The 249485-nt window shown below is 44.2% G+C and overlaps 1 protein-coding gene and 1 long non-coding RNA gene across 5 annotated transcripts; one reads left to right on the forward strand and one right to left on the reverse strand.

Moving 5' to 3' along the window:
- Window positions 1–86020: 86020 nt before the first annotated feature.
- ca4a (carbonic anhydrase IV a) lies at window positions 86021–243411 on the reverse strand. Of its 4 annotated transcripts, none has more exons than XM_068010314.1 (8): window positions 243016–243411; window positions 224220–224255; window positions 220620–220793; window positions 215264–215409; window positions 211199–211291; window positions 210302–210368; window positions 206563–206625; window positions 86021–86064 (listed from the first exon to the last, which is right to left on the reverse strand). In XM_068010314.1, exons 1-8 carry the CDS (start codon window positions 243074–243076, stop codon window positions 86036–86038), a joined length of 669 nt encoding a protein of 222 aa, XP_067866415.1. In that variant the 5' UTR covers window positions 243077–243411; the 3' UTR covers window positions 86021–86035. The 4 variants fall into 4 exon arrangements, with proteins under 4 accessions (XP_067866415.1, XP_067866414.1, XP_067866416.1 ...); XM_068010313.1 differs by lacking the exon at window positions 86021–86064 and adding an exon at window positions 195335–202411 and having other exon boundaries at window positions 206462–206625; window positions 243016–243410; XM_068010315.1 differs by lacking the exon at window positions 86021–86064 and adding an exon at window positions 202304–202411 and having other exon boundaries at window positions 243016–243293.
- Window positions 126181–166216, forward strand: LOC137346497 (uncharacterized). The gene is made up of 3 exons (XR_010968721.1): window positions 126181–126296; window positions 165869–166020; window positions 166136–166216. It is a non-coding gene; the product is annotated as an uncharacterized lncRNA (long non-coding RNA).
- Window positions 243412–249485: the final 6074 nt, after the last annotated feature.

Genomic DNA, 249485 nt, shown 5'->3' on the forward strand with positions numbered 1-249485 from the left:
TTGAATGCAGAATACAGGCTTAAAGACAGGATTCTTGGTAGTGTGGAGGAACAGAGGGATCTTGGGGTCCATGTCCATAGATCGCTCAAAGTTGACACCCAAGTTGATAGGGTTATTAAGAAGGCGTATGGGGTGTTGGCTTTCATTAACAGGGGGATTGAGTTTAAGAGCCGCGAGGTTATGCTGCAGCTCTATAAGGCCCTGGTTCGACCACACTTGGAATATTGTGTTCAGTTCTGGTCGCCTCATTATAGGAAGGATGTGGAAGCTTTAGAGAGGGTGCAGAGGAGATTTACCAGGATGCTGCCTGGACTGGAGGGCATGTCTTACGAAGAAAGATTGAGGGAGCTAGGGCTTTTCTCATTGGAGCGAAGAAGGATGAGAGGTGACTTGATAGAGGGGTACAAGATGATGAGAGGCATAGATAGAGTGGATAGCCAGAGACTTTTTCCCAGGGTGGAAAGGGCTATCATCAGGGGGCATAATTTTAAGGTGATTGGAGGAAGGTTTCGGGGAGATGTCAGAGGTAGGTTCTTTACACAGAGAGTGGTGGGTGCGTGGAATGCACTGCCAGCGGTGGTAGTAGAAGCAGATACATTAGGGACATTTAAGCGACTCTTGGATAGGTACATGGATGATAGTAGAATGAAGGGTAGGTAGTTAGTTTGATCTTAGAGTAGGTTAAAGGTTCGGCACAACATCGTGGGCCAAAGGGCCTGTACTGTGCTGTACTGTTCTATGTTCTATGTACACGGGCTGACAGCAACCTCACCTCCAACCCTTCAAGATTGCCACCATTTGCTTTGCAGTAAGTCAGTGTCAAAAAGCAGCTAAGCATATAGTAGGCAAGCATCTGGTGAAAGGGGCCAGGGTGACAGGCAAAAACAATATGGTTAAATCAGTAAAATATCCTTTTTTCATTAACAAGATGTCTGTCATGGATGGAAATCCATCACCATGTTTAAGAATCTCTGAACCAAGCTCCTGACAAATCTATACCTATAGAATTTCTCTTTGCCTGGTATCGCATTCATTCTCTCTGTACCAATGTATCCCAGAGAGCTTAGGTACAGTTGGCAGAGCCAAGGCTTAGAGAGTCCCTTGTGTGTGTAGGATTTCTATTGGATTTTAAACAACTAAAAAATGCACAGTTTACCAGTACAGAATACTGGTACATTTCAGTTAGGACCACACTACCAGTGCTCCGAGGTGTTTTTCTATGTTAATGACACTATATCAATGCAAACTGGTGTTGATAAAACAATGGGTCGGAGAGTTATCAGACAACAGAGAGTGGTGGGTGCATGGAATGCACTGCCAGCGGTGGTAGTAGAAGCAGATACATTAGGGACATTTAAGCGACTCTTGGATAGGTACATGGATGATAGTAGAATGAAGATCATAAGATCATAAGAACTAGGAGCAGGAGTAGGCCGTCCGGCCCCTCGAGCCTGCTCCGCCATTCAATAAGATCATGGCTGATCTTTTCGTGGACTCAGATCCACTTACCCGCGCTCTCACCGTATCCCTTAATTCCTTTACTGTTCAAAAAGATATCTACCTTAGCTTTAAAAACATTTACTGAAGTAACGTCAACTACTTCACTGGGCAACGAATTCCATAGATTAACAACCCTCTGGGTGAAGAAGTTCCTTCTCAATTCAGCCCTAAATCTGCTCCCTCTAATCTTGAGGCTATGCCCTCTTGTCCTAGCTTCACCTGCCAGTGGAAACATCCTCTCTACTTGTATCTTATCTATTCCCTTCATAATTTTATATGTTTCTATAAGATCCCCCCTCATTCTTCTGAATTCCAATGAATATAATCCCAATCTACTCAGTCTCTCCTCATAAGCCAACCCCCTCAACTCCGGAATCAACCTAGTGAACCTCCTCTGCACCCCCTCCAGTGCCCGTACATCCTTTCTCAAGTAAGGAGACCAAAACTGCACACAGGCCTCACCAGTACCTTATACAGCTGCAACATAACCTCTCTGCTTTTAAACTCAATCCCTTCAGCAATGAAGGACAAAATTCCATTTGCCTTCCTAATTACTTGCTGTACCTGCAGACCAACCTTCTGCGATTCATGCACAAGGACGCCCAGGTCCTTCTGCATAGCAGCATGCTGCAACTTTTTACCATTCAAGTAATAATCCTTTTTACTGTTACTCCTACCGAAATGAATGACTTCACATTTATTAACATTGTATTCCATCTGCCAGACCTTTGCCCACTCACTCAATGTATCTATGTTCCTCTGCAAAGTTTCACAGTCATCTGCACACTTTGCTCTGCCACTCATCTTAGTGTCATCTGCAAACTTTGACACCCTACACGTGGTCCCCAACTCCAAATCATCTATATAAATTGTAAATAATTGCGGTCCCAACACCGATCCCTGAGGCACACCACTAGTGACTGATTGCCAGCCAGAATAGCACTCATTTATCCCCACTCTCTGCTTCCTGTTAGTCAACCAATCCTCTATCCATGCTAATACTTTACCCCTAACGCCATGCATCCTTATCTTATGCAGCAGCCTCTTGTGCGGCACCTTGTCGAAGGCCTTTTGGAAATACAGGTACACCACATCCACTGGGACCCCATTGTCCACCTTGCTCGTAATGTCATCATAGAATTCCAAAAGATTTGTCAAGTATGACCTGCCCTTCATGAACCCATGCTGCGTCTGCCCAACGGAATAATTTATATCGAGATGCCCTGCTATTTCTTCCTTGATAATAGACTCAAGCATCTTCCCCACTACAGAGGTTAAGCTAACCGGTCTATAATTCCCCATCTTTTGTCTACCTCCCTTTTTAAACAGTGGCGTCACATCTGCTGTTTTCCAATCTGCTGGGACTACCCCAGAGTCCAGCGAATTTTGGAAAATTACCACCAGTGCACCTGCTATTTCTCCCACCATCTCTTTTAGTACCCTGGGATGCATTCCATCAGGGCCAGGAGACTTATCAATCCTTAGCTCCATTAGCTTGCCCAACACTACCTCTTCCGTAATAATGATTGTTTCCAGGTCCTCACCTATGTTCGTCTCTTTGTCAATTACTGGCATGTTATTAGTGTCCTCCACTGTGAAGACCGATACAAAATACCTGTTCAATGCCTCGGCCATTTCATCATATCCCATAACTAAATTCCCCTTCTCATCCTCTAAAGGACCAACGTTTACTTTAGCCACTCTTTTTCGTTTTATATATTTATAGAAACTTTTGCTATCTGTCTTTATATTCTGTGCTAGTTTTTTCTCATGTTCTATCTTACTTTTCTTTATAGCTCTTTTTGTGGCTTTCTGTTGACCTTTAAAGTTTTCCCAATCTTCTAGTTTCATGCTGTTTTTGGCCACTTTGTATGCCTTCTCTTTCAATTTGATAGCCTCCCTTATTTCCTTAGACACCCATGGCAGATTACCCCTTTTCTTCCAGTCCTTCCTTTTCACTGGAATATACTTTTGCTGAGCACTTTGAAAAATTGCTTTGAAAGTCCTCCACTGCTCGTCAACTGTCCCACCATAAAATCTTTGTTTCCAGTCTACTTTAGCCAAGTCCTCCCTCATTCTATTGTAGAGCCCCTTGTTCAAGCGCAGGACCCTGGTATTGGATTTTATCTTCACACTCTCCATCTGTATTCTAAATTCAACCACACTGTGATCACTCCTTCCAAGAGGATCCCTAACTATGAGGTCATTAATTATTCCTGTCTCATTACACAGGATTAGATCTAGGATAGCTTGCTCCCTCGTCGGTTCCATTACATACTGTTCAAGAAAACTATCACAGATACACTCAACGAACTCCTCCTCAAGGCTACTCTGAAGGGTACGTAGGTAGTTTGATCTCAGAGTAGGTTAAAGGTTCGGCACAACATCGTGGGCCGAAGGGCCTGTACTGTGCTGTACTGTTCTATGTTCTATGTTCCATCACATGAAGAACAATTCCACGCCCTAGTGAGCAGTCTACTCCAGATTCTTTCAGTGAGCCAAGCCGACTGGCCAATCACGAACTGATCAGGAATATCGCTGACTGTACCGGCCAGTGTCAGAACAGCAGGTCTGTCACAGAAAGTTGACCTGTTAAAACAGTAGAGAGAGGAATTTGCTGTGCACACATTAAGCATTTTAATGATAACATCGCTGCCACAAATTTCTATCTTATGCACTTGACTGCTATAATTTTTATCCAAACTTAGTAGCAGAGGTACTTAGACCTGAAGAATAGCAGGGAGGAGAGTTTGCCTCAGAATTCAAAGAACTTCAGATAGATGAGAAACACAATGTTAACCTCATTCTCACCCAGGAAAAATGCCAGTGTTATTATTATTGATCCCATTTCTGTACTTTATCAACATGCCCTTTAACTGAATCCACCTTCAGTTAATTCTTACACTAAAACACTATCCAGATTAAGCTGCTAGTTCGTGGCAATTCAAAGTAAGGATGAGCAAGCGATTTGGAATAGTGACACCTTTCACTTGTACAATAACCTACGTCTTAAAATGGCCAGCGCACCATGTCAAATAAAGCCAGCAGGGAATCACAAAAAATTGGAAAGTATTAGGATTGGCCACTCTTTAATAGACACAGTTGACTTTCATTTCCATTACAATCAATGGCAATGAAAATTAGCTGGTTTCTATAATGGATTGATGATCCACAAAGCTGGTTTTGCAACAGTGCTAAGTTGAGAATCTATCCTAACACTCAAATCTTCATAACAAAGGCTATTGTATCATTCTGTTTATCCTAATGGGTGTTGTTGATATATTTTAAAACACTCGTTGATTTATTATATCTTTTAGACTTTTAGGAGCCCAGTTGTGTTACTCACCACACGCCCCATCAACCGAGAAACATACAGAAATAGAATAATATCCTCTCCACACCCTATAAAGTTGGCAGCTGGCTTTGTCTTATTAAGCCTAATTATATAAACAATTTAATGAGAATCTATTCAAAAGAGAAAAGCAACACTGTATTGTCCTTGTTCTGGAAATAGGTATTTGAAGTATTTTTCAGATGGTTCCTTTTGTTATTGTTCTAGCTAGAGTCCCAAAAGACCTTAAGCATATCTCCCCAGTAGAGAGAGACAGTTGATAATGTAAAGCTTGAGGGTCACCACTCCGCAAGGGTGGGGCAAGGCAAGGAGGCAGGTCTCCAAGAACTACCACAGCCGGGTATGGGGATTGAACCAGTACTGTTGGCGTCTTAGATGCTCCCTTAATTATTTTGAAATTGGTTGTCACAGCAGCATCAGACACTGTCATTTAACCTCTGAAAATACTGCATGCCAACACTCTGGGATAGAATTCCCACTTTTGTGCTCAGCAGCCCCAATTTTTCACTTGTTTGCTTTAACAGATAGAAAATCAGAAGCTGGCCAATGCAGAAATGGAATTTTCACCCCTCTGTCTTCAAATTAATATTATAAAATGCTGTTTATATGTGACTTCCTGTGACACAAGATTCCACTATTTATTTTCAAATCAGCTTGCTGCCAATCTCTCTTGTGTTAACCAGAGGACCACTGACGTAAGGCTCACCAGCCTATAATTTCCTGGATTATGCTTGCCACCCTTCTTAAACAAAGGAACAACATTGGCTATTCTCCAGTCCTCTGGGACCTCACCTGTAGCCAATGAGGATGCAAAGATTTCTGTCAAGGCCTCAGCAATTTCTTCCCTTGCCTCCCTCAGTATTCTGGGCTAGATCCCATCTGGCCCTGGGGACTTATCGACCTTAATGCTTTGCAAGACACCCAACACCTCCTCCTTTTCGATAATGAGATGACTGAGACCAACTACACTCCCTTCCCTAGATTCATCATCCACCAAGTCCTTCTGTTTGGTGAATACTGATGCAAGGTATTCATTTAGTACCTCACCCATTTCCTCTGGCTCCTTGAGTGGGCCAACCCTTTCCCTGGTTACCCTCTTGTTCTTTACATAGGTATAAAAAGCCTTGGGATTTTCCTTAATCCTGTTTGCCAATGACTTTTCATGACCCCTTTTAGCCGTCCTGACTCCTTGCTTAAGTTCCTTCCTACTGTCTTTATATTCCTCAAGGGATTCGTCTGTTCCTAGCCTTCCAGCCCTTATGAATGCTTCCTTTTTCTTTTTGACTGGGCTCACAATATCCCGCGTTATCCAAGGTTCCCAAAACTTGCCAAACTTATCCTTCTTCCTAACCGGAACATGCTGGTCCTGGATTCTAATCAACTGATATTTGAAAGACTCCCACATGTCAGATGTTGATTTACCCTCAAACAGCCGCCCCCAATCTAAATTCTTCAGTTCCTGCCTAATATTGTTATAATTAGCCTTCCCCAATTTAGCACCTTCACCCGAGGACTACTCTTATCCTTATCCACAAGTACCTTAAAAGTTATGGAATTATGGTCACTGTTCCCGAAATGCTCCCCTACTGAAACTTCGACCACCTGGCCGGGCTCATTCCCCAATACTAGGTCCAGTACGGCCCCATCCCTAGTTGGACTATCTACATATTGTTTCCAGAAGCCCTCCTGGATGCTCCTTACAAATTCTGTCCCATCCAAGCCCCTAGCACTAAGTGAGTCCCAGTCAATATCGGGGAAGTTAAAATCACCCACCACTACAACCCTGTTACCTTTACATCTTTCCAAAATCTGTCTACATATCTGCTCCTCTACCTCCCGCTCGCTGGCTGTTGGGAGGCCTGCAGAAAACCCCCAACATCGTGACTGCACCCTTCCTATTCCTGAGCTCTACCCATATTGCCTCGCTGCACGACCCCGCCGAGGTGTCCTCCCGCAGTACAGCTGTGATAATCTCCTTAACCAGTAATGCAACTCCCCCACCCCTTTTACATCCCCCTCTATCCCGTCTGAAGCTTCTAAATCCTGGAACATATGGCTGCCAATCTGTCCTTCCCTCAACCAAGTCTCTGTAATAGCAACAACATCATAGTTCCAAGTACTAATCCAAGCTCTAAGTTTATCTGCCTTACCTGTTATACTTCTCGCATTGAAACAAATGCACTTCAGACCACCAGTCCCGCTGTGCTCCGCAACATCTCCCTGCCTGGTCTTCCTCTTAGTCTTACTGGCTTTATTTACTATGTCCTCCTCATTTACTTCACTTGCTGTCCTACTGCTCTGGTTCCCACCCCCCCGCCACACTAGTTTTAACCCTCCCGAGTGACGCTGGAAAACCTCTCAGCCAGGATATTTGTGCCCCTGCAGTTTAGATGCAACCCGTCCTTCTTGTACAGGTCCCATCTGTCCCTGAAGAGATCCCACTGGTCCTGATATCTGAAACCCTCCCTTCTACACCAGCTGTTCAGCCACATGTTTAGCTGCACTATCTTCCTATTTCTAGCCTCACTGGCACGTGGCACAGGGAGTAATCCTGAGATTACAACCCTAGAGGTCCTGCCTTTTAACTTTCTACTAAACTCCCCCTGCAGGACCTCGTCACTCTTCCTGCCTTTGTCATTGGTACCGATGTGTACCACAACCTTTGGCTGTTCACCCTCCCCCTTCAGAATGCCCCCTGTCCGTTCAGAGACATCCTTGACCCTGGCACCAGGGAGGCAACATACCATCCTGGAGTCTCTTTCACATCCACAGAAGCGCCTATCTGTGCCCCTAACTATAGAGTCCCCTATAACTATTGCTCTTCTGTGCTTTGTCCCTCCCTGCTGAACAACAGTGCCAGTCGTGGTGCCACTGCTCTGGCTGCTGCTGTTTTCCCCTGATAGGCCACCCCCCCCGCCAACAGTATCCAAAACGGTATACTTGTTAGAGAGGGGGATAGCCACAGGGGATTCCTGAACTGACTGCCTGCCCCTTCTAGCAGTCACCCATCTATCTGTCTGCACCTTGGGTGTAACCACCTCTCTAAAACTCCTGTCTATGACGCTTTCTGCCACCTGCATGCTCCTAAGTGCATCCAGTTGCCGCTCCAACCGATCCATGCGGTCTGTGAGGAGCTGCAACTGGGTACACTTCCTGCAGATGTAGTCGTCCGGAATGCTGGAAGCATCACGGACCTCCCACATCTCACAGGTGAAGCACTTCACCCCTCTAACTGACATTTGTAGCTCTAATTAATAAATTTATTTAAGATAAATAAATACTTATTAAATCCTTACTAAATTGCTATAATAACTATATGGTCCCTAGTGCTAGATTCCTACTATAAATATTAAATGCTAACTAAATACAGTAATCGCCTCCCTCTGGTTTAGTTACTCTACTTATTAATTAGTTAATTAGGGTTTTAATCAATTTTTATCAATGTTTTATTTTCAAATTCAGTAAAAAAATTCCCTACCAGCCAATCAGGTCACAGCTTTCCTGTGACGTCACTTTGTTTTTTTACCAGAGGTAAGTTTTTTATACTTACCGGTCCGGAACTCCGCCCTCTGAGTCTTCTCCCAGTCAGCTGTGCTCTTTGGAAGCTCTCGGTTCTCCTCACTGAGGACAGGTTGGAAATGAAAGGAGCTCCTCACTTCCTCCTTACCGAACTTCCTCAGTTACCAAACTTCCACTGTAGCACTCTAATGCAACCCAAGTCAACACTCCAGTATAGCCAATCTAATGCCATCAAAACACAGTCCGATTTAAAATACATTTCTCTCTCTTCTCTCTGGCATTAATTTTCCTTGCACAAGTAGTCAATGTCTGTCTGCACACTTGATGTAGCGATGCAAAGAATTTGGATAGATGTCCATCATGTCAGGATGATCTTGATCTTTCTCTCTCTCTCTCTCTCTCTCTGTCCATCTCTCTCCCTCTCTCTCTATCCCCCCTCCATTTCTCTCCCTGCCCCCGGGTTTCCCCCCATGTCCCCCTTGTCCCCACCTGCATCCCCACCCCGTGTTCCCCGTCCCTTGTTCCACCCCTCCCCCCTCTGCCCTCTCACCCCCCCGTGTTCCCCCTCCCCCCTCGTGTTTTCCCCTCACCCCCCATGTTCCCCCTCCCTCCCCCTCCCCTCCCCTGCCGTGTTCCCCCCAGTCCCCCATACTTCCCCCCGCTTCTTCTTGTGTAACCCCCCCGTGTTTCCCCCATCCCCCATGTTCCCCCCACCCCCTGTGTTCCCCCCATATTTCCCCTGCCATGATCCCCCCTCGTGTTCCCTCCCCCGAAGATCCCCGCCATTCCCCCCCCCGAGATCCCCCCACATTCCCCCCATCCTTGCTCCTTCCCATCATGTTTCCCCCTCCCCCCACCGTGTTCTCCCCCTCCTCCCTTGTGTCCCCCCTTGCCCCCGGTGTTCCGCCCCTCTCCCTGCACCCCTCCGCCTGTGTCTGCCCTTTGTTCCCCTTCATGTTCCCCCCCACCCATGTTTCCCCCCCCCCTCCCCTCCCCCCACCATGTTCCCCCCAGAGATCCTCCCGTGAACCCCCCGCGAGATCCCCCATGTTCCCCCCACCCTTGTTCCCCCCCGTGTTCCTGCCCCATGTCTCCCCCATGATCCCCCACCCTCGTTCGTCCTTTGTTTCCCCACCCTTATGCCCCAACCTGTGTTCTCCCCACCGTTCCCCTCTCCCGTGTTCCCACCTCCATGTGCCCCTGTGACCTCCTGTGTCCCTCTCTCTCCACCTCCCCACGTGACTCTCTCTTTCTGCCTGCAACCGTATCCCTCTCTCTCTCTCCTCCCTGTGTCCCTCTCTCTCCACCCCGCCCCCATGCCCCTCTCTCTCTCCCCCCAACCGTGTCCCTCTCTCTCTCTCCCCCACCCCCCGTGTCCCTCTCTCTCCCACACCCCCCCGCCCCATGTCCCTCTCTCTCTCCCCTCCCCATGTCCCTCTCACTCTCCCCCCCATGTCCCTCTGTCTCCCCCCTTTCTCCCTGTCTCTCACTCAACCTGGGCAGCACAGTGGCACAGTGGTTAGCACTGCAGCCTCACGGCTCCAGCGACCCGGGTTCGATTCTGGGTACTGCCTGTGCGGAGTTTGCAAGTTCTCCCTGTAACCGTGTGGGTTTTTGCCGGGTGCTCCGGTTTCCTCCCACAGCCAAAGACTTGCAGGTGATAGGTAAATTGGCCGTCATAAATTTCCCCTCGTGTAGGTAGGTGGTAGGGAATATGGGATTACTGTAGGGTTAGTATAAATGGGCGGTTGTTGGTCGGCACAGACTCGGTGGGCCGAAGGGCCTGTTTCAGTGCTGTATCTCTAAATAAATAAAATAAACCTCTCTCTCCCCTCTCTATGTCTATCCCTCCCCTCTTTCTATGTATATCTCTCTTCCCTCTCTCATTAGGTTTAATTAGTGAGCCACTGTTGAATTGCATATGGCTGGCCGCTTCTGCTCCAATGTGCCTTGTGTCTGGTTCCGGTCCCAACAGCGGGACCGGCATCTCGCGAATAAAATTCAGCCCATGCTATCACTCGCGCCTACTTTCCCAAGCACCAACACCGAGAATGGCACCCTGAGGTGTGAGCTAGTGGGGTTTGTGCAGGGTGATTGGCAGAGCACAAGTTAACCAGAACAGGTGCTGACAGGAATAGGGATGCAGACTTTACTGGCCAAGCCTTTGATGCTAAATTGCTTTCCACATACCATCGCCTACCTGCTGAGTTCGCACAACATGTTGAAAAATGTGGAGGAGTCCACTACCAATTAGTGTAGGGTTCTGGTTCATGACATTGACACTCTCTCTGGCCACCTCACTGGATACTGCAGTTAGGCTCTTGCAGAAAAGTCTGTGAGGCCTGTAGTGGCTTCACACTTCTTTACAAGGTAAATATTTGTAATTTTTTTAAAGGTGGGACATTTGGTTGTTTAACCTTGCCCTTGAATCACAGTGAAAATTTCTGTACAGTATCTAAACAGCTAACCTCCATGGGAGGGGGAGATGACGAAGTGACTTCACTTCCAGGGCAAGTGCAAGAAATGATTTGGGTTTAGCAATCACCAGTCCTTTGATATAGGGATAACTACAAGAACTAATGTGACAAACAACTTATCCCAGCACTAAAGAACTGTTTGGTTATAAGTACAAAGCATTCATCTTAATTACCTCAAAAGTAACATTCCTCTTTCAGAAGGGATGATTACGTTGTCTCGGGACCAAACCAATATAAAATGGCATATGAGTGCTTATAGGAACCACAGGCATCTTACAGCTTCAGGAATGTCTTTTGGCATGTGGTAAATGCAAACAAGGCAGCATTATACTGGACTGAACCTGGACAGGGTGCTAGTTACTTTTGGGGAGTTTATTCCATGGTGGATTTCAATAAACAACCAGCAACTACCACAACACAATGAGATCATTTTCCTCAGCTGTCAATTTTAATTGATTGAAAGAAAGGGTTGCATTTAAAGCATGGTGATGATTGTCATTGAAATAATCATTTGAAACCGTAAAGTGCAGCGTAATGATTAGCTTTTTATCCCCACAATAGAAACACGGCTCTTAATTATCTTCACTTAATTTTTTTAGGCTTTTTTCATGTTAATGCGATCCAACTGGAAAAGCTTGGGAGCTGCAAATGAGATGTTAAAGAGCTGCATGCAGCTTTTGAGCCACAGGTTACAGATCCCTGGTCCACTCAAATGAACTGAGAAAAGTCCAACTGTAGATCAAAGTTTGGCACAGTGTATCTGACAAAGGATATCAAAAGCTTAAATCAAAAGCCGACCAATTAAGTGGTGAATTACAGGTCAAGTCCAGAGTGAAACAAGAATCGTAGTGTGCTCACCCATGTAATGGGGGGCAATGAAAGGCATGTCACCTGCTCCAGGCTTCTGGTTGGTGACAGGCTCATCATGTTCCAGCAAACAGTTCCAAACTTCTCTATGACCCAACTCAGTCAAACTGTTTTAGAACAACAAAAGTATTGTTAAACTACTGGTAGAAGTTGTTGGCTGTGCTAATTTAAGTGCCAATGTAGGAGCATTCAGTTTTTCAGAGAACTCCCCGTTAATCTCTGTGCTTTTGCTAATCGGGATACTGTAACAGAGCAGCCGAAAGAGAAAATTGACTGATAGTTCAAATCTTATCTAAATTTCGGGTTTGGCAGATGAACAGGCAGCAAAATCACTCTTCCCAAAGTACCTTCCCCATTGGTTCATGTCCTGGACAGAGGAGATCATAGTCTAGTTTAGGGAGTGATCCTGTCACAGCTTTCAGGGCGAGTCTGATTAAAATATTTTGAGCAAATTGAAGTCATGAGAATCCCAGGGATGGGACATTGTGCCTGAAGAAGCATAAAGGGATGGCAGTGTGCTGTTGTTATCTGTCAGTGACACCGTATTTAAGGAGGATAACCTAGCAGTGAAACACTAAGTGATGCTTTTCTACAATTCAGCCGAATGCTTTGCGACCAATGCTTCTACGGCAGCAGTCGAAGCATTGATGGAAGAGGTACAGCTGTCATTGAAATCTCAGCTACAGATGTCCATTGCACAACCAGCTGTTTCATGGTGGACTGCAGAGTTGTAAATCTATCCACCATTGACATCAATGCGACGGATTACTTCACTCAAGCCATTATCTGCAGCATCGGTCCCAGCGCCTCCTCCTCAAAATGATCTTTTAAAAAAAAAATGCCATTCCCTGCTCTTTATGTTTTTTTCAACAATGTTGTCCTTTGCTGCATGGCTCCATGGTTATTTGTAAGCTTTTCCATTTTGCTGCTTAGGCACAAAGATACTATAATCTGCTCCATTCAAAACACCCCTTGATCAAGAAAACTCACCCTTGATCCCCATCCCATCCATGTAAACTACTGCCCCATGACTAAGCTCGCTTTCCTCTCTAAAGTCTTTGTACCTGCTATCACCTCCCAATTCCGAGCTCATCTTCCCCACAACTTCATGTTTGAATCTCTCTAATCAGGTTTCCACTTGTGCCACAGTCTAAATTAAAGTCATGGGCAACATCCTCTGTGGTGGTGACCCTGGTGCATTGTCCTACCATGTACCCCTTCGACTGCTCTGCAACCTTTAATACGGTTGAGCACATTATCTTTCTCCAATGCCTTTCCTCCATTGTCCAGATAAATGAGGCTGCCTCATTTGGTTTCACTCTTACCTATCCAGTCATTGCTGAGCATCTCCAGATGTGCCTTCACTTCCCACCTCTGCATCATTACCTCTGAAGTTCCCCCTCTCCTGCTTGCTCTCCCGCCTTTTCTTTATCTACACACTGCAGCTCGGCAACATAATTCACAGACGTGGGCTTAGGTTCCACATGTACATTGACAGCACGCTGCTCTCTGTTCACCTCCTCGTGACTCTTCTACTCACTTTGTCCTTTCAAACAGCTTGTCTAACCTCTAGTCTTGGTTGAGCCACTTTTTCCTCCAGTTATACTTTGGGAAGACTATAGCTATTGTCATTTGTCCCACCACAACTTCCATACCCCTGTCACTGATCCCATTCCCCCTCCCGCAGTCACTGTCATAGGTTGAAGCAGATGGTTTGTAACCTTGGCTTTCTATTCACCCACAAGCTGAGATTCTGAGGCCATTTCTTCTCTATCATTCTCTACCACTGACCATGCCTCAGCTCATCTGTTGCTGACACTCCCGTCCCTGATTTGCCATCTCCAAACTTGACTATTTCAATGCTCTCCTCGCTGGTCTCCCATCCTCCCTGCTCTGTAAACTTCAGCTCATCCAAAAATCCACTCTCTAACTTCTATTCTACACCATGACCCACAAAAGCATAACTCTATCCTTGCAGACCTGCATTGGCTCCCAGTTCCTCAATGCTTCCGATTTAAAATTTTACTGCACATGTTTAAATCCTTTGGTAGACTCGAACCTTCCTATCTCCCTTAACATCGTCTCACCCTCTCCCCATCTCAGAACTTTCCTTTCCTCCGACTCCTTGTACCCTCACTTAGGACACCCACTCTGGAAGTCCCTCCCTAAAATCTTCTGTCTTGCTACTGCCCTCTCCTCCTTTAATACCCTCTATAGCCCCAGCCCCTGTCCCCAGCCCCTCTAATATCTCCTTCTTTGGTTCGGTGTTTATTTTTGTTTAATTATGCTTCTGTGAGTTTCCTAGATAATATTGCTCTGTATAAGTGCAAGTTGCTGTGGTCCTGAAGCAAAACATTGCAGGGCCCTTGTGCCAATCCCTTGTGCCAATGCAATACTACCAATTGAAATATTTCACAAACCCAAAATCTCAGCAGGGATCATTTACTGATTAGCGAAATGTTCTGTAAACAGTTGGAGGTACAAATGTTCATAAAAAACACATGGCAATGAGATTCAGAAGAGAATAATCTATTGTTGTGTGCTGATGGCGTAGATCCAGTGCTAATAATGCGAAAGATTTGTCTCACTGTATAACAGCAGCAGTTTTGTGCAATGTGGCACCAGATTCCACAAAATGGTTTTCAGAACATAATCAGGCAAACCCCATGCGCATTTTTTTTTAACTTGTTAACTTTTCACAAACTCAAAACAGTTAAGTACTGCACCAGCGACCATAGGAGGCTATTAACTCTAAGCTCTGGGTACTTGGTCGTGAAGAAGCACTGAGAGCAGCTAATGACATGAACACATATGACCACTGTGAAAAATCAGCTGGCCTGCAAATGCTGTAAGCTAATGAAATAGTAAAGGAAACTACGTGCTGAAAATTAGGAGCTGAATTTTACCACAGGCTTTGGGACCTCAATGATGTGCTGAAAAGCTGGTCCCGATCAGCTCGGCAATTTGTGGTTTTCCCATTAGCCCCATGGCTGAGGCCAGTTAACAGGGTCCCTCAGGATTGATCCTGGGAATTTCTTAGTTTGTATGGCTCATATTCTGCTCATAAAATAGGAAGAAATTTTACTGACTTGACCCTGACCTAAGCCACAATGTGTCTCTCACATCACAGAGCTGTTCCCACGCATCCCCCCCACACCCGCCACCCCCTCACCCCCCCCCACCCCAGGAGGCTCAGCTGGATTGACAGTTGAACCTCCAATTGGGTGGGCAGTTGGTCACTGATAGTCACAGCAACAACTATAGGTCACGCTGAAAATGAGGGGTGGTGGGGGCAGGGGCGGGAGCAGGTGAGAGTCATTCAGCAGTGGAGCAGTGGGGGGATGGGACGTTTCAATCAGGGAACAGTTGACCAGGGAGGGTCGACTGAAGGGGGTAACAGGGTTCATGGTGGGAATGCAATCAGGGGTTGACTGGAGGGGGGGAGGAAACCAGGGGAGGCAATTGTGGGGGATGCTGAAACTGGTGGAGAGGGATTGGGGGGGAGGGGGTGGGTAGGATGGGAGCCTGAAGAGGAAAGGTCAGATCCCTTGTAAAGGGTTGAGGGGGGTGGGTATTGGTGGCCTCGGGGTGGGTGAGGATTGGCATCCTGGTGGTGGTTTGTAGATCGGGGTCTGGTGGTGGTGGGAAGATTTGGGAGATTGGGGCTGAGTAGTGGTGGAGGAATGGAGCCTGGCGCCGGTGGGGAAATCATGGCCTGGTGATGGGGAGTGGGGCGGGGGGGGGGATACAGGGCCTGATGGTGGTTGGAGGATTAGGGCCTGGTGGTGGTGAGGAGATTGGGGCCTGATTGTGGTGGGAGGATTGGGGCCTGGTGGTGGTGAGGAGATTGGGGCCTGATGGTGGTGGGGAGATTGTGGCCTGATGGTGGTGAGGAGATTGTGGTCTGATGGTGACGGGGAGATTGGGGCCTGGTGGTGGTGGGAGGATTGAGGCCTGGTGGTGGTGGGGAAATTGGGTCCTTGTTGGGGGGAGATTGGAGCCTCATTGGGGAAAGTCATTGTGGGGGGTGGTGGGGGTCCTCCCTGATCACAGAGGCTCCTCAGGTAGGCACTGAACTCATATTTAAAATTGCAACCCACCTCCTTGGTTGCCTGCCCAACTTCCAGCTTCAGTTAAAGTCAGAAATGGGTGGGTAGGAGGTAAGTTTGAGTTCAGAAACAGATTTATGAGACTTTCATCTCTACCCCACCTGAACTCGTCCATTTTTTTAAGTTAAAAGTCAGCCAAATGTATCTGCAAATTTACAATGTGAGCCTAACTAGCAGGAACCCTTTTTACAAGGACTCAGGATTAAATATCAAGACGTGTTTGATATTTTTCTGACAGTATCTGTTAATATTAATGAGTATAAAACTTAAATAGTACGGCGTCAGGAATACAGGCTTGAAGGATTTATTGATTCTGACAACCAATAGAGCCAAATTAAAATCATCCAGAATCAGCATCAGCACAGAGTGCTTTTGATTCATAACATCAGGCTCAGTCACTTCTCTAACACATCCCCCTGAAGATGTCATTGGCACTCACAATTCAAATGGAAATTCTAAAACATCAATGGTGAAAAAATGGCAAAGCTGATCCTAGTTCCTCTTAACCCTTTGATTTTTAAAAGAAGTCCTGGGTGTATCTTTAAGTTTTAACAGGTCATTTCTGAACTATATTTGATCTAATTCTTATGTGATTTATATTGTGTTTATTCCAGAGGCAGGGACGGACAATATATAGTACACAACCTTGGCATACATAGAAATCTTTATTATTCTGACAGGCGTCCGGTGAATGAGCTGGGTATAATTGGTAGGCCATGGATATTATCCAAATTGTAATTATGCATAAGTTGGGTTGCTATGATTGACCCCAGTTTTCCTTCTTGCTTTTGATTGTGCAATGACTTCTCCAAGAATGTGCACATGTCTGGATATCAGGTGATGCCAGAATCAGATTAACCTATGAACAATGGGCATTTGGACAAGGTACTGTACGTGAACTAGCTCCTGTATCCCCATGTGAACCTGCACTTTAAGGAAAGGAGAGAGAAAGGGAGAGAAAATTAGAATCAAATTCTCCATTACTTTATTTCAGGGATGAAGATTCAAATCTTCGGTTTTGGACTGAGCTTCATATCTGGAAAATCGTATTTCAGATGAGCTTTGCCTGGGGCTGAACTCTGCTCATCCCTAAACTTTTATTTAAATGGATTTCTGACTGTCAATGTGCTCCATCCTGGTAAATCCCAGCGCTGTTACAGATGTTGTGATCTGTTTTGAACTTTATAACCGTCTTCTTTTGTCGCAGATGTCTGGCACAATGAGTAGATTTTCTGTTTATGTCTCCAACTGTGGATTGACTGGGCCACTTGGTTATTTGCCCAATTGCTAGTTTGCCGACTCCAACAAAATTTGCAGAATGTTGCTGAGTTTCTCGTTCTTAATAGGCCAGAGTTTCTGAGCCCATCAGAGTGATGTGGGAAAGCATTTAGGTGATAGGTGAATTTAAAGATATTACGGACAAATTTCAAGGGAAGCTTGCATTTAAAGACGAGTAACCACATATATGACTAAAAGAGTCAGTAGCAATTATAAGGACTGCTAATATTTTAACCATATATTTCAGCCTTTTCAAAGGTTAATTGTGTAACAAGAATGCCTTGCAAAAGTCCAGTGGCTGGTCCAATAAATGTGGAGACAGGAAAGTAACCAAGGAATGGGATGCTGCAACATTCCAATGTTCTATTTGATGGCTGGTGACGTGAAGGTAGTGCAGAGTGCGGTGGTAATAGGGAGGATAACATTGCCTTATACTCCATGCCAACCTTCCCATAGGACTGTATATCAGCATCCCTCAAAGTAGGTAGGGGGCAGAGTTGATCATTACACCACTGGCAGTGCCAACTGATTGACAGATGGTAGCTGTGGGTGGCCGAATAGCAGATGGTGAGGCTCTGCAACTGACTTCCTGCTAACACAGGGCTGGTACAGCCAGTTCCGCAAGGTTATGAAATCAGGAAGAAAACATAAGGTCCAGAAATAGCCTCAAAGTTCTACTGCCGATTTTAATACAGGACCCCATGTTTGCATTCTATTAATTGCAGCTGTGGATTCTTATGTTATATAGGTGAATAAATGACTCAGTGTTGTACCAGTGTAAGTATAGATATCTAAATAACATAATTGGGAGTTATATTTAATATAATTAACTGAAAACTTGCAGATGATTCTGATGCCAGCACATAACATAGCTGCAAAAATGAAGCACTGAAATAGGTGTAAATCTAGCTCCTGTTCCCTAGTGGATCTGGCATTAACAGCTCATCGGAATAGGGCAGGAAATGATTTGGCTGTTAGTTAATAATTACTTGGGTAACTTCGGGAAAGGTGTTTCTTCCCCAGAATTCACTGATTGGAGTTACCAACTGCGACATGGTGGCTTGTTTCTGCATAGCCCTGCCTTTATAAAGAATCTGCATCTATGAAATTGGTTCTGGAAATTTTCTGTGTTTTACATGTGTTCAGGAATTTCATTAATTAAAGTAGATAAAGATTTCTCTGTATCATAAGGGAAGATTTTTTGTTTGGCTACATCCAGCATAAAGTAAGTGTAAAGAACCAGAAAAAAAAATGGGTGAAGTTCCTGTGAGTCATCATAAACATTTTTTTCATTTATTCTTTGTCTTATCTATGACTTAATGTTTTTCATCCTTTCTTGCTTTTCCGTTTTCTCACCAAATACATATTCAACAGGAAACAAAAATAGTCACCAGAGAACAACCACCCTATGACAACAACTGGACCCACTATCCAGAATCAACCTCCAGGGATGCCTGCAGTAAATTTTTAAACACTCATTTGATTATCACACCGTGGCATTTATACTGCAATCACAGAGAAAAACAAAAGAAAACGAAAATCACAACATCAGTACAAAATATGGAACCTCTTTGTAGTGTTGATAATCAGCCATCAACTGACTTTCTGATGACTCATCTGTACTAATGCTAACTGTATTTTAAAAAATATATTTTTTGAAGTAATTCAGAATACAGACCTAACATTTCCTATTGTCACAATAATCATCTTTTTACGAATTTCCACTTTCTAAATGACCTGCTTTTCAATGGAATGGTTGGCTCCATTTGGAGATTGAAGATTTAAACACACGGGAAGAAAGAGATCGTCAAACTGTGCAGTTGTTATGCCAATGCGACGCAATGAGGGACTGGGGAGAGAGTAGAGAGTGAGCATGCATAGTGTCCTTCAGTTCATGGGGATAACAATGCAAGCTGCTGTCCCTCGTGGCTTTCAGGATCTGATACCTGTCATTAGACCAGCCTTCCCACTGATGAGTAGAGCCATTGATCCAATAGAATGGCAACAGTTGGAGTCCACCTGACTGATACTGCCATCTCTCAGGGCAGCAGCACATGGCAGGATTCCAGCCTTCCCCTTCAGAGCCCTGTGCCAATGAAACAAAGGATGCTGCCCAGGATCATGCCCCATAGTTGCATCCAACAGTGGCTCCCTGCTTTGAGCAAATTGGCATGAGACAACGGCCACCTAAGCGCAATGGCCTTTTTATGGATCACACGATGCCAACTACCTCCAGTTACTCTGCCCCACCTAGAAGAAGCACTGGAATTATTGAAAGAAGGCATGTGTAGGCACCCAACAGAAGCAGAGAAAGTAAGTGCAGTTTACCTTGTGTATAGCTTGCAATTATTCTTAGAGGTTAGAATCATACAGTAAAGGATAAACTTATTTGGTGTTGATTTATTCACTCAGATTAAGATTAGTAGCAGGTTTAAGTAACAGCAAACAGTGCTGATATGTTCCCATGTTGTAGAATGAGCTGACGTTTTACAGCATCCTGTGAAGCCTTTCTCGCATGAATATTTGATAAAATTCCAGTGACAGCCATGGATTGAGGGAATGGCAATGTCAGGTGATGAGCCCATGTCTTACCACTTAGTGACTGTACCACTTTTCTTTCATGCTGTCAATTGCAAAGCTCTCATAATACCTCAAATAAGGACTGATTATGAGTATTGAATAATTTTTGTAAATCATTTTTCTATTTCCATTTTTAATAGCTGAAATGTAATGTATTGTTCAGGTGTTCATTTTTCATCCTTGAATAATTAATAATCCAGAGGAGTAAATAATATATGCAGCTAAATGATACAGCTCCTTCTTACCTGGAATCACTGAACTGGCCTATTAACAATGGGAATGTATATGACAATATATTGTTTGACCTGCAGAATGCTTTTGATTTAATAAAGCTAACATTCTGTTATTGGCAAAGGAGTTTGGATTACCTAATAAAGACCTATTCCTTTTCCTACTCATATATCTAGTTGTCAGGTGGCAAAGGGCTGTGTTTTATTACAGACTGACGCTAGTTTCAAGTCTGAGGCCAACTTGTTTGATAGAACAAATCAAAATTGATATTTTATTACTGTTGGTTTTGCAGCGCACAACCCATCCACAAATCAAGTGAAGCTGCCATTCCGCTCAATGTATCTGGAAGAAGTTGTTCCATCAAATGTTCTTAAGTAATGCCTTTTCGTTCTACAATATTTTTATTCTGGAATTTCTTGGAAATATTAAGTATCCTTTTAAAAATTGTGGCCACGTTTTGATTTCTTGAAGCTTAGATGATCCTAAGGTGGACTAACATGCAGCAACACGAATCACCATTCAGAAACAGCCAAAGAAATGCATGATGACCTTTCTGTGTATCTCTGTCATGCATTGACTCACTGGAATTTCATCAAATATTCATGCGAGAAAGGCTTCATAGGGTGCTGTAAAAAGCCAGCTATTCCTTCTCTAAGTTAGAGGAGCAGGCGTAGAAGACATTTTACAAACAGTGAACGCCAAGACCATTAGGAATATCAAGAGGAGAGCTGTGTGAAAGAAACACTCGTTAAAAGAATTATGTGGCTATCTGAAAATGTACTGTACTCAGTGGTGGATATTATAGATCACACTAGTTGCACTAGTTGTGACAATTATTCTTTTTCTTGTCTCCAGTCCTTTCTTGAAGGCATTGATCTTACTGTGTTGCTGGAAATCCTCCAGTAACATAAACAAGTTAGCATTGTACGTAAGCTTTGACATATGGGTGGGTGTTATCAGACAATTTAAACAGACGGAGCATCGCACTAATGCGGTCCTCATCCGATAGCTAGAAGTGGGCACTGCCAGCCAGGTCACTGGATACTAATGAAGTGCATAAATACTGACTGACTAAAATCAGCTCACTGAGCACAGCTGCACACTGAATCGATGACATTCTGGTCTGCTTAACTCAGTCATTCAATAGGTATATTTTCTGAGACCATCAGGGTGGTGCCTCATGCATTACATTAATATTTGCTATGGGTAGCGGCTATGTTAACAAGTTACCTTGGTGATAAATTAACTACTGCCGAAAATCTTCTGTGCCAACCAACTTAAGTTAAAAACTTCATTTTCTGCACTTGAATATGAGCCTGTCCTAATGCCAACTGGCAGACTGCATCACATTTCCTTCAAATAATGGCACCACAGATGAATGCCTTAGAATGGAAGCATTGTATCTGCCTGCGTGACATCATTTTATGTAGTGCAATAAAAATGAATTACTTCATGAATGCTTTTGGTAGGCAGAGTTAGACCAGCAGCAGGCACTAAGATCCGGTGATAAAATTCCTGACTGCCAGTCAAACAAAATCCAACAGTTTTATCCTCACCTGGTTTTGGGCTTTGTGAAAAAGCAGCCAAAGATCCCATATAACAGCAGCCTTAAAGTTTTGGTAAAAGTCCCACTCAAATTGTTAACCTATTTTTCTCATTAAGGTCCTGAGTGGCTTGTAGTGCATTTCCAGTGTTTGCAGTTTTATTTGATACTCAGCATGTGTTTTTTTATTATTTACAACATTGATTGATATAATAACTTAGCATTAATACTTTGTTAGTCATTTCATATCTTCTTTGTTGCATTGATTTTGCTATCCATTCACAGCTTCAGAAGACATTATGCTGAAAGATCACATTATTCAGCTAGACCTCAGAAAATCTAGCAGTGCAGTAAATGCATTTGACCTACCTTAGACTGAAAGTTAAGAGTTCCAATTGTAATATTGCTCAATGATGAAGATTTGGGACCAAAAATCCTCCGTAACTTCAGTGTGGGTATGCTGGAATGGTCGAAAAGTAGGCTGGAACCCAGAAAGCTGGAATCTGGCCTCCATCAGAGATTCTAGAGTGGTTTGTTTGTGGCCTCCACGCACCCTAAAAAAGGTCATTGGTGTAAAAGTGGACAAGGCCAGGCTGAGGACATCTTCTGCTAGTAGTTCCCATTTCCCTGGGCTGAAGAGAAACTTGTTGTAGGGGCAGGGCCAGTATGCATTGTACTATGCTGAGTAAATTGGGCCTTTACTCTATGGAGTTTAGAAAATTGAAAGGTGATCTCATTGAAACATGCAAGGTTTTGAAGGGGCTTGACGGGGTAGAAACAGGAAGGTTAATTTCCCTGGCTGGGGAATCTAGAACATGGGGGCACAGCCTCAGGATAAAGAGTCAGTCATTGAAGACTGCGATGAGGAGCAATTTCTTCTCTCTGACGGGTTGTGAATCTTTGGAATTGACTACCCAGAGGGTTGCGGGTACTCCATCATTTAGTATATTTAAGGCTGAGATAGACAGAATTTTGGTCTTTCAGGGAATCAAAGGATTTGGGCAGGAAAGTGGAGTTGAGGCAGAAGATCATTCATTATCGTATTGAATGGCGAAGTAGGCTCAAAGGGCCACGTGGTTTATCATGCAGCTATTTCTTATATTCTTATGCCACAAAATAGCTGGTGAGTCCCACCTAGGGATCCAGGCTGGGATCATGGCCTGGACGTGAGAGAGAAAAGTCGACTTTTGGAAAGAAGACTCTTTGGAAGCAGCATTTCTGAGAGTGCCTGGTACTCCCCCCACCTGCAGCTGCTTAAACTTGCACTGGACTACCTGCTGTCTTGGCAGGTACATAGTCTAGATGGACTCAGTGGTGCTGGTGCCTGCTGTTGAAATTAATTCAAACGACCTCCCATGATCCTGCAAATTTTGGCAAAGCTCATCTTGATGCTTACACCGATAGGGGTCCCCTGCCCCACCACCTTGGATTTTTGACATATAACCTGTAGATTTAAAGAATCCTGAGCTGGAAAATGTACAAATGTTGTAAATTTAAGCCCTTAATCTGAACTAGGTTGCTGGATTGTGCTTTGCATTCTGGGAAATGGACAGTTTGCCCATGCTACCATAACACTCTCCAAGTCTGTTTGTGTTCTCAGTATTTTCCAGGGCCCCAACCAGTGAGCTGCAACAGGATGCCCAATCGGCATCCACAACTCACCAGGTTGATGTGCATGAGGCCCAAGGCCCAATTTGGAGTGAGTCTCCAGCTGACTGATGCCTTTGGCTTCACGTTTCAGGGGCACCTCTTACTTTATGCCAAGAAACGCATATCTTGACCAAGGATTTCTGATAAAAAAGAAACCATCAAGGGACACTGGACAGGTGACTAATGAGCCAAAAGGACAAACAACTTCTGAAAACCTAACTCATTCATGAATCAATGAGTCCTGCCTTATGTTTTGTTTGCACCACACATTTACAGATTCTGCAAGTTTATTTCCCTCTCCCCAGCCCTGATGTTCTTCCCTCCTCCTCTGAAGCCACTGATTGCATTAGAATTTGGTTCCATGGTCAGGAGCAGCCCTCAGTTACTGTGCCTAAGTGGACATTCTTCACTTGTAAGCTTAGGCAACAAGTTTAGGCAAGCTACTTGACAGTGGAGAGAGGATTGGAGTTGAGTTCAATGTTTGTCCTCAACCAACATACATATATATGCATATACACATACACACACATGCACCCTTTCCAGAAAGAGTCACTGCAAACTAATCAACAATGGACTCACTGGGTGTTTTTTTTTTCTTTCCCTGCTTTGGGAACACTGAGTCAATTATGTCAGCCCCATGGCCACCCTAGCTAAAATCAAATTACTTAATACAGATGAGGAATAGATTATGGGACCTTCATAGTCTGTGCAGTTGAGTACAACAGCATGCAGGACACTTACCCACTCAGCCATTGGCAAGCCTTTATGTTTCCTTTCAATAATTCAAATGACTCAATGGGTCTATTATAGGGAGACTTCCTGTGGTGGAAAAGTACTGCAAGCTCCATGGGACAAAGTTGCCATACTGGGATGTGCCCTGTGATTTCAGTTGGTAAGGAAGATCTAGCCAATTTTAGAAGTAATCAACTGGCAATAAGCCACTAAAGATATAAATAAATGTACCTCCTGCAGGTCTGACAGAAATATTTCAGTTATTAAGATCTATGCCCATGTAAAACAGCAGGGGGTAGCAGTAGAACTAACCTACCATTTCCTGCATGAATACAAACAACAACAAACCTCAAGTACAGGTTACACAATTTGTTCCTTGCTCTTACAAGGTCAATATCCAGATGGCAATGCCAACTGACATAGCAGCATGTTTTTTTTTTATTTTCCTTCTTGCCTTTTGTCTTCTGTCTATCGGTTAGAAATGTTTTCGTCAGTGGGAAATCACAGAGACCTTAACCGTTCCATCCCACCCCAGAGCCAATAAAAATACATAAACTGTTGAATTGGGCAGGAATAAGGTCTCATTTGGATGTTCAGAGAAAGGAGGAGCCAGTAGAGAGATTGCACAAAAAATAATTATTGGTCCATACTGGCCAGATGCCATCATTTTTCCCACTCAAATATAATCTACAGGATGTGAATTTCTCTTGCTAGGAGACAAGTGGCTGCATTAGCAGATACAATCAGCACATTATGGCCCTTGTATTTCTGTGCTTCCCTGTCCAAATTTACTGGAGCATATCCAAGGAAAGCAACAAGCTTTACATTTTTCCTGTCGATAGGTGTGCCGTTTACGCAGGACAAATGACAAGGGAGTAATTTATTTGGGATACATAAATCACAAGCTATTAATGCAAACTGACAGGCCATCTGGCGCTTACAGTGAGCCCAACACATTCTGAGTCCTCACATGTCACCAGGAGCTACAATTCCCTCCGTGAATATGTTGAACAAGAAGTAGGTGCCAGTAAAGCGGAGAGCAAGGCTGGCATTTAGTGGTATTTTCTTTTTCTGGTATTTGTTCTGCTCTTGAATGCCATCCTAAAATGTGCTTGAGGTCCACAAAACAGTCCTTGTTATGGATAGTTATAAGACTATCAAGACAAACCTGAGGTGGTTTTAGTAACCCAGGGTATTGCTGTGGGGACATGGGTTTGAATCCCACTATAGCAGAAGATGGAATTGGAATTCAATTAATAAATCTGGAATTAAAAGCTAGTCTAATGATGGCCATGAAGCCATTGTCGTAAAAACCCATCTGGTTCACTAATGTCCTTTAGGGAAGGAAACCTACATGTGACTCCAGACCCACAGAAATGTGGTTGACTCTTAATTGGCTGAGCAAGCCACTCAGTTGTATCAAACCACTACAAAGTCAATAAGGAATGAAACCAGACAGACCACCTGTGATTGACCTAGGCACTGACAACAGCAAACCCAACCCTACAAAGTGCTCCTTACTAACATTTGGGGGCTTGTACTGAAGTTGGGAAAGCTGTCCCACAGCAACAGCCTGACAGCACCTTCCAAACCCATGACCTCTACCACCTAGAAGGGCAGCGGATGTGTGGGAACACCACCACCTGCAGGTTTTTTTAAATTTCCAAAATATTCTTTGTTCATAAAAATCTGTAAAAAATACATTACCAAACAGTTTCAAAAAGCACAAAGTCAAAAAATACAAACAGTGCAAAAGAGATCAGTTTCCTTCAATACAGGAGTGAGTTGCCTCACAACCCTTCCATTTCATTTTACATGCTTTGTACATTTTACAGCAAACCAAATATTTTCTGGATACAGTTGAGGGGTTTTTCATTGGTCCAGCCCCTCAGTTCACCTTGGTGGGAGGTACCTTACACAGTGGTCTTTCCCCATTGAGCCTTTGCCGCAGCTGCCCCAATTTTTAGTGTGTCCCTCAGCAAATAGTCCTGGACCTTGGAATGTGCCAGTCCGCAACATTCAGTCGTGGATAACTCTTTGCGCTGGAAGACCAGCAAGTTTTGGGCAGACCAAAGGGCGTCTTTCACCAAGTTGATAGTCCTCCAACAGCAGTTGATGTTTATCTCAGTGTGCGTCCCTGAGAACAGCCCGTAGAGCACAGACTGCTGTGTTACAGAGCTGCTTGGGATGAACCTTGACCAAAACCACTGCATCTCTTTCCACACTTGCTTTGCAAAGCCACATTCCAGAAAGAGGTGGGCAACCGTCTCTTCCCCACCACAGCCACCTCGAGGGCATTGTGCAGAGGGTGTGAGACTCCAGGTGTGCAGGAAGGATCTGACAGGGATTGCTCTTCTCACCACCAGCCAGGCTAGATCTTGGTGCTTGTTTGAAAGTTCTGGTGATGAGGCATTCCGCCAAATGACTTTGGCAGTCTGCTCAGGGAACCATCTAACCGGATCCACCATCTCCTTTTCCCATAGGGCCTTGAGGACATTCCGTGCAGACCTCTGCCTGAAGGATTGGTGGTGAAAGGTGTTTTTCCGTAGAAACATTTCCACGAAGGATAGGTGGTACGGCACGGACCAACTGGATGGCGCATACCGCGGCAATGTGACCAGACCCATCCTTCGCAACACCGGGGACAGATAGAACCTCAGCACGTAGTGACACTTGGAGTTTGCGTACTGGGGGTCTACGCACAGCTTGATGCAGTCGCACATGAAGGTGGTCATCAGGATGAGGGCAGCGTAGGGTACATTTTTCCTGCCCTTATCAAGGGGTTTGAACATCGTGTCCCTCCAGATCCGGTTCATTTTGGATCCTCATATGAAGCGGAAAATGGCTCGGGTGACTGCCACAGCGCAGGAGTGGGGTATGGGCCAGACCTGCGCCACGTACAGCAACAACGTGAGCGCCTCACACCTGATGACCAGGTTCTTACCCACAATGGAGAGAGATCGCTGCTCCCACATGCTCAGTTTATGGTGTGCCCTGGCTACTCGCTCCTTCCAGGTTTTGGTGCATGCCCCAGCCCTTCCGAACCATATCCCCAACACCTTCAGGTAATCTGACCTGACGGTGAAGGGGACAAAGGACCGGTCAGCCCAGTTCCCAAAGAACATGGCCTCGCTGTTGCCATGGTTAACTTTGGCTTCCGAGGCCAGTTCGAACAGGTCACAGATGCTCATCAGTCTGCGAGCGGACAGCGGATCTGAGCAGAAGACGGCGACGTCATCCATGTACAGGGAGGTTTTAACCTGAGTGCTCGCATCCTTCCTAATAGACTCAGCAAAGAGTTCAATACAGCAAACAAGACAGGGGAGAGAGGACAGCCCTGTCTGACTCCAGATTGGATCGGGAAACTTTCTGATTCTCACCCATTCATTGAGACTGTGCTACTGATGTTTGTGTACAGCAGTTCGATCCAATTGCAGATTCCCTCCCCAAACCCCACATCATGTAGGTGTGTGATATCCTGTCAAAACCCTTCTCTTGGTCCAGGCTGATGAGGCAGGTGTCCACCCTCCTGTCCTGTACGTAGGCGATCGTATCCCTGAGTAGCGCGAGACTATCAGAGATCTTCCTGCCGGGTACAGTGCAGGTCTGGTCAGGGTGGATCACCAACTCCACAGCAGATTTGACTCGAGTGGCTATGACTTTTGACAGAATCTTGCAGTCGACATTAAGCAGTGAGATGGGCCGCCAATTTCTGATTTCTGCCCTCTCCCCCTTCTGCTTGTAGATGAGGGTGATGATGCCTTTCCTCATGGATTCTGACATGCTGCCGGCTAGAAGCATACTCTCGTATACTTCCAGCAGGTCTGGGCCGACCCAGTCCCACAGGGCCGAATACAACTCGACCGGTAAGACATCGCTTCCGGGAGTTTTACTCATCTCAAAGGACTCGACGGCCTTTGTCAGCTTGTCCAGGGTTAATAGCTTGTCCAGTCTCTCCCTCATGCTGTCATCTAAGACCTCTGTGATAGATAACAGGAAGGACTGGGAGGCTCTGCTGTCTGTGGGCTTCGCATCATACAGCCCAGCATAAAAGGATTTGCTGATCCTTAGTATGTCGGACTGAGAAGATGTTACCGAGCCATCTTCTTCCTTCAGGTTTCTGATCACGGAGCTCTCTGTGTGTACCTTTTGGAAGATGAAACGCGAGCGCATCTCATCCTGCTCAATGGAGCGGACTCTGGACCGGAAGATGATCTTGGAGGCCTCTGTGGCCAAGAGCGAGGCCTGTTGGCTCTTCACCTCATGGAGGTCCTCCTTGACCTCGACCCCCATCGACTGCAGCCGGAGCAGATTTTGCATACTTTTCTGGAGTCGGAACATTTCTCTCTGTCTCTCTCTTGACCTCTGAACACCTTTGAGGATAAAGAACCTCTTGATTTTCTCCTTGATCGCCTCCCACCAGTGAACTGGAGACTCAAAGAGAGGTTTCACGGTTCCCCAACCTTTGTAATCCCTTTTGAGTTCCTCAATGTTCTCCGGGGTTCACCTGCAGGTTCCCATCCAAACCGCACCATCCTGACTTGGAATTATATCACTGTTCCTTCACTGTTGCTGGGTCACAATCCTGGAACTCCCTTCCTAGTAGCACTGTGAGTGTACCTACTCCACATGGACTGCAGTGGTTCAAGAAGGCAGCTCACTACCACCTTCTCAAGGGCAATTAGGGATGGGCAAAAAATGCTAGCCTAGCCAACGATACCTACATCTCATGAACAAATAAAAAAGAACTCACTGTAGAATACACAATGAAGATTAGTCTAATTACTCATTTATGCCTGTGAGTCTGTTTTGTGAATGCACTCTAGATCCTTTTATAATATGGAGATCAGAACTTTACGCAGTACTCCAAGTGTTCAAACCATTGGTGGGGTGGGTGAGGGGGGTGGGGGTGGGGTGGTGGTGGCATGTATATTAGATTTAGGGATGAGTAATGAGCTAGATTTAGTTAACAGCCGAATGGTGCATGAACATTTATCTATGAGCAATCATAACATGACGGAGTTCAACGTAGTGTTTGAAAGGGAACAACGCAAAATAGCTACTAAGGTTCTAGGTTTAGGTAAGGTTAATTTCAATGTGATGAGACAGACACTGTCCGCTGTAAACTGGGCAAATCTGTTAATAGGTAAAATGACAGAAGATCAGCCGGAGGTGTTGAAAAATGATTTTAATATGATACAGAACCAGTTTATGCCTCTAAGGAGCAAGAGCTCTATTTGCCAAAGAAAACAGCCGTGGACAACTAAAGAGGTAACAGGTAACATAAAACTAAAAGAAAAAGCATATAAAATATAAAAATAGTGCAGGTACTGGTAAATGGCAAAGAACAGAAAAGGGTGACAAAACAATAAGAGCTACAAAAAAGAATAAGAAATGAACCTTGCAACACATATCAAAATCAACATGAATTTTTTTATAATTACTAAAAGAGGGTGGTCAGGAGCAATGTGTGCCCTTTGAAAATTGACGGCGATATTGTCAATAAAAATAAGGAAATGTTGGACATGTTGAATAATTACTTTGTGTAAGTTTTTACAGCAGAGGAAGAGATCAGCATGCTGGGAATCCCAAGGAAATAAATATCGAATCAGGGACAGGGACTCATCAAAAGTTATGCCAGCATTTATTGCCCATCCCTAATTGCCCTTGAGAAGGTGGTGGTGAGCTGCCTTCTTGAACTGCTGCAGTCCATGTGGGGTAGGTACACCCACAGTGTTTTTAGGAAGGGAGTTCCAGGATTTTGACCCAGGGACAGTGAAGGAACTGCAATATAGTTCCAAATCAGGATGGTTTGTGACTTGGAGGGGAAGTTGCAGGTGGTGGTGTTCCCATGCATTTGCTGCCCTTGTCCTTCCAGTTGGCAGAGGTCACGGGTTTGGAAGGTGCTGTCTAAGGAGACTTGGTGCATTGCTGCAGTGCATCTTGTAGATGGTACACACTGCTGCCACTGTGCGTCGGAAGTGGAGGGAATGAATGTTTGTTGATGGGGTACCAATCAAGCGGGCTGCTTTGTTCTTGATGGTGTCGAGCTTCTTGAGTGTTGTTGCAGCTGCACCCATCCAGGCAAGTGGACAGTATTCCATCACGCTCCTGACTCGTGCCTTGTAGATGGAGGTCAGGCTTTGGGGAGTCAGGAGGAGAGTTACTCGCCTCAGGATTCCTAGCCTCTGTCCTGCTCTTGTAGCCACGGTATTTATATGGCTACTCCAGTTCAGTTTCTGGTCAATGGTAGCCCCTAGGATTCAGCGATGGTAATGCCATTGAATGTCAAGGGGAGATGCTTAGATTCTCTCTTGTTGGAGATGGTCATTGCCTGGCACTTGTGTGGCGCGAATGTTACTTGCCACTTATCAGCCCAAGCCTGGATATTGTCCAGGTCTTGCTGCATTTCTACATGGACTGCTTCAGTATCTGAGGAGTCACGAATGGTGCTGAACATTGTGCAATCATCAGCGAACATCCCCACTTCTGACCTTATGATTGAAGGAAGGTCATTGATGAAGCAGCTGAAGATGGTTGGGCCTAAAACACTACCCTGAGGAACTCCTGCAGTGATGTCCTGGAGCTCAGATGATTGTCCTCCAACAACCACAACCATCTTCCTTTGTGCTAGGTATGACTCCAGCCAGCGGAGGGTTTTCCCCCTGATTCCCATTGACCTCAGTTTTGCTAGGGCTCCTTGATGCCATACTCGGTCAAATGCTGCCTTGATGTTTAGGGCAGTCACTCTCACCTCACCTCTTGAGTTCAGCTCTTTTGTCCATGTTTGAACCAAGGTTGTAATGAGGTCAGGAGCTGAGCGGCCCTAGCGGAACCCAAACTGAGCGTCACTGAGCAGGTTATTGCTAAGCAATTGATGGCACTGTTGATGACATCTTCCATCACTTTACTGATGATTGAGAGTAGGCTGATGGGGTGGTAATTGGCCGGGTCGGACTTGTCCTGCTTTTTGTGTACAGGACATACCTGGGCAATTTTCCACATTGCAGGGTAGTTGCCAGTGTTGTAGCTGTACTGGAACAGCTTGGCTAGGGGCGCAGTAAGTTCTGCAGCACAGGTCTTCAGTGCTATTGCCGGAATATTGTCAGGGCCCATAGCTTTTGCAGTATCCAGTGCCTTCAGTCGTTTCTTGATATCATGCGGAGTGAATCAAATTGGCTGAAGTCTGGCATCTGTGATGCCGGGTACTTCAGGAGGAGGCCGAGATGGATCATCAACTCGGCATTTCTGGCTGAAGATTGTTGCAAATGCTTCAGCCTTTCGCACTGATGTGCTGGGCTCCCCCATCATTGAGGATGGGGATATTTGTGGAGCCACCTCCTCCAGTTAGTTGTTTAATTGTCCACCATCATTCACGGCACGATGTGGCAGGACTGCAGAGCTTAGATCTGATCCGTTGGTTATGGGATCGCTTAGCTCTGTCTATCGCATGCTGCTTACGCAGTTTGGCATGCAGATAGCCCTGTGTTGTAGCTTCACCAGGTTGTCACCTCATTTTGAGTTATGCCTGGTGCTGCTCCTGGCATGCCCTCCTGCACTCTTCATTGAACCTGGGTTGGTCTCCTGGCTTGATGGTAATGGTAGAGTGGGGAATATGCTGGGCCATGAGGTTACAGATTGTGGTTGAGTACAATTCTGCTGCTGCTGATGGCCCACAGCACCTCATGGATGCCCAGTTTTGCATTGCTAGATCTGTTCGAAATCTATCCCATTTAGTACGGTGGTAGTGCCACACAACACAATGGAGGGTATCCTCAATGTGAAGGTGGGACTTCATCTCCACAAGGACTGTGTGGTGGTCACTCCTACCAATACTGTCATGGACAGATGCATCTGCGGCAGGCAGATTGGATAAGGACGAGGTCAAGTATGATTTCCCCTCTTGTTGGTTCCCTCACCACCTGCCGCATGCCCAGTCTAGCACATATTTCCTTTAGGACTCGGCCAGCTGTGGTTCTACCGAGCCACTCTTGGTGATGGACATTGAAGTCCCCCACCCAGAGTACATTTTGTGCCCTCACCACCCTCAGTGCTTCCTCCAAGTGCTGTTGAACATGGAGGAGTACTGACTCCAGCTGAGGGAGGGCGGTAGGTGGTAATCAGCAGGAGGTTTCCTTGTCCATGTCTGATCTGATGCCAGGAGACTTCATGGGGTCCGGAGTCGATGTTGAGGACTCCCAGGGCAACTCCCTCCCTACTCTATACCACTGTGCCACCACCTCTGGTGGGTCTGTCCTGCCGGTGGGACAGGACATACCCGGGGATGGTGATGGCAGTGTCTGGGACATTGTCTGTAAGGCATGATTCGGTGAGTATGACTATGTCAGGCTGTTGCCTGACTAGTCTGTGGGACAGCTCTCCCAACTTTGGCACAAGCCCCCAGATGTTAGTAAGGAGGACTTTGCAGTGTCGACAGGGCTGGGTTTGCCATTGTCGTTTCCGGTCCCCAGGTCGATGCTAGTTGGTCCGTCCAGTTTCATTCCTTTTTATTGACTTCGTGGCGGTTAGATACAACTGAGTGGCTTGCTAGGCCATTTCAGAGGGCATGTAAGAGTCAACCACATTGCTGTGGGTCTGGAGTCACATGTAGGCCAGACCAGGTAAGGACAGCAAATTTCCTTCCCTAAAGGGCATTAGTGAACCAGATGGGTTTTTACAACAATTGACAATGGTTTCATGGCCATCATTAGACTAGCTTTTAATTCCAGATTTATTAATTGAATTCAAATTCCACCTTCTGCTGTGGTGGGATTCGAACCCATGTCCCCAGAGCAATACCCTGGGTCTCTGGGTTACTAGACCAGTGACAATACCACTACGCCACTGCCTCCCTCGGTGAAGTGGTGACTAAAGTAGTGGACAGGGCAATATCTATGGATTTTATTCTCCAGACTTCCAGAAGGGATTTGATAAAGTCCCACATAAGACACTGTTCACTAAAATTGAAATTCATAGAATTGAAGGCAAATTGTTGATACAGTTAGGAAATTGGCTGAGCAGTAGGTAATCTAATTGGCAGCATGTATCTAGTGGTGTCCCACAAGGATCTTTGTTAGGGCCTCAACTATTCTTCATATTTATTAACGACTTAGATAATGGGATAGAAAGTCACATATCCAAATTTGCCAATGACACAAAGTTAGGTTGCAATTGTAAGCAATGTAGATGGAAGAACAAAGTTACAAAGAGATAGTGATATATTTATGGGAAAAACTATGCCAAATGGATTTCAATGTCGGCAAATGTGAGGTCATCCACTTTGGACCAAAAAAGGATAGAAGAGGGTACTTTCTAAATCGTGAAAAGGTAGAAACAGTGGAGGTTCAAAGAGACTTGGGGTTCAGGTACACAGGTCGTTAAATTGTCATTTACTGGTGCAGAAAATAATCAAAAAGACAAATGGAAGGTTGGCCTTTATATCTAGAGGACTAGAATACTGGGAGGTAGAAGGCATACTGCAGTTATACAAATCCCTAGTTAGACCACACCTGGTGTACTGTGAGCAGTTCTGGGAAGGATATATTACTCTTAGGCAGACTGCAGTGTAGGCTTATCAGAATGATACCGAGACTCCAAGCTTAAATTACGAGGAGAGATTACACAAACTGGAGTTGTATTCCTTGGCATTTAGAAGATTAAGTGATGATTTAATTTATCAAGATATTAAGGGGAACAGATAGGATAGATAGAGAGAAACTATTTTCACTGGTTGGAAGTCTGACTAGGGGCAATATTCTAAAAATTAGAGCCAGACCTTTCAGGAGTGAAATTAGGAAACAGTCCTACACACACAAAGGGTGGTAGAAGTTAAGAATTCTCTTCCGCAAGCAGCAATTGATGCTAGATCAATTGTTAATTTTAAATATCAAACTGATAGAGTTTTGTTAACAAAAGGTATTAAGGGGTGTAGGGCAAAATGCGCATATGGAGTTAGGCCACAGATCAACCATGATCTTATTGACTGGCATAACAGGTTTGAGGTCCTAAATGGCCTAGTCCTGCTCCTATGTTCCGAAGTCCAACCAAGGTTCTGTACAACTTTAAAATGCTTTTTCAATTCTATCCCTCTAGCATTGAACCCCATTGCTTGATTGTCCTTTTTTATAGTCTGATTGGCCTGCAGTGTTCCTTTTAGTACTGAAAGATTTCAAAGCACAAGCAGAGCATTTACTGCAATGAATAGTGCTGCAAAGTTTTCATCTTCATTGCTACTATTACATAATGAAGCAACAGCTCAAGCAGTAGGTGACCTGGGAATGCAAAGGCCATAAGAGGCTCATCAATTATAGAAGTAAATACCCCAGGAAGCAATCTATCGTAATGCACAGGCATTTGGAACTCACAGATGATGAAGCCCTGCCTCAGCAAGGCATCTGATACATTTCTGTGCCACCTAGCCCACAATGACCTGCAGGAACAGTAAATTCGCTGCACTGCACCACAAGTGACAATGAAGGTCACTACCTACAACTTGAATGCCACAATATTGTGACAAAATTAGGAATTTTTGTCATTGTTCTTGTATGATTATAAAAAGAGATAAAATTGTATTATTAATAGCAACAGCTGACTGTACCTCTAAGATGTCTGTGTGATGTTTACTTTGTTCTGTGTCACGGTCTTGTATTTTTTTCTCTCCTTGGGAAAATTGTGTGCGTCTTTAAGACTGTAAAAGATCAGTGCACATTTAAGAACTCTCCGGAGGCGCAGTGAGCCAAAGTGCATTCTGGTTGCCAAGCAACAACCCACAGAGAGACAGAGGACAGAGATACAATGTTGCAGTTTCACTTTTGAAAACTGAATGGCAAAAACTGGTTTGAGCAGAGAGACTGTTCCAGCAATTGAAGGGAGGAGAGCTCTCTAAGACAATTTAAACAGAAGGCAAAAGAGCTGTGTTATTTCTCTTTCAAGAAGATTCTACAAAGTCAAGCCGAATTAATTCCCTAAGAAAAATAAGAAAAGCTTTTCTTTTTTAACAAGGTATCAGTATTGCTGTGTTTATCACTGAAGGGACAGTTTATGCTACAACTGCCGAACTGAACTGCTGAATTCCTATCTTTGGAAGACCCTTTTTTCATCGGACCTTAGAAGACTGCAAGTGAACTTTGACCGTGGTTTATTAGAAGACCATTCGTCAGGAACGTAATTTACAAAGACTTGTTTATTTGTTTCATTTCTGAGAAAAAGCTACCTACATTCTTTTAACAAAGTGATTCCTGACAACGCAGCTGGCTACTGACGCCATCAGGCTGCGCCCCTGTGCGCACATGCGTAGACAGGTTCCTGCTCTCTGCGTATGTGCTACGTTTCGACTTGCCAGGACCGGTTAGTGCCTGCGCCGATGATGTCATTGTGTGATGTGTACATCTTCGGGCAACGAGCCTGGTCGGTCTCTGTGCATGCGCTTTATGCGTAAAGCAATGCAATGCCAACAGGTCTTCACGCTTGCGTCAACCGTCGGATATTCACGCATGCGTCAAGCTTCGGCGCGATTTTCTGAAAGTGGAAGGAGGAGAGGTTTTATCAGTCATTTTCTGGCATTTTATCATTTTTATTTAGTCGTTTTGGAGATTTCAGTCTGCTTCATTTTTATTAGAAAGAGGAGATTGTTCCAAGGTGAGTTGCTCTGCTGTTGTAAGTTGCTCTGAATACATTTCCATTGTCTGGGGCACTGCATGTGCTCCAGTCCACTGCACTGCACTAAAATCCTTTCCATTGTCTGGGGCTGTGTGCAGGCAGTACATGTGCTCCAGTACAGCGAACAGCTTTCCATCTAAATGGTCACTTTCATTTCTGTAAAGTTTCTATGGAGTATGCACCCCCCCATCTCCTAGGGTCAGTTTAAGTGTCTACAGACTGCCTTCGTTGTGATTTTCTGGATAGAGCAATGGCTGGTCGACCACCTCTACGCAACCTCCTCTGCACTGCGAAACAGGTGCGCACCTGCTTTTGCGACCTTGACATGGTGCGCATGTAAACTGCTGCCAACAACACACCTGAGGATGGCTGACGTTTTGGTGAGGGCACGAGGAACTTAGGCGTGCTCATTTAACGACTGTGTAACTTTTCAGGTATCTCGCCCTGGGCTGTGAGGTCTTCATCAGTGTGAAATTCAATACGAGCAAGAACAATCTGTGTGTCAGCTCCTACCATCTTGTACATACCGGTCATGTTTTGGATCCAGAATGCTTATGCTTCTATGCAAGGAGAAGACAACTGAACCAGGGTGAAAGGCAGAAGGTAGAAGAGTTGGTCAAGCTGCAGGCTGGGAACAAACAGCTGTAGGATTATATCACGTGTTCATTCAACAAGACTGTGACGCTTAGTGACATTAGAAATGTAAAGTCCCGGCTCAAAACAGGGGATGACAACATGGTTGCACGGTGTGATACGCTGGAGAAGATTCAGCAGGATGGGGCCACGGTGCGGGTTGGCCTGCAGGGAAGCAACATCATCTATATTGCCTTCATGACACCAGCTATGAAGGCCCACCTGCAGGCCTTTCCTGAACTGCTGTTCATGAATATAACGTACAAAGTGAACAAATGCGGCTACCCTCTGCACCAGGTGGTGGTGCAGTACAATGTTGATAGGGACAGGGCTGTGTTCTATGCCATGGTGAGGAATGAGACGGCTCAGATGCTGGACGAGATTGTGGGTGTTTTTGTCGATTTCATGGGATCCAGCGCCTGCCGCGTGAGATCAGCCATTGTGGATAAGGACATCAATGAGATTGATGTGATCAGGAAGCATCTCTCAGCTGCAACGGTTCTCCTCTGTCAGTTCCATGTGATGCAGAGCATGAGGAGGGATATCAGCAGCTACCACTGAACGGTGAATTGAGGGATCAGTTGTTTATGATCTGCAGGGAAATGAAGTGGGAGCGCACATTGGGATGCGTTTGGGGAACATTCACCAAGAATAGACTGAGCTCAGACTCTTGTGCCTTTGCCTTCTTCACATGGACAATACAGTAGTGGAATAGAGAGCCAAGCGTTCATTCACCACAAGGCTCTCCAGGAACAATCTCTTTAGTTCTGCATAGCAGAGACTCAGCCTGTCTGTCTAATGGGAATGCTGGACACAACACTCATGTATCCACGCACAGCAGTGCCTCGAATGCTTCATGTACTTAATAAAATTTCTCAATAATTAAACACAGAATTGTTGTGGGGGTAGAAGGGGAGGTAGAGGGGGAGAGGGGGTGGTAGAGGAGGAGGGGGGGTGGTAGAGGAGGAGGTAGAGGGGGAGAGGGGGAGGTAAAGGGGGGAGAGGGGGAGGTAAAGGGGGGAGAGGGGGGAGAGAGGGAGGCAGAGGGGAGATGGGGGAGATAGAGGGCAGTGAGGGGGTAGATGGGGGTGTGGTGGGGGGGAAAGGGGTGGTGAGGGGGGAGAGGAGGGATGGGGGTGCAGTGGGAGGGAGTTAAATTCAGAACTGCCTGAAGAGGGGGATGCAAAAGGAAGGGACCAGACAGCTGCAATGCCTGCAGTACAGTTGACAAGTAGGGGAGAGCGCGGCTGGAGTGAGTGGCTGGATGGCGTGGGCCAGAAGCGAGGGACCGGAGAGAGCCGTGGGGAGCGAGCAGCTGAAAACTTTAGTGTTGACGGGTGCAGGGACCGGTCCGTATGTCTTTTGCTGCTGCAAGTTTATGGCGCATGCGCAGAAAAACGCACTCCTCCTCCCTCCCCCCCATCACCCCTCTCCGGCCACTCCGCTCTTTCCGGCCGCTCCGCTCTTTCTGGCCGCTCCCCCCCCCCCCACTGCTCTCTACGGCCGCTCCACTCCCCCCACCCCCCCGGTTCCATGCCCTCTCCGCTACACCAACCCCCCGCCCCCAGTCCCCGGCCTGCACCGCTCCCCACCCCAGTCCCCGGCCCGCTCTGCTCCCCCGTTCCCCCACCCCCACCACTGTCCCGGGCCGCTTGCTCGCTCTCTCCCTCTCTCGGCCATTGTGTGCTGCCATGTGTTTAGGTTAGGTTGCCTCCGTGTTATTATTTGAGCAGTGCCATTTTTTGTCCTGGCAGCTGCCTGAAGTCGCAGACTGTGATGTTTTAGTGGCACATGCTGCATTTGCGCATGTGCCACTGCAGCGCCACCTAGGGGTAGCGTTGTCAGCAAATGCAGCCTTCTTTTAAAACCCAAACCACTGTTAATCTTTAGTATATGTATGCGAATGCGGAAGTTAGATTTTTAAATAAGAAGTTATAAGGTCTTTAGATATTGGTTTATTTTAGTAGTGTTTAAGATTTTAGTTTTTTTTAATAAATAGTTAAATTGTTGATATCTAAAGATACCTGGTATGGTTCTCTTCATTCGGGAGTTATTTGATTGTTCAATTTGGCTGTTTTATTTTCAGATTTGGAAAGCTTAAAGAAATATGATGTGACCTGTGGAATGACGGGACTGAGTTGGCAGTGCGTTGCTCCCACCGCTATCATATATTTTGATTGGGGGCTTTGTCCTGAGTGGTTGTAACATGTGACAAAATTAGTCTGTTGAGTGTTACAAGCAGTTGTCTGCAGGAAATTGACTCTTATTAACTTATCTAATGTGGATGACTGACCTAAGTAGATGGAGTTAAGATACAGATCAGCCATGATCTCATTGAATTGCAGAATAGGTCCAAGAGACTGAAAGGCCTACTCCTATTCTGATGTTCCCATTCGCTTCCATTTCTGCACAGGAACTGCATATCAGAAAAGTGAGCACCCCAGACAGTGACTTCCAAGCAATGAATTTGTGAAGTTGTATGTTTATACTTCAAGACTTTAAGGCTAGGACAAAATTACATGATTTGGTTGCCAATAGGGGAAATTGCTTTAAGGCATAAGATTAATTCCTGGGATGAAAGGCTTGTCCTATGATGAGAGATAAAGTAGAATGAGCCAATAGCCTCTGGAGTTTAGAAGAATGAGAGATGATCTCATTGAAACATGTAAGATTCTGACGGTACTTGACAGGGTAGATGCTGAGAGGTTGTTTCCCCTTACTGAAGAGTCTAGAATTGGGGCGCATAGGCTCAGGATAAGGGGTCGATCATTAAAGACGGGGATGAGGAGGAATTTCTTCACTCCCAGGGTTGTGAATCTTTAGAATTCTCTACCCAAGAGGGCAGTGGATGCTCAGTCATTGAGTTCAATTCAAGACTGAGATAGATCAACTTTTAGACTCTAGAGGAATTAAGGGTTTTGGGGATTGAGTGGGAAAGTGGAGTTGAGGTCAAAGATCAACCATGATCTTACTGAATGGTGGAGCAAGCTCAAGGGACCAAATGGCCTACTCCTGCTCCTATTTCTTATGTTCATAAAAAGAATTGTGGATGGCTTTTTGAACCTTTCTGACAATGATGAGTGGAGGCAGGGTCATAATGTCAGTCTTGATGTTTGGACTGGCAGGATGCTGCATCCTCCAGAAATTCCACCAGTTCCACCTGATATATGGCTTGTGGTAAGTGTGCCTGTGTGAAGCAGACATTTTTCATACACTGAACTCCACACTGCGACATTCAAAAGATAATCGACCTAAGAGAGATCGATTGCTGTTTAAATATTGGCAGACCAGCAAGAGGTCAACAGAGAAAGGCAACTGTAAGTTTTAAAACTTTAACGTACCTAACCCCATCTCCTCCGATGAACCTTCAAGATGCCACTCTGAAAACCCGCCAGGTCCAAGAGGCACAGAAACCAGCAATGCCAGTAATGATGCAGATGCCCGCCACTATTATTTAAGTGATCCCATCTCCAGCAGATATGTCAAAGCAAGGGCAAGTGCGCAGGCAGGAGTCCAGACTTGTCACACTTTGGGCAGCACAGCATGGGAACCCTAATTTCTGGGCCTTTCAAAAATGTTTTTAGGGTTCTATGGTTGTCAACCAGCTCTGGTCCCTTCGGCAAGTGCCCATTCTTTAAGCATGGGGCAAAACACTGATGTGGGAAACCTATTTGACTATGCAATGTTTGGCCTTAATCCAGAACCTGACGCCACCCTCACCCAAAAAGTGCACGTGCATAATTGTTAGTAGAATACTGTATAATGATCAAGAGAAGGACCTCTTGCTGATATTACCTTTGCATAGCCCAGGCTTGCTGAGGTAAACTGAACTGCCCCTACTGCCAGCCGAGCTGATATCAGCTGACTTGCTACAGACCAGAGATTGAACCTGCATGTTCTGTGGGGCACAATGCACTGACAAATTCAGCTTTTGTAGACACATAAACCTATTACACTGTAATACACTTCACATTTACATGTCTACCTGGAGGCTTTCCAGTCAGTTTTATATTATTACTGTAAGCATCTGTCTTTTCAATACCTTGATAATGTTGACAGATGGCACTAAATTTTTCAACCTCCTGTGGGTTGCTAATAAATAATGCACAACTGGCAAAAAGTTTAGTTGTTGTTTTACATAAAATATTGCTTTTCCTCTTGGTTAATGACCATACAAAAGTAGTCAACAGGCTTTAAATTACCCATAGAAAATTTTGTAATAAATAAAACTCCCTGGCATATTAATGTTTTTCTCCTTTTTTCCACCTTCACAATGTTTACTCACTTCTGGGGTATGACTTTCTCCCCCTTGAACCTCGGAGATAATTCCAACACCCTTTTTATCACTCAAATTAGATAAAATAAGTATAAAGACAGAGGACTGAATCTGGGATTATGCTGTTCTGTATGAATCATAATAACCTTAACTGCCTAAGCCACTGATGGAGCTACTTGCATTGTTTTATATTTTGCATTGTAGAGGAGCTAAATTGCACAATAACAGCAGCCTGACAAAGATCAGTTTCCAAAGAACGCTATCTAGAGTTTTATATGATCATCACGTTAGTGTCAAAGATTGAAAGAAAGTAAGAAAACACTGGCTTCTCCGTCTCAGCTAAACTGTGTCTTGTCGAATAGGAAGCATTTTAAAATGGCTGCTGAGATTCTCTAAGAAAATAAAAATTCACCTTCAGGTATTTGAAGCCAAAAGCTGTGAAAGAGAGAAATAGTTGTGCATTATGTCCCTTAAGTTACATGTCAAGGATTATGAGCCTGATATTTCCTCCATTTCAATTTCTATTTTATTTTGCAATTTACTATCAGGTGCCAAATCTTCACTAACTATTTTTTTCCAAATAGTTTTCCCTTTTCTCACCACCTCTGCTGAAATTATTGACTCTTGCAGGGATAATAAGTTACTGGAGTATTGACTTGCCAGAGTACATTTCCACAGAAGGCAACAGCACATCAATACCTTGCTGCAGTGACAGTTCTTTATCTGTAAATGTAGCCTATGAGTTTCATCAGGATATTCAACTACAGCGGGATCATAGTTAAGATCAATATGTCCTCAATCACCTTCCATACGTCTGTTTTCCAGTAGAAATCACTCGCTGGTGATCAGAAGCACAACCCAGCTGATTTTCTTTTTATTTCTAGCCAGGGCCACCAAAGCCACAAGTAGCACCCCTGCCACAGTTCCAGCTGCAGTCAGTGCAGACTGGGGATCAAACTTAGGGTTTACTGATCTTTATAGCTCCATACCACACTAGGTGATGAATTTATTCACTAAAGCATCCTCCATTTCATTTATTTGGTTGAACTTTTTATTAACTTAATTGAAGTCCTGTCACAGGTGTATTGAAATTACTTTTGAAGCCAGTCCTACCTGTCATTAGGAGAATTTATGAAACAGTACAAGTAGTACCCTGGCATCAGTATCAGGGCACTGCAATATTCTTCTAGAATGGAACTGTACACCATGCCAACTTTCTAGTGCAATGGTTAGATGAAATATGTCAAACACCCGCTGCAAGGCACTATGTTGGAGCACTGACACATAGTGTCACAGAGTGGTTGAATAGGAGGTCTCATTCCATGGGTTGGATTTTCCCCCCAGGGGTGGGAAACAGAGGTCCCAAACCTGCCCCCAGTGGATGAGTGGGGGGGGGGGGGGAAGGAAACAGACACTTATTGGGATTTTCATGGGGGCGCCCCCTTAATTAGCATGGAGATAGGTTCTCTTGAAGCTGAAGGGCCAATCAGAGGCCTTTCAACTTGAGAGGAGCAGCAGGCTGCAATGGAAGGTAAGTAAGAGAGAGGGTGCTTCAACATGGAAGTGCCCTCTCTCCAATTTTTTCAAATCATTAATTAAAAAATAGATTCAGCAGCGAGGCCACCACTGTGGGGGGTGGGGCGGAGGGGCTGGGGGGGGAGGGGAAAGCCCTCTACAGGGAGGCATGTGGCTGCTCCTGCACACAAGCAGGCAGGCAGGGCCTCTAGGTCTGCCTGGAGCACTGGCCCCTCAGTCTGCCATTGGGTGCCCAGCTCCAGGCACCTAATTTGGCCCCCGCCAGTGCGGGAACCTGGAGCCTCAATTAGACTCTTAATGAACCTGAATGACTACCCATATCATGTGGCAGGTAGCCTTGTGGCCATGATCCCGCCTCCACAAAAATGGCCTGGAGGCGGGACGGAGCTGGGGAACTGGCACGCCTGCTGGGCGGCTAATTGTTGGCCCCTCCCGCTCCAATCCTGGTCCTGGCAAGATGGCAAATCCAGCCCCGTGTTGCAGTGTACCCTTTTCAGGAGACACAAAGTTGTGGCCCAACTCTAGGAAATCATATGACAGCAGCTCTGAAACAAATTGTGGGAAATCTAAAAAGATTGGAGCTACTCAAATGTAAGTGGCTAGATCCACCAGGACAGAAATTTATACCAACTTCTATAAATGGCTAAATAATTAAAATCTTTGTAAAGGTGGTAAGACATTGGCTACCAAAAGTAAGGGGCAGACAAAATATGTGTGGCAACAGAAAATGGAGTCTGCAGCTGTGGTGGAGATACAGCACCTTATCTCTCTGATGCCTGGTGAGTCTGAGCTGTATTGGTGGGTGGAGGAGAGTGAGAGCAGTGTTATCCTGACTGGCATTCCAAAGCACTCTTCCCAGAAGAGAACACTGAATGCCACCAGGCTCAGTGTCAAGTGCATTTCCCACAAGACGTGGGAAAGGAAATGGAGGAACTTAAGAAAGGTGCCAAAGTAAAAAATGAACCTTGATATTATGGGTAGCACTTTATGGATCCCATCCTCCTCAAGGGTATTTTTCCTGTTCTACAGAATTCTTGCAATGAGGGAAACAAAAAAAAGAAGCACTCCGCTGCTCAGTCAGCATGGGTGGAGAGAACAGATAAGTTAACATTTCATGTTTTGTTCTGTCAGAACTGGAAAAAATTACAAATAAACACCATTTAAAAAGGAACCGAACAGAAGAAAGAGGAGGGAAAAATCATGTGCGCACACAAGACAAGTAGAGTGACTTGTAAAGTGTTTAATTAGAAAACAAGAGACAGTTAAATGGCTGAAGTAATATTAGTATTTCAGAATAGCAGATATATTGAGGGAAATTAAAGACAATTGCAAGATGCAGAGAATACAACAACAACTTGTATTTATATAGCACCTTTTACATAGCAAAACATCACAAGGCATTTCACAGGACTGTTACCAAACATTACATGGCACCGTGTCATGTAAGGAGATATTCGAGCTGATGACTAAACGCTTGCTCCAGGATGTAGGTTTTAAGGAACGTCTTAAAAGAGGAAAGAGTGGTAGAGAGGCAGAGAGGTTTAAGGAGGGAATTCTAGATTTAGGGCCTTGACAGCTGAAGGTACAGTTGCCAATGGTGGAGCAATTAAAATTGGGACACTCAAGAGTCCAGAATTAGAGGAGTGCAGATATCCCAGAGGGTTGTAAGACCAGAGGAGATTACAGAGATAGGCAATGGCGAGACCCTGGATGGATTCGAAAACAATGATGAGAAATTTAAAGTCAAGGCGTTGTTTAACCAGGAGCCAATATAAGTCAGCGATCACAGGAGCGATGGGTGAACAGGACGTGGTGCAAGTTAGAACACAGGCAGCAGAGTTTTAGATGGCTTCAAGTTTACAGTGGGTAGAATGTGGGACACCAGCGAGGAGTGCATTGCAATAGTCAAGTCTAGAGGTAAAATGGCATGGAGGAGGGTTTCAGCAGCAGATAAGCTGAGACAGGCTTGGAGTCAGATGACGTTGTGGAGGTGGAAATAGGTGGTCTTAGTGATGGCGCGCATATGTGGTAGAAAGCTCATCTCAGAGTCAAATATGACACTAAGTTTGCAAAGTCTGGTTCCACCTCAGATAGTTGCCAGCAAAAACAATGTGTCAGTGGCTAGGGATCGGAGTTTGTGGCAGAGTCCAAAAATAATACGTGAAAATTTGGGATGATGATGAGATTTAAAAGTTGCTGTGTAGTCAATTTCTCTTTGATATTGGTAATAATGATTATGTTGCTTCTCTCATTCCATAAACATTGTTTCCATTGTTTGACCTGGAAAATACAAGGTGAAAGATTAGAGGGAAAAAAAATACACCAAACATTAACTGAAAGATAATTCCATTCATACACTAACCCTTAGACAAAAATACAAAACTGTATTAAAACAATATATTACACTTTTTCTTCTATCCATTTAAATTGGGGCTATAAACTGCTTCCCTTTCACATCTCATATGGCCACTGACAATTCCTTGCTTAAATACTGCAAATGTCAACAGGCTTGCTTAAGGCTCATTAGATAGGCTTCCCAAATGGAAGGTAGATCAGGGTGTAAAACCAAAGGATCAGGGCAGAAGCACTCAGTATCCCAATTTATTTGTCCCAACTCACCCAAATCCCACCAGTGGTATCAATTCTGACGAATGGAAAACTAATTCATCAAAAAACATACTTTTTATTTTTATTCACTACCAACTGCATATTGATTATTAAAAGATGATCAATTCTACAATTTCCAGAAATGTAGAACACCTCTATGGTATGAACAATATTGTTATTGTCGAAGTCCCTGTGCAGTATCCACAACATCAATTTATTCAAAACCTGAACATGTAGAGCAGAGCTGGCGTATCTGTTACACCTGGACAACCTTCCCATTGTGTTTGTGATCTTGATGTTGAATGTAGCTTCCTAGAGGGAGTATGTTTGCAGATTGTACATATTGCCATGTCATCTAATGTTCATGTAAAATTACAAACACCAAAGTAATTTTGAAACACGATTAACAAATGAGGAAAAATCTGTTTTGCAATATTAAAGTTTCCATAGCTATCAACATCTGGTGATGTAATTTACAGTTTGAGACAGTCTGAATGAACGTGCTTTTATTCCTCTTTCAAGTAATTTACTCCTTTGTGTTTCCTCACCCACTTCCTCCAACCAGCTAGAAGTGTGGCTAATTGTAGAAATGACTAAGATCAATTGACACACAAAAATTGCTTATGTGTATTTTGAATTTAAATCTGAAAAATATATAATTGGGTGAAAAATAAGTAAAAAAATAATTCAGTCCATAAAGAGATATCTATTTAACTACACACTCACTTCAGTTGACTAAAAATAAAAAAACGTACAGCAGACCAAGCAGCATCTGAAAAAGGATTAAGGTTCAACCTGAAACATTCGACTGGATTTTGCGGAAATGCCTGGCATGCCACCACCAGGACCGGAAGCAGGAGCCGCTGCTGCTCAGGTTGCGGGGGTGCGTGCTAAAGAACGAGTTTCTGTGGCAACTGGCCAACTAACTGCTGGGAGGCGGTGGCGCCATGTTTAAAGGGCTGTGAGCACTCTGACAATTCCATTTACAAAGTCAGCATCATGAAGATCTGAAGAAGAAAGCAGAAAAAGGAATGGCAGAAGAAAGATCCAGGGTGGGCTTGCAGTTAAGTGCAGGTTCTCCCCCAGGACAGAAGGAGGAGAGTAGCCTGCCAGACAAAGCAAGCCTGGACAGAGATTGCAGAGGAGGTCATAAGCCATGTGTCATCACTCAAACCTGGCCACAGTGCTGGAAGAGGGTTACTGACCTCTTGCATGCCATCAAGGTGAGTGTACCACACATTGCTTACCCTATAGCCTTCCAAGTGACTAGTCATGCATGTGAGATTGGTAGAAAGGCCATGGCTACCCAGCCACTGGCAATGGCCAGGCAGGAGCATTGTCTGTCAGAGGCATGTCAACCTCTCTGTGAAGGGCCCCGGTCAGTCATAGTTGAATTCTGCACTGCTGCTACTGATTGGCTGCATGCAGGAGGCATTCCTGTGGCACCATCGATGTTGTGCACGTCTTTGGCAGGTGCCTAACCATGGTCATTTCTTTGCTTGCTGGTGGAGATTACCCACAAAGCAAGAGAACTGGCCAAGACGGGCAGTAGCATTCCTTACCTGGCCAACTTGACTCTGATGGCGGAGGAGGCTCTGGAGCTCAGAGGCCAGCATGTGAACCGATCGATAGCAGATGGTGAGACAGGAGTGGAGGTAAATGGTAAGGGCAATGAAGGAAATGGCAACAGGGCTACAGAAGGCTGTAGCTTTATTGGATTGCATGGATCTGACATTAAGGATCATCAGAAATGTTCCTCTATTAGTGTATATCTCATTACACCTTGCCTGTGGTCCCTGGAGTTCTTCATCATGCAGTGTCTGGTCAGCGTCTTCATCCATATGCTCAACGTTGGAGGAGGCATTGTACTACATAATGTCATCATTGTTCAAAGCCTCTCCCTGCTGTAACGCCAACTTGTGCAGAGCACAACACACCATTACAATACGTGAGACCATTGCAAGGACACAGTGAAGGCCTCCACCAGATCAATCTCGGCAACTGAACCGCACCTTCAGAAGCCCTATGCCCTACTCGATGGTCACTCAAGTTGTCCCGTAACAGATTGTCCTCTGCATCAGTAGCCATGTAATCAGTGAAAAGTCTTTATCACCCAGTATCTACCCTTGAAGGCATGCGAGGGTATTGAAAATATCTGGCACCTGGGACTGCCTTTGTCCCGGGAACTTTGCGTAGACCTGAAGGAACCATTTGTGGTGGTCGCCGACAAGTTGAACATGGAATGAGTGGAAACCCTTCCTGTTGTTGAAGGTTGCTGCCTGGTCCAAGGGAGCCTTGTTTGCCACATGCATGCAGTCAATGACACCCTGCGCCTGAGGAAATACAGTGATGGCCCCAGATCCTATAGCCCTCTCAGCTTGACTGACCGGATTGGTGCGAAAGCAAAGTATTAGCTGGCCCTCTAGAAGATGGCATTGTTCACTATCTTATGTGGCGACGAACCATAGACTGGGAGATCCCACACGTATCTCCAGAAGATCCGTGGAATGATCCTGAGATATAGAAATTCAGCGCCATGGATGGCCACCACTTCCTATGGGGCTCAACACATCCTCCATCATGGCACACAGCTTTGTGACGGCCTCCCTGGAATGGCACTGTCTTCGACGACACTGCTGCTCTGACATTTGCAAGAGGCTGAGTCTCTGACGGTAGACTCTCTCTGGTGGTTAACCTCTTCTGCGCACAAGAGTCTGGTTGCATGCCCCTCTGTTCCCTTCTTCTGCGTTCCCCCTCTGAGCTGATGCTCCTGTTGGCCCTCAAATTGCTGCTGGCCTGCTGTCATGGCTGCAGTTCTCCCCCTCTCTGATGCTCCTCCTCATCGGAGGTTTCGAAGTCTGAGTGAATGAGGCTCATGGCAGATAACTCCACTCAGTTTCCAAGGCCTCTCACCCCATCCCTCCACCCTGTTCTATTCAGACTATTACCACTTTCGAGATGGCACTCAAGCAGTATGCCCCCCCCACTATGCTAGGTAGTTTGTCCCTGCTCCTGACTGCCAATGCCAATGTCCATGCTCTTCCACGCTCCATGCCAAGCCATGTTAGCGTTCATAATGACTGCCATCTGCTCCTGCAGTGACCTCCCGCAAATCCAAAGCCTCCTAATATCTGGCAAGACTTTGAAGACCCATTGTTCCTGTGCACTCTTTGTAAAATACTAAATCTCTAGTAAAATTGCAGTTAATTGCATGTTAAACAGGCTTAATTACTTTCCCAGTGCATTCCAGCGCGAGGACCTCCCGCCATGCCGGTCACCCTTCGGAATATCCGGTTGCAATATAATGGCAGTAGGCTTCCCTCCCGAAGCCTTTCATTGCGATGATATTCCAGCTCCTCCCACCTTCCAGCCCGTCACCATAGGGCTGGTATAATCCAGCCTATTAACTGCCATTCTCTTTCAGTTGCTGACTGACCTGCTGTGCATTGCCATTACTTTCTGTTTTTCGTTCAATATTCCTAGCATTCATTCCTTTTTTTTCAGCTTCATAAGTGGATTGTTATGTTCTAGGATCACAATGTTGACTATTAATTTATTTTTGGCTCACAGGCGCAGAAACACAAGACCATTTTAGAAGCCTCCTAACCAAATAGCTGAGAATTCCATACTGGTAGAATTTCTCTTTGTCTAACACAGAATCCATTCTTTCTCCTCATAGCAACACGCTTCAGATATCTAAGTCCAGAGAGCTCAGGTACAAGTTGGTAGAGCTAGGACTGAGTGACCCACAAGTGTACATGAGGAAAGTGCTGGATTTTTGATGAGCTAAACAGTACAGATTCCAGGTAAGTTTCTGCTGCTTTTCCAAGAAGGATAGTCACTAGTTGGTTATTGGACCACTGCCGAATGCCAGTTTGAGTACTATTAATCGGGTGTATGAAATGCTTCAAGGGTTTTTTTATTCCGGTCAGCCTCTTGTCTGCCGTGCTCAGAAACCTATCACCATGCTTAAGAGTCTCCAAACCAAACTACTGAGGACACTTGGGGACTGACCTTTGAACACATGAGTGCATTTTTGCATACTCAGACATATGTCTAGTTTCAGCATGGTGAAAGGACTTACGTGGCAGGATAGATGGAAATATGCCATCCATCTTGTTGCTGTTGATGCTTTTAAGTCCAATGCTGTGCATCAGGTTTACTCATCAACAGCTGTTTAATCCAGATCCTCATTTAAGTGGTTTTCACCTAACATAACGCAGACCCTGTTGCGCAGTTCTCAGCACTATAGAATTTCCTCCTGGCAATAGTTTTCCCTTAAACTCCACAGCTTGGTTCTGAATCTCACAGATGACTTGAAAGAAATGACTGTGTTATGTGCTCAGAAGTTCTGAAGCATGGAAGAGAACTATTTGGATACATATTTTATTTACCACAAGTTTAACCAGCATTGGGCAAGACCAAAGCTGCCTTTGCTTTTACTCAGTACGCAAAAAACTGTGTATAAACTAAAGCTGCACCCACTGCAACTGCCAGGTACCCTAATATCAGTCAGCAAGATAGATAGTTACATTTTGGGGCACAATATGCTGTTGCAGGACTTCTAATGGCATCTGCTGCTAATTAGACTTGGCTTTTCACCATTCAGCCCACAACATTGCTGAAAGTGCGAGCTGATAATGGCACAGCAAGGGAAACAGGGCAGCCTACAGGGCATCTCCTTGAATGAAATTTAAGGAATGGGAAATAAACAGCAGCAGGACCGAGAAGGAGGATGAATTAAAGGGGGTGAATTCAGTGTCAAATCACACAGACAGAGAAGTGGAGCGAGGAAAAGTGAGTTTAAATTAAGAGAGAGAGAAAAAAGAGACAAAGGAAAAGCAAGAACATTTGTTGAATTTTACATTTTTAAATCTCCCACAAAAAAATTCAAAACCTGAAGGAATGAGACTCCTCACTTGTAATAGTTAATTTTCAGTACCGGAGGGATTGATTGGCAATAATTAACAAATATCACATTGATAAAAGTGTACTTATGCTGCTAAAAACCGGTCCTAAATATTTGCAGTGGGTTTAGTTTGTATCTATCGTGTAAATATAGCACTGTCCTGACATTCAATGCTTTTCAAAGGTGAGACAGACAATGAGATATTGCTTTTGTGAAGCAGACCAGCACAACTTCCACAGTAACTTGTAGATATTTGCACTTAACCACACATCTTCTTTCAACTTGTTTGGATGAGAGTGAGGGCTACAGGGTGGATGAGCAACCTGACTATGGCACTATGGTACAGGAAGCCATTCAAGTGGAGGGAGAAAAAAGGACTGTAGTGGTGGTAGGGAACAGTATAGTTAGGGGGATTGACACTGTTCTCCACAGCAAAGAGTGAGAGTCCAGATGCTGTGTTGCCTGCTCGGTGCCAGGGTTCGGGACATCTGCTCAGGGCTAGAGAGGAATTACAGTGGGAGGGAGGATCCAGTCATCGTGGTCCATATAAGTACCAATGACATAGGCAGGACAAGTAAAGAGGTTCTGCATTGTCAGTATGAGGAACTAGGCACCAAATTAAGAAGCAGAACCTCAAAGGTAATAATCTCTGTATTATTGCCTGAGTCACGAGCAAATTGGCATAGGGCAAATAAGATTAGAGAAACTAATGTGTGGCTCAAAGACTGGTGTGGTAGAAGTGGGTTCCGGTTCGTGGGGCACTGGCACTAGTCCTGGGGAGAGTGATGGCTGTACTGTTGGGATGCTGTACACCTGAACCATGCTGGGGTTGGTGTTCTAGTGAGCTGCATAAGTAGGGAAGTAGAGAGGGTTTTAAACTGAATAGTGGGGTCAAGGGATCAAATTTGTGAAGATATGGTAAATCAAGGAGTAGAGACAAGGCAAGAGAGAAAAGTATTAGTATGGGAAATGATAAACAGACTGTGACAGGAAGGGACAGACGGTACAAATCTAAGAGTAAATCAACAGATAAGGTGACAAAAATAATAAAAGGACAAAACTAAAGGCTCTGTATCTGAATGCACGTAGCATTCGAAATAAAACAGATGAACTGAGAGCGCAAATAGAAATAAATAAGTATGATCTGATAGCCATTACTGAGACATGACTGCAGGATGACATAGTTTTGGACCTGACTATTGAAGGGTACATAGCATCTAGGAAGGACAGGAAGCTAGGAAAAGGTGGAGGGGTAGTTCTGTTAATTAATGATGGTATTAGCACAATAGAGAGGGATGACCTAAGTTCAGGAAACCAGGATATCGAAACAGTTTGGGTAGAGATCAGAAATCCTAAAGGCAAGAAGTCACTCATGGAAGTGGTGTACAGGCCACCTAACATTAACTGTAGGATGGGGTATAAAGGAAGAAATCATGGCAGCTTGTCAGAAAGGTACAGTGATAATTATGGGGGATTTTAATCTACTTATAGACTGGAAAAATCAGATGGGCAGAAGTAGCCTAGATGAGGAATACATAGTGTTTTGGGGATAATTTCTTGGAACACTATGTTCTGGAGCCAACCAGAGAGCAGGCTATACTAGATCTGGTATTGTGCAACGAGATAGGATTAGTTCATGACCTCGTAGTTAAAGCACCCCCTAGGTAGCAGCAATCATAATATGATTGAATTTTACATTCAGTTTGAGGGAGAGAAGAGTGGATCCAAGACTATTATTTTAAACTCAAATAAGGGCAATTATGAGGGCATGAAAGCAGAGCTAGCGAAAGTGAGCTGGCAAATTATGTTAAGGGATAGGTCAATAGAAATGCAGTGGCAGACATTTAAGGGGATATTTTAGAATACACAGAATAGATTTCAATGAGAAAGAAAACTTCCAAGGGTTGGACTCGACAACTGTGGTTAACTAAAACAGTTAAAGATAGTATCAAACTTAAAGAAAAAGCCTATAATTGCGCAAAGATGGATGGCAGGTCAGAAGATTGGACAGAATATTAAAAACAGCAAAAAATGACTAAAAGATTGATAAGGAAAGTGAAATTAGAGTACAAGAGAAAACTAGCTAGAAATATAGTAAGAGTTTATATATATATTTTAAGAAGAAAAGTTAACAAAGTGAGCATTGGTCCTATAGAAAGTGAGTCTGGGGAATTAATAATGGATAATAAGGAGATGGCAGATGAATTGAACAGGTATTTTGCATCAGTCTTTACTCGGGAGGAACTCAAGAAAATTACAATCAGCAAAGAAGTGGTATTGAACAAATTGTTGGAGCTGTGGGCTACAAGTCCCAGGTTCAAGAACAAAGAACAAAGAACAGTACAGCACAGGAACAGGCCATTTGGCACTCCAAGCCTGCGCCGATCATGATGCCTGCCTAAACTAAAACCTTCTGCACTTCCGGGGTCCGTATCCCTCTATTCCCATCCTATTCATGTATTTGTCAAGATGCCTCTTAAACATCGCTATCGTACCTGCTTCCACCACCTCCCCCGGCAGCAAGTTCCAGCCACTCACCACCCTGATGGACTTCATCCTAGGGTGTTAAAAGAAGTGGCTAGTGAGATCGTTGATTCATTAGTTTTAATTTTCCAAAATTCCCTGGATGCGGGGAAGGTTCCATTAGGTTGGAAAATAGTGAATGTAACTCCTTTATTCAAAAAGGGAGGGAGACAGAAAGCAGGAAACTACAGGCCAGTTAGCTTAAAATCTGTCTGAGGGAAAATGTTAGAAGCTATTATTAAAGACATTATAACAGGACATTTAGAAAAATTCAAGATAATCAGGCAGAGTCAACATTGTTTTGTGAAAGGAAAATCATGTTTAAACAATTTACTGGAGTTCTTTGAGGGAGTTACAAATGCTGTGGATAAAGGGGAACCAGTGGATGTATTGTACTTGGATTTCCAGAAGGCATTTGACAGGCTGCCACATCAAAGGTTATTGCAGAAAATAAAAGCTCATGGTGTAGGGGGTAACATATTGGCATGGATAGAAGATTGGCTAGCTAACAGGAAACAGAGAGTAGGCAGAAATGGGTCATTTTCTGGTTGGCAAGATGTGTGCCACAGGGATCTGTGCTGGGGCCTCAGCTTTTTACAATTTATACAAATGTCTTAGATGAAGGGGCCGAAGGTACGGTTGCTAAATTTGCTGATGACACAAAGATAGGTAGGAGAGTAAGTTGTGAAGAGGACATAAGGAGGCTACAAAGGGATATAGATAGGTTAAGTGAGTAGGCAAAGACCTGGCAAATGGAGTATAATGTGGGAAAGTGTAAAATTGTCCACTTTGGCAGGAAGAATAAACAAAAAGCATATTATCTAAATGGTGAGCGATTGCAGAGCTCTGAGATGCAGAGGGATTTGGTTGTTCTAGTGCATGAATCGCAAAAGGTTAGTATGCAGGTACAGCATGTAATTAGGAAAGCTAATAGAATGTTATTGTTTATCGCAAGGGAAATTGAATACAAAAGTAGGGAGGTTGTGCTTCAGCTATACAGGGCATTGGTGAGACCACATCTGGAGTACTGTGTACAGTATTGGTCTCCTTATTTAAGGAAGGATGTAAATGCTTTGGAGGCAGTACAGAGAGGTTTACTAAACTAATTCCTGGAAAGGGCGGGCTGTCTTACGAGGAAAGATTGGACAGGCTAGGCTTGTATCCGCTGGCATTTAGAAGAGTAAGAGGCGACTTGATTGAAACATATAAGATCCTGAGGGGTCTTGGCAGGGTGGATGTGGAAAGGATGTTTCCCCTGTGGGAGAATCTAGAATGAGGGGTCATGTTTAAAAATAAGGGGTTGCCCATTTAAGACAGGGAGAAGGAGACATTCTTTCTCTCAAAGGGTTGTCAGTCTTTGGAATTCTCTTCCTCAAAAGGTGGGGGAAGCAGAGTGTTTGAATATTTTTAAGGCAGAGGTCGATAGATTCTTGATAAACAAGGGGGTGAAAGATTATCAGGGATAGATGGAAATGTGGAGTAATCAGTTCAGCCATGAACTTATTGAATGATGGAGCAGGTCGAGGGGCCGAGTGGCCTACTCCTGCTTCTAATTCGTATGTTCATATGTTTGTATGCTTCTCGCCTCAATTTGCTGTAGCATTTATGAACAAATAATGGTGAGCCCCATTTTTTTTCCGCTACTTCTCACCCAATGTTTCCTACAATCGATATCCTCAAGATTCAACTTAAGCTGTTTAGAACCATAATACTGCATTTAAAGGCACCCAATACAATTTCCCACTAATTAGCTCATTATTCAAAATGGTAAGCTTTCCAAGGAATTCCAGCAACAACACTGGAAGTGCAGCAATATTTTTATAAATGCCTGAAATGTCGACATAGTAACTAACAATGCTATTCAGCACATCTTTGTTGAAGACATTGAATGGGATGGGTGCTAGTGACCATCTTGCCTCAATCCTCTTTCAAAAGAGATAGGTTCAGTAATTCTTTCTTTAACCAAATTCAAATCCTGGAATGCATATTCTGATAAAATGCAAAACTCAGTCATTTGCTCCAATAGCTGAAAGTCTAACAAAAATCAATTAAAATCTGAGTCAGAAGTTGTGGGTTCAAGTCCCAAGGTTCCATTTGCCCTGTCAAGTGGATGTAACAGATCCCATGACACTATTTTGGTGAAGAGCAAGGGAGTTCTCCCTCAATCAACATGACCAAAACAAATTACCTTGTCATTGCTGCTTGTGAGATCTTGCTGTGCTAAAAATGGCTGCTGCGTTTCCTTCATTGCAACAGTGACTACACTTCAAAATTATTCATTGGCTGTAAAGCACAGGATGTCCTGTGGTCAAGAAAGGCAATATATAAATGCAAGTCTTTTCTTTCCTTCAATATGTGGGTTTCCCCTAAAGCATGCAAAGTCCACAATCTCACTGTCTGCCTCATACAATTCTCATGAGAAAGAATTCCAGTCTGTTCCTTCTTGATTATATTGTGGATCTCATACTCATAGGATATACATGCTGCAATAATGCCCAAAACCACTTTAAGTACCACTGATATCAGTGACCATCCTTGGTAGCAGTCACTCTCCCTAATTTGCATCAACCCACAATTGCTGTCAGGACCATTCAGTGTATAAGTTCACTAAAGAGAATCCTATTTCCCAGCCTCAGGCAGTTCCCAGGCGAGTATCTGTTCTTGACATTTTTCTATAAGCCTATAAACATTTTGTTCCACCCCCTTTCCTAGATCAGTTTTCAGGAATTCAGTATAAAAACCATTCAACCTCTACCACCCTATCATTAGCTAAGAACATAGTGCTGTCTTCTTCTTCCCAGCAAATTGGCTCGTGCTGGATTTCTATCTGCACAAGAAACTACTTGAGCTTTTCCAGCCCCTATGTAGCTGGGTCGTTACAATGGCCAACTTGTACAATATTATGTCCACACCCTGAGAACGCCCTCGCAGGTTTGTTGAAGAGCACTAGACGTGTCGACGTAGCTCAGATGAACCTTTGCATCTATGATTGACAGCAGACTTCAGCCAACGGAGAAATTAATTTATTTTTGTGCAATTGTATGTTAATTTACAGAACAGAAAGATGTGCTTTGTGGTAAAGCTGGCCAAAGCCTGTCTTACTCTCTGTTCTGCATATATCATAGCTTTAGACACCTACAAAAGCAGTTTTAAAAATAGAAATTCATTATTTTATCATTCTTTTACTGTTGCATGTTCGGTTATGCCTTGACATAGGCAGATAAGTAGCAATTAAAAGGTTATATGTTGAAATTATTGGCTAGCACCACACTTGATTTGCATTCCCTAAATTTTCATTATATTATGTAGTGCTATTTATATAACTATAAAAGAGGGTTTAATTGCACATTGTAGAAACCCAAAATAGCTGCTATATGTACCAATGGTGAGGCAGCAGAGAGAAGGTCAATTTCCTAGCTGATAAAACTTTCTAAACTTGGTTATCATTTCAGGTCTGCAATCCTAAAGAGCATTAGTGAACCAAATGGATTTTTATGACAATCCAGTAGTTTCATGGTCACCAGTACTATGAATAGCAGTTCTGATGAACATTAACTCTGTTTCTTTTTCCACAGATGCTGCCAGACCTGCTGAGTATTTCCAGCACTTACTGTTTTTATTTCAGAGTTCCAGCATCCACAGTATTTTGCTTCTTTTACTAAACTTGGTTGCCTGAATGGAATGTGAATAGGATATGAATCATCTCTTATTATACAAAAAATTTTAAAATGCTACAGCAAGGAATGTAATGGAATATTCCCTACTTTCTTGGATGAATGCAGCTCCAACAACATTTAAGAAACGTAGAAACATAGAAAAATAGCAGGAGTTGGCCATTCGGCCCTTCGAGCCTGCTCTGCCATTCAATATGATCATGGCTGATCATCCAAACTCAATAACCCGTTCCCGCTTTCTCCCCATATCCCTTGATCCCATTAGCCCTAAGAAATATATCGAACTCTTTCTTGAATATATTTAATGATTGGCCTCACTGCTTTCTGTGGTAGAGAATTCCACAGGTTCCCCACTCTCTGAGTGAAGAAATCTCTCCTCATCTCAGTCCTAAATGGCTTACCCCTTATCCTTAGTCTGTGACCCCTGGTCCTGGACTCGTCCACCATCAGGAACATCCTTCCTGCATCTAGTCTGTCCAGTCCTGTTAGAATTTTGTAGATTTCTATGAGATCCCCTCTCATTCTTCTAAACTCTAGTGAATACAAGCCTAATCGAACCAATCACTCTTCATATGTCAGTCCTGCCATCTCAGGAATCAGTCTGGTGAACCTTCGCTGCACTCTCTCCATAGCAAGAACCTCCTTCCTCAGATAAGGAGACCAAAACTGCACACAATACTCCAGATGTGGTCTCACCAAGGCATCTTGCAGCAAGACATCCTTGCTCCTGTACACAAATCCTCTCGCTACGAAGGCCAACATACCATTTGCTTTCTTAACAGCCTGCTGCACCTGCATGCTTACTTTCAATGACTGGTGCACAAGGACACCCAGGTCTCGCTACACCTCCCTGTTCCCAATCTATTGACATTCAGATAATAATCTGCCTATCTGTTTTTGCCACCAAAATGGATAACCTCACATTTATCCACATTATACTGCATCTGCCATGTATTTGCCCACTCACTTAACCTAACTGATTAAACTGGAGCTTCTCGCATCCTGCTCACAGCTCACACTCCTACCCAGCTTTGTGTCATCTGCAAACTTGGATACATTACAATTAATTTCCTCATCTATATCATTAATATATATTGTGAATAGCTGGGATCCTAGCACTGATCCCTGCGGTACCCCACTAGTCGTTGCCTGCCACTCGGAAAAAGACCGGTTTATTCCTACTCTTTGTTTCCTGTCTGCCAACCAGTTCTCTATCCATGTCAGTACCTTACCCCCAATCCCATGTGCTTTAATTTTGCACGTAAATCTCTTATGTAGGACCTTATCGAAAGCCTTCTGAAAGCCCAAATACACCACATCCACTGGTTCTCCCTTATCTATTCTACTAGTTACATCCTCAAAAAATTCCAGTGGATTTGTCAAGCCTGATTTCCTTTTTGTAAATCCATGTTGACTTTGTACAATCCTGTCATTGTTTTCCAAGTGCTCTGCTATTACATCTTTTATAATGGACTCTAGCATTTTCCCCACTACTGATGTCAGGCTAACTGGTCTATAATTCCCTGTTTTCTCTCTACCTCCTTTTTTAAATATTGGGGTTACATTAGTTACCCTCCAATCCATTAGAACTATTGGGGCGGCACAGTGGCTCAGTGGTTAGCACCGCAGCCTCACAGCTCCAGCGACCCGGGTTCAATTCTGGGTACTGCCTGTGTGTAGTTTGCAAGTTCTCTCTGTGTCTGCGTGGGTTTCCTCCGGGTGCTCCGGTTTCCTCCCACATGCCAAAGACTTGCAGGTTGATAGGTAAAATTGGCCATTATAAATTGCCCCTAGTATAGGTAGGTGGTAGGGAAATATAGGGACAGGTGGGGATGTGGAAGGAATATGGAATTAGTGTAGAATTAGTACAAATGGGTGGTTGATGGTCGGCACAGACTCGGTGGGCTGAAGGGCCTGTTTCAGTGCTGTATCTCTAAACTATTCCAGAGTCTATGGAATTTTGAAAAATGACCAGCAATGCATCTACTATTTCTAGGGCCACTTCCTTAAGTACTCTGGGATGTAGATTATCAGGCCCTGGGGATTTATCGGCCTTCAATCCCATCAATTTCCTTAACACCATTTCCCTACTAATACTGATTTCATATGGTTCCTGCTTCTCACTAGACCCTATGTTGACCAATATTTCTGGGAGGTAATTTGTGTCTTCCTTTGTGAAGACAGAACCAAAGTATGTATTTAATTGGCCTGCCATTTCTTTGTTCCCCATTATAAATTCCCCCGTTTCTGACTGTAAGGGACCCAGATTTGTCTTCACTAATCTTCTTCTCTTCACATATCTATAGAAGCTTTTACAGTCAGTTTTTATATTCTCTGCAAGCTTACTTTCATACTCAATTTTCCCCTGCTTAATCAATCCCTTTGTCCTCCTTTGCTGAATTCTAAACTGCTCCCAATCCTCAGGTTTGCTGCTTGTTCTGGCCATTTTATATTTCTCCTCCTTGGATCTAATACTATCCCTAATTTATTTTGTAAACCACAGTTGAGCCATCCTTCCTTATTTTTGCGCCAGACAGGAATGAACAATTGTTGTAATTCATCCATGCGCTCTTTAAATGCTAGCCATTGCCTATCCACTGTCAATCCTTTAAGTAACGTTCCCCAATCTATCATAGCTAACTCACGCCTCATACCTTCATAGTTTCCTTTATTTAGATTCAGGACCCTAGTCTTGGAATAAGCTCTCTCACTCTCCATCTTAATGAAGAAATCTATCATGTTATGGTCGCTCTTCCCCTAGGGACCCCGCAAAACAAGATTGTTAACTAATCCTTTCTCATTACACAATACCCAGTCTAGGATGGCCTGTTCTCTAGTTGGTTCCTCAATGTATTGGTCCAAAGAACTATCACATATGTACTCCAGGAATTCCTCCTCTACAGTATTATTGCTAATTTGGTTTGCCCAATCTATATGTAGATCACCCATAATTACAGTTGCACCCTTATTGAATGCTTCTCTAATTTCCTGTTTAATGGCATCCTCTACATCACCACTGCTGTTTGGGAGTCTATATACAACCCCCACCAATGCTTTCTGCCACTTGGTGTTTCTTAGCTCCACCCATACAGATTCCACATCAGGATTCTCTGAGCTAATATCCTTCCTCACTATTGTATTGATTTCCTCTTTTACTAACAATGCTACTCCACCTCCTTTCCCTTTTTGCCTGTCCTTCCTAAATATTGAATACCTTTGGATGTTCAGTTCCCATCCTTGGTCACCCTGCAGCCATGTCTCTGTAATTGCAACTATATCGTATCCATTGACATCTACTTGAGCAGTTAATTCGCCTACCTTATTGCCAATACTCCGTGCATTGAGACACAATGCCTTTAGGCTTGTCTTTTTAACATTCTTAGTCATCTTAGCATTATTTCGCACTATAGCCCTATTTGTTTCTTGCCCTTGATTTCTATGCCTTCCACTTTTGCCTTTTTGTTTCCTGTCTTTCATTTCTATCCTTGTTCCCTCCTCCTCAGTCTCTCCACTCAGGTTGCCATCCCCCTGCCATTCTAGTTTAAATCCTCCCCAACAGCACTCGCAAATGCGCCCGTGAGGACATCAGTTCCGGTCCTGCCTGGGTGTAAACTGTCCCGCTTGTACAGGTCCCACATTCCCCAGAACCGGTCTCGATGTCCCAGGAATCTAAATCCCTCCCTTCTTCACCATTTCTCCAGCCACGTATTCATCTGGTCTATTCTCCTGTTCCTATACTCACTAACACGTGGTACAGGAAATAATCCTGAGATTACTACCTTTGAGGTCCTGCTTTTTAATTTAGCTCCTAACTCCTTTAATTCATCTTGCAGGACCTCTTCCCCTTTTCTACCTATGCCCTTGGTACCAACATGTACCACGACCACTGGCTGTTCACCCTCCCCCTTCAGAATGTCCTGCAGCCACTCCGAGACATCCTTGACCCTAGCACCAGGGAGGCAACATACCATCCTGGAGTCTCATTTGCGGCCACAGAGACACCTGTCTGCTCCCCTTACAATTGAATCTCCTATCACTATGCCTCTCCCAGTCTTTTTCCCTCCCTGTTGTGCAGCAGAGCCGTCCGTGGTGCCACGAACTTGGCTGTTGCTGCTTTCCCCTGGGAGGCCATCCCTCCCAACAGTATTCAAAGTGATATATCTGTTTGAGAGGGGGATGGCCACAGGGGTCTCTTGCACTACCTGCCTGCGCCTACTACTCTGCCAGGTGTTTAGCCATCCCTTTTCTGCCTGTGCAGCCATTACCTGCGGTGTGACCACCTCGCTAAACATGCTATCCATGACATCCTCAGAATCGCAGATGCTCCACTGCGAATCCACCCACAGCTCCAGCTCCGTAATGTGGGTAGCCAGTAGCTGCAGATGGATATGCTTCCTACACACATGGTTGTCAGGGACACTTCCAGTGTCCTTGATTTCCCACATAGCGCAGGAAGAGCATATCATGGGTGCGAGCTCTCCTGCCATGACTTAACTTTAGATTACTGAGTTACTCCCTTTAATAGGATCGGATAGGATCAAAGAAAACCCTAAGGCTTTCTATAGGTATATCAGGAATAAAAGAATGATAAGAGTTAGAACAGGGCCAATCAAGGATAGTAGTGGGAAGTTGTGTGCGGAATCAGAGGAGATAGGGGAAGCGTTAAATGAATATTTTTCGTCAGTATTTACAGTAGAGAAAGAAAATGTTGCCAAGGAGATTACTGAGATACAGCCTCCTAGGCTAGATGGGATTGAGATTCACAAAGAGGAGGTGTTAGCAATTTTGGAAAGAGTGAAAATAGATAAGTCCCCTGGGCCAGATGGGATTTATCCTAGGATTCTCTGGGAAGCCAGGGAGGAGATTGCAGAGCCGTTGTTGTTGATCTTTATGTCGTCATTGTCGACAGGAGTTGTGCCGGAAGACTGGAGGATAGCAAATGTTGTCCCCTTGTTCAAGAAGGGGAGTAGAGACAGCCCTGGTAATTATAGACCTGTGAGCCTTACTTCGGTTGTGGGTAAAATGTTGGAAAGGGTTATAAGAGATAGGATTTATAATCATCTTGAAAAGAATAAGTTCATTTGCGATAGTCAGCACGGTTTTGTGAAGGGTAGGTCGTGCCTCACAAACCTTATTGAGTTTTTCGAGAAGGTGACCAAACAGGTGGATGAGGGTAAAGCCATGGATGTGGTGTATATGGATTTCAGTAAGGCGTTTGATAAGGTTCCCCACGGTAGGCTATTGCAGAAAATACGGAAGTATGGGGTTGAAGGTGATTTAGAGCTTTGGATCAGAAATTGGCTAGCTGAAAGAAGACAGAGGGTGGTGGTTGATGGCAAATGTTCATCCTGGAGTTTAGTTACTAGTGGTGTACCACAAGGTTCTGTTTTGGGGCCACTGCTGTTTGTCATTTTTATAAATGACCTGGATGAGGGTGTAGAAGGGTAGGTTAGTAAATTTGCGGATGACACGAAGGTCGGTGGAGTTGTGGATAGTGTCGAAGGGTGTTGTAGGGTACAGAGGGACATAGATAGGCTGCAGAGCTGGGCTGAGAGATGGCAAATGTGTGAGGTGATTCACTTTGGAAGGAGTAACAGCAATGCAGAGTACTGGGCTAATGGGAAGATTCTTGGTAGTGTAGATGAGCAGAGAGATCTTGGTGTCCAGGTACATAAATCCCTGAAAGTTGCTACCCAGGTTAATAGGGCTGTTAAGAAGGCATATGGTGTGTTAGCTTTTATTAGTAGGGGGATCGAGTTTCGGAGCCACGAGGTCATGATGCAGCTGTACAAAACTCTGGTGAGGCCGCACCTTGAGTATTCCGTGCAGTTCTGGTCACCGCATTATAGGAAGGATGTGGAAGCTTTGGAAAGGGTGCAGAGGAGATTTACTAGGATGTTGCCTGGTATGGAAGGAAGGTCTTACGAGGAAAGGCTGAGGGACTTGGGGTTGTTTTCGTTAGAGAGAAGGAGGAGGAGAGGTGACTTAATAGAGACATACAAGATAATCAGAGGGTTAGATAGGGTGGATAGTGAGAGTCTTTTTCCTCGGATGATGATGGCAAACACGAGGGGACATAGCTTTAAGTTGAGGGGTGAAAGATATAGGACAGATGTCAGAGGTAGTTTCTTTACGCAGAGAGTAGTAGGGGCGTGGAACGCCCTGCCTGCAACAGTAGTAGACTCGCCAACTTTAAGGGCATTTAAGTGGTCATTGGATAGACATATGGATGAAAATGGAATAGTGTAGGTCAGATGGTCGGCGCAACATCGAGGGCCGAAGGGCCTGTACTGCGCTGTAATGTTCTAATGTTCTAATGAAAAAATACTAATTATGCTAGGGGCCTTGTTCTACTCCAATCACTACCCACTACAATCTAAAGTCCTGAATAAATTACACTAATTTAAAAAAACACACTTTAGTAATAAAAGAACTTCCCCTGATTTTTTTTAATGCTATTTCCAGGCACTAACCAATTTACTGTTACTCACCAACCAATTACCTTGCCGCTTTCCTGTGATGTCACGGTTGACTTTTTATTTCAAACTCCAGCGCGCCTGGATTGCTCTCACACAGGTCCGCTCCTCTCTGCTCCGCTCCCGGAAGGTAGGTGCGACACCATTCAGTACAAAGCAGCTCGCTTGATTGGCACCCTACCTACCATCTTAAAATTCACTCCCTCCATCAACGGTGTACTGTGGCTTGCAGTATGTACCATCTACAAGATGCATTGCAGTAACTGCAGTAACTTGCCAAGGGTTTCTCAACAGCACCTTCCAAATTTGTGACCTCGAGCACTGGGAAGGAGAAAGCAGCAGGCCCATGAGAACACCATCACCTCCAAATCACAAATCAGCCTGACTTGAAAATATATCGCCATTCCTTCATTACTGTTACTGGACTAGTAATCAAGAGGCCCCAACTAATGTTCTGGGGTTGTGAGTTCAAATCCCACCATGGCAGCTGGTAGAATTTAAATTCAATTAATTAATAAATCTGGAATTAAAAACCCAACAATACCCGACTACATGTGTCGGGTCGGGTTGCACTTCCGGGTCCGGCATTCGGGCTCGGGTCGGACCCGGGTCAGATGCGCTCTATCACAGGTAAGTGGCTCCGCTGTTAATTTAATTTTTGGACTAGAAATGTGGTTTTGTTACAGTTATTTTAAGCTTGTGCAGATCAGCAACAAAGTGAAAAACAGAAGGTAGGTTAAGTGATGGTCGGGTCGAGTCGGGTCGGGTGCGGGAGAAAATGGAAGGTCTCAGGCCGGGTCGAGCTCGGGTCGGATGTGGTTCTGTCGGATTCAGGTCGGGTTTTTTTTTGCAGACCCGAGCAGGCCTTTAGCTACAACACAGCACTACATGCATGCTAAACAGTGGAAGCAGTATGCGATAGACAGAGCTAAGCAATCCCACAACCAAACGGATCAGATCAAAGCTGTGCAATCTTACCATATCCAGTTATGAGTGATGGTGGACTATTAAGCAACTAACAGGAGCAGGAGTCTCCACAAATATCCCCATTCTTGATGATGGGGGAGCCCAGCACATAAGCCCAGATGAGAAGTATCCCAGGCTGTTATGTCAGGCAAGGAAGGAGATAGCAGGGGCTCTGACACAAATTTTCAAATCCTCTCTGGCCACAGGAGAGGTACCAGCGGATTGGAGGACAGTGAATGTGGTACCATTATTCAAGAAGGGTAGCAGGGATAAACCAGGTAATTACAGGCCGGTGAGTCTAACATCAGTGGTAGGGAAACTACCAGAAAAAATTCTGAGGGACAAGATTAATCTCCACTTGGAGAGGCAGGGATTAATCAGGGATAATCACCATGGCTTTGTCAGGGGGAGATTGTGTCTAACTAACTTGATTCAATTTTTCGAGGTGGTGAATAGATCTGCAGATGAGGGTAAAGCAGTTGATGTAGTCTACATGGACTTCAGTAAGGCTTTTGATAAGGTTCAGCATGGGAGATTGGTTCAGAAGGTGGGATCTAGGGCAATTTGGCAAATTGGATCCAAAATTGGCTTAGTGGCAGGAGGCAGAGGGTGATGGTCGAGGGATGTTTTTGTGAGTGGAAGTCTGTGACCACTGGTGTACCACAGGGATCGGTGCTGGGACCCTTGCTGATTGTAGTGTACATTAATGATTTAGACGTGAATATAGGAGGTATGATCAGTAAGTTCGCAGATGACACGAAAATTGGTGGTGTCGTAAATAGTGAGGAGGAAAGCCTTAGATTACAGGATGATATAGATGGGCTGGTAAGATGGGTGGAGCAGCGGCAAATGGAATTTAATCCTGAGAAGTGTGAGGTGATGCATTTTGGGAGGACTAACAAGGCAAGGGAATATACAATGGATGGTAGGACATCAGGAAGTACAGAGGGTCAGAGGGACTTTGGTGTACTTGTCCATAGATCACTGAAGGCAGCAGCACAGGTAGATAACGTGGTTAGGAAGGCTTACGGGATACTTGCCTTTATTAGCCGAGGCATAGAATATAAGAGCAAGGAGGTTATGATGGAGCTGTGTAAAATGCTAGTTCGGCCACTGCTGGAGTACTGTATACAGTTCTGGGCACCACACTACAGAAAGGATGTGATTTCCCTGGAGAGGGTGCAGAGGAGATTCACCAGGATGTTGCCTGGGCTGGAGCATTTCAGCTATGAAGAGAGACTGAAAAGGTTAGGGTTGTTTTCCTTAGAGCAGAGAGGCGGGACATGATTGAGGTATACAAAATTATGAAAGGCATTGATAGGTTAGATAGAAAGAAACTTTTCCCTTAGCAGAGGGGTCAATAACCAGGGGGCATGGATTGAAGGTTAAGGCAGAAGGTTTAGAGGGGAATTAAGGAAATTTTTTCACTCAGAGGGTGGTTGGAATCTGCAACGCACTGCCTGAAGAGGTAGTAGAGGCAGGAACCCTCACAATATTTAAGAAGTATTTAGATGAGCACTTGAAATGCCATAGCATACAAGGCTACAGGCCAAGTGCTGGAAAATGGGATTAGAATAGTTAGGTGCTTGATGGCTGGCATGACACGATGGGCCGAAGGGCCTGTTTCTGCACTGTATAACTCTATGACTCTATCAGTGCAAAAGACAAGGCTGGAGCATTTGCAACAATCTTCAGCTAGAAGTGGTATTGGATGATCCATCTCAGCCTCCGATTGAGGTCCCCAGCATCACAGATGCCAGTCTTCATTCAGTTCAATTCACTCCACATGATATCAAGAAATGGCTGAAGGTGCTAGATACAGCAAAGGCTATGGGCTCTGACAACATCCCAGCAGTAGTAATGAAGGCATGTGTTCCAGAACCAGCCGCATCCCTAGTCAAGCTGTTCCAGTACAGCTACAGCACTGGCATTTACCCGGCAACGTGGAAAATTGCCCAGTTAAGCCCTGCCCACAAAGAGCAGAACAAATCTAATCCAGTCAGTTACTGCCCCATCAATCTACTCTCGATCATCAGATGGAAGGTGTCATCGACAGTGCTATCACATGGCACTTACACAGCAACAACATGCTCACCGATTCTCAGTTTGGATTCCAACAGGGCCACTCAGCTCCTGACCTTATTACAGCCTTAAACCTTAAACAGGGACAAAAGAGCTGATTCGAGAGGTGAGGTGAGAGTGACTGCCTTTGATATCAAGGCAGCATTTGACCAAGTGTGGCATCAAGGAGCCCTAGAAATATTGAAATCAATGGAAACTGGGGGAAACTCTCCACTGGTTGGAGTCAGTTGTTGGAGGCCAAACATCTAAGCCCCAGGACATCATTGCAAGAGTTCCTCTGAGTAGTGTCCTATGCCCAACCATCTTCATTTGCTTCATCAATGACCTTCCCTCTATCATAAGGTCAGAAGTGGGGATGTTCGCTGATGATTGCACTATGTTCAATACCATTTGCAACTCCTCAGAGGCTGAAGCAGTCCGTGTAGAAATGCAGCAAGACCTGGACCACATTGAGGCCTGGGCTGATAAGTGGCAAGTAACATTCAAGCCACACAAGTACCAGGCAATGAGCATCTTCAACAAGAGAGAATCTAACCACTTCCCTTTGGCATTTAATGGCATTACCATCACTGAATCCTCCACCATCAACATCTTGGGGGTTGCCATTGACCAGAAGTTTAAGTGGACCAGCCATATAAATACTGTGGCTACAAGAGCAGGTCAGAGGCTGGAAATTCTGCAGCAAGTAACCCACGTCCTGTCTCCTCAAATCATGTCCACCATCTACAAAGCACATGCCAGGAGTGAGATGGAATACTCACCACTTGCCTGCAGCTCCAACAACACTTAAGAAGCTTGACACCATCCAGGACAAAGCAGCCCGCTTGATTGGCATACCACCCACCACCTTCAACATTCACTCCCTCCACCACCAGCGGACAGTGGCAGCAGTGTGAACCATATACAAGATGCACTGCAGCACCACACCAAGACTCCTTTGACAGCACCTTCCAAACCCGCGACCTCTACCACCTAGAAGGACGAGGGCAGCAGACGCATGGGAACACCACCACCTGCAAGCTCCCCCCCCATGTCACACACCATCCTGACTTGGAACTATATTGCCGTTCCTTCACTGTCACTGGGTCAAAATCCTGGAACTCCCTCTGTAAAAGCACTGTGGGTGTATCTACCCCACATGGACTGCTGTGGTTCAAGAAGGTGGCTCACCACGACATTGTCAAGGGCAATTAGGGATAGGCAATAAATGCTGGCCTTGCCAGTGACACTCACATCCCATGAATGTGAACGCCCTAAGAGCACTGTGGCAGTATCTTCATCACATGGATCACTACAGTTCAAGAAGGTAAATCTCCGCCAACTTCTCAAGGGCTTTTAGAGATGGGCAATAAATCCTGGGCTTGTCAGCAGTGCTCACATTCCTGTAATGAATAATAAAAAAAATTCCTCAGAGGGCACATCTCACTCCAATCACGCTAACATGTTTGGCCCTGAAATTCCAAAGGTTTGGTGGGACATAGAAAATAATCTCTTCAAGTATTTATCCAATTCCCTTTTGAATGTTATTATTGAATCTGCCCCACCAAACTCTCAGGCAGTGCATTCCAGATCTGAACTAATTGCTGAGTAAAAAAGTGTTTCCTTATGTCGCCGTTGGTTCTCTTGCCTTTTACCTTAAGTTTGTGTCCTCCTCTTCTCGACATTTCCACGAAGGAACAATTTCTCTCTATTTATGAGTGGCGCAGTGATTAGCACCGCAGTCTCATAGCTCCAGCGACCTGGGTTTGGTTCTAGGTACTGCCTGTGTGGAGTTTGCAAGTTCTCCCTGTGACTGTGTGGGTTTCCGCCGGGTACTCCGGCTTCCTCCCACAGCCATAGACTTGCAGGTTGATAGGTAAATTGGCCATTGTAAATTGCCCCTAGTGGTGGTAGGAGAATGGTAAGGAATATGGGATTAATGTAGGAGGGGATGTGGTAGTGAATATGGGATTAATGTAGGATTAGTATAAATGGGTGGTTGATGGTGGGCTGAAGGGCCTGTTTCAGTGCTGTATCTCTCTATGACTCTACTTTGTCTAGACTCCTTATGATTTTGAACACTTCTAACAAATCTCCTCTCAAGTTTCTCTGTGAGAACAACCCAGCTTCTCCAACTTATCCATGTAACTGAAGTCCTTCATCCCTGGAACCATTCTTGTAAATCTTCTCTGCACCCTCTCTAAAGCTTTCACATCCTCCCTAAAGTGAGAGAGTGAGCTGGGGGCATGGAGCGGATGGGAGTGCACAACAGGAAGGAGTACTGGGGAATTGAGCACAAATTGGGAGGACAGGATGCAAAGAACAGCTGATGGTGGAGACTAGAGAATAGAACACAACAGATGAGGAATGAAGGGGATCTAAGTACAGAATTTTAAACTAAAATCACCGGTCTTGAGAGAAGTAGGGTCTTGCCAGTTCTACTAGCAGTGAGAATGCAGCAAACTATGAGGGGATGTGTTCTGAGAGATTTGCTTTCCTGGATCTGATTTACAATCTGAATGCTGTATCTGAAAGAAAAAAAACATTTTGATTGTCGAATCAGAAAGTTCTGCCTTTAAAACAATTTTTCTTATGACTAACAAGACTGGCCGTTCACATGATTCCCTATGCAGTATGTACTGTCTAAGACAGGCAGAAGACAGAATAAGGCTATATTTACCTGTGTTCGAGAAGATACAGTCTTTCAAAGTATCCTAAATATAGGCACTGGTGCATTCTGGGCGATGCAGTCCACCAATCTGAAATGAAACAAGTCATGCTGATGCATTCTGGGAGCCAGCTATTTGGCTTCATCCTCTTTTACTTAGGAATTTAAGAAGCAGCAAAATTCAAGTCCAAAGTTTCTGACACAGGGTCCGGCCACCATATGGAAGACATCAGGATGAAACTTAAACACACAAGTAAGTTTCATGATAATATTATGATTTAAATAAGCCTTTTTTCAATGACTTGTCTCATATTTGATATCTTGAAGCCAATATGCAATGCAGTACCATGTGGTGCAGCTATACTGAGGTCTGAGGCCTGGTCAGTACGAGCTGTGCTATAATGCGAACTGTAGCCCTAAGAGGCAGCACATCTGTCATACACTAGGTTCATTAGGATCCCGATAAACATGAAAATTAGGATTAAGCACTATGACACATGTCTGAGTGCCTGAACAGTGCTCCAGGCGCTCAGCAGCCATGATGTTTTATGGGAGCCCACTTCCCTCATATAGCGTCTTTACTCTTAGAGTGCTGTTTAGAGTTTTATTGCAAGTTGCTGTTGCATTTGTTTTCAACCATTTCACTGCTTCTTTGCTGTTTAGCTATTTTGTCATAACTACACTTAGTGAGAACTTCTTAAAGCTATAGGCCATCTACTATCTGTGACTGTTTCCCCTACCCATGTAGGAGTTGTGTCCATTTGGCACCCCTCTCTATTTACAGGTTCTGGAGCAGAGAGCTCAGAGGAGACATGCAAAACATTGATGTCATTGTACTTTAGTCAGCCAAGTAGCACCCATGTTTAAGCCCTTACTTGTTTACAGGGCCAAGCAATATGTTCATCTGTTGTGCTGTAGACTACACCATTATGAATGAGTGAGTAAGGAGGTAAAGAATGAAAAAGAAAGGATGGTTGATGAAGGCATCCTACCTCACACTTCCTCTATTGTCTCCATGCCCAAAATCTTCAGCGATCCAGGATGCTAGGATAAGTGATAAAACCACACCCCATACACCCCACTTCCCCCACCAACCGCCAACCCCCCCCAGCCCCACACCCTCCACCACCACCCACCCCACCCCCCCCACCCCCCACCACCCACCTCCGTAATCTCAGCCGTGGCCATGTCAACTGTGTCAGCCATGGTTCAGTTGGGAGCGGACTTGCCTCTGAGTTGGAAGGTTGTGGATTCAAGCTGGACTCCGGAGACTTGAGCACAAAATCTAGGCTGATACTCCAGTGCAGGAGGGCTGCATTGTCAGAGGTGCCATCTTTCAGATGAAACATTAAACCGAGGCCCTGTCTGCTGTCTCAGGTGAACGTAAAAGATGCCATGGCATTATTTCAAAGTAGATTGGGAGAGTTATTCCCTGTGTCCTGGCCAATATTTATCCCTCAGCCAACATCACATAAAAAGATTATCTTCTCATTATTACATTGCTATTTGTGGAACTTACTGTGAGCAAATTAGTTGCCACATTTCCTACATTACAACAGTGACTTACACTTCAAAAGTACTGAATTGGCTGTGAGGTGCTTTGGGATGTCCAGTGGTCATGAAATGAGCTATATAAATGTGAGTCTTTCTTTTCAGTCTGCTCATGCAGCTGCATGTTAAATACAACCATTTCATGCAAGCAGTTAAAAGGGACACATGTTGAAATGTGGAACCTGAGAGAAGTGTGCCACTTGAGTATCCAGGCCATCAGCCACATTTTGTTTGTTTTGTAAGATGCAGTGTGCATTGACAGTATCTTTGGTTTTTGCTTCTTGCTATATATTATTGATCAAACAGCAACAGTACACTGTGCCCTGGTAGAGCATGAGTATACGTTTGAAAAGTATATGAACAGTTACTACAGCACTGTGCATTTGCCCTGTGTGATACTGTCTTAAAATTAAACTGAAGAACTTTTGAAGATGCTTTGGAAGGCAACATTATAAATGAAACAAAACGTGAATACATCTAACCATGACAAATTTCCTGAGACCAGCAAATTCAGCCCTCACCTTCTCCCAAGTACGGTGCATACATGATCTAGCATTGATTCTTTCCGCCATCTCCAGGCGTACTGCTCTGGCATTGCTCTTTTTCTGTATCATATCTAAATCAACCTAATCTATTTATTTCCCACCTTTAATAAATCCTTTTGGAATCAGTTTTCATTTTTCTGGGTCTCACATTCCATTTTGGAGGTTAGAAAATAGAAAGATAGAAAATTTGTAGCATAGAAGGAGGCCATTCAGCCCATCGTGCCTGTGCTGGCTGAAAAAACAGCTATCCAGCCTAATCCCACCTTCCAGCTTTTGGGTCTGTAATCCTGTAGGTTACAGCACTTCAAGTGCATATCCAAGTATTTTTTAAAGGTGATGAGGGATTCTGCATCTACCACTCTTTCAGGCAATGAGTTCCAGACCTCCACCATTTCCAAACATTCGGATTCTCATCTGCTGAAAACATAGCCATTCACAAACCCTGAGTTGTTACATTGACATAGTCAGGTCAATCGTTTTAAGTTTTATGAATGATGAACACATCAGTTACTGACAGCTTCGAGAATTAAAGAGTGATTTCATATTTAGTTACACTTGCTGTACATTTTAGGACAAATTTAGCAATCCTGTGCTGCGGCAGGGAACTGCATTCCTAGCAAGCGAGTCTGAAGGATTGGCACTAGAAGGTTACAACTTTATCTCCAACTCGGCTCCTGTTGAACATGACTTCCCACTGGGACCATGGAATCACTCCATTTAACATTTCAAGTTTTAGTCATTGAAGATTTGTACAGTTTTTGTCTTTGTAGACTGCAAAAGAGAGAACTTCTGCACATCACAAAACGTGAAGTCCATTATGAGGCAGAAAATGGGGAAAATCTGTTCTCACCTGCCTGCCCATGCAAGAGCAATAAAGAGGATTGCGTTGCACTGATCTTTCACCTCTGAAACAGAGCTTCAAATTCATGCACGACTGACGGGATGAAAGCCTCCCTTGTATGCTGTTTGTAAGAGTTCTAATTGAAATGAGTTTCAGCAGTCTTAATCTAATTCCTAGTGTGCATAGACTCACAGCACAGACTACCTGTTTCTCAACACTAATTGGCATTAAATTGGCTGTCAGCACTTGCTCGAGGATTGGGGCTGATGCATCTTGTCAGGGCACTGCAGAAAGAGTTTCAATCTGTATCTAACTAAACTGTGCTTCAACTGGGAGACCTTGAAGCTGATGATGGGTTAAGGATTTTGATGATGGGTTAAGGATTTTGTTTTGGTAGCCAGGAAGTTCTCCAGGGATCCCGGCCCTTATTTATCGCTCAACTAACACTAATAAAACCGCTTATCTGGTCATATCACATTGCTGTTTGTGGGACCTTGCTGAGTGCAATTTGGCTGCTGTGATTCATATACGACAACAGTGACTGCACTTCAAAAGTACTTGAATGGCTGGAAAGGGCAGATCAGCCAGGATCTAATTGAATGGAGAGCGTAGGCTGTGAATGTCCAACTCCTGCTACGATGTTCCTAAGGTGCTATAAATGCAAGTCTTTTCTTCTTCAATTATATATGGGAAATAAATTTGCAATGGGGAAAACTAAGACAGCCCACAAAAAGTGGCAACCTTAGCTTCTAAGCTATAAATGCAATGTGTGTTAGGATTCCACAGAGGTTTATAACTGGTAGATCTCATTGATGCAGCAGTTGACCCTAGCTGATACCTTGCAGCATCAAATAGATTTGACTGTGTGATGGTCCAATTTTAGTATGAAAAAGTTAACATATGAACCAAAATAAATGGATAATACTCCAAAAAACAGTTTCGCCCAAATTCACTTGAAATTCCTTTTAAGTTTTGCCTGAGGGTGAATTAAAGGTCAGCCAGTTCAGAAAGTTTAGCATTACTACTGAACCTACTTGTTATATTTAAGGAAATAGGATACTGAGCAAATTTCCTACAACTTATAGAGAGGTATTGTCTTCTTTTAGTTTGGTATCCAGGAAGACAGGTTCTCAGATTAATATAAACAGGTCAATGTCAAAACAAAATGCAGACTGCAAGTTGACACAAACTTGTTAATCACTGCATGTAAACAGGACACAGGAATCTCAGCCTCATGATAATATTTTTTCATTGGAACTCCAATTGGGTGAATTTCATTTTTTTTAGTGCACCAGTTGATGCACGCCCATGAAATTACTGTCTCTGCTATTTTAACATTATTGTTAACCTGTTTACTACAAATGCATTAACCAGTGAACTAACATAATGGAGAGAGAAAATTAAACCCAGCGGATTGTAGTTTCGAAAACTTACCAATAATAATGCTGTAGTGTAATTTTGTATATTATTTCAATCAGTAGTTGTTTCTCAGTGAACTCTCTTCGTGCTAATTTGGCCATTACATATTATTGGAGCATTTGCTTCAAAAGTGGGAATAACTGCATTTAAGTCAGTCTTTGTCATTAACTGTGTTTGAAAAACCAGGGTCTTTTCAGTGCATTTACACAAATGCCAGAATTTTACATTGGGTGGAAGCCCCCATTCACCAGCCAAAAAGTCAGTGGTGAGCCCACCTCCACCGGGCCTGGGGAGCCACGCCAGGATGTTTTGCTCCCCAAGCCCTTAGTTGGCCTTGGGTGCTACTTTCACCTCCTTGAGGCGGGAAGTCCCACCTAATGGAGCTGCCGGCCAATCAGTGGGCCAGCATTTCTTAGACCTAGCAGCGCCACCGTGAGCAGTAGGCACTGCTCGGACTATACCCAGCCATCGGAAGCAAGAAGAAGGATGGCCCTGGAATCAAGGTAAGTTTTTGGGGCCTCACCAGTGACAATTGGCCAGGCCCCCTGAGGCAAGGGTGGGGGGGGGGGGGGGGGGGTCAGTTGTGGGGGAGGGGAGAGTTGTGCTGTGGGGGCAGTTGGAGCTTCAGGGGTGGCTCTCCATGAGCCCCCCCACCCTCAGCTCGCAATAAGGCTGCCAGGTTTTACCTGGCGGTGTTCTTGGGGCCTTTGCCATCCGGTTGCTGTGGGTAAAATACCAGAGGTGGTGGGAGGAGGCCCTTAAGTGGCAGTAAATTGACCATTTAAAAGCCTTGATTGGCTTGGGGTGGGTGGGCTGTTACTTGCCACCACCGCCTGTGTAAAATTGCAGCGTGACCGGGAAGACGTCAGGAATGGCACCCGCCCCCCCCCCCCCCCCAGCCTCCCATTCAATTTTACGGCCCCCATCCCTGCCACCAGCCTGCTCATCGGGGGGACCGTACAATTCCGGCCAAAGTTGGAATTAAAATGTTGACCAAATGTCCCTACAGTTTCTTCTCTAACTAATTTCATGTATTTGATTTATGTTTGGAGAACGCAAAATGGATAACAGAAGTAAATGTAATCAACAGTAAACTACTGTGGATGCCGGAAATCTGGAATTAAAACAGAAAAAGCTGGAAATACTCAGCAGGCCTGGCAGATCTGTGGAGAGAGAAAGAGTTACTGTTTCTCTGATGAAGGGTCATCAAGCTGAAATGTTAATGCTGTTTCTCTCTCTACAGATGCTGCCTGACCTGCTGAGTATTTACAGCACTTTCTCTTTTTATTTAAAAGTAATCAAGAGTTAGTTCAAATGACATTATGAGCAGAATGCCATTAGACCTCCCTTCCCCCAACCCCGATTGGATTATAGTCTTGTAGTACAATTCCAGATATTATTTATTGCATTCACATGGGTATATTGTAGGTGTTTATTTTCCTGTGCCAACGTAAGGAATTAAAAAATGTAATCTGGTAATAAATGTGGACTAAAATTGTATTTACGGGATTCAAATGTCATTTCCTTTATGTCTATATGGGATGCAATTTGATGTTTTAAGACACACGTACTTCCTTGTTGAGAAACAACATCCATAAACAGAAAATACTGGGAAGACAGGAGGTCCGTGTTCAATTGAATTTGGTCTCATTTATAATACTGAGGGTAGGTGCTGCCAACAAAAAGTTATTTTGAACACTTGGTTACAGGCCAGTTCATGTGACTCATGGTAAGGCTTCTTTTAGATAGTGAGGTTCACCATTTGAAATCCTAGCCCTTGGGGAGGGTGGCACGGAAGTATTCTTGCTGGTAGATAAACCAAAGGAACAATGCTGATGGTATTCACAGAGATGAGGTCTGGCAAAAAAACTTATTGGCTCGGGTAGCGCTTAGGAGCAAATATACAATTATTTGAATAAAAGAGAATCTAAAGCTGAAAATTACTGTAGAACAAAAGTGAATAGGGTCTGTTTGGAGTTGAGGTGGCATTAAAGTGACAAATCTGATGATGAAAGTTCAGAACCAAATTGACATCTGATACAGGAACCAGGCCGATGCACAGTACCTAAAGGCACTGTCACTCATTAGCCAGTCAGTCTGCCTCATTAATGGAATTTGCAGGGATAGCCTGTCACAATTACTGAGGATTGGATTCTTCATCACTTAGCTCCAGATGGCCTGCAAATCAAGGCCAATGGGTAAGATAGTCCTAGCAGGATGAGGCCTTTGGGAGCTTAGCTGGAAAAAGTTTTGGGGAGTTCATTGGTGTTTTGCAGTGGTAGACTGCACAGTTTTAGGTGGTTGAATGCCAGCAATATCTTTGCGCACAACTGGGGTTTCCTAAGCTCTGGCTCTGCCAACTTGTGCCTAAGCTTTCTGAGCATAAATAAGTGAGTTGTGTAGCTGGAGGGAAAGAGTGTGCTGTCTATACTGGGAAAACAGGAATTTCACAGACGTAGCTTTCTCAATAGTTTGATTTGGAGATTCTTACCTGTGTTAGACAACTGTCTGAGAGAGGGGAAAAAAAGAAAATTGAGACGGTCCCATTTAGCATAATGTAACCAATTTCCTATTTTCTGCTATAAAATAATAACTTTCATCAGCATCATATTGCAGTCATGTAGCCTTTATTTCCTGAACACAATTTCTGGCAGAATCACCGAAATATAACTTTGCAGTGGCATTAGAATAATTATGTCATAATCACATATTTGCTATATTTCTGTCAGTTGTAGTTTGGGTAATAGTTAGCCCTGGAACAGTTGGAAGCAACTCACCCACTGTTCTGTACTGATAAAAATGGTAAATCTTACCATGACTGTGTACAGGACAGTTTGCAACACCTACTGATAGGGACTAAATTTAACACGGGTCAATGATCACTTGCCAGTCTTTGTCAGATTGGTGTCTTGATCACTTGTCAGAGATCTAAGAAGAAAGAGAAAATAACAAAATAGGAGGGGACTATTTATTTTACAAAATCAGAACAGATTGCATAATTGTTTTTTCAGCTGTTCCGTCTAACTGATACAAGTACAAGCATAGAGAGCACTTGGTGCCAATATGTGAAGGGGGTGTCATGCAGACCCCCACCTGCCAAGAATGAGGCATATTAATGTTGTCATATGAACATTGATTTTTAAACTGTTGCTGGAGCGAGGAAATGACTTATTAAACAGATCAGCCGTGGCTGGAAAAAAACATTTACAGATTAACAGACAGTGCTTGTGGAGACAAAGGACCATTCCCTGACATATTCAACCCACAATGGACTTTGATCACCAGACATTGAAGGTGAAGAAGCTCACATTCCAGGATGACTGCTAAGATGGCCGAATCCACAAACAGACATGGTCAAACCAGCTAGTCATATGACTAACCTGCTGGGCAACCTGAGGTTTTTTGAATTGTCCAGACAGTTTGAGAGAGAGACTCCTGGACTGTAAAGACCTCTCCTGGCTGGCCCGCCACAGCCTCTCCTGTCGGCTCCCATCTTTTTCTCACAAGCCTCTGGACCCACTGAAGATAAGTGAAGCTCAAGAGAAAACAAGGTTTATGAAGAAAACTGGGCCCCAACAAAAAGCAAGACCTAACTACATTCAAGGACTCTACAGCGAGCTCGGACAACAGTAACCAAAACCATCTTCAGATATTGCCTCAGACTTTTCCAATTTATTTTCTTCTGCTCTTTTCTGTTTCTATCTGCATGTGTGTATTGCATTTGCATGCTAGCGTAGGCATGTGGCGTGGCGTATCCATAGGCGTTAACCGAATTAGAGTTTAAGTTTAATAAAGTTCAACCTTTCTTCTTTAAACCTTAGAAAACCTGTTTGGCTGGTTTCTTTGCCTTACAATTGGAAAGCAGTGAACAAGGATTCACTAAGGGGGAGCGAAAAAACCGGTGTGTTTAAAATAAAACCCTGTTACAGTAAGACCAGGTGAAGGCTAACAGGGAACCCTAGATCCTTTTCTCACCTGGTCTTAACAGGGGGAACAAGCACTATGAGACATGGAGGGCAGGATTTTCAGGTCCCGATGGGGGTGGGAGGTGGACGTACGTTAAAAATAGCGGCGCTGGCCGGCATGACAGTTTCCCATTGCCGTTCCTGCTGCCAACAATGGACCGTGGAAGGTGCAACCCAGCAATATGCCCGATTTGGGGAAGAGGCCAATTAATGTAGTTCACGAGCTCATTGACAGTTCATTGAGGGCCAGTTTGGGAATTTGGTGGGGGTGCATGGGTGCACGTTGGGTTAGGGGGCAGACCAGCTGTGTAGAGGTGGCAACATACCTGGGAGCCAGTCATGACTGCACCATCAACTAAGATGGGACCGTAAAAGGGAGTACAACTGAGAGGGGCACTCAGCCATTGGCACACAGGTGGCATCAAATATATCAAGGTTGTGAGGAGAGCCGTCTGTACGCATTAGGGCAGTGCACAGGGTTGTCACCCTCCTGACACTGCAGGGGCATAAGAGGTTTAGGGTTCCAGCCATCATTGGGAGTCCAAGTGACCACAAGGAAGGCAGCAGCTGGTATTCTCAGAACTTGAGTCTTGCGGCAATGAGGATCAACATCCTCAACAGCAGAGGCAGAGCCTGGGCATTAGCAGGACAAAGGAGAGGGATGAGGGGCATGAAGACAATGGAGGTCATATCTTTAGTATAGGATCTACCGCCGAATGCGGAGCTAACTTGACATATCAGAGAAGCAGTGCCACAGGACATTGCGACGCTCCAGGAAGATGGTCACAGAGATTTGTGCCCTCATGGAGGAAGACTTCACACCTCACAGCACTGTTTGCAATGTCCTGTCAGTGGCTGTGGCATTGAACTTTTTTTGCCTTTGGCTCCTTCCAAGCATTAGGTATGGATCTTAGTGGCTCTCTCAAATGGCTGCAAAGCACTGCATTCCACAGGTCACTGACACCCTATTTGAGAGATCTGGACACTAATCCAATTTCATATAAATGGGGCCTTGCAGGCACAAAGGGCAGTGAGTTTTCCCTCAATCGCTGGATTCCCCCAGGTGCAGGGCATCATCAATTGCACCCACATGGTCATCAAAGCACCAACTGACCGGCGAGTGAGATCCATCAACAGGAAGGGCTTCTATTCCCTCAACTTTCAGCTGGCCTACAACCACAGCAAGAGCTAACTGTATGTGTGAGCTCGCTATCCTGGCTGCCACAGCTCTTCATTCCACCCCTCACACTTAGTGATTGGATACTAGGGGACAAGGGATATACCGTGAAGAGAAAGGCTACACACCCCTTACATGACCTTGAGATGGAGCCACAGAGGTGCTACAACTGAGGTCACCTGCTTACAAGGCCTACTATCGAGCAGGCTATCAGGTTTCTGAAGATGCGGTTCCGGTGCCTGGACTGGTGGGGTGACACCCTGCAGTACACTCCCGCAAAGGTCAGGCTCATTGTGGTGGTCTGCTGCACTCTTCATAATATGGCCCTCCAGAGATATCGATCTTGAAGAGGGTGGGGCACTGGAATGACACAGCTCATCGGAGGAAGAGGAGGAACACAGGAGCAGGGGTAGGCCATTCAGCCTGTCAAGCCATTCAATTAGATCATGGCTGATCAACTACCTCAACACACTTTCCTGTGCTATCCCCCATCTCCCCTGATGTCATTAGTATCCAGATATCTATCGATTTCTGTCTTAAACATGCTTAATGATTGAGCTTCCACAGCCCTCTGGGGTAGATCATTCTGAAGATTCACCTTCTAAGTGAAGATATACCTCCTCATCTTAGTCTTAAAAGGCCTGCCCCTTATTCTGAGACTGTGTCCCCTGGTTCTAGAGTCACCAGCCAGAGGAAACATCCTATCCACATCTACCCTGTCACACCCTGTAAGAATTTTGTAATTTTCAATGAGATCACCTCTCATTCTTCAAAACTCTAGAGAATACAGGCCCAGTTTATTCAATCTCCTCAATCCAGAGCAGGAGGGGGAAAAGGAAGGAGGAAGAGGAGGAGGGGGAGGAAGATGTAGAACATTGAGATGGCCGGGGCCGTGCAAGACTCCAGGATATCGTCAGGTTGACGTCATCTGATCCAGGTACAATTCAGCTGAGCCCAGGGATAGGTACCAACATGTTGCACCATGGACATTTGACACAATTATTGACTCAGCCACGGACATGGGGACGATTCATCTGTATATAAAATGTATAGCCAATCTTATGTCATCAAAAGACTGTCCGATTTAAAATGCATTTCTCCTTATTTAGTGATATACCTGGCATTGTTTTTGTAGTCAATGTCTGCCACATACTTGTTAAGTGATGCAGAGAATTTGGATAGATGTCCATCTGTCAGGAGTGATCTTGATCCCTTCCTTGATCTCTTTCTCTCTCTCTCTCTGTCTCTCTCCATTCCTCTCCCCTCTCCCTCTCTCCTCTGTGTCCATCTCTTTCACCTGTGTCCTGCTGTCCGCCCACTCTCCCCTTGTCCCTCCCCCTCTCACTCTGCCCCTCTCCTCCCTCTCACCCTCTTTACCACCTCCCCCTCTCTCTTGCCCCTGCCATCTCCTTCCCCCATTGCACCCCTCCCTCACCCCTGTCTGTCACCTCTCCTTCTCCCCCACCCCATCTCTTTCTTCCCTCTCTCTCTCTGCCTCCCTCTGTCTCTCCCACCCCCTCCTCCCCCACCTTTCCCTTCCCCCTCTCCCACTCCCCCTCACCTCTCCTCTCTTTCTTCCCTCTCCCCCCACTCCCCCTCCCTCTCCTCTTTCTCCCTCCCCTCTCTCCTCTCTGTGTCCATTCATAGAACATAGAACAGTACAGCACAGTACAGGCCCTTCGGCCCACGATGTTGTGCCGAACCTTTAACCTACTCAAGATCTAAGTAACTACCTACCCTTCATTCTACTATCATCCATGTACCTATCCAAGAGTCGCTTAAATGCCCCTAATGTATCTGCTTCTACTACCACCGCTGGCAGCGCATTCCACGCACCCACCACTCTCTGTGTAAAGAACCTACCTCTGACATCTCCCCGAAACCTTCCTCCAATCACCCTAAAATTATGCCCCCTGGTGATAGCCCTTTCCACCCTGGGAAAAAGTCTCTGACTATCCACTCTATCTATGCCTCTCATCATCTTGTACCCCTCTATCAAGTCACCTCTCATCCTTCTTCGCTCCAATGAGAAAAGCCCTAGCTCCCTCAATCTTTCTTCGTAAGACATGCCCTCCAGTCCAGGCAGCATCCTGGTAAATCTCCTCTGCACCCTCTCTAAAGCTTCCACATCCTTCCTATAATGAGGCGACCAGAACTGAACACAATATTCCAAGTGTGGTCGAACCAGGGCCTTATAGAGCTGCAGCATAACCTCGCGGCTCTTAAACTCAATCCCCATGTTAATGAAAGCCAACACACCATACGTCTTCTAACAACCCTATCAACTTGGGTGTCAACTTTGAGCGATCTATGGACATGGACCCCAAGATCCCTCTGTTCCTCCACACTACCAAGAATCCTGTTGTAAGCCTGTATTCTGCATTCAAATTCGACCTGCCAAAATGAATCACTTCACACTTTTCGAGGTTGAACTCCATCTGCCACTTCTCAGCCCAGCTCTGCATCCTGTCAATGTCTCGTTGCAACCTACAACAGCCTTCCACACTATCCACCACTCCAGCAACCTTCGTGTCATCGGCAAACTTGCTAACCCAGCCTTCCACTTCCTCATCCAAGTCATTTATAAAAATCACAAAGAGCAGAGGTCCCAGAACAGATCCTTGTGGAACACCACTGGTCACCGAGCTCCATGCTGAATACTTTCCATCTACTACCACCCTCTGACTTCTATGGGCCAGCCAATTTTGTATCCAGACAGCCAACTTTCCCTGTATCCCATGCCTCCTTACTTTCTGAATGAGCCTACCATGGAGAACCTTATCAAACGCCTTGCTAAAATCCATATACACCACATCCACTGTTCTTCCTTCATCAATGTGTTTTGACACATCTTCAAAGAATTCAATAAGGCTTGTGAGGCATGAACTGCACCTCACAAAGCCATGCTGACTGTCTCTAATCAAACCATGCTTTTCCAACTAATCATAAATCCTGTCTCTCAGAATCCTCTCCAATAATTTGCCCACTACCGACGTAAGACTGACTGGTCTATCATTCCCAGGGTTATCCCTATTCCCTTTCTTGAACAAGGGAACAACATTTGCCACCCTCCAATCATCTGGTACTACTCCAGTGGACAGTGAGGACGCAAAGATCATCGCCAAAGGCGCGGCAATCTCTTCCCTCGCTTCCCGTAATATCCTTGGGTATATCCCGTCTGGCCCCGGGGACTTATCTGTCCTCATATCATTCAGAATTTCCAGCACATCCTCCCTCTTAACCTCAACCTGTTCAAGCATATCAGCCTGTTCCACGCTGTCCTCACAAACGACCAGGTTCCTCTCACTAGTGAATACTGAAGCAAAGTATTCATTTAGGACCTCCCCTACCTCCTCCGACTCCAGGCACATGTTCCTTCCACTATCCCTGATCGGCCCTACCCTCACTCTGGCCATCCTCTTGTTCCTCACATAAGTGTAGAACGCCTTGGGATTTTCCTTAATACTACCCGCCAAGACTTTTTCGTGTCCCCTTCTAGCTCTCCTAAGTCCATTCTTCAGTTCCTTCCTGGCTACCTTGTAACCCTCTAGAGCCCTGTCTGATCCTTGCTTCCTCAACCTTAAGTAAGCTTCCTTCTTCCTCTTGACTAGCTGTTCCACATCTCTTGTCATCCAAGGTTCCTTCACCCTACCATCCCTTCCCTGCCTCATCGGGACAAACCTATCCAGCAGTCGCAGCAAGTGCTCCCTGAACAACCTCCACATTTCTGTCGTGCATTTCCCTGAGAACATCTGTTCCCAATTTATGCTCCCCAGTTCCTGCCTAATAGCATTGTAATTCCGCCTCCCCCAATTAAATATTTTCCCATCCCATCTGCTCCTGTCCCTCTCCATGACTATAGTAAAGGTCAGGGAGTTGTGATCACTATCACCGAAATGCTCTCCCACCGAGAGATCTGCCACCTGACCTGGTTCGTTGCCAAGCACCAAGTCCAACATAGTCTCCCCTCTAGTCGGCCTATCTCCATATTGAGTCAGAAACAAAAACTGCTCCATCCAAACTATTTGCACTAAGGAGGTTCCAATCAATAGTAGGGAAGTTGAAGTCACCCATGACAACAACCCTGTTACTTCTGCACCTTTCCAAAATCTGCCTCCCAATCTGTTCCTCCATGTCTCTGCTGCTATTGGGGGGGTCTATAGAAAACTCCCAACAAAGTGACTGCTCCTTTCCTGTTTCTGACTTCCACCCATAATGACTCAGTAGACAAACCCTCCTTGACGACCTCCCTTTCTGCAGTTGTGATACTATCCCTGATTAACAATGCCACTCCCCCACCTCTTTTACCTCCCTCCCTATTCCTTTTGAAACATCTAAACCCTGGAACATCCAACATCCATTCCTGCCCTTGTAATATCCACGTCTCCGTAATGGCCACAACATCGTAGCTCCAAGTATTGATCCATGCTCTAAGTTCATCACCCTTATTCCTGACACTTCTTGCGTTAAAATAGACACACTTCAACCCATCATACTGGCTGCAACTTTGCCCTGTCAACTGTCTAACCTTCCTCACAGACTCTCTGCACTCTGTATCTGCCTGTTCAACAGCTACCCCATCCACTGATCCGTGGCTCCGGTTCCCATCCCCCTGCCAAACTAGTTTAAACCCTCCCGAAGAGCTCTAGCAAACCTCCCGCCCAGGATATTGGTGCCCCTCCAGTTCAGATGCAACCCGTCCTTCTTGTACAGGTCCCACCTTCCCCAGAAGGTATCCCAATGATCCACATATCTGAATCCCTCCCTCCTACACCAGTTCTGTAGCCACGTGTTCAGCTGCACTCGCTCCCTGTTTCTAGCCTCACTAGCACGTGGCACCGGTAACAATCCTGAGATTACTACTCTGCTCGTCCTGCCTTTCAGCTTCCAACCTAACTCCCTATATTTGCTTTTCAGGTCCTCATCCCTTTTCCTAGCTATGTCATTGGTACTGATATGTACCACGACCTCTGGCTGCTCCCCCTCCGCCTTAAGAATCCTATAGACTCGATCCGAGACATCCCTGACCCTGGCACCCGGGAGGCGACATACCATCCGGGAGTCTCGTTCGCGACCACAGAATCTCCTGTCTGTTCCTCTAACCATTGAATGTCCTATCACTATCGCTCTCCTATTCTCCCCCCTTCCCTTCTGAGCCACCGAGCCAGGCTCAGTGCCAGAGACCTGACCACTGTGGCTTTCCTCTGGTAGTTCGTCCCCCACAACCGTATCCAAAACAGTTTTCGTATTATTGAGGGGAACGGCCACAGGGGATCCCTGCACTGTGCGCCTATTCCCTTTCCCTTCCCTGACAGTCACCCAGCTACCTTTATCCTGTAACTTAGGAGTCACTACTTCCCTATAGCTGCTCTCTATCACCCCCTCAGCCTCCTGAATGATCCGAAGTTCATCCAGCCCCAGCTCCAGTTCCCTAACGCGGTCTGCGAGGAGCTGGAGTTGGGTGCACTTCTCACAGGTGAAGTCAGCAGGGACACAAGTGGTGACCCTCACCTCCCACATCCTGCAAGAGGAGCATGCAACTGCCCTAGCTTCCATCCCCTCTTCACTAAATTGACAACAGAGATTTTAAAAAAAGGAAAACCTTACCTTACCAAACCCTCCACACAAGAGTCCTTTTTTTTTGGTTAGAGGAGGAGGATGGGTGGGAGACACTACACTTGGTGTTTCGGGTTTAGCCACTGCCCAAGTATATAGGTTTACTTACCCAGCAGTCCCCTGGTCCACCGAAACAAAAGGTAATTTACTTTAAGCTGAAACTCACCTTCCCAGCTGACACCTCGCTCGCACTATCGCTGCTTCAGAAAAAGCTGCTGCATTCCTCTCACCTGTGTCCCCCTTCCTTTCCCCACCCACTTCCCGTGTCCCTTCCCCCTCTCCCTCTGCCACCCTCTCCTCCTTTTCTCCCCCCTCTTTATCACTTCTCCCCCTCTATCTTGGCCCCTTCCCCCCTGCACCCCTCCCTCTCCCCCCTCTGTCACCCCTCCCTCTTCCTCCTGCTATCTCTTTCTCCCTCCTTTCTCTCCCTCCCCCTCTGTCCCCTCTCCCCCACTCTCTCTCTCTCCCCATCTCTCTCCCCCTCTCCCTACTCCCCCCTCTCCCTACTCCCCTTCTCTCCCACCCCTCTCTCTCCGCCTCTTTCCATCACTCTCTCTCCCCTATCTTTTCCCCCTCTCTCCTCCTCTCTCCCCACTTTCTCTCTTTCTCTCTCCTCTCTCCCCACTCCCCCTCTCACTCCCCTTCTCTCTCCCCTCTCTCTCCCCAGATGCGTAAAAGTTAAGTGCCATGGTGATTTTCAAGGCCACGGGCCTAAGGTGACCCCCTAATCCCATGGATCATAACTCATCCTGCAACCGGGCGCATAAGTTGGTGACGGCCGCCATGGAGAAGCGTCGTCTTTGCTGACAATGCTGCTTGGACATTTGGAGGTAGCTAATTCAAGTCTGGTACACTCTCTGGCGCAGGTGGGCCCTTCTTGGCATGGCCAGCTGCTACTCTGGTTGTGGAGCTTCACAGGCAGACAGAGCTGCCTCTTGGCCCCATCCTCCATTGGAGGCACCTCATCACACCACAGGGGTCCAAAAAGACAATGTGTATGATACACATGTCAGGTGACCAGTGAGCCTCCAGCACGCTGTCCTTGACGACCCTGCCTTGGCAGCTATCCCTTTGCTATTTCTCCTGGTAGACTCCTTGATGGCACTCAGTGCCCACCTTTGCTGACAGCAATATGGGCACCCGACCCTCTCAACCAACAGTTTTGCCAACCGATACAGCCACCCAAAACCAAGCTCACCCTTGCAGACCACACAAGACCCAGCCCACCTGGTACTGGCACCCAAAACCAAGCCCACCCATGCAGAGTGCATAGCACAGTAGGCCCATAATGGCATCCGCTCCCCCATCTTCTCCTATGCAGTGCTGGTTATGGATGCCTACCCATCGCAGCACTGTGGCCTCGCATCAGCTTTCAACAGCTGGGGATCTGAAGGCACATGAGGGCTGCCCATCATCCACTTAATTCCAAGCACCCCCCCCCCACCCCACCCCACCCATTCAATCGCTTACAATTACATGCTAATGTATTGAATCTGGATGTTCTACAATTTAAATGACACTTCTGTCATGCTGGGGTGGCGAGGCCAGCTTGGTATTTTCCCACTGCTGACTAAATCCAGAATCAATGTCACGCATTGGATTTATGGGCAGACTCGTCCAACGCTATTTTCCAGACCCCCACACCTCCATTCCCACTCCAAACAGCCGCACTAAATTCAGCCCAGCAATGTCTGCTTAATCTATTCTTGGTCATGTTGGTTGGGGTAAGGTTACTGGCCAAGACACCCGTAGAAGCCTTGAACTTCTTTCAATAGAACCATGGGATTTTTAATGGACACCTGAATTACTAGAACAAGCAGATTTAATATTGGAAAATGGCATCTCTGACAATGTAGCCCTCTCTCAGCACTGCACTGAAATATCAGCCTAGATTATGTGAGATGGGGTGGGACTTCAATCCACCTTGGAGGCAAGAATGCTACCAGCTGATGCTGCTCAGGAGGTAGGTATGTGCCATTGCGAACTAGAGAGTGTAGTATATTGTAATAGCTCAGCATTTTGTTCTACTGTCCTCTCTACGGCCCCCTCTGATGGAGAGGTGTAAATACAGTTTGTTTAATAATGGCTGCTTGATGTCAGAGCACATGTAGTCACACTCAGTGATGACACAACAGAAAAATGACGACGAGATGGGATTGAATTCTTTTTTACATTTTATTTGAGAAATTACAGTCTGAAGAACATTGTGACACACTTTTTGCAACTCCCAAAGTTTATTTTGAGGAAGTTTGGGGTGATTTGAAGGATTGTTCTGAGAGTCAGCATGTACGTAATTGAAAAAATGGCACTGAAGATATATTTTGGGACAATGGGGGAATTCCTAACAAAGAGGATTGGTGTAATTGCAAATGAAGTTTACACATTTGGCTGAAAGCAAATAAAATAGGATATGAGGATAAAGTAAATGTTTCCTCACCATGAAGGGACCAGAGGTGGTGTCTGACCAATGTTGCTCGTGAGTTCCCAGTGCTGTGGACTATTCTGAAATGAATGAGAATCTGGACTTATGTTATGGCATGACCCAGAAAGAAATTTCACTGAGAGTTGCATTCCATGAAAGGAAGAAGTTGCCTAGTGAGACTATTGCAGATTATATTCTCAAATTAAAGAAACTCTCTCATCATTGTGGGTCTAACACAAATTGGAAGTCAACCTTGGAGGCATGTTCATTGGCGGTCTAAAGAACAGTAAAATCCAGGCCAAGCTTTTGAGTAAAGGCAGTAAGCTGACGTGGAAGGAGGCCTGCGATGAGGCCACAGCCATGAAAATGGCAGGAAGAGATAGCTGCAAATTGCAAGGAAGTTCTCTTCCTGAGCCGGCAGGGGTGGTCCACCAGACCTCAGCAGGAACCAGACCACAGCAGCCAAGTTCGCAGACTCACTGTCAGAAATTTAGATGTTACCACTCCCATGGTAGCCACCATCTAAATGATCCCCATTCCCAGTCAAGGTGTTATGCCTGTGGTAAAGTTGGTCATATCCAGATGGCATGCAGGAGTAGAGGAACCAGTAATGCTCCATGTCATGGTTAAAGTCCAGGTGGCAACAATGCATCAGGTCATGGTAGAGCAGGAGCCTAGAAGTCCTTGAATGTACATATGATCACTATGGAAAAAGAAGTTGATGTTATAAGCAAGACGATCAAGAGCTGTATTCAGTCAGAGAGCAAAGGAAAACAGCACATGGAAGATGAGAGTAAAATGGAAGAAGATATAATTCCAGTGCCCACAGTAAAATTGAAGGTTGGAGATTCACAACCTACTTTCATTGTTGATACAGTTGCTACAGTGTCTGTTATCAAGACATCCCTAAGTCACATTCCCTTACACAAAACTGGTGTGAAACTGAAATAAAAACAGAAAGTGCTGGAAATACTTAGCAGGTCAGGCAGCATCTGTGGAGAGAGAAGCACAGTTAACGTTTCAGGTTTGTGACCTTTCATCAGAACACAGGAAAACCATGGTAATGAGTATATGGTGATTTCTTTGAAGTGGAAGTGGTATTTTGTTTTGGTCAATAGCTGTAGCAAGTGGATAAATGTTGAGTCTATGCCTGATTGGTGTGAAACTGACTAGTTATTCCAAAAAGAGTATTCTAGTATTAGGTGAAGTGAGTGTTAAGATGGAATACAATGATGTATCCTATTATTTGCCTTTGGTAGTAGTAGGGGGGAACAAAGTCTCCTGGATAGGAAGGAATTGACTGAAGAAAATGCTGTCAAACTGGGCAGAGTTATTTACAGTAGGGATCAGTGAGTGCAGGTCTAACATTGAAGAAGTGCTAAAAGAGCACAAAGTAGTCTTTGAATATGGAGGACCAAATGATAAAATTAGGCATTGGTACGGTATTTAATATGAGCATATCATGCAAATACAGACCTTCTTTCGAGATTTCTCATGAAAATTTATTTATTTTTAGCCAATAAGTTACGTGAATTAGTTTACATACACAAATGACATGCCAGTGTCTGCCAGAGAAATTAGTGAAGGAACTCGCAAGGATGTGGTGCTCAGTAAAGTGTTCAATTATGTCATGAATGACTGGCCCAAAGACTGTAATGATGAGAAATTGCAGGAGTATTTCACACATAGAAATGAACTGAGTGTAGATCAAGGCTATCTCCTATGGGTTTGGTAGTCTTTTTTTTTAAAGAGATACAGCACTGAAACAGGCCCTTCAGCCCATGGAGTCTGTGCCAACCATCAACCACCCACTTATACTAATCCTACATTAATCCCATATTCCCTACCATTTCCCCACAATTCTCCTACCACCTACCTACACTAGGGGCAATTTACAATGGCCAATTTATCTATCAACCTGCAAGTCTTTGGCTGTGGGAGGAAACCTGAGCACCTGGTGGAAACCCACACGGTCACAGGGAGAACTTGCAAACTCCACACAGGCAGTACCCGGAACAGAACCTGGGTCGCTGGAGTTGTGAGGCTGCAATGCTAACCACTGCGCCACCCATTATTCCACAAAGGTTTAGAGAGAGATTGTTAGAGGAAGTCTCTTACATCGAACAAGGTTTAAGAAGTATAATAGGCCCCAATGAAAAGCAAAACCAATCTACAATCAAGGACTCTACAGTGAGCTCGAAGAACAGTAACTAAAATCACCTTCAGATATTGCCTCAAACTTTTCCACTTTATTTCTTCTGCTCTTTTCTGTCTCTATCTGCATGTGTGTATCACGTATGCATGCTAGTCTGGGCGCATTGCGTATCCGTAGGCATTAACCGAATTAGAGTTTAAGTTTAATAAAGTTCAACCTTTCTTCTGTAAACCAAAGAAAACCTGTTTGGCTAGGGTCTTTGCCTTATAATTAGAAGTTAGTGAACCAAGATTCACTAAGGGGGAGATAAAAAAAAATGATGTGCTTAAAATTAAATCCTGTTATTGGAAGGCTGAGAGGGAACCCTCGACCCCTTTCTCACCTAGTCATAACTATGTATACAAATTGTGAAGAGGTCTTTGCAAAAGTATTTCCCAGGTGCCAAGCTCAGCACTAATTTCCATAGTTTCTTTTCAACACAGGCTAGACAACTTTCTGTTCTCTTGCAGAATAACCCACAGTCAACAACAGGTTTTTCAAATTATGAGTTAGTTTTTAAACACGCTCCTAAGACAAAGTTTAATTTTCTTAAGCCAGAAGTCAATAGCAAATTAAGAGAAAAGCAAGACAGTCATGAAGATAAGTCATGATACACGAGACATGAAACTTAGAGAGTTCATTGCTTGTCAGAAGGTCATGGTGAAAAACCACTGAGGCGATAAGGAAAAGTATATGGTTGGAGTTGTTGTAAAAAGGCGAGGTGCATTCACATATCTAGTGAAGACTGGGGGGAGACTTCGCCAGTTTCATGTAGATCATTTGCTTAAAAGAGGAAATCTGACAAAGGGAGAGCATGAGAAACCTCCTAAGGTCCAAATTCCTACAGTCCCAAGTGAAATTCAGAAAGAAAGTGCAAATCACAAATGAACTGAAAGTTTGCCGGTATCACAGAATCTACCAGTACAGCAAAATGAGTCAGGATCTATGATTGAAACTAATCAATCAATTTCACAGTCCCAACCATTAAGTGAAGTTGGTACTCAAAGTCAAAGTGACACTGTTTGAAATATTGGGAGAGCAGAGTCAAGCTAATGGAAACGGAAGAAGACTCCAAGACAGAAAGAGAAAGAAGCCAGAGAGGTTAATTGTAAGTATGTAGGAAGGATGAAGAAATAAGTTGTTCTTTTCATTACTTCTTGTCAAGTGATAATGTTTTTGTTAAAGACATACTGGTGGTAAGGAAAAACAATTTTTTTACATGTAAATTACTCTGTAAATATTGGTCATATACGTTTTAGTTGTGATTGCAGTAACACAAGGCTGCAACCCAACCTGTTAAATTTCAGGTATTGCTATTGCATTCTGGGAAATTATGTACATGTATCATTTTACATGTTCATGTATATGTTGATTTTTAAGTGGAGAGGGAGTGTAGTACATTATAATAGTTGAGTATTTCGTTATACTGTCCTCTCTGCTGCCCTTTCTGTTGAGGAAGTCTAAATAAAGTTTGTTCAATAATGGCTGCTTGCTGTGAGAGCACATGTTACTCAGTTACATGTCTACTCAGTGAATAAACAACAGCGAGGAAGGCTTCATGGGGGAATTAAAGAGTGATGGGGATGGAAACAGTAACTCTGTGAACTGGAAAGAGAATCAATTAATGAACTTGCATTTATATAGTGCTTTTCATGACCTCAGGACATCCCAAAGCACTTCACAGCCAATGGAGTGTCTTTGAAGGATACGGGGTAAACCTTTCACGACTGAGATGAGGAGAAATTATTTTACCCAGAGAGTGGTGAGCCTGTGGAATTCGCTACCACAGAAAGCAGTTGAGGCCAAAATATTGTATGTTTTCAAGAAGGAGTTAGATATAGCTCTTGGGGCGAAAGGGATCAAAGGATATGGGGAGAAAGCGGGAACAAGTAACTGAGTTGGATGATCAGCCATGATCATAATGAATGGCAGAAGGGCCGTATGGCCTACTCCTGCTCCTATTTTCTATGTTTCTATGTTTCTATGAAGTGTTGTCTCTATTGTAACTTAGAAAATGTGGCAGCCAATTTTCACACAGCAAGCTCCCACAGCAATGAAATAAACACCAGATAGTTTGCTTTTGGACACCAGGAGAGTTTTCCTGCTCTTTTTTGAATAGTGCCATGGGATCTTTTATGTTCACCTGTGAGGACTTTAGTTTTACATTGCACCCGAAAGAGAGGAGAAGAATGCCTTTGCAACAATATGATAACCATATAAACCATCTTAGACAATTTAACAATCAGATATGGTAATAGGGAGCACAGGTACATATCTATAATACCCTGCAATTTCTTTATAAGCAATGAAAAAAAATGCTAGAATTGCTTCACAAGCTGTACAAGTGCTAGAATGCTGATTTTACCTGGAGCTTAATTTATGATCAGTCTATGCCTATTCATTACAGGCCTATATACAAGGTTGTATTTGTGTTGTCAGCTTTTTGGAAACTGATGGTCAGTTTTTCCTACTTTTCAAGGCTGACATGTATGTTTAGTTTTCAATAAAGCCCAATGGTTTTGCAGATTCCTTAGATACAACCCTTAGCAGGTTCAAACAGCTACAGGATGGGAAGAGAGGAATCTGCTCAAGGAGTTCAAGTTCTGAGATCCATCCAGATTCAGCCAACTTGTCTGTAGCCCAAGTTCATTTCTCATGGGGTCCACCACAGCTCGGTTCCACCACCTGCCTGGTTCCAGTCTCAGTTTACCACATCCCATCCTGATTCTTCCACTGAGATAGGAAATCCCATGCTACCAGTAGGTTGCAAGATATCGAGCAAATGATCTAGCCTTGCATTTTACCCAGCTGGGTGTGGCAGTAGGCCCCAGAATATGCGCTGTTGGACCCCATGCAGTGTATGAATTAAATTAGGACAGGAATACTGATGTTTTCCTTGAAATTTGCCAGTTTGCATGAGCTCCACCTGCACATCATTATACAAGTTGACAGGTTAAGTCTGAGAGTCATTCCTCTGAATTGTGAGATTTGCAGCCAATTGGTCATGTCTTATTCTTGGCTGGAGTATAAAATTTCATGGCAGTGATTTTCATCCCTGATTTTTATTTTAAACAGACTAAAGCCTGTGATAAAATGGCAGGCATAGGAATGCCATACAAACATGTTAAATATTTGCACACTGACAGTAATTTCAAAACTACAACTTGATATTACAAGCAGTAATGTCAAGAGGGTGGATGGTGACATAGTAGTAATGCCCATGACTAGCAATCCAGAGGCCCAGGCTATGTGCCCTGGGTCCACTGGTTCATATCCCACCTTGGCAGCTGGTGGGGTTTAAAATAATAAATTAATTAAATTAATAAAAATCTGGAATTGAAAACTAGACTCAGTAATGGTGCATGAAACTATCATCGATTGTCATAAAAACCCTGGTTCACAAATGTCCTTTCGGAAAGGACATCTGCTGTCCTTACCTGATCTGGCCTACATGTGACTTCAGACCAACAGCAATGTGGTTGAATGTTAACTGCCCTCTGAAATGGCCTAGCAAGCCACTCATTTGTCAAGGGCGATTAGGGATGGGCAACAAATGCTGGCCTTGCCAATGACACCCACATCCCATAGAAGAATGAAAAGAACGTCCCGGGGGCCGTTGCATCTTCACATTGTGGTTCCTGACAGCTTTCCATCTGTTAACTTTTGAGTATGAAAATCAAATTACTGCTGACTTCCTCCCCGCGCTCCCCATGACACACTTTATTACATTCTCTGATAATCCCACTTCTGACCTTTATACCATTTTCTGCAATGAAAGGATGATTTAGCTTGCTCTAGTTCTAAGGTTAGAATGTGTTATCATTATCATGAAAAAGAGTTGATAAATACAATCCAGCTGTGATACAGGTTTTACCTTGATGAAAACATATTGTCATAAAACAATAACCAAAAGCCATATAAACGACCTTGTCTAGTTAACCTGGCCCCATGCAGAATCATTTTCATATTGCAACCTCTAATCATCTTATCCTTGTTCACCATGTATTTTCTTTCTTTTCATAAATGTTAAGAGAAAAAACATGCATCTATTAACCCTTTTGGAACTGCAGTTGACTTTCTGCACTGAGGTTGAAAACACTTGGTGGATACAAGCACCTTCACCCCTTCCCCAACCCAATACAAAATGTACATTGGGCACTTGATACTTTGGCTTTAAAGCACTCCAAGGTGTCCTGAGGATGTGATAAGGCACTATATCAATTCAAGGTCTTCCTTATATACGCTTTATACAGATACAAGGCTGGATTTTTGTTACAGAGGGAGGAAACAGAAACTGGGTCTGGGTTTTGGGACAGAAACCCACCTCCAATGGGAAACTGATTCCGATTCTGATTTTCATGGGGATAAACCCTTAATTGGTATGGAGATGGATTTCCTATCCAATTAGAGCCAGTGGGACAGGGAAAGACAGTGAGTCAGATGAAGTCATAGAGAGATACAACACTGAAACAGGCCCTTCGGCCCACCGCGTCTGTGCCAACCAACAACCACCCATTTATACTAATCCTACTTTAATCCCATATTCCCTATCACATCCCCACCAACCTACACTAGGGGAAATTTATAATGGCCAATTTACCTATCAACCTGCAAGTCTTTGGCTGTGGGAGGAAACCGGAGCACCCGGCAGAAACCCACACGGTCACAGGGAGAACTTGCAAACTCCGCACAGGCAGTACCCAGAACCGTACCCAGGTCGCTGGAGCTGTTCGGCTGCGGTGCTAACCATTGCGCCACTGTGCCGCCCTGGGCTCATATAGACACCTCACGGCAGTCATCTCTGAGGCTGCTGGTTGTCCTGAGGGGGAAATCCGCAGTTTGTGCCAAAACTTTCTACTGTACCAGAGGGAAGTGATATGTCACAGGGTAGCTGGAGGCCTGGCACTAGGGGCAGAGAAGACATTCGCTTCATTGTTGCCCACCTGGACTAATGCTGGAAGCAGTGAGGGAAAGGAGGGAGGTCCTCATTCCCATAGGGTGGCACGAAGAGGCTACCTTGCCATGCACAGGGGCACCTATCTGTTCAGCGTCATCCCCCTCCACCTCCTCTTCCTTCTCCTCACTTACCTCCTGCTCCTCATTCAATGAGCTGTCTCCTTCCAGGGCCTCACTGTGCTGAAGGTCCACACCTCTCTGGAGGGCCATGTTATGGAGAGCACCACAGACCATCACAACAATCAAGACCATTGCATGAGGGTGTTGGAAGGTGCCACCAGACCAGTCCTGGCAATGGAATCGGATCTTCAGAAACCCGATGGCCTGCTTAGATTTAGATTTTTTAGATTTAGAGATACAGCACTGAAACAGGCCCTTTGGCCCACCGAGTCTGTGCCGACCATTAACCACCCATTTGTACTAATCCTACACTAATCCCATATTCCTACCACATCCTCACCTGTCCCTATATTCCCCTACCACCTACCTATACTAGGGGCAATTTATAATGACCAATTTACCGACCAACCTGCAAGTCTTTTGGCTGTGGGAGGAAACCGGAGCACCCGGAGGAAACCCACGCAGACACAGGGAGAACTTGCAAACTCCACACAGGCAGTACCCAGAATTGAACCCGGGTCGCTGGAGCTGTGAGGCTGCAGTGCTAACCACTGTGCCACCCTGGGCTTAATGGTTGTCCTGCTGAACAGATGGCATTGGTTGTATCACCTCTGTGCCTCTGTTTGAGGCTCCCATAGAGGGTTCTGTAGTCATCTCTTCAAGGGATTTCCCTTGTCCCTTGGATCCATTCACACACTTTGGGGGATGGAATGAAGGACTGAGGCAGCCTGGACTGGCAAAGGATGAAGGAATCATGGCAGCTGCCAGGAAATCAAGCACACACCTTGAGGGAGTGGAAGCATCTTCGGTTGATGGATCTCACTGGCCGGTCACTGGGTGCATTGATGGCCACATGGGTGCAATCAATGATGCCCTGCACCAGGGGAATCCAGCAATGGGAGGCAAAACCCAATGCCCTCTGGGCCTGTGCGGGCCAGTCTGTGTCAAAGTGGATGTAATCCCCCACCCTCCTGAATATGGCATCTATGACCTACCTGATGACCTGATGAGCTGCCAACTGTGAGATGCCACCTAGGTCCGCAGCTGATCCCTGGAATGTCCAGGACATGGTAACCTTGATAGCTGCAGGTAAGGGACTGCCCTGGGAGCCGTGAGGCCGCAGGTCACTGTGGATCAGAGAACAAAGGGCTGAGACTATCTGCTTGGATAGGTGAAGGCTCCTATGGCACTGGAACTCTGTCATTTGTGGGTAACTAACTCTCGGGCAGTTGACCCGATGTCTTGGGTAGCGCCTTCTTGTTCTTGCAGCAACCCGCTGTGCTCCTCTGGCCTCCTGCTGTCCAGAAGGTTGCATCTGCTGAAGATCATCCTGGCTGCTCTGTCAAATATCGGATTAGCCTGTTCCCATCTGAACTCCCTCAGCTGGGCTTTGTACGTTCACCAGGTCTTCCCCTGCCAACCCCGGGTGCCCCAGTGATGCCAGGGGGCTCATGTCCCTCTCCAGATTTCTACCACTCACCATCGAGAAAAGCCATGTCTTCCAACTCCAGCAATGGCTACTCTGTGGCACTTTTGGAGCAGCTGCATTATTTTAATCAACCCTTCCCATAGCCCTCATGGTCCCCTGTATTGTTCATGTCTGCTGAACCCTCCCATTGACCAGACATGGCATTCTCCCTGTTCACTTCCTTTAAAAATTGAAAACTGCTGCTGAAAGCCTGTTAATGAACTCCACAGGCACTTAATTGGAAATGTGAGGGCTTGACATTCCCTCCCTCCCGGCATCCCTTTAAAAATAGCGTCGCATTCCGGAGGCAGCAGGACCCAGTGCCGACCTCCAAGAACGCAATCTTTAAATCGCATTCACACCCGCTCCCTCACACCCAGCGGGCTTTAAAAATCCAGCCCACTATGTTTCTCAGCCCAAGGCAACTGTGAGGTCAAGAGCTTATTCTGGACAAGAATCAGTCAGTGTGATAGCAGTAGGACTGAGGATCATTGCTGCTGGTAATAAGCTTTCCATTGCTCCACTTAGTTTCAATTTTGTTCTTCAACTTTTTCTTTTTTTTAACTGATTCAAGATGAGGAATCTGAAAGTGCAGCTGTGTTAAGTAATCTGATCATGATGATGAGTCACAAACAGTTGTGCAAGCAGATTTTGTAATTACTTAAAAAGTGAAGTGGATAAATATTTGAAAAAGAAAAACTATGCATAGCTCTTGTAGAGACAACACAGGCAAAATGGGCCAAATGGTCTCCTTCTATGCTGTAAAATACCTGATCCTGATCCTGACTATCATCTAGTGGTTCCTCATGACCTAACCCTTTCTCTTCCTGACCTAATTCCCAGACTAGACTGCCCTCCCTAATTCAAATTGGCTTCTTTGCTTAACCCAGCTTGTCTGCTTGAGTTGATTTGGGCCTGGTCTCTCTGTCTGGTCTGAGCTGACTTCCCTGCCTGACATGAAACTTGGTGTGAGGCTATTGTGAATTGGTCAATCTCCAATTGGTTTCTTTTGAATCATTTTGTTAAAATGTTTGTTCTGTTTTGGGAAATTCTGTTATTAACAGAATCAGAATCAATGGCTTGAGAGATCTTAAAGCTGAAACCATATCTTTGAGCTGGCGTCCGTTCAAACAGGCCTGTGCTTGAGATTAATGGGAAGTGAAATTCGTTAGCTACATTGATGGTAATCATTGTCTATAAAGGATTGATAAGATAAGCCAAGAAATGTAACAGCTCGCAAATGCTGCATCAGATAAAAGGAGGTAGAAAGATGGCACCCGTTACCAGGCGGGTGATTGAGCATATGAAAGCAAATAAGTTTAAACTAAGCATGACAGATGATTGGCTGCCCGGAGTTAGATGATCAGGGATGACTGGCACTTTGGGGCATTAAAGAAGAAGGACAGTGAATGGTCTAGTGCAGAAGTAGGGGAGAAGACGAGGTTGTTGGACTTGTGCAAGTGGATGTAGATGTTGGCTAAAGGAGTCGAACACTTGCCTAATCAAGAAGACACCTGGATTGTGCAGGTAGGCGTAAATGCGAGCAGTAAATCATCAATGTATTGGAGCAAGCATTCAGGCCTAGAAAAGACCTTTAAGACCTTTGCCGCTTTCTTGTGAAAGATGGTTGGGGAATTATGAAACCCCTGCAGCAACTCAAGTCCGTGTGTAACTCTGATCTTCAAAGTGAAAACAAATTCGTATTAGTCTTTCTTCCTGATGAGAGGGCTCTAAAATTGTTTGCAATATCAAGGATTGAAAAGTACGTGGATCCAGTGGGTACTTGAGATACTGGGGTCGGCATCTCCTGCACGGCCAAGGAGCGTGCTGCTGTGGCAGGATTTAGTTTTTAATAGTCAATGGTCAGACTCCCAACATCCACCTGGTTTCTTCACAGGTCAAATAGGCATATTGGTCATGACAGTGCCAGTCTGGACAACACCCTGCTTATCAATGACAGAATGATCGCCCTAATATAGGAATGGCTATCTTTAGGGATAGGATACTGTTTATGTCACGTGAAGTATTGATTATGCCAGGATTTGGATTTGGAAACAAGCCACTGCTACAAGGAGTCTGAAACTAGAATGAAAAGCTACCATTTCCACTTTGATGGTTCAAATGACTCCACTCTGATTCAAGTATTTACACCAACTCTACATTAATCGGATGGCCCCGCAAGGTGGCAAAGGATGGGTTTTCCTGGCAGGGGGCGGATTGTGAGCCAGGATCCCGACACCGGCCAGAGCGCATTTCCTGGGCTCTAAACTTCTGGATGGCGACCAGGAGTGCAGCATCAGCCTGGAGGACGCCGACATCAAGGAGGCTGTCCTTGCTTCCCCTTCTCCCCTTCCTCCCTCACACCTCCTCCCCCCGTTGCACCCACTTCCCCCCCTTGCTCCCCTTCCCCCCCCCCCACACCCCCTTCCCACATTGCACCCCCTTCCCCTCCACATCCCTTCCCCCTTCGCACCCCCTTTCACCCTCTACACCCCTTCCCCCTGCACCTCCTTCACCCCACCCCCTCCCCCTTTGCAACCACTTTCCCCCTCCCTCTTGCACCCCCTTCCCCCCTTACCCCTCACACCCCTGCTCCCCCTTGCCCCCCATGCCCCCTACCTCCACCCCCTCCCCCTCGCACCCCCTCCCTCCTCGCACCCCCTTCCCCCTTCCCTCTCCCTCCATGTAATCACACAGTTTACTTGTTGGGGCCCCTGCTCAGGGATAGGAGCTAACAACTCCCCTGCCTTGTGGGTGTCTCGGGAGAGACCAAGGCTAAGTAAACCCTAACAGAAAATCCGGAGCGGATCCCCTAAGGCGGTCATGTGTCACCTTTGGCATGTTTCCAGCAGTTCCTGCAGCCATACCGGTGCCAAACGTCGTGCTCTGCACTCCTTTGGATCCCACTAGGAAGGCCGAGAGGGGGGTTTTGGCGCTTGGGCAACTCACAACCTCCATACATTCCGCCCAAGCATGGGCCATGGAGAGGTCACTCCATAGTCGCCTCACAGCAACCAAAACAACACGGAAGGCAGCAGTTACGGGTTATAAGTCCAGCTCAATTGGCATAGAGATTGGGCGCCACGGGTTGCCTTTGTCGATGGGAGAGGTCATTGCATCTCACTGGACAGCTACCGCCCACCTCAAACCGGGCAGCCCCCGGTCAGAAAGGTTCTGTCCCGCCACAGTCCACCTGCTTCAATGGGTGCTTGGTGCTCAGGATCATTGCCCGACAGGTAGACTGTAACACCGCACCAAACAGCACGGTAAAAAAAGGAAAGAAATTACAAGCCCTTCATTTTGCAAGCTGGAACATCAGAACTATGTGTCCTGGCCTGTTGAAGACCTTACACAAATCAACGACTCTTGGAAGACCGCCATCGTTAACAACGAGCTCAGTAGACTCAATGTGGATATTGCAGCACTTCAGGAGACACGCCTCCCTGCGAGCGGATCTCTAAGTGCAAGACTGCACCACCTTCTGGCAGGGTAGGGATCCTGAAGAACCAAGACAGCATGAAGTGGGCTTCATCGTCAGAAACTCTTTACTCAGCATGATAGAGCCAGCTTCCAATGGCTCGGAACGCATACTGTCCATCCAACTGCTCACCGCCTCCGGTCCAGTACACCTACTCAGCATCTATGCTCCAACATTCTGCTCCCCACCTGAAGTTAAAGACCTGTTCTACGAGGAACTCCATAATATCATTAGTAACATTCCTAATACCTGTCATTTGTTCCTGCTGGGGGACTTTAATGCCAGGGTTGGGGCCGACCATGACTCATGGCCCTCCTGCCTTGGGCACTATGGCATTGGAAGGATGAATGAGAATGGACAGAGACTGCTGGAGTTGTGTACCTATCACAACCTCTGCATCACCAACTCGTTCTTTCATACTAAACCCTGTCACCAGGTTTCTTGGAGGCACCCAAGATCACATTGTTGGGACCAGCTGGACCTCATCATCACAAGGCGAGCCTTTATAAACTGTGTCCAAATCACACGCAGCTTCCACAGTGCAGACTGCGACACCGACCACTCCCTGGTGTGCAGCAAAGTTAGACTCAAACAAAAGAAGCGACATCACTCCAAGTAGAAGGGCCACCCGCACATCAACACTAACAGAATTTCTTATCCATAGCTGTTACATTCGTTTCTGAATTCACTTGAAAAAGCCCTTCAAAACACTCCTGCAGGGGATGCAGAGACGAAGTGGGCCCACATCAGAGATGCTACCCATGACTCAGCAATGACCACCTTTGGCAAACGTGAGAAGCAGAATGTAGACTGGTTTCAATCTCACTTTGAAGAGCTGGAACCTGTCATAGCCGCTAAGCGCATTGCACTGTTGAAATACAAGAAAGCCCCCAGCGAGTTAACATCCGTAGCACTTAAAGTAGCCAGAAGCACTGCACAAAGAACAGCCAGGCGCTGTGCGAATGACTACTGGCAACACCTATGCAGTCGTATTCAGCTGGCCTCCGACACCGGAAACATCAGAGGAATGTATGATGGCATTAAGAGCTCATTTGTGCCAACCATCAGGAAGATCGCCCCCCTCAAGTCTAAATCAGGGGAAATGATCACTGACCAATGCAAGCAAATGGACCACTGGGTGGAACACTACCTAGAACTGTACTCCAGGGAAAATGTTGTCACTGAGACTGCCCTCAATGCAGCCCAGTCTCTGCCAGTCATGGATGAGCTGGACAAACAGCCAACAAAATCGGAACTCAGTGATGCCATTGATTCTCTAACAAGTGGTAAAGCCCCTGGAAAGGATGACATTACCCCTGAAATAATCAAGAGTGCCAAGCCTGCTATACTCTCAGCATTCTATGAACTGCTTTGCCTGTGCTGGGATGAGGGAGCAGTACCACAGGACATGCGCGATGCCAATATCATCACCCTCTATAAGAACAAGGGTGACTGCGGTGACTGCAACAACTACCCTGGAATCTCCCTGCTCAGCATAGTGGGGAAAGTCTTCGATCGCGTCATTTTAAACAGACTCCAGAAGCTGTCTGAGTGGTCTACCCTGAGGCACAGTGCGGCTTTCGAGCAGAGAGATCCACAATTGACATGCTGTTCTCCCTTCGCCAGCTACAGGAGAAATGCCGCTAAAAACAGATGCCCCTCTACATTGCTTTCAATAGATCTCACCAAAGCCTTTGACCTCGTCAGCAGACGTGGTCTCTTCAGACTACTAGCAAAGATCGGATGTCCACCAAAGCGACTAAGTATCATCACCTCATTCCATGACAATATGAAAGGCACAATTCAGCATAGCGGCGCCTCATCAGACCCCTTTCCTATCCTGAGTGGCGTGAAACAGGGCTGTGTTCTCGCAACTACACTGTTTGGGATCTTCTTCTCACTGCTGCTCTCACATGCGTTCAAGTCTTCAGGAGAATGAATTTTCCTCCACACAAGATCAGATGGCAGGTTGTTCAACCTTGCCAGTCTTAAAGCGAAGACCAAAGTACGGAAAGTCCTCATCAGGGAACTCCTCTTTGCTGATGATGCTGCATTAATATCCCCCACAGAAGAGTGTCTGCAGAGACTCATCAACAGGATTGCAGCTGCCTGCAGCGAATTTGGCCTAACCATCAGCCTCAAGAAAATGAACAGCATGGGACAGAATGTCAGAAATGCTCCATCCATCAACATCGGTGACCATGCTCTGAAAGTGGTTCAAGAGTTCACCTACCTAGGCTCAACTATCACCAGCAACCTGTCTCTCGATGCAGAAATCAACAAGCGCAGGGGAAAGGCGTCCGCTGCTATGTCCAGACTGGCCAAGAGGGTGTGGGAAAATGGCACACTGACACGGAACACAAAAGTCCGAGTGTATCAGACCTGTGTCCTCAGTACCTTGCTCGATGGCAGCGAGGCCTAGACAATGTATGTCAGCCAAGAGCAACGTCTCAACTCATTCCATCTTCGCTGCCTCTGGAGAATGCTTGGCATCAGGTGGCAGGACCGTATCTCCAACCCAGAAGTCCTCGAGGCGGCCAACATCCCCAGCTTATACACACTACTGAGTCAGCAGCGCTTGAGATGGCTTGGCCATGTGAGCAGCATGGAAGATGGCAGGATCCCCAAGGACACATTGTACAGCAAGCTCGTCACTGGTATCAGACCCACCGGCCGTCCATGTCTCCGCTTTAAAGACGTCTGTAAACATGACACGAAGTCCTGTAACATTGACCACAAGTCGTGGGAGTCAGTTGCCAGTGATTGCCAGAGCTGGTGGACAGCCATAAAGGTGGGGCTAAAGAGTGGCGAGTCAAAGAGACTTAACAGTTGGCAGGAAAAAAGACAGAAGTGCACGGAGAGAGCCAACTGTGTAACAACCCCGACAACCAATTTTATCTGCAGCACCTGTGGAAGAGTCTGTCACTCTGGAATTGGCCTTTCTAGCCACTCCAGGCGCTGTTCCACATACCACTGACTGCCTCTGGGCGCTTACCCATTGTCTCTCGAGACAAGGAGGCCAAAAGATAGAGAAAAAAAAAGAAAGTCTGTTTAACAAACAGGTTCAGGGGTCCATTGATGGACTCCTCTTCCTCCAAGCACCCACAATCATGTTTACTGCCAACGAAGATGGAGGCATGCTTATACACAAGATCACAGATCACCGAATTCAGATGATCAGGTGCCGCATTACCCGTTACCCACTTTTAAATTGTTTCTACTGAGTGTGCATCCAATATTTCCCTCCTACCCAGTCCAACTTCGTCCATATTGGCAAACCATAAGAAATTATTGACCTAGTCAACAATGACACCATACCGAATCAATACATCCATCCACAGACTCTTCTCCCATCAGCGGTATTCACGAATACCATCGAAGGCACTACACAAACCAGACCAATTAGGGTAAGCCTGGAGGCTCCTCCTCTATAAACAGTTGCCGCAACAGAGCCATCAAAGCCTTTAAATACCAAACCTTCCCCTCCAGCTGCATGGTGGATTTCAGGGAATGGGGCATATATTATGGTCACGGCAAACCTGGTATCTATCAACATAACCTGTTACTGCCCCCTCCCCCCTGCCCCCAAACAACAAGGAACTCTGGGCTGCCATGGACATTATGTTGAAACCTCACCTCCGACTCTCCTGGGGAACCATGTTTCATCATAACTCAGGCTGACTCGTGGGTCCCTCTGAGGGTGTTCCTGAGGGTATATCATGGAACACACCCACAATGCGTGACACATTGGCACCTCACCACCTCCCCCGACCCCCCGTGGTGACCGTTGTGGTCATTAAGGTGACTAATTTATCCAGCTTTCATTCCAACCCGGTTTATCCACCCTCCTGTTGGATATTCAGTCCTCCCCCATGGTTGTGAGGCTGGGCTTGAGGGACGTAATGGACTCCTCCTTGGCATCCAACACTCTCGCATAATATGCCCTACAATTGTAACACAAACCCTTTTGGGTCCATTGTTCTGAATGTTTGACAGGAAACTGTTGTTTCCTCATAGAGGATTAGTCAATGGACATTAAGCTTTACTCCAATGAGATACTGATATTACTCCCAGACTAATGATGCTGCTGCCACTATTGTTACAATACCAAGGGGAATCACATGAATGTCCACTACCACCAACCTCCATCCCGATCTTTGATGACCACCCAGTCCAGAAAATGCCCTTGGAGAATGCTCCAGGCATCTCTGTTGACGGATTATCATTTCACATACAAGAGACACATCACACTGGTTTTGCCTTTGTCTTACCCAATAGAACCATTCAACAGAATTATCCTCCACACACTGCTCAATACATAGAGTCACAGAGTCATTATGGCACAGAAGAAGGCTATTTGGTCCAGTGTGTCGATGCCAGCTCTCTGTGGAGCAATCCAATCAGTCCCATTCCACAGCTCTATCCCCATCGCCCTGCAAGTTTGTTTCCCTCAATTTCATCCATCCAATTTCATTTTGAAATAATTCATTGTCTCTGCTTCCATCAACCTCATAGGCAGCGAGTTCCAGGTCATTACCACTTGCAGTGTAAGCAAGTTCTTCTTCACATTCCTCCTGCATCTCTTGCCCAAAACCTTAAATCTGTGTCCCCTAGTCCTTGTACCATCAGCTAATGGGAACAGCTTTTCTTTATCTACCTTACCTAAACCTGTCAAATCTTATACACATCTATCAAATCTTCCCTCAATCTCCTTTGCTGGAGAGTAGAGTTTTGGGTGGACACAACTTTATGTAGAAACAAATAAGGTAGTTAAAGGTATAGGAAAAGTAAATTTGGAAAATTGTTTTAAAATAGATTGCAAGAGAACGATAAAATGACACAAGTTCAAACTAGTAATGGACAAATTTAGGACTGATACTAATAAGTACTTTTGCATACGGAGAATGATCAGTACGTGGATAGAGTTGGGGAAGTGAAAACCCCTGGAAACATCTGAGAAACAAATAAGAAACAACTAGCAGTGATATGCAAAACACTTGCAGTGAAATTAATATGATTATTGCAACAGTCCTACTTTAAGTACAGGATTTCTGGTTATTGCTTCACCAAAGACTTTATCAAATAATTGTCTCCGCCATTTTGCCACACGTAATCAATTCCATCATCACATCCATCCCTCCCATGCCGTTCTCTCCCTCCCATGGCATCTGCTTCCTTACATGTCATTCCATCCCTCTTATGCCATCCACTTCCCATTCTTTTCATAATTCTCAGATCATTCCCATCCCACCCTTTCTTCCTATGCCATCTCTATCCCCCTTTCCATCCCTCACATGCCAACCAATGCCCATCCCCATTCCATCCCTCCCATGCCAGCCTCCTTCCATGCCATCCCCCCACCCTCATGCTATTTCGGCCACTCCCACCTATGCACACTGTATCCTGCAGAGAGACTGCACCCAGAAAGAGAGTTGGCACCTCCCCTGACCGTACCCTGGAGAGAGGTTTGGCACTTCGCGAGACCTTACCCTGGAGAGAGAGTCGACACCTCGCCTGACCATACCATGGACAGAGAGTCGGCACCACGCCTGACTGTACCCTGGAGAGAGAGTCGACACCATGCCTGACTGTACCCTGGAGAGAGAGTCGACACCTCACCAGACCTTACTCTGGAGATAGAGTCGACACCTCGCCTGACCATACCATGGACAGAGAGTCGGCACCACGCCTGACTGTACCCTGGAGAGAGAGTCGGCACCACACCTGAACATACCCTGGAGAGAGAATTGGCTCTCACCTGACTGTACCCTGGAGAGACAGTCGACACCTTGCCGGACCGTACCCTGGAGAGAGAGAGTTGAAACATCGCCAAACCGTACACTGGAGAGAGAGTCGACACCTCACCAGACCTTACTCTGGAGATAGAGTCGACACCTCGCCTGACCATACCATGGACAGAGAGTCGGCACCACGCCTGACTGTACCCTGGAGAGAGAGTCGGCACCACACCTGACCATACCCTGGAGAGAGAATTGGCTCTCACCTGACTGTACCCTGGAGAGACAGTCGACACCTTGCCGGACCGTACCCTGGAGAGAGAGAGTTGAAACATCGCCAAACCGTACACTGGAGAGAGAGTCGACACCTCACCGGATTGTACACTGGAGCGACAATTGGATCTCGTCTGACCATACCTTGGAGAGAGACAGTCGGCACCACGCCTGACCGTACCCTGGAGGGAGACAGTTGGCATCTCCCCTAACTGTACCCTGGAGAGGGAGAGTTAGAACGGCGACAGACCATAGGCTGGAGAGTCGACACCTTACCAGACCGTACCCTGGAGAGACAGTTGGACCTCGCCTGACCGTACCCAGGACAGATAGTCGACACCTCATCAGACCATACCCTGGAGAGACACAGTTGGCACCTCGCCTGACCGTACCCTGTGGAGAGAGTCAGTATCCCGCCTGACCATATCCCAGGGAGAGAGAGGGTGTCGGCACCTCACTTGACCATACCCTGGGGAATTTACCTTCTGCTGTTTCTTTTCCTCCACCAATCCCCGCCACCCCAACTCCGCTGCTGTCACCAGCTGTTGGCAGCTGAGCGGGATGACACTCACATATGGGCGGCACAGTGGCGCAGTGGTTAGCACCGCAGCCTCACAGCTCCAGCGACCCGGGTTCAATTCTGGGTACTGCCTGTGTGGAGTTTGCAAGTTCTACCTGTGTCCGCGTGGGTTTTCTCCGGGTGCTCCGGTTTCCTCCCACAAGCCAATACACTTGCAGGTTGATAGGTAAATTGGCCATTATAAATTGCCTTTAGTGTAGGTAGGTGGTAGGGAAATATAGGGACAGGTGGGGATGTGGTAGGAATGTAGGATTAGTATAAATGGGTGGTTGATGGTCGGCACAGACTCGGTGGGCTGAAGGGCCTGTTTCAGTACTGTATCTCTAAACTAAACTAAACATATCTCAAAGTTAAATTTAAAGCAATAAACAGAACTGGGTTTTTAAAAATTGCAGTTAGCAACCACTTCCCTGAAACAACAGTTTTACAAATTTGTTATGTATCTCATGCCATTAAAAAAAAGCTTTTATTTATTTCCACCTCTGTCCCAGTCTAAAGTGGCATCAAAACAAAACGCACCCCATGTGCCTCCACTTGCACTGGCCACTGCCCACTAAATAAACCCACCAACAGATGCACCCCTTAAATTGACCAATCAAAGCAGTCCAGAGAGTCACAAACTGCATTAGCATAGATTACATGCTGTAATGGGAGTGTTTCAGTGCATTTCTGCATGAGTGAACCAAAATGGGTCAAACGGTCACCCTAATCCAAAATGATTTTTTATCTTATGAGAAATTGCCCAGTCATTTTCCTTTTAGCAAGCAAACAAGTTGCACAAGGTAGCTTGTTTTTTTTATGATTCATGTCTTCCTCTATGCAAATAGTTTATCAGCACAATAAAGTATCATTCTCTATAATTAGTGATAAGATCATCAGGCAACTGAATTGCAACAAATTGCACAAGGAGACCTCTCTCTGGCCTGCTGTACCTGTACTCATGTTTCTTCCTGCTCCTAATGTGTTTCCCAGCCAGTTGAATGAGCTTCTGCATCCAGAATACATCACCCCTTTAAGTGCAGGCTGGCTTTAAAAAGTGCAGGCTAGCTTTAATAGGTGCTCACCTCACACAAACTTTGGGCTCCCTGCTGAGCGTGCAGCCACTCAGCAGTACACTTAACGCTGGGCTGCACACCACAAGCAGCAGGTTGCGTGCTGCCTGCATTACTTTCAATGGGCACAGGTTAATCATGTATCATGATCACCACGCCTGTTATTGAGCCTTATTGAATTTTTACCCCCCAAATGTTTCAGGTGTGACACGTCATTAGGGTTACATCCGAACGTCATCTTTTTCTTTCAAATGCTAATCGATCTGTTGTGTGTATCCAGTTTTCATATTGTGTTGAATGATTTCATGGAATCATATAATTCTCTACTACACACATGAACACACACGTCAGAATGTTTCTTTTCATACAAAATTTTAGCCCAAGTCTAATCCAGAGTATGGACACTTTTCTAACAAAGTTGAAAGCCAAAAAAACCCTACACCCAGAGAATAAAGTCAAGGAAACATTGGGTCATCAGTATTTGACAACGTAGGTTAACAAATGAAGGGGTCCTTCCTCAGAACATGCAGTGACCCTTCGTGAGAATTTACGAACATTAACCCAGATGTTGGTGGACATAATAAACAGACCTGGATTTTATAATCTGAATTCAGGTCACCCACTCATAGTCTGCAACATAAAATAGTAATGGAAGTCTTCTTCAATATGGGATGAGGGAAACAATTGGAATCCTTCAATCATTAAAGGATTTATCCTTTATATAACGTTAAACAAAAATAATAGACATCTATTATATACACAAGTCATATTCATAATTGTTTTTACTGCTGCCTGTTTTAAGCCTTCATGAATCATATTTCTTCTGTATTTATTATAGCTCCTTGTAATGATTTTCCCTGCCTCTTTTTAATTACTCTCTCTGCCAGCTTAACCTAGTTTCTTGCTGTTTAATGTGTTATCTTTTTGCAATTGTACAAGTCTTGCAAATTCCTGCACCCATTATAAACTCATCTAAATTGTTTGATCATCTAACATTAATTAACTTTTTTTGATTTGGGATTAGATTTGAAGTATACTAAAATCCCAAATCCATCAAGCCCATTGTAGAGCTTGATCTTTCAGGTTGCATTACACAATGGCCATGGCTCATGGAACATGATAACATTGGTATGATATCAATTGTAAATGAACAAAATGTTCATTCATCTTTTGCATTCTGCACTACATGGCCAGGTTTCACACTGCTACTATCCTTCTCCTTTCAAGTTAGATTTCAATTGTGCAAATAATATCAACTCAGTTGCTCAGCTGCACCATCCAGAACAGGAACACTTATGTTAAATACCAAGACGTGTTTGGAAAGACGACCTCGGAATGGCAAAAACTACAGTGTATAAAACAGCCAGGCTCCAAGGCTATCTGACTCCTACCCCGTCATGGTAGCAACTAAATGACTGCAAATCACCGGGTATTTTTCTGTGACACCATAAATAATAACTTTGCTATTTATTTAATTTTTCTTCATTTTGAACAATATTTTAAAAGTTTTTTTTTTCAGAGCTGTGCTCCCCTGATGGTATCCAGTAAACACCTGAGCCATGCAGAATGAGCATGAGTCAGGATTAATCCCAGTCCTGAGGTAGTTGATCTCACCCTGAGCAATGGCTGAGATATGACATTTACCTTCAGTGTCTCTCAGTGAAAAAAAGAGATACAATTCCACAAGTAGTGGTTGTTCTGTATCTCAATCATTTCCCTGGGTGAGGTCAGCCACCTCAGGGCTTCCACTCCTGATTACTATCCTGTGATAATTGCTAGATTGGTGCATGCATATATTAAGTGAGAACAGCAGCTGTCTTGTATGAGATACTCCCAGAGCCAAATAGTCATCTGAAAATCACTTACAAGATTCAAACATAAATATAAACCCTACAGGTAAGGTACCAGGAGCAACCATTACTTGTCAAACCATAATCCCAACTAGCAGTCAACATCAGAAGAGGAGAGGAAGAAAGAAAATTCATGAAAAATGCATGCGCAGACCTCAGGCCATCCCAAAGTGCTTTCCAGCCAATGAATTACTTTTGAAGTGTAGTCACCGTTGTACTGTAAGAAACACAGCAAGCAATTTGTACACAGCAAGGTCCCACAAACAGCAATATTATAACGACCCAATAATCTCTTTTAGCGATGCTGTTTTTTGAAATACTGCCATGGGATCTTCTACTTCCACCTGAGATGGGGTAGATGGGGCCCTCAGTTTAATGTCTCCTCTGAAAGACAGCATTCCCTCAATACTGCACTGGAGGGCTGAATTTTCAGGGTCCCCCAGAGTTGGGAACAGAGGCGGGGGACAGTGGGGGGGTGCCCAAAAATACTGGCATGGGGCTGTGTATCAATTTCTGGCTGCAGATCCTGGCACCAGCAATAATCACTGGGGCGGGTGGTAGAGCAGGACAGGAATCCCGCTCTCCTCCAAATTAAGACCAATTAACGCTGTTGTCAAGCTCATTAAGAGCTTGTCAAGGGTTCAAGTTCAAATTTTTTAAGGGCCATACAGTTTCCCTGTGGCTTGAGAACAGTTTATTTGAAGGTAGGCGAGTAAAGAGTGGGAAGCCACCAAAGCTACTCCAGGACATCGCACTAGCCCCATAAGAGGGTCAATGGGACAAAGGGGGTTCGGACACTTGGTAAGGAGGTGCCCTTGGCATCATGGGGGCAGAAGAGCAGGGGGCAAGTCTGCCAAGGACAATTGGATGGCCACCTGCTCAGAAGGAAGGCTCTAGCTGGCAATGGAGACACGACTGTCAGATTTTAGGCCCAGTGATAATGAGCGGAAACATCCTTTACAAGAAAGGCAGAGGCCTGGGCATCAGGAGGGCACGGGGGAGGAAAGAAGGTCAGGAAGGCAATGGAGGCCAAATCCTCAACAAAGGGTCGACTGCCCCCAAGACTGAGCTACCTGGAAATGACTGAGAATCAGTGCTGCAGGAGACTGCGACTCTCCAGGCAGATGGTCACAGAAATCTGTGACCTCATTGCTGAAGACCTTGCACCTCACACAACTGGTCACCATGCCCTGCCACTAGCCGTAAAGTCACAATGAACGTCTTCCCTTCTAGCTCCTTCCAAGGATCAGCTGTGGACTTTAGTGGCATCTGATAAATGACTACACACCTCTGTATCTCACTGGTCACTGATGCCCTTTTTGCCAGAGCTGGACAGCACAATCATTTAACGACAGACGCGGCCTTGCAGGGACAGATAGCTTTAGGATTTTCCCCCATTGCTGAATACCCCAAGGTTCAGAGCATCATCAATTGCATCCATTTGGTCATCAAAGCCACCCACTGACCGGCCAGTGAGATCCATCAGGGCTTCCACTCCCTCAACGTCCAACTGGTCTGTGACCACAACAAGAGCCTCCTCCATGAATATGCTGCTTTCCTGGCAGCTGCCATGAGTTCTTCATCCTCCACCAGTCCATGCTGCCTCAGATCTTCACTCCAACCACCAAAATGCATGAATGAATGCTAGGGTACAAGGGAGATCCCTTGAAGAGACGGCTACTTACCCCTCTACAGGAGCCCCAGCTAGAGGCACAGAGACGATACAACCTATTGTCACCTGCTTAGCAGTAGAACCATTGAGCAGGTCGTCAGGCTTCGAAAGATGCAATTCTAGTGCCTGAACCAGTCAGGTGGTGCTCTCCCATACACTCCTGAAAGGGTCCCAGTCACTGTGGTGGTCTGCTGCGTTCTCCATAACTTGGCCCTCCAGAGCGGAGGGGACCTTCAGGACAGTGAGGCCCTGGAGATCATCGGGGGAGGAGTTGGAGGTAAGAGAGGACAAGGAATTGGAGGCGGAGGGAGATGACACTGAACAGAGAGGTGCCCCTGGCTGTTCCTGCCACCCTCCGAGAAGAGGACCTCCCTCCTCTCACTCACCGCCTACAGCATGAGATCCAGGTCGCCATTGATTAAGCAAGGGTCTGCCCTGCCCTGGGTGCCAGTGGTCCAGCTCCCCTGTGACACCTCACTTCCCTCTGGTGTAGTGGAAGGCTCTGGCACAACCTGCAGATCTCTCCCTCAGGACAACTAGCAGCCTCAGTGATGGCTGCCATGGGAGTCTAAATGAGTCCCAAACTTCATCTGAACCACTTCCATTCCCACCCCCATTGGTTCTAAATGGAAACCCATCTCCACATCAATTAAGTGCCCACCCCCAAGAAAACCTGAACTTTAATCAGTTGCCCACCGAAGGCAGGTTTTTGACCCCAAAACAAACCCAGCTCTTGTTTCCCACCTCTGTGATGAAAATTCAGCCCAGAGTGTCAGCCTAAATCTTTGTGCCATGATCTCTGAAGTGGGAATTGAACCCAAAACCTTCAGACTCAGAGGCTAACAACTGTACCACAACTGACAGTACAGGAGAGGAAAGGAAAAACTTAAACAACTAATATCAGTAAGGCACATATTAAAAAAGTGCCATATACTTCCCAGTGCAACATGATACTTAAGCAATTTATGGAATTGGCAATATAAAACACGCCCATAAGTGTCAACTTAACTCAGTGGTAACACGCATCCTTCTAATTCAAAAGGTTATCACTTCAAAACCCACTATAGACTTGAGTACATAACACTTACGTGCAGTATTAATGGAGTGCTACATTGTTGGAATAGCTGTCCTTTACAAGAAATTGTTAAATTAAGCTCTGTTTGCCTGCTCAGGTGAAAGATCCCAGTGCACTATCTGAAGATGAGCAATAAGTTCGCTCATGCCTTGCATAACATTAATCTCTTAAACAATACCACCAAAAACAGATAAACTGGTTTTATCTCATTTGCTGATATGGGATCTTGCTGTGTGCACATTGGCTGCTGAGTTTGCTTACAATTATATTTCAAAAGCATTTAATGGCCTATTAAGCACTTTGGGATGTCTGGAGGAAAAGAATGGCAATGTATAAATGCCAGGCTTCCTTCTATGACTTTGTTGCTCATATGTCCATATATTGTTTAAATATTGCTGAAAATGTTGTTGAAGCTTTTCATCTAGCACTCATCAAGACAATCCACAAGAATACCAATGCAAGGGAAAACAACAAATTTATACTGTATGAGAAGCCTTCTCAACTGGTATCAAGGAAATGGAGTTCATTTGACTGCTCCATTTCAAAGGTGAATTTGAGTGCAGGGTGGAGGCCATTAAGATGTGTAAGGGAATTATTGACATTGCACCTGTTTCAGCTAAACAAATAAGTGGCAGCCCTTCGCTGGTTCCTCAGGGCAGTGCCTTGACCAATCAGAGTCAAGCTGTCTAGTTTAAATTTTAAACAACATTTGGCAGTTAACTGTCAGTCAGTGTTAACTGGTGCATTTTCCATGGCAATACCTCTACCAATCAAAGGTCACTTGCCAACCAATAAAGTCTCTCTTCTCATACAGTATAAATTTGTTGTTTTCCCTTACATTGGTATTTTTGCAGATTGTCCTGATGAATGCAAGACGAAAAGCTTCGATATCATGTCTCTATTTTCAGCAATACTCAAGTTCTGCACTACCAAACGACTATTGTTTAAATATGATGATACACTGAGATACTTATAGTACTTTCTATTTTACTTAATTAGAAAATTAATGAGGATAGTAATTTATCATGTAATGAGTTATCTTCGTTCTTCATTGATAAGCCTTGATTAGTCCATGAACTGCAGCAAAATGACAATTTCTGATCAAAGATGAAGTTGGTTTGGTTCAAGATGTATTGGCCAAATTGAAAATTCAACACAGAAGCAGACCATTTGGCGCAACTAGTGTTTGCTGAGTCTATACTTTACATGAGCCTCTTTCCAACATGCTTCATCTAACTCCATATAACTTTCTGGGGAAAAAAAGCACACAAATGTACTTCATTGCCCTGATACTGATTCCAAATGCCCAGAAGTGCTCACCAAATCCTCAAATCTCAGCTGTAAGATTATAGTTGTACTGAGAACCTTTTTTTTCTATGTCTTCCCTGAGTAGCTACCTTAAAACATGGTCCACAATTCACACCCAGTGGATTCACAATATTCCTTAAACTAAATGGCATGAAGCATATCCAACTTACTTCATGTCATCCTGGTGTGAATGGCACAGTTAACTGGTTTGCTCAGGCATGAAAAAAAAATTCAGAAGTCCAAATCATTGGGAAATTTTCTCTTACTGTATTGGTTGCCAGATTGTTCACTTATTAGATTATTGTTATGGTTCTAGAATATAGATGTTCAGGTTAACACAGAAATAAATTACTTTTTATAAATCCTCTATCCAGGTCAGGCAAACATGGTTTAAGAAAGTACAGAAGGAGGAGAGGAAAATTACAAATATTTGATTGGAAAAAATATCAAATAAGTGAGACTTCCGAGTTTTGAAGTGTTGGCAAACTGGCAGAAACTCAAAAGTCCCAGATTGATCAAACAACAGTCACTTATTTGAACTAGACATTTCAGGTAAGAAATCGGAAGAGGATACTTGCTCAAGAGAAGACTTGTGAAAGCTATTGGAGTTATAGAAATTGATATCAGCGATGTCTCCAATGGAATCCATCATCCCAAAGCAATACTTTTACAGTCGAGTTTTGTTTGACAGACTTGTTCAGACTCTGTAAGGAAATTACCATCAAAGGTTGGAAAACTATTTGCCAGACTGATTCTGCTCTGTTATTTCAGTGGCAATTGTTACTATTCAGACTTCCTTCCAACACTTTCAACTTGCATTCAAAGGAAAAAAGCAGTTTCTATAAGCAAACCTAGTCACTAATGCAGTATTGTTTGTGGTGTGATTAGGATAATTTAACTAACCCTTTAAATGCAGCATAATGAACCAGAAACTATGTAGGTCACAAATATACCATTCCATCTAGTCTGAAAGGCATCTTTAGCTGTTACTTTCAGGTTAAAACAAATAGATTTATTTGCAAGGAATATAATTATGCAATTGTTAAAATGTGATCAGCAAGAAGCCATGGTATAAATACCGAGCAGAAATTAAGATAGGATCTGCCCACAATATCTTACTTAGGGTATTTCTTTACACAGCTTGATAATATGTAAGATTATGGTCTTTGAGGACTATGGTATTCCCACCCACCACATGAGATCTGTCAATTTCAGAAACTTAAACAGAATTGGAAACTGAACTCTGAATTTAATTACTGAACTAATGGGGCTGATTGACTACTCCAATGCTCTATTAGCCAATTTCCCATCCTCCTCTAAAATAAAAGTAAAATACTGCGGATGCTGGAAATCTGAAATAAAAACAAATGCTGGAAATCTCAGCAGGTCTGGCAGCATCTGTGGAGAGAGAAACAGAGTTAACATTTCAGGTCAGTGACCCTTCTTCAGAACTGGCAAATATCAGAAATGTAAAAGGTTATAAGCAAGTAAAGCGGGGGTGGGGCAAGAGATAACAAAGGAGAAGGTGTAAATAGGACAGAGGGTCACAGAATAGCTGACCAGAAGGTCGTGGAGCAAAGGCAAACAATATGTTAATGGTGTGTTGAAAGACAAAGCATTAGTACAGATAGGGTGTTAATGGACTGAAAATTGAACAGCCGCAAGTACAAACATGAAAAAAAACAGTTGGTAAGCAAACTGAACAAACTAAGATGAAATAAAATAAAATAAACACAAAAAAAAAATTAAAAAACGAAAAAGAAAAAATAACTAAAAATAAAAGTAAAATGGTGGGCCCCGTCATACTCTGAAATTACTGAGCTCAATGTTCAGTCCAGCAGGCTGTAATGTGCCTAATCGGTAGATGAGATGCTGTTCCTCGAGCTTGCGTTGATGTTCACTGGAACACTGCAGCAATCCCAGGACAGAGATGTGAGCAAGAGAGCAAGGGGGAGTGTTGAAATGGCAAGCAACCGGAAGCTCGGGGTCCTGCTTGCGGACTGAGCGGAGGTGTTCCACAAAGCAGTCACCCAGTCTGCGTTTGGTCTCCCCAATGTAGAGGAGACCACATTGTGAGGAGCGAATACAGTATACTAAATTGAAAGAAGTACAAGTAAATCGCTGCTTCACCTGAAAGGAGTGTTTGGGGCCTGGGATAGTGATGGGAGAGGAGGTAAATGGGCAGGTATTACATCTCCTGCGATTGCAGGGGAACGTGCCATGGGAAGGGGATGAGGTGGTGGGGGTAATGGAGGAGTGGACCAGGGTGTCGCAGAGGGAACGATCCCTTTGAAATGCTGACAGGGAAGGGAGGGGAAGATGCGTTTGGTAGTGGCATCACGCTGGAGGTGGCAGAAATATCCTTTGGATATGGAGGCTGATGGGGTGGCAAGTGAGGACAAAGGGGAACCCTGTTGCGGTTCTGGGAGGGAGGGGAAGGGGTAAGGGTGGAGGTGCGGGAAATGGGCCAGACACGGTCGAGGGCCCTGTCAACCACAGTGTTGGGGAATCCTCGGTTGAGGAAAAAGGAAGACATATCGGAAGCGCTGTCATGGAAGGTAGCATCATCAGAGCAGATGCGTCGGAGACGGAGAAACTGGGCGAATGGAATGGAGTCCCTACAGGAGGCAGGGTGAACACCTCAACCTCATACTCTGGAATTCCCTTGATAAACCCCTCCATCTCTCCTTCTTCCTGTCTTTCCTGAAGACCATCTTGATAACCCATTGACCAAGCTTTGAACCTTCATCCTAATCTTGCATTCTTTGGCTCAGCATCCATTAGCTTTGATTGAAGCTCAGTGAAGCACCTTGGCACAGTTTTCTACTTCACAAGTACTATTTAAATGAAGGTTGTTACGTCAAAAGAAGCCTTTCAAATCAGACATTAACTATCTTCATCTTCAGTTATCTTCTGATGTGTTAACTATTACAGATAACAACCTGTAAATCTGCATACTTTGATATTTCAAACAAGCTTCTTATTATTGCTTTCTAAATACAGACAGTAAGGGGATGTGGGGGTGGTGCAGTTCCTATTCATTACACTTGAGATATGCTCAGTTTCCAGATTTTTCTCCCAACACTTCCTAAATTCACATTTTGAGGTCTTGCAGGCACCTTGGCAGCAGCCTGAAGGTAAAAGAAGATAAAATTGCTTTGAAATTCTTACAGTAGTAGGCGGTGGCGTAGTGGTATTATCACTGGACTAGTAACCCAGAGACCCAGGGTATTTCTCTGGGGACATGGGTTCGAATCCCACCACAGCAGAAGGTGGAATTTGAATTTAATTAATAAATCTGGAATTAAAAGCTAGTCTAATGATGGCCATGAAACCATTGTCGATTGTTGTAAAAACCCATCTGGTTCACTAATGTCCTTTAGGGAAGGAAATCTGCTGTCCTTACCTGGATGGCCTACATGTGACTCCAGACCCACAGCAATGTGGTTAACTATTACATGCCCTCTGAAATGGCCTAGCAAGCCACTCAGTTGTACATAACCATTACGAAGTCAATAAAAAGGAATGAAACCAAACGGACCACCCGGCATCGACCGAGGCACCGGAAACGACAACGGCAAACCCAGCCCTGTCGACCCTGCAAGGTCCTCCTTACTAACATCTGGGGGCTTGTGCCAAAGTTGGGAGAGCTGTCCCACAGACTAGTCAAGCAACAGCCTGACATAGTCATACTCACCGAATCATATCTTACAGACAATGTCCCAGACTCTGCCATCACTATCCCTGGGTATGTCCTGTCCCACCAGCAGGATAGACCCACCAGAGGTGGTGACACAGTGGTATACAGTAGGGAGGGAGTTGCCCTGGGAGTCCTCAACATTGACTCCGGACCCCATGATGTCTCATGGCATCAGGTCAAACATGGGCAAGATAACCTCCTACTGATTACCACCTAACGCCCTCCCTCAGCTGATGACTCAGTACTCCTCCATGTTGAACACCACTTGAAGGAAGCACTGAGGGTGGCAAGGGCACAAAATGTACTCTGGATGGGGTACTGTAATGTCCATTACCAAGAGTGGCTCGGTAGCACCACTACTGACCGAGCTGGCCGAGTCCTAAAGGACATAGCTGCTAGACTGGGTCTGCAGCAGGTGGTGGGGAACCAACACGAGGGAAAAATATACTTGACCTCGTCCTCACCAATCTGCCTGCTGCAGATGCTTCTGCCCATGACTGTATTGGTAGGAGTGACCACCGCACAGTCATAGTGGAGACCATGTCCTGCCTTCACATTGAGGATAACGTCCATCGTGTAGTGTGGCACTATGACCGTAAATGGGATAGATTTCGAACAGATCTAGCAATGCAAAACTGGGCACTGTGGGCCATCAGCAGCAGCAGAATTGTACTCAACCACAATCTGTAACCTCATGGCCCAGCATATCCCCCACTCTGCCATTACCATCAAGCCAGGAGACCAACCCTGGTTCAATGAAGCGTGCAGGAGGGCATTCCAGGAGCAGCACCAGGCATACCTGAAAATGAGGTGTCAACCTGGTGAAGCTACAACACAGGACTATCTGCATGCCAAACTGCGTAAGCAGCATGCGATAGAGCTAAGCGATCCCATAACCAACAAATCAGATCTAAGCTCTGCAGTCCTGCCACATCCAGCCATGAATGGTAGTGGACTGTTGGTTCCCATTAGTTGCACAAAGAGAGACGAAGTCCGACTGCAGCTTTAAGAAATTTTATTGCAGTACTTAATTGTTACATCTTCAGAAAACTTAACAATGAACTGAACTAAAACTAAAAGCAACACATACACTGAACTAACACTGAACTAACCTAAACCTAAAAGCAACATACCTACTAAACTACCCCTGAACTAACCCCCCCCCCCGCGACCCCCCCGCCGAACTGACTCTTCGCACCAAATCAAGCCTTATTACAGTTATTCATACAAATCAGTAACACCTACTCTTTGTTCCCAATTGGTCTACAAACTTCTGCAGTTTCTTGGTGTCAGGGCCTGATTGGGGTACTGCCTTGTCACCTTCTCCTCAAGCAGTTTCTCATTCCCCCATTTCTTCAGACCGTTAGGCTGAGCCACCCTTGGACAAGGGGTGTGGGTTTGCCTGGTCAGTATGTTTTCTCACACTAACTGTTCCTTAGGAACGTGTCATGTCTGGGTGATGAGATAAGAGTGTTGTTGAAGCATAATGTCTCTTTCTGCTATTGCGCTGTACCAGCTGCAAGGCCAATGGTGAGATTCCTGTTAGTTTCTGCTTGTTAGTCTGTTTCTGCTGATAAGTTGCCTCTGCAGCCCTGAAGTTATGAAGTCATTTCTGATATGCTGTCTCTGCAGCTCCGAGGTTAGCTTGTTAGTAGGCTATACTTAATTGATTAGTTCACTTTAAATGTCCCCAATAGTTCTGTTCTCGAAAATTCTGTTCCCACAGTCCCCCCTTTGATTCTTCAAAACACTTATAAGAATCACTCCCTTACTCCCACCTAGGTGCCTTTAATGGTCCCTACTTGTTTAGAAATAGCCTTCAACACCCGGAAGAGTCACACTCAATACGTTGCCTGCTTGTGCCACAGGAGGGGCCCACGGGAACTCTGTAAAGGCATAAGTTTTGCAGGGGCTTCAGTTACTTGTTTACAACATAAAAGGTGGTACACTTGTACAATTACAATTTCATTTAAGCATCACTATTACATAATCGATTGTACAAACATAATACAATTTCATTCTTAAAGTACATTGATCATTCATTAATTCATTTTAAGTATGTATGAAAAGGTTATACAATTACCCTTTTATGGCATAACTAATTGTCTCTCCTTTTACAATGTTCAGCACCATTCATGACTCCTCAGATACTGAAGCAGTCCATGTAGAAATGCAGCAAGTCCTGGACAATATCCAGGCTTGAGCTGAGAAGTGGCAAGTAACATTCACGCCACACAAGTGCCAGGCAATGACCATCTCCAACAAGAGAGAATCTAACCATCTCCCCTTGATATTCAACGGCATTGCCATCACTGAATCCCCCACTATCAACACCCTAGGGGCTACCATTGACCAGAAACTGAACTGGAGTAGCCATATAAGTACCGTGGCTACAAGAGCAGCTCAGAGGCTAGGAATCCTGAGGCGAGTAACTCACCTCCTGACTCCCCAAAGCCTGTCCCCCATCTACAAGGCACAAGTCAGGAGTGTGATGGAATATTCTCCACTTGCCTGGATGGGTGCAGCTCCAACAGCACTCAAGATGCTCGACACCATCCAGGACAAAGCAGCCCGCTTGATTGGCACCCCATCTACAAACATTCACTCCCTCCACCACCGACGCCCAGTGGCAGCAGTGTGTACCATCTACAAGATGCACTGCAGCAGTGCACCAAGGCTCCTTAGACAGCACCTTCCAAACCCGAAACCTCTACCAACTAGAAGGACATGGGCAGCAAATACATGGGAACACCACCACCTGCAAGTTCCTCTCCACGTCACACACCATCCTGACTTGGAACTATATCGCCGTTCCTTCACTGTCGCTGGGTCAAAATCCTGGAACTCCCTACCTAACAGCACTGTGGGTGTTCCTACCCCAAATGGACTGCAGCAGTTCAAGAAAGCAGCTCACCACCACCTTCTCAAGGGCAATTAGGGATGGGCAATAAATGCTGGCCTGGCCAGTGACGCCCACATCCCATGAGTGAATAAAAAAAAAGTACTGCCCCCTCACCTCGCTGCTGCCTTTTGGCTGTTGCTCTTGATTCTGCTTCCCCTTGATCACAGCACAAGGTGCTGCAGGTGCTGGGTCTAGGCTGGGAGTGCAGCTGGCCTATACAATGGATTGAGCCAGGAACATTTTAGCTGTTCTTTCCTCACAGGAAAATTCACCCTGCCGCCATCAACAAAGGAAGCCAGCCAACTCTCACTGAAATGTGGATGAATCAGGGCAGTTTGGAATTATTGGATTTTCCCAGTCACAGAAACAAGGGAAGTCTTTTACAGCTATAGGAATCTGAAACCAATGTTTATTTAATAGATCCTTTGTTTGTCTGAAGTCATGTAAAAAAAACAGAATACAGTAATTTTCCCTGTTTTGATGCAGGACACAAACACATTTGCATCACTGTAATTTTATTTGTTAGAAGAGTAGATTGGTATTTTCTTTTTAACAGTAAAGAAAGGTTATACCAAGTACTGTTGGTTCTCATCTTATGATATTGTTTATGACAGTGTAGTTCTGGTAATGTAATATTTTATCATTTTTCCTTGATCTCAGTGATAACTTCTACCAACCTTCGATCTTTGGTTACCTTGGGGCAAATAATGTTTTAGTTGCATAATAGGAAATGTGTGCTTTAAAAATTATGAGACTGGATTTTACACTTACCAGGAAGTCAAGAAGCTTTGACAGAATTTCCAAACTGGATCAACGCTTGCAATGATTTGTAATGATATATATGGTGATTCATTTTACAAACTGATCAAATTAGAGCAGAAAATAAGTGATCTAATGTTCTTAACATGCTGGAAACTTTCCCTCGATGTTGGGAAAACAATAGCATTTTGGACCAGAAAAGAATGCAAACTGGTGAGGAAGATAAGAGGAATAACATTAGCATTTTAGAACGTCTTAAAATTATGAAAAACATCTTTACGTCTTTTTGCATTTAGGAAATGTCTCATCTGATCCGAAGAATATCATGATGTCTGTTCTGAAATTGTTGGATTTATGAAAAGTCTGGGGAGGAAATGAATGGGAAAATAATCTGAATAAAATTTTTAAATATCACAATGGATGTAGTTTTCTGTAATCTCCAAGCAGGAGAAGGTTACTGGGGAGATGGTGGCGTAGTGGTATTGTCACTGGATTAGTAACCCAGAGACCCAGGGTATTTCTCTTGGGACATGGGTTTGAATCCCACCACAGCAGAAGGTGGAATTTGAATTCAATTAAAAAATCTGGAATTGAAAGCTAGTCTAATGATGGCCATGAAACCATTGTCGATTGTTGTAAAAACCCATCTAGCTTACTAATGTCCTTTAGGGAAGGAAATCTGCTGTCCTTACCTGGTCTGGCCTACACGTGACTCCAGACCCACAGCAATGTCGTTGACTCTTAAATGCCCTCCAAAACTGCCACTCAGTTGTATCAAACCGCCAAGAAGTCCATGAAACCAGACAGACCACCCGGCATCAACCTAGGCACCGGAAACGACCCTGCAAAATCCTCCTTACTAATATCTGGGGGCTAGTGCCAAAATTGGGAGAACTATCCCACAGACTGGCCAAGCAATAGCCTGACATAGTCATACTCACCGAATCACACCTTACAGACAATGTCCCAGACACTACCATCATCATCCCCGGGTATGTCCTGTCCCACCAGCAGGACAGACCCAGCAGAGATGGCGGCACAGTGGTATACAGTTGGGAGGGAGTTGCCTTGGGAGTCCTCAACATCAACTCTGGGCCCCATGAAGTTTTTTTTTTTTTAGTCTCATGGCTTCAGGTCAAACATGGGCAAGGAAACCGCCTGCTGATTACCACCTATTGCCCCCCTCAGCTGATGAATCAGTACTCCTCCATGTTGAACAGCACTTGGAGCAAGCACTGAGGGTGGCAAGGGCTCAGAATGTACTCTGGATGGGGGCTTCAATATCCATCACCAAGAGTGGCTTGTTAGCACCACTACTGACCGAGCTGGCCGAGTCCTGAAGGGCATAGCTGCTAGACTGGGTATGCGGCAGGTGGTGAGGGAACCTTCTTCTTCTTCTTTGGCCTCCTTATCTCGAGAGACAATGGATAAGCGCCTGGAGGTGGTCAGTGGTTTGTGAAGCAGCGCCTGGAGTGGCTATAAAGGCCAATTCTAGAGTGACAGGCTCTTCCACAGGTGCTGCAGAAAAATTTGTTTGTCGGGGCTGTTACACAGTTGGCTCTCCCCTTGCGCTTCTGTCTTTTTTCCTGCCAACTGCTAAGTCTCTTCGACTCGCCACACTTTAGCCCCATCTTTATGGCTGCCCACCAGCTCTGGCGAACGCTGGCAACTGACTCCCACGACTTGTGATCAATGTCACACGATTTCATGTCGCGTTTGCAGACGTCTTTAAAGCAGAGACATGGACGGCCGGTGGGTCTGATACCAGTGGCGAGCTTGCTGTACAATGTGTCTTTGGGGATCCTGCCATCTTCCATGCGGCTCACATGGCCAAGCCATCTCAAGCGCCGCTGACTCAGTAGTGTGTATAAGCTGGGGATGTTGGCCACCTCGAGGACTTCTGTGTTGGAGATACGGTCCTGCCACCTGATGCCAAGTATTCTCCGGAGGCAGCGAAGATGGAATGAATTGAGACGTCGCTCTTGGCTGACATACGTTGTCCAGGCCTCGCTGCCATAGAGCAAGGTACTGAGGACACAGGTCTGATACACTCGGACTTTTGTGTTCCGTGTCAGTGCGCCATTTTCCCACACTCTCTTGGCCAGTCTGGACATAGCATAGGTGAGGGAACCAACAAGAGGGAAAAACATACGTGACCTCATCCTCACCAATCTGCCTGCCGGAGATGCATCTGTCCATGACAGTATTGCTAGGAGTGACGACCGCACAGTCCTTGTGGAGACACAGTCCCGCCTTCACATTGAGGATACCCTCCATCGTGTTGTGTGGCACGAGCAATGTGCTAAATGGGATAGATTTCAAACAAATCTAGCAATGCAAAACTGGGCATCCATGAGGTGCTGTGGACCATCAGCAGCAGCAGAATTGTATTCAAACACAATCTGTAACCTCATAGCCCAGCATATTCCCCACTCTACCATTACCATTAAGCCAGGAGACCAACCCTGGTTCAATGAAGAGTGCAGGAGGGTATGCCAGGAGTAGCACCAGGCAAACCTCAAAAGGAGATGTCAACCTGGTGAAGCTACAACACAGGACTACTTGCGTGCCAAACTGCACAAGCAGCATGCGATAGACAGAGCCAACGGATCAGATCTAAGCTCTGCAGTCCTGCCACATCCAGCTGTGACTGTTGCCGGACAATTAAACAACTAACTGGAGGAGGTGGCTCCACAAATATCCCCATCCTCAATGATGGGGGAGCCCAGCACTTCAGTGCGAAAGATAAGGCTGAAGTATTTGCAACAATCTTCAGCCAGAGGTGCCAAGTTGATGATCCATCTCGGCCTCCTCCTGATGTCCCCAGAATAACAGATGTCAGACTTCAGCCAATTCGATTCACTCTGTGTGGTATCAAGGAATGACTGAAGGTACTGGGTACTGCAAAGGCGATGGGGCCTGACAATATCCCGGCAATAGTACTGAAGACCTGTGCTCCAGAATTTGCTGCGCCCCTAGCCAAGCTGTTCCAATACAGCTACAACACTGGTATCCACCTGGCAATGTGGAAAATTGCCCAGGTACGTCCTGTACACAAAAAGCAGGACACGTCCAACCCGGCCAATTACCGACCCATTAGTCTACTCTCAATCATCGGTAAAGTGATGGAAGGTGTCATCGACAGTGCTATCAAGCGGCACTTGCTTAGCAATAACCTGCTCAGTGACGTTCAGTTTGGGTTCTGCCAGGGTCACTCAGCTCCTGACCTCATTACAGCCTTGGTTCAAACATGGACAAAAGAGCTGAACTCAAGAGGTGAGGTGAGGTGAGAGTGACTGCCCTTAACATCAAGGCAGCATTTGACCGAGTATGGCATCAAGGAGCCCTAGCAAAACTAAAGTCAATGGGAATCGGGGAAAACTCTCCGCTGGTTGGAGTCATACCTGGTGCAAAGGAAGATGGTTGTGGTTGTTGGAGGTCAGCTCCGGGACATCATTGTAGGATTTCCTCAGGGTAGTGTCCTAGGCCCAACCATCTTCAGCTGCTTCATTAATGATCTTCCTTCAATCATAAGGTCAGAAATGGGGATGTTCGCAGATGATTGCACAATGTTCAGCAACTCCTCAGATACTGAAGCAGCCCGTGTAGAAATGCAACAAGACCTGGACAATATGCAGGCTTGGGCTGATAAGTGGCAAGTAACATTTGCACCACACAAGTGCCAGGCCATCTCCAACAAGAGAGAATGTAAGCATCTCCCCTTGACATTCAATGGCATTACGATCGCTGAATCCCCCACTATCAACATCCTAGGGGTTCCATTGACCAGAAACTGAACTGGAGTAGCCATATAAATACTGTGGCTACAAGAACAGGTCAGAGGCTAGGAATCCAACAGCGAGTATCTGATACCTGTTGTGAAAAGTTGCCAATTCTTCTTTATTGGATCTATTAAGAGAGTGAAAAGCCTACTAAGCTCTAACAGTGCAGATTATTGATAAATATCTGTAAAAGTATAATAATTCTATCAATTCATTTTCGAAATGTCATATCCATTAATTCCTTGACTGGAATTGGCTGATTCAACTTGAATTTAAAAACAAACTGTATTTTTATTAGCCTAGAATTACATCTGGTGACAATACTAGGCAAATGCTTAATATACTCGTGACATTCCTCTGCCTCCAATAATTAACAGAAGCATTGACCTGTTATTATTGCCAATAATAATTTGCAGCCTATTGTGAAGCAAGAAATTCCATGAAATGCTTTAGGGGTGGGCTGAAAGATCAACTGCAAGAACAATGATCTCCTAGCTATACAACGTGAGTTGGATTCCTGCCTCGATTAGGATTTGAACCACTAACCCCGCTTTTCAATGTTTTCAAATTCCTCCATGACCTTGCCTCTACCTTTCGCTCCGATAGGTCCCTGGCCCCACCTCTCTGAGATCTTTATGGACCTCCAGTTCTAGCCATTTGTGAATCCCCAATTTTCATCATGCCACCATTGGTGGCCATACTTTCAGCTGCCTAGGACTTAAGCTCTGAACTTTACTCGTGAAGCCAATTTGCCTCTTTATTTCTCTCTCCTCCTTTAAGACACTCCTAAAAACCTACTTCCTTGCCCAAGCTTTTGGTCACCTGTCTTAATATCTCCTTACATGACTTAGTGTCAAATGTTCTTGGATAACAATCTTGTGAAGTTCCTTGGAATGTTTTTCTATGCTAAAGGTGTTATATAAATGCATGTTGTTGTTGTTGTATATTATATAAGATAGCATAAAGGTTGATGGCTAGAATCATGTTAGTACTATTGGCAAAGGAACAGACAGGATGAGATTCTGATCTTATAATGCAGGTTATAATCAGAATTTGTCTGAATCCAAGATACAGACAGGGTTGAGCTGTGATATCCTTTGACCTCTGTACTCCCCCTTGGATTGAATAGCTTGTTACCACTCACTGACTTGGTTCAGATATGAAGCTAGCAGCTTAGGCAAGCTACTGGAAGGTTCTAGGTGATGAAGTATAAGGCTAGAAACTTGGAGCCTGGCTAAGGGAAATAAACTTTTATTAAATAAATATTAAGCATATGCCTCAGGAATACAGTTCACCATTTTAACTTACATATTTGTTTACATGAGCGGCAAGGACAGAGTGGATAGTCAGAAGCTTTTTCCCAGGGTGGAAGAGTCAGTTACTAGGGAACATAGGTTTAAGGTGCGAGGGGCAAAGTTTAGAGGGGATGTGCGAGGCAAGTTCTTTACACAGAGGGTGGTGAGTGCCTGGAACTTGCTGCCGGGGGAGGTGGTGGAAGCAGATACGATAGCGATGTTTAAGAGACATCTTGACAAATACATGAATAGGAAGGGAATAGAGGGATATGGGCTCCGGTAGGCATCAAGATCGGCGCAGGCTTGGAGGGCCGAATGGCCTGTTCCTGTGCTGTACTGTTCTTTGTTCTTTGTTCTTAAATGGATTAATGCCTCGACTGAAATAGCAAACAGATGAATGCCATACGAGTAGATTAATACTAACACTAATACTGAAAAGAGTCATTTCTAGGTTTTAAATCTGGCTTGAATAATTTCTCCTCACATTGTGAGCTGTTTTATGCACCTTTCACATAGAATAAAAAGTTTGAAAGCTATCCAACCAATTCTAAAGTCAGCCAAATTATGCATTAAAAAAAAGGTAGAAAATCAACTTGGGCAGTGGCGCAAAAAGGGTAATATCGAATGGCTGCCTGCTTTGGACAGCATCTGATATTTAATTCCAATGATGGCAATGGAACTAAATCTCAGGTGCAGCATATGATGGGTGGCTGATCCGATATCACCCATATTGCACTAATGCTCGAGATGACTTTCTATCCTAAGATTCCTTAAACTAATACAGGACACAGTCTAAAAACAGAGAGTACAACATAATACAAAGAGTATTATATAAGATAGATGGGGCAATATAATAGAGGGTATAGCAAAAGGAAGAATAGCATATAATAGAGGGTACAGTATAAAGTGCAATTTAATAAAGTAAACTACACGGGGATATAGTATAATAAAAAGAGTACAATTAATACATGAGGTTCAGTATAACTTAAAGATTGCAATATTCTAGAGGAGACAATATAATGGGTACTGTGTAATACAAAGAGCGCGATTTAATTCAGAGGTACAATATAATATAGAAGTCAATATGGGTGATATCAGATCAGCCAGCCATCATATGCAGCACCTGAGATTTAGTTCCATTGCAGTCAATGGAATTAAATATCAGATGTTGTCTATAGGAGGCAGCCATTCGATATTACCCGTTTAGCACCACTGCCCAACATGATTTTCAATGCAATATGCAATATACCAGCTGCATTCAAATCCATGTAAAGGAAGAAATTTAATCCAAATCCACAGAATGCAGGTTAAATCTCTAAAATATCAATCAGCCCATATGAAAAAGTACTCGTAATGTCACAAATATAAAGATGAAATTGATAACACCAGCAATGAAAAATAGGCTCGAAGCAAATCGGCAGCCTGTTATACACTGTCCCAGTTTTTATTTTCCATTAACTTAGAAAATATTGCCAAGATATTTAATTTCAAACCAAGTGAAAGCGACAGTGGTACTAGGAAACAAATCTCCAAAAGAAGTCTGAATTATCATTCTGTGAACTTCATTAGAAAGAGAATTGGGCGCCAGGAAAAGTGGCCGTCAGTTCACTAGGGGCTTGTTTTGGGCTGCTGACATTGACCAGTTTTAATATTATTCTTTCAATAAATGAAAAGTACTTCCTTTTAATTTTAGTGGAATAAATTAATTGCCACATTTAAATGATTATTAGATATATTGGGGTGAATTTAATGAGCCCACCAGCAGGCCTGGAAATGGGTGCCGTTCTGGTCCATACGTGGGCAGCTGACCCACCGCCGTTACATGGCGGGCGGCCATTTTGCATACTTGAGTCCCCCAATCACGTGGCGGTGGTGGGAGGCGAGTCGGTGATGACAACATCAGATGACTCCAGAGCAGGTGCTGGCACGATATTTAAAGGCCTGCCAGCCCTGCATTCACTCCTGCCTCAGATGCATTGTCAGCTTTGTGTAACTTAAACCTTTGCTTGACTGGTTCTTGTACCTGCCACCCCCACTCCCCTCCTACGAGGAAGGCAGAGGACGATGGGCGAGGCAAGACACAGAGTGGCCCCACAGTTCAGTGACGCCTCCCTGCAGATTCTCTCCAGGCTGCAAGGGAAAGGCGGGAGGTTCTCTTCCCCCACAGTGGCAAGAAGAGGTCCTCCTACCTGACCAAGCAAGCCTGGGTGAAGATTGCCGAAAAGATTAGCAGCCCTGGGGTCACCCAGTGCAACTGAGTCCAGTGCAGGAAGGGGGTCAACCACCTCATGCGTTCTGCCAAGGTGAGTGCTCCATACCTTCCAGACCTCAGGCAGCCAGAGGACACCTACCAAAGTTATCACAGGCCAAGAGGCAGCATGATCAGCAGCCTGCCTCCAGCCCAGCTGCTGTCATAGGGATCACACCACATAGGAGCTCCTGCAAATGGATTAACAGCACATAGCAACACTTTGGGTTTCATGGGTGTAGCATATATGTTTTGTAATAATTAAAATTTAAATCATTCAAATCATTAGCCATCATTGTCTGAATGCCATGTGCCATTATGCCTTAATTGTGAGCTGCTAACTTCCTCCTTCCTCCTTAGGGCAATGCCAATGTGATGAGAGCCCTCGGTAACATATGGTCTCCCATGATCACTAGCGCACATTGCAGCCGCTCGCAAGACAGGGACCACAAGTGGAACGGAGGTGACATAGTTCAAGCATTAAGGTGAGCCTTTATTTGACTCTCTGTGAACGGACATCAGGGTGGCTTTAAACGAGTCATTATGAGGTTGTCTCTTGCTTCCTTCAAGCATCGCTCAACTCGTCTGGCCTCCTGCCTTGGCAACTGAGGATCTGACAATTCTCTTGGCGGCGGTGCTGATGGACCTCACGAGCTCAACCTTGATGATGACCCACCCTCTGTTCCAGCAGTGTGAGCGACCAGACCCATCACACAGAAGTTTAGTTTAGTTTAGTTTAGAGATACAGCACTGAAACAGGCCCTTCGGCCCACCGAGTCTGTGCCGACCATCAACCACCCATTTATACTAATCCTACACTAATTCCATATTCCTACCACATCCCCACCTGTCCCTATATTTCCCTACCACCTACCTACACTAAAGGCAATTTATAATGGCCAATTTACCTATCAACCTGCAAGTCTTTTGGCTTGAGGGAGGAAACCGGAGCACCCGGAGGAAACCCACGCAGACACAGGGAGAACTTGCAAACTCCACACAGGCAGTACCCAGAATTGAACCCGGGTCGCTGGAGCTGTGAGGCTGCAGTGCTAACCACTGCGCCACTGTGCCGCCCTGTTTGGCAATCCTATACTGCCCACCTCCTCCAAAACCCAAAATTAACTCGCTTGCAGAGATCCCAAGAGCCCAGACTCCCTTTCTGAGCCCCCACGACCCCAGACCCCCTTGCAGAGCATGCAACAACGCAATCCCACAATGGGCTCCGAAACCACACCCCTTCCCCTATGCAGCAATGCTCAAGGCTGCCTACCCATCGCAGCAATGTGGCCTCTCACCTCAGTGCTGCCAGGATTTTAACAATCATAAATCCAAAGGTACATGAGTGCTGCCCGCCATTCACAGAATTGTGCACCGATCATTAAGTCATAATTAACTATATTTAAATGCATGTATATCAGCAATTTAAAATAGGTTCCCGTCACATTGAGGCGGCAATGCTGCCATTGTGCTTTCCCGCCACTGACAAAATCCGGATCCGACGTCATGATGCCAGATTTCCAGGCGGACAGTTGCAATGCAATTCTTCATCCCCCCACGCCACCATACCAACCATCAATGGCCACATTAAATTCAGCCCATTATTTGCAACATTATTTCAGATCAAATCAAAAGATTAGTTCTATGAAATATTGACAAATTTAACACGTAATAATTACACAGAGCTGCAGTTTGTAAGCATCTGTGTGCATCTGTTTTCTCTACAAATGACAGTACAGCCACAGAGAAGTGAATGACATATCCTAGCTGGTGAGAATATTCATACTTCTTCTGTCATGATCATGTTAGTTTATATTACCTTCAGATTAGAGCAATACACCAGTTTGGTGTAAACAATGTTTTAAATCCACAAAATGTGCAAACACAGGTCGTATTTAATCCCATCAGTATAGAACATTTTTTTCCAAAGAATTGAAAGATCTCAAGCAACTTGTGCGATATGGATGTCAGGTTCTATAGTATGGGCTTGGGTGAACTTGTTAGAGCTTTGACCCCCTATATTCAGAGTGACATTGAATTCCTGCTATATATATTATACTGGTAGTCAAAATTGATGCAGAATTTTTTTTAATTCTTTGAAATATTGACTGTCAAGACTCACATGAATAATGGCTACTTGAGTCAGGATACCGAAGAGACAAGTTTGGTGAGAAATAAGGAAGTTACTGACTGGATGGTGAGTGACATTGGGTGACTTACAGCAAAGCCCAATTCTGCCAGCCTCCAATGTCCACACATGCACAATTCCAGCAAAGGCTATCGAATAGCAATCAGGAGTGCTTTTCCCTTCTCTAACCAATTGGCATAGAGCCAAGTGTAATGCCCCTTAATAACAGCTCCATTCAGATTAGCTAATTCAGTGCAGGTTGGGGATCAAATATGTGTCTTTCCTGTCCTGTACAACTGACCTACTCACTGCATAAACTGGCTGAATCATCAAGGGAACTATCATTTTAATTTACATCTACTCAATGCTAGGTTCACTGAATATCTGACAGGATTTTATTACTAACTGCTTCTGTTGATGAAGAAGAAAGGTACCTTGCAGTCAAAAGGAGGAATTCAATGCCTCTCTGGATAAGGGGGTCAAAGCTCTAACAAATAGCTACCAGTTCACCCCAGTCCATACTATAGAACCTGACATCCATATCCACACAATTCCAGCAAGGTCGCTGAATAACAATCAGGATGAGGAATCCAGGCTAGTTTTCCCCATCCTGACATTGGGACACTGAAGCCCAACCACTTACCACTGAGGATAGCTAACAGTATTAAGCCAGGATTGAACTATGAGTACTTCCTTCCCTGCACAGCTCAGCTGGACATTGGGTAAATGGAAGATCCGTGGAAACGTGGGAGGGCAAAAAAACATAAACTCGGTTTCTCTGGTGCTTCTGTTAGTCTTCAACTGAAATTAACGCAAATGATCGAGAGAACCTACGCAGAAAGTCTGCCCCGAGAGTTTTACAAATGATCTGCTGGTGGATTGGGAGCTAACAGAGGACAGCAATGGAATGGGGTGATAGGTGAATGGGACTTGGTGCACGATAGGTTATGAGTAGCAGAGTTTCAGATGAGCTAAGCTCACAGAAGATGGATGAACTGAAGAGAGTGCATGACAAGAGGTCATCCAGGATTAGTGTTACAATCAAGACAGCAAACATTTCTATACATGCCTGCTGCTCTCAAAGTGTTGCAACTTTATGAGTCTATTTACAGTTTAGTATTGAGATATCAAACAAAAATAGAGAATTGCCAACACTGGGCGTGTAGCATGCCAGGTCATAAATCCAGTATGTGATGGAATGGTCTGGCACAGGGTTGGGTCCAGTGATAACCCACATGGTGAGTTGTTGCTTTTATTAGCCTGTGTTCTTCATGTTTACTTCCTGCCACAGGTGAAAATCACTGAGTACAGTAGGTGCTTTTACACTGTTGTTGGTTTAGTTTGGATTCCCAGAGACTGGCATCTATGAACCACCTATGATTGTAAGATGCAGATAAGGGAACCAATTTAATAGTGTAAGCACAGGGGGCTGAATTTTCAGGTGCCACCAAGGGCAGGAACAAAGACAGATGGGGCCCGAAAATACTGGCGCTAGCCACTGTGACAGTTTCCCAAACTTGTTCCCAGCGATTGCCATTCTTTCTGAGGTGGGTTCAGGGCAGGCAGGGCTACCTGACCCCATAAGGCAGGTAGACAGTTAGGCTCATTAAAAGCCTTCTTAACCATAACGCCAACTGGGATTTTCAAGCTGGCCTCCAGTTTCCTGACCCAATGGGGGAAGCTTAACTGCCTTGAGGTGTGCACCCAGTGGCAGGCCAGATGGCCGGAGTTCAAGGCTGACCTAGAGGCCCTCTCTACCTGCCTAGCTGTGGGTGCAGCCAAAGGCCACTCTGTAGAGGGATTCCCCTCCCCCAAACACCCCTTCCGCCCCCCCACCATTGTGGTGACCTGGCTGCTGAATCTGTTTTTTATTTAAAGTTTTAAAAAGGTTGGTGAGAAGGCGCCTCCATGTTGAAGCAGCCTCTTAGTTACTTACCCTCTCCTGCAGCCTGCTGCTCCTATGAAGCTGGAAGCCCTCTGATTGGCCCAGTCTCCATGTCAATTAAGGGGCCATCTCCATGAAAATCTCCATAAGTGACTGTTTCCCCCAGGGAGCGGGTTCGGGATCCAGAACCAGTCCCAACTTCTGTTTCCCGCCCCTCAGATCAAATCCAGCCAGGAATCAGGACTGGGTCACAATTTCCAACTGTGCCTGCAGGTTTCTTGTCTGAAAACAAGAGATTGATAATTGAGTTTGTGGGGTTGGAGGGGGAGCACCTTGGCTTTTTTGATGCTCATGGCTCACCTGAGGCAATTTCCGTGCAGGGCCTGCAAATGAACAAGCAGCTCATTCAGCTGAAGCAGGCAGTAGGCTGTTTAAATAAGCAAATCAGGTTCCTGTGCTGGTTGTGGGAGGCCAGTGGCAATTTTAAGGCACAAATGTGTGTAGCGTGCACTGTGCACCTTCCATCCACTTGTACCAGGTGTTGACCAACCTAACCAGCCTGATTCATGTGCTCCATGAAAATGTTCCTCCTGGAGTTCAAACAAGACAAGTGCCTGAACTGTCACATTCCCCCTCAAGGACACTCTTCCTGCTCTTCTTTCTCTCCCTCACACACTCCTCTCTCCCTCTCTCTGCCTCACAGACATTCTTCCCCTCACAAACACAATATCCCCTCCCCCAACACTTTCTCCTCTGCCTCTCTCCCCTCCCCCTCTCTGTCTTACAGATTCTCTCTCATTCTCCCCCTCTGCCCCCCTTTCCCTTACAGACACTCTCCTTCCTCCCACTCTCCCCCTCTCCCCTCATACTCTCCCCCTCTCCCTAACTTTCACAGGCACTTTGCCCTACTACCCTTTGCTCCCTCAAAGACACTCTCCACTCCCCCTCTCCCTCTCTCCCCTCCCCTTCTAGCCGTCACAGCCACTCTCCCCCTCCCCTCCTCACAGCCACTCTCACCCCTCTTCCCTTCCCTCTCTCACGAACACTTTTCTCCTTCACCTCACGTACACTCACCCCCTCACAAAAATATTCACCTTCCCTCCAATTGAGAAAGCAGAACTGGAGTGGTCCTACACAATTCAATAAATATTATAATATTTCAATGTCATTGGCCACACTGAGCAGATATTCATGAATTATATTGTATTTGTATGCAGGATCAGCACGTTATGAATAGGATTGCCAAAAAGAGCCTTAGCCACTGATATTCAACTTGCTAATATTGTGGTTGCATTTTAATTTTCCACAAGAATAGACATTCACATTCAGAACTCGTACAGGCTGTCAGATCACATGATGTATTTATGGCTTGCAATGTGTCAAGGTGACTCTGAAGTGAACACAGGAGTTGGCTTCTGCTATGTACCTCGCCTTGCACCAACAACAACAACTTGCATTTCCATATCACCTTAAATGTAGTAAAATGTCTCAAGGCATTTCACAGCAGAGTTATAAAACAAAATTTGATACTGAGCTACACAAGGAGATGTTAAGGCAGATGACAAAGAGTTAGGTTTTAAAGAGCATTTTAAGGGAGTAGAGAAAGGTAGAGAAGTGGAGAGGTTTAAGGAGGGAATTCCAGATCTTAGTGCCTTGAAGTTACAGCTGCCAATAATGGAACGATCAAAATCAAGGATGCTCAAGAGGCCAGAATTGGAAGAACGTAGTTTTTTTATTTGTTCATGGGATGTGGGCGTTGCTGGCAAGGCCAGCATTTCTTGCCCATCCCTAAATGCCCTCGAGAAGGTGGTGCTGAGCCGCTTTCTTGAACCACTGCAGTTCATGTTTAGGTACAGCCACAGTGCTGTTAGGATGGGAGTTCCAGGTTTTTCACCAAGCAGCAGTGAAGGAAGGGCGATATACTTCCATGTCAGGGTGGTGTGTGGCTTGGAGGGGAACTTGCAGATGGTGCTGTTCCCATACGTCTGCTGCCCATTGTCTTGGAGAAGATTACAGAGATAGGGAGGGGCCAGGCCATGGCGGGATTTGAAAAAAAATGAGAATTAACTGGGAGCCAATGTAGGTCAGCAAACACAGGGATGATGGGTGAGAGGGACTTGATGAAAGTTAGGACATGGGCAGCAGAGTTTTGGATGACCTCAAGTTTACAGAGGGTAAAGCCTGGGAGGCCAGCCAGGAACGCATTGGAATAGTCAAGTCTAGAGGTAACAAATGCATTGCTGAGGCCTTCAGCAGCAGCTGAGCTGAGGCAGGGTGGAGTCAGAGGTGGAAATAGGCAGTCTTAGTGATGGCATGGATATGTAATTAGAATCAAATATGACACCAAGGTTGCTAACAGTCTGGTTCAGTCTCAGACAGTTCCTAGGGAGAAGGATGGAGTCAGCAGCTAGGGAACAGAGTTTATGGCAGGGACCAAAGACAATGGCTTCCAATTTCCCAATATTTAGTTGAAGAAAATTTCTGCTCATCCAGTGCTGGATGGAGGGGTCAGGAGAGATGGTGGTGAGGTAAAGCTGGATGGTGTCAGTGTACATATGGAAACTGACTCTGTGTTTTCGGATGATGTCACCAAGGGGCAGCATGTAGAGAGAAACAGGAGGGGACCAAGGATTGTTTCTTGGGGGAGACCAGAGGCAACATGTGCAAGCAAGAAGAGAAGCCATTGCAGGTGATTCTCTGGCTACGATTGGAGGGAAGCAGCAGAGGCAGCTGATTGGATGGTCTCAAGATGAGCTGCTCACACTTGTTTTTAGACATTACTTCCCCTCCTAAATCCCATCGCAAGTCCCTCAATGGCGACTTCAACCACCCCCTGATTGTGACCATGACCACCACTCCACCCTAACCTTGAGTGCTGCTGTTGCCAACCTCCCCAAACTGGCCTGTACCCTCCCCAATCCCAACCATTACCCACTCTTCCCAATCGCCCCTCTACCCAGTCCTTTTTAAGGACTTGCCTGAAGGCTATTCCTGATGTCACAGCGGCCCGATTTTTGAGTCCTGCTCGTCGGTAAACTGCCAGGTGACAATATTAGGTGTCTGCAGATGACCAGCTTGATTATAATGAGGCACAGATCCAACTACCACTATAATTTCTAGGCCAAAGTTTCTGCATGTCTGCAAAGAATCTAACTGATATGATTTTGGGCCGCATCAAACTAGTTCCGAGTTAATGTGAAGCCAAAGAACAACTTGATGATAAGAGCACTAATTGTGTCTCAACGTAAAGAAAATTTTTAACCTTTGCGGTACCAGATCTCACAGTAATTGATGCTGACACTGTATGCAAGACATGAAAGCATTTCATCCTAGTATGCATATGCCTCACTCCAGTAAGCACAAAGTTCACCCTATTACCTTATATTTGTAAATGTAGATTGGTATCAGAATGTCTACATGACTAAATTCAAGTCAGCACTTCAAGTTCCAGACAGTATTCAAATATGTGTAATTTGTGGTTTGGATCTGTAGTTCCATTCATATTTGAAGTTACGCATTGAATGTAAAATAGGAAGAATGTTGCATAGGATACATGTATGGAAGAACTAAGGTTTATTTCCGTGCACCAAAGATTACTTGGCTTAGCAATAATAGTAGCAACAAACTTTGACTCATTGATACTTAAGATTTGCTTACGAAAAAGGATACAGGAATAGAACTGCAGGCCGGAATCAGCCTGTGTGTGACTGTTACTGTTTGGCTCCTCTTTAGTAGGATGGATATTTTGGTGATAATTCTATATTTAGTTAAATTACCAAAAATTTGAGTGTTTTGAACTGAATTAAACAACAAGCAATAGATTAATACGCAATAATTAAAATGCCCATGCAAACAATTTTAATAGGCAAATTATATGATTTGAACAATTATGGAAATTCTTCAACTGGCTACCTAGTAAACAGGATTTTTTTGTTCCGAAAGCAATGCATAGTTTTCAGGCTACCAGCAGTGGTATTATATCACAGTTAATTTACAGGCTATGACAAATGCAATGGCAATAGAAAATACATTCTATCCAGCTGTTTGGATGACGTATCAGCTCAGACCCCTTCTGGTCCTTTTAATAAGCAGCTTGGTTCAATTGCTAGCATTCTTGGGGCTGAATCAGAAGGTTGTGAACATTGTACCCACCCCAACATTTAAGAATATAACCAAGGTTTTTAAAAAATCTTTTATGGGATGTGAACGTCACTGGCAAGGCCCCAGCATTTATTGCCCAACCCTAATTGCCCTGAAGAAGGTGATGATGAGCTGCCTTCTTGAACCGCTGCAGTCCATGTGTTGTAAGTACACCCACAGTCCTGTTAGGGAGGGAGTTCCAGGTTTTTGACCCAGCGACAATGAGGGAACAGCGATATAGTTCCAAGTCAGGGTTGGTGTGTGGCTTGAAGGAGAACTTGCAAATGGTGGTGTTCCCACGCATCTGCTGCCCTTGTCCTTCTAGATGGTAGAGGTCACAAATTTAGAAGGTGCTGTCAAAGGAGCCTGGGCAAATTGCTATGGGGCATCCTGCAGATGGTACACACTGCTGCCACTGTGCATTGGTGGTGGAGGGAGTGAATGTTTAAGGTGGCAAATGGGGTGCCGATCAAGAGGGCTGCTTTCTCCTGCATTGGTGTCGCATTTCTTGAGTGTTGTTGGAGCTGCACTCATCCAGGTAAGTGGAGAGTATTCCATCACACTCCTTACTTGTGCCTTGTAGGTGGTGAACAGGCACTGGGGAGTCAGGAGGTGAGTTACTTACCTCAGAATTCTCAGCATCTGACCTGCTCTTGTATTCATGGTATTTAAGTGGCTGGTCCAGTTCAGTTTCTGGTCAATGGTAACCCCAAGGATGCTAATGGTGTGGGATGAACTTATAATGGAGGGAAGGTCATTGATGAAGCAGCTGAAGATGGTTGGGCCTAGGACACTACCCTGAGGAACTCCTGCAGTGATGTCCTGGGGCTCAGATGATTGGCTTCCAACAACCACAACATCTTCCTTTGTGCTAGGTATGACTCCAATCAGTGGACAGTTTTCCCATTGACTTCAATTTTGCTCCTTGATGCCACACTCAATCAAATGCTTTGATGCCAAGGGCTGTCACTTCCACCTGACCTCTGGAATTCAGCTCTTTTGTCCATGTTTGGACCAATGAAGTCTCAGCTGAGTGGCCCTGGCGGAAGCCAAATTGAGTATCAGTGAAAGGTTGTGACTGAGTAAGTGCCACTTGATAGCACAGTTGACGACACCTTCCATCACTTTTCTGATGATTGAGAGTAGACTGATGGAGGGATAATTGACTGGAATGGATTTGTCCTGCTTTTTGTGGGCAGGACATTCCTTGGCAATTTTCCACACTGTCAGGTTACTGCCCATGTTGTAGTTGGACAGGAACAGCTTGGCTAGGAGCACAGCTAGTTCTGGAGCAGAAACTTCAGTAACACAACGGAGATGTTGCCCAAGCCCAGAGCCTTTGCTGTATCCCGTGGAGTGAATCAAATTGGCTGAAGACTGGCATCTGTGATGCTGGGAACCTCAGGAGGAGGCCAAGATGGATCTTGCACTTGGCACTTCTGGCTGAAGATGGTTGCAAATGCTTCAGCCATGTCTATTGCACTGACATGCTGGGCTTTCCCATCATTGAGGATGGGGATATTTATGGAGCCTCCTCCTCGGTTAGTTGCTTGATTGACAACCACCATTTATGACTGGATGTGGCAGGACTGTAGAGCTTTGATCTGTTCCATTGGTTGTGGGATGCCTTAGCTCTGTCTATTGCATGCGGCTTCTGCTGTTTAGCATAGTAGTCCGGGGTTGTAGCTTCACCAGGTCGCCATCTCATCTTTAGGTATGCCTGTTGCTGGTCCTGACATGATCTCCTGCAGTCCCCATTGAACCAGGGTTGGTCCCCCGGCTTGATGCTAATGGAAAAGTGAGGGATATGTCAGACCATGAGGTTACAGATTGTGGTTGAATACAATTCTGCTGCTGCTGATGGCCCACAGTGCTTCATGGATGCCCAGTTTTGGGCTGCTAGATCTGTTAATCTATCTCATTTAGCATGGTGTTATTGCCACACAACACAATGGAGGATATCCTCGTGTCACGTCGGGACTTTATCTCCACAAGGACTATGAACTGGTCATTCCTATCAATACTATCAGAACAGATGCATCTGCACCAGGTAGATTAGTGAGGGCGAGGTCAAGTAGGTTTTACCCGCTCATTCGTTCCCTCACCTACTGCTGTAGGCCCAGTCTGCCTGATTTGTCCTTCAGGACTCGGCCAGTTTGGTCAGTAGTGGTACTACTGAGCCAATTTTGGTGATGGACATTGAAGTCCCCCAGCCAGAGTTCATTCTGTGCCCTAGCTGAGGAAGTACTGTATTGTCGGAGGTGGTAAAGGACAGATGAGGCATTAATACATAACCCTACTTCAGTAGCTCAGGTGGGTATTAAATCCCCATGGCGTTAACCTGAAAAAAAGAGCAAGAAGTTCTTCAGGTGTCCTGGCTAACATTTCTTCCTCAAAATGGTCATTCATCTCATTGGTGTTTGTGAGGCCCGCTGTGTGCAAAATGATTTCTGAATGTATCTCCATAACAGTGACTGCACTTTACTGTGAGGTGCTTTCGGATGTTTCTGGCAGATATGATAAGTAATGAGGAGCTACACGAGCTCCTCGGTAACCTTTTAGCATTTAGTTTGAAATGCAAGCCAGTGTTTCAGCACTGAAGAAAAAACAATGGAAACATTTGATGTAAAAGGTTTACAGAATCAAAGCAAAACGACGTCAAAATACTTGCATTGTAAAAATGAGTAGATTATTCTTGATTGTCATTATTGAAAAACTCTCAGTCATACCTGTTGCATAACCTTGTGTAGAGGAATTATTCAAAGGACCTTTTGCAGCAACTGAGTGTTGGCACACCTACTACAATGTATAACGTCTCTCCCAATCTCATCAAATTGGCCATCAGAGGGCCCAAGGAACAAGGGCTGTGAACATTCCTGAGTTGCCTGGAGGAAATCATGGTTAGTTTTAGATTATTTCAATCACCAGTTTGATAATAAAGCTGACCTCCTCCAGGAGATTAAATGGTACATTTGCACTTGCATTCCAATCCAGGCAGACTGATTTGATAAGAGCCCATTCCAAATAGGTCCAGGCAGTCCAAAAATCCAATGCCTGGAGGACAGAAGTTCACAGTAAAAAACTGGCTCAGATTTTCCACCTTCTTCAGTGGAACTAGGAAGGACAGTGTGGCAAATAGGTCAGAGGACTGATGGATGGTGCACAATATATGACTTGGTGTATTGTAATGATATTCAATTAATGACCTTTTTCCCATCTTTTGCAACATAGCATCCCCAGACACTAGGGCTGCCTATTCGTCCCTGATGTCAAGCCAGGGTCACAGATTTAAAATGTAAACTTCACAAAGCCTGAGCTTCTGCTCAATTTTTAGCAATTTTGAGTCTTTTTCTTAACCTTCAACTGTAAGCTCAGAGGCCACTGACCATCTTGTTTTGTGGCATGAACATGAGGCTAATTTCTGATATCAGGGACGAGGGTATACCTTTATAGTGAGTAAGCCCGACCACATCAAAGATTCTGCTATTCGTAAAATATCTAGCCTGTAATCACCAACATGGCACAAATAATCAATTTCATTCAAAGATCAATTACTTGTCTTCTTAATTGAGAAATGTTACATGGGAACCTGAAAGATGGTGAAAATAGGGGAAATAACTGAAAGAAATAAAAAGTGACTGAAGCTATGAACGTCTGCAATGAATGAGGAATGAACACTTGCCCAACTGAAAGGAATATTTTCTCTTATATATGTATTTGTATGATTTTATATTCTTCTGTGCAATAATGTACAATCATAATGCCGAGAATAGAAGCTGTACTGCCATTGTGATCGCCTAGGAAAATGCAGTATTGAAAGGGTTAATGAAAAACCTCCAGACAAAGGTTAATTGACTTGAATTCTACAGCTGAAATCTGGATGGTCTGAATCCAAATCCAAAGCATTAATGGGATTGAAGCTACTTTGGATGTTAAATGCATTGATACATTGTTTACTTTCGTTACTCATTAAGGAAACGTCCCCCCTCCCCCCACCCCCCCCCTCCCCCCCCCTCCCCCCCCACCCCACATCTCCAATATTCTCCTTTCCTCTTCTGACTTATACAGGATATTGCACTATAGGCAGTCATAGCCTTAAAACCTTTTGACATTTTTCTTAAGACCTGAAATGGCAACTATTTCTCCACAGATGCTGCCTGACTTGCTGAGTACTTGAACTTTTTACTGTTTTTTTTAAATTTGCAGGATCTGCAGTATTTTGCCATTCTCCAATTGTACGAGCCTTTAAAGTGAGTGTTGATCAGCTGCAGAGTTCACTAAAGGAAAAACTTGAAGCTCAAAGGCCGAGTTTCCGCTTCAGATGCAATTACAAAACTGGGTGTAAATTGCAATTAAAATTGCACCATTTTTCTGAAGTGAAGTTATGGTTCAAGTTTCCATCCAAGCTCATTTACATAATCACAAACAAAAATCTTCATGAACCAGCACAATCAAATGATGTAATAGACAGTGGTGTAGTGGTAATGTCACTGAACTAGTAATCCAGAGGCCCAGACCAATGCCCGAGGGACATGGGTTCAAATCTCACCATGGCAGCTGGTGGAATTTAAATTCAATTAATTAATTTTTTTTAAAATCTGGAATTGAAAGTTAGTCTCAACAATGGATACCATGAAACCACCATCGATTGTCACAAAAACCCATCAAGGAGCCCTAGTCAAATTGAAGTCAATGGGAATCAGGGGAAAAACATTCCACTGGTTGCAGTCAGACCTAGCACAAAGAAAAATGGTTGTGGTTGTTGGAGGTCAATCATCTGAGCTCCAGGATATCACTGCAGGAGTTCCTCAGGGTAATGTCCGAGGCCCAACCATCATCAACTGCTTCATCAATGACCTTCCTTCAATCATAACATCAGAAGTGGGAATGTCCACTGATGATTAGATTATGTTCAATATCATTCGCAACTCCTCAGATACTGAAGCAGTCCATGCCTGCATGCAGCAAGATCTGGACAACATCCATGCTTGGGCTGACAAGGGGCAAGTAACATTCATGCCACACAAGTGCCAGGCAATGATGATCTCCAACAAAAGTGAATCTAACCAGTTCCCCTTGACATTAAATGGCATTACCATCACTGAATCCCCCACTAGGGGTTACCATTGACCAGAAACTGAACTGGAGTAGCCATATAAATACTGTGGCTACAAGAGCAGGTCAGAGACTGGGAATCCAGTGGCGAGTAACTCACCTCCTGACTCCCCAGTGCTGTCCACCATCTGCAAGGCTCAAGTCAGGAGTGTGATGGAATATTGCCAGTTGTCTGGAAAGGTGCAGCTCCAACAGTCAAGAAGCTCGACACCATCCAGAACAAAACAGCCTGCTTGATCCATCACCTTAAAGATCCCTCCACCACTGATGCACAATGACAGCAGTGTGTACCTTATACAAGTTGCACTGCAGCAACTCACCACACCTCCTTGACAGCACCTTCCAAACCCACTGCCTCTTCCACCTAGAAAAACAAGGGCAGCAGACACATTGGATCACCACCACCTGCAAGTTCCCCTCCAAGCCACACACCATCCTGACTTGGAAATATATCATCATTCCTTCACTGTCGCTGGATCAAAATCCTGGGACTCCCTCCCTACCAATGGGTGTACCTGCACCAAATGGACTGCAGCGGTTCAAGAATACTGCTCATCACCACCTTATCAAGAGCAATTAGGGATGGGCAACAAATGCTGGCATTGCCAGTGATGCCCACATCCCATGAAACGAATTTTAAAAAAAAATTTCTCGGTTATTTCTCTTTACATTAAAATATGCTCATTGATATATTTCAGAGTGGTAACCTGGTGCAGTTTTATTAATGCAGTTAAAAATGGATTTAATAAGTGCATCTAGTACACTGCTTGTGACTAACGGTGCCTACTAGTGCCTGTGTGCCCTAAAACTTAGCTCAATTTGAAGAGATTTCTCGAACGGCCGCAAACGGGTCACAATTGGCCAAAATGTGCCATGCTCATTATTTTGATCGTGGAGAGTTTTTTACATGGAGCTAGCTTCCAGTTCAATGTTTTTTAAACCAGCTTTAAAGATCACAGAAACTCAATTTATGCTTGACATGACTTGCATTTAAAATTCTGTGATCCTTTCTGTTGGTTTGTCCAATTTTAGCCAAATTTCACTGATAAATCAATGCAAACTAGCAGAAACTCTCAGCACTTATTTTTGTGTGGGACAGGAGCAGTGCTGTGATTAGTGTCCAATTTATATGCAACTAGCAAATAGGAAAAATACAATGTTTCCCCAATTCGCCCATGGCATTCCAAACTCAAACCATATCCTGGGGGGAGGGAATTTTACGCTCTCCACCCTAGGTTTGGAGGCAGGGGGAGCATATAAACGGGCGGGATGGTGGTGGGTGGGTGGAGACACAGCCACATTCCCGCCTCTGCCCAAATTAAGTCCGGGGCAGGAAGGCCTGTGAACAGCCTTCCCGTCCCACTGCCAATTGAGGCCCTTAAGTGGGCAATTAATGCCCTATTAAGGGCCTCATACCGCGCCACTTGAACTAGCCCATGCGGGTTGTTTGCCCATTCCGAGGGTGGTGGAGTGGGGGGGGGGGGTAGGGCACGGGGGTCCCTTGTTAAAAGGCACTTAGTGCCTGAACGAGGGACCCAGCAATGGGAGGGGGGGAGCCCACTGAGAGCCACCCCTCCATCCTTGCCGCCAACCCCGCTACACCCTCCTCCCCTGCAACCCCCACCCCACAAAACCCCTCCCACTGAGACTTACCTGTGGCCTGGGTCCAGGGCCTCGGGTGAATGTGCCACCGGCAGCAGCTACTGCCTTCACGGTGGCGCTGCTCAGTGAAAGAGCTGCCAGACTCTGGTTGGCCAGTAGCTCTTAGCAGGCGGAATTTCCGCTGCCAGGGTCTTTGAACTCGGGGAAGGCCCACTGCTGTCCACTTAGTGCCAAACTGGTACTTGATCTGGCAGGCCTTCTCCACAGAAGGTGACGTGGGGCTCTCGCCAGCACTTTTGCCTGTGGTCAAGATCCCCACCACCTGGATAAAGTCCCTGCCATGGAATCAGATTGGTTTGCAATATCAATGCACATTTATAGAGAGATTCTGCGGCTTGTGCTTTTTCTGTTTGAAACATCAGTGAAGACTTAATTGTCTAAGATATTGCTTATTATGTGACCCTTGTGAAACATAAAAAGCTAACTTTCTAACTTCATCCTTCTCTGAGCCTCAAGTCTCTAAAAAGGAAGTCTGTGTAAATTTCTTCATTGTAGTAACATCCTGAATCTGTTAAAGGCAATATCTATGAAAGGTCATGTACCTATTTTCTGTATCAACAAGCCACATCTGAGAAAACAGTTAATTGGAGCATTGACCTTTGTTTGATCTTCGTGACTGACAAACATTAGCTGTAACTTAAACCTCTGGAGTATGTATTTCTAAAATGCTGGCATTTTTGTCCCCATTTAATTGGTTTTTGCCTGCTCCACTGGAAATGTTGATATTTTTGTACTGCAGTCATTAAAACATTTAAATTAATAGCATGATCTTGATCTCCTTTACGCCCTTCAATCAGATAAGGAAAATCTTGTTACTTTCAATTCTTCAAGTGTATCGTTTCTTCATGCTTCTCGCGTGTCCAGTCGTTGATTGCAATTTTCCTCCTTGCTGAGCCTAGGAATCATTGGTTCTCCTCTGCACTTACCTAAGGGCTGTTCAGATGTAGGGAAGTTCCAAAAGCCTTGCAGTGAGTCTTGCACTGGGACACTTGTTAGGAGGATTTCCTTTTTTTTATGTTAAAACTTGAGATTCTTTATTTTTAAAAACTGAAAAGGATTTCAGTGGACATTCAGATATCTGGAGATAGCTGAACTTTATGGATGTTTTGAAAGGAAGTTCAACAAAAGTTGAACTGGTAAACAAGGACTGGAAATCAGGTAATTGCAAGGAAACCAGCAGGGGGTTTGACCTAAGAGCCACCTTCTGTTGTGACAAGAGAGAATTTATCACTTGACATGTGACTTGTTTCTGGAAGGTTTTTGTTTCATTTTTTAAGGGTTTAAAACCAGTGTGTTTAGGCTAAAGCAGGCAATTGGAATTTGATTTTGACCTGCCTGGAGATGAGAAGAAGAACCAGAAAAGTATTACCTCTCTGTAAAGTATCCTTGCTCTTGAAAAGCAAAAGCTTGTATGAAGTGGTGTTGCCTCCTGCATTTTTGAAGAAACCCTGAGTTTGCAGAAATCTTGAATCTTTAAAAAAAAAGGACTTTTGCATTGAATGTGAGAACTGGCACCTGTTGCTACACCCTGATGGAAGACCTATGTGAAGCCTTCTATAGTTGAATTTCTTTGAACACCCACCCATCACAGACTGTTCATCAACTTTGCCTGGAAAGACTTTGAGTGGCATCCAACTATTCGACTTTGGAACACCTCGCCAAATTGAAGAACTTCTTCCTTCCAGATCACAACAGTCTAAGATTTTTTTATTCCTTTTATTCCTATGAAACAGCTGTAAACCAAAAATCCCTTTTTTTCCGGTTAACAGTTTTTTGGATATATGTGCATGTGCATGAGCACTAGAAAAAAATAAGGAGCTTTAATATCTCAATTCATATATATATATATAATTTCATTATTGGTTATGACTTGGTTTTATAATAAATGGTTAATTTTGTTGTTTATTAATGAAACCTGGTTGGTGCGCTTTATTCTGGGGGCAAACAGAGTATCTAATTGGCTGTTTCAGTAAGTGGGAAAATTTATTGAAATGCTGTGACCTGTAGAGTAGCAGGACTGAATTAACAGTGCACTCCTCCCGCCTTGGTCGTAACACACTTCTCAGACCAGAGGATCTGAGCAATCCCCCGAGAATCTCGCAGACAGAAACTGGCTTCCTTCTGCGGTTTGATCTCTAGACCTTTGTGCCTGCTCCTCAGTAGCAGCCGGGAATCCTTGAAGCCAGCAGCCAGGACCTCGGTTGCAGGTCTCTCATTTACCCACTCTCATGCTTTTACTCCCTATTTCTAACTTAAATCTTTAAGTCCATGATGCCACCAAATGACAGAAACAGAACACACATGCATATAATCCAAAGATTGCAGGTATTTCTGACTATCAGAACAATAAAGGAAAACGGAATTACAGCTGTACAAGACAAAGGACAAAAGTAAGTGTAACTATGCAAAAGAGGCTCAAATTTTGATAATCTATACATGGATGATTAAGCATAGCGCATTCTTAACTATAACTTAAGTAACTGGGCAGCAGTTTGAGTCCCAAAATTTATCTTTATCCAAAGTTTAGTTTACAGACAATTCTATCTGTTCGAACAGTAAAGTGTAAGAGCTGTCTTAAGCTATTGGTGTAATTGGTTACAAGGGTATTTCACTTCTAAGGTCCCTACATTTTTCATTGTATTGGGGGACTACTGAATTGTTAATACTTACACATAGTATATCTCCAAAGTAGACATGAATCATAAAATTGTGAACAGCTATGTGGCTCTAACGACATTCTGACGATTCCTGTCCAAAAGCCAGCTCTAAGAGAACTACGTGCACAGCTGCATTTGGTTATGTTCATACATCCATCAAGATCTGCAACATAGCTTAGTCATTAGGCCTTGACCATCACCATGCACAGCCCTGCCCAGGGATCATTTGGAGACTTCTTCTAGACAGGAATGGTGCTTGCATGGATCCCTTCCTCTCAGGCTATATGAGGCAACCTTGAGCAGCCACAAAATTAAGACAGCTTTTTTTATGGCTGAGATCCTGAATATGTGGAATAGATAAGAATTTGGCAAGGAAGAGTAATGTTAACGGAGACTGAATTCTTGTAAGGAAAGTGCTGGAATTCTCATAATAAAAATTGAAATATGAGAGATTTCATGTTAGCAAGTATCATTTTCAAATACTTAATTAATCTTTTTTGAGAGACTTCCAGATTTTGAGAAAAAAAAGTAAACTGTTTCTTTTAAACTAGCACAAAAGGGATTTGTGGAATTGTCACACTCTCTGAATTTTTGTCTGCATGGTGTAAGCTGGTTAGAGGTTGGAGGCACTGAAACTGCAAATCACCATTTGTCTGCCTTGTGTATGGATGTTGTACATTGTTGAATAGTTTGAATTTAGATCCCATTTTTAATTGGTCCTATAGACCCCAATAAAACCTGACTATAATACCAGTCTACAATATGGACTGAACACCCATGGCAAAGATGCCTGCAGCTCTTTTATGGCTGGGGCGTGTCTGTCATCCACTCATTTAGCTGCTCTGTGAAAGATGGTAAAAAAACATAAAAGTGAAGACAATAAACCAGCCAGCCTTCCTCCCACATTTGAATGAGGGAGGGAGATATAAGAGAGATGAGAAAGGGAGAGAGAGCGGAGAGAATAAAAGAGGGAAGGGAGAACAGGGTAAGAGAAAAAGTGAGAAAGTGTAATGAAATTATGTACCATACATATCTTTTTTATTATATTACTAGTGGATCTCAAATAGTCGATGGTAGTACAGAACTTGAGTATTGCTGAAAACAGATATTTTCATCTTGCACTCATCAGGACAATTTGCAAGAATACTAATGTAAGGGAAGCAACAAATTTATACTGTATGAGAAGAGAGTGCTGATTGGTTGGCAAGTGCACTATGATTGGTAGAGGTGTTGCCATGGACAATGCACCATTTTATGGTGACTGACAGTTAACTGCCAAGCTTTATTTGAAATTTAAACCAGGCAGCTTGATTCTGATTGGTCAAGGTATTGCCTTGAGGAATGAACCAGCAAATGGCTGTCACTTATTTTGTTTAGCTGAAAAAGGCACAATGTGTGTACATGTTCTTTCTGTCTGCAAAGAACAGGGCCCTGTGTATTAATTTATGTAGCTTCTAGTACGCGCAAATGTGCCACACTGTGAGCCCCACTGACAATCTTAAATTGGTTGTCAGTGTAATTCTTAGTACACTAAGGATTATTTAGCAAATGTTGTCCAATTTCAGAATCACATCTAATGTTGGACCACTGTGTTATGAGTTTTGCAAGCATGGGCTGGTTGGGTACGGTCTGTACCTTGCCCATTGCAAACAGCAGAAGCGACATGTTGTTTGATACGATCCGCCAGTCTTTGGGATGTACAGACTATATACCAAGCATCAGACTGGCATTGAAATTCATTTCTCACATTACTTATTTGTGTGATAGGCAGAACGACTTTTTGGCTTGATGGCAGCATCCTGTTAGTGGTGAACACCACACGTGTTACGACTGCATAGTAGCAGCGCGAAACAGTTAGCTTCACTTGTTGCTCAAATTATTGGGATACATTATCCTTCCAAGGTAATCTGAGGTAAAAGGGGAATTTTCAGGGCCAGAAATGATAGCTTTAGGCCCGTTGATTAGTTTTCGCGATTTACAGCGAGAAATGATCCGATCAGGGTAGCCATTGTCATTCAGGATGCCTTATTTCAGCATCAAGCTTGCATGGTGAGCAAATGGCTTGGGCCCTATTTATAGCGCATGGAACTGTAATGGATTTCCCATGATATTGCTTACATTAAATCACAGCGTACATTGTTTTACACCATGTATAGCACAATGTATTCATGATCAGGGCCAATGATCTGCAATGACTGAATACACTGGATTATATCCTGGGGTAGATTCAGCACCAGAGGTGAGTCACGTGTTGACCTGCCATAGTATGGCCTATTTTCCTGGATCAGGCCTAATTTAATATAAAGAGCAGGATCATGGTAGAATTTCACAACTGTTGGCAAGGCAGCACAGCTGGGCACCCATTGGAGCAACAGAAAGAGACAGAGGAACTGCTGTAGTGGGCAGGGGGAATGTAAAGATTGTAGTGAAAAAACGAATTTGCCTAAGCCACTGGGACCTTTGGTCCAGGTATGGAGGCAGAAGAGATGGAGCGGTGGCAAGTTCCAGGCCCTCTCCTTCCAACACAGTAACACCAGGATTACCACCATTGCCCCGACAAGTACTGCCATCTCTCTTCTGGCAGTACCTGGGGTCGGCTGTACACAGCCAGAGAGGCCAGGGAAATTAGCCAGCGCCCATAGCCCTGGGATGAGTTCAGAATCTGGGTAACACTGGGTGGGAATGGGACATTAGAGTCCAGGAGCATTCAGGAGGGACCAGGATCTGACAGCATTGAAGGGGACCAGTCTGGCACCATTTGTTGGGGATGGAGGGCAGCCAGCACAAATTTGTTAAGGAGAAATCATGTTTGACTAACTTAATTGAGTTTTTTGATGAGGTTACAGAGAGAGTGAATGAGGGCATTGCGGTTGATGTGTTTATGACTTTCAAAAGGTGTTGGTCAAGTACCACATCTTAGGCTTGTTAGCAAAATTGAAGCACAGAGGATAAAAGAGGCAGTGGCAGTATAGATATAAAATTGGCTAAGGAATACACACCAGTGAGTTGTGGCAAATGGCTGTTTTTTGGCCTAGAGAGAGGTATAAAGAGGAATGCCCAAAGTTCATTACTAGGATCGTGGCTTTTTCTGATGTACATTAATGACTTGAACTTGGGGGTACAGGGCACAATTTCAAAATTTGCAGATGACACAGTTGAAATGTAGTAACCAGTGAGGGGGAAACAGTCACGGGATGCAATTTGGATGGATGGTTGGCCCTTCATGGCGGGAGGGTGGTTTTGGCAGCCAATTAGAGGCAGCAGGTGTCGGAAGGGGGCAGGAGGCTGTAAGTGCAGGCCTAATTTAAAGGGATGACAGCAGCCATTATTGTGGTTGCCAAGTTGAATCAGGTGAAGGAGTGCCTGAGCCTGCCATCTTTACTAGAATAGAGGAGGCGATCTTTGAGATGGTGAGGGTGGTGTCGCATGAAGAAGTGGGCAATGGAGAGATGGGAATACCTGTAAGAGAGGGTGAAAAATATTGAATTGTGTAAATGAAGGGATTGAGTGCACTCCTCCTCATGACAATGCTTCAGCTGCATTGATAAACCTCAGCTCTGCAGAGGCGTCTGCTGACAGAGGTTAGTTCGCATGACTTGCTTCTTATGTCTCCCACAGGACCAGTTGTGCAGGGGGAATATGCCAGTGCAACAGCAATATCAGCAGGGTCCTCAGAGGAGATGGAAGCCTCAGTGCCGCCACTGTTACATCATTCAAGCGCACCCTCCACTAGCACAGGTACACTCACATCGGTAGGTGCTAGAGCACAACTAGAAAGTGTGGCATTGGGTGAAAAGCACATCACTCGTAAGCAGGAGGAGGTGAGAAAGGCAGAGGCAGCTGTGGGGCAACCCCCTCGGAGGATGGAGGACAGACACAGCCATTCTCAGCTGGGCACAGACTGAAGGGCCTTGAGAGTCACAAGCGAGACAGCTCAACTTTGAACAGCAGTGTGTGATGTGTGCCCACATGTTGGAGTTCCCTGATGGGAAGGAAAGAGAACATGCATTCAAAACCGAGTCATGGGCTGATAAAGGAGGAGTCCATTTAGTTCATGTGCAATACCATGGCTCAGGGTTTTGAACGCATGAGCTCCTCCATTGAGAGAGTGGCCAACCTCACGGAGAGTCATAAGTGGCAGCATTTTGAGTGAATGCAGGAACAACGCACTGGCATGCACTGAATACATGCTATGTTCAGTAGCATTGACCGGTCAGCAGCACTGATGGCGCAGTATGCATTGAGTAGATGCCAGTTTTTCCCTTGCTGGTGGTCTCCTCTAGCAATCCAGAGCGTCACCAAAAGGCTGAGGCACTCACCGACGAGGATGAAGGTGCCACCCGCATCTCAGCCGCAAGCAGAAATACATGAGCAGGCTGCCTCCACTTCATTTGAGGCCATACGGGATCATCATGTAGATGAGGCTGAGAGTAAAGGCCACTGCGTCATTCATTGTGCTGAGTGGTTCAATTGGGTGGCTTTCATTTGTGGCTCTGTGAATTATTAATTTTTAATGACATTGGAGATGTTGAGCCATGATTACAGACATGTGAGCTTCCATTCTTTAATGACAAAACTGCAAAACAGGGAAGAAGTGGTGAAGAGAAGCAATGGTCTTTGAACGGGGACACTGACACTCCTGGAGAGATGTGCACCATGTATTGTCGGTAAGAATGGAACTATCCAAAGTTGTGTGTTTTATGGATGCCTTCTCGCAATCAGAGCAAAATGAGTACCAGAGCATGCAGTCCTGCTGGATGAGTAATGCTCAGGTGAAATGTGCCTGGATCAGATGTGCAGTGGCATTCATGCCATCCTGATGAGTGCTTTGACTTCTGAGATGGCCCCAGCCACCTCCCAGCACAACATGGGCACCATTCTGCTCTGCATATTCCTCCTTCTCCTCCTCCTCTGATGAACTGTGTCAATGTAGCGTTTCACTCTCTTCAAAGTCCACACCTCCCTGGAGGGCCATATTATGTAGAGGGCAGCAGATCGCCACAATGCATGAGACCCTTGCAGGAGTGTGCTGCTGGGGACCACCCAACTAGTCCAGGCACCTGAACCACATCTTCAGAAGCCCAATCGTGGTCCTTGTGAGCAGATGGCTTCAGTTGTTGTGCCTCCAATCTTTGGTTACTTATAGGGGTGAGTAGCCTTCTCTTCAAGGTATATCACTCTGCCCCAAAAAACCATCCACAGAGCTTAAGTGATGACATAAAGAGCAGTGGCACCCTTGACTACTAGAGGATGAAGGCATCATGGCAGCTGCCAGGATAGCGAGCACACATATGCATAAAGCTCTTGTTGTGGTCACAGGCCAGCTGAACATTGAGGTAGTAGAAGCCGTTCTTGTGAATCTCACTGGCTGCTCACTGAACGAATTAATTGTTGTGTGATTCCCTTTAAGAATGATGTCCCTTTAAGATCTTAGTATGATAATGAGCTGAGTACCAGGATACAGTCATGTGACTACATGCCAGTCTCACTCTGCTACTATAATACCTAGAGGCAAGTCATGTAAATAGTTAGCTCTGCACTGTATATACTTGTTAGCTGTTAATAAACCTGTTTGAGATCTTTAATCAACCTGGACTCCATGCATCTCATTTAATGGTGCATCAAACAACATAAAAAGCTTCTCACTATATGGTGGCAGCTGTGGTGAGAAGACTAGATCCAAGATTGAAGGCCACAGGAAAACAGCTTTAAAAGAGAGCAAACTAAAAGAAATACTGCCCAAACAGTAAAAATAAAACTCACCTCCAGCTGTAGAGGATAGAGTTGAATGACAGGCTGCAACTCAATCAATGTGCTCGGGTGAGTCAGTGTGCTGTCAGTACAGGAACCTCAGTTTAAAAAAAACTTTGAGGTGCTTGCAAAGTTGATTTCTTTTAAAAGACCCAGTTAAAAAAAAAAGCAAGGAAAACCCACTCCCTATCTTAGGCTGATCAATTGTTTTCAAAGGCTCCCCTACGCTGATCTGGTTGTGCCATTACCGGAGGCATCTGACAGCAAAAAGTGCAGAATCCTCCACTCACACAGCTCACCGCTGAAGCTATAAAAAGAAACCATTAAATCACTCAAATGCTGAAAAGCTTTCACTCACTCAGCTAGTTTTTTTAAAAACTCATAAAACCACTACAGCATGACAAATTACCTATTGATCTGCTGTACAAACAAACTCTAGCAAAAAAGAGCACTTGAAATGCCTATTGCACAGCTATAGAAACAGACAGACGAAAGTGCTGGAAGCTAGATAAACAGACAAGCACTGCGAAACACTTCTCCTGGCAATCAAAGCAGCCAGTCTACAGAACAGAGAATTTTTAATGGGAACGCAGTACAGAGTCACAGTGGAAGGTCTTAAAGCAAGTCTTAAAGCAAAAAGAACAGCAGGAACATGAATATCAAATGTCCCAGCATGAACTGGAAAGCCTTGGATATCCTATCCGAGCTCAAACCGTTCCAACAGAGAAAACAATTATTCTTTACAGACCAAGAAAAACAAGCTGTAAAAATAATTATAGCAATTAGAACTGAGGGATTACACAGTATCAATACCTCAGGCCTATCTGAAGAGGACCAGAATGATCTGACAAAGATATGGAAAGTGCTGGAAGACCAACTCAGATCAAGAGTGAATTTTAGAATTCACTGCCAAGAATTTATGTCCTAGAGACAACAACCACAGGAATCAATAGGCCAGTTTGTCAGCAGATGCTGAAGTAAGGGCAACAAATGTGATTTTTCTGAAGTTGAGCAGTCAGATTGAATAATGGAGTGGGTGATTGTATCAACACCCATTGAAGCATTTCAAAAGGACCTCTTGGGGAAAAAGAAAGGTCACAGCATTGATGCATTACTGGAAGACAGCAAGAAATATGAAGCCATTGTAGCTGGACAACAGCACCTGCAAGCATTAGGTGCAACCAACAGTACTGGCACAATAACCAGGTCAAAAACGAGTAAGAAAGCTGTGTGGGGAGTGTGGTCTGTCCCATGCATGGTGAAATTATCTTGCGTTTCAAGATCTGTGCAAGGTGTGCAGTGCAAAAGGATACTGGGCCCACCTATGCAAGAATTCTGTCTGAAAAGACGCACCCAGAAGCCATGGTAGGACATGAGCCAACAGAATACAGGTGCAGCAACACGGCAACAACAGCGAGAGACCTGCATATGCACAAACCAAAACATGAGGTCCACAGCAAAGCAGACCTGAGCCAAGACCCAGAGAGAAGTAGTTCTCAGACAGAAGACGAGCAGGCATTCCACATTGTGAACCTGACACATCATGTTGATGACGTCAAACAATTGGAAGCTTCCACCACTATTAACATCATGTGCCCGAAGAAAACAGGCAAACATACACTCAAGGTCAAGATTGACACCGGTGCTAGTGCAAACGTCCTACCAGTCCGAATCCTCAAAGATATGTACCTGAGTCATTGGAAATCAATGATACAACTGACAACTGCCAAGTTATCTGCATACAATGGGTCACCCATCCCTTGCAGTGGCACATTAACAATGCAATGCAGCTATGGCAAGTCGGCATGGAAACCACAAACGTTCTACCTAGTAGACAGGAGTGGACCAGCAGTAGCAGGACTACCAGTGTGTAAGGACCACAACATCATCACCATTCATGAGAGCATTGCCAAGGGGAATTCTCCAAGGAATGGAGCTCACTCGCAGACGCTGACCAACATCAAACGGTGCAGTCTGGAAACTCAGCAACAGCACAAATCTGCCGCGCCTTCACTTCTGCTATCTAGAGAACTGCCAGCACCACAACGAGCCAGAACAGACAGGTACTTCCATGAGACCAAGTACTCTTCCCCCAACAAGTCCTCAACCTGGAGCCCCAAGCCTTCAGACATGGAGGATGAGGAGAGGCGAAGGACATGCAATGCCCTAAAGAGGCAGAGGAGGAATGAGGTGAAGCATTATCTGTTAGCTCTTCGAGATGAGGTGCTGGAACTTTCCAAGAATGACAAGGCCTCAAAGATGATCAACTTGAGAATAGCAACAGAGTATGTTAGCAGGCTGAATGCAGAGAGGGAGAAACTTCAGAAAGAACAGCAACAGCTGAGACACAAACTCCCCGAGCAAGAGTTGTCAAAGCACCAAGATGATATATGGACTTTTGAGCCTCTATATCTGTAAACTTCACATTCTCTATCCATGTGTAATTAATTTTGATTTTATCTAATTTTATATGTTCTTACTTTTAGCATACAAGACTTATCTTTGGAAAGAAAGGGGATGTTGTGTGATTGCCTTTAAGAGTAATGTCCCTTTAAGATCATAGTATGATAATGAGCTGAGTACCAGGATGCAGTCATGTGACTCCATGCCAGTCTCGCTCTGCTACTGTAACACCTAGAGGTAAGTCATACAAATAGTTAGCTCTGCATTGTATATACTTGTTAGCTGTTAGCAAAGCTGTTTGAGATCTTCAATCAACCTGGACTCCATGTATCTCAATTTATGTTGCATCAGACAACATAAAAAGCTTCTCATTACATTGACGGCCACATGGGTACAATTCGATGATACCCTGCACCTGCTGGAATCCAGCAATAGATGCAAATCCCACTGTCCTTTGTGCCTGTGGGACCTCATCTATTTGAAATTGTATGCACAGCCAAGCTTTCTCAAATAGGGCATCAATGACCTGCGATATACAATGGCGTGCTGCCACTTGAGAGACACCACCAAAGTCCACTGCTAATCCTTGGAACGAGCCAGAGGCAAAGAAGTTTAAGGCCACAGTGACTTTAATGGTTACTGCCAGGGCATGGCAAGCAGTACTGCAAGGTCTGAGGTCTTCCTCAATGAGGACATGAATCTCAGTTACCATCTGCTTACGTAGACACAGTCTCCTGCAGCACTGATTCTCTGACATGTCCAGGAAGCTTCTTCTTTGGCAGTACACTCAATGCTGAAGGTATGGCCTTAGTTGCCTTCCTGTCCCTTGTTCCTCTCCTCTGCCCTCCTTTTGCCCAGGGCTCTGCATGTTTTCCTAAGGATGTTGTTTCCTCATTGCTATTGCTATTCATTCCTATCTCTGAGTACCTTAATCATATGTTCAGCTGTTGCCTTGTTTGTGGTCAGCTGCACTCACAATGTTTACTGTAGCATCATAGAGAGATACAGCACTGAAACAGGCCCTTCGGCCCACCGAGTCTGCGCTGATCATCAACCACCCATTTATACTAATCCTACATTAATCCCATATTCCCTACCACATCCCCACAATTCTCCTCCCACCTACCTACACTAGGGGCAATTTACAATGGCCAATTTACCTATCAACTTGCAAGTCTTTGGCTGTGGGAGGAAACCAGAGGACCAGGCGGAAACCCACACGGTCACAGGGAGAACTTGCAAACTCCACACAGGCAGTACCCAGCACCAAACCCAGGTTGCTGGAGCTGTGAGGCTGTGGTGCTAACCACTGCGCCACTGTGCTCACCTCTTATGTCCCCACGATTCCTGGAAGGTCACAATCCCCAAAACCAACCATGCATGCACAGACCACTTACTCCACTAACTCTGCTTACCCTATGGCACCTGTGTGTCAATGGATGAGTGCCCCTTTCAGCCATGCACCATCACATTGAGTGGCACCGTTATGACTGGCTCTCTGCTATGTTGCTGCCTCCTTCTATAGATTCAATGTGGAACCCATGCTTTCAGTCAAAAATTTGGATGGATTACCAGGTCCTGCCTTCCCCTCTTGTTATTAAAATTGCTGGCCATCGGAATGGCATCAGGAAGCTGGCACGACAGCTGGCGTCGTCAAATTACATGCCCACCTGCCTTAGTTCCTGCCCCTATTTGGCCACCTATATCCTGCCCATGGCAGCTGAAATTCAACACAGAAAAATGTGAGGTGATGCATTTTGGTAAGAAGAAGGAGGCGTGACACTACATGCTAAATGGTACAATGTTAAAGGGAGCGCAAAAAGAGAGATACCAGGGTTGGGGAGGGGCAGGATAGGGGGAGGTGTGGTGCATGTACATATATCTTTGAAGGTGGCAGGGTGGCTAAACAAAGCAGTTAAGAAAGCATATGAGATCTTGACCTTTATAAATAGAGGTATGGAGTACCAAAGCCAGGAAGTTATGCTAAACCAATACAAACCACTGGTTTAGCCCCAGCTGGAGATACTGGGCAGTATTTTACAGGCCCCATAGCAATGGGGTTGGAGGCGGGAGTGGGGGGCGGGTAGTAAAATAGTAGGGGAACACATTGGAATGGATCACCAATGTCATGCCACCACCGAGCAAATTTCCCAAGGATGGTCGGGCAGCAGAATCAGGAACACGCAGTATGGCAGTAGGCAGGCAATTGAGGCTGTGAAGCAGCCAATTGGCAGCAATTGTGAGATGCTTTTTAAATTTTCCACGCAGCACACAGGATCCACGAAGTGTCAGAAGCTCACCTACTCAAAGGCAGTGAGAGCTCTGCGGCAGGTGAGTGGTAGCAGCCATTGAGTACAACTGCGTTGTCAACCAGGCAGGCTGAGGATCAGGTAAGCGAAGGTTTGTACATTTGGAGGGATTGCAGAGTGTGAGGCCATATTCAGAGGGCAATTAGAGGAAGAATGTCTCCCAGGTCCACTGCAGTGAGTGCAGGCAGCACTAATGGGTTGAGAGGCTCCAAATCTCAATAGGTGCTCTGCACAATGATTCCTATAGTAAGGAGGAGAGTGCGAGAGAGATACAGAATTAGCCTGCAGCGGCCTGAGGGACTCCAGCAGGCTAATGTTTGCAGAAGGCGCTACCCAGCTGAAAGGGTTTACAGGCAAAGTCTTAGCTTCATGGTGAAGATGTTGGCGCATCAGTGTCTCTGAAGACTGCACCTGTTCGGGCAGGTGATAGCGAACCTGTGTGCAATACTGGAAGAGGAGTTGAGACTAATGGGATTTGGTGACCACCCATTGCCTGTGGCAGTGAAGGTGACCATAGCTCTCAACCTTTCCGCCTCAGGTTTATTATAGAGATTGGCTGGAGACATTTGTGGGATCTCCCAGTCAGCGGCCCATCGCTGCAACAAGCAGGTGACGGATGCCTGTATCAGAGAGCAGAGAAATACATCAGATATCGCACCCATCAGGCCAGTTAGGCTGAAAGGGCAATTGGATTTGAGGTCATCGCTGGATTCCCTCAGGTGCAGAGGGTAAACGTATGCATGCATTTGGCCATCTAGTCTCCCTCAGAGCAACCAGGAGCCTTTGTGAACAGGAAGGGGTTCCACTCGCTGAATGTTCAAATAGTCTACGATCACCACAAAAGGATCCTGCAGGTATGTGCAAGGTTGCCGGGAAGCTGTTAAGACTTGTACATCTTGAGACAGTCCCAAGTACCTCAGCTATTTAGGTCACCCGACTGACTTTGTGGATGGATCCTGGGTGACAAGGAGTACACACTAATGTGGCTGCTTTCACCTGTGTGGAACCCCAACACAGAGCATGAGAACAGGTGTAATTGCTGCCATGTGACTGTAAGGGTGACCATTGAACAGGCCAGTGGCCTTCTGAAAATGGGTTAAGATGCCTGGAAAGATCTGGGGGACCCCTGCAGTACACCCCATCAAGGGTCTCACATATTGTAGTGCTATGCTGCATTCTGCACAACATGGTGCTCCAGAGGGGAGTTGCATTGAACAAAGAACAAAGAAAATTACAGCACAGGAACAGGCCCTTCGGCCCTCCAAGCCTGCGCCGATCCAGATCCTCTATCTAAACATGTCGCGTATTTTCTAAGGGTCTGTATCTCTTTGCTTCCTGCCCATTCATGTATCTGTCGAGATACATCTTAAAAGACGCTATCGTGCCCGCGTCTACCACCTCCGCTGGCAACGCATTCCAGACACCCACCACCCTCTGCGTAAAGAACTTTCCACGCATATCCCCCCTAAACTTTTCCCCTCTCACTTTGAACTTGTGACCCCTAGTAATTGAATCCCCCACTCTGGGAAAAAGCTTCTTGCTATCCACCCTGTCTATACCTCTCATGATTTTGTACACCTCAATCAGGTCCCCCCTCAACCTCCGTCTTTCTAATGAAAATAATCCTAATCTACTCAACCTCTCTTCATAGCTAGCGCCCTCCATACCAGGCAACATCCTGGTGAACCTCCTCTGCACCCTCTCCGAAGCATCTACATCATTTTGGTAATGTGGCGACCAGAACTGCACGCAGTATTCCAAATGTGGCCGAACCAAAGTCTTATACAACTGCAACATGACCTGCCAACCCTTGTACTCAATACCCCGTCCGATGAAGGAAAGCATGACGTATGCCTTCTTGACCACTCTATTGACCTGCGTTGCCACCTTCAGGGAACAATGGACCTGAACATCCAAATCTCTCTGTACATCAATTTTCCCCAGGACTTTTCCATTTACTGTATAGTTCACTCTTGAATTGGATCTTCCAAAATGCATCACCTCGCATTTGCCCTGATTGAACTCCATCTGCCATTTCTCTGCCCAACTCTCCAATCTATCTATATTCTGCTGTATTCTCTGACAGTCCCCTTCACTATCTGCTACTCCACCAATCTTAGTGTCGTCTGCAAACTTGCTAATCAGACCACCTATACTTTCCTCCAAATCATTTATGTATATCACAAACAACAGTGGTCCCAGCACGGATCCCTGTGGAACACCACTGGTCATACGTCTCCATTTTGAGAAACTCCCTTCCACTGCTACTCTCTGTCTCCTGTTGCCCAGCCAGTTCTTTATCCATCTAGCTAGTACACCCTGGACCCCATGTGACTTCACTTTCTCCATCAACCTACCATGGGGAACCTTATCAAACGCCTTACTGAAGTCCATGTATATGACATCTACAGCCCTTCCCTCATCAATCAACTTTGATTGGAGACAGATGACCACATTGAGCATGCTGCCTCCTCCAAGGAGGAGGATGAGGTGGAGGTGCTTCAAGACCAGGTGCCAATGGAAATTCACCCGTGGGTCCGATGTTAAGGGACGAGATTTCACTGTGTGTTGGTGTCAGCTCTCTTACTTTTGTTTATTGATTGTGGTGTTAAGTGTAACAGTTGTAATCACTGTCTATTGAAGACTAATTTGTAACTCTTTTTTTAAGTTTAACACCAGTGTAAAGAGTGACACCTGACCTAACAGTCGCTAGCAAGTTAGATATTCTTATGGGAAATATCTCCATCATGATCTGAGTGTCAATCCTAATCCCAGTGCTATAGATGGCACAGGACAAGAAGGACATTGGTTACTGAGAGTGAAGAAAGGAAATTAAGAAAGGCAGGAAAAATACCAACTGAAGTGATCTTTACAAAAAATATATATATAAGTAATGAATGCTTACACCTGATTTAGTTACTTATACCTCAATTGATAAATTATTTATTTAAAATCCCGATTTCTCTATTTAACTAGTACTAATTAACCAGGCAATACAACTAACTCTTAATTAAATTTCTAAATGTATCAATAAACTTTTCTAACATAATCTGCTGAAGAGCTGTGGAGTGGGAATCGCAATGTGGGGTATTCTTACTGTTAAGGACAGGTGTTAAATAGTGTGGGTAACTTCCACTCCTCACGTCCCAACTGACATAATCGTGTTTTGTTAAAAATGATGTGTTAGCCCCTGAGTGTTTTAGGATCAAACAGACAAACAACAGATTTTCTTGTAGGTTTAAAAAAAGGATAAAATTTATTTATTTAGCAAAAAGCTCAAATTTAGCAACCTTCACCCATTCACGCATTCAGACATACATGCATATACACGAATAGATAGACAGAGAGAGAAAGGACAGGATGCAATTTAAGTTCAAAGGGAGGTAAGAGTTTGTAGTTCACAGAAAACCTGGTGTATCTTTCTGGGAGGAAATGCCTTTTCAAACGTGCAGGTCTGGGTGTTTGTAGTTGTGAACTTGCTGAGGTGTTGAAGATTTCTGGTGGTTAAAACTTCAGACTGGAGGTGGTGGTCACTTTAAGTTCTCTGCTGTAGCAAGTTAAAGTGTAGAATTAGCAGCAGGGCTTCTTCCTTGTGCTGGTCTGATCCCACAGCCTTTGGCAAGACTGGCTTTCATTGGTTTCTTCTCGATCTCCTCTCTCTCTCTCTCTTAAAGTAAAACTCCATCACCTTTGATTTTCTGTTAGGTGACATATGGCCCTCTCCCCTGGTGTGACCACACAATGGACCTGGATATAGAAACCATTGTTATCTGTTGATGCCTGAATGGGGAACATTTTGTTATAATGTTGCCACTTCACACCTATTCATTTTGTTTTGGGCTGTGAGTCAGCTTGTCTCCAGAACCCTTTGTTAATTTGTTCCTGTAGATAAAAGTCATAATATGCAATGGTGCTCCTTTCAATTACAATGGGTTCTCCCCAGAGCTATTGGGCGGCACAGTGGCGCAGTGGTTAGCACCGCAGCCTCACAGCTCCAGCGACCCGGGTTCAATTCTGGGTACTGCCTGTGTGGAGTTTGCAAGTTCTCCCTGTGTCTGCGTGGGTTTCCTCCGGGTGCTCCGGTTTCCTCCCACAGCCAAAAGACTTGCAGGTTGATAGGTAAATTGGCTATTGTAAATTGCCCCTAGTATAGGTAGGTGGTAGGGGAATATAGGGACAGGTGAGGATGTGGTAGGAATATGGGATTAGTGTAGGATTAGTATAAACGGGTGGTTAATGGTTGGCACAGACTCGGTGGGCCGAAGGGCCTGTTTCAGTGCTGTATCTCTAAATCAAAAATCAAAAAATCTATTCAGACGCAATTAGTGAGTTTCGTCTTTGCAGACAGGTTTGTTGGTTTCCAGTACAGGAGGGGTCCATTTTGACTGTGGTACAAGTGTCCATGTTGTTGTGGTTTAGGTTTAACAGTTGACTTTTTATTTTCATAATTCCTTCAATTCATTGTTCATGTCATCACAGCTCCGTTTTGCATGACACCTAATGATCGCTTTGTATGAAATTACTTTGTCAACTAATAGTTAGTATAAAAAGAGAGTTCATGCAGGACATTAACGTGTTTGTATACTTATGTTGTCTTTCTTAACGAACAGTCCGAGCAGAGGCATTCTGAGAAAAGTGTAGGAGTGGGAGAGTAGTTCATCATTTTTTGTTTTTGTTTAGTTCTAAGTAAAGTATAACTGCTTTATTTTTATAACACAAATTTAAGCAAAAGCAATATAGATGTAATTATGGTTTTAGTTTTTAAATATGACTCTGTGTACAGAAATGTTTCCAAGTCATGTGGCTTTAATTGTAAAATTGTGGTTACTATATGCACCAGTAGATCATTCTTAACCCATGGTTAGGGCAGTGTAATGGAAAAATATCATTGGCTTACAGAAAGAATAAGCCTTAACGTAATAATTCCAATGGGTGTAATATCAGTGTAGGGACAATGCGCAGTGGCAACTTGTGGCAAATAGCCACCTGAACTTCTGGGTTTGAAAGTATTAGATAAACAACTCTTGCTTCTGCCTATGCAGAAAACTGCCCATTTGTTTTTTTCATGCTCAGGATGTGGGCTTTGCTGGAATTTATTGCTCATCCCTAGTTGACGGAGCGGTTTGATACAACTGAGTGGCTTAATTGACCATTTCAGAAGGCAGTTTAAAGTAACTCACGTTGGTGTGGGACTGAAGTCACATATAGGTCAGACCGGGTATGGTGGATTTCCATCCCAAAGGAGATTAGTGAACCAGCTGGGATTATAAGACAAACTTTGATCATTTTAATGATCATCATTTTTTTAAAATGAATTCAATTCAGCTGAATTCAGGCCATATTGGAATTTGAACTTGTTATCTCTGGATCATTGCATTATTGGACTGGTTATATTTCTATTATGTATTTAATACTTTTGCTTTTCTTTAATCACTCAGTTTCTGAAGTTATTTTCTTTGTAGCCATATACTAATCCTCTGTTCAAAAGCTGGAAAACAAACTGCATAGCCTGTACTCATGCTGGATAACACAAATGTAATGGATGCACAAGAGTTATTGAGGTAACCTATCCTTTAGTTTTGTTTTATTTTATTTGTTTTCTCTTACATGAATAGCCTATCTGGCTTCCATTCAGCACACTTTCAGAAACCTTACACCAGCTAAGGTCAGGAACACACTGTGGAATCACATCCCAAGCATTGCACAGGCCAATGTGGTAACACATTCATATCTCTACCACTAAACTGCCCTTTTTGTTTTCCTTTCTTGAAAAATATATCATTCAGTTTTTTGCCAGAAAATCCTTTCGTTTCATTTTTGTTGTTAGGCTTTATTGCTTAATGAGCAGTTTTCAGCATTTAAAATAAAGTTATAGGAAAGTGTTACGACCAGGTGAGAAAGGTGTCTAGGGGTCCCTCTCTGCCTTCACCTGGTCTTACTGTAACAGGGTTTAATTTTAAACACACCATGTTTTTAGCTTCCCCTTGGTGAATCCTTGTTCACCGCTTTCCAATTATAAGGCAAAGAAACCAGCACAAACACGCTTTCTTAGGTTTAAAGATGAAAAGCTGAAATTTATTCAACTTAAACTCTAATTCGGTTGACACCTACGGATACAAGACGCACCCACGCTAGCATGCATATGCGATACACACATGCAAATAGAGACAGAAAAGAGCCGATGAAATAAGATGGAAAAATCTGAGGCACTATCTGGCGAGTTTTTGTTATGGTTATAGAGTCATACAGAGATACAGCACTGAAACAGGCCCTTCGGCCCACTGAGTCTGTGCCGACCAGCAACCACCCATTTATACTAATCCTATATTCCCTACCACATCCCCACCATTCTCCTACCACCTACCTACACTAGGGCCAATTTACCTATCAACCTGCAAGTCTTTGGCTGTGGGAGGAAACCGGAGCACCCGGCAGAAACCCACACAGTCACAGGGAGAACTTGCAAACTCCACACAAGCAGTACCCAGAACCGAACCCAGGTCACTGGAGCTGTGAGGCTGCGGTGCTAACCACTGCGCCACTGTAGAGTCCTTGATTGTAGGTAGATCTTGCTTTTCATTGGGGCCCAGTATTCTTCTTAAACCTTGTTCGCTGTAGGAGACTTTTCTCTCTTGGGGTTCATGTGTCTTCAGTGGATTCAGAGGCTTGTGAGAAAGAGATGAGAGCAGACAGGAGCGAGATATTCTCAGTCCAGGAGAAAACAGACTTTCTGAGTTCAAACTGTTTGTACAATTCAGAAAAACCCAGGTTGCCAAGCAGGTTAGTCATGTGACTAAATGGTCTGACCATGTCTTGGATTGTATCACCTTAGCAGTCTCTGGAATGCTCCTCTTACACACAATACCTGGTGATCAAGGTCCATTGTGGGTTGAATGTGTCAGGGAATGGTCCTTTGTCCTTCCAATCACCATCTGTTAATATGCAAATGTCTTTTCCAGCCACGGTTGATCTGTTTAACAAGTCCTTTCTTCACTCCAGTAGCAGTTTAAAATCAATGTTCATAACAAAATTAATGTGCCTCATTCTTGGCTGGTGGGGGCTGAGCATGACAAAAGCCAAAATGTTCCTTGGGAGCAAATGGAAAGTTTTGCATTGCAAATACCTTTCCAAACACCATAATCTGTAGTTATGAGTCAGTGGCTAAATTAGTCAAGTTCTTTTGGCAATACAATTTAACTGAGAACAACAGTGAAAGGAAGCAACTTTATACTTGAACTGGGAAGGGAATCAACCATATGCATTTGATGAATCTTTAGTTCAGATCCAACTTTTTACAATGTAAATAATCTCTTGTAAAAGCAGCATTCTTTAAAATGGAACTGGACTTTTGCCAGAGATCAGATAAATGATAAATTGGGCATAACATTTTAGTTGAAGTGGAGATTCCAACACTTCAACAGTATTTGAAAATGTTTGGGTAACAGGATGGCCAATGTACATTTTGAATATTATGAGATTGGGTATGAAGTTGGCTGAAGTCGGTTCGAAAACAGCACTATTGAGAGTTCTATTGGCAGCCTATGGAGAAGTAATGAATTGAGTTCTGAATGGATCATTGCTCAGAGCTGTGCTGCTTCTCATTTAGATAAACGAGCGGGATAATGATGCCAAATGCAAGATTGTCAAGTCTGCAAATGATGCTAAAATGGAGAACAATTCCTTCTCCTCCCTACGCCACAGGAGCTTGATCTTTGAGGATATTTTTGAGATATTGTTTTAATTGCTTTAATACTGATTAACATACTACTGAATATGTAAATAGTTTGGTATACTGTTAAGACCAAGGCGGGAGGAGTGCCTTCATCTCCACAGGTCACAATATATAATTAAATGTTTATCCAGTTACCGCTATAGTCAATGATAGACTCTATTTTTAATCCCAGAATAAAATACACCAACCAGATTTCTTTAATAAACAACAAAATTATCAGTTTGTTATAAAACAAGACTTAACCAGTAACGAAGCAAAGCATTAACACAGAGATTAAAATATGAAAGTTCCCTTTTTACCTTAGCACGCCCCCCGCCCCACACACACACACACACACACACACACACACACACACACACACACACACACACACACACACACACACACACACACACACACACACACACACACACACACACACACACACACGTACACCGGTTAACCCAAAAATAAAGAGCTTTTCTCTCTAGAGTTTTGATACAAAAAAAAGACAAATAAGAATACTTTGGCCAAATACTTGGAAAGATGTTAATTTTCCCTTTTTGGTTTGCGTCCCAAGTACACATAGACGGCTGTCACTGGGATATTTCGAAAACAGTTCTTTTCAGGCGACGATGAAGATTAGTATGGCAGGCTTTCCAGGAGAAATGCAGCAACAAGGGTTTCTGGCAGGCCTTTCAGGAGAAATGCAGCATCAGTTGCTCTATTTCTTACACTTGATTCTAAGAGCTTCTCAAAGAGATGGAAAAGTCTGAGCTGGGTTTTGTCCTTGGCAGGTTGATTCTTAAACTCCTTTCAAAATACTGTCCAAACCCCAACTGACTGTCTAAAGTGAAACCAAAACAATATCTCAAGAGTCAAGCCTCCTGACCTCTATTAATCCTGACATGTCACTTCTCTGTAAACATCATCCTCAGGTCAAAAAAAAAACGCTGAGTACTTATCTGAAGACAGGTGACTTCCAGAAAGGGTTGCTTACAAACCAAGTCCATAAAACATTCCAATGACCTCTTTTCAATTACCCCAGTGAAAAAACATCCATGGAATCCTTTTCAGTTTCCCCAAATAAAACAATGTCCATAATTCTCATAACTAATGTGCATAAGTCATTGGAGGTGGCAGGACAGATTGAAAGAGCGGTTGATAAAGCATACAGTATCCTGGGCTTTATTACTGCGGGCATAGAGTACAGGAGCAAGGAAGATATGTTGAACTTGTATAAGACACTAGTTCGGCCTCAACTGGAGTATTGCATCCAATTCTGGGTGTCGCACTTGAGGAAAGACATGAGAGCATTGGAGAGAGTAATCACGAGAATGATTCCAGGGATGAGGAATTTTAGTTATGAAGATAGATTGGAGAAGTTAGGACTGTTTTCCTTGGAGAAGAGAAGGCTAAGAGGTGATTTGATAGAGGCATTCAAAATCAAGAGGGGTCTGGATAGATTAGATAGGGAGATATAGGCGGCACAGTGGCGCAGTAGTTAGCACCGCAGCCTCACAGCTCCAGGGACCCGGGTTCGATTCTGGGTACTGCCTGTGCGGAGTTTGCAAGTTCTCCCTGTGTCTGCGTGGGTTTTCGCCGGGTGCTCCGGTTTCCTCCCACATCCAAAGACTTGCAGGTGATAGGTAAATTGGCCATTGTAAATTGCCCCTAGTGTAGGGAGGTGATAGGGAATATGGGATTACTGTAGGGTTAGTATAAATGGGTGGTTGTTGGTCGGCACAGACTCGGTGGGCCGAAGGGCCTGTTTCAGTGCTGTATCTCTAAATTTAAAAAAACTGTGCCCACTCGTGAAAGGATCGAGAATGAGGGCCCAGATTTAAAGTATTTGGTAAGAGAAGCAAAAGTGACGTGAAGAAAAACTTTGTCATGCAGCAAGTGGTTAAGGTCTGGAATGCGCTGCCTGAGAATGTGATGGAGGCAGGTTCAATTGACCCATTCAAAAGGGAATTAGACAGTTATATGAAAAGGAAGAATGTGCAGGGTTACGGGAGAAGGCAGAGGAATGGGACTGAGGGAATTGCTCTTTCAGAGAGCTGGTGCAGACTTGATTGGCCAAATGGCCTCCTGCGCTGTAACGATACTGTGATTCTAAAATATATGAGTCCTCAAAATCAAATAGAAGCACCATCTTCATAGAATCACAGAATTAACAATACATCATCACAGGAAGTGATGCAAGTTAACATATGATACAGTATTTGGAGCAGTGTTAGTCAGCAGGTAGCACATGTATTGAAGAGCTCTCCTAGAATCCTGTTATTCTTCAATAAAGAACCCTTCATTCAGTTTACCATTGTTATAGTGTTTGTTATGTTTGCGTTAAGAGCCAATAACACTGTCTGTTGTAACAAGCAGGGTGGATAAAGGGGAACCAGTAGATGTAGTTTATTTGAATTTTCAAAAGGCATTCAACAACGTGCCACATAGAAGGTTACACAAGAGCTCATGGTGTTGGGTGTATTATATTAGCATGGATAGAGGATTGGTTAACTAATAGGAAACAGACAGTCAGGATAAATGGGTCATTTTCAGGTTGGCAAACTGTAACTAGTGGAGTGCCACAGGGATCAGTGCAGGGGCCTCAACTATTTACAATCTATATTAATGACTTGGGTGAAGGGACCGAGTGCATTGTGGTCAGATTTGCAAATCATACAAAGATAGGTAGGAAATCAAATTGTGAGGAGGGTACAAAGATGATCTTATCATTGCCATGGCATTCCCGACGGTGGGACCGGAAGCTGTCGTAACTTCAGTTCCTGCTGCAAATCCTGTTTCCCACGCAATTTTGTATTTAAATTAGCCATGCGGCAACAGGCATGGGGAACACATGGTCTCATGCAGCAGGGGCGACCTTTCATTGGTGGAACCCGCCGTCACTGCCCCAAGAACAATGATCGCCACGGATATAAAACATTCTGTGCTTTCAGCCTCAAGGAGCAGTAGCCTTCCTTTCATGTATCTTCAGAATAACTTAGTTAAAGCTTTCACTTAAATCAAAATGTTTTTGCCTCCCTTGTTTTGTGAAAGTCACCACCAACCACAAATGAATCCCCCACTATCAACATCCTGGGAATCACCGTTGACCAGAAACTGAACTGGACCAGCCACATAAATGCTGTGGCCACAAGAGCAGGTCAGAGGCTAGGAATTCTGCGGTGAGTATCTCACCTCCTGACTCCTGAATGCCTGTCCACCATCTACAAGGCACATGTCAGGAGTGTGATGGAATACTCCCCACTTGCCTGGATGGGTGCAGCTCCAACGACACTCAAGAAGTTCGACACCATCCACGACAAAGCAGCCCACTTGATTGGCACACCATCCACAACCTTCAACATTCACTCCCTTCACCACTGACGCACAGTAGCAGCAGTGTGTACCATCTACAAAATGCACTGCAGCAACGTACCAAAGTTCCTTCGACAGCACCTTCCAAACGCGCAACCTCTAACACCTAGAAAGACAAGGGCAGCAGATGCATGGGAACACCATTACCTGCAAGTTCCCCTCATGACATCTTGACTTGGAACTATATCACTGTTCCTTCATGGCGGCTGGGTCAAAATGCTGGAAATCCCTTCCCAACAGCACTGCGGGTGTACCTACACCCCAAGGACTGCAACGGTTCAAGAAGGCAGCTCACCACTACCTTCTCAAGGGTAATTAGGGATGGGCAATAAATGCTGACCTAGCTAGCGATGCCCACATCCCAGAAACGAATATTTAAAAATCCTTCATATCATTTATTTTCCCTACAGCCAAAGTGAATGACATGGCAACTATCAGACAGCGTCCCGCTCCATGGTTCAGTGATGCCTCCCTGCAGGTTCTCCTCCAGGCCATTAGGGAAAGGTGGGAGGTCCTCTTCCCTACAGATGGAGTCAGAAGACCCTCCCGCCTCACCAAGGCAACCTGGATGGAGGTAGCAGAGGAGGTCATGAACCGTGCGGTATCTCTTAGAACATGGGTACAGTGCTGCAAGCGCATCAATGACTTGCTCAGATCAGTGAGGGGAAGTGGTCCTGGCAAGGCTGCTCCATTGATTTCTTCCATGGCTTTGTGTCTTTAAGGCAGAGGGTACACAAGGAATGCAGTGGAATGCGTGAGCAGCCTTAGTGCCCTCTACTAAATGATGAAAATTGGCATTGTTTATGTGATTGGAAGTATCGTGCGAAAGCCAATGCAGAATTAGTAATGTTGATCCATGTATGCAATGGTTGTGATGCATCATTTGCCATGTCATTAAATCTGCACTGTCTGTTGCAGGAGAAACGAAGCCACAATCAGCCCGAGTGTGCTATGACGGGAGGAGGAGTCCCTGACATCAGGTTGCCGACCACAGCTGAGGAGGAGCCTTCGGAGAGTGCGAGAGAGGAGAGGCAGGGCGATTGGAGATGGCGAGGCAAGATCCACAACGCGTAAGGATGCTTAAAGTGCCTCTGCTCTTGCAGCCATATGTGGAAACTGAAGGAAATTGTGTGAACTCATGTGAAGCAGATGCTTAAAGTGCCTCTGTTTGTGTCTCCACTGCAGGTGCCCGCACTCGAGTCGCAGAACGCCACGTAGCCCAAGAACCCTCCTCTGGCAAGGAAGAAGAAGACAATGCCCCAGCGGGTGCGCTGTCAACTGCCTCTTCTTCCACCTCCGCCAACGCAGATACATCCACATGGTCCGCAGGGGGGTTTAAGATGAGAAGCTGGGTCACAAGCTGGTGTGCATGACAGAGACACATCCCAGCACTAGAGGGAGCATGTGTCAGCTGGGGTCCCCTGACAATCAGAGGATTGCTGGGGACCAGGCCCCTGCTCAGCCCCATGCTTACGATGATCTTCTGTTTGTTGCTACGAGAAGTCTGGATGTGCAGCAAAGCCATGTGGAAAATATGTCGGAGATGCCTGAGGTCATGTGTGGCTTTGCACGTGCCATGGAGGAGTCCATTCAACCAACGACGTCTGCCGTGTCCCAGGCATTTGAGCAAATGGCTTCCTCATTGAGAGTCTGGCGAGCTCCGTGGTGAGTCTGGTTGAGCACTCGGGCCATATGTGATCTGACCTGCACCGTTGCCGTGGGCTGCATGCAGCAGAGTCTAAATGAGAGGGGGTCGAGGAACCTGGACCTCCCTCCAGGGGCTCCTTCCCCTCAGGGAGATAGGCAGGTGCCATCGTGCACACAGATGGAGGAGGAGCGCGTGCCAGCTGTCCCGGGGCCTTCTTCTCAGGATACCCCCAGGGTAAACAGCATCTCGTCCTCTCCCCCAATGTTGACCCCCTTTCCTTCAGCAGGCGAGCACACTGGGGATACTCACACACCAGTGCTGCAGACCGCCAGTAGGATGGAGCCATCAAGGCCCTGTTCCTCCAGAGGACACCTGCCACAGTCATCCACAGCAACGGGGCAGCGCATTGAGCACACTGCCTTCACCTCAGCTACTAATATCAGGGTAGCACCTAGATGTAGTGGGAGAAAAAGGAAATTGAAACAGTTTTGATCACGAAGGTGGCACAGGTACTGTACAAATTGTCAGGATTGCAAAGATGTATTAAAACATTTTTATTTCATGCAAAATTTAATCCACTCTCAGTAATGTTTTGCTTGGTTACTGATGGATACAAAGAAATTTTTTGGAGGCCTATGGCAGGAATGTAATGATGCTTGCCAAGCATCTCAGGAAATGTCCAGTGTTCAATCTTCAACGATAGCTGTTTTCCCATTGATGATTAATAACTTTTTACAATACTCTCATGCCTTACTTTTGTTTTCTATGCTAATAACTTAACGCTGCTTGCAGTGTTGTGTAGTGGGATTCATCATAGCCCATGGATGATTTCAAATGCCAATTACATGAAAGAGCAGCAGCACTTCGTTAAGATTGCAGAGATGAATAAGATCTCATGCAAAAGGGAATTTCTGCGGGTAATTGTTATGTTTCTCCTCCCAACGTTCCTTGATGATGTGGCTTATTGTTGACTAAAACATGCATAAATTAGGTTCTCCCTGATGTCCCTTGCAAGTCTCACCATGGCCCTCATATCGATGGCAGCATCATTGGCATTGTTGTCCTCCTCCTCACCCTCTTCGTAGTCATCCTCATCTGAGGAGGACTGGTGTTCCTCCACCTGCAGAATGTTGCCGTGTCTAATGGCAAGGTTGCGCAAGGCATAGCAGACAACGATTATTTGTGACACTCTCTGCGGCGCGTACTGAAGAGGCAGCGGAATCGCATTTTCGGCATGGGAATGGTGTGTTCAGTGATGGCTCTGGTGGATCTGTGAGTAACATTGTACTTCTCTTCAGCAGAACTTTGGGGATGGCGTACTGGTGTCATCAACCATGTACCAAGTGGGTAACCCTTGTCACCCCGGATCCATCTGTCCACTTCGGCTGGTTCCTTGAAAACTGCTGGCAGCTGGGAGTTCCTCAAAATGTAGGAGTCGTGACAGCTCCCTGGGAAACGTGCGCAAACGTGCATGATTCTTCTCCTGTGGTCACAAACCTTTTGCACGATTAAACAGTGGAAGCCTTTGCAATTAACCAAAACAGCAGGCTGGTTCCAGAGAGCTCTAATGGCCACATGAGTACAGTCAATCACCCTTGCACTCTAGGGAAGCCAGCGATGGCGCCAAAGGCCACAGGCCTTGCTGCTTGACAGTCATTGTCTACAGGTAAGTAGATGAAATCATTGGCACGTCAAAAAAGGACATTAGTTACCTCTTTGATGCACCTGTGGGTTGTAAACTGCAAGATATCACATATGTAACCTATTGATCCCTGGTATCGATGAAATTGAGTGCAATCGTAGCATTGAAGGTAAGTGGCATGGGGTTCCCAATGAAAACAAGCAGCTGGAGGTAATGCTGAAGGATCGTTCACATTTCTGTCACAATTGCAAGTCACATCCTCATGCTTCACTGTCATTGCCGCTCTGACATCTGAAGGTAATGTGTTCTTGTCCTAAGGATGCGATGACACGCCAGTGCTCATCTTCAATAATGCCTTTCCTCAACAGCTTCATTCTGAGCAGCCTCACCCTCTTGGGCTGCCTGCTTCTCCTGTTGAAGCATCATCCATTGATCGCCAAGATTCCTCCTCAGTCTCTCCCTCTGCAATTGTTCGCATGTTAGAGGACAAATTGCGTGTATGAGACTCATGTCTTTGCAGCTTTTTAATTGTTGAGTTCAGAAGAGTGTTGTAAAACCGTTCTTCTTCTGCCATTCAGCTGAACCATGAAAGTCATGAGCAGATCGCTGTTATGTGCCTTATATTTTCATGTAGTAGGAGATCTCACCCACCATCATCTGTCTCCTCCTAATCGACTTGCATTCCTTTATTGGACATGTGGTTTACATTCTTCTTCCAGAAAATGTTGCATCTGTGATACCAGGCAAGTTTGTCCACCCTCCAACCTCCTCCTGCCACCTTCCAACCTACACCCATCACCAGGGGTCGTCAATGTGTCCGAACACAGGCACCAATGTCTGTGGTAAAAATTTTGCAGTCCATAACTGGTAATTTCAGGGATGGGAAATTTCCCATTAGCTTCTTCGTTCAACCAGTCAGTTTTTAAAAAAAAATTGCAGCTGTCAGTTTCACAGCTGACATATGTTTATAGCAGGACCAGCACTTCCAATTCAGACTAGTTCGGCATTTTCTGGCGGGTTCTGATTTTTTTTTAAAAAGCCTGCCAGAAAACCCTGAACTTGCCCAAATTGGAAGTGCTGTTCCTGCTCTAAACATGTCAACTGTGAAACTGACAGCTGCGATTTTTTTTTTTAAACTGACCTATCACAAAGCTGAGAGTTCCCACTTACTGCAACTATCACAGACATAGAGGGGAGGGAGGGAAAGGGGAGAGAGAGGGAGGGAGTGAGAGAGGGAGGGAGTGAGAGAGGGAGGAAGAGAGAGGGAGGAAAAGAGCAGGAGGGAGGGAGAGAGAGAGGGAGAGGAAGCGGGAACAAGGGAGAGGGAAGGAGAGAGAAAGGGAGAGGGAGAGAGGAAGGGAGAGAGGCAGGGAGGGAGGTAGAGAAGGAAAGAGAGAAGGAGGGAGTGAGAGAGAGGGAGGGAGCGAGGGAGAGGGGGAGAGAGAGAGAGAAAGAGACACCAAGAGGGAGGGAGAGAGGGAGGGAGAGAGAGGGAGGGAGGAAGGGAGAGTGAGAGGGATGGAGAGAGTGGGAGAGGAGAAAGAGAAGGAGAGAGAGAGGGTGGGGCAAGAGAGAGAGGGAGGAGACAGCAGGGGCAGAGAAAGAGAGGGAGGGGGAGAGAGGGGCAGAGAGAGAGAGAGAGAGAGAGGAGCTGAGAGAGCGAGAAGGGGCAGAGAGGGAGAAGGGAAAGAGAGAGAGAGAGAAAGGGCAGAGAGGGAGCAGAGAGAGGAGCAGAAAGGGAGCAGAGAGAGAAGCGGCACAGAGAGAGGGGAGAGCCGGAAGGGAGAGAGAGGGGGTGAGAGCAAGAGAAGGGGCAGAGAGGGAAGGGGCAGAGAGAGAGGGGAAGAAAGAGAGAGAGGGAAGAGAGAGTGGGGGAGAGAGATGGGGGAAAGAGAGAGGGGAAAAGGGAGAGAGGGTGAGAGAGAGGGAGGGGAAGGGAGAGGAAGAGGCTGGAGGGAGATGGAGAGGGTAGAGGGAGAGGGAGGCTGAGAGAGACAGACAGAAAGAGAGAAGTGGGAGAGCTATCAAGATCATCCCTGACAATGGACATTTATCCGGAATACTTCCCATCACTACATGTGTGTGGGCAAACATTGACTACTTGTACAAGCAAAAAAATTCCAGATGTCTCACTAAATCAGTGCCCAACATAGTGACCAGAAAGTAAGTCAATAAATTAGTCTTCTCATTTACAGCTTCTTCACAAAAATGAACTTTTGTTGATGTTTTGTATAATAGTAGATAAATTTTTAATGCCTTTATCTTTCTGAAATTGTCTCACCGGCCCCCTATGTAAGAAGAAAATTGTAATTTGGCCCCTCACGCGAAAATGTTGGGCACCCCTCCTTCAAGATTTTAACCTTGTGTTTTAAAATAACCTAGCAGCAAAAGTAATTGCAAAAGTAATTCACATTGGCATTGCATACTATTTTTTCTTGCTAGCTAGCTAATCCAGGTGTGCTGCTCTCCACTGATATTTCTGTGCTTAGCTACTTTATTTATAGGGACAAATGTGTTTTAAATTGGACTGCCTTTTGATGGCATAAAATTGGATATATACTTTACATACATATTAATCACCCCCATGTCCGTGGCTGAGTCAATAGTTTTGTCAAATGTCCGTGGTGCAACATGTTGGTGCCTATCCCTGTCCATCACCCTTGACCACCCAACTTAACCTTCAACCTTCCCCCTGTTACCATAGAACCCCACCCCATTACCGGGGATCGGCTCATCATCAATTTATATGTGCCATCCCTCCCTACTGTCCCTACTCCTGTCATCATCCAAAAACTGACTCTCACCCTTGAACCTCTATGAATCCTCCTTGATATAGTTACAGATTCCCAATCATCTCCCTATGATGACCTCGAATACCCAGCCCAAAGTCTCGACCTTCTCCCCTATCATATACAATTGCCCCCTGTGACTGTGACCGTACCTTCTGCCAGCCTGTACCCTGATGTGGACGCACAGGACTCCGACGTTGACAGCGATCCTCCCTCCTTTTAGGCCTCTCATGACCATCAGTTTTCTGACAGGAACACATCAACCCACCATCCCCTGCAACTGCACACAACCAGCCTCATCATCACAATCAGCCACCCCGGACTCTGCCTTCCTCCCTCCCCTGCTCCTCCATGCACCCAAGACCCCACCCTGTCCTCCCCTCCTCCCCCACCCCCCTGTTTTTCCATGGACCGGAAACCCCCACCCCCCCATCCTCCCCGACTACCGTCCCCTGCAACTTCCTGTAGCCCCCACCCATGACATCACCGCTATCCCCTAAGATGATTCGCCCTTGCTGATGCCGAGCCTGGAGGTAAACATCCATTCCAATGCTGACATCAGTTTAGCGGCTGAGTTAAAGAGAGAGGAGCACAGTCCTGAGATTCAACTACACAAATCTGACTGCTGCACACCACGTTGAAACATTCATGAACAGGCTGGCTTGGAAATATCACTTGCCATTCACTTAATCTGGCAGGTAGGACTAAATTGTAACTATGCATTGGGTTATGAATATTCATGTTATTTAAAAGCTGCAATCCGCCATCGCGCTGGGGGAAATCCCAGTACACCACAAACCCGCTGCCAACTTAATTCCTATAAAATATCCCGCCGTCAGGAATCCAAACAAACACCTCCCGCCAAATTATATCACCCCGCACGCCACCAAATCAGCCACAGCGGACTGCATAAAATTGCCCCCAAAGTGTCTGCAAAGAGATATAGATAAGTTAAGCCAGTGGGCAAAAATTTGGCGGATGGAGTATAATGTGGGAAAATGTGAGGTTGTCCACTTCAGTAGGAAGAATAGAAAAGCAGAATATTACTTACGTGCAGAATGCTGTGGTACAGAGGGATCTGGGTGTCCTCGTACATGAGTACAAAAAGCTAGCATGTGGTTACAGCAAGTACTTAGGAAGGCAAATGGAATGTTGGCATTTATTGCAAGGGGGATGGAGTATAAAAGTAGGGAAGTCTTGCTACAACTATACAGGGCACTGGTGAGACCACATGTAGAGTACCATGTACAGTTTTGGTCTCCTTATTTAAGGAAAGATACACATGCATTGGAAGCAGTTCAGAGAAGGTTCACTTGGCTGATTCCAGGGATGAAAGGGTTGTTTTATGAGGTCGGGCCTATACTCATTGGAGTTTAGAAGAATGAGAGGTGATCTTGCTGAAACATATATGATTCTGAGGGGGCTTTACAGTTTGAAAATAAGATGTCTCCCTTTTAAGACTGAGATGAGGAGGAATTTCTTCTCACAAATGGTCATTCATCTTTAGAATTCTCTTCCCAGAGAGCAGTGAAGGTTGGGTCATAGAATATATTCAAGGCTGAGTTACACAGATTTTTGATCTACAAGGGAGTCAAGGGTAAGTGGGGGGTAGATCGAAAAGTGGAGTTAAGGTCAAAATCAGATCAGCCATGATCTTATCTAATGGTAGAGCAGGCTCGAGGGGCAGAATGGCCTACTCCTGCTCCTAATTCTTGGGTTCAAGTGTTCCTGTGGAACCTCCTGCATTATTTATGGCCATCCACTGATGATGAACTGCCGTAATGCCCTGAGGGCAGGATCTCTGGATTTCTGTCTCTCGAGCACTTTGTGTTTGTTCTGTCCAAATCACATTAGGCCAATGCTGTACACATCTTCTAGTTCCACATCTACTTCATCCACTTGGACATCCAGCAGTATATCTTCTGTCTTCTTGGTGTTGGGTGCCTGTTCAATGTGTCAGATGTAACCATGAGGTTTCCAGGTTTGTATTGGACCTCGCAATCATACCCCTGCACTTTGATTAACAGTCTTTGGAGTTGAGGTGGCTGGTGAGTGATTTTTGCCAAATCATTGCTAATGGTTTGTGATCAGTCTTGACCACAAAGCCTTTGCCAAATAGGTATGTATGAAATCTGGTGATACTGAACACTAATGCCAATATTTCTCATTCTATGTTTGAATAATTCACCTGAGTGGGTGACAAACTTTTAGAAATGAATACAATTGGTCTACCTTCCTGTAACAAACGTGCTCCGAGACCCTTTTGTGAAGCATCCACTTCAAGTGTAGTATCTTCCCTTGGGTTGTTGTATTGTAAACATGCTTCTGCAGAAAGTGACTGTTTTAATGCATTGAACCTGTGCTGATGATCTTCATGCCACATGAATGGCGTATTTTTCTTGAGAAGTTCATGCAGTGATGATGCTTTTTTCAGAGGAATTCAAGATATATGGTGCTAAGAAATCAAACAGGCCCAAACACCTCTGTAAATCTTCTTTGTCTTGAGGAGAAGGCATAGATTGTACATCCTCAATTTTACTGGGATCTGGTCATATTCCAATGTCAGAATACATTAAACTGAAGAAATTGATATGGCTCACATAGGTAGCACATTTTTTGCTATTAAACAAGACAGCTTCTCTTCTAACTGTCTCCATTAGAATGTGAAAATACTTGTCATGCTCTTCCTCGGTACTTCCCATGACTGCAATGTCATCCGCAATGCAAACACAGCCAGGAACTCTCTTGATAATACGATCCATATGCTGTTGGAAGAGGTCTTAACTCACTGACAGACTGAATGGTAACCGTAGAAAGCAAAACCTCCCAAATGGTGTTCTGAATGTTGTTAGTTCCTGTGAATCCTCAGAAAGGTGCACTGACCAGTAACCATGTTTCACATCCAAGTTTGAAAGGGAGAGAACTTGCTCTAGCAAACTTTGGGTTGAGCTCCCTTAAAGTAGGCATCTTGTGAGGACACCTTTTGAGTGCTCGATTTAATTTTCTGGGATCCAAGCATACTCTAAATTACAGCGGTTATTGAGCTACACTAATCGGTGTGTTGCTGAACATGATGAATAATCCTTTGTTCCATCGTGTCAAGTTCGGCCTTTAACTTGTCCTTTATACGGACACTGCATTTCCATGGCGGGTCTATGGAGGGAACTGCGTCGTCTTTCAGACGGAGAACAGTGTCTCCTATAAAACTGCCCGCAATGTCAAATCTATCTGGGTATTTCTGTTGCAGATCTTGAATGGAGTCACATTTGCCTTGATTATCTCGCATTGGCACTTTACTGATCTTGTGAATCATCACAATCTGGAGTTCACTGCATGCTGGCAGTCCTGCCACCACCATAGAAGACTTGTTGTGGCCATGCACTTCAATGTCAATGCTCCCAAGCAGTAGATTGGTGAACCGTTATATGCGGTGAGTCTAGCTCTTGTTGGCTGTAATGTAGACTCCCATTTCGCTAGGTACAGATCTTTGAGTATTCACAGTGGTAAAATGTTGGCACTTGCCCCAGTATTTATCTTCGGTCGTAGTTTGTGCTTTGCCACTTTTGTTAGGACATAGAATTTCAGCTGTGGTGAAAGCTTCCAGTTGTGTGATTGCATGCATATGATGTGTGATTGTCACTGTATGGAAAGCTTATTCACTTTCCAGCCTGAGTTTGCCTCTTTCAGTGTTCTCTTTGCTGTCCAGGTCTCTGCCAACCTCATGGACGTGCCTCTGCTTGAAATGGTACCTGCTGAACTCTTTTTTATTCTTGTCACTAGGATGCATCTGTTTTTGTTGAGCTGCAGCTTGCTGTGGCTTCTGATGCTTCTTTGCTGCCAAATTTTCTACACAGTCTTGCCCAGTGTTCCTTTAGACCACACGCCTTGCAGGTATCTCTGAATGCAGGACAGTGACGTGGCTGATGCATTAAACCGCACTTTGCACCTGTCTTGCCCTGTCGAGGTGCCTTAGCTACCTCACCTATGGTTGTTGCTGCTCCAAGTGCCTGTATATATTGCCTGCTCATACTATGGCTTTGTATTTTCTGTCATCTTTGATGTCATATCCTTTTTCCTTATCAAGCAGATCCTTTTGAAATGCCTCATTGGAGTTGGTGCGATTACCAGCTCCATTATTCTCTTGGAGAGGTCGGTGTCTGAGAAATCATAATCTTTGCCTTTGTCTCAACATCTACTGATGAACTGGTCAATAGTTTCTTTGGGCTGCTGTCTATCGGCCATCTGTTCAAGTCGATGGATTCTGAGGTTGACCTTGACTCTTAAATGATCCTCCAACATTGTCCCAAGTTTACATGGGTCTTTCTGGTCTGTTTCTGGTCCAGAAGTGTTGATGCAATGGAGACCTTCATTGCCAATCACTATCTTTACTTTTATTGCTTGCTTGTCGGGTTCTGTAACTGCAAGCTCTAAAAAGCATAACTCCATATGTTGTCAAAATAGTTGGAATTCATTAAGGATGTCCAGAACCTTCCAATTGATAGCTGGATATTTCAATGTGATGGCGTCAAAATTTCTTGCTTCACAAGAATTCTTTTTGGCAGGGCTAGCCCGATTCTGCCAGAAACTGAATTTCTGGTCGACTACCGCTCTAATAAAAATTTCCCTTTAGTTTACTCACTCTCTCGGAGTACTGATTGTCGAGTGAGATTTTTGAATCTGGTCCTAAATCTCACTATTGCGACTTCTTCCAGCTGTTTTCATCGTTGTCCCAGGCTTTTATGGCTTTTCCCATTGTCCACGATGTTGCGCTTGTGATAGCCGTCACTGTATCGAATAGTGCTGCTAACACGTTGTGCAAATCTGCATCGCTGCCACCATAGTGTGTACCCTGCCACTAGGATGTTGATGGTGGGGGATTCGGTGACAGTAATTGACCCAATATTAAGCCTAAATTTTCTAATTTTCCCTTATTAACTGTGGCTAGTATGTTCTACTGACAGAGATCGCTCCTATGTTTGTTGCTGCTCTTAATATGTTGTGTCTATTCAGTCAATAAAGCCAACAGCAAGAGATTCAACCAACAAGTGTAAAACACATAGGCCTGGATTTTGTGGTCAGCGGTGAATTAATGACACTGGCTGTTTATTACATTTACACTTGCCCATAGACTTTCTGTGGATTTTTGCACCGGAACTTACAGTTATTGGAAATCCAAAACAGCACAGTGCTATCTACAAGTGATCTGGAACCTGTGAAACCAGGGTAAGCATCTGTGTATCTCCTTAATCAATCACATTGATGAATCTTTACTGAGACATGGGGCAGAATTTTACCGGCTCATGGGTGGCAGGAATGGAGGCAGATTGCAGGGAGCCGTATTGGGATGGTTCCACGATGCTGTCCCACCACTGGGAAATTTTCCCAGTGGCAAGCAGGAAGTGGACTGGCTGGCTGCTCCATGGAGGCAGACAGCCAATTTGCATAATTAAGCACCATTAAATGGGGCCACTGGCATTTTGCCAGTGGTGGGGCAGCCCCCCACCATGTGGGGAAGCTGCCAGCTTCATGGAAGCAGCCTCGCCGTGGCAGCCCAGGGGGACATCAGAGCCAGAAGCTCCATGGCCCAAAGTGAGTGCCGCAGGTAGCCCCTGCAGCCCCAACAATATCCCCCCCTCCCTCCCCTGCACCGAAGAGTTTCCCCTTCAACCCTTGGCCCCTGAATTTTTTATTTTTTATTTACTTACCTGGCAATGTGCCCCGAGGTCTCCTGCTTTCCTCAGCAGTGCCCTCCTCTCCCATTGTCGCTGCAGTGACTTCAGAGCTGCCGGCCCTCTGATTAGACCAGCGGAGCCCAGCCACAATCCTTAATTGTATGGGGGGCCCAGAGGCAGCCAATTAGGAGACCACCTCCAGTAAAATCGCCAAGCCTGTCCCACTGCCGACAAACATAGGCTCGGGATCCCCATTTGGTCCTGAATTCAGGGTTATGAAGCCCACGGGAAAATTCAGCCCATGCAGTCTGAACCAGAATGTGGCAATTGGAAGAGATCATTCAATGCCAAATCATGTACAGAAAGTGAAACAAAGAGAGCAAAAGAAAAATGGGATTAAGATAAAAGAGACAGAAAGAAAAAGTTTTAAAACTAATAAAATGCTTTACTTTTTTAAAATTTCCAACATTAATTACAATCTGAAGGAATGAGATTCTATGTTTATAAAAGTCAAAATTCAGTGCCAGAAAGGTTATTTGGCAGTAATGAAGATTTAACACGTTGTTAAAAGTTCACTTACACTTCAAGGGACAAGTCTTAACTTTTTCTGGTGTGTTTAGTGGGATCCAGTGGGTAAGTACTGCAGCTTCACATCCTTCCCTGCATTTGAATATCAAGTTTCTCGGCAAGATACTGATAGCACGACGCTTGTGGAGGAGCAGGGCAATTCAGACAGCATCCTAATTTTCGCATCTGACTGTGCATATATGGATGCCAGATGCTCCTGTCTTTAATAACAATGAGCACCGATAGCATCACTGTTATTCCTACTGCAAAATCCAAGCCAAGGTAACTGATTCCAAACTTTGCACAGGTCGGCCAACACTCTACCTTGTGGAGTAATAGTTACTGCAGCATTAAGCTAACATTACCACAGTGCTGTTGATCATGATGATTAAACTCCAGAGACTGTTGTTAGCAACTGCCTCAGAAAGTCTGACAGCACTGATCTGAGGCCTCTGTCTTTTTCCATTCTTAATGGCTGTTGTATGACAACTGAAATGAATATCCATTGTAACTGGGTTGCTAGGTGCTGAGCAGAACAGACAAGCTCATTTGAAAGATCAAAAAGAAAATTCTTTCATCAGTTTTCAGGCCATTTTAAGCCTGTGCCTCACTATTATTTTAATGAGTCTTTTGGCCAATTGTTTAACTTTCTTTTTGTCTACAGTAACACTACTTCCATTAGTGGTTTCCCCAATATCTGAGGTGCTCAGGAGAAAAGGAAGACTACCAAAGGATTGTTAAGCTGGTTAGGATCTCCAAGAGGTGTTTGTGTCCACCTACCAGTACCCTGCACACCACACCTGTAGACGACCCTCACTTTGGTGGATAATTAATACAGGTAGAAGCTTCAACACTGAAAGTAGATAGTCACAGCAGGCCCAATAGTACAGATGCATGTGAAACATTGACTATAATGCTGGGCAATTCTTCAGCAGGTTCCAAGAATAGTATATCATGCTCGATTTATTACTGCATGAAAGAATTCAAACCAAGGTAATCATCAACCGGCAAAGCATGCTTGGTCACACCTGCCAAGATGCACATCTTTAAATTATTTGCTCTGCTGCTCGAATACACCTTTCAGCTGCTCTGATCTGCACTCAAATCAGTGAATGATAATGCTAATGAGAACACTCAGGAACTTTGAGGGCGTCTCCTGGCTGCACAGGATGGGTTTTTCAACATTTGTTTGAAATTACCTCGTCAGCAGCAGTGAGGATTGCTGAAGAATCTTGAGCCAGGCAGGTCCAATGCCTGCCCCACTCATCACCCACTAATTTCACAATGGGGGCCTTCAACTGCCCATCATTTACATATTTCAGGAGCTGTATTTGGGGTGGGATACCCACAACACCTAAAAGCTGGCTCCACAAACTTAGCAGTGGGAACAACGCCTGTGCAAAATCATCCCACTGTTAAATTGGTAAGCTTTCACCCATTCTATATCCAAAAACTTGATGTGATGTGTACGCAGTTTTACCCCACTGGCCTTCAAACTCAGTCTGGCTTACATTTTAAAAGAAGTTATAAAGTGGCATCACAACCAAGTGAGAGAATCATGTTTTAGGGAGCCTTAGTTTTGTGAAAGGATTTCTAAAAAGGAAGCAGGGTTTAATTGATGTTATAAAAATGCTTGCAGCAATTGTGCATTGCAATTTCTGAGTAATAATAGCCCGAAAGGTCAATGCAGCATTTAAATGCAACAGATTCAGAGAGTTGTTGTTAATGCCCAAGTTGTTGCTAATGCTGAGCAGGACAAAGGTAACACTCAATAAAGATTGTACCAGTAAGCTGCCCACCCAAAAAATAACTATCTGCCGAATGTTCTAGTACATGTGGTGCCCTGTTGTCTTTTGGGCCCTTATCTTGTTAATGCATGGAGGAGGTTGTTTCCCTTGTGACAGTCAAATCATAAATAATGTTATTTAGAATGCAATTTCCATTGCTGTCATGTTTGAAATATTCTTTTATTGTCATCATATAATGTCATCTCAGAAAGCACTTTGTACAGATCATTCATTGCAAAATATGTATTTTTAAAATTTGGTTGCACATAAACTATGGGTGGTAGGCTCCTGTACATTTGAGTTCCAGAGCAGATTTACATGTAATGTAAAGGTGAAAGATACGTCAAAGTATTATAGTGCGACTCCAGAAGGCTTTTCAAAATAACTCCAAATTAGACCTATTCACCAATAGGGGGGATTTTAACTGAGAATAAGTGGGAAATTACTTTGGTAAGTTAATTTCCTACCCACCAGTGGCAACAGAGGACCTTCAGCAAATATAACCATCAACCTCACTTAAATGCCACCAGACCACTTCCCACCCGACTAACTGCTGCCAAAGATTGGGTAGCCTTTTTCTGCTTACCAGCTACCAGACAAGTTTCTTCAACTGGGTTTCAAGAGAGTCTCACAGGAAGGAAGCAGGACAATGTCTGGGGCAGATGAAGCCACAAATTTCCTTGTGGGGCCTGGGGGAGCACTGATAAGCCTCCTGGTCTCACAAAGGAAGGTTTCCGACATGTTTTGGGCCTCATTGCCCTTCCCAGCAGCTGCCAATCTGCCTTCAGCTGGTGGAAACTATCCAATCTTCCTTGCTCTCACTGAGGTTAAAATGCAATCGGATCCTATTGGGAGGCAACAAGACATTCAAGGACTTTGGAGAGGTTGGAGATGGGGCAATAGTTGACAAGGACAGAAGGGTCAAGGGTGGAGTTTTTAAGTGGGAAGGGTAATGATGGCAGATTTAAAAGAAAGGGGACAATACCAGAGGAGAATGAGCTATTTACAAAATCAGCTAGCATGGAAGTTGGGTTATCAGTAATTTAATGGGAATAGGGTCAAGGGAGCAGGAAGTTAGTCTCATGCACAGACACGATGGGCCAAGTGGCTTCTTTCTGTGCCATAAACGTTCTATGATTCTATGAAGCTCAGAGAGACCATGAGGGGAAATAGGTAAGAAACTAGAGAAAGATGTGAGTGTAGATCTAGAGGGTATGTTTGGCTTGGTTGTCGAGAGGAAGGGAGGGATGTGAGAGACTCAGCTGAACAGATAGTTTCAACCTTAGTGATAAAGAAGTGCTTAAGCTCCTCACACTTGTTAGGGGTGACAATAGAAGGGGGAGGGGGATGGGTTTTAGAAGGTACTTGGTGGTGAAGAAGAGAAGCCAGGGTTTATCATTGCATTCCAGGACGAGCCTGGAGTAGTGAATATTTTTCAAAGCGAACAGCAAGGCTCGACAGTATAGTATGTGGCCCAGCCAGAATTGGTGATAAATGATTAAACCAGTTGCCCATCATAAAGGTTCAAGTCTGCATCCTTTGGACGTGAGGGAGCAGAGATGAAAGCCATAGCAGGAGGAACCCAGAGCGGAAGGGAGGTAGGGTTTTACTGGGGACAAGGGCATCAAAGGTGGAGGTGATGGTGTAATTGAGCAGAGCAGTAGCTGCAGAAGTAACATAGCAAGTGATGGGTGAAAGGCTAGACAGTTGGGAATTTGAAAGTGAGACTGGAATTGACTTGATGAAGTGTTTTTTCCAGACATGGATGCAAAAGAAAGTGCAATTGAAAGGGGAAAAGAGGATGTGAGTGCAGAGTTGCTTATTAGGAATTGATCAGAGGTGGCCTCATCTATGATTGAGATGGTGGAAGCAGAGAGCCACCTGAGATGGTCAAAATGGCAAGGCCAAGAGGGTGACTGTGAATATGGTTAGTACAGTTTGCATATCTCTTTCTTTGGCCTCCTTATCTCGAGAGACAATGGATAAGCGCCTGGAGGTGGTCAGTGGTTTGTGAAGCAGCGCCTGGAGTGGCTATAAAGGCCAATTCTAGAGTGACAGGCTCTTCCACAGGTGCTGCAGAGAAATTTGTTTGTCGGGGCTGTTACACAGTTGGCATTGTACAGTTTGCATAAAGGGAGAGGTTAAGGGAGAACAGGAGGGCAGTGAACTCAACGGTCAAGGTGAGTTGAGTTGGAGCACTGAGAATGAAAACTCACTCGGTGTAGAGACTGAGGGAGGAAAGCAGTGACGATGACTTGATGAGAAACTTGGCATGGTAGTTGGGTGGCTAGTAGGTAATAGTGATTTTAAAGGAGATGTAAGACGGCTGGAGCAAGGTGAAATGCTCAAAGGATGTGAAGGTACCAGAGGAGCAAGGAAACAGACCAAGGTGAGATTTGGTGATGAAGGCCACACTGCCACCACAGTGTTTTAGTGGGGCAGATGTTGAAAGGTATAACCAGGTGGGGAGGCTTCGGTAAAGGGGAAGGTATCATTACCCATGAGTGAAGTCTCCGTCAAGGCCATGATGTGGATACAATCAGCCACAATAAGTTCATTGATGGCATCCTGGAGGGAGATGCAGAGAGGAATGGTAATAATTGATCCATTGGCCGAGTTCACAAGGTCAGCAATGGAAGGGTTAAATGGATGAGCAGAATGTTGATGGGATTAGCCCCAAGCTGATATTCTTGGCAAAAAGGTCAGTAAGTAGGATGGTGCAATTCGGGCTGTTGCTTTTAAGGATGCAGCAACAAATGCCTTGACAGGCCCTTCAGAGGATGTCGAGAGGCAAAGCGGGGGAGCTGTGGACTTATACAACAGGGAATCAAGCCTTGGACAGCAGCAGGAGAGTAGGAAGATGGAGGAGTAGTGAAGCTTTGGGATAGGGATTGAAGTGGGGGCAGAGTATCTGAGAAGGAAGAAATGAAAAGAGCCATAAGAAGTGCCTAAGAGGAGTAAAGTGAAGAGAAAAAATAGAAGTAATGGGCTTGGGTCTGGAGTGGCAGCCAAAATGCATAGGTGAATGGAAACAGGGAACCTCAGATTCCCCCTTTCAAATGTGCTTTCTTTTGCATCCATGTCTGGAAAAAACACCATCAAATCAATTCCAATCTCACTTTCAAATTCCCAACTGTCTAGCCTTTCACCCATCACTTGCTATATGGCAAAGATTAGGATAGTTATGTCCTGGTAGTAAATGGTGAATAGAGAAGCAACTATAGGAGAGAGTCATAAGTTAAATCAGAGCAACAGGGTGAGATGAGGTTGTTGTAGATAGGGTGGAGTCAGCTTGGAGCATTGACAAACTGATGTCCAGGTTTAGAGGGTAGCAAATAGTTGACAGGAAAAAGGAGGATCAAGGAGAGAAAGGCCCAAGAAGAACCAGGAGATGAAGTATGGTGAAAGAATTAATAGGTTTGGGTCCAGAGTAGCAGCCAAAATACACATGCAAAATGGATAGCAAGGGAATTCAGATTATATATTCCTGGCAAAGATTTAATGACATTTGTCCTGGTTGTAAACAAAAGAAAAATTATAGTCGGTAAGTTCAGTACCTTAATGTCACAGTAAAATGTCACAATATCCAATAAAACAACTGTTAGTCCAGGGATGCAAAACTTCACTCAATCACCAATTTCATCCAACAATAAAGCATTCCATAAAGCAAGGCTCACAAAATCAACAGCAGTTGTCCTTTCTTTTAAAGCGAGTCTCTCTCTCTCAGGGTTTAATGGGTAAAGGCTCCAATCTCTGGTCTGTGCTGATTCCCTGATGTGTTCCTGGGGACTGTTTGATGAATTTGGTAAAATGACACCTTTAAACCCTGAGCAGGTGACTTCCAAGCTGCAGTTTGATGGGAACATTGAAATCCTTCTGCTGTCTGATTCAATGTGGTTTGTAGTAATCACGCCAAAAATATCATCTACCTCCAAAAGTAAGACACCATTGTGAACACTGTTGCACCATTGTGCTTTGTTTTAGAGAAGTGGTTACACCCAAGGTGCAGGCAGATAGATGGGTGACTGCTAGAAGGGGCAGGCAGTCAGTGCAGGAATCCCCTGTGGCTATCCCCCTCTCTAACAAGTATACCATTTTGGATACTGTTGGGGAGGATGGCCTATCAGGGGAAAACAGCAGCAGCCAGAGCAGTGGCACCACGGCTGGCACTGTTGTTCAGCAGGGAGGGACAAAGCGCAGAAGAGCAATAGTAAAAGGGGACTCTATAGTCAGGGGCACAGATAGGTGCTTCTGTGGACATGAAGGAGACTCCAGGATGGTATGTTGTCTCCCTGGTGCCAGGGTCAAGGATGTCTCTGAACGGACAGGGGGCATTGTGAAGGGGGAGGGTGAACAGCCAGAGGTTGTGGTACACATCGGTACCAACGACATAGGCAGGAAGAGTGATGAGGTCCTGCAGGGGGAGTTTAGGGAGTTAGGTAGAAAGTTAAAAGACAGGACCTCAAGGGTTGTAATCTCGGGATTACTCCCTGTGCCACATGCCAGTGAGGCTAGAAATAGGAAGATAGTGCAGCTAAACATGTGGCTGAACAGCTGGTGTGGAAGGGAGGGTTTCAGATATCTGGATCATTGGGATCTCTTCAGGGACAGATGGGACCTGTACAAGAAGGACGGGTTGCATCTAAACTGCAGGGGCACAAATATACTGGCTGCGAGGTTTGCTAGTGTCACACAGGAGGGTTTAAACTAGTGTGGCAGGGGGTTGGGAACCAGAGCAATAGGACAGCAGGTGAAATAAATGAGGGGGAACTAGTACATAAGGCCAGTAAAACTAAGAGGAAGAGCAGGCAGGGAGATGTTGCTGAGCACAGCGGGACTGGTGGTCTGAAGTGCATTTGTTTCAATGTGAGAAGTATAACAGGTAAGGCAGATGAGCTTAGAGCTTGGACTAGTACTTGGAACTATGATGTTGTTGCTATTACAGAGACTTGGTTGATGGAAGGACAGGATTGGCAGCTAAATGTTCTGGGATTTAGGAGCTTCAGGCGGGATAGAGGGGGATGTAAAAGGGGTGGGGGCATTGCATTACTGGTTAAGGAGAATATCACAGCTGTACGGCGGGAGGACACCTCAGAGGGGTCATGCAGCGAGGCAATATGGGTGCAGCTCAGGAATAGGAAGGGTGCAGTCACGATGTTGGGGGTTTACTACAAGCCTCCCAACAGCCAGCGGGAGGTAGAGGAGCAGATATGTAGACAGATTTTGGAAAGATGTAAAGGTAATAGGGTTGTAGTGGTGGGTGATTTTAACTTCCCCTATATTGACTGAGACTTACTTAGTGCTAGGGGCTTGGATGGGGCAGAATTTGTAAGGAGCATCCAGGAGGGTTTCTTGAAACAATATGTTGATAGTCCAACTAGGGATGGGGCCGTACTGGACCTGGGGAATGAGCACGGCCTGGTGGTCGAAGTTTCAGAAGGGGAGCATTTCGGGAACAGTGACCATAATTCCATAAGTTTTAAGGTACTTGTGGATAAGGATAAGATAGTCCTCGGGTGAAGGTGCTAAATTGGGGGAAGGCTAATTATAACAATATTAGGCAGGAACTGAAGCATTTAGATTGGGGGCGGCTGTTTGAGGGGAAATCAACATCTGACATGTGGGAGTCTTTCAAACGTCAATTGATTAGTATCCAGGACCAGCATGTTCCTGTGAGGAAGAAGGATAAGTTTGGCAAGTTTCGGGAACCTTGGATAACGCGGGATATTGTGAGCCTAGTCAAAAAGAAAAAGGAAGTATTCGTAAGGGCTGGAAGGCTGGGAACAGACGAAGCCCTTGAGGAATATAAATACAGTAGGAAGGAACTTAAACAAGGAGTCAGGAGGGCTAAAAGGGGTCATGAAAAGTCATTGGCAAACAGGATTAAGGAAAATCCCAAGGCTTTTTATACGTATATAAAGAGCAAGAGGGTAACCAGGGAAAGGGTTGGCCCACAGAGGAGGGAATCTATGTGTGGAGCCAGAGGAAATGGGCGAGGTACTAAATGAGTACTTTGCATCAGTATTCACCAAAGAGAAGGACTTGGTGGATGATGAGTCTAGGGAAGGAAGTGTAGATAGTGTTGGTCATGTCGTTATCAAAAAGGAGGAGGTGTTGGGCATCTTGCAAAGCATTAAGGTAGATAAGTCCCCAGGGCCTGATGGGATCTACCCCAGAATACTGAGGGAGGCAAGGGAAGAAATTGCTGGGGCCTTGACAGAAATCTTTGTATCCTCATTGGCTACAGGTGAGGTCCCAGAGGACTGGAGAATAGTCAATGTTGTTCCTTTGTTTAAGAAGGGTAGCAAGGATAATCCAGGAAATTATAGGCCGGTGAGCCTTACGTCAGTGGTAGGGAAATTATTAGAGAGGATTCTTCGGGACAGGATTTACTCCCATTTCGAAACAAACAAACTTATTAGCGAGAGGCAGCATGGTTTTGTGAAGGGGAGGTCGTGTCTCACTAACTTGATTGAGTTTTTTGAGGAAGTGATGAAGATGATTGATGAAGGAAGAGAAGTAGATGTTATCTATATGGACTTCAGTAAAGCCTTTGACAAGGTCCCTCATGGCAGACTGGTACAAAAGGTGAAGTCACACGGGATCAGAGGTGAGCTGGCAAGATGGATACAGAACTGGCTCGGTCATAGAAGACAGAGGGTAGCAGTGGAAGGGTGCTTTTCTGAATGGAGGGCTGTGACTAGTGGTGTTCCGCAGGGATCAGTGCTGGGACCTTTGCTGTTTGTAGTATATATAAATGATTTGGAGGAAAATGTAGCTGGTCTGATTTGAAAGTTTGCGGACGACACAAAGGTTGGTGGAGATGCGGATAGTGATGAGGATTGTCAAGGATACAGCAGGATATAGATTGGTTGGAGACTTGGGCGGAGAAATGGCAGATGGAGTTTAATCCGGACAAATGTGAGGTGATGCATTTTGGAAGGTCTAATGCAGGTGGGAAGTATACAATAAATGGCAGAACCCTTAGGAGTATTGATAGGCAGAGAGATCTGGGCGTACAGGTCCACAAGTCACTGAATGTGGCAACGCAGGTGGATAAGGTAGTCAAGAAGGCATACGGCATGCTTGCCTTCAAATTGGCGAGTCATGCTGCAGCTGTACAGAACTTTAGTTAGGCCACACTTAGAATAATGCGTGCAATTCTGGTCGCCACACCACCAGAAGGACGTGGAGGCTTTGGAGAGGGTACAGAAGAGGTTTACCAGGATGGTGCCTGGTCTGGAGGGCATTTGCTATGAGGAGAGGTTGGATAAACTCGGATTGTTTTCACTGGAACGACGGAGGTGGAGGGGCAACATGATAGAGGTTTACAAAGTTATGAGTGGCATGGACAGAATGGATAGTCAGAAGCTTTTTCCCAGGGTGGAAGGGTCAGTTACTAGGGGGCATAGGTTTAAGGTGCGAGGTGCAAAGATTAGAGGGGATGTGCGAGGCAAGTTCTTTACACAGAGGGTGGTGAGTGCCTGGAATGTGCTGCCGGGGGAGGTGGTGGAAGCAGGTACCATAGAGACGTTTAAGAGGCATCTTGACAAATATATGAATAGGATGGGAATAGAGGGATACGGTCCCCGGAAGTGCAGAAGGTTTTAGTTTAGGCAGGCATCAAGATCGGCGCAGGCTTGGAGGGCTGAATGGCCTGTTCCTGTGCTGTACTGTTCTTTGTTCTTTGAATGATAATTTTCTTTAATCCACATTTTTAAAAGACAAGCTGCCAGCAAAGTCATCCTTTCAGCTTAAGATGATCACCTAGTTTGATACACTGTATCCTACATTTCAAAGAACTGTGAGGAGGGATATGAACTGTGCATTTCCCAGCAAGAAGCAAAATCCAGGAAGTTTAAAGGAACTACCTATTCTTTCAGAAAGCAGAGAAATACTGCTAACTACTATGTTTGAATGACTGAGTGACTGTCTTGTGACAAGACCCTCCCCATCTGTGGTTTTTAAGCTAGTGTTTTCTCTACAGCAGAGGAGAAGCAACTGGACTCTGACATAAGCAGGCCCTAAGTGGGGTTCCTTCTCTCTCTCTCTCCATTCCAGCTTAAAAGCTTTCAAATCCTGCCTGTTGACTGACCACCTTTACATACTCCGGCTGTAATCAGAAACCTTGTTGAAGTAAATCATCTGCATCGCTTTCTCCAAGAGAACCACCAAACCAGTCATCTAACTTTTCAAACTAAAAGCCTCAGGACCACCGAATTCAGCTAGAAGCCAGCCAAATCACCCAACGCCATCGACCTTTTTTCCATAACTCAACCAATCTACATTTCCCCACTCTATGTATGATCCAATGGCATTATTTCAAAGAAGGACAGGGTAGTTCTCACACTGTCTTGGCCAACATTTAATCCTTAACCAACAAAAGGTGCTGGCCCAGCATTGGCAGAGAAATGGGGCAGGAGAGGGCATTCCTGGTCATCCTGTCTCAATTTCCTCCATGTTCATCCTTTGGGGACTAAAAGCAGGAGCGCGCACAGAGCCACCCCAAAAGAAAGCTGGTGGGACTTGCATTGGTCTCCTCCTCATATCTGATGCTCTGAAGAGGGCCAAGTTGGAGTGGCACAATGGGTAAGTGAGATTTTGTCATCCCCATATAAGTTGTTTAGGTGTCCAGCAGCTTTCAGAAAGCCCCAAAGCCATTAGATCTTGATACAGGGGACGGTGGGGCCGTGCCTGAGCTGGAGTGTAGCTATGCCATGTTACTGGCCTGGGACAATGAAGTTGACAATAACAAGGTCTTGGCAGGCATTGTATGCAGAGTGTTGCTTCTGTCTAACAGCCAGCACAGAGGAGTAGAGGAAAATCTCTTGCTCCCATTAACAATTGTGTAACTTCATTGAACTTCTATAAAAAGTACTAAAGTGCTATGGCAGATTTAATGAGGCCTCTGTCTTTTATTACTATGGGCTGTAATCAGATGTTGTTCATTAAACTATGCATTATCATAAGTGAATATGGTTAATTTCTATTTAGTTGTAATGACTTTGTTGCTTATGACCATGCAATGAGTGTGACTATGTTTACAGCAGTCACCTTGATGGAATTTCAGTATATCTCTTAAAACAATTACATTGCAAGGCAAGGATGCAGGTGGGCAATGTTCTGGAGCTGGATGTAGGGAGACTTTGTAATGGCTAGTAATTGGGATTGGAAGCTCAGCTTGAGATTGAGCAGAACGTCAAGATTGCACACAGTCTGGTTCAGCCTGAGACAATGGTTGGGAGGAGAATGGAATCAATAGTAACAGCACGGAGTTCATGGTGAGGGCCAATTCTTGAATCTAGACAGTTTTGACAAATGGCAAATGCATCTGCAATTTACTCACTTTGTTTTAACACACTGGGTTGGAAACCATTGGTCCTGGAGAATTGTCTCACTTAAGTTAATTATTTTCTTCAATATTATTCTTTCACTGATGTTAAATGCAATAAGTTCCTCCCTTTATTTTTAGGTTCTCTTGCATCGCTGGTATTTTGTCCTCTACCTCCATTGTGAAAATGGATATGCATTATTCATTTACCAAGTCTGTCATTACCTTATTATCCATTATAGTCTCATCTGCACCTTTCTTTAATAGGCCTACATCCCCCTTATCACTCTCTTTCTCTTAATATATTTATAAGAATTTTTATTGTTAGCTTTGCAAGTTTTTTTCTTATTTTTTGCACTTCTCATTACTGTTCATCACTTTGTCATTCTTTATAAATCTCCCAGTCTGTTGCAGTTTTACTTTTCCTGTCAATTAAGTAGCATTTTGGGTTGATACTGTCTCTTACTTCATTGTTGAACGTGGTTACTTAACTACACAAGTGGAGCTTTTGCCTTTTAGAGCTATCTACTGGTTTTAGAACATAGAAAATAGGAGCAGGAGTAAGCAATTCAGCCCATCGAACCTGCTCCACCATTCAAACAGATCATGGCTGATCATCTACCTCTACACCATTTTTCCCCACTATCCCCCTATCCATTGATGTCATTGGTATCCAATCTATCAATTTCATTCTTGAACATGCTCATCGATTGAGCTTCACAGGCCTCTGGGGTAGAGGAGAATTCCACAGATTCACCACCCTCTAAGTAAAGAAATTCCTCCTCACCTCAGTCTTAAATGGGCTGCCCCTTATTTTGAGACTGTGTCCCCTGGTTCTAGACTCACCAGCCTGAGGAAACATCCTATCCACATCTACCCTGTCATGCCCTGTAAGAATTTTGCAATTTTCAGTGGGATTACCTCTCATTCTTTGAAACTCTAGGGAATACAGGCCCGGTTTCCTCAATCTCTCCTCAGAGGACAATCCCGACAACCCAGGAATTAATCTGGTGAACCTCCATTGCACTCCCGCTATGGCAAGTATATCCTTCCTTAGATAAGGAGACCAAAACTGTACAAAGCTCCCGCACTGGGCTTCGTGGTGGGGGGGCTGATAGATTGTTCCGACAGTGGCCCACCACGGAACCTGATGCCAGGAGGGCTGGGCCCGATCTTCCCGGTGGTGCCGAGGCTCCGTGGCTGGTTCCCCCACCCCCCGCTGGGCGACGGGACCTGGATCAAAATATTCAAATTAGCAGAATGCATATGTTTAAATAAAATTGACTCCAATCTTACCACTGGGCCGCGATCTTCTGAGCGGCGGTCGGCACTCACGCGTCTTCACTTTCCCGTCTGAGAAAAGCAGGCGCCACAGTGGTGGAGAAGGGGGGGATCTTAAGATTTTTAGTGTAGGCATTGGGTGGGGGGATTCAAATTTACATCATTAGTGTAGGGGATGGTGAGAAGGGGTGACCTGTACACTTTGTTCAATTTGGGGGAGGTCAAGTGGGGAAGGTAAGTGCGTTGGTGGGGGAGAGGGCAAATAATGAATGTTATTGTTATTGGGGGGTGGGAAAGGGGCAGCAGATTTTTAATCAGTACAGTGGGGGTATAACTTTAAATATTAAAATTAGCCAACTGGGCTTTAAAAATGGCAGAAACGCATGCGCACAGGCGTCTGATGCCATTGCCGGCATCGAAGAGCCCGCCGCCTCCACATGATTGATGGGGTGGGGCAGCCCGACTATCTTATTATCGTGGGTTGCTGCGAGGAAGATCGCGACAGCATGGCGACGTGCAGCCCGCACGTGCAGGTTGCCTTTTTTTTGTCCACCGCCACTCACGGCGGCGGGTGCATAAAATCCAGTCCCAAGTGTGGTCTCACCAAGGCTCTATACAATTGCATCATGCCAGTTACTTACTTGAATACTTCCCATTCTTTGGCTGAAGGCTTACACATTAATTAGTCAGCCCAGTTTACTATAGCCAATTCAATTCTCATCCATTTGAAGTTTGCCTTACTTATAGTAAAAACCTTGGTTTAGGACTCCCTTCTCCCTCTCAAACCTAATAGCAAATTCAAACATATTATGATCACTATTTGCAAAATGGACCTTTACCATAACTGTTAACTAATCCTGGTCCATTACTCATTATTAAATCCAGTATGACCTGTTCCTTTATCAGTTCTAAAACATATTGTTCCAGGAAACTATCCCGAATGTGACTGTTGGTAATTCACTGCCTTACTACTTGAACTGTTCTGCTTCTCCCAGTCTGAGAAAACTAAATTCTCCCATTATAATCACATTGTTTCTGCTCCATGCTTTCCTGACCTCCCTACTTACGGATCACTACAATCAGGAGATCTGTAGACAGCTCCAACAGAATCTTGCGTCTATTGCTGTTCCTTAACTCTACCCATAGTTTTTGCACTGTCTGATACTGAAATCCCTTCTTTCTACTGCAGCACTTGGGTCCTTTATTAATATCGCTACGCTCCCATCTTTCACAATTTCCGTGTCCTTCCTAAAGACCCTGTAAATATTTAGCTCCTTGTTAATTATGCTGTGATTGTAGTCTGGTCTCTGTAATGGTGATTAGCTGAATGTGTGCTTCTAGCTCAGTAGTTTTACTTCTTATACTATGTGCATTTGTGCACAGAACTTTTATCTGAGTAAATGTCTCCAACCAGCCCATAAGTCCCACAGTTCCTCTATCACTTTTTGATTTGCAGTGTAGACTTTCCCCTCCCAAGTCCCTAACTAGTTTCAATCTTTCTTCACCGTCCTATTTATTCTTTCCACAAGGACACAGGTACCTCTCCGATTTAGGTGGCAGCCATTCCATCTGTGCCATGTCTCATTTCCCTACAAGTGGTCAGAGGGTCCCTGGAATCTGAAAAACTCCTTTTGACATCATCCTTCCAGCTACCCATTGACAATCCTAATCTTGCTCTCCCTTTCTGGTGTAGTGTGTGGAACTGGAAGTAATCCACAGATTACTACCCTGGAACTTCTGCTCCTTAATCTAGAATTTGGTGTCCTTGTTAACATTTTTGTGTCAATAATATATTTTGAACAAATATCTTTTACAACTGTTACTTTTCTCCATCCTTTGCTGCTATTGTATGGGAATATTGCACCTTCTCTTTGTGCTTTTAAATTATGCACTGTTTCCAGACTTGCAGCCAGGTCACCTGAATATTGAAGACAGCAACCTGTCATATAGTGCCATGTTTTCCTGTCTTCTTTACATGAAAGTGGGTTGTATGCCTCACCACTACAACAGTGCTTGCAACACTCCATTAAAAGAAAAAGTTCATTAGAGATAGTCAGCACGGTTTTGTGAAGGGTAGGTCGTGCCTCACAAACCTATTGAGTTTTTTGAGAAGGTGACTATACAGGTGGATGAGGGTAAAGCCGTGGATGTGGTGTATATGGATTTCAGTAAGGCATTTGATAAGGTTCCCCACGGTAGGCTATTGCAGAAAATACGGAAGTATGGGATTGAAGGTGATTTAGTGCTTTGGATCAGAAATTGGCTAGCTGAAAGAAGACAGAGGGTGGTGGTTGATGGCAAATGTTCATCCTGGAGTTTAGTTACTAGTGGTGTACCGCAAGGATCTGTTTTGGGGCCACTGCTGTTTGTCATTTTTATAAATGACCTGGATGAGGGTGTAGAAGGGTGGGTTAGTAAATTTGCGGATGACACGAAGGTCGGTGGAGTTGTGGATAGTGCCAAAAGATGTTGCAGGTTACAGAGGGACATAGGCTGCAGAGCTGGGCTGAGAGATGGCAAATGGAGTTTAATGCGGAAAAGTGTGAGGTGATTCACTTTGGAAGGAGTAACAGGAATGCAGAGTACTGGGCTAATGGGAAGATTCTTGGTAGTGTAGATGAGCAGAGAGATCTTGGTGTCCAGGTACATAAATCCCTGAAAGTTTCCACCCAGGTTAATAGGGCTGTTAAGAAGGCATATGGTGTGTTAGCTTTTATTAGTAGGGGGATCGAGTTTCGGAGCCACGAGGTCATGCTGCAGCTGTACAAAACTCTGGTGCGGCCGCACCTGGAGTATTGCGTGCAGTTCTGGTCACCGCATTATAGGAAGGATGTGGAAGCTTTGGAAAGGGTGCACAGGAGATTTACTAGGATGTTGCCTGGTATGGAGGGAAGGTCTTATGAGGAAAGGCTGAGGGACTTGAGGTTGTTTTCGTTAGAGAGAAGGAGGAGGAGAGGTGACTTAATAGAGACATATAAGATAATCAGAGGGTTAGATAGGGTGGATAGTGAGAGTCTTTTTCCTCGGATGGTGATGGCAAGCACGAGGGGACATAGCTTTAAGTTGAGGGGTGATAGATATAGGACAGATGTCAGAGGTAGTTTCTTTACTCAGAGAGTAGTAGGGGCGTGGAACGCCCTGCCTGCAACAGTAGTAGACTCGCCAACTTTAAGGGCATTTAAGTGGTCATTGGATAGACATATGGATGAAAATGGAATAGTGTAGGTCAGATGGTTTCACAGGTCGGCGCAACATGTAAGGAGTTATTATGGTATTCTTAGTAGATTGTGAAGTCAAATAATTATCTTACAATTATAACAATTAGTAAAAACATTTAAACTGTTCCATTTTCCTTTATTAATTTTGGAACAGCTCTTATTCTGCTTTAGGTCTAAGTCAGAGTCATGAAGTCAGAGTTATATAGCACAGAAACAGGCCCTTCGGCCCATCGCGTCTGTGCCGGCCATCAAGCACCTATCCATTCTAATCCCATTTTCAAGCACTTGGCCCGTAGCCTTGTATGCTATGGCATTTCAAGTGCTCATCTAAATACTTCTTAAATGTTGTGAGGGTTCCTGCCTCTACCACCCCTTCAGGCAGTATGTTCCAAATTCCAACCACCCTCTGGGTGAAAACATTTTTCTCCAAATCTCCTCTAAACCTCCTGCCCCTTACCTTAAATCTTTGCCCCCTGGTTATTGATCCCTCTGCTAATGGAAAACGTTTCTTCCTGTCTATCCTATCGATGTTCCTCATAATTTAGTATACCTCAATCAGTTCCCCCCTCAGCCTTCTCTGCTCTAAGGAAAACAACGCTAGACTATCCAGTCTCTCTTCATAGCTGAAATGCTCCAGCCCAGGCAACATCCTGGTGAATCTCTCTGCACCCTCTCCAGTGCAATCACATCCTTCCTGTAGTGTGGTGACCAGAACTGTACACAGTACTCCAGCTGTGGCCTAACTATCATATTATACAGCTCCATCATAACCTCCCTGCTCCTATATTCTATGCCTCAGCTAATAAAGGCAAGTATCCCATATGCCTTCCTAACCACCTTATCTACCTGTGCTGCTGCCTTCAGTGCTCTATGGGCAAATACACTAAGGTCCCTCTGACCCTCTGTACTTCCTAGGGTCCTACCATCCATTGTATATTCCCTTGCCTTGTTAGCCCTCCCAAAATGCATCACCTCACACTTCTCAGGATTAAATTCCACTTGCCACTGCTCTGCCCATCTTACCAGCCCATCTATATTCTGTAATCTAAGGCTTTCCTCCTCACTATTTACACCACCAATTTTCGTGTCATCTGCAAACTTACTGATCATACCTCCTATATTCACGTCTAAATCATTAATGTACACTACAGACAGCAAGGGTTCCAGCACTGAGGCTACACACCATTAACATACCGTTTGCCTTTGCTCCATAACCTTCTGGTCAGTTAATCTCTGTGACCCTGTCCTGTTAACACCTTCCCTTTTGTTATCTCTTGCCCTACCCCTGCTTTATTTGTTTAAAACCTGTTACATTTCTAACCTTTGCCAGTTAAGGGTCACTGACCTGAAACGTTAACTCTGCTTCTCTCTCCACAGATGCTGCCAGACCTGCTGAGTATTTCCAACATTAATTGTTTTTATTTCAGATTTCCAGCATCTGCGTTATTTTGCTTTTATTTATGTAAGAATGAAGCCATTAGGTTCCCATTGTATTACGACTATTGGTCTCAAACCAATATCTGTAACGTCCCAATGTCGTCCCTGGTGTGCTGGTCAATATTTATTCCTCAACATCACTAAACAGATTATCTGATCATTACCTCATTGCTGTTCGTGGAACCTTGACTGCCATGTTTCCTACACTACAACAGTGACTGCTCTTCAAAAGTTAATTATTAGCTGTAAAAGCACTTTGGAACATCTCAGGTTGCTTCCACCACCTCCTGGAACTTGCTGCCGGGGAGGTGGTGGAAGCCGGTACGATAGCGACGTTTAAGAGGCATCTTGACAAATACATGAATAGGATGGGAATAGAGGGATACGGTCCCCGGAAGCGCAGAAGGTTTTAGTTTAGGCAGGCATCAAGATCGGTGCAGGCTTAGAGGGCCGAATGGCCTGTTCCTGTGCTGTACTGTTCTTTGTTGTGAAAGGCACTTTATAAATTTATAAAACATCGAGGGCCAAAGGGCCTGTACTGCGCTGTAATGTTCTATGTTCTATTAGAAAGTTTGCTGACACTTAAAGGACATCATTTTTCTGTTGTAACATTCTTTCCAATCACTTTGCACTCCACAGCTGCATTAAACTTTTCAACAATCCAGAACATAGGAAAAACTACTGGTGAAGAAAAGGCCATTGAAACTTATCCCCTTACTGCTCTATCTCATCCTTACATCCCCTTACTGCTTTAAATCACTCAGCGTCGCATAAAACAGCCAGTGATGAGTTGCATTCTCACACAACACATGGATAAAACATGCCATCCCCACACTTCCATTAGCAGCTGCCTATTTAGGAAAAGGCATAGAATGTTCTTAAACTTTTAATGAAAAGTAATATCAGAACCTGGGTTGCTCATCAATATACATTTCAAAATGCTGACAGTCCTATCATATAGTCCTTCCTCTGCCACTTAATGAAAGACAGACAGAATTGGATGGATTGCACACTTCTTTATTGATTAAAAAAAGTCACAAGACAAACTGGAAAAATATCTAGTTTGAAAACTTTTACATTATACAAAATATTTTAAATTTACATATCGATAGCAATAATCCAGTTCTCACAGTACTGCCACGATACATTCATACTGTTAACAAAATTACAAATTTCAGTGAACTTTATTTACATGTTTTCATTAATTACAATTCAAAATGTACAGAAGTATTACAGGATTATTTTATTGCATAAAGACTAAACAGAATCTAACGGTTCGCATTTGCTATATCTCCTCATTCACATACAACATCAAATGATATCAGCAACAACATTTTCCTCTAACTGTACATTGCTAAATACACTCTATGGATTATAACAAAATAACTTGGTAAAATGAAAGCAAACCAGAAAGGAGCAACACTGGTTCAAGGGAGCTTTTGTTCAATGGTCTCAACAAAGGGATAGCTCCTGTATTTGCTTTGTTGCTACTTCACTTAAGGTAGATTACACAACTGTAAGAAACAACTGATCACAGCTAGGCTGTTCTTCACCAGTATCAAGTGTGCTAAAGCTCTGAATAGACTTATTTTGGAGGTTATGTCACTCTGTAATTTGTGTTGTTCTTATTGTTCTTCTCTTGAGACCACTTTAGTGCACACACTCGAATTCCAGCACTGTCTGGCCCAGGGAAAAAAATGTTTCCTTCTCCATCTACCATGCCATCATTTACGTTTATATAGGTGTAATGAATTACCACCTGCTCAATGCTATAGAGGTTTTGTAAATTAATTCTTTAATCCTATATTTCTCTATCTGTATGTGTATTTTATATATAAATACAGGGAAGACAGCTTCCTACCTGCACAAAATATATACACACTGACAGTTACACATACCATCATAGCCACTATGGCACCCTGAGGCTTTTTGATATCTGATTTTGTTCAAAATTCTAAGTTGCTGAGTTTGTGTTACTCAGGACAGCATCGAATAACTTCAATACATAGGTAACTAAGTTAGTAATCTCCTGACATTAGAACAGCATCCTTCGCCCTCCTATTTTACAAGTTATTTTCTACCATCTCTTGGGTCTCCTGATTCACCATTTCCTGCAGATCCCTAGGGCCGGAATTTTACGCCACCCTAGCGGATCGGATGGTGGTGTGGCGGCGGCGTAAAATTGAGCAGCAGGTTCCGGGAGGCATACCCGCCTCGATTCCGCCTCCAAACAAGTTTACGGAGGTCTGGCGGGCAGACGGGGTGGGTGAGAAACGGCCCACCTGCCCGAGGCCAATCAAGACCCTTAAGTGGCCACTTAACGGCCACTTAAGGGCCCTCGCCTGCCTCCACGGGTATTTTACCCTTGGCAAGCGGGTGTGCCGGGGACGTGAAAGGCTGCCCAGCAATAGCTGTCGGCCTTTGGGGTGGGGGAACATGGCAGTCGGGCACAGGGTGCCCGATTGAGGGCTGCCCCCGCCTCCAAGGATCCAAGACACTCCCCTCCCCCCAAACGACCACCCTAGCCTCACCAGGGCACGACCGATCCTCCTGGTGAGGCAACCCAAACTTACCCACTCTCTCGGGTCCATAGCGTCGGCTGAACTGTAGTCCCAGCAGTGGCCACCACTCCCGGTGGCGCTGCTGAGACTAAGAGCTGCCGGCTCGCTGATTGGCCAGCAGCTCACTGAGGCGGGTCCTCCTCCCTCAAGTGGGTGGAAATCCCGCCTCGGGCCAATTAAAGCCTGGGGATCCGTAAAATATGCGGCGGATCCCCAGGCTAGGCGGAAGTGGGTTCCTCACTGATATTTATGCCAGAGTCCGGCTCCTGTCTGCCCACTGTAAAATTCCGGCCCTAGTCTCAGACCTCTACCAATGTAACGCTGTATCTAACTGCTCTGAGGTATGTGTGAGTATCTCAGCTTGACCTGCTCAATAATTTTCATTCCTCCGGGGGATTGCAACAACCACAGCTTTCTTCAGTGCCTCTCCCTGATGACCTGTCTGAAATTTCACATTCAGCCCAAAGAAATGCGAGTACAAAGGCCAGTACAGTACTAGCATTGCCTGGTTCAAACCATCGGAATATTAATGAGCTCTGCCTAGGACAGTGTAAGGAGTTTAATTTAAAAAATGGTCTAGGCTGAAACAAACAAATATAACTTAAGTAATAAAAATTAACCATCTGAACAAAGAAAAATGAACAGACATCAGTTAACAATGAGAAATTGCAGTGCATTTAATAATCTTGCAAAAGCTAATCTACACTGAATAATTGATTCAATTTGTGCTGCTTTGTGAAAGAGACAGATATTCGTCCTGTTTCAGATGTATTTATTCCCTAAACATTCCTTTTAGATATTTAATGATCAGTTAAAATAAGTGTTATTACTGAGGATTGAAATTGCACTTTATGTTAGTTATGAACACATTAATGCAGTTACATGAAATTCTGTTGTTATTTTAATGAAGGTGTTAACCCGTTTATTTTAGCCACTTTGTTGCTAATACTGCAGTGTGATTTCAAGTACTTCAATGTGCTTATGGAAAAAAAAAATCAGGCTTTTCACTGGGCAATTTGTTCACACATCTGTGCCATTTTGGAGCTCTGCATAATTTATCAGCTGACAGCTAGGCAATGCTCCATAATGATGTTGCAAAGCAATTGTTAAAGGAATCTATTTAGAGATGATGCTGGCTAAAATTGTGCTGCATACACTTTTAAGTATTAATTGATTAGTTAATTATAATTATCAAACATTAATTTCAAGTGTATTATCAAGTGAAGAAAATGCAAGCAATCCCAATATGTTCAGTTCGGATCATTGGAGTCCAATGACATCAGTGGGCTCTAACTGTAATTTTAACTCTACCCTGAGTGGGGAAGCTGCTGTGGCATCCCACTTTCTAACCAGTATTCAGTTCTGAGTACCGATGGAAGAGAAAGTTCCTCTGGAGAGAGCAGCGAGAGTCATGACCAGAGCACTATGGGTGGCTCAGCTGTTCAGGGAGGGAGGAGAAAAGATAGGACAGCAATAGTGGTAGGGGATTCTATAGTCAGGGGAACAGACAGGCGTTTCTGTGGTCGCAGATGTGATTCCAGGATGGTCTGTTGCCTCCCTGGTGCAAGGGTCATGGATATCACCAAGCGGCTATGGAGCATTCTGGAGAGCGAGGGTGCACAGCCAGAGGTCGTGGTCCACATTGGTACCAATGATACAGGTAGAAAAGGGGATGAGGTCCTACAGGCTGAGTTTAGGGAGTTAGGAAAGAGATTAGCAAGCAGAACCTCAAAGATAATAATCTCCGGATTACTCCCAAGGCCATGTGCTATTGAATACAGAAATAGGAGAATACACCAGATGAATGCATGGCTGGAGAGACGGTGCAGGAGAGAGGGCTTCAGATTTCTGGGGAATTGGGACCGGTTCTGGTGAAGGTGGGACCTATACAAGCCAGACAGTTTACACCTGAACAGGACTGGGACGAATACCCTTGCAGGAAGGTTTGCCAGTGCTGTTGGGGATGATTTAAACTGGATTGGCAGGGGGATGGGAACCTGAGGGCAGTTTCAGATAGGACAAATTCAGGGCAGGGAACGGGAGGCATAAAATTAGTGAGTGACACTGAAAGGCAGAAAAAGCAAAGGTTAAAAAGTGTGCAGCACTGGAATTTGGCAGTGTTAAAGGGTATTTATTTAAATGCAAGGAGTATAGCACAAAAAGGCAATGAGCTGAGGATGCAGATAGACACATGGCAGCATATCATTGCTATAATGGAAACTTGGCTTAAAGAGGGGCAAGAATGGCAGCTCAACATCCCTGGATATAGAGTTTTCAGGCAGGATAAAGAGGGGGATAAAAAAGGAGAGGGTGTAGCATTATTGTTTAAGGAATCAGTAACAGCTGTGTGGAGGGATGATATGCTAAATGAATCATCAAATGAGGCCCATATGGGTTGAGCTCAGAAATAAAAAAGGGGCAACCACACTACTAGGAGTGTACTATAGAGCCCCAAATAGTGAGAGGGAGATAGAAGAACAAATATGTAGGCAAATTTCTGAGTGCAAAAACAATAGGGCAATAATAGTTGCGGATTTCAAGTACCACAAAATCAACTGGGGTACATACAGTGTGAAGGGCACAGAGAGCACAAAATTCTTGAACTGCATTCAAGGGAACTTTTTAGCCAGCACATAACAAGCCCAAAGAGAGGGGCACAATTCTAGATTTGGTCTTAGGAAATGAAGCTGGGCAAGTGGATGAAGTAGCAATGGGTGACCATTTTGGAGATAATGACCATGATACAGTTTGATTTAGCATTATTATGGAAATGGTCAAAGATAGAACAGGAGTAAAAGTTCTAAATTGGAGGAAGGCAAATTTTACAAAGCTGAGAGGTGATCTGACAAAAGTGGAATGGATACAGCTACTTGAAGGAAAATCAGTGGCAAACCAGTGGAAGGCATTCAAAAGCGAGATTCTACGGGAACAGTGTAGACATGTCCCCACAAAGAAAAAGGGTGGTACTGCCAAATCTTGAGTCCCCTGGTTATCTAGAAGCATTCAGAGTAAGATAAAGCAGAAAAAGAAAGCTTATGACAGTCACAAAAAACTTAATACTTTAGAAAACCTAGTGCAGAGGTGAAGTAAAAAAGGAAATTAGGAAAGCTAAGAGAGGACATGAAAAAATATTGGCAGGTAAAATCAAGAAAAACCCAAAGATATTTTATCAGTACATTAAGAGCAAGAGGATAACTAAGAAAAGGGTAGGGCCTGTCAGAGATGGACAAGGTAACTTAATCGTGGATGCTGAAGATGTGGGCAGGGTTCTTAATGAGTACTTTATCTCTGTCTTCATTAAGGAATGATGCAGACATAGTAGTTAAAAGGAGGAGTGTGAAATATTAAATATGATAAGCATAATGAGAGAGGAAGTACTAGAGGGTCTCACATCCTTGAAAGTGGATAAATCACCAGGGCTGGATGGATTGTATCCCAGGTTGTAAAAGGAAGCCAGGGAGGAAATAGCGAATGCTCTGAGGATCATTTTCAAATTCTCACTAGATACAGGTGAAGTACCAGAGAATCGGAGGTCTGCAAATGTTATACCATTGTTTAAAAACAGTGCAAGGGATAGGCCAAATAATTATAGGCCAGACTGACCTTGGTGCTGGGCAAATTACTAGAATCAATTCTGAAAGCTTGGATAAACTGTCACTTAGAAAGGCACGGATTAATCAGGGATAGTCAGCATGGATTTGTTAAGGGAAGGTCATGTCTTACCAACTGGCTCATAATTGCTCTGGAGAAAGTACAGAGGAGATTTACAAGAATGCTGCCAGGGCTTGAAAATTGCAACTATGAGGAAAGATTGGATTGGCTAGGGTTGTTAGGGTTAGAACAGAGGAGGCTGAGAGGTGAGTTAATTGAGGTGTACAAAATTATGAGGGGCCTAGATAGAGTAAACAGGAAGGACCTGTTTCCCCCAGCGGAAAGGTCAATTACCAGGGGGCACAGATTTAAAGTGGCTGGTAAAAGAATTACAGGGGATATGAGGAAAAACCTTTTCACCCAGAGGGTGGTAGGTGTCTGGAATTCGCTGCCCAGATCGGTGGTGGAGGCAGAAACCCTCAACTTATTTAAAAGATACTGGACCTGCACCTGAAGTGCTGTAACCTTCAAGGCTACAGACCAGGTGCTGGAAGGTGGGATTAGAATGAGCGAAAGTTTTTCAGTCAGCGCAGACACGATGGGCTGAATGGCCTCTTTCTGTGCCGTAACTTTTCTATGGTTCTATGAATAGAATCTTACAGTGCAGAAGGAGGCCATTCAGGTGATCATGCCTGTGCTGGCTTTTGAAAAAGCTATCCAATTAGTTGCACTACTCTATTTCCTCAGAGCCCTGCAAATTTTTCCTTTTCAAGAACATATCCAATTCCATTTTGAAAGTTACTATTGAATCACCTACCATCACCTTTCAGACAGTGCATTTGCAGAGCATAACAACGGGCTGCATAAAAAAATTCTCCTTATCGCCCCTCTGATTTCTTTGCCAATTAGTTTAAATCTGTGACTCCTGGTTACTGACCCATTCATTCAGAAACAGTTTCTCCTTACTTAATATATCAAAATCCCATGTAATTTTTGACATCTTTATTAAATCTCCCCTTAACCTTCTCTGCTCTAAGGAGAACAATCTCAGCTTCTCCATTGTCTCTGCATAACTGAGTCCCTGATCCCTGGTATCATTCTCACAAATCTCCTTTGCAGCCACTGCAAAGCCTTACTTATTGAAGTAATTTCCACAGGCCAATGTTAAAATCGTCATGCCCTCCTTCTCCCAAGGATGGGAGGAATCTATTTAAAACCTCCTGACACTTAAAATCCTCCACCACATCCCCATTATCTTTGAATATTGGTAATGGAATGGTGCCAGTTAGATAAACCCACTGGACAAGGATACTTGAGATAAAGAGACCGCTATGATGTTGGTTTCAGAAACAGGACATGGTCACTGGTTCGTTTGTTTTAGTTTTGGCAGGGTATAGTGCAAGTTTAAGTGCTTTGTTTTCCGATAATTTATAACATTTTAATCTATTATCATGGATTGAAGTGCTGTCCATTATTGTATGGCATGCGGAAAAAGGACTTCTATAATGAAGGACAATCTGCTATGAAGCACAACATGTTCCAATGAGATTTCTCGATTAAACAGCATCGGCTGCACCCATACACATATATACTAAAAATAACAAGCTACTGCATGAGTATCACTTATCTGCTAATTGTTAGTTATTGTTAATCAGTACAAAATGAGATATTTATAACACTGGAGTTTCCCTTTAAATCCATTGGACAGGAGAAGAAAATGTGCTCTGCTTGTGATAATGCTGTTAACTGCAGGTTGCTCAGTTGAATAATATAGAGGTCCAGACTGCAAGTAACGCTGACAGTACTGCAGCATTGAAAGGTATGACAGCTGAATCCGAAACATAGACTGTACGACCATTTAGATTTTGAACAGGCCTGAAGTTTAAAACCATGGGTTTTGAATTACTGTAGAAGACAGTTTCAGAAAATGTTTTGAGCTGAAACAATAAAGGTAAATCCCATGTTAAGTTTCCAGATGGCAATAATTTTTATCCGATATATCATTTCTGGAGATTTTTTCCATAAATATAAAGAACAAAGCAAAAGGTGTATACTCAAGTGGCTTAATCTAAAACTCACAGTGTAAAGACAATAAAACATGGATAAGAAATGGACATTATAACAGATTTAAGGTGATTGATAGAAGGATTAGAGGGAACATGAGGAAAAACTTTTTCACCCAGAGGGTGGTGGGTGTCTGGAATTCACTGCTAGGAATGGCGGTGGAGCCAGAAACCCTCAATTCTTTTAAAAGGTACCTGGACATGCACCTGAAGTGCTGTAACCTGCAAGGCTATGGACCAGGTGCTGGAAGGTGGAATTAGATTGGGTAGCTAGTTTTCTCAGCTGGCACGGACATGATGGGCTGAATGGCCTCCTTCTGTGGCGTAATTTTTCTATGGTTCTATAACCTGCAAATAAGACCTGCGCCCGAACAAAAACTTTAGCTAAAAAATCCAATTTAGCAGCCTGTAGAAGCAGAGAGATTTGCTATCACTTGCGGTAATATAACTTTCAGCAATGGTGGAAAATGGACTAAATGAGATTGGATGGACCTAATACACTTCAATGGCTAAAAAAATTGGACAGAGTACATAATGGGCACCAATCTGATGTTGTCCCCTTCACATCCCCATTGAAGTTGTAAATTCAGACAAATGTTGAATTGAAATAAATCACATATAGTTTAATGATTTGTACTTTTATCCCAATTATTTGTTCTCATGACAATTCCCCTCAAATGGAACTGCTTTTTTTCTAAAATTTGAGAACTACTGGCTTCTCCATAACCAGCATCTGTAGCTTCCCCATGAGAATATAATAGGACATACACTGTGACACAACAAGAGAGGTGGTTAACTTTCCTTCCTGCCTTGAGATGCAATGCACCATGATATGAATCACTCCACAAATAAAACATTCCAAATTTCAAATGTTGGGCAGTTATGGCTCCATGTCATGTTATAACATCACTCTATAAAATCAATTTACCTAAATAAATTGGCATTAAAAAATTGATGGAAACTGTATTATCAACTTTTAACAATTTTTCATTATTGATACGTTACTAATTGTGGTTGAACAAAATGTTTTAGCACCACATGTCCTCATATCAATATACCAGCAGAGATGTTCAAACATTAGCTTGAGCAAGTCTACAGAGCTGCAAAATTGGCAGCACCTGTTCTTTACCAACATGAAATCTGTGCAGCATTCAAAGTTAAGGATGGCCTACTACCAAAGTTTTGCTGGCTTTCCATTGATCTTCTATATCATGAATTCAACAAATGAACTTGCTGTTGTGGGCAGAGAATATAAGCATATCTAGTGCATTACAGATTCCAAACACAACAAAATTAAGAACTGTCATCAATTGCAGGCTGGAGTAGCTTGCTGTAAAGCTTGCTTTTGGTCATTTTTATCTCCATGCCTTTGCAACCTCCAGATCCGACTATCCCAACACACACCTGGATGGCCTCCCAACTTCCATAAACTTGAGCTCATTCAAAGCTCTGTTGCCCGTATCCTAACTTGCAGCAAGTCCTGTTCACACGTCACCCCTGTACTCATTAACTTGCATTGGCTCCTGGTCCAGCAACGACTCAGTTTAAAGGTTGTCATCCTTGTGTTCAAATCCCTCCCTATCTCTGTAAACTCCTCCAGCCCTGCAGCTCTCTGAGATCTCTGCATTCCTCCAATTCTGGTTTCTTGTGCATCCTGAATTTTCATTGTTGTGCTATTGGGAGCCATGCATTCATCTGGGTAGATCTTAAGCTCTGGAATTCCTTCTTTAAACCTCCTTGCTTCTCCACCTTTCTCGCTTCCTTTAAAACACTATCAAAAACTACTGTTTTGACCAAGTTTTTGATCACCTGTTCTAACATCTCTTTGTGGCGCAGTGTAAAATTTTGTTCGATAATGTTCCAATGATGTGTCTTGGGATGTTTTTACAACATTAAATGCAAGTTGTTGTTGTCATTAGATAACTCCACATTAGATAACTGACAAGGTTCATAAATGAGGGGCTTTGGCAAAGAGACATCCCCACTATGAGGCTGACTGCCCCGCCAGTATACTCACTGAGAGGTTGGTGGAGGCCACAGCTCGCCCTATTTTCTTTTTGCTACAAATCCACGGTTAGTCCTGGACATGGGCTAGAGCAAAACGTTCTCTTGCATGCTTTGGTATTTTGCACCATAAATGAGAACCATTTGGTGATGTTTTATAGTCCGCAAGCTTAATCTACATTGGAAATTTGCTGTCATTTAAGTATCCTTTTCCCTTTCTCACTGTGATCCCAAAAGATATTGTTAAGGCTAAAGCTGGCATTATGACCAACTTGAATTAACAATTTGGTCAGGTGGCATTGGACTTCCAAACAATACCTTCAAGATCCTCCCTTGGCCTGGGTATAGCAATAATAACTCATTCATGGCACGCAGCACACAATCCTGCTTGTTCACAAGATCCTACTTGTTAGCCCATTGTTCCATATAGTGAGTGCAGCTGACTAGATCTCCAGGTGATGCCACCAACAATCTCATGTGCACCAACAGACTGGCTGGTACAGAGAGTTATCAGACATTTATTTTACCAATGAGTTTTGGGTTTGAATCATTCTCAGGCTGATGAGAAAAAAAGATTTGTATTTATGTAGCACCTTTCACAAATTCACACCATTCCTAAGTGAATGATGGTCTTTTGATGTGCAGTCACTGTTGTAACATAGGAAACACAGAGCCAAATTGCACACAGCAAACTTCCATAAAAAGCAATGTGATAATGAGCAGATAATCTGATTTTAGATCAAAAACAAGAAATGCTGGAATCACTCAGCAGGTCTGGCAGCATCTGTGGAAAGAGAAGCAGAGTTAAAGTTTCGGGTCAGTGACCCTTCTTCGGAACTGACAAATATTAGAAAAGTCACAGATTATAAGCAAGTGAGGTGGGGGTGGGGCAAGAGATAACAAAGGAGAAGGTGCAGATTGGACCAGGCCACATAGCTGACCAAAAGGTCACGGAGCAAAGGCAAACAATATGTTAATGGTGTGTTGAAAGACAAAGCATTAGTACAGATTAGGTGTGAATACACTGAATATTGAACAGCAGCAAGTGCAAACCTGAAAAAAAAACCTGAAAAAAACAGTGGGTAAGCAAACTGAACAAACTAAGATGAAATGAAATCTTAGTTTGTTCAGTTTGCTTACCCACTGTTCTTTTCAGGTTTGCACTTGCTGCTGTTCAATATTCAGTGTATTCACACCTAATCTGTACTAATGCTTTGGCTTTCAACACACCATTAACATATTGTTTGCCTTTGCTCCGTGACCTTTTGGTCAGCTATGTGGCCTGGTCCAATCTGCACTTTCTCCTTTGTTATCTCTTGCCCCACCCCCACCTCACTTGCTTATAATCTGTGACTTTTCTAATATTTGTCAGTTCCGAAGAAGGGTCACTGACCCGAAACGTTAACTCTGCTTCTCTTTCCACAGATGCTGCCAGACCTGCTGAGTGATTCCAGCATTTCTTGTTTTTGTTTCAGATTTCCAGCATCCGCAGTATTTTGCTTTTATCTGATTTTAGATGTTAGGGATAAATATTAGCCAAGACAGTGGAGAGAACCCCCATGCTCTTCTTTAAAATAATACTGTGGGATCTGTTGCACCTGCTTGAGATGGCAAATGGGGCTTCAGTTTAATCTGGCATCTGAAAGATGGCACCTCATACAGTGCAGCACTCCCAGAGTACTGCACTGAAATGTCAGCCTAGATTTTGTGCTCAATTCCCTGGAGTATTCTTTCTCTGCTTAAGAACATAAGTGTCACGAGTTTGGGCAGTTTCAGGCTGGTCACTGTCCCACAGTACAAAAACTGCCCCTTCCTTTTCCTTCAACTAGATAGAAAAAAAACAAGAAAAAGACCAGTGGAAATTTTCTAAAATAAGTCCCATCAGATAGTTTACCCAGATCTTCAGAACATAAACCTTACCTGACTCCTGCTGATAGGAATGGCTTCTGCAAATACTGTCCAGATTACTACCTCATTACAGGTAGGAGTAGTTAATGAGCCACTATAACGGTAGTATTTACCAAGCTTTTCTTTGTCTAAAATCATTTCATTCAGTGGGAAAGGTGTCAGCAGTGTTTTGTTGCCTAAGTAAAAATTAGAAAAGTACAAAGAGCTTCAATATTATCTAAAGAAGGGAACTAATAATAAAATACAAGAAATGCTGGATTCACTCAGCAGGTCTGGCAGCATCTGTGGAAAGAGAAGCAGAGTTAACGTTTCGGGTCAGTGACCCTTCTTCGGAACTGACAAATATTAGAAAAGTCACAGATTATAAACAAGTGAGGTGGGGGTTGGGCAAGAGATAACAAAGGAGAAGGTGCAGATTGGACCAGGCCACATAGCTGACCAAAAGGTCACGGAGCAAAGGCAAACAAGATGTTAATGGTGTGTTGAAAGACAAAGCATTAGTACAGATTAGGTGTGAATATACTGAATATTGAACATCAGCAAGTGCAAACCTGAAGAAAAACAACCTGAAAAAAACAGTGGGTGAGCAAACTGAACAAACTAAGATGAACTGAAATAAATACAAAAAAAATTGTAAAAAATGTAAAAAGGAATGCCAAAAAAAAAAGGAAGAAAAAATAACTAAAAATGAAAGTAAAGTGGGGGGCTGTCATGCTCTGAAATTATTGAACTCAATGTTCAGACCGGCAGGCTGTAGTGTGCCTAATCGGTAGATGAGATGCTGTTCCTCGAGCTTGCGTTGATGTTCACTGGAACACTGCAGCAATCCCAGGACAGAGATGTGAGCATGAGAGCAGGGGGGAGTGTTGAAATGGCAAGCAACCGGAAGCTCAGGGTCCTGCTTGCGGACTGAGCGGAGATGTTCCGCAAAGCGGTCACCCAGTCTGCGCTTGGTCTCCCCAATGTAGAGGAGACCACACTGTGAGCAGCGAATACAGTATACTACATTGAAAGAAGTACAAGTAAATCGCTGCTTCACCTGAAAGGAGTGTTTGGGGCCTGGGATCCCAGGCCCCAAACACTCCTTTCAGGTGAAGCAGCGATTTACTTGTACTTCTTTCAATGTAGTATACTGTATTCGCTGCTCACAGTGTGGTCTCCTCTACATTGGGGAGACCAAGCGCAGACTGGGTGACCGCTTTGCGGAACATCTCCGCTCAGTCCGCAAGCAGGACCCTGAGCTTCCGGTTGCTTGCCATTTCAACACTCCCCCCTGCTCTCATGCTCACATCTCTGTCCTGGGATTGCTGCAGTGTTCCAGTGAACATCAACGCAAGCTCGAGGAACAGCATCTCATCTACCGATTAGGCACACTACAGCCTGCCGGTCTGAACATTGAGTTCAATAATTTCAGAGCATGACAGCCCCCCACTTTACTTTCATTTTTAGTTATTTTTTCTTCCTTTTTTTTTGGCATTCCTTTTTACATTTTTTACAATTTTTTTTGTATTTATTTCAGTTCATCTTAGTTTGTTCAGTTTGCTCACCCACTGTTTTTTTCAGGTTGTTTTTCTTCAGGTTTGCACTTGCTGATGTTCAATATTCAGTATATTCACACCTAATCTGTACTAATGCTTTGTCTTTCAACACACCATTAACATCTTGTTTGCCTTTGCTCCGTGACCTTTTGGTCAGCTATGTGGCCTGGTCCAATCTGTACCTTCTCCTTTGTTATCTCTTGCCCAACCCCCACCTCACTTGTTTATAATCTGTGACTTTTCTAATATTTGTCAGTTCCGAAGAAGGGTCACTGACCCGAAACGTTAACTCTGCTTCTCTTTCCACAGATGCTGCCAGACCTGCTGAGTGAATCCAGCATTTCTTGTTTTTGTTTCAGATTTCCAGCATCCGCAGTATTTTGCTTTTATAATAATAAAATACCTTTTGCTAACTACAGCCTTGAAATAATACCGTACGAAGATCAATGCATGAATGCAAAATAGCTCATGTTAAACTCCTTTGTTCACTATTTTAAAAAAGCTACTAACCAACTTACTTTAATGAGCTAATAATTCCTTTAAAAGGGAGGGGGGGGACAAAGAAATTTAATATCAATATTTTGAGTGTTGTCTCCATTTGGCAGAATTTCAATGTTGCGATTAATTGTTATATAATGTAAACTCTGTGAGGGACACTGTAACCTCAAAAAAACGGATGGGTTTGAATCAGGTGGGATGTCAAAATTTTAAGAATCTCAAACCTGACTCTAACTTGCCTCCACTCAGCCCACTTTTAATGGAGGTGTGATGGAGGGTCAGGCAACCAACCTGCTCCCTGGAGGCGTGCTGCCCGTTTAAATATTGTAAGGTAGGGTGTCACATATTTAATCTATCTTCCAGGTTTAATCCTGGTCATCTGGGTTTCCTGAGCCTCGGAAATCCGGCAGCTAAAGGCTGGGGAGGACTGCTCATAGAAGAGGTAAGTGTCATTACTGTACAGCTTCTGGGTAAGGAGGAGCACAGCATCAGACCCCTAACCCCGCCCCTCCCACCCTCCCCCCAGAATTCAAAGTTCCCATTCCCCGGAAAACAAAGACAACCCCGCAATCGGACTACCCCCGGAATCGAGCATCAGACTCCCTGCCCAGGAGCAAAGATCAGACCCCTCCTCCCTTTCTGAACATTCCCCACCTGAAAGGGAGCCAAGCCTGTCAATCAGGCTGGCTTCCAGGTAGGGAACCTGCTTTGAAAAAAGGACTCACACTGTTCATTAAAATTAGTCTGTGTTTCCTGGCCAAAACTCCTCCTCCACCACTCAAAAGGCCCACCCAAGTAAATAACGGGGCTTGTCCTTTGCAGCAAGTGACTGAAAGAGGGAGCAGTTATATTTACTGCATTATATACAATGCCTGTTACTACAGCAGCATTATAGTATTTCAGGTAACAGAGAATGCGCTTTTGAAAATAATATGTCTTCTCAGCAACTTAGCCCTCCTGATAATGCTACTTCATCATAAGAATGACACCATTTAACTTCAGCAGTGAGAACTGCAGCAGGTTTTAACACTTGGAATTTTTTGCTGCCTCACATTGCTTACCAACGGATCAAAACAAGAGCAAAGGGAAAAAGAGGGAAACACAAATTATTCTTTTTAATGAAACTATTCTTTTTTCTGTATTGTTCTTCCCTTTTCTCCTGAAGGTGCTGACTGTTGTATTTTATGAAATCAGCTGACTATCAGACTGTCTCAAAGGCAAAGGCGTTCACATCTGGACTAATTGACAACATTTTTTGTTTGTTCAGATTGAATAACCTGGAAAAATGAAAGCAAAAAGGATTCGTAAAAAGGGAAAAAAAATAAGGAGAGCAATGGAAGAAAATAAATTAAATGCGGATAAATGAAAAGAGACAGAATGGAATATACTGAAATAAAAACAGGAAATGCTGGAAACACTTAGCAGGTCAGGCAGCGTGTGTGGAGAGAGAAACAGTTTCAGGTCAGTGACCTTTCATCAGGATACAAGTGATCAACCCAAAACGTTAACTGTTTCTCTCTCCACACATGCTACCTGACCTATTGTATCATAGAATCATAGCAACTTGCAGCACAATAATAGCAATTAAAGGGATTATTAGAGTTGGCAATAGAAAATGAAAATCAGGGCCAGAAATAGCTGGGGAGGGGGGAGGGTGGAGGGAAGTTGGGGATACGGAGGGGGTGGGGAGTGGGGGGTGGCGGAGGCGGGGATCGTTGGAGAGAAGCAGAGAAGAAAGCAAGAGATAATTGGAAGGGATGGGAGATGTAATCAGGGAAGAGATAGTTGAATTTTTTATATTGTTATTAATACTTACCAGTTTGTTGAACTGTTTTCAGAACATCGATCAGCTTTTTCATGTTTGAATTGTCTTCAGGTGATTCCTATAAAGAGTTAAAGAGATAAATATAAGCCATGCTGTTGGGGAGGAGAAGTTGGCAGACCAGGGGTGAGCACTCCTGTTATTCCTGCCCCACAGCAGTGCTGTGAAGGCACATACCTTCTCCCCAAAGTTATCCTCACCTCACATCAGCTGCCAGGTTCCTGAGGCCTGGGAAACCCTGCCGTACGCTGTAAAACCTGCAAAGCAGGTTAAATCAGAGGCTGCCAGCCTCATTAAAATATCTGAATTGCCAACCCACCCCGTGGGAGCCGGTTGGCTTCCCGCCTTTTGTCTCGCCTCCATTAAACCCAAGTGGGCAGGTTGGGGGGGGGGGGGGGGGGGCGGGTTCCCAATATGCTCAAATTTTGCCTGATTTAACTCCTCATCCTGACCCAACCCCACACGCTCACTCATATTAATATTCCCTCCGGTGAGTAGAAAATCTAGTCCCTGATATCTAGGCACAGACATGAAGAATGACAACTTGGGGAAATATCTGTGGGAGGCTGTGCTCTTTGGAGCATCCCCCATTGTGCACCCCAACTTCAGAAGAGGAGCAGGTGCATACTATCAGCTTCATTATCAGTTAAGCTTTAAGCTAAGTCGTACAAAAGAATTTCACAAACATCTGCAGAGCACCATATTTGATAAATAATGAATGCAATACTATCTAACAGACATCTATTGTGATTTATTTCAATCTATTTTTCGAACATTAAATATAATTCCATAGGATTGCTTCTGTGAAAATATTTGAGCTGTTTTCCTCTGTCACAACTTGCTGAGTGATTCCTCCCAGTCGTAGTGTAAATGCTGAGGAACATTACTCACTACAAAGAAGAATCCCAGCACGGCCAGACCATCAGGATGTGTTAGGGCATCTTCCAAGGAATTGTATTTTTGATTCTGGTGGACTACATGCAACTGCAGAAAGCAAATTCATGATGGTTACAAATCACACAGAATTCTACATAACAATTATAGTTTTAATAAGCTTACAGAAAGATGGGTCCTAAATCACTGTGTATATAAATTTATAGTGCATAAGATAATGGGAGCGTTGTTGATGTAATCTTATGTTAATATTTGGGGATTTCTTGGACTGCAAAATTGATCCAGGAAGGATTTTGTGTGCACTAAGCAGTCAACAGAGAGGGCAATCCTCGTAGGTATGGGAGAGGAGGCCACTCCTTCTATCTGCATGAAGTAGGGAAGGATTTTGTACTTCCAAAGTAATAATTCACTCACTTGAATTAATTTGGCTTGGTAAATATGAAGTGAACATGAAATATAGAATCAGAACACAACAAAAAGAAGTGCTGGCTCAAGCATAACTTTGAAGTTACCATATCAATGATTTTCCTACGTAATGACCTGAAAGCAAAGCAGATACGCAGGATAACAACAGAGTGACTTTTTTTGCATTCGTTTCTGAGCCAGCATTTATTGCTCATTCCTAATGGCCCTTGAGAAGGTGGTGGTGAGCTGCCTTCTTGAATCGCTGCAGTCCATGTGGGGTAGGTACACCAACAGTGCTGTTAGGAAGGGAGACCGAGCGACAGTGAAGGAACGGCGATATGGTTCCAAGTCAGGATGGTGTGTGGCCTTGAGGTGAACTTGCAGGTGGTGGTGTTCCCATGCATCTGCTGCCCTTGTCCTTCTAGGTGGTAGAGGTCACGGGTTTGGAAGGTGCTGTCTAAGGAGCCTTGGCGCGTTGCTGCAGTGCATCTTGCAGATGGTACACATTGCTGCCACTGTGCGTCAGAGGTGGAGGGAGTGAATGTTGAAGGTCGTGCATGGAGTGCCAATCAACAGGGCTGCTTTGTTCTGGATGGTGTCGAGCTTCTTGAGTGTTGTTGAAGCTGCACTCATCCAGGCAAGTGCAGAGTATTCCATCACACTCCTGACTTGTGCCTTGTAGATGGTGGACAAGCTTTGGGGGAGTCAGAAGGTGAGTTACTTGCTGCAGGATTCCTAGCCTCTGACCTGCTCTTGTAGCCACGGTATTTATATGGCTACTCCAGGTCAGTTTCTGGTCAATGGTAACCCCCACGATGTTGATAATGGGGGATTCAGCGATCGTAATGCCATTGAATGTCAAGGGGAGATGGTTAGATTCTCTCTTGTTGGAGATAGTCATTGCCTGGCACTTGTGTGGCGCGAATGATACTTGCCACTTATCAGCCCAAGCCTGGATATTGTCCAGGTCTTGCTGTATTTCTACACGGACTGCTTCAGTATCGCAGGAGTCGCGAATAGTGCTGAACATTGTGCAAACATCAGCGAACATCCCCACTTCTGACCTTATGATTGAAGGAAGGTCATTGATGAAGCAGCTGAAGATGGTTGGGCCTAGGACACTACCCTGAGGAACTCCTGCAGTGATGTCCTGGAGTGCAGATGATTGACCTCCAACAACCACAACCATCTTCCTTTGTGCTAGGTGTGACTCCAACCAGTGGACAGTTTTCCCCCTGATTCCCAATGACTCCAGTTTTGCTAGGGCTCCTTGATGCCACACTCTGTCAAATGCCACCTTGATGTCGAGGGCAGTCATTTTCACTTCACCTCTTGAGTTCAGCTCTTTTGTCCATGTTTGAACCAAGGCTGTATTGAGGTCTGGAGCTGGGTGGCCCTGGCAGAACCCAAATTGAGCATCACTGAGCAGGTTATTGCTAAGCAGGTGCTGCTTGATAGTACTGTCGATGATACCTTTGATCACTTTACTGATGATTGAGAGTAGACTGATGGGCCGGGTTAGACTTGTCCTGCTTTTTGTGTACAGGACATACCTGGGCAATTTTCCACATTGCAGGGTAAATGCCAGTGTTGTAGCTGTACTGGAACAGCTTGGCTAGGGGCAGCGCAGGTTCTGGAGCACAGGTCTTCAGTACTATTGGCGGAATGTTTTTAGGGCCCATAGCCTTTGCAGTATCTAGTACCTTCCGTCATTTCTTGATATCATGTGGAGTGAATCAAATTAGCTGAATTTGAAGAAGTGCCACTGACCTGAAACGTTAACTCTGCTTCTCTCTCCACAGATGCTGCCAGACCTGCTGAGTATTTCTAGCATTTCTTGTTTTTATTTCAGATTTCCAGCATCTGCAGTATTTTGCTTTTAAATTAGCTGAAGACTGGCATCTGTGGTACTGGGGACTTCAGGAGGAGGCCGAGATGGATAACCAACTCGGCACTTCTGGCTGAAGATTGTTGCAAATGCTTCAGTCTTATCTTTTGCACTGATGTGCTGGGCTCCCCCATCATTGAGGATGGGATATTTGTGGAGCCACCTCCTCCAGTTAGTTGTTTAATTGTTCACCACCATTCACGACTGGATGTGGCAGAACTGCAGAGCTTAGATCTGATACGTTGGTAATGGGATCGCTTGGCTCTGTCTAATGCATGCTGCTTACACTGTTTGGCACGCAAGTAGTCCTGGGTTGTAGCTTCACTAGGTTGACACCTCATTTTGAGGTATGCCTGGTGCTGCTCTGGGCATGCCCTCCTGCACTCTTCATTGAACCAATGTTGATCCCCCGGCTTGATGGTAATGCTAGAGTGGGGGATATGCCGGGCCATGAGGTTACAGATTGTGGTTGAGTACAATTCTGCTGCTGCTGATGGCCCACAGCACCTCTTGGATGCCCAGTTTTGCATTGCTAGATCTGTTCGAAATCTATCCCGTTTAGCATGGTGATAGTGCCACACAACATGATGGAGGGTATCCTCAATGTGAAGGCGGGACTTCGTCTCCACAAGGACTGTACTGTGGTCACTCCTACCAATACTGTCATGGACAGATGCACCTGCGGCAGGCAGAATGGTGAAGACACGGCCAAGTATAGTTTTCCCTCTTGTTGGTTCCCTCACCAGCTGCCGCAGACCCAGTGTAGCAGCTATGTCCTTTAGGAGTCGGCCAGCTTGGTCAGTAGTGGTGCTACTGAGACACTCTTGATGATGGACATTGAAGTCCCCCCCCCCCCCCCCCCCCCCCCCCCCGCAGTGTACATTCTGTGCCCTTGCCACCTTCAGTGCTTCCTCCAAGTGCTGTTCAACATGGAGGAGTACTGATTCATCAGCTGAGGTGGTAACCAGCAGGAGGTTTCCTTGCCCATGTTTGACCTGATGCCATGAGACTTCATGGGGTCTGGAGTCGATGTTGAGGAGTCCAGGGAAAGTCCTCCCCACAGTATACCACTGTGCCGCCGTCTCTGATGAGTCCGTCCTGCTGGTGGACAGGACATACTCGGAGATGGTGATGGCGGTGCCTGGGACATTGTCTGTAAGGTATGATTTGGTGAGTATGACTATGTCAGGCTGTTGCTTGACTAGTCTGTGGGACAGCTCTCCCAACTTTGGCACAAGCCCCCAGATGTTAGTAAGGACTTTGAAGGGTCGACAGAGCTGGGTTTGCCATTGTCGTTTCTGATGCCTAGGTCGATGTCAGCTGGTCCATCCGGATTCATTCCTTATTGACTTTGTAGCGGTTAGATGCAACTGAGTGGCTTGCTAGGCCATTTCAGAGGGCATTTAAGAGTTAACTACATTGCTGTGGGTCTGGAGTCACATGTAGGCCAGACCAGGTAAGGACAGCAGATTTCTTTCCCTAAAGGGCATTAGGGAACATCAGTTGTCCACTACAGCTGCTCTCTGTGTAATATTCCAGATATTACTGGCAAAAACAAAGCCTATAATAATGATTCCAACTCCAGCAGTAAATCATATTAACCCCAGCATGTTCATCAATTTTCAAGAGAGCAAGGAAAAATAGAGGTGGAGTGTGCAGAAATTAATTTAAGAAATTAGGAAATCTTATATTCTAGCTCTTGTAAACTGGATTATAATCTGATTTTATTTTCTGGACATTTTGATAAATTGAAGGTATACATGTCTTACCTCCATGGGGTACTGTTTCCCATCTATTGTATGCTCTGACCCAGGTTCAGACACTGTTCCCCAATGATAATGGAGCTGAATTGCCTTGTATGTATTTGGAAGATCTCCACCTTTAATGGTGATTTGTCCATTTACTGTCACCTGGACTATAAACAAGGAACAAATTATGTTGACCTTCTACAGAACATTGGTTAGACGACACTTGGAACACTGTGCACATTTCTGGTCCCCATATTATAAAAAGTATATCGAGTTATTGAAATAGGTGCAAAAAAGATGTACAAAGGTGATACCAGAACTGAGAGGCTATACCTATCAGGAAAGATTGAACAGACTGGGGCTCTTTTCTCGAGAAAAAAGAAGGCTAAGAGGTGACCGAATAGAGGTCTTTAAAATTATGTTCGGGTTTAATAGGGTAGACATAGAGAAAAGGTTTTCACTTTCGGAGGAGTTCAAAAACTAGGAGTCTTAAATATAAAATAGTTGCTATTAAATCAATAAAGGATTCAGGAGAAACCTCTTTACCCACAGAGTGGTAAGCATGTGGAACTTACTACCATGTGGAGTAGTTTAGTTGAATAGCACAGATATATTCAAGGGGAGCTGGATAAACACATAAAGGAGAAAGGAATAGAAGGTTAAGATGATAGGGTTAGATGGAGAAGGTTGGGAGGAGGCTCACGTGGAGCATAAACACCAGCACAGACCTGTTGTGCCAAATAACCTGTTTCTGTGCTGTATGTTCTATGGAAAAAAAAATCAAATTTTCACACCAATGTTAACAGGGCAGGAATTGGACTGCCAAGTTTTTCAGCCTTTGCTTCTTCTGACCTTTTGTTCCTAATGTAAATTCTTCAAGACTCTGTGCCTCTGGCAAAGGCTTGGATGCAGACAGAGTTTGCAATCCCATATAGCTGCAAGCAAGGCCCCAGTGGGAGCATGGGGTCTTGCAACATTTATGTCTATAATTTTACTTGACAGAATTAACCTGAAGGGAGAACAGATTTTGCCAAAGTGCAGCAAAGCTCCGCTCCAACATCACTAAAGTGTATTCTACTGCACAAACTTTGACATTTTTGAGAGTTGGTCTCATACCAGTACCTGGAGACTGCGGTTATCTTGCCCAATGACAACAGTCAGTTCATGCACGGTTACGTGTACACACAAAGCTCGCCCCACCAGCTTCTGAACGCTGGTTACATTCTAATGTTAAGGAGAGATACATTAAACATTTTTTTAGTTATCTTTAAAATTTTCCCTGCTAGATGAATGGGCTAACCACCAGTAATCTTGGCTATATCCTACAGATGGTATGACAGTTAACCAGTGCACAGCTGTCACTTGCTCGTGGTTTTGCTCTTCTTACTTTTACATATGGTTTGCACTCTGATCACTGACATAACTTGCCACTTATTTTACCAATTTTGTGCCAATGTATGAGGAGAGATTGCGTAGGATGTACCTATATTGTCTGGAGTTTAGAAGAAAAGGTGACTAAAACATATAAGATTCTGAGAGGGCTTGACAAGAGTAGATGATGAGAGGCTGTTTCTCCTGACTAGAGAGTCTAGAACAAGGGAGCATAGTCTCAGGATAAGGGATCAGCCTTTTAGGACTGGGATGAGAACAGATTTTTTTCACTCAGAGGGTTGTGAATCTTTGGAATTCTCTATCCCAGAGGGCTATAGATGCTCACTCATTCAGTGTATTCAAGGCTGGGATCAATAGATTTTTGGACTTGAAGGCAATCAAATGATATGGGAATTAGAGGGGAAAGTGGAGTTGAGGTTAAAGATCAGCCATGTGTTCTGATTGAATGGCAAAGCAGGCTCAAGGGGCCATATAGCCTACTGCTGTTCATATCTCTTATGTTCTTGTGTAATGTGTTCTGAAACCACTTTGTGTTGATGCAACAGCAGTAGTATCAGTGGCCCATTAGATCAGATGGAAGAATCGTAAATGAATCATAGAATTAAGAATGTTACAGCACAAAATGAAGCCATTTAACCCATTGTGCCTGTGCCATGTGCTTGAAAGTGCCATCCAATTTGTACCACTCCGCTGATTTTTCTGCAACTCCACAAATTTTTATGCTCCTTTTAAAGTATTTATCCAATTCCCTATTGAAAGTTATTATTAATAATGTCAAACTTTGCAGATGACACCAAACCCGGAAATGTAGCAAACAGTGAAGAGGACAGTAACAGACTTCAGAAGGAGATCGACTGGTGAAATGGGCAGATGAAATTTAACTCAGAGAAATGTGGAACAATTCATTTTGGTAAGAAGAATGAGGAGAGGCAATATAAGCTAAATGGTACAATTTTAAAGTGGGTGCAGGAATAGAGAGACCTGGGGGTTAAATACACAAGTCTTTGATGGGCTCAGGACAGGTTGAGAAAGCTGTTAAAAAAGGAATATGGGAGCTTTGGCTTTATAAATAGCAGCATAGAGTGCAAAAAAAGGAAGTTATGCTAAACCTTTATAAAGCACTGGTTAGGCCCCAGCTGGTGTTATTATTATTGAACCTGCTTGCACCTCCCTTTCAGGCAGTGCATTCTAGTGTCGTTCTGTAAAGCAATCTTTGCTCATGTCGCCACTGGTTCTTTTGCCAGTTACCATACATCTGGGTCCTCTGGTTACAGATGCTTTTGCCACTGAAAGAGTTTCTTCTGATTTAATCCATCGAAACCCTTCAAAATTTTGATTACCTCTAACAACTCTCCTCTTAACCGTCTCTGTTCTGGAGTTTCTCTAGTCTTCCCACATGACTGAAGACCTTTATCTCTGGTAATGATTCTAGCAAATCTCCTCTGAACCCCTCTTAATGCCTTAATTGACATCCTTCCTAAAATCTGATGCCCAGAATAGGGCACAATACACCACCTTTAACCTCAGTGCTTCATAAAGGTTTAGCATAACCTCCTTCTTTTGCACTCTATGCCGCTATTTACAAAGCCTAGGCTCCCATATGTCTATTTTAACAGCTTTCTCAACCTGTCCTGAGACCGTCAAAGACTTGTGTATTTAACCCCCAGGTCTCTCTATTCCTGCACCCACTTTAAAATTGTACCATTTTGTTTATATTGCCTCTCCTCATTCGTCTTACCAAAATAAATTGTTCCACATTTCTCTGAGTTAAAATTCATCTGCCCATTTCACCAGTCGATCTCCTTCTGAAGTCTATTACATCCTCTTCACTGTTTGCTACATTTCCGGGTTTGGTGTCATCTGCAACGTACAACATTATACCCTCTATACCCAATTCCAATCATTAATATAGATCAAAAAGAGCAGTGGTCCCAACACCCACCCGTAAGGACACCAGTGCACACTTCCCTCCAATCTGAAAAATAACTGTTCATCACTACTGTCCACTGTCCAGTCTCTTCCCACCTACATCCATGACACTTCTGGCACCCTACGTCATTTCGACAGTTTCCTTGCCCTAACTATCTCCTCTTCACAATGGGTGTCCACCACCACCCTCCTCCACCTGGCTGAACTTATTCTCACACTGAACAACCTCTCCTTCAACTCCATTCACTTCCTCCAAATAAAAGGTGTTGCTATGGGTACCCGCATGGGTCCTAGCTATACCTGTCTTTTTGTGGGATATGTCGAATATTCCTTGTTCCAGTTCTACTCAGGCCCCCTACCCCAACTCTTTTTCCGGTACATTGATGATTGTATTGGTGTCACTTCCTGCCCTTGTGCCGAACTGGAAAACTTCATCAATTTTGCTTCCAATTTCCACTCTTCTCTCACCTTCACATGATCCATCTCCGACACTTCCCTTCCCTTCCTCGACTTCTCTGTCTCCATCTCTGGGGATAGGCTGTCCACTAGTATTTTTTATAAGCCCACTGACTCCCTGGGCTACCTTGACTACACTTCCTCACACCCAGCCTCCTAAAAGGACTCCATTCCATTCTCCCAGTTTCTCCGTCTCCGACGCATCTGTTCTGATGACGCTACCTTCCACGACAGCGCTTCTGACATGTCTTCCTTTTTCTTCAACCGAGGATTCCCCTGCACTGTAGTTGACAGGGCCCTCAACCGTATCCGACCCATTTCCCATACTTCTGCCCTCATCCCTTCCTCTCCTTTCCAGAACTGTGACAGGGTTCCCCTTGTCCTCACTTTCCACCCCACCAGCCTCCACATCCAAAGGATCGTCCTCCGCCATTTCCGTCACATTCAGCATGATGCCACCATCAAACACATCTTCCCCTTCCCTCCCCTGTCAGCATTCCAAAGGGACCGTTCCCTCCGTGACACCCTGGTCCACTCCTCCATCACCCCGACACCTCTTCCCTTTACCACTGCATTTTCCCATGCAACCGCAGGAGGTGTAATACCTGCCCTTTTACCTCCTCTCTCCTCATCATCCAAGGCCCCAAACACTCCTTCCAGGTAAAGCAATGATTTACTTGTACTTCTTTCAATTTAGTATACTGTATTCACTGCTCACAGTGTGGTCTCCTCTACATTAGGCGACCGCTTTGCAGAACACCTCCGCTGGGTCCGTAAGCATGATCCCGAACCTCCAGTTGCTTGCCGTTTTAATACTCCATTTTGTTCCCATGCCAACATTTCTGTCCCCAGCCTCTTGCAGTGTTCCAGTGAACATCAATGCAAGCTCGAGGAACAGCACCTCATTTTCAGATTAGGCACTCTACAGCCTTCTGGACTCAATATTGAGCTCAATAATTTCAGACCATGATCCCCATTATTTATTGTTTATTTATTATTTTAATTTTTTTACATATATATATATTCCTCTTTTTTAATTATTTCTTTATTTATTTTTAAACATGTGCTAGTCTTAAACTTATTTTCATGTTTTTGCTTTCGTACTGATCTGTTCATTTTTCTGCCATTAGTACTCTGTTTGGACTCGTGATTTCTCTTTCCCTACAACTATTTAGCACTCCATTTGCATTCTGTTCCAAGACATCTGTCATTTAATCTCTCCCCTCTCTGTCCAATCACAGTCCTTCCTTCTAGTTCTCCTTCCCCTCCTCCCCCTTTCACTTGCTCAAAGACTGTTACATTTCTAACTTTTGCCAGTTCTGATGAAGGGTCGCAGACCTGAAATGTTAACTCTGTTGCTCTCTCCACAGATGCTGCCAGACCTGCTCAGTATTTCCAGCACTTTCTGTTCTCATTTCAGAGTTCCAGCATCCACAGTATTTTGCTCTTATTTGTTGACCACCACCGTCTGCTTTCAGTCCCTTCAACTATTTTGTATCCAAGCAGACACTGCCTCTTTACTCCCATGGGCTGCAATTTTGCTAACCAGTCTATTATGTTGAATATTATTTATCAAGTGGAATGAATTTTCAGAACTTACTTGAGTGACCGTCGTTTTGTATAGCCCATTGATTATCTGTAACAACACGATCGTAACCCTCAAAGATAATGGCATCCAATCTGCTTTCATATTTAGCTTTCTCGGTTACAATGTTGATGGGTGACTGCTTCTGCATTCCACATATTTGATAGTGATTCTTCCAGGTGCTGGGTTCTAGAAAGGATGATACAAGTCAGTTAGCAGTGCACAAAGTGTATTTCTATGTAACAGTGTTAAATGTTAGCATGGCTCAGAGAAAGCACTATCCCCCCACATAAAGAGTTTGTAGGTTTCAAGACCTACAACAAGATTTGCCCACCTAAGCTCGGCTGATACCTCAGCAGATTACAAAGGGACTGCTGCACAGTCAGAGGTGTTGTCTTTTGCTGAGATATTAAACCAGGATTGTACAACATACGGCCTGCGGGCCAGGATCCGGCCTGCCAAAGGTTTCCATCCAGCCTGTGGATGCAAGCTGTACTTGGGGCTGTTCCTCATCCTCCCAGGGCTTCATGACTGGAGATGGGAAATTTCCCATTGTCATCTTCTTGCAGAGAGGCCTTTTTAAAAACATCGCCCTGTCAGTTTCACAGCTGACAGCTGCTGAAGCAGGAAGGCACTTCCCAACTTTGACAGATTCAGGGTTTTCCGACTTTTTTTTAAAAGCCCACCGGAAAACCCCAAATCTATCCGATGTTGGGAGGTGCATTCCTGCTTCGGCGGTTGTCAGCTGTGAAACTCAGCGCAACGTTTTTAAACAAACCGATCGAGCACAAAGCTGCTGTGCTGAGTGCTCCCACTCAGAGTAACTCACAGAGAGAGGGGGAGAGAGGGGAGAGAAAGAGGGGAGAGGGGTGGTGAAAACAGAGAGGGGGGAAACAGAGAAGGGGGAATAGAGAGAGAGGGGTGAACAGAAAGAGTGGGGGACAGAGAGAGGGGGGACAGAGAGAGAGAATGAGGGGGGGAAACAGAGAGAGTGGGGTGAAAACAGAGAGGGGAAACAGAGAGAGGGGAACAGAAAGAGAGAGGGGGAAACAAAGAGAGAGCAGAACAGAGAGAGAGGGGGAACAAGGAGGGAGAGAGGGAAACAGAGAGAGAGGGCAAAACAGAGGAAAAAGGGGGCAACAGCGAGAGAGGGAGGGAAAACAGAGAGGGGGAACAGAGAGAGTGAAGGGGGACAGAGTAAGGGGGGACAGAGGGGGAGGACAGAGTGAGGGGGGGGACAAAGTGAGGAGGGACAGAGGGGGGAGGGACAGAGGGGGGAGAGTGAGAGGGGGGTATGGGGGGAGAACACAGAGAGTGAGGACGACAGTGAGGGGGGGGGAACAACACAGAAAGGGGGCAACACAGAGAGAGAGAGACAGAAACAGAGGGAGAGCTCAAGATCACTCCTGACAGATGGATATCTATCCAGAATACTCTGCAACACTACATCAAGTGTGCAGCAGAGATTGACTACTTATGCAAGCAAAAACAATGCCAGGTATGTCACCAAATCAGTTTTCAATATAGTGACAAGAAAGTAAGTCAATAAATTAGTCTTCTTATTTAAAGCTTCTTCACAAAAATGCACATTTGTTGTTGTTTTTATTAGTAAGATCAATTTTTAATGCCTTTATCTTTTGAAAATTGCTCGCCAGCCCCCTGGGATGAGCAAAAATCGTAGTACAACCCTATATTAAACCAAAGGTCCATCTGTCTGCTCAAGTGAATGTAAAAGATCCTATAGCAATATTTGAAAAAGGGCATGGAGTCTGGGTTAACATTTATCCCTCAACCGTTTATCTCATTGCTGTTTGGAAGACTTTGATGTGCACAAATTGGCAGCTGCATTCCCCTACAAAACAACAGTGGTTGCACTTCAAAAAAGTCATTTTGTCGCTGTGAAGTGATTTGGGACACTTCATAGCTACTTACTCAAAACCCCAAAAAACACACTAAATTTAATAAAACAAAGTCAATTATAGGGTTTGAGAGTCAACAGTTTACAACATTGTAGAAAGAGTTAGGTAAATATCTGAAGAAAAATATTAAAGGATTTGAGAAAAGAACAGAAAAATGTAACTCATGTAAATGGCTGGAGTTAGCAAAGGAACTGGTAATTGTACAGATATGATGGGGCAAAATGTTCTCCTTCTCATTTACATTTCAATTGTTCAAATTGTTCAAATTGTTCAAATTGACTGGCCATCCCATTAGTTATAGCATTGGAGGATTTAATTCCCAATTAAGAGAAATACTTTAACTTTACCTAAATAGGTGAAAATATAGAAAATTATATTATAATGGCAGACAGTTGTATATCAGGAACTTTAACATGACAGTTTGCTGGAGGTGGAGTTCTATTTTTTGTTTTTCACTGCCAGCAGATCACAAGATCTTGAACTTTATCTGGAACGATATTAAACTGGAAATAATTGTGATGTGCAATCCTTTAAAATATTGGCATCAAATTCCTCTATCAACTAGCTTAATGAAGGTGTTAACATGTTGACCTTAAATGGGTTAATGCTTCCATTTAACTGGCAGAATGAGGAATTTGATACAAACATATAAACTGCATATGCACTAGCGTTGCTCACAATAATTTCCAGGCTATTCTTGCACACATCAAAACAGGAAAAATATTGAAAGGAAAAAGAGAGCAACAGCTGCAAGTTAAGCCAAACTGAGGGGGCTGTTAGAGTCTGAACTGAATGCTGTTATTGTATATGATGCACGTTTTACATCAGAATGATAGCGGCTCATGGTGTTTGCCCAGTGACCCAATTTTTATCAGTACTACTCGAAAAAAAACTTTAAAATTAAAAAGGTATCTTTATATTTTCTTCTCAGTCTCTTTTTGGCATCCATGTGCACCATTCATGGTTAAGTGAATCACCTACTCCTCCATCTCTCAGTTCCAGTTGGTTCTTTGATTATGTTCCTGTGAAGCATCTCAGGATGTTTTCCTATATTAAAGGCTCTAGATTGTTGCCGTAAAAACAATAAGACAAACAATTCACAGCCTGGAGCTGAAACAGAGTGCTGAGGTAACTTGATTGTAGTATTGTTAATAGAGTCTTGTGACAGAGCAAAACAAAATGGGCTGGTGAAGGCAAAATACACATGAGCCGGAGCTAAATCGAGTAATTTGGGAAGAGAATAAGTGAGTATTAAAATCTTGTGAGCTAGTCAAATAAAACTTTTTTTAAAGACAGTCATCTATATGCATATAATCCATCACATAAGCCTCTTGATATTCTATGAATGGAATAAGGGTATATTTATTTTTCTTATTCATGAAATTTTAATAAGCTTAGATGATACTGAAAATAATTAGATCACTAAATAAACAATAGCAGCATGATGAGTGACTATTGTAATTTCAACCAGCATCATATACGGTTCCATTCAAACCCTGTCTCTCTTGGACTTTTCTTGAAGTTGTTGTCCACAGTTTCCTTACAATACTTTTCCTTTTTTAAGTTGAATAACAATAATCTGGAAATTCCTGGCTGATGTGTTAGTGCATGAACGTTTAATATGTTTGTGATGGAAAATACATTGTACTACCACTGCACGCAGACCACCACCAAATACAGTGACTCAACTCCTTACCACAGGTTTCGCTCTCGGCCTTGTAGCACCAGTTCACTGGACAAAAAGAAAACACAAAGTTAGTTTATTTCTTAAATTGCCTCCCATAGTTCTGAAAGATTCCACGGTTATTAGTCTGATTTTTTTGCATTTCATTTAAAATTATCCTGACCCCAGATATGCACTGGAAATCTCAGAAAATTTACAACAGTCTTCAAATAAAGTCTAATTTCAGAAATGCAGTGGGGCTTGATATTAACTTCACCTGCCTGGGCTCACTATATTGAACTTTAGTGGTTAACAGCATCTTCTACATACTGAATTGTTCTTGTTGGCTTATTCTGCCATACTTTAAGAATGATACTATCATGGTTATTGATCCATTTTGTTAAATCTGTATTTTATATCGTCTAATCCACCAAAAGATCAATAAAACAAAGCTGTTTTATCCTCAATCCCTATAAGTATTGCCTCTGTATAAAATACAAACAAAACAGAGCTAAATGCTGCATTTGCAATAAACTAGTATTGATGCAAGGCAGTTTCATTTTAGACTGATGGTAAGAGTGTAATATAAATCCAGAGTCCAGGCTAAGTTAACTCTTGGGTGATGCAGCACAAGACTCCCTCCATAGTTTCACTTCAAAGCAATCAAGAATCAGTTCAAGCTTTGGATTTGCATTACACCTTTATCATTTTTATAAAGTGAAACCACTTCCCAGCAACATTACAGTTCCATTGCGAGTGCATCCAAAAAATAACTAAACACAAAAAATACATTAAATATGGTAAACTATGTACCGAGATATCATATTGCAGGCTTCCCACTTCATTATCATTGCAAATCTTTCTTCAAATATTGTGAGCTGCTATATAAAACAGACAAGCACGTAATGATTTAAAGTCCCCTGACCAAGCAGCAATTGACCTCTGAATGACCCTGTGGCCCTGGTTACATAGAAATTTAGATTCTGTTGCTTAAAAAGACATTGCTGCATATTTAGTGGAATAATACATCGTGCATTATGCTGTAACACTCCTGTTCTTATAAAAGGCAACACCATGTGACTTACCGGGAGCAACATCATTGGAGATCCATTAGTAATATATTAAAACCAGTGTGTCAACAGGTACTGGTGTCATTTCATTACAAGCAAAGAAAACAACCTCAAAATGCTACATGCTTTTGAGCTGCATGTTAAATTGACAAGCACATTCCAAACTGTGAGGTTCTCCATCCAAAGAACAATATGACTCAGCAGAACCTAAGGCTGTGTTTACATATGTCCAAATAGACTTTCTAGCCTTGAAAGAAAAGGTCATTTAAAGACAGAAGCTCCTTAGCTTTATGGTATGATACTTCTCTCTATATAGACATCTTATTTAAATGATGTAATTTCTAACAGAACAAAAAAGTTTTCAAAAATAGTCCTGGCCAGGACATGTGTTCCATTGCATCTGCGGTCAGCTGATGTTATGCGGTTTCTCAAGGGAAGGGAGAATCTAGAACTAGCGGTCACTGTTTAAAAATAAGGGGTCACTTAAGATAGAGATGAGGAGAATTTTTTCTCTCGGAGGGTTGTGAATCTTTGGAACTCTCTTCCTCAAAGGGCGGTGGAAGCAGAGTCTTTGAATATATTTAAGGCAGAGGTAGATAGATTCTTGATAAGCAAGGGGGTGGAAGGTTCTCAAGGGTAGGCGGGAATGTGAAATTGAAGTTACAATCAGATCAGCCATGATCTTGTTGCATGACGGAGCAGGCCCGAGGGGCCGAGTGGCCTACTCCTGCCCCTAACTCGTATGTTCATAAGGTCTCCAGAGGATTGTCCTGGTCTCTTAGGAGCCATCCATGCAGTGTCCTTGTACATTCAAATAATCGTGTTATGGTGGACTGTCTGAAGATAAAAGTGCCATGATTGTTCCCTGGATATCAGGCCGTGAATGAATGAAGAGTTTCCTATGGTCTGACATCACCTGAACATTGATAGAATGGAAGCATTAAGGTTCGTTTAGGCCATGAAGCTGGCATGAAAGGTGCTGGCTAACCACACAGGTGTCATTTTAAGGTGCCACTCTCTTGGAACCCTGCCAGCTGTGATATTTTCTCAGTCTTGTTAAGCTGACACCTCTTTCAGTTAGGGAGAAGCAAAACTAATCATTTACCTACAGTTTACATAGAATTACATAAAATTTAGAGCACATAAACAGGCCATTCAGCCCAACTGGTATGTGGCAGTATTTATTGCTTCACATGAGCCTCCTCCCACGCTACCTCATTTAATTCTATCAGCATAACCTTCTATTCCTTTCTCACTCATAAACTTACCTAGCTTCCCTTAACGGCATCGATGCTATTCATCTCATCTAGTCCTTTTGGCAACAAGCCTAACATTCTAAGCACTCTCTGAGTAAAGAGGTTTCTTCTGAATTCTTTACTGGATTTATTAATGAATATCTTATATTTATTGCATCTCGGCAATAAGTAGGAACATGTTTTCTACATCTGCCCTATCAAACCCTTTCATAATTTTAAAGATCTCTATTAGGTCACACCTCAGCTTTTTCTTTTCCAGAGGAAAGAGACACAGCCTATTTAGTCTATTTAATGATAGTCATAACATCTTAGTTCTGGTATCAATCATGTTTTCATAGAATCATAGAAACTTACAGTCCTGAAGAAGGCCATTCAGCCCATCTTGCCTGTGCTGGCTTTGAAAGAGCAATCGTGTTAGTCCCACACACCCCTCTGTCAGCTACTCATCCTAAAGTAACTGTCCAACTCCTTTTTAAAGTTGTCTATGGAGTTGGTTTCCACCAGCTTCTTACGTAGAACTTTACAGATCCCAACAACTCTCTGAGTGAAAATAATTCACCTCATCTCCCCTCTAGATCTTTTTTCAATTAATTTGAATTCAGGACCTCTAGTTATTGACCCACTCACCAGAGGGATTTTTTCCCCCTATTTACACAATCAAAATCTCTCACCATCTTGAAAACCTTTATTCAGTCCTGTCTTGACCTTTTCTTGCCTTCATCGGTCGGGGCATAGAGTATAAAAATTGGCAAGTCATGCTGCAGCTGTACAGAACTTTAGTTAGGCCATACTTAGAATACTGTGTGCAATTCTGGTCGCCACACTACCAGAAGGACGTGGAGGCTTTGGAGAGGGTACAGAAGAGGTTTACCAGGATGTTGCCTGGTCTGGAGGGCATTAGCTATGAGGAGAGGTTGGATAGACTCGGATTGTTTTCACTGGAACGACGGAGGTGGAGGGGCGACATGATAGAAGTTTACAAAGTTATAAGTGGCATGGACAGGGTGGATAGTCAGAAGCTTTTTCCCAGGGTGGAAGAGTCAATTACTAGGGGACATAGGTTTAAGGTGAGAGGGGCAAAGATTAGAGGGGATGTGCGAGGCAAGTTCTTTACACAGAGGGTGGTGAGTGCCTGGAACTTGTTGCCGGGGGAGGTGGTGGAAGCAGGTACCATAGAGACGTTTAAGAAGCATCTTGACAAATACATGAATAGGATGGGAATAGAGGGATACGGACCCCGGAAGTGCAGAAGGTTTTAGTTTAGGCAGGCGTCAAGATTGGCGCAGGTTTGGAGGGCCGAATGGCCTGTTCCTGTGCTGTACTGTTCTTTGTTCTTTGTTTGTTCTGTTCTAAGGGAAAACAGTTCAAATTTTTCCAACCTCTTCTCATAACTGAAGTCCCTCATCCCTGGTTGCATCCTGATAAATCTTCTCTGTGCCCTTTCTAATTCTTTTACATCTTTTCCAGTGCTTCCAAAGCCTTTTTGTAATATGAAGACCAGAATTGTACACTGTATTCTAACCAAGGTGCTATAAAAGTTTAACATACCTTCCCTGCTTTTCAATTCTATTGCTCTACAATTGATCTCTAGTGCTTTGTATGTTTTTTTTATGGAAAGCAGTTACAAGTCCCTCTGATTGGTCTCAACAATTACTAAAATTACCTATTTGACCTGCTTAGAGAAGTGGCCTTAAAGGCCCAAGTCAGATTGGCAGCTAAACATCACAACCATGCTCCAGTCCTGAGATTGCCTAGGAGTAATGCCACAAGATTATTGCTAAAAAAAAGTGTTTTATTGTTTTTGTAGACTTTCCCTGACCTTACACCATTCCTATCTGAAAGAGTAAGTGGTTGTCCTGCTGTCTGCCTCTGGAATTTGCTAGTAGGAGAAGCATTACAGTAGCCCATGGATGATTTTTTTTCCCCCTGAATTTCCTTCCCTCCTTATGAAACAATGGGCAGAATTTTCCCACAGGCTTCAGGACCCCAATGTCAGAACCAAATGAGTGCCCCGAGCCTGCACTTGTCAGGCCCAGACTGTGGGGGGGGGGGGGGGGGGGGGTCTTTTCTTGAAGCCGATCTTCCATTTGCCCACCTCGGAGCTCGCCGTCCAATTAAGGGCAGCAGGCAGGCTTCCAATGATTGGGCCAGCAGCTCTAGAGCCTCCGCAGCCCCACTGAGAGAGGTGGGCACTGTTGAGGCAGCTAGTGGAACATGAGGGCACCGCAAAATGGAGGCGCCCTCGGAGGGGTGAAAACTATTACATTTTTTAGAGGGGCCAAGCAGGCAGACTCCTCCAGTCAGAAGAGAAACCCCTCTGGTGGCAGTATTTGGGTCTTTGCTGGTGGTGAGCCCTCTTTGGGGGATGGCACCTCCAGCTCCCCATACTGCTGAGGGAGGCTACCTCCATTAAGCTGGCAGCCATCCTACACAGTAGGGGACCGCTCTGCTGCAAGCAAAATGCCACTGAGTGCTTTAAATGGTCCCGAACTTGGCAGTGGGCAGCGAATCTGCATCCGGCCCACCTCCAGGAAAATCCCCTTGCGTGGGAATGCATCAGGGAGCCATTCTGCCACAGATCCCTGCTATTTTCCCGGCCACCCACACCCCACCTCCACTCCTGCCACTCAGGTCCGGGAAAATTCTGCCCAATCGGAACAAATCCATACAAGCTCACCTTTGCTGTCAGCTGCACACTGAAACGTGCAGCTTGTCAAATTTCAAATTGTTTCTTTGTTACTTACCTGTTAGAAAAGACCAAACCTCGAGGGGTTGAATGGCCTACTCCTGTTCCTATGTTACTGAACTTGATTTTATGTACCATTTATATCAATGACAAGCAACAGAATTGCCAAGTTGTGTTATTGCAAGATTTAGTAGTAATTGTTCAAAGCTTCCCAATTTTAAATGAGGAAATGGTAAATAATAGGATCTGCTAGGCTTATTTCAATCCGAGCCAAAATACAGATGACCCAGCTCTGATTAGCCAGCACACCTCTAAAGCTGTTATGGTCAGATAATTGTGGGTGTGTTACACATTACATCACCTAGAACTAGATTCTGTCAAGAATTGAGGATCAAAAGTTTACAATACTTGTAAATTACAATTTAAATTTTGTGGCTTGTTCTTTCTTTTTGCTTATTGTTTCTTAGTTCTACCATTCCCTTCTCTTTTACTTATTTTCATTTTCCATTTTGTCTGGCCCATGCTCCGTCCATATGGCCATTAAATAAATTGTATTAAAGGCAGTCTTTTCCTGATGTCTGCAATGGAGATTTGAACCAAATTTCTTGATAAAAAGACAAAACAGATACAATGGTATGGAAGAAGACCAGACCAGCTATTATCATACAGGAATAAGCAGCACCAAGGTGTCAGGCAAGCCCCCCAGCTGCCAACACTGAGGCACACATTATTTTGACACATGAACATTAAAACTTAGAATTGCAAGTCCCTGACTGGAAAGACATTTGCATAGTAACCAACAGTGTTGGAACAATGGGGACCCAGTCGTCGCCTCCCCAATACACAGAAGACGTGCTCAGACCAGTTTTAGTCAAATGACTGACTGACTGTTAGAGGTTTTGAATTTCAACTTCCAACAGAGGATTTGAATTCAGAAAGCCATGTGCTCCCGGTTGGAACAGAACCTCCTTTCCAGTCCTGCCTGCTTCCATCTATTTCTCACAAAACTGAATCTTGTGAAAACACGTCAACCTCAAAAAGAGCAAAGTCTCCTAAGTGAACAAGGTTTAAAAAGAATACTGAGCCCCAACAAACAGCAAGACTACCTACAATCAAGTGAGCTCGAAGCACAGTAAACAAGAAACTCTTCTGATATTGTCTCAAACACCTCTCTACTATATTTTCCTCTCCTCTTTTCTGTCCCTATTTGCATGTGTGTATCGCATGTGCATGCTAGCCTGGCTGCGTCGTAAATCCGTAGGCGTTAACTGTATTAGAGTTTAAGTTTAAGTTATAATAAAATTTCACCTTTCTTCTTTAAACCTCGCAAAACCTGTGTGAATTGGTTTCTTTGTCTTATAATTGGAAAGCTGTGAACAAGGAATCACAAAGGGTGAGCTCAAAACACAGTGTGTTTAAAATTAAATCTTGTTACACTGAGACCAGGTAAAGACAGCAAAAGACCCCTAGATACATTTCACACCTGGTTGTAACAGAAATTTGGGTGCTAGCATCCGGAATTTTACCCACAGACAAATGAGTGAAATTGGAAGTGGGAAGCCAAATTGTTCCCAATCAAAAAGAGCAAAATTTCAATACAGGTTTTCTTGTGGTTGTGTGTGATTGAATACTAACATGTCTGCAACTGAAGCTAGTAGCTCTCCAAGCCAGATGAAGTAACTTAGGATAAGTTAAAAGCACTGTCTATGGAGGAGCTGAGAAAAATAGCTCAGCAGTGTTGGGATCACTGTACGTGGCAAAGCTAGGAAGTCTGAATTCCTAAGACTAGTGGCCAACCATTTTCCCTTGAATCTGAAGATGCAGAAGCAGTGTTAGAAGCAGACCCAGACAGAGTACTACTGGCAAAGTTACAACTGGAACAAAGGAAACTTGAATTAGAGGAAAAAGAGAAAGAGAGACAGGAAAAAGAGAGAGACAGGAGAGAGAAAAAGAGAGAGCCTTCCAGAAGGAACGTGAAGAAACAGAAAGTCAGTAGAAATAACGAGAGAGAGAGAGAGAGAGAGAGAGAGAAAGAATATCCCAGAAAGAATGCGAAGAAAGACAGTTAAAGCAGCTTGAGTAACCCCAGTGAAAGCATAGCCAATATGGAGGAGCATAATTCAGGGCTGGTTACAAAAATGCTAAAACTCACTCAATTAATTCCAAAATTTAATGAGGAAGATAGTCAGCGGAGTCCTTGTCTCTCTTATTGCACAGCAAACTAACTGGAAAAGACCATGAGATTTATTCCTTGTTGCCAGATGAGAGTTCATCAAAGTATGAACTGACCAAAAATGCTATCCTCGGAGCATATCAATTAGTACCCAATGCCTATCGCCAAAAGTTTAGAACCCTCAAAAATCAAGCCAATCAAAATTATTTGGAGCTTGAAAGAAGCAAGCAGCTGACTTTTGACCAGTGGCTGAAGGCTTTTAAAATACAACTCAGCTATGAGACTCTCAGAGAAGTAATCCTGTTAGAGGAATGTAAAAACTCTCTCCCATTGTCAATAAAGACCCATGTAGAGGAGCAGAGGGTTCAGGGAGCCCGGCAAGCGGCCTTTTGGGCTGATGAGTTTTCTTTAATTTACAAGTCGGTTTCCCAGGGAAGAACCTTTCCTAATTACCCCCACAAATCCAAAAGGACAAAAGAAGGTGATAGAAGCCCACGCAGTCCTAGAAGAGAAAGGAAAGCAGGAGACACAGGTGGCCCTCCTCCAACCAAAAAGGAAGGTGCTGTGGGCAAGAGTGAGACCCAGAGGCCTGTGTGTTTCCATTGTAATAAGGCAGGGCATTTAAAAGCTGACTGCTGGAGAATAAAGGAGATACCGGGTTAATCAGGGCACACCTGCTCAGTGAAGACGAGGCCCTGATGGAAAACGCAGAACAAGCTGTGGCTTTAACTGCAGTAAGAGTGCAACCCAGGGAGCTTACTATGGCCAGTGCAGGAAAAGTTAATAGAATTCCTGAAGGTTATCAGGGTTTTTTATTTGAAGGGAAAGTAACCCCATATCCCTTGAGTAGGGCAAGCAAGCCCATAGTGATTCTCAGGGGCACAGGGGCCACCAGATCCTTTTACTGGGAAAAAGCCTGACCTTTCCCCAGAGAGTGCAGTGAACACCAGAATGGTGGTGAAATGTATTGGAGGGCAGTATGTGCCTGTACCTGTACACTGGGTGCACCTGGAGTGCGACCTAGTTTCAGGGCCAGTGACTGTAGGGATTGTCCCTAGTTGCCTGTGGACAGGGTTGACCTGCTCCAAGGTAATGATCTGGCAGGGGTGAAGGTGGTAGCCCCCCAGTAGAGAAAGAAAGACTTCAGGAGGTCAGAGAGACAGGGCAGTGGCAGGAGACAGTCTACTGCAGTTTCCCTGAATATGTAGTGGATCAGGCCATGATCAAACCAGCATCCCCAGAGGATACTGAATTGGCACTGCAGGCAAATGATCATGAGGTCTGTCTGTCCGGGACTTTCTTTGGAAAGTTATGAGACCCAGGGAATGAATTAAATAGATTTTCCCTAGCTGAGGCTCAGTGAGCCAACCCAGTATTGCAAGAGTTAGCACAGGCTGCCCAGTCTGAAAGTAATGTAGAGGGAGTCCCTGAGTGCTACTATTTAAAGAATGGGGTATTGATGAGGAAATGGAGTTCTCCTCACAGACCTGAGGGCAAAGAGTGGACAGTAGTCCACCAGTTAGTGGTGCCACAGAGGTACCGGGGAGAAATATTAAGAAGGGCCCATGAGACTACAGTGGCTGTACATACCGGTATACAAAAGACCAAAGTCTGCATAAGACAGCAGTTTGACTGACCAAGACTCCACAAAGATGTGATGGAGTACTGCAGGAGTTGCCACATGTGCCAGGTTGAGGGGAAACCCCAACCTGCAGTGAAACCTGCACCCCTAAGTCTTGTACCGGTGTTAGGAGGACTCTCCAGCAAGGGGCTGGTGAACTGTAAGGGACCCCCACCGAGAACAAAAGGGGACAGGCATGCACAGGGCTGAAAAAAGTTTAGAAGGAGAAGGGGAAAAAGTGGCCAAGAGGGCAGGTTAAAGGAAGTCCAGGAAGAATCCCGATGAAAACCCCTACCATCCGTTCACCCAACTCCTCAAATTGTGAAAAATTAGATCCCACATCCTCCTACGTAAATGCACCCACCAGAGTTGCTAACAGCATTTACAGGAACCTGCAGAGACAAAGAGAGACCTCATGGGGCACAGAAACCAATTAGGGTGATGCTTCATCTAGTTGAATTGCCACAGGAGAGTGCCACCAAGTCTGCACAAATACCTACAAGTAGGAGTGTCCCAGAGAACAAGGGGAAGAGTAACAAAGACACCTCCCCCACAAGTCAGAAAAAAGGGAACCACCCATCCCCCGAAGTCAAAAGTCTTTGTAAAACAGCACTGGCGCCCAGAACAGACTTTTTTAAATGAATGAATGGAAATGAATGAGAGAAATGCATGGTTTTTCTTTCTGTATCTTATATTTCTCTCAAACTCTGTAATGAAATGCGCCATTTTTCTTCAAATCACATTTCATTCCCCTGGGTGTGGAGGTGTCAGGCAAGCCCCCCACCTACCAACAGGTACGTATTATTGCGCCACATGAACATTCAAACTTAAAATTGCAAGTCCCTGACCGGAAAGACATTTGCATAGTAACCGACAGTGTTGGAACAATGGGGACCCAGTCGTTGCTTCCCCAATACACAGAAGAAGTGATCAGACCAGTTTTGGTCACATGACTGACTGTTGGAGGTTTTGAATTTGAACTTCCAACAGAGGATTTGAACTCAGAAAGCCGTGTGCTCCGGTTGGAACAGAACCTCCACTCCAGTCCTGCCTGCCTCCATCACTTTCCAACGGAACTGAATCTTGTGAAAACACGTCAATCTCAAAGAGAGAATAGTCTCCTACGTGAACAAGGTTTAAGAAGAACACTGGGCCCTGATGAACTGCAAGACTACCTACAATCAAGTGAGCTCAAAGCACAGTAATAAAGAGACTCTTCTGATGTTATCTCAAACACCTCTCTACTTTATTTTCCTCTCCTCTTTTCTGTCCCTATTTGCATGTGTGTATCACATGTGCATGCTAGCGTGGGCGCGTCGTCTATCCGTAGGCATTAACCGTTTTAGAGTTTAAGTTTAAGTTATAATAAAATTTCACCTTTCTTCTTTAAACCTCAGAAAACCTGTGTGAATTGGTTTCTTTGTCTTATAGTTGGAAAGCTGAGAACAAGGATTCACAAAGTGGGAGCTCAAAACACAGTGTGTTTAAAATTAAACCCTGTTAGAATAAGACCAAGTAAAGACAGCAAAAGATCCCTAAACACATTTTGCACCTGGGTGTAACAAAGGATAAAGCCATAACAGGAAATTAAAAAGAGAGCTATAATAAAAAATACCGGTTGGCTGAGCTTGGCTGAGGTCCCTTTTAAACTGGGTCAAGTGTGGTTCCAGTACATGAATAGAAACATAGCACTTATTTATAATTTAAAAGTTCACTTGCTTGAAAGTTAGCGAGTGGCTAAATAATACAAATTAGAAAGAAAATCTCACTTCCCAGTCTGAGACTACATTCCTCTGAGGTCTCAAACAACAGTGCCTTTCAGCTGTCATGGAGTAATTGAATTCCACAGCACACTTCAAGAAATCCTCCATTATCCACATAACAAAAAAATTCTGTTTTCCATTTGAAAGGTATCATTAAAGTATGTGAGATTCTTCAGCAAATAATTGAACAACCGCATTAACATCCCAATCGATAGCATTCCAAGAGAAAATACTTGTTTAAAGTTACACAATATTTAGTCTGGCTATGGTACTGCTGACAGCTGCAACAAAGAATTGAAAACTATTCTAAATCAAAACTACTCAAGTAGCTTAAAACTTTTTCCTCCTTGCTCTAAAACACAGAGCAGACTTACATAGGAACAGTATTATTTATATATGAACCATTTACATCCAAGGACTGGCACAGACTGTGAAAGGTAGTCTGTCAAAGAGCAACAATTATTTAGGCTTTCACATGTTCTATGTTGTAGTTTACTTTCAAGTTGTGTCTGGATCCTATGAAGCTTCTGTACATTATGTTGCCTAATTGTTGCAATATTGTTCTATCTCATGCTTGACTATCACTGACTGAACAAAGCAAAGGTAGACAAAACAGAATTAGTGCAGGATGGACATGTAGCATCTGGATTACAATCAAAACTATTTAGGATAACCAAAGTACACTGTCTCTAATTTACAGTCTCTGCCAAAGAGAAAATTATTGACATTGAAAGGTCACTGAAATGTAGCAATGATAAAGGTTCATAGAGAGATTTCTCTAGTAGACAGTTGTGAGGGTAATCGGAATGATGCTATAATCACTTAGATTTTAATTATAGTTCAATGTTGTCACTAATCCATTCACAATGTGGTTTCTTTCTCAGTTTTCTACCAATTTTCGTCTCTCCTTTCCTGTCGACAAATACTTCCACAGAGAAAGATAGTTCTTTGGTAGCTCATCCAAGTGATTATTCTTTCTGTCTGAACTTAGAGATCATAGCCACAAACACTCAGGAGACTGAGAACACATCCACCATATGTTTTTGCTGTATTGTTACGACCAAGTGAGAAAGGGGTCTAGCGGTGCCTCTCAGAATTCACCATAACAGGGTTTAATTTTAAACACACCGTTTTGTTAGCTCCCCTTAGTGAATCCTTGTTCACTAATTTCCAATTATAAGGCAAAGTAACTAGCCAAACAGGTTTTCTTAGGTTTAAAGGAAAAAGGTTGAACTTTATTAAACTTAAACTCTAATTCTATTAACGCCTACAGATACATGACGCACCCATGCTAGTCTGCATACGCGATACACACATGTAGGCAAAGATAGAAAAGAGCAGAAGAAATAAAGTGGAGAGGTTTGAGACAATATCTGAAGATTGTTTTGGTTACTGTTCTTCAAGCTCAGTGTAAAGTCTTTGATTGTAGGTAGGTCTTGCTTTTCGTTGGGGCCCAGTATTCTTCTTAAACTTTGTTTGCTGTAGGAGACTTTTCTCTCTTGAAGTTCATCTGTCCTCAGTGGGTTCAGAGGCTTGTGAGAAAGAGATGGGAGCAGATAGAAAAGGTCTTCTCACTCCAGGAGCAAACAGTCTTTCTGGGTTCAAAAACTCTGTGGCTAGTTCAAAAAACTCTGGACCAGCCAGTAAGACATGTGACCAGCTGGTTTAACCAGTCCTGGCTTTTGTGGATTGTATCATCTTAGCAGTCTCTGGAATGCTCTTCCTTACACCTTTAATGTCTGGTGATCAAAATCCATTGAGGGTTGAATGTGTCAGGGAATGGTCCTTTTGTCTCCACAAGCACTGTATGTTAGTATGTAAATGTTTTTCAGCTAAGTGTCTGGCAGCCCTTGTAACAGGTCTTCTCTTCTTCCCAGCAACAGTTTAAAATCAATGTTCATATGACAAACTTAATATGTCTCATTCTTGGCAGATGGGGGCCTGCATGACATGTATCTTATGTCCCCCTTCTCCCATCTCCAAATCACAAAATTAGCACTGATACCTTTTGCATCTCTTTATAATATCTTTGTATCTCTATTCGATAGTGACTATCTATTGGCTTTTCAACTATGCAAGCTATTACAGGCTAGCCCGTTTCAGCATGCAGCCATATCTGCAGACAACAACTATAACTTGTACTTATATAGTTCCATTAGCATAATAAAATGTCCCCAGGCACTTCAACGGACCATTACAAAACAAAGTATGACACCGAACCATATAAGGAGTTATTATGTCAGAATACCAAAAGCTTGGTCAAAGAGGTATGTTTTAAGGAGTGTCTTAAAGGAGGAAAGCAAGGCAGAGAGGTGTAGGGAGGGAATTCCAGAGCTTAAGGCTTAGGCAATTGAAGACACAGCCACCAATTGTGCAGTAATTAAAAATGGGGATGCTCAAGAGGCCAGAATTGGGTGAACACAGATATCTTGCAGGGTTGTGGGGCTACAGAAGATTAAAGAGATAGGGAGGGGCAAAGCCATGGGGGGAAATTTGAAAACAAGGATGTGAATTTTTAAATCAAGGCTTTGCTTGATCAAGACCCAACGTAGGTCAGCGAGCACAAGGCTGATGGGTGAACAAGACTTGGTGTGAGTAAGGACACAGGCAGCAGAGTTTTGGATGACCTCGAGTTTACAGAGGGTAGAATGTGGGACACCAGTCATCAGTGTGTTGGAATAGTCGTCTAGATGTAACAAAGACATTAATGAGGCAGGGGCAAAGTCAGTTCCCTCATGTTCCTCCTTTGAATCACTTATCAATTTCTTTACCTTCCCCGCTTCATTTTATAGTTCAGTTTATCATGTTCCTTCCCTGTACATTGAGGATTTTATACATTCTTTCTTTCCCCTTAATGCAACCATGACTTAGCTTTTTGTCCAGTTTGGTTTTTCTCTCCTGTTGGCTCCTCAATTTGTTTCTAGAGTAAACTGTGTGCAATATAAAAATCATCTCCTTAAAATTCTTAATTTTCTTTCTGCCATCTGTCCCTTAAAAGGATCTACCCGTTATATTCCTTTCATACAGTATCTCATCCACTAAAAGTCTATTTTCTCAAAACACATTTCTAAATAGTTTTCATCTGTTCTGTCTTCATTTCAACCTAAAAATTAACAGCTCCATGAGATGTTCACTTACTTCAACTTGGCTTATTACTGCCTATTCATCAGTTAGGAGCAAAACCAATATTGCTCCCCCAACCCCCCAACTTTCCTTTGTTTGTTTCCTCACGGGCTGTTTTAATTAAAGATTTTTGAACTATTTCAAAAAACTGCCTCATTCATACAAATTGTTCCCACTGTAAATCATAGTCAATGCCAGGGTGGTTAAAATCCCATAATATTACAACTGTGCTCTTAGCACTTATCTTTTTAATGAGCTCCCACATCCATCCACCTCCATTTTATTTAGTGGTGGTGTGTAACATGTTCCTACTGATAATATTTCTGCTTTCTATCTTCCAGATGAATCCAAAGACACTCTGTCAATTCCCAGTTCCTCTCGGCAACATATTAACCTTTTCTGATACATGGTATCCTTCCCTTCCTTTTCTATCCTTCCTAAAGCAAAGAAAGCCTGAAGATGTGTTCCCCACTCCCCACTTTCCTTTAATCAGATTTATAACTAATAGTGATATCTAGTAGCTCCCAATTTACCACTACTTATCCATTTTATTTCTAACTTTTTGGCATTCATGACATCCTAAATGTCCATGCTGTTCTCCTGTCCTCTGTGTTGCAGTCAGATGGCTCCTTCTTGACAATTAGTCCACAGGTTAATCTGATACATTTCAAGCAACTGCCCAGGCAGGTCAGCAGCCACCTTAGATTAGCTATGAACAAGCAGCATGAAGGTACTTGTGCTGGCAAGGCTCCTGGTGTTTGTTATTTGTCACATTTAATGGGCCATAGGAAATCATGTTGTTAAGACAGTAATGCAGAGTGCCCTGCTGTAATATCTGTGTGCCTTTGCATTTGGAAAGTATATGATAGTTCCCAGAGTGCCATATATATCATATTCTACCAAGCCAGCAGCGACGTCTTGACAAAACTAACTGCAGCCTAAATAATAATGACCGAAGCATTTGAATTGTTGTGTTACCCTGCAAGAAGCTACCACCTCAGGTGATAGTTGCTGCCTTTGACTTCCACCAGCATACATTTGCTGACAACTTAAGCAGTTGTGTTGATGATTGATTGTGCAATAAATGGGATATTGATATTTGGCCTTCTGCGGAACTGACACCCAACGCCTATGCTGATGGTAACAGGAGATTGACCTTGAAGAACTTTGTATATGTACCCTGACCACGAACTTCTAGTTGCATGCTTTATCTTAATGCTTATTTCACAGAATCCATTAGTCCTGTGCCCAATGCACTGCTAAAATTTCCCAACATAGCCCATTTATTATATTACAGAGCTTTTTTGTGGCTTATACTGTTTATTCTGCTCAAGCGTCAGGAAATGTTTGACAATCCTAAAATAACTGTGCATTAAGAGTGCCTTGAAAGTCACATTCATTCTAATATGAAGTGTCAGCATTGGCTCAGTGACAGCACTTTTGGCTCGGAGTCAAAGGGTTGTGGGTTCAAGTCCCAAGTCTAGGCTGGTACTCCAGTGTAGTACTGAAGGGGATGCCTATTTCAGATGAGACGTTAAACTGAGGCCACGTCTGCCCTGCAAAGCTAATGTAAAAGATTCCATGATGCTATTTTATGTAGAATTTGAAGAATGGGGCCTGGCCAATATTTAACTCTCAAACAACATCACTAAAATGGATGACCGGGTACTATCTCATTACTGTTTGTAAGGTCTTACTGTGCACAAATTGGCTGTCATGTTTCTTACATTATAAAAGTGACTACACTTCAAAAGTAGTTCATTAGTTGTAAAGTGCTTTAGAATGTCTCAATGTCATGAAAGTTGCTATATAAATGTTAGTCTTTTATTTCTATTTTAACTACAGATCCCCTCTGGAAATATGTCTTGGAGCCTATGGGAACATATAATCTCATCTCATCTCATTTATACAATTGGGTAATAAATACGAAATGAAATTCAGACAAACAGCTACCAGAACCTTCAAGAACTTGCAAAGATAGTGAAGGAATTTAAGGGACAGATATGAAGAATTCTTTTGCACTGGTCAAATTCAAGTGTTAAGACCAACTGTAAAATGTCAAAGTGACCAGTAAAATTTAAAATTAGCATTTAGAAAGTTGGGAGAGGGAGCTGCCCCTGCAAATACTGAGCAAATATTTATTAGAGTGAAGAACTCAAGTCAATCTTTAAACCAATGTAAAATTGGAAAGCAATTTAAAAACACTACCTGAAAATGATCCCCATTAATACATACTCAATAAGAAGGGCTTCCATAGAAATTGATAGCAAGAATTGGGAGCTCTTAAGCATGATAAAACTTACATAGAATTTACAGCACGGAAACAGGCTTTACAGCCCAATACACCTATGCCATTGTTTATGCTCCATGTGAGCTTCCTCCCACTTTATTTACTTTATCCCACCCTATCAATATACCCTTCTATTCCTTCCTCCCTCATATATTTATCTAGCTTCTCCTTAAAAACATCTATCTTATTTGCCTCAACCACTCTATGTGGCATCAAGTTCTACATTTTCACCACTATCTGAGTAAAGATGTTTTTCGTGAACTATTTATCAGATTTATTAGTGTCTATTATATTCATGGCCCCTCAATTTGGACTCCCCACAAGTGAAAATATCTTTTCTATATCTTCCTTATCAAATCCAATCATAATTTTAAAGACTTCTATCAGGTCATTTTTCAGCCTTCCCTTTTTCTAGAGAAAAACGCTCATGCCTGTTCAATCTTTTTTGATAGTTGTACTCTTTCAGTTCTGGTGTCATCCTTGTAAATCTTTTTTGGGCTTTCTCCAGTGATTCTATAGTATAAATTTTTTTATATAATATGTAGACCAGAACTGTATACAGGACTCAACTTACATTTGTATAGCACCTTATTCTATTGAAACATCTCAAAACACTTCACACATTTAATTACTTTTGATATAGAATGGATGTTGTTACATAAGGAGATATCCATGTACTTAATATTTTATTTTATTTATTTTATTTAGAGATACAGCACTGAAACGGGCCCTTCGGCCAACCGAGTCTGTGCCGGCGAAGAACCACCCATTTATACTAACCCTACAGTAATCCCATATTCCCTACCACCTACCTACACTAGGGGCAATTTACAATGGCCAATTTACCTATCACCTGCAAGTCTTTGGCGGTGGGAGGAAACCCACGCGGTCACAGGGAGAACTTGCAAACTCTGCACAGGCAGTACCCAGACTTGAACCCGGGTCCCTGGAGCTGTGAGGCTGCAGTGCTAACCACTGCTAATATCTTTAGCATATTTCATTTAGCAGTTTGATGCTAACAGCATCTCCAAACTGGGTGACACTGAGTAGCAACCATATACTTTCCCATGCAAAGAAGGGAGAATAAGGGAGAGCCATTCTGGATCACTAGTACACACCTCCTGGAGATTGGCTTGGCAATACATTGCTGAGGGATTGGAAGTAACTGTCTCAGACACAACTTGTATAAATCATAAGGAGGTCCAAGGTGACTGGGGAGAAACAGGAGTCCAAAAAATATTTTGAATATGGCGCTATCGTGTCGAGCTGGTAATGTGTTAACATGGTTTCAGAAATTGTGTAATAGGTAATGAAGAACCATGCAATTGCAGTGCTGAGAAGGTTCTTTTTGTTCCAATTTTCACCCTCCTCTCCTTGAAGCACTGACTCGAAGCTCCAGGGAGCCGGCAGCTCTCCTTTGCTCAAGAGACCATTTTGAATGTGCGAACCTGAACTGTAAATGGCAGCAGACTAATCAACAATGGAGAGAATGACACTACCCCCACCTGACATAAACACTCTTTTCAGGAGGATTCACTCGTTGGATGGCTGATTCCTTCCCTTTCTCAGTGCTGCTGAGGACAATATCTCAACAGCTGCCCTGACTGAGGTCAACACAGAACAAAGCTTTGAGGGCTGAAGCAAGTTACATTTATATAGATCCCGAGGCGTTTCACAAGGAGAACGATCGGGAGCTTTACACCACGGATTATTCGACAGCTGAAGTTACCAGTGAGGAGCTGTCCCGTGCCCAGCATGAAATGTATCATCAGGCCTCCAGCTCAGTGTCTGCTGCAGAGTGTCCGCAGCACCTAGCGCTGAACCTGCAGTAGCAGTGAGAGTAGATGTGCAACAATGGACAAGCGCTTCTCGTGCACAGTGGAGCTCTCAGTTTCTCAACGGCTCATGAAGTAACAAAAGAAACTCCATGTCAAAAAAAAAACTCCCTTCTGGTTTAACAATAGACCGTTAAACCAGCAAAGCAGCCTGACTAACCGCATCTTCTAAATGCCACGTGGCAGCTTACAGTTAGGTGCGACAAATACGAAAGTACACACTAACTAAATGCTGAAAAATGGATCAAAAATCCTCTATTAGCTAAAAATGCTCAAAATTGCTAATATGACATTTATTGTATTCTTATGGTACCTGCTATGATTACATAGATACTGAGGCCAGTGACATGTTGGGATGAGAGCCAACGACAAGTACTGTGAATTTCTACATTTGCCTTGATCAGTGCGATTTGCTGGCCGTAATGTTACATGAAAAATGACAGTTTATGAGCAAATCTGAGAGGTCTATATGTCATGGACCGAACAGCGATGATACAAAAATAGGAAAGCAAAACTGAATGAAACGACCGTACAATTAAAACGGCATATCCCAGAATGTTTAACTGGGGAATAATATCAAAGGATAGTATATCAGCTCTCGACCTCAGATTACAGTCATAAAGTCTTTTGATTGTTGGTTCTGGCACGTTTTGTGCTATTTGAACGGTTGCGTTAGACTAGTTGTCCTTTAAGCTCCGTGAAATAAGATGCGCTGATATTTCAGCCCCGTTTCCGTTAAAGAGGCCGATAGCTGAGCAGATTTCGCGAGCTTTTCTAAGCTCGGTCTCAGTCCGCCTGCTTAACAGTGACTTAACTACTTATGTCCTGGTCATTACAGTACTTCCAGCTTAATAAGAAAATGTTCCGCTATTGATCAACGGCAGAGATCATTAGGAACAGTTCAAGGCGGCTTTATCCCACGACACTGTTCAATTTTACAATGAAACAAGATGGTAACGGAAACTGGGTCAAATCGTAGCAATTTAAACATCACTATTAATTGGTGTCTTACCTGCTCCCAAGCTCAGGAAGGGCAAACAAAGGCTGATGAATAGAAAAATAAGTGAGTGCATTCTCTCCTTTTTTTCCCCCCGTTTCAGTTTCTCTTGTGTCAAAATTCACGGAAGCAGTGACTGACCGATCGCTCCGGCGCGGGGCTTTTTATTTCTCCCCGGGACAGTCGGACCTGCCACATGAAGACGAGCTCCTCCTCCTGGATCCACCTCTCACCACATTCCTTCAGATTACACTCGGGAACAGAACGCAATGCGGGAGTTCTTTTTTGTTGATGTTAGTTGGGGGGGGGGGGGGGGATCGGGGCTGCGGGGGGAGATGGGTGGTGGAAATTGCTGCAATGTCACATTCAAGTAAGCGATATGTTTCCTTACTATGTTCCCACGCAGAGATGGGAAGGTCGAATGGATGGTTGCAGTGAGCACCTTTTAAAGCATCGGTCAATTAGAGGTCAATGGCAGAGATGCAGACCCTGTCTGACTGTATCCAATCAATGCTGGTTTCGCAAGGGCATCTCGCCTTATTACACTGTTACTGGGCTTTTTGGCAAAAATATATATATAATAACGACAGAAAGTTAAAAGCGATTTGAAGATCCAAATCCTGTGATTTGGATAGCAAAAACAAAACAATGTTCTCGGTTTTGTTTTACAATCACTACACCGGGACGAAACTGTCAATTACTGCCAAGTACAAAGATGATGGGATGGGGAAGGGTGGGACGTTTATTCATGGCTTGAGTTCTGTTGTTTGCTTTGCCGTTTGTTAAAATATGAACGAACACCTCTGCATGAAGCATCCGGATTCTGACTTTGAAATCAGAATCGTTGTTAACTATTTATATTTTAGAAATTTCCTGGCATCTCAGCGAAAAACTCCGACTGGGCGCACATTGGACCCACGGAATACGTTTTAATTAGAACATTTCAACAAAACTTAAAACTCAAACATTTCATCTTACTGGTGTTTGCACAGCTAAACTAGGTTCCACCTGGTGTGAATGGCACCTTCAGCATCTGAGCTTCTATCTATAGATGGGGAAAGTGGGACAGAATCCATGGAGAGGTGTGGGAAATTATTGCAATCTCACGAGACGGTAGTCTGCCGCTTCGCTGTTTGAATTGTCTCCGGAGTGCATAGTGTAAAAACCGCACACTCTTCAGTCCGCATTTCCTATTCATTGACTTTAAAATGTGGAATATTGACAGTTGCGAGGGCACAGTTTTGTGACACATGTTCCAAGGTGCAGGGCAGTTGAACGTTTACCCTTAAATAACTGAGCTAATAACTCACAAGTGAGAAGTGAGTAATAATCTCGGAAATTGCGTTTTGTGACATTATCACATGAACACTTAACGTGCTCATATTAAATTTCTCGGTTGTCTATATTAAGAGATGTGGCTTATTACATGGGTCAGCATCTCTATTCGAATCGAAAGGGGATGTATTTGCCAGGAGTGCGTTGATTCATATGATAAAGCAACAAAGTATATTTCCAGCCCATCGCCTTCGCCACCAGTGGGATATATAATTGTATTCCATGACTTTTCATAAACTCGGTAGGCAACAGACACCAGATGAATGATTAAATGTAAAACAATGAGCATTAAATGTGAGTTATAATTTTAGTTTAAAATTAAATTGTTTTGAGGGTGGCAAAGGGGTTCCAACCATATCACGATGGCAGAGTTAAACCAAACTGCAATCTGCTCTGACTAATGGCATTACTCACATGGAATTTCAAAAAGTAACATATTTATGAAAGTAATTTCTATGAAGTGTTTTTCATATTTTATAATTACTCCAAATTCTTTTTTATTTTTGAAATTGGAAAATGTTCAGATGTTGCAAATATCAATATTCTCAGCCTATATCCAACACTAATGGAGCAACTGGTGCTGAATTTGCCTACAGTTACACTGAAACCAAACTACAAAACCCGCCAAAAGTATGAAATGAAAGCCCTTCACCTCATCAATCTCACTTCTTCCAATGGATCGTACCCAATTCCCATTGTCATGGATCAAAAACTTCGCTTTATCTCCTGAAGAATGAAATTTCTAGGAAGAATTTTCAAAGAAGGAAAAGCTCTAAGAGATTTCTCCTGGTACATTAACCTGGAACGTCACTGAGTTAAAATGGTTAGGATATAAATTAACATTACCATCAACATTGGTCAACTCCTGAATAGTGGCATTCCTCAAATGCTACAAAGACCACCTATTTCTAACTCCATAACACCGCCCAACCCCATCCCTGTCTCAGCTCATCTGCTGCTGAAACCCTCATTCACCTCTAGACGGGACTATTCCAACAGACTCCTGGCTGACTGCCACAGTCCAGCTCTGCAAACTTGAGGTAATTAAAATCTCTGCCGCCTGTGTCTTAATTCACACAAAGTCCCGTTCACCTGCCCATCCTGTGCTCGCTGATCTACAGTGGTTCCTGGTTACGGAAGGCCTCGGTTTCAAAATTCTCCCTCATGCTTTCAAATCCCTCCCTGACCTCATCCCTTCTATCCCTATAGTATATTCTCGCCCAAAAACCTCCAAGATTATCAACACCATTGGCTGCCAAAGCCCTTAGCTCTGAAATTCCCTCACTAAGCCTCTCCATCTCTCTTCCTCTCTTGCCTCCTTTACTCCTTTAAGACACTTCTTAATACATACATCTTTGACCAAGCATTTGGTGATTTGCCCTAATATCCCCTTATACAGCTCAGTCAAATTTTGTTTGATAACACTCTTGTGAAGCACCTTGAGATATTGCATTACATTAAAGGTGCTATACAAATACAAGTTGTTGTTGTTGAAGGTGTTGACTACTTGCTGGGGTACCAATTGCATTCCGGTATCCCACCTAAGTGACTTCGACATGTGTAAGCTTTGGCAGTGAGTGTTGATGGGCTACTTGAAAGTTGTTGGGAGTGCGGGCGGGGAGGAAATCTAAGTCAAGTCTGATCTTGTCCTCACTTGGTGTCCACTGCTATTGTACCACATCAAATCAGCTCATTCCGACGGCATTTTTCTGATGTGTATGGTTCAGCTACTCATTGGATACATTCACTGAGCCAATGTAGGGGTTATAAAGTTTTCAATTAAAGCACAGCCACAATCCTTGCTTGGGCAGAGTCAGAGCCCTCTGCCAAAAATATGAAAGGTTTGTACCCTGCAATATGGAATACAAAAGAATTGTTCCAAAGCAATTCTGTTTCTTTTGCTTCCAAATCCATCTGATAGCTTGGTGGTGGACTTCTCACTCAGCCTGAGGTAGCTTCTTGCTCCTTTCATGTCAGCCTGGGATTTCTGAACCGGAAAGAGAACTGTTTGCAAACAAAACTTATATACCGCGAGCGTGATTTGCATTTTGATTCGCAGTTTTCTATTTTATCGAGCACTACACAGACCTATATATATCAACTATAAATTCTAGACTACAGTACAGGTACAATCACTGTCGATAATGTGAGTAAATATAAAGATATGTTGTTTGCTTCCAAGTAACAGATTTTTTGTAGACTTCGTATTTCTCCCTCTTCACGTTTTATCGAAATTTGGTTTTAAAAATCTAAGTCAACCAAATCCTGTCCAGCTTTTCGAGTCATGTGTAAATAAAATCCCGTATAAGTTCCACAGGCGGGGTGGACATTTTGGGGAATATCTCGTTTCCAAAGAGGGTCGACTTCTTTCAATAATAAGGTGCACGAATTGATCAGAAATATTTAAAGTTTTGAAACAATCATATAAAATAGAGAAACAATTATAAGCAGGGTTGCTGGTATCCTTGTAACCAGTGTCATTACTGTAATTGGAAGCTCGATTCCAGGCTGAGGCTGTTAAAGGTGCAAAGATGCACAGCGACCTCTAGAGACCCACAGTAACATGGATTTCCACAGGCACTAACATAAAAGCAAAATACTGCGGATTCTGGAAATCTGAAATAAAAACACGTTCTGATGAAAGGCCACAGACCTGAAACATTAAGTCTGCTTCTCTATGCACAGAAGCTGTCTGACCTGCTGAGTATTTCCAGCACTTTCTGTTTTATTCCACAGGCACCAAGATGGTTTGGTTTGGGCCAAAGTTTTTGGGGAGAAAGAAAATTCCTTTTGACAAGAGGCATAAACAAGAAGCTTTGATTTATTGTGGTCACCACTATATCCGCATTAAATGTGTGGCGCCAGCTGTCAGAAAGTATTGCAAAATAAAAGAATGGGCAGAGCCCTGAGTTTCCTATTGTAAGAAAGAACCTGTATTTATATAGCGCCTTTCACAACCTTCGGACACCCAAAGCTCATCACAGCCAATGAAGTACTTTCTAAATGAAATCACTATAGTAATGCAGAGAAAGTTTGATTAATCCCCAGAGTCGTTTCTTCGCCTTCTATAGGTGCAGCACTATCGGGACACCCAATGACTTTTATTTTCAAGTTTGTGAGAATGCAGGGAGCTAGATGTTTTTCAGTTTTGTTAGAAACTGAAAGAAACGTGTTGTGAGGTGGCTCTTTCATTTAATGTTCTTCTTGCTGTTGTTTTGTCTAGAACCAAGTCATTAATTTTCATATTTAAAATCATCTGTCGTTGCTAACCAGACAAGCTGTTATAGATTTACTTAATATTTGGTATTCTTATCACATTAACACTGTACGGTGTCATTATTTTAAAGGATTTTTCTTCCATTCTCTAGATTGGCAGAGGTCCTGTATGTTTCTAACAATTATTCATTAATAAAAATAATGCATTAATTTTCTGATATTCTCATAAACTAAGAAATAAATAAGAGTAAATTGTGTTCATATGGTGTTGCACCCATGGAAGACTGTATGAAATGCTGGGCAAATAATCCAAACCTTATTTCACTTCATATCAAAGTTACTTGGGCACATGTAAAACCAGCATCACATTTAGAATAAGGTAATTCCAACACCATGTTAGTTGAAAGTGTTTGCACAGTGCTGGCTTATCCATTTAATGTTTTCTGTACCAGTGTATGTTGCAAGCTATATTTTGATGAACCTTATGAATACATTTTTTCTTATGACTCAAACTAAATGATTGCTTTGAGATTTATTCCTCTTCCACAATATTCTGATTCTGCAGCAGTTTTAGAAGGAAAAGCCCGAAGGTGTGGAGTTATTGGGGGCAACAGCAGCTCACTGAGCTATTAAAGTGAAAGCTCAGTAGTAGTCTCCAGAATAACTAAGATGCCGGAAATATACAGCAGATTGGTCAACATCTAGAAATGGAAAAGAGAGGTCGAACTTCCAAGGCCTCTTGTGCCTTGAAGTTTCTGTGAATATTGGCACTAAATTCCGTAACCAGTTAGCACCTCCACAATAAGAGCACAAAAATAATTTCATATAAATCTTTAACACTAATACCTAAAGAATCTAATTTCAATGTATTAATTTGGGACTCCAAATTTAGTTGTGACCATTGGACTATACACTCAACCTTAACCTATCATTTTTTTTTTTAACCTCCAGGTGCTGATGGACTTACTATACATTTCCTGTTTTTATGTCAGGTTTTCAACATTTGCAATCCTTTACATCTTTACATGTAGCCTCATAAATCCTTTATTATAACTGGCACAGATCCTTCATTCATTTTCCCTGAGGCAGCATTAAATGCCAATTTCTTAATTTTTTTGTTATTTTGCATTATGCTCAATGCTTATTTTATTTAATATTTGCTAATCACATGATAGATGCAGATGAGGGAGGATAACCAGCCCATCCTTGTTCATCCATCCTATATTTTAAGAGATGATTTATGTTCACCTATCACATTGTTACTGTCTTCGGAATGAATTTAAATGTGTTTGAAATAAAACAAGAGCTGCTCCATCCTTCTAAAAACAAGACCATGGGGGAAGGGCAGATCTCTCATTAAGTGAGTACCTGAACCAAGTACAACCCAGGAAGAACCCACTGTTGATCATTGTTTATACTGATTTAGCTGACCTGGGAAGGGGCAGTAGGGATGCTATAATTAGTCTCAGTGCCCCTGGATTAGGGCGGAGAAAATAATTCAGGGGTCCTCCTCCTGCTGGATGGCATGTAGCATAAAGAACATCCTGCCAATACTCACTTTCAAGGTCCACAAATGAAAATCAGCATTTCCAGGCTGCTGTTACTAATGGAATTGTCCATTAGCAAAGAGGGCATACCTGGGTAGGGGAGAGGAGGGAGGAGGGAGAAAAGTTTGTCATAACCCTCCAAATTCCTCTGCATAACTATAGCTTACATTTTTACAGCACTCACCACATAACCTGTTCTCAGGGGCTATTCCAGGAAAAAACGCACGCCAGCATGCAGTGAAGGAAACTGAGATGAGGGAAGGTAGACACAAAGGTAAAAGAGGCAGATTGTTGGAGGCTTTTAAAAGTAAGGACAGGGGTAGCAATATGAAATGGTTCTGACAAAGAATTGCCGATGGGCACAGGAACTGGGACATTAAAAAATCC

Source organism: Heterodontus francisci, chromosome 30 (assembly GCF_036365525.1).
Source record: "Heterodontus francisci isolate sHetFra1 chromosome 30, sHetFra1.hap1, whole genome shotgun sequence".
Lineage (NCBI taxonomy): Eukaryota > Metazoa > Chordata > Chondrichthyes > Heterodontiformes > Heterodontidae > Heterodontus > Heterodontus francisci.

What these genes read in the sequence shown, in the direction of transcription:
- ca4a (XM_068010313.1), bottom strand. Translation starts at nt 243,076, where the DNA reads ATGCACTCACTTATTTTTCTATTCATCAGCCTTTGTTTGCCCTTCCTG. An exon ending in GGCCGAGAGCGAAACCTGTG is followed by an intron (nt 220,794 to 224,219) that starts GTAAGGAGTTGA and finishes CATCCTTTCTAG; the next exon opens with AACCCAGCACCTGGAAGAAT. An exon ending in TTCCTATCAGCAGGAGTCAG is followed by an intron (nt 202,412 to 206,461) that starts GTAAGGTTTATG and finishes TTATTGTTTCAG; the next exon opens with CTCAAAACATTTTCTGAAAC.